General features: G+C 41.0%; 4 protein-coding genes, 2 long non-coding RNA genes and 1 pseudogene across 25 annotated transcripts in view; 3 read left to right on the top strand and 4 right to left on the bottom strand.

Moving 5' to 3' along the window:
* The first annotated feature begins 22,595 nt into the window (after window positions 1-22,595).
* On the top strand, window positions 22,596-150,934 carry UBR2 (ubiquitin protein ligase E3 component n-recognin 2). 15 transcript variants are annotated; one of them, XM_045057566.1, is made up of 47 exons: window positions 22,602-23,065; window positions 31,905-32,164; window positions 60,317-60,395; window positions 62,270-62,383; window positions 71,435-71,565; window positions 74,408-74,546; window positions 75,050-75,112; window positions 78,986-79,106; window positions 80,849-80,956; window positions 81,546-81,634; window positions 82,913-83,011; window positions 93,992-94,155; window positions 94,245-94,344; window positions 96,862-96,990; window positions 98,072-98,255; window positions 101,179-101,240; window positions 101,899-102,009; window positions 102,947-103,012; window positions 104,398-104,520; window positions 104,661-104,724; window positions 105,689-105,813; window positions 108,832-108,884; window positions 110,195-110,297; window positions 111,306-111,354; window positions 111,792-111,946; window positions 113,839-113,941; window positions 116,921-117,030; window positions 117,142-117,222; window positions 117,549-117,727; window positions 118,701-118,900; window positions 120,911-121,004; window positions 121,670-121,831; window positions 123,288-123,391; window positions 124,547-124,625; window positions 127,617-127,765; window positions 128,138-128,193; window positions 130,495-130,591; window positions 130,845-130,912; window positions 132,156-132,291; window positions 132,797-132,887; window positions 134,958-135,088; window positions 136,132-136,240; window positions 138,842-138,898; window positions 141,416-141,493; window positions 142,388-142,558; window positions 144,416-144,517; window positions 149,077-150,934. In XM_045057566.1, the coding sequence occupies exons 1-47, from the start codon at window positions 22,988-22,990 to the stop codon at window positions 149,111-149,113; spliced, it is 5,163 nt and encodes a 1,720-aa protein (XP_044913501.1). In that variant the 5' UTR covers window positions 22,602-22,987; the 3' UTR covers window positions 149,114-150,934. The 15 variants fall into 15 exon arrangements, 13 of the variants coding, with proteins under 13 accessions (XP_023109747.2, XP_044913508.1, XP_044913503.1 ...); XM_011282222.4 differs by lacking the exons at window positions 82,913-83,011; window positions 149,077-150,934 and adding exons at window positions 82,744-82,842; window positions 145,995-148,195; XM_023253978.2 differs by lacking the exon at window positions 149,077-150,934 and adding an exon at window positions 145,995-148,195 and having other exon boundaries at window positions 132,800-132,887.
* LOC123385368 lies at window positions 27,058-62,775 on the bottom strand. The gene is made up of 2 exons (XR_006597779.1): window positions 62,256-62,775; window positions 27,058-27,273 (listed from the first exon to the last, which is right to left on the bottom strand). It is a non-coding gene; the product is annotated as an uncharacterized LOC123385368 (long non-coding RNA).
* Window positions 150,935-152,249: 1,315 nt separating the features above from the next.
* On the bottom strand, window positions 152,250-169,336 carry PRPH2 (peripherin 2). Its single transcript, NM_001042568.1, is given in 3 exon segments — window positions 152,250-152,532; window positions 155,441-155,687; window positions 168,653-169,336. Coding segments are annotated over 3 exon segments (1,041 nt in total). The 5' UTR covers window positions 169,234-169,336; the 3' UTR covers window positions 152,250-152,319.
* Window positions 169,337-185,455: 16,119 nt separating this feature from the next.
* On the bottom strand, window positions 185,456-187,419 carry TBCC (tubulin folding cofactor C). Its single transcript, XM_003986144.6, has one exon. It carries the CDS (start codon window positions 186,930-186,932, stop codon window positions 185,805-185,807), a length of 1,128 nt encoding a protein of 375 aa, XP_003986193.4. The 5' UTR covers window positions 186,933-187,419; the 3' UTR covers window positions 185,456-185,804.
* A 269-nt stretch (window positions 187,420-187,688) lies between these two features.
* Window positions 187,689-288,358, top strand: part of BICRAL (BICRA like chromatin remodeling complex associated protein) — a 106,583-nt gene continuing 5,913 nt past the window's right edge. The window contains exons 1-12 of one of the 6 annotated variants that reach the window (XM_023253982.2): window positions 187,689-189,430; window positions 215,636-215,900; window positions 255,807-255,852; window positions 257,804-257,852; window positions 257,941-258,009; window positions 260,825-262,504; window positions 278,147-278,252; window positions 279,122-279,222; window positions 280,968-281,029; window positions 281,821-281,966; window positions 283,279-283,373; window positions 285,637-285,739. In XM_023253982.2, coding sequence (XP_023109750.1) covers window positions 255,812-255,852; window positions 257,804-257,852; window positions 257,941-258,009; window positions 260,825-262,504; window positions 278,147-278,252; window positions 279,122-279,222; window positions 280,968-281,029; window positions 281,821-281,966; window positions 283,279-283,373; window positions 285,637-285,739 — 2,452 coding nt within the window. In that variant the 5' untranslated portion in view covers window positions 187,689-189,430; window positions 215,636-215,900; window positions 255,807-255,811. Of the gene's footprint in view, window positions 189,431-215,635; window positions 215,901-250,287; window positions 250,308-254,812; window positions 254,951-254,979; window positions 255,307-255,806; window positions 255,853-257,803; window positions 257,853-257,940; window positions 258,010-260,824; window positions 262,505-278,146; window positions 278,253-279,121; window positions 279,223-280,967; window positions 281,030-281,820; window positions 281,967-283,278; window positions 283,374-285,636; window positions 285,740-288,358 lie in introns of those variants that run through there. The other 5 variants (XM_045057575.1, XM_019830596.3, XM_003986145.6 and 2 more) reach the window with 5 other exon arrangements.
* LOC102899956 lies at window positions 239,952-254,738 on the bottom strand. Its single transcript, XR_440297.5, has 3 exons — window positions 254,599-254,738; window positions 241,776-241,929; window positions 239,952-240,105 (listed from the first exon to the last, which is right to left on the bottom strand). It is a non-coding gene; the product is annotated as an uncharacterized LOC102899956 (long non-coding RNA).
* LOC109499673 lies at window positions 242,304-245,341 on the top strand (annotated as a pseudogene).

Here is a 288,358-nt window from a genome sequence, read left to right on the forward strand (position 1 = left end):
ACTCACTGAACCCCCATTAACATTCTATGAGGCAGACACTATTATTTAATTTTTTATTTAAGTTTATTTGTGTGTGAGAGAGAGAGAGAGTACAAGTGGGAGAGGGACAGAGAGAGAGGGAGACAGAATCCGAAGCAGGCTCCAGGCTCTGAGCTGTCAGCACAGAGCCCCACACAGGACTCAAACTCACAGACCGTGAGATCATGACCTGAGCCGAAGTCGGATGCTTAACCTACTGAGCCACCCAGGTGCCCCAAGGCAGACACTATTATTATCCTCACTTTACAGATAAAGAAACTTAAGATCCAGAGAAATTAAGTAACCCTTCTAAAGTCACCCAGGTAACAATTGGAGGAGTCAGGGTTTGGACACAGAAATAAATACTTGTGTATATTCATGAATAGTTTATGGAAGACACAACCAAAACCCTTCATAGTGGTTATCTCCATGCAATGAGATGGGAATCTAAGGTCTTTTAGATTGTTTGAACTTTAATTCAATTCAATTTTATTTTATTTTATTTTATTTTATTTTATTTATTATACATATTTTTTTAGAGAGAGAGTGAGAGCGCACACATGAGAGGAGGAGAGGGACAGAGGGAGAGGGAGATAATCTTAAGCAGGCTCCATGATCCAATGCAAGGCTTGATCCCGGGATCATGACCTAAGCCAAAATCAGGAGTCCGACTGTCAACTGACTGAGCCACCCAGGCACCCCTGAACTTTGTTTTTATAGTTAGTGTTGCCTAACAAGGTACGGAGTATATACAAAGTATATACAAGTATATTTTAATTTCAGAGAAAGAGTAAATGGATTTTTAGTATAAGTACATCCTGCGCAACATTTGGGAATGCTTACACACACACAAAATCATTTGTTGTTCAAATTTCAGTGGATGTCTCCTGTTTGTATTTCCTAAGTCTAACAACCTACTCACAGTGAGCCTTCATTTGGCAAGGCCAGAAATTCCCTGGTTCCTGCCACAGTGAAATAGCAATTCTCCAACAATACGCCGTAATCCGATAAGATAGGGTTTCAACCGGTGGCATAATGCAGGTATTGAAGTTACTTGATTCAACTACAACATATTAATCAGGATGATTCAGGAACAACTGTGACTGCGACTCTTATCTTCCCTTTTTGTTTGTTTGTTTTGTTTTTTTGTTTGTTTGTTTGTTTGTTTGACTGGAAAGGGATGAGTTGTCAATCACAAGAAAACTCAGGCGCCCTCCCTGATACAGTTTGACTCTCTCTCTAACTCCTAGAGGAATTCACCCGGTCCAGGCATAGGTTTTTGTCCTTCAAGCACCCTGCCAATACAAAACAGACATACATATTAATGGGAATTTGGGGCTCTAGAGACAGCAACTCCACATCTGGGTCCAGTATCGCAATTTGCATGGAGTCTGAACCACAGAACAGCTTCGGAAGCCTTGCAGACAGCTGTACCCGCCGCCCTTCCGCTAGGTCCGTATCACAAACCAGAATAGGAGGTGTGTCTCCTGGACCGAAGGAGACTAGATCGTCTGTGGGATTCCTGAGGGAGGGGAAGGAATTGGCCTCAAGCTTCCGGTCCTGAGGATGCCGGACGCCACGCTCCTTTGAATGTCAGTTACCAGCTGCTTATTGAATGTAAAACCACAAAGGGACATCAAGTACTTCTGCGTCCCAAGCTGTGCGACGGGAATCGGTCAAGTTCAAACAAATGCAAGCTCCATTGTTAAAGAAGAGGAACCCCAGGGATAGGAAAGCCCAGCCCCATCGAGGTTCGTCCCTCTTCCCTGCGCTGCAGAAGCCAGTCCTGGGCAAGAGCGCCCCCTGCATGCACCCAGCATCATTGCCGAGGAAGCGCGGTCTAATTCAGAGTCGCTGCCAGCTGTGAGGATGGTTTTGCCACCGTCACTTCTAAAACCACCTTAGGTGGCAGTCCAGTCAGCTTACATGTAGCCTCGCGGGGGGTGGGGGGCGCTTTGAAAGGAGAATGAGGGGGTCTCATTACAGTGAGCAGATTAAAGGCAGCATCCATGCATGACCCTTGACTCTGCAGATAAACTGGACATCCTGTCATATATTCAAAGTCCTGGGCTGTGATGAATGTTGATCATTGGCTTTTCTGCTGGCTTCAATTGACTAGCAATTCTGACAAAATTAAGCTCCTTATTCTTCACGTGGATGCCACCAAATACCTAGTAAGGAATCCTTGTTCTGGCAAGCTAAGGGAGGCAGGCAAGTGGACCCATGCACAGAGTGATTACAGAGGAACGGACCCTGGCAAAGGCAAGGGTCCAACATATGTAACAACCAACATGCTTCTTTCAACACCCCTGTACGGTTGGCCTTCCCTATCTACTGCTGTGCTTGGAGGTAACACCCTACCCATTGCTGAAAGGTAGATTTTATTTCACTGCTACTTAGCCTATCAAGGCCAAAAGTATGTTGCTGCAACAATTAATTAATTAAGTGAAATCGGCCATTGTGGAATTAAGTCTTCAGGAGCTTATGTAGAAAGTTGTGGAGGAAAAGGACAGTCTTGATTACAACAGTCTTGATTTCTTGCATCTGATTTGGAAACACAATTTCACAACTGGTGTGATTCAAAAACGGGTTTACAACCTAAATATAAAACAACCCTTCCAATGTACCCATCTCTCCCAAGCAGCATGTAAGGAAAAACAAAAGAATTGATCCCTCATTTTGTAGCTGAGGATGTCCATTAGGCTAGGAACATGTATGAAGAGGCCTACAGTCCTATCACAAGCCAGTCACTCTCATGCTAATTCTTTATCACATTCTGCCATGTTGGCAACACGAAGGAATGAGTAAAAATAATGGGGTATATGTAAGAGTCCTTCTAATAAATGGACCAAACCCCCAATATTTCTGGTGATGCCACCTATGGAAGGAACTGATAAATACAAATAAGGAGTTTTAAACTTAGATTTGATAAAGCACAAGTGACGGATTGGGGCAAAAAGTGGGAAAAGAATTATGAATTGGGAAAAATAACAACCAAACATATGAGTCTCAAATGAAATTTCCTTCTATCTCTTGGCCTTTACATAATGTAGGTGGCCAATCTGATGATAGTTTACTGGGTAAAGTGAGACAGGAACTTATAATTTCACAGTTCGTCAGAAAGATTAAAGGAAAAATGAAAACTCCTTTTAACCAAATGGCGAGTACATTATGAACTTACTATCTTGGACTCAAACCATGAAGGGGAGAAAGGAAGGAGGCTCAGGAAAGACTGAATAAGATCATAAACACAAATTCAGTTACCCCAAATCACGTGAAGTGGTCTTTGATTGAATTTTCCTTTTCTAGTATAGCTGTTCTGATCCTGTTTCTTTTCGTTATGGCTCCTGTTGGTCAAAGATTAGCTCCCACTATATATGGGATCATTCCCTCTACTGGAAAGCAACACAACTGCCAGCCTGAGGTGGCTCTTCGTCCATCAGTTGTAGACAGGCTGAACACATAAGAATCTTCCAAGCCAGGATAGGATGTCTACAAGATAATAGTCGCATATCCTAATTAATAACATTCAATGAGTATTGCAAATAGAAGACCATATGGTTGTAAGCTCAACAATGGAAGGATTCATTCAACTATTGTAGCCATTGGGAACAATAAGGAATGGACTGAAACAAATGTTAATAGTAATGAATGGGTGTGTACAGATTTAAGATCATTAGGCATGATTTTAAAAAAAAGGATAGGCACACTTGGGTGGTTCTGTCGGTTAAGTGTTGGACTTCGGTGCAGGTCATGATCTCACGGTTCACGAGTTGGAGCCCCGCATGGGGCTTTGCACTGACAGTGAGGAGCCTGCTTGGGATTCTCTCTCTCTCCCCCTCTCTGTGCTCCTCTCCCACTCTCTCTCTCTCAAGATAAGTAAACTTAAAAAGAAAAGTATACTAGTACCTTTTCATCAATAAAAAATGAACACATCCATCCCTTCCAATCTGTGATCAATTTGTTTAATTGACTTAACTTGGGAATCTGGGAATTTTGTTCCTGCAGGTCTGACGGTGGGTGCCATATTGGACTACTCCACTGAGAGTGGGAAAAGATAGGACTATTTTACCAGGCAGAAGACTAATTATCTTCTATGAGAAATCTGACTAGACTAAGAGGAAAGACCGAAAGATATTGACATCAGAGATTTCCCAGTGAAGCCTCCCAGGCAGCTCACCCAACAGCAAACTTCACAACTGATATGCCCTACTCATGGTTTCAGAGCATCTTATCAGTTTTCTAGTCTCTCACCCCTTTTTAAAAAATGTTTATTTATTTTGAGAGAGGAAGAGGGAGCAAGGACACGTGCAAGATGGGGAGGGGCAGAGAGAGAGGGGGGGAGAAAGACAATCTCAAGCAGGCTCCACACTAAGGGGGGAGCCCAGTGCAGTGCTCAATCCCATGACTGTGAGATCACGAACTGAGCCAAAATCAAGAGCTGGACACTCAACTGACTGAGCCACTCAGGTGTCCTTTTAGTCTCTCACTCTTAAAAATATGCCAACATCCACAGATTATGGCGTCTAATATGAAAAAGAGAGAACAAAACTAACAGAAAAAAAAAAACCTGGGTAAAACAAACTATAGAGGAGGGAAGAAAACTTCAATAAAATGCCACACCACACCTACCATTAATATCCTCAGAGACAAGCTATCGAAACCATAAAATAAGAACTAGATGTTGTTTCAAAAAGGATAGTCAATGAATAAAATTGAGTTCCTGGAAATCAAAACTGGAAACAAGGAATGAAAAATTCATTAAAAATTTTAAGATAAAGTTTGGGAAATTTCCCAGGAAAAAAAAATCAAACAAAGATGGAAATAGAACAGAAAAAATAAGAGAAATAGACCAGTCTGGAATTCTAGGAAGAAAGAAAAGAGAAAAACAAGAAAGAATATTTTTAAAAAACTAATTCTTTAAAAATTTCCAGACCTTAAGGACATGAGTTTTCATATTGAAAAGATTCACTCAGCACTCAGCACCAATGAAAGGAAGCTGATCCACATCAAGTCATGCTTCGCAAAATTTTAGAACTTGAAGCATGAAGAGAAGATCACTTATGTGGCTCCTGGGTGGCTCAGTTGGTTGAGCATCCAGCTCTTGATTTCAGCTCAGTTCATGATCTCACCATTTGTGAGATCATGTCCCAAGTCAGGCTGTGTGCTGTCAGCTTGGGATTCTCCCTCTCCCTTTATCTCTGCCCTTCCCCTGCTCAAGCACTCTCTCTTTCTCAAAACAAATTAAAAAAAAAAAAAAAAAACATTAAAAAAAAGATCACCTAAGTTTCCAGAGATAGAAAAAATATCATAAATAATTAGAAATCAGAATGGCTTTAGATTTCTCCATAGAAATATTGGAAGACAAAGACAGAAGATAACTGGGAACTGTCTTCAACATTCTGGAGGAAAATTATTTCAAACCTAGAATTCTATACTCAGGCAAACTATCAATCAAGTGGGAAAACAAAATAAAGATGATTCCATAATTGCAAGGTTTCAAAAATTTGTTTCCCATGCAACCTTCCCCAGGAAGTTATTGCAATATGAATTCCACCAAAATGAGAATGAATCCGAGAATGAAGATGAGAAGACATAGGATCCAGTAAATAGGAGCTTCAACACAGGAGGGATGAAGGGAATCTTAAGGATCATGGAGATTGGAAATTCCAAAGAGAATGTGGAAAGAGATTTCAGAATGTTGCCTGTGTACTAGGCAGGAGTAGGCCCAAGCTTTGTGGGGCTTGAAGCTTATACAATTTAGGGGATCCACTTTAAGAAAATAAGATACAAAATTACAGATGCAAAAATTAAACATGAAAATGAATATTTATATAGAATGAAAAAGAAATCTTAATAAATTATAAAATTTTAAAAGCTGACAAATGCCACAAACATCACAAAATCCAGAAAAATATAATATTTTTGTGTTAACTGCTTGATCCATGTCTTTAATACCTTTTTTCTCTATACTCCTCAGCTGCATAATTTTCCTCCCAAAAACTTATTGTGAAAAATTTTCAACCTATGGAAAGACACATGGGTGTCTCAGTTGGTTAAGTGTCAGACTTTGGCTCAGGTCATGATCTTGCAATTGGTGAGTTTGAGCCCCTCATCTGGCACTGTGCTGACAGCTCAGAGTCTGGAGCCTGCTTCAGATTTTGTGTCTCCCTCTCTCTCTGCCCCTCCCCCACTCACCCTCTCTCTCTTTCTCAAAAAAATAAAACATTAAAAAAAAATTTAAACCTATAGAAAGGTTACAAGAACTTCACGATAAACACTATATTGATACCTACCATTAAATCTTACACTTAACATTTTATTACACTTACTTTATCACCATTCTGTCCATCCATCAATTCCTCAGAGTTTACATTATTATGCTGCTAAAAATTAACTATAGCAGAGCCATGTGGTAAGTTATGATGACTTTCCTGAACAGCTTTTTGTTTTCCATGGAGTTAATAATTGCCTTTTTTTCAGTTTTCCCTGAACACATCAGAATATTCAACTTCCAAGTCTCCACCAATTGGTTAAATCTTTCATTATACTGAGACACACCCAGTTGTCTATAAACTTTATCTTGCAGATATTTCTCCTGGATTCTGACCTACTCCAAAATGGGCTAATTGACACGTTAGCCTAGAGCCAGAAGTGTATTTCTCATGAAGCTAATGAAGCCTCAGCTTCAGGAACTCTCCACAGGATCATGAATTTTGTAAAATTTGCAAAGTAAGATATTTTAACTGTAATGAGTTAAATACACTCTCTTTCCTATCCAACTTTCCCTCTGTCATATTTTTTTTTTCCACACACTGCAGTTTGGAGAACCAAGAGAAAGTAAGTTGGAGATCCATTCAGTTTGGATTTAGTTGGATTTATTTATGTAGTGTGCAGTCACATCTGTATAAAGTTAACTTATTGTCAGCCATCCAAGTAGGAATTGCTTCAGGAATATTTCTACATCCTACTTCACTAACTCACCTGGGGCCATTACATAAAGGTGAAGCGCCAGAGGTTACAACAAGATGTTCTATGGTGTCTGGCAGCAGAAGTAGGTGAGCAGACATGGAGAAACAAGGTCTGAATGTAAGGAGCCAGAGCTAGTCTGTGGAAACCTTCTTCCATTCATCAGATATAGGAAATTGCAAGTGATGGATTTAGTTCCCAGCAATTCAGTTTTCTCCTATCAGGAATGTACTGGATAACACAACAAATACAATTATAAGTGCACTGTCCGGTTTTTCTCTTTTGGTGAGAAACACACAAAACTTCAGAATTCTGCTTAAACCTGTAGCAGAACAGTACTATGTATATGTAAAGTTGCTCATTTTAGGGGTGTCTGGGTGGCTCAGTCAGTTGGACGTCCAACTTTGGCTCAAGTCATGGTCTCTCAGTTTGTGAGTTCGAGCCCCATGTCGGCCTCTGTGCTGACAGCTCCGAGCCTGGAGCCTGCTTCAGATTCTGTGTCTATCCCTCTCTCCCCCTGCTCCCCTGCTCATGCTCTGCCTCTCTCTGTCTCAAAAATAGATAAATGTTAAACAAATTTTTTAAGTTGCTTATTTTATATATTTCCACTACCAATAATAAAAACAAATTGTGATTAACAATGCTTGAGAAACGATTGAATTATCTCCCTATTCTTCCTAGAGAGAAATATCACAAAATCATTGTCATATAACTATATTACAATATAACTATATTAGGAGGATGGAAGAATAAGAAGGGTGTGTGTATGTAGTGAGGGTAGAGGCTGAAAGAGAATGAAATCCTCATCCTTCATTACAGGAAGTGCATAAATGATACCTAAAATGGGAAAAAAAAATCAAGAAGTAGTACAGGGAAGCTATTTTGAGCTATGGAAGCAGCTAAAATAATTCAAAGTGATTGCCTCTGAGAGGACAGAAATGGGAGGAAAGAGAATAGGGACTGCTTTGGTTTTTCTCTTCTTCCTTCCTTCCTTTCTTTTTTTTTTTTTTTTTTTTTTTGATATCTATTTATTTTCAAATTTTTATTTAAATTCTAGTTAGTGAACATATAGTGTAATATTGGTTTCTGGGGTAGAATTTAGTGATTCATCGCTTACATATGACACCCAGTGCTCATCACAAGTGCTCTCTTTAATACCCATCACTCATTTAGCCCATCCCCCACCCATCTCCCTTCATCAACACTCCGGGTTTTTTGTTTTTGTTTTTGTTTTTTAACAAACTTTGTAGAACCCTGTAAGTCTCTAACTGAAATTTGCGCATGACTAATTTTGGCAAAAATTATAAATTAAAAAACTCTTATCCTGTAATTGAGCGATTCCAGCTCTGAGAATTTATCTATCCCACAGATATGCTCATGCATGTGCATAAGGACATTTTTACAAGTTATCTATTGCAGTATTGTCTGTAAGTACAAAAGATTGGAAATGATTTAAGCATCATCAGTAAGGGATCGTTAAATAAATAAAACATATAGCCACCAGAATACTAGGTAGCCTATTTTTTAAAATGAAGCAACTCCTGGGCGCCTGGGTGGCCCAGTTGGTTAAGCGTCTGACTTTGGCTCAGGTCATGATCTCACAGTTCGTGATTTCGAGCCTCACATCAGGCTCTGTGCTGACAGCTTGGAGCCTGGAGCCTGCTTCGGATTATGTGTCTACCCCTCTCTCTGCCCCTCCCTCTCTCATGCTCTCTCTCTCTCTCAAAATTAAATAAACATTTAAAAAAAAAATTAAATGAAGCAACTCAATATACATGTGGAGGAATTTCCCAAATGAAAAAGAAAAATACAGAAAATGTGCATGTATGCTACCATTGGTATAGGAACAAAAAAATACTTGTACAGAAACTCTAGAAGGACACACAACAAAATGAAACAGTAATTGCCTCCAGGAGAGGGAACTTGATGGCTAATGGAAGGGATAGGAGAGTGACTTACTTTTCATTACTAAACACCTTCATATTTTTATTTATTATTATTTTTTAACGTTTATTTTTGAGATAGAGAGAGAGAATGTGCAGGGGAGAGGCAGAGAGAGAGGGAGACAGAGGGTCCAAAGCAGGCTCTGCACTAACAGCAGAGAGCACAGTGCAGGGCTCAAACCCACAAGCCCTGAAATTACAACCTGAGCAGAAGTCTGATGCTTAACTGACTGAGCCACCCAGGTACCCCAATCCTTTCATACTTTTAAAATTGCAGACCAGGGGGAGGAGCCAAGATGGCGTAAGAGCATGGAAGTTTTTTGTGTGTCTCGCGTCCATGAAATACAGCCAGACCAACACTAAACCATCCTACACACCCAGAAAACTGGAGGAGTAACACAACAATCCGCACAACCTGAACCACAGAATTCAGCAGGTACACGGCATGGAGAGGTGAATTTGGGGAGCGAGAGGCCGCGGAAGGTAGGGAACTGCTTTTGCGGGCAGAGACAGGATGGAGACTGGAGAGGAGGGGAGAATACGGGAAAAGCACCCCTCCCCAAAAGCAGCTGGAGAGAAAGTGGAAAATTGGAAACAGCCGCAGGGACTAAACTAAAAAGGGACAAAGGAGAAAGGAGGAAGGAGAGGGTTTAAATTCCATTGAGACTGTAAACAAGGGGAGCGCAAGGGCTGCAACTCCGCAGCTCGATACCTGGCGGTGCTCTGGTGGGAAGGGCGAATCCCCAGGAACAGAGTGGGGTCTGGGAGGTTCTTGGGCCACACTGGGAAAAGCGGTTCCACTGCTGCAAGGACATTTGGTAGAGGCTTGAGGCAACCTAGGCCCAGTAGACCCCAGAGAATGGCCGCATTCGCTGGTGCTGGAACAAGGTCGTTAAGGGTGAAGCCGGGTGCCAGATGTGTGTTGTGATTTTCCATAATCCCTGAAGTGCTGCTGCTACACTGTCTCACGAACTTTTTCTGGGGCGGGCTGGCACCTGGCCACAGTCTCAGGGCACCAGTGGCAGCAGGGTCCAGCAAGCGTTCCTGGGTGCAGCCGACATTAGGCCATTGCTCATTTGGCCATTGCTCGGTGAGACCCTCCTGTAGAGGGGTGGAACGGGTCAAAGCCACAGTCCTTTGGAAGTAAGGGGCCAGGGAAAACAGCCGCATCTGAGACAAAATTCGGGAGAGGTACTGCCTGGGGCCGGGTCATGGAGAGTGAAAAAGCAGTGAGTGGACAAGAGCTGAAGACAGAGGGTAGGTGCTTCATTGCTGATCTGGGAGAACAGACTGGGTAGCTGGGTGTCGCCATTTTCCCCCTCCTGCACATGCGCATACGCACCTACGAGCACCGCAACAATCCACCCCAGTAGGCTAGCAGAGCCATCTAGTGGAGAGCGGAGCTGTTACACTGAGCCCCGCCCAACTGGGCCAACTTCGCTCTTCAAGAACAGAAGTCTCGCTGCCGGCTTAGTTTATGGACTATAAAGCGCTACATAGACCGACTTCTAGGGGAAAACGAAGCAATTTCAGTCCTACTTCAATCTGTTAGCAGGTTCATCTATTCAACTTTCTTTCTTTTTTTTCTCTTTTACACTCTTTCTTGAATACAGAAAGAGAAAAAATTCATTTTTATTTTCAATTTTTATTAAAAATATTTTTCTTTAATTTTTATGACTGTATTTTTTTACTTTTGTGTAAATGTTTTCAAATTCTATTTCACTTCCATCATGTTATTTTAGTCTACTTTAGTGTATTCACCTTTTCAAATTTTCAAACAATTTCTTTTTTTCTTTCCTTTTCTTTTTTCTTTCCTTTTCTTTTTTCTTTTTTGTTTCTTTTCTTTTTCTTGATTCGTTTCTTTTCTTTTTCTTGAGTGCAGAAAGAGAAAAACTTCATTTTTACTTTCAATTTCTATTAAAAATATTTGTATTTAATTTTTTACTATATTTTTTGCTTTTATGTAAATTTTTTCAAATTCTATTTTCCTTCCATCATTTTATTTTAGTCTACTACAGTGTATTCAGTTTTTCAAATTTTCTTTTTTTTTAATTTTTTTAAAATTTTTTTTTCAACGTTTTTATTTATTTTTGGGACAGAGAGAGACAGAGCATGAACGGGGGAGGGGCAGAGAGAGAGGGAGACACAGAATCAGAAACAGGCTCCAGGCTCTGAGCCATCAGCCCAGAGCCTGACATGGGGCTCGAAATCACGGGCCGCGAGATCGTGACCTGGCTGAAGTCGGACGCTTAACCGACTGCGCCACCCAGGCGCCCCAAGTTTTTCAAATTTTCAAACGATGTCTTTTTTTAATCTTTTTACTCTTTTCATTTCTTTTCTTTTTTCTTAAATACAGAAAAAGAAAAAACTCATATTTATTTTTTTATTTTTATCAAAAATATTTTTCTTTAATTTTTTTCTACTATATTCTTTACTTTTGCGTATGTTTTTTCAAATTCTATTTTACCCCTGTCATCTCATTTTAGTCTACTTCAGTGTATTCATTTTTTCAAATTCTCAAATGATTTCCATCCCCCGCCTTTTTTTTCTCTAATCTGTCAAACCATTTTCAACACCCAGACCAAAACACACCTAGGATCTAGCATCATCTATTCGATTTGTGTGTGGGGGGGGGTGTTTTTAATTTTTAATTTTAATATTTTTTAATTTTAATATTTTTTAATTTCAATTTTTCTACCTCATTAATTCTTTTTCTCCCTTCAAAATGGCAAAACGACGGAATTCACCCCAAAATAAAGAGCACGAAGAAATGACAGCCAGGGATTTAAGCAACACAGATACAAGAAAGATGTCTGAACCAGAATTTAGAATCACGATAATAAGAATACTAGCTGGAGTCAAAAATAGATTAGAATCCTTTTCTGCAGAGATAAAAGAAGTAAAAAATAGCCAGAATGAAATTAAAAATGCTGTAACCGAGCTGCAATCACGGATGGATACAGTGGTGGCAAGGATGGATGAGGCAGAACAGAGAATCAGTGACATAGAGGACAAACTTATAGAGAATAATAAAGCAGAAAAAAGAGGGAGATTAAGGCAAAAGAGCACGATTTAAGAATTAGAGAAATCAGTGACTCATTAAAAAGGAATAACATCAGTATCATAGGGGTCCCAGAAGAGGAAGAGAGAGAAATAGGGGTAGGAGGGTTATGTGAGCAAATCATAGCAGAAAACTTTCCTAACCTGGGGAAAGACACAGACAACAAAATCCAGGAAGCACAGAGGACCCCCATTAGATTAAACAAAAACCGACCATCAACAAGGCATATCATAGTCAAATTCACAAAATACTCAGGCAAGGAGAGAATCATGAAAGCAGCAAGGGAAAAAAAAAGTCCCTAACATACAAGGAAAGACAGATCAGGTTTGCAGCAGACCTAGCCACAGAAATTGGCAGGCCAGAAAGGAGTGGCAGGATATATACAGGGTGCTGAATCAGAAAAATATGCAGCCAAAGATTTTTTTAAAAAAATTTTTTTAAAAGTGGGGGCGCTTGGGTGGCTCAGTCGGTTGGGCATCTGACTTCAGCTCAGGTCCTGATCTTGCAGTTTGTGAGTTCAAGCCCCACATCAGGCTCTGTGCTGAAAGCTCAGAGCCTGGAGCCTGCTTCAGATTTTGTGTCTCCCTCTCTCTTTGCCCCTACCCCACTCACACTCTCTCTCTCTCGAAAATAAAAATTTAAAAAAATTAAAAAAAAAGAAAAATATGCAGCCAAGTACTCTTTATCCAGCAAGGCTGTCATTCAAAATAGGAGGAGAGATAGAGTTTCCCAGACAAACAAAAATTAAAGGAGTTTGTGACCACTAAACCAGCCCTGCAAGAAATTTTACAGGGATTCTCTGAGGGGAGAACAGATGGAAAAAAAAAAAAAAAAAAATATATATATATATATATATATATATATATATATATATATATATATATATATTAGAAAGGACCAGAGAACACCACCAGAAACTCCAACTCTACAAGCATCATAATGGCAATAAATTCATGTCTTTCAGTACTCACTCTAAATGTCAATGGACTCAATGCCCCAATCAAAAGACATAGGGTAACAGAATGGATAAGAAAACAAGATCCATCTATCTGCTTCTTACAAGAGACCCACTTTAGACCTAAAGACACCTTCAGATTGAAAGTAAGGGGATGGAGAACCATCCATCATTCTAATGGTCAACAAAAGAAAGGCAGAGTAGTCATACTTATATCAGACAATCTAGACTTTAAAATAAAGACTGTATCAAGAGATGCAGAAGGGCATTATATCATAATCAAGGGGTCTATCCACCAAGAAGACCTAACAATTGTAAACATTTATGTGCCAAATGTGAAAGCACCCAAATATATAAATCAATTAATCACAAACATAAAGAAACTCATCGATAGTAATACCATAATAGTAAGAGACTTCAACACCCCACTCACAGCAATGGACAGATCATCTAATCAAAAAATCAACAAGGAAACAATGGCTTTGAATGACACACTGGATCAGATGGACTTAACAGATATATTCAGAACATTTCATCCTAAAGCAGCAGCATATACATTCTTCTCCAGTGCACTTGGAACGTTCTCCAGAATAGACCACATACTAGGACACAAATCAGCCCTAAGTAAGTACAAAAAGATCGAGATCATACCGTGCATATTTTCAGACCACAATGCTATGAAACTTGAAATCAACCACAAGAAAAAATTTGGGAAGGTAACAAATATTTGGAGACTGAAGAACATCCTACTAAAGAATGAATGGTCTCACCAAGCAGTTAAAGAGGAAATTAAAAAGTATATGGAAGTCAATGAAAATGATAACACCACAACCCAAACCCGCTGGGACGCAGCAAAGATGGTCATAAGAAAAAGTATATAGCAATCCAGGCCTTCCTAAAGAAGGAAGAAAGATCTCAGATACACAACCTAACCTTACGCCTTAAGGAGCTGGAAAAAGAACAGTAAATAAAACCCCAAACCAGCAGAAGGCAGGAAATAATAAATATTAGAGCAGAAATTAATGCTATCGAAAGCAAAAACACAGTAGAACAGATCAATGAAACCAAAAGCTGGTTCTTTGAAAGAATTAACAAAATTGATCAGTTTGATCAAAAAGAAAAAGGAAAGGACCCAAATAAATAAAATCAAGAATGAAAGAGGAGAGATCACAACCAACACAACAGAAATAAAAACAATAATAAGAGAATATTATGAGCAATTATATGCTAATAAAATGGGTAATCTGGAAGAAATGGACAAATTCCTAGAAACATATGCACTACCAAAACTGAAACAGGAAGAAATAGAAAATTTGAACAGACCCATAACCAGTAAGGAAATCGAATTAGTAATCAAAAATCTGCCAAAAAAACAAGAGTCCAGGGCCAGATGGCTTTCCAGGAGAATTCTACCAAACATTTAAGGAGGAGTTAACACCTATTCTCTTGAAACTGTTCCAAAAAATAGAAATGGAAGGAAAACTTCCAAACTCTTTCTATGAAGCCAGCATTACCTTGATTCCAAAACCAGACAGAGACAACACTAAAAAGGAGAACTTTAGACCAATGTCCCTGATGAACACGGATGCAAAAATCCTCAACAAGATATTAGCCAACCGGATCCAACAATACGTTAAAAAATTATTCACCACGACCAAGCAGGATTTATACCTGGGATGCAGAGCTGGTTCAATATCTGCAAAACAATTAATGTGATTCATCACATCAATAAAAGAAAGGACAAGAACCATACAATCCTTTCAATAGATGCAGAGAAAGCATTTGACAAAATACAGCATCCTTTCTTGATGAAAACTCTCAAGAAAGTAGGGATAGAAGGATCATACCTCGAGATCATAAAAGCCATATATGAACGACCCAATGCTAATATCATCCTCAATAGGGAAAAACTGAGAGCTTTCCCCCTAAGGTCAGGAACAAGACAGGGATGTCCACTCTTGCCACTGTTATTCAACATAGTATTGGAAGTCTTAGCCTCTGCAATCAGACAACATGAAGAAATAAAAGGCATCCAAATCGGCCAGGAGGAGGTCAAACTTTCACTCTTTGCAGATGACATGATACTCTATATGGAAAACCCAAAAGATTCCACCACAAAACTGCTTGAATTGATTCATGAATTCAGCAAAGTTCCAGGAGATAAACTCAATGCACAGAAATTGGTTGTATTCCTACACACCAACAATGAAGTAACAGAAGGAGAAATCAAGGAATCGATCCCATTTACAGTTGCTCAAAAACCCATAAAATACCTAGGAATAAATCTAACCAAAGAGGTGAAAAATCTCTACACTGGAAAACTATAGAAAGCTTATGAAAGAAATTGAAGAAGACACCAAAAAAATGGAAAAAGATTCCATGCTCCTGGATAGGAAGAACAAATATTGTTAAAATGTTGATACTACTCAAAGCAATCTACATATTCTATGCAATCCCTATCAAAGTAACAGCAGCATTCTTCACAGAGAACAAATAATCTTAAAATTTGTACGGAACCAGAAAAGACCCCAAATAGCCAAAGAAATCTTGAAAAAGAAAACCAAAGCAGAAGGCATCACAATCCTAGACTTCAAGTTATACTACAAAGCTGTAATCATCAAGACAGTATGGTATTGGCATAAGAACAGACACTCAGATCAATGGAACAGAATAGAGAACCCAGAAATGGACCCACAAATGTATGGCCAACCAATCTTTGACAAAGCAGGAAAGAATACCCAGTGGAATAAAGACAGTCTCTTCAGCAAGTGGTGCTGGGAAAACTGGACAGCTACATGCAGAAGAATGAACCTGGACCACTTTCTTACAGCATACACAAAAGTAAACTCAAAATGGATGAAAGACCTAAATGTAAGACAGGAAGCCATCGAAACCCTCGAGGAGAAAGCAGGCAAAAACCTCTTTGATCTTGGCCGCAGCAACTTCTTACTCAACACGTCTCCGGAGGCAAGGGAAACAAAAGCAAAAATGAACTACTGGGACCTCATCAAAATAAAAACCTTCTGCACAGCGAAGGAAACAATCAGCAAAACTAAAAGGCAACCAACAGAATGGGAGAAGATATTTGCAAATGACATATGAGATAAAGGGTTAGTACCCAAGTATCTTGATCAAATATCAAGATGACCAGACCAAAGGTGGAAATTTTTCTGCTAAACGGACTCAGCATGATTCTTTCTAAGCTAGAATAAGCAGGCCAAGAACAGATCCCAAGGCCTGGTCAAAAAGAGGACTCAGAGTAGCCCGACTAGAGGTAGGTCAAGGACACAGTCTTTGTCACACACCTCACTACACCCAATGAAATAATAATTGGAAAGGGTGGAATGTGCTAGCTGGACAATTGCGCCTCACAGTATGCCATCCTTCCCATATCTGGAAAAAAAAGATGGCCTTGATAAGCTGGACTTCAGGGAGCAGAAAACCACAAGACGCCTAGGGTTCCATTCCCAAGAGATAATTTACATCAGTGACAATAAATACAGAAAAAATGAAATATTCTTCAAAATCTGTATTTATTTGTCTCTTTCTATAACATACTTGTATGTTTACTTTCTTATTGCCTGAGGACTCTTTACATACTGGCTGCTTTATAACCTTTTTTTAGAGGCTGCAGGAAACCCGCTCTCAACACCACAAGCGAGAAAAAAAAAGTTGCAATTGGCTGTTATCACTGTCAGTTATCTCAGTATGAAAGAGGGAAGTGGATAACCTTGTCCCCAAGAAAAGCAGAGCATGTATCCACAGTCGTAATCACAGATGGACCCATCCTGGTATGACCCTCCTAAGAGAGGAAGATCTCAGTTCAATGTGTTGAAGTAATTCAAGGACAAAAGTTCTCAATCTTTTACTCATGGCCTTTAAGAAGGGTCGATTAATTATTCTAAGGTCTGTCAAGGAAAAAGGAGACTGGGTTTTGACCCACTGTGCATGAGTTTGGTTATTTTAATTATGAAAAAAAACGAATAAATGAATTTCCCTAGAAATGGGTCCATGGGGGAAGCAACATAGCTTGGAAAGAACATGAGCCTTGGCCTTGGAGAGTTCAAATTTCAGCTCTGTGGCTGGGCTTCCTCAGTCTAGAATCTCATATATTTCCATTCTTACAAGTTTTCTTGAAAATTTTCCTTGATAATTTATACTCATCCATTTTTGTTGTTGTTCTTTCTAGAACTCCTACTATTCAGGGTTTTTTTTTTTATTCAGAGATTTTACATTTTAAGTATCTAAGAGCACTTTTTTGTTCTTGAATGTTTCTCCACCCCAGTCTCCTATTCTTTAATGAGTGCAAAATCTTCTCTTATTCCCAAGAATCCCAATAACATTTAAAAAAGCTTTTTCCAACTCTCTGACTTGTTTCCTCATCTTTCTTATATTTTAGTCTCTCTTTTATAGATTTTGCTCAAATATCTCTATACAATTGCTTGTCTGCTCATATTTAAGAATGTGTCACTAAAAAGATGATTGGAAGCTTTTCATACAAGGGTGAGGTAGCCCAAGTGCATCATTTTGTTGGGGTCTCTTGGGTCCCTCTCCCCAAATTCATGAGTTGAAGCCCTAATCCCCAAGTTGAAGTGACTGTATTGGGGGGTGGGGTCCTTGAGGTAATCAAGGTTAAATGAGGTCATAAGAATGGGACCATAATCCAATAGTACTGAGGAAGAGACACCAGAGACCTGTTTTTCTCATACAAAGAAGAAAAGCCATAGTGAGAAGGTAGCCTCTGGAAGCCAAGAAGAGAAGTTTCACCAGAAACCAACCCTGCTGGCACTTTTGTCTTAGACTTCCAGACTCTAGAACTATGAGAAAATAAATTTCTGGTATTTAAGCCATCCAAGCAATCTAATATAGAGTCCCACCCCTCTGATAGACTTTCTTTCTTTTGGGCTGGTCAGTCCCTCTGGATGCTCTCAAACTCCTGCCTGGGAGTTATAAGCCAGCCACTGGTGTTCTCAGAGCCAAGATGGGGAATGCACTGGAATGAGTCTGTTCAGTATATAGACTTTGAATTAATGCCCTAGTATTTAGCACAATGTCCCTGTCCTTAGCTGTGCCTGGTGTTGCTCAGTCCAAAGACCTCAGGTGCAGCCTCTCTAGAGGAAAAGCCTCCAGTCTTCTTCCAGGGTGGAAGATGGGGTGATCTAATTTCTTGCTGTACAAACTTTCAAATGATATTCCTGTTTTTAGCATCATCTTCACCCACTCTCAGAGAAACATGCCCCTAACTGGACGTTTTAATGCCCACATAAGAATGTAAGATAAGACCGTGGATACAAGAAACATGAATTAAAACTGTGATCCCCACATAAAGCCAGGGCTTTCAAAGGAAAGTATAGACTGGAAAGGATAGACTAGAAAAACACTCACTGACTTGCTGAGAGGAAATGACAAGGAAACTTTTACCTTGACTGTGAGTAGGAAAAAGTATTATTCTCCCTTAAAATTTTATAAACAAGGGTGCCTGGGTGGCTCAGTTGGTTAAGCGTCTGACTCTTAACTTCAGCTCAGGTCACGATCTCACAGTTCATGAATTTGAGCCCCACATCAGGCTCTGTGCTGACAGCGTGGAGCCTGCTTGGGATTCTCTTTCTCCTCCCTCTCTGCTGCTCCCCCCTCAAAAGAAATAAAAATAAACTTTAAAAAGTTTATAAACAGGACAATGCCACACAATTCAATTTGTGTTATTAAGGAACCAGAAGCCAAGAAACTGACATGAAAATTGGTTCTATGTGTATGATCCTCCCAGAGTGCCTGGTCCTGAGTGTATGATGCTTCAAAAATGCTTGGCCTTGCAGAGGCAAATGGAAAGCTACTTTGAAGGTACATGCTCTCAACACAGGCCACTCAAGTTGCCTACAGCTAATGTTAAATGAAGATGATCTCAAAATTCATAATTACAAAGCAGAAAGAAAACAATCATTTAAATGATTAACACACACACAAAGAGTAAGATTAGATTCCCAAGATCTTCACAAGTACAACAATCTAAAAAATACTACTGAATATGAATATTTAAAGGTATTAAAGATAGAGGCGCCTGGGTGGCTCCGTTGGTTAAGCAGCCCATGTCATGATCTCATGGTTCGTGAGTTTGAGCCCCACATCGGGCTCTGTGCTGACAGCTGAGAACCGGGAGCCTGGTTTGGATTCTGTGTGTGTGTGTGTGTGTGTGTGTGTGTGTGTGTGTGTGTGTGTGTGTGTGTGTCTCTGACCCTCCCCCGCTCACTCTCTCTCTGTCTCTCAAAAAAATGAATAAAAAATAAAATAAAATAGTATTAAAGATATAAGGCAAAGATTTAGAACCACTTATATAAATAAGTAACAAGATATTATGAAAGAAGAACAGGAATCTTTGATGGGGCGCCTGGGTGGCTCAGTCAGTTGAGTGTCTGACTTCAGCTCAGGTCATGACCTCACAGTTCGTGATTTTGAGCCTCACATCGGGCTCTGGGCTGACAGCTGGGAGCCTGGAGCCTGCTTCAGATTCTGTCTCCCTCTCTCTCTGCCCCTCCCCTGCTCACGCTCTGTCTCTTTCTCTCTCTCAAAAATAAATAAACATTAAACAAAAAAAAATTTTTTTAATGACAGGAATGTTTGGAATGAATTAAATATAATTTTTAGGAATGACACATGAAATTGTTGAAAATAAACACTCAGTAGATAGTTCAATATCAGATTAGACAGAGCTGAAGGGAGAGGTTGCACACAGAAGATATACCCAGAATGCAGGATAGACAGTTAAACGTGTAGAAAAATGAAAAAGATTAATAGATAATAGAAAAGCAAGTCAAACAGGAGTTCCAGAAGGAGAGAATAGACAGAATGCAAGAAAGATAATATTTGAAGAAATAATGGCTTTGAAGAATTTGTTGCTCATACACTTTAGTCCACAGTGAATGTCCTTTTATACTAAAGATGTAGCAGATCATATAAACCCTGTCCTCTGCCCACAGTATGATACAATGTGACAGCAGTAACAAAAGATAACAATGCCATGCACATTTGAAAATTTTAAACCATACTACATGGGTCAAAGAAGAAATCACAATAAAAATAGAAAATATTTAGCGATGAATGATAACGAGGTTACTATATACCAAAATTTGTGGAATGCAGTATATAATGGAAATGTATTGCCATAATAAATCTATGACTCTAAAGTTGGTTCCCAGGCCAGCACTATGACCCAGGAACCTGATAGAAATGCAATTTTCTGTCTCCACCTAAAACCTATTGAATTAGAAATTTTGAAGGTGGAAATCTAGAAATCTGTATTTTTATCAAGACCTCCAGGTGATTCTGATGTATGCTTAAGTTTGTGAACCACTGCCTTAAATGTATATATTGGAGGGAATAAAAGAGAAATATTAATAGCAAACATCCAACTCAACTATTAGAAAAAGAACATTAAAATCAATTTAAAAGTAGGAGCACCTGGGTGGCTCAGTCAGTTAAGCGTCTGACTTCAGCTCAGGTCATGGTCTTGCGGTTTATGAGTTTGAGCCCTGTGTAGGGCTCAGAGACTTGAGCCTGCTTCAGATTCTGTGTCTATCTCTCTCTCTGTTCCTCCCCACTTGCACTCTGTCTCTCTCTCAAAAATAAATAAAGATTAAAAAACTTTTAAAAAAGGTTTTAAAGTCAGTCTAAAAGTAATGGAAAGAAATACTGTTAACAGCAGAAATCTTCTTTACAATCTATTTTAATAGCTTTATTTCTATATTAGGACCCTTAAAGAAGCATTATCTTTGCTTCCAGGTTGAAACAATCCCAGTTTTCCTCCAGCTTGACTCTGACTCGGTAGTGTATCTGTGCAAGGAAGTTGGGCAAAGAAGAAAGTAACACATAGAACAACATTTCAAGATACCACATTCTAGATGTCTATGCAGATATATGCATATTTTCTTTCTATAGAGTCATACGAAAGTATTAAAAATGGGTTTCTTTGGGGAGGAGGGACTTGGGGTAGGTAGAGTCATATTCATTTTTCCTTTTTTTTTTTTAACGTTTATTTATTTTTAGAGAGAGAGTGAGAGAGCACAAGCAGGGGAGGGACAGAGAGAGAATCCTAAGCAGGCTCTGTGCTGACAGCACAGAGCCCAACATGGGGCTCAGACTCATGAACTGTGAGATCATGACCCGAGTCAAAATCAAGAGTCAGACGCTTAACCAACTGACCCACCTGGGTGCCCTGTCATTTTTCCTTTTAAAATATTCCTACATGGGTGCCTGGCTGGCTCAACCAGAGACCACGTGACTCTTGATCTCAGGGTTGTGAGTTCAAGCTCCATGTTGGGAACAGAGCTTATTTCAAAAATAAATAAATAAATAAATAAATAAATAAATAAATAAATAAATCCTATTAAGTTTGGATTTCTAGTCTTATATCACTTTTCTTTCTAAAAGTGATAAAAGACTTATTTGAACTATGAGATTATGGGTAATTTTAATTTCCTGATTAAAAAGAGGCAAAACAAACAAAACACATGGTTAATATTATTGTTAAAAACAGTAACAACAACAAAAACATGTCCAGACCTGGATTGTATCAGATCTTTTTACTCTTTTGTTCTTTCTTTCTTTTTTTTTTTTCTTTTTTTTTTTTTCTTCTTTTCTTTTTTTTTTTTTTTTTTTTTTGCCTAATGTAATTCACAATCTCCTTCTGGGAGTAAATTAGCATGCCTGATAAAATGTGTAAATTTTCTGATAACTTCTAAAGGAACTGAAGACTGGTTTTAAGAAACCTACTCATCCAACTGTGAGTCAAGAGCCTAATTACCTCTAATCAAACACAATTTTCTTTTGTACCTAATCTATTTTTATAAAATGTCCATAACAAGAGCAAATCTTCTTTTAAAAAATTTAAAAATTTTTAAAAATATTTATTTATTTTTGAGAGAGAGACAGACAGAGAGGCAAGTGGGGTTGGGGCAGAGGGAATGGGAGACACAAAACTGGAAGCAGGCTCCAGACTCTGAGCTGTCAGCACAGAGCCCGATGCGGGGCTTGAACCCACGAACTGCCAGATCATGACCTGAGCTGAAGTTGGAGGCTTAACCGACTGAGCCACCCAGGCACCCCAAGAGTGGATCTTGATAGACTTAATTGGTAGGCTCCTTTTCCTTTGCAGCAATATTTATAATACATTTTGATAAGTGGTCATAACTAAATTACTTGTAAACATTTTCTTTAACAATATTTAAATATATTTTAAAATCTCAAAACATTTGGGTAATGTCCATCTCGGTTACAGTCTAAAAGATGAAGGCACGATGAATGGCAGGGTCATAGAACTGTAGGAATAAAACGTAATTCTTTCGTTCTTTCGCGACCATCTGTCGGCCTACCATATGCTAGGCTTTGAAAAGTACTTGAGCATCTACCACGTGCCAGGCACCGTTCTAGGATCTGGGGATACAAACATGAACAAACGGAGTTGGGGGGAATAAAACTACAGTTCCCACAATGACGTGCTCTGCCTCTTCCCAGGTGGGAGCTTCTTTCCGCTAGTCTCTTCCCAGGATTCTAGTTGTACAGGAAAGCCCCACCTGCTTATCTGCCATTTGCCCACGCTCTCTTTAGAAGATGGACTACAACTCCCACAATGCCTTCGGGGGGCACGCTAGAAGGGTTCCACCTGCTTCCTAGTCCGGTCAAGAGGGACTACAGTTCCCAGACTGCTCTGCTTCCTCTCTTGGGTGTTATTGCTCCTTTCCCGGTGCCGGACGCGGTAGAAGCGAGCGAGAGTGCCAGGTCCCGGGTTTTCTGTGTCCTTCTCCCGGGCAGGGACGAGGCAGTGACTTGACTCTTGGGCGCCGAGCCCGGGAGGGAGGGCAGGAGGCCGTCTTCCCTCCTATCCAGCTCACCTCACACCACTATTCTTCTTCCTCATCCGCGGCCGCTTGGACGACTCCGGACCGACTACCTGGGACACGGGTGGCAGTCTCTGCAGCCGGGGCTGTGGCGAGGCCGCGGCCCTCGGGGCGGCGGTAGCGGCGTCAGCTCTGGGGAGGAAGAGGAGGGAAGATGGCGTCGGAGCTGGAGCCCGAGGTGCAGGCCATCGACCGGAGTTTGCTGGAATGTTCGGCTGAGGAGACCGCAGGGGTGAGTGCCGGGACCCGGGCGGGGACGTCCGGCCCTCGCAGGCCGCGCCCGGGGGGAGGAACTGACTCCTGGAAATCTCGGAGCAGCCCAGCTCTGACTTGGGGTAACGACCTCGCGGGGCTCTCTAGCCTCGCCGTGTGGGCAATGGCCCGGGGAGGCCACCGAGCCTGCCCCTCGCCCTCCTTCTTTATCCTCAAATGGCCCGCAGAGCCGCTGTGTCCGCTGGCCGCCTTACATTCCCTTTTTGCCTGGGAGAACCGACTGCCTTTCCATTATTCCTCCTTACCCCTCCACTCCCAAGAAGTCCCCAGCACAGGGGCCTTTGCCCTTTATGCCAGCTCTTGGCAGAGGGGAGAGGAAGACGCTTCCTGATTTGGGGGTGTAATCGCCCTGCTTTATCTGCCTAATTCCTTTTCCTCAGATTAGTGGAGCATTGCCTCCTCCACCAGAACATGCTACCCTAACCGGTTCCTCACTTTGTTTCTGGGACTACCCTAGGCACCAAAGGATGCAAACGACACCGTTTTCCCTGTATCCGCCCCCCCCCCCCCCCCCCCCCCCCCCCCCGCCTCCCTCGCCAGTGCGCTTTTGCCCAGGTTTGGTCAGTCCACATCGTTGGTAACTGTGCGGAAAGTAGCGTCTGGGCATGTTACTGAGTGTGAGAAAGCAGTGGTGGAGGCTGGGAGATTAAAAAAAAATTTTTTTTTCTAGGAGTTGGGCATAGTTGGATGGAAAATAAATGTTATATAACTTTGAGAGAGTAACTTTCAACAAATAGAAACTAATAATGTGAGGTTTGGTCACTGCACAGTGGGGAGCAGTTAACCCCCAAACGTAAACCGTTCAAACCCAGTACTGTAATGAAAGCGTCATAGGAATATGCTCGCGTAAGTTGCAGAGTTGTAAAATGATTACTTTAATAAACTTGATGGCATCTTTCCTCAAGAAGGACAGGGAGCACTCATTAGAACAGACTGTCCAGGATGATTATGAATGGACCAAAACAACCTAGGCCTCACTTCTGAGGCCTCTGATTTTAGGGAGAGGGTGACCTTTGAACACATGTTAATAATCTTTATGAGCAAAATTTTAGTGGGGCACCGTGCGGCTGCTGGTGGTGAGGGGTTACTGTGTGTAAATTGTCAAGAGTGGAAGTCAATGACAGGAGTAGAGGTGAAAAGTTGAACGATGACTGTTGAATTTTTTTTCAAGTCAACTTGTTTAGCTCTGTTTTCATTTACTTTCTGCTTAATATTGCACCAACCCAAGGATTTTCGGCCCCCATCTGCCTTTCATTTATCAAAGAGAGCAGTGTTACAAGGAAGCAGTAAAATAGTCAAGGTGACAGCTCTTCCCAATGTCGTCATGTCAGTATCCATATTGACATTACATTTGTTGTCTGCCTCAAAGTGTTGTTGTTGTTGTTGTTGTTGTTGTTTTATTCCCACTGAATTTTGTGTGGCTTGGCTCCGAGATACAGGCTGTGTGCCAGACTTTTCCAGCTCTGAAAGTGCAAGTGATTGCGTTTCTCCAACCCTGAAAGCTATCAAGTGATTGGAGTTTCTCCAACTTGTTGTGGAAACCAGTTCTAAAACTGGTACTAGAGACCAATGTAGTAATTCCTGTGTAGTGAAATTCTCAAGCAGATATAGTGGGAGAAATTAAGGGAAAAGCAATTGAAATTTATTAATTTGGACTTAATTTGAGTTTGTGACAATCCCAGTCTGAGCTACATTTTACATTTGCTCTGTTTACTTTTAAATGGCTTTCTGAACAATAAGATGAAAAAGTTTTTGGTCTAAAGGCCAACAAAATTCCCAAAAGAAGACTACTAGGGTATTAAAATTAAAATTATAAAATTAAGGGGCACCTGGGTGGCTCAGTCTGTTGGGCGTCTGACTTCAGCTCAGGTCATGATCTCACAGTCTGTAGTTCGAGCCCCGCGTCGGGCTCTGTGCTCAGCTCAGAGCCTGGACCCTGCTTCAGATTCTGTGTCTCCTCCTCTCTCTTCCCCTCCCCTGCTCATGCTCTGTCTCTCTGTGTCTCAAAAATAAATGAAAACATTCAAAAAAAATTTTTTAATTATAAAATCAAAAAATTTTAAACTAATATTAAAATACAAGATTCTTCCAGCTATATAATCTGGCCTTACTTTGTGAGGGGTTTATCGTCTGTATTTGTTAAAACCACATAACACTTAAAACTATTCTTTCAGCTTGGTCTATAGCACAGCCCTTCATCACAAATTAAAATGAATTAAAAAAGCTTTCTCAGATTAAAAGCAAATTTTAGAGAGGGTAAACAGAGCAGTTATTTCAGCCTTTAGACCTTTGTTACCGATAATTTCTGGAATCACATCCATTTAAAATAGCTTAATAAGCTTAGTGTCATCTTTCCCACACTTTATTTACATACTGCTTTTTACATTTCTGTTATGAGGAGGAAGGTATGTATCCTAACAAGCTTGCTTCACAAAAGCAGTATGTGCTCTTTTCGATAATTGTAAGCCTAAGATATTAAAGTAGTCCTCTCTTCTCAGTTTTCTCTTTTTCTTGGTAGAATTGATTCCACAAGTTTTGATTTTTCTAGTATGTCTATCTACATTTTTTGCTCCATGGATATTATTATAATGTGCTCCATTGGGTGATTGTGACTTAAGAAGTATATATATTGTTTTTCCCCAAGTAGAATAGACCTTCTCATTATAGAAGTTTTATGTAGAGTTTTATGTCTATATTGGATATTTTTTGCTTTAAAATTTTGACAGTTTTGTATATAATTTACATATGTAAGTTCAATTCACTGGTTTTTAGTATATTCATAGAGTTGTGTATCACCATAATTTTAGAACATTCTCATCACCCCCCAAAAAATCCTATACCTATTAGCAGTCACTTCCCGTTTTCCCCTAAACTCCTGAACTCTAGACAATTACTTACTTATTTTCTGTCTCCATAGATTTGCCTAGTCTGGAAATTTCATATGAATGGAATAATAACACTATGTTGTCTTTTTGACTAGTTTCTTTCACTTAACAAATGTTGTCAGGGTGTGTCCTTGTTGTAGTATGTATCAACACACCATTTTGTTTTATTGCCAAATGATATTCCATTGTATGGATATACCATATTTTATTTATCATCGGTTGATGACATTTGGGTTGTTTCCATTTTTTGGATATTATGAATCGTGTTGCTGTGAACATTTGTGTGCATTTTTGTGGGGACATCCGTTTCTTTTTTTGTTTTTTTGTTTTTGTTTTTTTTTGTTTTTGGTTTTGGTTTTGTTTTTTTTTTGAGCATATACCCAGGCATGTAATTGCTGGGGTCTATGGTAATTCTATGCTTAATGTTTTGGGGAACTGTTTTCCAAAATGACTGCATCATTTTACGTTTTCACCAGCAGTATGTGAGCGTTCCAGTGAATTTCTCCAATAGTGAAGTGCTATCTCATTGCAGTTTTGATTTGTATTTCCTTCATGACTGTAGGTGCTGAATATCTTTTCATGAGCTTATTGGCCATCTGTACATCTTTGGAAGTGTCAATTCAGACCTTTTAACTATTTTCAAATTAGATTTTTTTCTCTTCTATTATTGAGTTTCTGTATTTGATTTGTGAATGCTCTTACTTCATTTCTAGAACTCTAAGATTCGTTTAAGATTTTTCTTAACAGAGTCTTGAAAACTTCATTTTGGTACTAATGAGACTGTTGTTCTATAATTAACTTACATGTTGATCATCCTTGTTTGAAAACAAAATCAAATATGGTTAAAGGATACAATTTTTTAAAAAAAATTTAAAAATGTTTTTCAATTAATTAACTTTTTAATTTACATCCAAGTTAGCATATAGTGCAACAATGATTTCAGGAGTAGATTCCTTAATGCCCCATACCCATTTAGCCCATCCCCCTACAACCCATAAAGGATACAATTTGAATTGGGGACTAGAATAATAATCAGATGCTGTAATAAAAGGCTAACCTCTAGGGAGTCTTTCATTTTTGTGTTTATTACACTTGCTCTTTATCCCAAGGCTTAAATTTAGCACTCAAAAAAGGAAAGCTCCTGGAAACGTTGTCGTTGTCCGTTGTCGTAACATGTTTACTTTAGTGGAGTGAGTTGACAGTTTCTTCACTTCCTTTATGGATGACTTCTAATAAGATAAGTGCTTATTTGTTGTGCACTCTGGTTTGACAGCCACAGTGTCTGAAGGACAAATTAACATGCAGTCAAATTACAAATCTCAATAGTTGGTCATGATGAGGAAACAGTTACAGTTAGCTTATGTTAGTTAGAGCTAATAAGAGAAGCTATTGATTTCATTCTTCTGAGATACATGTGAGCCATTATTGTGAAAGGCAGCCAAAAAATTTTTTCCTCCTGTTCAGTTTTTCATAACTTTTTTTTTCAATCTATATTGTTGCCAGTCACTAATTGAACATTTCTGGTATAGAATTCTTATGTGATTCTCTTGTTTTATATATTAAGTGTTTAAATTTAATGAAGTTAAAAATGCTTATAATAGATCCCAAATCTGTAGGTGGTTTTAAATTTGGAGCATATGCCTGCTTTTCTTGAGCCAGATATGCATATCTTCTTAATAATTTATAATAATATATTATAAACTGTATTTAGAATGAAATGCTCTACTAATAATTTGTAATATAGTATCAGTACAAATTATATACAGTAATGTATATTATGTTATATATACTGTATAGTAAATATTATGGTATTATATATTAATAAATATGTAATAGCATACATAATATTATAATATACAAAATAGCATAGTCTATAAAATTTGCTGATTTTTTTTCTTAGTAGCTGATATTAGTTTCTGAATTTTTTGTTCAAGAAATCTATAAATAGAGGGGTGCCTGGCTGGCTCATTTGATACAGCATGCAGCTCTCAATCTGAGAGTCATGAGTTTAAGCCCCACATTGGGCATGGAGCCTAAGAAAGGAAGGAAGGGAGGGAGGAAGAAATCTATGAACAGATTTGACCTATCAGTGTTGTTGGAGCCACAGAGCACATAATTTCTTTTAGAAAGTATCACCTTTTATTCTCCCTGGATTAAAATCCTGCAAAAGTGGCTTCAAGAAAAATAGGAACATAGGGACTCCTGGGTGGCTCAGTCGGTTAAGCGTCTGACTTTGGCTTAGGTCATGATCTCGTGGTCCGTGAGTTCAAGCCTCGCGTGGGGCTCTGTGCTGACAGCTCTGAACCTGGAGTTTACTTCAGATTTTGTGTCTCCCTCTCTCTCTGCCCCTGCTCTGCTTGTGCTCTCTCTCCGTCTCTCAACAATGAATACATGTTAAAAAAATGTTAAAAAAAAAAAAAAAGAAAAATTGGAACATAAAACATAAGAAAAACAAAAATTGTTGTTAAAATAAAAGCTTTAAATGTATTGTAAATTAAAATTGCTTGAAACATAACTTCCTAGGATCATAGGAGTAAATTCTTTGAATCATAAAGCTTAATTTTTTATCCATAAACACTAAATTGCTTAGGACAAATGGATTATCTTCATTCATGTTTTGAAATAGGGTTTCTGATAATGGGTGAAAAACTAGACATTTACCCTTAGATATGGCAAAAAAAAAATGTTTTTTTAGCTCAACGAATTAGATTCAAGTTTGCTTGTTGGTTGATGCCTCTTTGCCTTTTACTATTGACTACTGTTTTTTTTAACTAGCCCATTTTATAATTAAGGAACTCTGTGTGTGTGTGTGTGTGTGTGTGTGTGTGTGTGTGTGTGTGTGTGTGTGTGTGTGTAATTTTGATTTCAAGTTACTTCTCTAAAGAGAGAGAATCCTTAATCCTGCGCTGTTGTTTTAAGAGTAATTTAGTCTCTTAGTTGCATAAAGCAAACACAACTAAGTTGGTAACATTTGGAAAAGGTAGTTTCACTTTAGGGGTGAAAAGTTTTTCCACTGTGTTCTGTTACAAGCTTCAATTCAATCCCTTAACTTACTAACAAAGTTTTTACATTTTTAGTATACATGAAAATATGAGGTTGATTAGAAAGTTAATATATATGTCCTCATGTATATTTAAAATATCTATATGTAATTATTTTTAGAGGGAAGGGAGTAGGTAAAGATTGTACAAGTAATAGTTAAAACGAAGACCTTATACTGTTGTCTTACGGTGTTAGACCTTACTAGAATGTAAACTCTTAACAAGGATGTACATGAACTTTAGTTGTAATCCATAAGTAAACATTGGACCTATGAGTTAGCAGTTCAACTAACTGCATTTTTGTAGAAGTGAGTGCTTTCATGTATTCTGATTTTAAATGCTTACCTGGTTGAGAGCCAGAATAAGTTGCAATTACACAAAGCAACATGGGGGACAGAGAAACATTGCAGAATTGGCAGGGATAAATGACAATATAGGGGAAAGACTTAAGATGTAAGGAAACACAAAGGGAAAAGAAAGGAGGTAGTTTGAAGGATGCCTTATCTAGGGCTTATTTGGTTTGGTTTTTAGAGACTGCAGGCCTGGATCTAGTTTATCTCTGCTTTCATTAAAGCTACATAGAGCATCTTTCTGCAGTGTCAATGTTATAGGACAGTAAGTAGTATAAACATATTTAGAGTCATTCAGGTAACAGATTTTACTAAATGCCCACTGCAGCCAGGTTATGTGTTAGACCCAGGGGAAGTGGGAAAGGCAGAGGGAGTGAGGAATGGGCTGAGAAAGGCATCTTAGAGAAAGTGAAACATAAACTGAGAACTGAAGAATGAGTAGAAAGTAGCCTGAAAATCAGAGAGAGAAGCAGTACAAGTCAGGAGGAGGAAACAAGTATGATACAAGACAAAAGACCTTATAAACCACGTTGAGGGAATTGACTGGATGCTAAATACAAGGGGAAGCTGAATGACATGATCTCATTGACATTTTGCAAGAATCATGCTGGTAGGGAGGCTGGAAAATGGACTGTACAAGGGCAAGATTAGTGGAAATGACCAGTTAGGACCTTCTTGCATTAATAATGGTGAAAGATGGGAGTGGGGGGTTTTGGGATAGAGTAGCAGAGGTAGTGCCTATGGAGATGGATAGATAAAGAAATGAGATGGATTCATCAGATTATTTAGGAAGCCTAGTAGACAAGACATGATTAATTGGATGTCGGGTTGAGGAAGAAGGAAGATTTTCAGGTTTTCCTGGTGTGGATACTTAGGTAGATGCTGGTATGTAAAATAGAGAAGTGGGGAAAATGCCGGTTTTTGAGAAAGGATAGTGGAGATCATGAGTTCAGTTTTAGACGTAGTGAGTTGGTGTTTTAATCAGGAGTAGCTGTTTCTTCTGTTTCTCTCTACACTTACCAATGCTTCTGGTCACCAAATGTGAGTTTTTCCCCCCATACCTAGCCATTTCCTAATTCTCTACAGACACCAAGTGGGTGTCCTACAATTCAATTCACTTCTGACACTATGCACCTGGAGTTAGCATCAGATCCCACAGGTTAAGGGCTCAGTCCCACAACACTGCCCCCCACTACTTAAGCTGCCAGTCACAAGCAGTGGGTCCTCAGGTTGCCCAGAACTTCTGTCTGACTTAGCTACAAATCGAGGGTTACCATGACCCTGCCTTCGAGTTCAATAATTTGCTAGAAGGGCTCACAGAACTCAGGGAAATGGTTTATTTACTAGATTACTGGCTTATTGTAAAATTCTGTAGCTTAGGAATAGCAGATGGAAGAGATGCGCAGAGCAAGGTATGTGGGAAGGGGAACAGAGCTACCATGCTGTCTCTGAATGCACCAGTACTTACGAGTGTTCACCAACCCGGAAGCTCTTTGAACCCCGACATATAGACATTTTGTTATGGGGGCTTCATTACATAAGTGCAATTGATTAAATCATTGGCCATTAATGATTAGTGCATCTTCCAGCCCCTCACCCCTCCCCAAGTTTGGGGGTGGGAGCTGTAATTTCCAACCTTATCACATGTTTCGTTCCCTCTGGTAACCAGCTGTCCATCTTTAGGGGTTTTCCAAAAGTCACTTCATTAACCTCAGCTCTAGCTTGGTTGAAAGGAGATTGTTATGAATAATAAAAGATACTCCTTTCATCTTTATATCACTTACCACTTAGGAAATTTCAGAAATTTTAGGAGCTCTGTGCCAGGAATGGGAAGAAGACCAAATATATATTTCTTACTATAAATCATGATATCACAGTATCTGTTAGATATCTAAGTATAATTATCCAGGTAGTTGGACATAAAAGTTTAGAACAGAAAAGTGGCTTTTGTTTGTTTCCATCAGGGAGAGCGAAGGGAAAAGGGCTTATAGAGAGTTTGATCAGGGAAGGAAGGCATAATTGATAGAACAAAGCCTCTTGTAGACTGATACTCATGAGACTGGTTTATTAATCAATGAAAAGTGTAAGTGGCATATTGGCTATTCATGTTCACTGCATACTCTTCCTATCAGCAAACTGACAAGAGAATTCAAAAGACAATCAGTATATCATTTGAGCAAAGCAGTAGAAAGGAAGTCAGATGGGCTCAATGGCTAGTGTCATGATGATCTGTGGTGGTCATTTGCATGTGAACTGCCTACAGAAGATTGCTTTAAGAGTCATTTTGAGGAGAGGGGATCATTTTACTCTAAGTAGAATTCTGAAATACTTGGCATTTTTATCAAGTTCTAATGAATTTTGCCCTTTTTGGAAAGAGTATACAGTTATGAGTGACGCCAATGAAATAATTTATAGGACTCTTTTTATCCTTATTTTTGTGCCTAAAAGAATAGAGAGTGGGTTTATTCAAATGAGCAGTTTGACGTTGTGTAAACCTACTTTTTCTTTTTTCTTTTTTAAAGAAATGGCTGCAAGCAACTGACCTCACTAGAGAAGTGTACCAGCATTTAGCCCACTATGTACCCAAAATCTACTGCAGGGGTCCCAACCCTTTTCCACAGAAGGAAGACATGCTGGCACAGCATCTTTTGTTGGGACCAATGGAATGGTACCTTTGTGGTGAAGATCCTGCGTTTGGATTTCCAAAACTTGAGCAAGCAAACAAACCTTCTCATCTTTGTGGTCGTGTTTTTAAAGTAGGAGAACCTACATACTCTTGCAGGTAACATACTGTAATTTTCCTTCTAAAAGCCTGTTTTTACCTTTTTTCCCCTGAAACCTTATGTTTTTGTTTTTAAATTAGGGAAATACATACATACTAAGAAGTGGACACAACAAATATGTATGGTCTCTTAACTAATAATGAAACAGATATTCATGTAATTATTTTCCAGGTCAAGAAATAGAACATCATCAGCATTCCAGCAAACCACTGTGTGCTTTCTCCCTCCCCTGTAATTAACTGCTGCCCTGGCTCTTGTAATAATAACTTCTTTGCTTTTCTTGTTAGTTTCTTTAGTTCCGGTGTCTCTTACTAATGTTCAAGGTATCTCACATTTGGCCGGTGGGATCCCTTTCACACTAGCATCGTCCTTTGCACATTGCTGCCTTAGTTTTTGAGTACTTCTTTGCTTTCTGGCACAAGATGTCCACAGCTCACCTTGTACTTAACTCCGATCCACATGTAGAATCAGCCATTTCTACCAGGAGTTTCATTTAAGGTAGGAATGGTAGTTAGAAACCATTATCTGGGTGCTCTATGTACTTACTTGCCAAGGATAACTTTACCTTTTTTTTTGTTATTTCTTGTTGAGAGCTGAGTGTACAAGTAGAAGATGGAGAGGAAAGTGTCCTATTTCCTTTAAGACCATCTATTCCTATTTCACAGAATTAGTCGGTGTCAACAGTTTCCTATGTATCCTTCCAGAAATTTCCTCTGCATATGCAGGCCCGTATATATGGCTATCTTACACATATATGCAACCACACATACAAAAGGGAATATGTGTTATATATACTGGGCTAAATTTTCCTTTCTCTGTTTAACAAAATCTTGACTTCTGTCCGTATCAGCTGATATTGCTAGATTAAATATTGCATTGTGTGATTGTACAATTTATAGAGGCATTATGTAACATTTTTTTCCTTAACACTTTTTCCTTAAACCTAATGAATTCAGTTTTGGTTAAGGACTGTAGATGTCTATGGTTGTCTTTCTTTATAAGCATGGTCAGAATACCAATGGAGATCTTTTTATATTTTGAAATACTGTTCTAGTTTTTTGTTTGTCTTTATAAAAACTTCTTTGAGTTCTCTATTGATATTGGAAGCAATAAATCTACTTCATGATGTACAGATGAGGAAACTGAGATACACTTGTTCCAGTAATGTCCTTTTGTAGCAAAGGGATCCAGTTCCAACACTTGTATTTGAATGTCGTATCTTTTCATTTTCAGTCTGGAATGTTTTCTCAGGGTTTTTTTTCCATGATCTTGATACTTTTGAAGATTACCAGCCAGTTATTTTTTAAATGTCTGCCCATTTGGTCTATCTGATTCACTTTATGATTGGGCTCAGGTTGCATCTTTCACAGGAATATCACAGAACTCACATGTTTTCATTATACCTTAACAAGTGGTATGTGATTTTGATTTGTTTGATAGATGGTGATGTTAGTTTTGATCACTTGGTTAAGGTGATGTCTACAAGACTTCTCTACTGTGAAGTTACTCTTTTACTCTTTATAATCAATAAGTATTTTGTGGGGAGGTACTCTAAGCTATTAAATATCCTGTTCCCTATCACACATTCAATTTATTCATTTGTTTATATCAGTATGTATGCATGGAGGCCCATTATACCTGTGCTCGAATAGTTCTAGCTTTGACTCTTGGGAGTCCCTTCAGGCTTTGTTATTTTCATGTCCTCATCATTCTTTGAACAATTCCTTGTTCCATCAGAGATGTTTAGGGCACGTCTTGGACTTTCCTCTGCTCTAGACCTGAAAGTAATCATTTCTCTAAGGAGCCTGGTTCCATTTTAGCAGAGATTAGTGTTAAGAAATAAGATACTAGGTGTGCTTGTTGCTATTGGTATGTCACTAATCCCAGGCCCTCTCAGTGGATCTATATTGTATATCTGTCTATAGATAACATACTGAAAGAAATATTGAAAACCAGGCATTTACAATAATCTCTCCAGTTCCAATCCAATACCACAGGCTTCTCTCGTTTTCTCCCTTTGCATATTTGTAACTTCTCTGATGAATCTGATTCTCATTATCCTAAATATATTTACTTATTTGATCACTTCCTTGTATGCAACCATTCTTTTGCTGCTGTTGCCATTGCCATCCAGCTCTGCATAATTGCCCTCCTTCCCCCATTTGGGCTTCATATGCTATTCTGGGCTATGGTGGCCTTCCCCCACCCTTGTTAGGACAGATCTAAAAGAAGAAGGCTTACTTTAAGATGCATGGTTATGGGGGCTCAGTTGGTTAAGCATCTGACTCTTGGTTTTGGCACAGGTCATGATCTCACAGTTCTGTGAGTTTGAGCCCCTGCATCGGGCTCTGCACTAACAGTTCAGAACCTCTCCCCCTCTTTCTCTGCCCTTCCCCCTCTCTCGTGCATGCATGCTCTCTCTCTCAAAATAAGTAAACTTAAAAAAAAAAAAAAGATGCATGGTCATGGCCCTTGTGCTAAATCAGCTGGGTGTCTGTCTTGACTGAAACTCCACACTCCTCTAGCACTGCTTACTGGACCTCAAGTATCTCTGTGCCACTTTTGATTCCATAGTGGTCATTCTCTGGTAACCTTGGAGACAAGTCTGGTAAATAAACTCTGCATGTGCAGCCCAGCCCTTAGCCAAGAACTCATCCACAGGTGACCCCCACATACACTTCTGTCCCTTCCTGGTTACTTGATCTGCACATATTCCCTCTCTGGTACCCTGACTCAAGGCCGCTAGCTGTTTTATCTGCTACAAACATTGATCTAGTCTCAGCTCAGTGGGACCTTCCTGCAACACTTAGATTCTAGCTCATTGTGCCACAGGTGGGAATTCACACCCTGAGTGGGAGATCCTCATGTATTCATATAGTTTTGTGGTCATGTACAGTAGGAGTCTGGTTCTGTTACAACCGGAAGTGAAAGTCCCAATATTTATTTTAACAAAGAAAGTTGCTTATGTTTGTTGAACACCTTCTAGGTGCTAGATTTAATGCCAAGTACTTCATGTAAAGTTACGTTTAATCCTTCCATAAACTTCTGAGATAATATCCCTGAGGAAACTGAGGCTCAGAGTGGTTAAGTGACTTAACCTGCAGTCATAAAAATTGAAACCAGGTCCCTTGGACTCTTAACTCCATGATCTTTTCATTTTACTTTACACTGATTCTCATATATTGGTCTGTTACAAATTTTTCACTCATGTTCAGTAAAATGAGGGGAAAAATAGGAAAAATGTTCTGTTTCTCTTGCAACTAAATTTGTTCAGTTCCTAAATTTTGAGAGATGTCCTTTATTAAAATATTAGCATATGAAGTGAAGGCAGTGAACCAGGTAGTTTTGCTTTTTCATATTTTTAGGAAAAAAAAACCCAGCCCTTTTTGTGGTCATTCTACTGGCCCCTGAAACTCAGAAATCTGGGAACTACTACTAGCAGTAGTAGTAATTACCCAGTAAGGCTCTTGTTTCCTAAGCAGAAAATCAAGTTACATTCCAGTACTGTCTTCTGTACTACAAAGTACGGCAAAGAATATTAAATAAAAATATTTGGGCTGGAGACAGAGCTTTTGGTGACAGTATTGTGAACTTGGCCTGAATCCTTTACTCCCTCATTATCCTTGGCTAGACTAGTCTGTAAGGTACTCTTTCCTGATGGGAGATGTTTGGCACTTATAAAAGTCTCAAGCGTATTAGATGCTCAGCAAATATTTGTTGAGGAAATGTCTATTACGTTGTTCAGAGTACGGAGGACAGTTTTAAAGGTATTAATTTGCTATTCCTATGTGAGTTAAATTGCTTGAGTATTTCTAATTTTTGCCCATTTCCATACCTGTCCAGTGGCAATATCCTGTTTATCGTAAGCCAGCTACTTTGGGAGATGTTATTCGTGATTATGTACAAAAAATCCTTCCCACTTGAGATTCTTAACTTCAAATATTCAGTTATACCCAGCCAATTAATTAATAGGGCAGCTGGTGCTACATGTACACAACACATTGATCTCTCTTATGAATTTATTGCCATCTCATTTAATCTTCTAACCATAGGCACAGTGTTCAGGAATTTTGTTAGTTCCAGGAATTTCATATATGTCTGTGTGGGTCCATCCAGAGGAGAAGAGGTTAGGTACAGGTTTGAATGCTTTATATGGAGGCCTTCATTAAATGGTCAAGAGTTCTGGATCTTCCATTACCAGAAGATCAAGTAAGAAGTATCTTACTGTCTTTTTTTTTTCTTTTAATGTTTATTTGTTTTTGAGAGAGAGACAGAGACAGAGACAGAGACAGAGTGCCAATAGGGGACAGGTAGAGAGAAAGGGAGACACAGAATCCGAAGCAGGCTCCAGGCTCTAGGCTCTGAGCTGTCAGCACAGAGCCTGACGTGGGTCTCAAACCCACAAGAAGTAGGACACTTAATTGGCTGAGCCACCCAGGTGCCCTGAAGTCAATTTCTAAAAAGCAATAGCTGAGGCTGTTCTTTGTGTTTCTGTCCTTAATATACCCTTACTATACCCTTGACTCTCTTTAGATGTCAACAAAGTAAAAATTTTCTCCTCACAACATGAGGTGTTCTCCTACTGATGGTGCCTTCCTTTTCATTGATCATATACGTCCTCTAACTATACAATTAGAATATCCAGAACTGGGATGAATAGATTAACCTAACCCGTCACACTGTAGTGAAATGAATTTAAGCATCCGACTCTTGATTACAGCTCAGTTCATGGTCTTGCAGTTTGAGAGTTCTAGCCCAGCATTGGGCTCTGCGCTTATGGTGCAGAGCTTGCTTGGGATTGTGTCTCCTCCTCTCTCTGCCCCTCCCCTGCTTGCTCTCTCTTTTTTTCTCAAAATAAATAAACATTAGAAAAAAAATTTTATAATAATAGAAAACATACATTTGGCTGTATCTTTCAAAAGGTACAAAAGTGTATGCCATGAAAAATAACCTTCCTTCTCCATCCCTTAATTTCCCTGTTTTCTTACCCAGAAGTGATCACTGCTAGTAGTTTCTGTGTATTCTTCCCGATGCAAGCATTTATATATTATTCAGTAAATGCTAGAATATGACATAAACTGTTTCCACCTTGCTTATCTTATTTAAAATTTGTCCTTAAAATTGTTATATAATATTATATATAGAGAGAACATGCTCACTTTGTCTTATGTTTTTAATGGCTGATTATTATTGAATGAATATCCTATCCTTTATTTACTAGCCTTCTATTAATAGACATTTCGGTTGTTTCTAGTATTATAAATAATACTGCACTGAATATCTTTGTATGTCTTTGTGCATATATAGATGTAGATCCACAGGATACATTCCTAAAAGTAAAATTTCTAGGTCAAAGGATGCATACATTTATTTCTTTTTTCGGACCAGCAGTAAAACCTGGAGACGAAATGAAAAGGAGATGATGTGCTAGTTTGAGGAAGAGAATCAGTATGAGGGACAAACAACAGAAACTACAATGGGTGTGTGTTGGGAAAGTTTGGAAAATCTATCTTCTAGCTAGCCTTACAGGGAGAAGAAACCAGAAAGTACAGGCTAGAATGTGGCAGCCAGAAAGAGGAGGCAGACTGGCCAATTATCTGAACTGTGGAAGAAAGAAAGCAGCGTCTGGTGACCTGCATATAGACAGATAAGTAGCCTGGGGTGGGAGAGAAAAAATTAATCTATAAAGGGCCCTATAGGGCCTAAATTTGGACCACACTTTTAACAGCTCTTTCTAAACTTTGCTGTTACCTGAAGTTGGCCACACTCTGGGTTAAAGGCTCTGTCCTTCACAACAAGACTATCCAAGATACAACTGCAAGTTTAGAGATTCTCAGGGACACCCTCAATTCTGATCAGCTGGCTGCAAATTTTGGGTGTCTCCACAGACTACTTTAGATTGCATAATTCACTAGAACAACTCTTAGAACTGAGGAAAATGCTGTACTTAAGACTGAAGTTTTATCACAGCGAAAAGATACAAATCAGAATCAGCCAAAGAGATACATAGGCAAGATTTCTGAATGCAAAGCTTCTGTTGTCCTCAGGGGCACATTATCTTCCTGGCACATTAATGCATGACAGTACACAAACAGTATTGGCAACCAGGGAATCTCACCCAGGCCTTGGTGTCCAGAATTTTTATTGGAGTTTCATTAGGTAGGCATGACTAACTGAATCATTGCCCACAGGACTTAATATCCAGCTTCACTTCCCTTCCCAGAGGTAGGGCTAATATTACGTGGCTGAAAGCCCCAACCCTCCATTCATATGGTTTGTCTTTATGGAATAGCCAATCCCCACTCTGTGTCATTCATTAGTATAATAGACTATCAGGTGGGAGGGGCAGCATAATAACAAAGATACTCCTATCACAGGGGAAATTCTAAGGATTTAGAGTTCCCTCCCAGGAACTAGGACAAAAGCCAGCCAAATTCTTTAATTACACAGTTGTTGAGAAAGTAAATGAGATCCTTTGTGTATTGCTTTCCAATATTTTTAGCACAAGGTAAACTCTTAGTAAATGGCCATGCTGGGGTCCTGGGGATGAACGTCTCCTTGTTAGTCCCATGTCTCATGTATTCCTATAAAACCCAGTACCCTGGTAAAATGACACGGAGCCTATCACTTGGAAAGATGAAATATAGTTATTGGAATTCTAGGTGAGTTTCTAAACTAGATCCTTGAGAGATAAAAGTGGTTTATATGTATAGGATGGAGATTTTCTTAAACTAGAAAAAATGATATTCAGGAGTCTTTTATGTGTGGTCTGTAGGAAGGGGATTTGTGAAGGGATTTAGGTTGGTTTTTCTGCAGTTACTGGTTCATAATTTCTAAACTTGTGTAGGTCATAAATAATTTTTGTCAGAAGAAGCTATCTGTTGTCAGGCAGTAGGCTAATATTTATGATATTTGTCTGTACTTAGTTAGCTATTAGGAAAAGTATAGTCAAATTTAACACTTGTTGGGGCACCTGGGTGGCTCAGTCAGTTGAGCGTCTGACTCTGGCTCTGGTCATAATCTCACAGTTCATGGATTTGAGCCCCACATTGGGGCTTGCCACTGTCAGGACAGAGCCACTTCGGATTCTCAGTCCCCCTCTCGCTGCCCCTTTCCCATTTGCACTCTCTCTCAAAAATAAATAAACATTAGAAAAAAATTTTAACACTTTTATTCCTTTCTAAATAGAGATGGTTGTCCTTTTTTTTTTTTTTTTAACGTTTTATTTATTTTTGAGACAGAGAGAGACAGAGCATGAATGGGGGAGAGGCAGAGAGAGAGGGAGACACAGAATCCAAAGCAGGCTCCGGGCTCCGAGCCATCAGCCCAGAGCCCGACGCGGGGCTCAAACTCACGGACCGTGAGATTGTGACCTGAGTTGAAGTCGGTCGCTTAACCGACTGAGCCACCCAGGTGCCCCTAGAGATGGTTGTTCTTAGAGGCAATAATCTCAGTGCTGATTTTGATCATAACTCTGTTTTGCCATTTGATAACCATTAAGAAAAATAAAATATTAGTAGAATATGAAATACTTAGTGTGGTATAAATTTTGAGTTTAACGCTTCTGTTAGACGTAAAGAAGTTAGGTTTAATTCCATTGTTTTCTTTGTATAGTTAAGTTGAGAACTTTTTTATTATTATTAGATTTTTATTTATTTAAGTAATCTCTACACCTGGCATGGGACTCAAACTCATGACCCCGAGATCGAGAGTTTCATGTTCATCTGAGTGAGTCAGCCAGGAGCCCTGACAACATTTTATTTTATTTTTTTTAACTATTTAAAAACTTACTGCGTGAATGTTATAGATAACCAAAGGTTATGGTTGGGAGTTAATGCTCCCATCAGGAATATTCTTAGCATATGTTTCCAGGTAGTACCTTATGATGCTTTACTGTAAACTATTAAATGGTTTTGCTCAGGTTTAACTTTTTTTTTTTTTAACTCTGATTTTGTTGGTCTCGACAGATGAAGTTATGCTAAAGCTACTAAACAACCCTACATTTTTGAAGACTTTAACTATCCAAAATACATTACTCAGACTGTGTGACCCGTTTAGATCAGTGAGGGCAGTGAGTGGAGGGTTCTGCTCTGGTTAGTTGTTTAATAGCATGTTACATTTCCATAAACTTAGCATCATGCTTTTTAGGGTCCAGCACATCAAGGGAAGAGTAGAGCCAGAGGGTCTTGCCCAGCAAAGAAATTGCACCAGCTCAGGATTAGCCACCCTGCCCATGTCCCTTTAGTCAGGACTAATCAGAAGGCCTCTCTGTCCAGCTGCAAAACAGCGTGTCTGGAAGAGATGCAAACTCTGTGGCTGAACATTAGAAGTCTCTTCAATGATTTTTTAGGGCTATGGAGTTGTTTTTCCTTCCTCCCAGAGTAGTTATGATAAAATGAGGTAATCTATATAAATAAAGTACTTGCAGAACTATATTTATATATGTAAAAAAATTTTCAACCAAACACTGAGTCTTCAGATGAGTTACTGAGCCATGAGTAATACATCAAGCAGAGGGGTAAACATACTCTGTGTGGAAATATAAAGCTCTAATGTGGAAGAATGAACCTCTTATTTCTAGTAAGAAGAGTTTGTTTAGTTTCTTGGTTTTTTAAAAAACTTGAAAACTTGATCTCTTTTTAAAAAGCTGAGTTCTATTTTAAGACTTTCTTTTTGACGTGAATACTCCAGAGATTGAAATCAATGCTGTGTTAGTTTAAAAACTTTTAGTTATCTCTGGGGCGCCTGGGTGGCTCTCAGTCAGTTGAGCATCCAACTTTGGCTCAGGTCATGATCTCATGGTTTGTGGGTTCGAGCCCCATGTCAGACTCTGTGCTGACAACTCAGCCTGAAGCCTACTTCGGATTCTGTCTCTCTCTGTCTCTGTCTCTCTCTGTCTCTCCCCCCCCCCCCCCCCCACCGTTTGTGCTCTCTCTTGAAAATAAATAAATAAATATTAAAAAATATGTATATATTAGGGGTGCCTGGGTGGCTCAGTCGGTTGAGTGTCCAACTTTGGCTCAGGTCATGATCTCACATCTTGCAGGTTCGAGCCTCGCATCAAGCTCTGTGCTGACAGCTCAGAGCCTGGAGCCTGCTTCAGATTCTGTTTCTCTCTCTCTCTCTCTCTCTCTCTCTCTCTCTCTGCTCCTCCCCAACTCTCACTCTTTCTCTCCCCCAAAAATAAAATAAAATAAACATTTAAAACAATTAAAATATATATACAATATACATATAACATATATATTATACATAATACATGTAATATGTTATATGTATTTATATATAATATATATAACAGTATATATATGATTTACATATATAACTTACACATATATATGTTATATATAACATATATTTACATAATATATATGTTATATATAACATGTATTATATATTATACATATTATATATAATACATATTTTATATATAATACATGTTGTATATGTATAATGTATTCTATAAATTATATATATTAGTTATCTCTAATTATGGATATGCAACAGGAATGAAATTATACTGTATATATTGCAGTTGTGGCTTTTTTTCCGTTTAACAATTTGTCTTGGAGATCGTTCTCTGACAGTATATATAAATCATCATTCTTTTAAATGCTGTATTTTGATAGTAAGTTCAGGCCATAATTTATTTGATTGCTCTGTTAATGAAATTAGAAATGGGTACTTCAAGGGCTTTTTCCTATAATAAACTAGAGTGCAAAAAACACTCTGTACATATTTGTACACATCTCTTTTTACACGTCTCAGTATTTTTCTTTTAAGTTTATTTTTATTTATTTTGAGAGAGAGATAGCAAGTGGGGGTGGGGCAGAGAGAGAGGGAGACAGAACCCCAAGCAGGCTTTGTGCTGTCAGCACAGAGCCCGACATGGGGCTCAAACTCACCAACAGTGAGATTGTGACCTGAGCCAAAATCAAGAGTCAGACACTTAACCAACTGAGCCTCCCAGGTGCTCCTGTCTCAGTATTTTTCAAGGTAAATGCCTAGAAATAGAATTTCAATGCTGTGTGTTGTCACTGTGAGCTTCAGTATGTTGGAAATCCCCTTGTCTGCACTGCTCTCTCTGCCCTGGAAGATGACAGGGAGAGGGCAGTTGATATTTCCTAGGTAATTGAGATTCCTGTAGTTGTCTAAAAGGAGTCTTACATTCTTGGTTTACAGATTTGAGATCATTTTTGTTTACTGTTACCAGTTTGTTGCAGGATCAAACAGGAGTACCTGGCATATAATATTAACTTTATATGCATGCCTTTGTCTAGATGTTAGGAAATAGTAGAACTATGACTAGATTACTATGGGCTGATCCTTTCAGGTAAGGAAAATCAGATTTATATCACCAGAATTTTCCTGTTTGTACCCAATTGAGTTCTTTTTTTTTTTTTAAGGGAAAATTTGTATATTTCAAAAGGCACAAATCTTAATTGTACATTTTTGATAATAGTTAACCTCATGTAACTCACATCCCTTCAAGATAGATTTCCATCTGACTAGAAATTTCCTTCTTAGTAGCTCTAGCCCCTAGGTGACCACTATTCTGATAATTTCAACTTAGATTAGTTTTACCTGTTATAGAACTTCATAAAAATGAAATCACTCTTTTGTGCCTGGTTTTACTCACATAATATCTACCAGATTTATCCACGTGGTTATGATTACTGGAAATTGGGTTTCATTTTAATTGCTGAGTAGTAGTCCATTGTATGAATGTACTATAGTTGCCCATAATCCATTGTCCTATAGGTAAACATTTTAGGTTGTTTCCAGTTTGAGGCTATCATGAATAAAGAAAGCCTCTATGACCTTTTTTTTTTTTTAACAATTCTTTTTTTTAGTGAAAAAAATTTTAATTTAAAGGAAAGAAAATGGTAATTTATTTCATAAATCATATCAGTTTATGCCAGCGTCGTTTTAAATACAACATATTAAAGTACTAGGTGTTATTATCCTTTACCTAACCCTACTTCTGTGTGTTTTAATATACCAAATAACATAAATCTTCCTCCATTAAAAATCTTCAGCTTTTGGGTTGTCTGGGTGGCTCAGTCGGTTGGACGTCTGACTTCGGCTCAGGTCAGGATCCCATGGTGTGTGTTTGAGCCTCGCATCCGCCTCTGTGTAGAGTCTGGAGCCTGTTTCGTATTCTGTCTGTCTCTCTCTCTCTCTCTCTCTCTCTCTCTCTCTCTCTCTGCCACTCTCTGCCCTTCCCTGACTCGTGCTCTGTCTCTCTTAAAAATAAACAAACATTTAAAAAAAGTTTTTTTTTAATCTTTAGCTTTTTATGACACATTTTAGGAATATTAAGATACCATTAAAATAGACCTTTCTAGACAGTAATCTAATACAGTGAACATTCTTAGCTGATACATTAATTGCTGGCTGTTACCATTTGCAAACAAGTATTTTTATGGACTTATGTTTAATTTTTTATGGGTAAATCCTTAGGAGCAGAATTGCTGGGTCAGAGGGCAAGTATATGTTGAACTTAAGAAACTTCCAAAACTTTTCTCTGAAATGGTTTTTGTTCCCACCAGTGATGTCTGAAAGTTCCATTTGCTCCATATCCTCCCCAACATTTGATGTTGTCATTTTTTTAAATTTCTGCTATTCTGTGTAGTGGTATCTCATTATACTTTTAATTATCCCTAATGACTAATGATGTTGGTGCAATTTTACACGTACTTATTGCTCATTCATCTCACTTCTAAAGTGTTTGTTCCAGTCTTTTGTCTATTTTTTATTGAACTGTTTGTCCTTTTATTATTGAGTTTTGGAGTTCTTTTTATACTGTGGATATGAGTCCTTTTTGTCAGACATGTTTTGTGAGTGGTTTCTCCTAGCCTGTGACTTGTCTATATGGTCTTGATGACAGAAGTTTTTAATTGTGATGCCAATTTACCAGTTTTTTTCTTTTTGAATGATTGTTTCCTATGTTTAAGAAATGTCTGCCTCCCCCCAGGTAGCAAAGATAGTCTCTCTGTGTTCTTCTCTAAGTTTTCTTTTATCGGCTTTTCTATTGTAGATTTTATGTCTGGGTTTATGATCTGTCTCAGACTAATTTTTTATATGGCTTAAGGTAGGGGTTGAGCTGCATTTATTTATATGTGAATGTGCACTTTTTCCAGTACCACCTGTTATTTTCCCCTTTGAATTGCTTTCGTACCTTATCAAAACCCATTTGACCATATAAGTATGGGTCTATTTCAGAACACTCTAATCTACAGTAGCCCCTTTTTATCCACAAAGGATATATTCCAAGGCCCCCAGTAGATGCCTGAAACCATGCATAGTACCAAACCCTGTATATACTATGTTTTTTGCTGTACATACACACCTGTGATAAAGTTTAATTTATAAATTAGGCACCGTAACAGATTAACAAAACAATGGTTATAACAGTATGCTGTATAAAAGTTATGTGAATGTGGTCTCTCTCAGAATATCTTCTTATAATGTATTCACCCTTTTGGTGATGACAATGAGATGATAAAATGCCTACATGATGAGATGAAGTTAGGGGAATGACATAAACATTATGAACCAGCTTTAGGCTATTTTTAGCCCTCTGACCATGCATCAGAAAGATGATCATCTGCTTCCAGACTATAGCTGACCACAGGTAACTAACTGCTGAAATTGAAACCGCAGATAAGGGGGAGCTGCTGTAGTCCATTCGCTGAGATGGCTATTCTTACTGCAATAACCGCATTTTCTTGCTCACCGTAGGTTTGTAGCTAGCCTTGAATCGGTTACTATAAATCTTAAATTTCTGTGCCTTTAAATTTTCTTTTGTCTATTTCAGGTCATTTGCACTTTGTGAATTTTAGAATTATAGTTTGTCAGTTGTTATTTTTAAGAAAGACTGCCTAGGTTATGATTAGTATTGTGTTTAATCTGTGGATCAGTTGGGGAGAATTGATGTTTTAACAATGAGGTTTGTAGTCCTTGAACATCATATTTCTCCACTTATTAAGGTCTTCTTTATATTTAAATTTTTTTTTTATTTCTTTCTGAGAAAGAGAGACAGAGACAGAGAGCATGAGTGGGGGAAGGGCAGGGAGAGAGGGAGACACAGAACTCCATCCAGTCTCTGAGCTGTCAACACAGAGCCCAGTGTGGGGCTTGAACTCATGAACTGTGAGATCATGACCTGAGCCGAAGTCAGATGCTTAACCAACTGAGCCACCCAGGAGCCCCTATTAAGGTCTTCTTTAATCTCTTTAGCAGTGTCTTATAGGATTTATGTAGAAGTTGTGCACGCTTTTGGTTATGTTTATTCCTAAGTATTTTATGGTGGTAATTTTTTTCTTAGTTTCCCATTTTTTTTCTGCGAGTATAAAGAAATACAGTTTGTTTCTGATAATTGAACTTATGTCTTGTAACCTTGCAAAATTGGCTTAGCAGTTTTTGTTGTTTTTTTTGTTCCTTAGGATTTTTATATAATCAGGTCATTTCTGAATGGGGACAGTTTTATTTTTTCCTTTCCAGCTTTTTATTTCTTTTTTGTGCCTTACTGCCTTCGTGAAAGTAGGACATTCTTGCCTTGTTCCCAGTCTTAGGGGATATAGTCAGTCTTTCACTATTAAGTATAATGTTGGATATAGTTTTCTCTTACATACCCTTGATCTCATTGAAGAAGTTCCCTTCTATTTCTAGTTTGCAGAGTTTTTAAAAAATATTACAAATCACTATTGAATATTGTTCACTGCTTTTATGTTGCAGCTTTTGGGATTGTCATAGTTTTCCTTTTTCTTTTTTAAAGGTTTATTTATTTATTTTGGGGGGGGGGGACAGAGAGAGAGGGAGAGAATCCCAAGGCTCCGTGCTGTCAGCGCAGAGCCCACTGTGGGGCTCAATCCCATGAACAGTGAGATAATGACCTGAGCTGAAACCAAGAGTCAGGTGCTTAACCAACTGAGCCACCCAGGCACCCCATTATAGTTTTCCTTTTTTATTTATTAGTGATTGCATTGATTGATTTTTCAGATGTTTTTTCATTACTGAGATAAGCAGAGCTTGATTATCGTGTATTAACTTTCATATATTACTGGATTCAGTTTGCTAATGTTGTGTTGTCTGTCATTTTCTTGTAATGTCTTTGGTTTTGATATCAGAGTTAATGCTGGCCTTATAAAATGAATTAGGAAGTATTTTTTCTATATTTTCTGAAGAATCTATGTAAAATTGATATGATTTCTTGCTTAAATGTTTTTTTTTTTAATTTTTTTTTTCAACGTTTATTTATTTTTGGGACAGAGAGAGACAGAGCATGAACGGGAGAGGGGCAGAGAGAGAGGGAGACACAGAATCGGAAACAGGCTCCAGGCTCTGAGCCATCAGCCCAGAGCCTGACGCGGGGCTCGAACTCACAGACCGCGAGATCGTGACCTGGCTGAAGTCGGACGCTTAACCGACTGCGCCACCCAGGCGCCCCTTGCTTAAATGTTTGATAGAATGTGCCAATAAAACAAACTATCAAGGCCTGGTATTTTCTTTGAAGGAAGTTTTTGATAACAAATTTCTTTGATACTTTTTACAGTTATTCAGAACTTTATTTCATCTTGTATCAAGGAATGTGTTTCATTGTATAATGTTAAATTTATTGATACTAAAGTCATACATAATATTTGCTTATGCTGTTGATGTCTGTGGTATCTATAGTGAGGTCCTCTTTTTCATTCCTTATGTTAGTAATTTGTGTTTTTCTCTCTTCAATCAGATTTATGAATCTTTTCAAAGAATCTGACTTTCGCTTTGTTAATATTCTCTTTTATCTGTTCTGTTTCACTGATTTCTGCTCTTACTGTTACTCTTCTTTTTGCTTACTTTAGGTTTAATGTGCTTATATTTTATTCTTTAATCTGTCAGTTATTTAGAAGTATATTGCTTAATTTCCAAATACTTGAAGCTTTTCTAGATACATTGTAACTGATTTCTAACACAAATGTTCTATAAGGTTTTGGTCTCGAAATGTATTGAGACTTGTTTTATAACTCAGTCTTGAATGTTCCATATGTACTTAAAAGTTGTGTTCTGCAGTTGTTGGATATAATGTATAAATGTCAATTAGGACAACGTGATGGGTACTGCCATTCAGGTCTTCTATATGCTTATTTATTGATTTTTATTATGACTAGCTTTTTTTATCAGTTACTGAGAAAGGGGTATTAAAATATTCAGATGTGATTGTGGATTTATTTATTTCTTCTGTCCATTTATGTTTCAGTTTTCAACTCTTATTAGCCACACATAGATATTTATAATTGTTGTGACTTCCTGATTATTGATCCTTTTGTCATTATGAATTGTCAGTATCCTTTATTAATTCTGGTAATATTCCTTGTTCCAGGTCTATTTTATCAGATGTCAATATAACCATTCCTACCTATCACAGCATATCCATTATACTTCTGGGGTTTTTTACTTTATTCTGTGGTTGCCCTAGAGTTTGCAGTATATATTTACAATCAGTCCAAGTTTACTTTGTCTGAGAAAGTTTTTCTTGCTCCTTCACTTTTGAAGAATAATTTTGCAGGTACAGAATTCTAGGTTGGTGAGGTTTTTCCTTCAATATTTTAAATATTCCACTCTACTCTCTTCTTGCTTGCATGGTTTCTGAGGAGAAGTCCAGATATAATTCTTATCTTTGTTCCTCTATAGGTATGATGTTTTTCTTCTCTGGCTTCTTTATCTGTCATTTTCTGTAATCTGAGAATGATATGCCTAGGAATAGGGTTTTTTTGGCATTTATCATACTTGGTGTTCTCTGAATCTTGGCTTGGTATCTGACATTAATTTAGGGAAATTCTCAGTAATTATTGTTTCAGATGTTTTTTCTGTTCCTTTCTCTTTCTTCTCTTTCTCTTCTCTGGTATTCCTATTACACATACATTATATTTTTTGTAGGTGTCTCACATTTCATGGATAGTTCTGTTTTTCTTCCAGTCTTTTTTCTGTTTGCTTTTCAGATTGTTGAGATATTCTCAAGCTCAAGGATTCTTTGCTTAGCCATGTCCAGTCTACTAATAAGCCCATCAAAGGCATACTTCATTCTGTTATAGTGTTTTAATCTCTAGCATTTCTTTTTGGTATTCTCTTAAGATTTCAGGGGGCGCCTGGGTGGCTCATTCGGTTAAGTGTCTGACTTCAGCTCACGCCATGATCTCACAGTTCGTGGATTCAAGCCCTGCATCGGGCTCTGTGCTGACAGCTCAGAGCCTGGAGCCTGCTTTGGATTCTGTGTCTCCCTCTCTCTCTGCCCCTTCCCTGCTCATGCTTTGTCTCTCTCTTTCTCTCTCAAAAGTAAACATTAAAAAAAATAAATAAAATAAAGATAGATTTGGGGCACCTGGATGGCTCAATAGGTTAAGCATCTGACTCCGGCTTAGGTCATGATCTCACAGTTTGTGAGTCTGAGCTCCATGTTGGTCTCTGTGCTGACAGCTCAGAGCCTGGAGCCTGCTTTGAGTTCTGTGACTTCCTGTCTCTCTGACCTTCTCCTGCCCCTGCTCACACTGTCTCTGTTTCTCTTTCTGTGTCTCTCTGTCTCTCTTTCTCTCAAAAATAAATAAACATAAATAAAAGTTAAAAAAAAAAAAAAAAAAGATTTCCAGCTCTGCTTACATTGCCCATCTGTTCTTGTATGCTGTCTGCTGTAGCCATTAGAGCCCGTAACATATTAATCACAGTTGTTTTAAATTTCAGGTCGGATAATTCCAACATTTCTGACATATCTGACTCTGATTCTGATGCTTGCTCTGTCTCTTTAAACTGTATTTTTTGACTTTTAGTATGTTTTGATAGCCAGGCATATGATATACTAGGTAAAAGGAACTCCATAGGCCTTTAGTGATATGGTAGTAAGGCATGGGGAAGGGCAAACATTATAGAGTCCTACGATTAGATCTCAGTCTTCTAGTGAGCCTGTACCTCTGGACTCGGAACTTCAGATGTGCTTCTCAACACTGCCCCCATCCTCATCTGTCTTTCTGTGGGGCAGGATAGCTAGAGTGGGCTGGAATTGGCTATTTCTCCTTCCCAGGCCTGTTAGACTCTAATAAAACCCTAGCAGGTTAGGCTGTGATTACAGTTTCTTCTGAGGGCAGACTATTATTATTTTTTAAGTTTATTTATTTATTTTTGAGTGGGAGGGGTACACAGAGAATGAGAGAGAGTGAGAAAGAGGATCTCAAGCAGGCATTGCACTTTCAGCGCAGAGCCCAGTGCAGAGTTTTTAAGAACAGAATGCCCTTGCATATTTCACAATGGTTCCTTTTTTTTTTTTTAACCCCTGTTGGAAACAGGAGAGGATTTTTCTCTGATGTTCACTGTGAGAACTAGTAGAACTCCAGGAAATAAAACTCACCAAACGTGAGGCCCTAATGACTGGGTCACTCTCCAGTGCCCAGTGACTGAAGTTTTTAATCTCTCCGATGTTCGCACTGAACTGAGCCTCCAGCAATTTGTCAGGTACAGTTCAGGTTTCCTACCTCACCAGTGGCACCTATAGAGGTTTGTGTTTGTTGGTTTCTGCTCTCACAAGTCAGTATTCTCTGTATTCATCTGTTGGTCTCTACAATTTTGGGGGTAGCAGTTTGTCCTGTGACCTCACTTCTTTTGTAAATCTAAGAATAATTATTGATTTTTCAGTTTGTTTAGCTTTTTACTCGTTAGGACAGTGTGGTAACTTCCAAACTTTGTACATGCTGGACTGGAAACTGGAAGTCTGCATTCAATTTTAAGGATATTTTCCTGTACATAGAATTCTGGGTTGATAATTTTTTTTTCCTTTTCAACATTTTAAGGATGTTCCGTTGTCCTCTGACCTCTGTTGTTTCTGATAATGTCAGCTTTTTATTAGCATATCTATGGTGCTTTGTGTGAAATGTGCTGGTTTCCTCTAGCTGCCTTCGAGATTTTTACTTTCTTATTTTTCTTTTCTTTTGAGAGAGGGAGAGAGCACGAGCGAGGGAGGCAGAGAGAGAGAGAGAGAGAGAGAGAGAGAGAGAGAATCTTAAGTAGGCTCCACGCACAGTGAGAATTCAACACAGGGCTTGATCCCACAACGGTGAGATCATGACCTGTGCCAAAATCAAGAGTCAGATGCCTAACAACTGAGCCACCCAGGCACCCCTGTCTTTGGATTTTAGCAGTGTGACTGTGATACGTCTAGCTGTGCATTCTTTGTTTTTGTCCTCATGGGGTTCCTTGAGTTTCTTGGAGCATAAGTTGATGGCTTGAACCAAATTTGGGAAGTTTAGATTATTACTTTTTCAAATATATTTTCTGCATTTTTTTCCATTCCTGGGACTCCAGTTACACAGTAGTATAATTGAAGGACTAATTAGAACCACATAGTAGCGCATATGTATAACTTATAAATATATATAAAGTTGCTGTGAATATATGTGTGTATTATGAATATATTTACATAGATAGTGCATAGTCTAAACATTTTAATGAGAGATGCATGACCCAAGAGAATTTGGAGATGACTGCTTTCACTAAAGCCCTAAAATCTCAGGAAGCTGTGTGTACTTCCACCAAACCAGTATACCTTTAATATGACAATTAACAACTGATCCTTAACTGTACACATTTGTCTTTCTGTTAAAGATAGGCTCCTAGAGAACAAGGATCTGGCTTGACTTTTCTATATAATTATGTAAAAACATAAAGACATTGGCTCTGTAGTTGATTTTTAGGAATCCAAAAATGCTATGACAGGCAAAGTAAAACTGGAAGTCACCAAAAATAGGAGAAGCACTGGAGAAAAATATCCCAGCCAAAAGATAACGTATGTATGTTATGTATCATATTCATATGATACAAAAGAGAGCTGGAATAGCAGTTTTCATATCTGACAAATAGAATTTATGGTAGAAAGCATAAAAGACACAAAAAGGCAACCAAATTAAAAAATGGGCAAAGAATCTGAATAGCCATATCTCCAGATGTTCTTATTGGTTATTTTTGTACAACCTTGTGATACTACAAACTACTAAGTTGGACATTTTTTTTTCTTAACAAGCCATTGCATTGTTTTGTTTTGTTTTTTAACATAAGCCCTGCGGTCACCATGGGGCTTGAATTCATGACCCCAAGATCAAGAGTAACATGTTCTGACTGAGCCAACCAGGTGCCCTAAGTTGGACACTTTTGAAAAGATGAATTGTATGTGAATTACATCTCAATTTTTAAAAAGCAATCTGTATAGGGGTGCTTGGGTGGCTCAGTTGGTTAAGCATCCGACTTCGGCTCAGGTCATGATCTCATGGTTCATGGGTTCGAGCTCTGCGTCAGGTTCTGTGCTCACGGCTCAGAGCCTGGAGCCTGCTTCGGATTCTCTGTCTCCCTCGCTCTCTGCCCCTCCCCCACTTGCACCCTGTCTCTCTCTCAAAAATAAATAAAACATTAAAAAAAAACTAAAAAACAATCTGTGTATTTGGCCTTAAGGGAAACTTCAGTTAATTCCCAGCTCAGAGCTGTACAGATTGTTCTCCCACTATAGTTAAAATTAGAAACAGCAAAAGGGTAGGTTAAGTATGTTTAGAAACTAACATTGCTAATGTTAAGTAAACAGATATCACTGAAATCACTAAGGAAATTTAGAAATGGAACTGAATGGTAAAAACATTGTGTGTTGAAATTTTTGGGACATAGCTAAAGGAGTATTTAGAAGGATATATATACCTTTAAATTATTTGCTAAGAAAAAATAAAAATTAAAGATAAGCAATACAGTGGAAACAAATGAAAATGAAAACACAACAATCCAAAATATTTGGGATGCAGCAAAAGTAGTTCTAAGAGGGAAGTTTATACCAACACAGGCCTACCTCAAGAAGCAAGAAAAATCTTAAATACACAACCGAACCTTACACCTAAAGGAGCTGGAAAATGAAAAAAATTCAAGCCCAAAGGAGGGAAATAATAAAGATTAGAGCAGAAATAAATGATATAGAAACAAAAAAACAAATAGAACACATCAGTGAAACCAGGATGTGGTTCTTTGAAAAGATCAACAAAATTGATAAACCTCCAGCAAGATTTATTTAAAGAGAGAAGACCCAAATAACAAAGTCACTAGTAAAAGAAATAACAACCAACACCATAGAAATGCAAACAGTTTTTACAGAATATTACGAAAACCTATATGCCAACAAATTGGACAACTTAGAAGAAATGGAGGGGTGCCTGGCTGGCTTAATTGGAAGAGCATGTGACCCTTGATCTTAGGGTTGTGAGTTCAAGCCCTATGTTCAAGCCCTAAGAAAAACAAAAATGGAGGCATCATAATTCCAGATTTCAAGTTGTATTACAAAGTGGTAGTAATTAAAACAGTATGGTACTAGCATAAATAGACACATAGAGCAATGGAACAGAATAGAAAACCCAGAAATAAACCCACAACTATATGGTCAGTTAATCCTCAACAAAGGAGGAATGAATATACAATGGGGAAAGACAGTCTCTTCAATGAATGGTGTTGGAAAAAAAGGATCACTTTTCTTTCATCATACACAGAAATAAATTCAAAATTTATTAAAGACCTAAATGTGAGATCTGAAACCAGAAAAATCCTTGAAGAAAGCACAGGCAGTAATCTCTCTGACATTGGCCATAGCAACATTTTTCTAGATATGTCTCCTGAGGCGTGGGAAATAAAAGCAAAAGTAAACAGTTGGGACTACATCAAAGTAAAAATTTTCTGTGCAATGAAAGAAACAATCAATAAAGCTAGAAGACAATCTTCCGAATGAGAGAAAATATTTGCAAATGACTTATCTGATAAAGGGTTAGTATCCAAAATATATAAAGAACTGATATACTGAATACCTAAAAAACAAATAATCCAGTTAAAAAATGGGCAAAGACACGAACAGACATTTCTCCAAAGAAGATAGACCGATGGGGCCAATAGACACATGAAAAGATGCTCAACATCACTCATCATCAGGGAAATGTAAATTAAAATTGCAGTGATTGGGGCGCCTGGGTGGCGCAGTCGGTTAAGCGTCCGACTTCAGCCAGGTCACGATCTCGCGGTCCGGGAGTTCGAGCCCCGTGTCAGGCTCTGGGCTGATGGCTCAGAGCCTGGAGCCTGTTTCCGATTCTGTGTCTCCCTCTCTCTCTGCCCCTCCCCCGTTCATGCTCTGTCTCTCTCTGTCCCAAAAAATAAACAAACGTTGAAAAAAAAAAATTTTTTTTTAAAAATAAAAAATAAAATTGCAGTGAGATACCACCATAAACCTGTCAGAATGGCTAAAATTAAAACAAGAAACAACCAAGTATTAGGACATGGAGAGAAAGGAACCCTCATACACTGTTGGTGGGAATGCAGCCACTATGGAAAATGGTATTGAGGTTCCTCAAAAAATTAAAAATAATAGAACTAACCTGTGATCCAGTAATCATACCACTAGATATTTACCCCCAAAATACAAAAAACACTAATTCAAAGGGATATATGCACCCTATTTTTATTGCAGCATTATTCACAATAGCCAAACTATGGAGGCCATCCAAGTGTCCATTGATAGATGAGCAGGTAAGGAAGATGTGGTATATGGGGTGCCTGAGTGGCTCAGTCAGTTAAGCATCCAACTTCGTCTCAGGTCATGGTCTTGCAGTTCGTGAGTTTGAGCCCCACATCAGGTTCTGTGCTGACAGCTCAGAGGCTGGAGCCTACTTTGGATTCTGTGCCTCCCTCTCTTTCTGCCCCCTCCACCACTCGCACTTTGCCCCCCCCCTCAAAAATAAACATTTTTAAATAAAATATAAATAAAATATAAATAAAAATAAAATATAAATATATAAAATATATATATAATATATAATATATATCATATGTATATTTTATATATATAATATATATATTTATATATATAAAATATAAATGAAAATATAAATAAAATAAAAATAAAAAATAAATTTTTAAAAAACATGTGGTATATATTACACAATGGAATATTATTCAGCCATAAAATGGAATGAAATCTTGCCATTTGCAACAATATGGATAGAGCTAAAGAGTATAATGCTAAGTGAAATAAGTCAGTCAGAGAAAGACAAATACCATATGATCTCACTCATATGGAATTTAAGATACAAGCAGAGGAAGAAAATAGACCGAGAAACAGACTTTTTTTTTTTAAAGCTTATTTATTTTGAGCAAGAGATAGCAGGGGAGGGGCAGAGAGAGAGAGGGAGAAAGAATCCCAAGCAGGCTTCATGCTGTCAGCACGGAACCCAGCTCAGAGCTCGATCCCACAGACTGTGAGATCATGACTTGAGCCGAGACCATGAATCCAAGGCTCAACCAACTAAGCTACCCAGGTGCCCCAGAAACAGACTCTTAACTGTAGAGAACAAACTGATGGGTTACCAAAGGGTAAGTTGGTGGGGGATAGGGGAAATAGGTGATGGGAATTAAAGAGTACACTTATCATAATGAAAAAAAGAAAAATAAAATGATTTTTAAAAAGGCTGTACACACCTATCATTCCTGGCTCTGTCTGCTGAAAGGGCCTAGAAACAATGGAACTCCTGAAGCAGTGAGCACACTGATATAACTAAGTATTTGCATAAATAAATAAATAAATAAATAAATAAATAAATAAATAAATGAATGAATGAATGAATGGAAGAGAAGGGATGTTTTCAGTAGTTTTTCCATACTGAAAATTCCAATTGATAAAATAGGAAGGAGGGAAATAGAAAGTCACTATTAGGCAAATAACACAGCAGTAATTGTAGACAAGATCCATTGGTCGATGCTAAAACGAGTGGCTGAAAGTTTGAGAAATAGACTATTTGCATAGTCTCAAAGTATCTCTCCCCAAATAGATTTAGTTGCAAAACATACAATAGCAACTTTGTAGTGAAGAAATCTGACAGACACCACCTTAACAAAGTAAGCAACGTTAACGCCACCAGTACTAAGACCTATCGAATCAGCATCATGTGCCCCCTGTTTGATGTACTGAGAAGGGCAAAGCACCACTTCTGTGACATCGCTTCTGTGGTATTCTTGCCAGAAATGCATAACTCAATCTAATCGTGAAAACGTCAAACCCAAATTGTGCGACCTCTGCAAAATAACTGTGACAAGTATTCTTCAAAAGGTTATGGTCACAAAAATGGAGAAAAGACTGAGGAGCTGTTAGAACTTGGAGGAGACTAAGGAAACATGACGTCTAATGCAATGTGGGATCCTGAATTGTATCCTGAGAGAGAAAAAAGGATCATAGTGGGAAAACTGATGACTTTTGAATAAGGGCTGTAGTTCATAATACTGTGCCGATATTAATTTCTTTGTATTGTTAACCTTGGGAAAAATTGGTAAGGGTATAAAGGAACTCTGTACTATTTTTGCAACTCTATGAGTAAAATTATTTCAGAGACAAAAAATAAAAATATACAGGGTAAACATTCAGCTCAGTAAGTTAGAAGAACAATTGAGTATACTCAAAGGAAAAAGAAGAAGAGAAAAAGTTCGGAAAATAAAAGATGTACTGACTCTCGGGGTGCCTGGGTGGCGTCCGACTTCAGCTCAGGTCATGATCTCGCAGTTTGTGAGTTCGAGCCCTGTGTCGGGGCTCTGTGCCGACAGCTCAGATCCTGGAGCCTGCTTCAGATTCTGTGTCTCCCTCTCTCTCTCTGCCCCTCCCCTGCTCACGCTCTGTCTCTCTCTGTCTCTCAATAATAAATAACGTTTAAAAAATTTTTTTAATTAAAAAAAGATGTACTGACTCTGGAATTGTTATGCCATTTTTCTTGCAAGACTGAATAAGAAAAAGAGAATGTAGTACATAAGATTCAAAATGAAAATTGAAAATCATTACTGCGTTTCTTTTGATGATATCATATCTTGCCAAGCTAGGTCCTCTACATTGCTGTGATTGAAAGCAGATACTTCGTGGAACAGGCAATGAAGGTTGCAGTGTCCACAATTTGATTCTAGGAGTTGAAAAATTGTCTAGTACCCAATAGTTACTAAGTTGTTTGAGCCTATTTGATAAGCAGAACAATTACATGTTTCTTTTAGTCAAAGGGTACCCAGAAAAAAAAGAAATATAGAGACACTGAAGATGCCATGAACCAAGAAAGTTTGTTAACCTTTGAAATACGAGAATTATGAACAACTAAGTTCTTCAGAAATTTTAAAAACCTAGATGAAATGGAGAAATTCATAGAAAAATGATAGGCAACTTGAATACAGTATGAGAAACATTAGAATGGTAATCAAATATCTTCCCTCCCACAAACCCCATATCTAGATGACTTTATAGGTAAGTTCTAACAATTTCAAAGGAAAATTCCTCTCTTACACAAGTTACTACAGAAAATGGAAAAAGAGTGAAAACTGCCTTAACTCTTCATGAGGCTAATATAATCTTGATTTCAATCCCTGGTAAATTCAAGACATAAAACATAGCTGAAAGGATCCTGAATCCTATGTAGCTGAAAGGATGTCTGCATCTAAGAATATTCTAAAAGAGTGATGCATCGTAATCAAATGGTGTTTAGTTCAGGAATCCAGACAGTTCATCTTTAAAACAATTATTAATGTAATTCACCATTTTAATAGTTGAGAGAAGAAAAAAATGTTTTCCTGATTTGATTCTGTAAAGCATTTTATAAATTTCAGTAATTGTTTATGATACAAATTCTGAGCAAAGTATATATAAAACTATTGAATATTTGGGTGTTAGATTTTTAGAAACTTTATTACCGACATTTTCAAACATATTAAAAATAGAGTGAATGATGTTATAGATCTGACATGTACTCATTGCTCAGCTTCAGCAATCACCAATAATATGGCAACTCTTTTTATGCACACACGTATACACACACACACTTTTTTTTCTTGCCCTGCCGGATTATTTTAAAGCAAATTCCAGACTGCATGTCTTCTTATGAGTCCTCAGAATATAGCTTTTTTCTCTACAACCATTAACATCCTAAAAAATTAACACTAATTCCTTAACATTATCTAATATCTAGCCTGAGTGGAAATTGTCCTGATTGACTCATAAATGTGGATTCAAAGTTCACACCTTGCATTTGGCTGTTACTCCTCATTTTTTCTTTTAATCTATAATAGCTTCTCTCCCTCTTTTTTTTTTTTTTCCTTTCCTTTTCTTTTCTTTTCCAGTTATGTCCCTAAGAAAATGGGTCATTTGTTCTGTGGAATTTTCCACATTCTGGATTTGTTTGTTGTGTCCCCATGGTGTTGCTTAACATGTTTCTTTATGCCCTGTATTTCCTCTGAACAGGTATTTAGGTGTAATTAAATTGTTATGTAGTATTGGAGGGGGGTATGAATACAAACTTCATGAATACTGATGTGTAACTTCTTAATTCTTCATGTCAGGAAGCACATTATGCTTGGTTTTTTTGTTTAAGATGATCAGTGGGTTTAGGTATCTTGCAGATACAACCATTATAAAGGTCTTCATTATTCTTTTTATCTAATGTTTTAGCAGTCACTGATGCTTGTCTAGATCATTATTTTTTATTAGGGGGCAGAAAAATATTCTAACTTAGTTTTTTGTTTGTTAGCTTGTCTTCTATAGAAGAAAAACAGTCCCTCCACATTCCTTTGATTAGCTTGAAGTTTATATAGGAAAGGCAAGATATATTCTTGATTTTTTTGTAAAAGGGCACTTTCTTTGTAAACCTACTGGGAACATAATACTAATGGATACCCTTTAGAGATGTTTTACTTTAATATTTAAAGTAAGGCAAAGATGCCTACTATTACTGCTGTTGTTTAATATATTACTGGAGGTTCTTGTCAACAGCATAAAAGAAGAAAAACAAAACGGTGTAAAGATTGTAAGGAAAGAGAAAATTGTCGTTACATACAGGCTGTATACTCATTTACTCTGGGAGAAAACAAAACAGAATCAACAAACTATTAGAACTGCCTTGAGTTCATCAAGGATGCTAAAAATCAATACTGTTTCTTTTCATCATCCTTAAGCAACTAGAAAATGAGGTTGTTTTTTTTTAAAGGCGATTGGAAGTTTATTGAACACACCACAAGGGAGCAGTGGGCAGGACAGCAAAGGAGAGACTGCCTAGAAAACGAGATTTTGAAAAAATACTTCTTTAAAATAAAACCTAGAGAGTACCTAGATATTAGTCTAATCAAGAATATAAGGATTCATATGAAGAAAACTTTACAACTCCAGTAAAAGACTTAAGAAAGAATCGTGGATGTGATAATTCACTCTTATAATGATGTTCTTACTCTTGAAGCTTATCAATAAATTCTAAGTCATCTCTGTCAAAATTTTAGCTGGGTATTTTTGAGGCACTCTATACACTTATCCTAAGTAATGTGTGGAAGAATAAAGAAGAGTTTGTGAATGGCTGAGCCAGCCTTTTCGAAAGAGAATAAAAGGGAACTTAACCTGCCAGATATTAAGAAAGACCTACTACAAAGCCATAGTAATACAGTTTGGTATGGTGTAAGAACAAATAAATCACTGACACATATTAGAGAGCTTATAGACCAAAGGAGATGTGGGAGCTTTATAAAGATGACCCCATAACCAATAGATAAAAGTTAAATCATTTAGTAGATGGTGTTGGAAAAAAATAGCTCAGTATATATTGAGAAATAAAACCTTATTCTACATGATATACAAAGGTACAGTTGTATTCCACCTAAATGTGGAAGATAAAAACCAAAAGATGAATAGGAGAAAAAGAGGAATATTTTTGTGACTTGGGGTTGGGGAAAAAACTTCCTAAAACCTCACAGTATAAACCAATTGCATGTGTGTGTGTGTGAATTTAATTGCATCAGAATAGGTAGTACTATTTAACAAAGGACCCAATAGGCAAAATTAATACACAAGTGACAAACAGGAGACAATATTTGCAATGTTTAATATTGCCAGGTGCCATTATCCTCTAGATTAGATTCTGCAAATAAGATAAAAGAAAGCAATCCCAGCAGAAAAATGGGCAAAGACAATTTATAGAAAAGGAAGCCCCAAAAGTAATAAGCATATAAAGAGTTGCTCAAAGATACTAGCGACCAGGGACATGCAGATTAAAACAATATGACATTATTTCAAATATGTTGACCTTGCACATATTAGAAAACCAGATAAAACCAAATGCTGATGAAGATGCAGGGCTATAAAAACCCTCATACACTGATGGGGGATATGTAGCCACTCTGGACTGTAGCATGGCACTCAGAATAAGAGCTTAACGTGAATTATGACCCAGAAATTCTGCTCTTGAGTTTATATGCCAAAGAACGTCACAGACATATCTGTAAGAGAACATTTACACGATGTTTATTACAGCATTGTATAGTAGAAAGGCATTGGAGGTTGTCCAGATGTCCAGTGCAGGGAGAGTAGAGAGAGAAAATATTTTGGGTACGTGACATAGCATACTATGTAGCCATTGGAAATAGCAAATCAGATGTACACATACAAAATGAATGGATTATGTTACAGACAGTGTAAATGTAACGATGAGATATATAACACAATGAGAGTTAACATGCATTAAAAATACATGCACTCAGGCAGCTTTTCCTGCCAACATGGGTCCTGTCCTGTGCTTTAATAAAATCACCTTTTTGCACCAAATAAATAAATAAATAAATAAATAAATAAATAAATACATGCACTCAAATACATTTTGCAAAAACACATACAACTAAAAGGGCACACAATAAGCACAGTAGAATGATTGCCTATCAGGATACAGGAACTAGGCTAAGGTGAAATTTAAAGATGTTCCTAACTCCCCATCTCATTTCATGGAAGTGTAGGGATTCTTTTGTGTAGGATATGATCTGTAAATGTGTCTAGCTGGCAGTATGATGAAAGCAAATGAAACGACTGAAATGAAATGGGAATTTGATATCCCCAAATCTAGTGTGAGATCTACACATCTACATATCCAGAATGAGAAGCAGGTTCTTAAGCTGACTTCATTGCTCAAAGATCTCACAGATCTTTGAGAATAATATTTCCTTCTAACACCAAAGCACTTCCCTATTCTGGCTCTTCTAGGATGGATTCCAATTGAAATGTTGTGATATATACAGTTATTTTATGACACTCTGATTTTTTTTTTTCTTTAACTTTACAGAGACTGTGCAGTTGATCCAACTTGTGTTTTATGCATGGAGTGCTTTTTGGGAAGTATTCACAGAGACCATCGATATAGGGTTAGTAATGCCCAGATAATAACCATACCCACTATTAAATTTTATATTAGATACCTTTTCTGTCTTTTTTAAATTCCAAGATTTAACACTAAAATGGGGGAGACTGGTTTAAGAAATGTGTTATTTTAACACCATTAAACATATGATAGCAGTGCAGAAATGAATTATGAATCCAGGCTTCCTGAATACATGGTTTAGGAAAGACAGCACAGATATCAGCTCCTGCATATTGCTTTTCAGCTAGTTTGTTTTGCTATTTTCTTATGTTTATCATCTTCATAATTCTAGTTTTATGCAGAAGGTTATCAAAAATTAGAGGATAAAGATGAGAGGTAAAGTGGGAGGGAGGTTCTGAAGGGAAGGACATGGGAGAAAGGGAGTAAGGAAGTGTCAGGATTATACATTTAAGAAATGCTTTGTTGGTCATTGTCTACAGAAGATTTGTCATTTCTTAATATTAAAGAGGCATCTACTACATCGCGGAAGAGGGCCCAACTCCAGAACATAAGACCCACCTATTTTATTATTTTTCTACTGCTATAATGCAGTCAGTACTTTGCAAAAAGTCAGGTATGTTTGCTTTTAAATCAAGGATATGAACAAAGACAGTTTATGCTAAGCCTGTCCTAAGCCTGTCCTGGTTCCTCTACTAGAAATTGAAGGCAAAGCCATGAGCATTCAAAAGTTAAGGAAGTGTTAGTAGCTGGAACTTTTCACCCTCAAATGAAATAGTAGAGGGAATATTGCAATCTTATTATTAATTCAGGAGCCCTGTTGGCTCAGGACTTTTCCTCCTGTTTGTTTTTTTTCACTCTACCCGAGTATTGCTAATAATGAACTAAAGCAGCTACAAAATTAAGACCCCTTGTGTCTTTGTATGTTTTTATTTTCAGAAGTCAGTCAGAGAATCCCAGTTTTCTTTAAGCTGTTCTATCTATATCTCGGGTAACCAGAAGAAGAATAAAAACTATAGGGTTATCATTTTCCAAATGGCTGCCTCCTCATGGTTTGTGGGTTTTTTGTGGGGGTTTTTTGTTTGTTTGTTTGCTCGTGTTTTGGCATATATCCCTGCAGCCCCTGGGAATAATTGTCACTTGTGGATTTACATTAATTATATTTTTATATATAACAGATACTTTCTTTGGACAGTATGTAATAGGGCTCATTCTGAAATTTGCAGCAAATACCCACTCCTAAAACTCTCTTGTGCAGTATTTTTTTAAGGCAGAATTTCCTATAATTAATGAGTTGTATCTTGCTAGATTCCTTGAATCATTGCCATATCTTAGGGAAGTATGAATAATTCTTGAACCCTGCAGATGGTGAAAACCTTTTCTGACCAGACAATCCACTTTTACATTTCCTGAGCTGCTTTCCTTGTCCAAGAATGCTATTTAGAGGGTGTTAGAAAAGGAAAAACAAACTATTTCTGTAGTTTTTGTTAGTCACTTTCTCTTATCAGGTGCAACAATCTTCTAGGGAAAAATAACCATAGTAATCTTTACAGCTCTTGAATCTGTTATATTACATTAGAGCACTGTAACCAGGTGACATTAATACCAACATTGTACCAAAGCCCAGCAGGAAAACCCTGTTGGTTTTCCTAGTTAAGGAAGTCATGTAGGTAGGCACATTTTACCTCTTTAAACTAGACTAGACACTACAAAGTAGCTTATTTCATTTCAGAATCACTTAATTTAGGCTTATTTAAGCTTTAAAACATCACGAGGTTTGGCATTTTATTTCATTTTACTCCTCAAAAGAAATGAAACATTTTAGCGATGTTATTTCCTTAGCACTTGCTATTCTTATTTATAATCTGATAGCCCTCAGTAAATACTTATTGACAAGATACTTTACAATTTTTTTTCAAGATGACAACATCAGGAGGTGGAGGTTTCTGTGACTGTGGTGATACTGAAGCTTGGAAAGAGGGTCCTTACTGTCAAAAACATGAACTTAACACCTCTGAAATTGAGGAAGAAGAGGTAAAAACGTTTTCACAAAGTTGTTTTTAAGGAAATACTGTTTTAACCACAAGTTTGAAATACTTTCAGACATAGGAACTAGGTTATGAGAAATGAATAAGCAAAATAGTCCTGTCACTCTTACCAGTGACTAGACCTACTTTGAAAGGTCTTTATATTTTATGGATGTCATACCATTGCTATTAGTACTCACTTGTGATTCTGGAAGTTTAATTTAATTTGGAGTTCTATTTGAGGTTTTGTTTTAAGTCCTCATTTATTATTGAAAGATTATTTTTCCTATGTGTATAGATTAATTTTGTTGTTTTTTGTATATTTGTGTTGTGACTAAGATTTTGTAGGCCAGGTACCCTTCTTTTCTGTAACTATACGTGGGAGCCAATTCTAATCACCATCTGGCATATCAGTGTCATTTGATATGTGATGAGACCAAGTATAAATAGCAAAGTACAAATTACAGTCACTCCAGCTGTAAATATGTGCTTTTTAAAATTCTTGATTCTGCATTATTTTCTCTAAATGATATTTGTAATGATATAGTAGACTCTTACTAAATAAATACTTAAATCTCTGCTGCTATTTCTGACAGTTTGATGTTTGATTCAACACCCTCATTTCAGATTTTATTTTTAAATGATAGAGAAGTAGATACATTCAAAGTACTTATGCATCATTAGCAGCTCTGCTACAGATTTGGGGCAAGTGAACATTAATAGTACTTCCTGGTCCTCATACCTTACAAGTCTCAAATATTTGACCTGCACTTTATGGTGCAGGACAGAGTCTTTTAGACTGTGTTCCACTGTGCTTAGGACAGATTAAAATTTGTGTGAAATGATTGAGTGCTATGAAAAACATATATTTTGTGTTTCATTTGCCTTGTGTAAGTGGTGTAGGATTTGCAACAGACACCCAGTGATTAGAGTTTCAGATTTCTCCACTTCTTTTGGAGGAGCTCCATTTTTATCTCTTTTATATATTGGATTGGATTTCCATTTGTAAAAATACAAGACAAATACTTGACAAAAAGAGCTGTACTTTTAATTAAAAAAAATGAAGACTGGTATAAAACTATGGGAGGAGACATTTGCAAATCATATACAGTAGTCCCACCTTATCCATGGAGGGTGTGTTCCAAGACCCCCTGTTGATATCTGAAGTTTTGGATAGTACTGAACCCTATAGATACTAGTTTTTTTCTTATTCATACATACCTATGATAAGGTTTAATTTATAAAGTCTAATTTTTTTGTCATTAAGAGACTGGTAATAACTAATAATAAAATAGGACAATTATAACAGTATATCATAATAGAAGTTAGGTGAGTAAGCACTCACTCACTTGCTCTCATAATATTGTACTGTACCTACCTTTCTTGTGATGATGTGACATGATAAAATGCCTACTTTGATGAGAGAAGTGAGGTGAAGGCCATAGGCATTGTGACATAAAGTTAGGCTACTGTTGACCTTCTGACCATGCCTCAGAAGAAAGAGTATCTGCTTCCAGTCTCCCAACTGACCTGGTGGTGACCGAAACCATGGATAAGGGGGGACTTAATGCATCTGAGAAAGGTTTCATATTCAGAGTATATATCTTACAACTCAACAACAGAACCACAAACAACACAAAAATGGGCAAAAGACTTGAATAGACATTTCTCCAAAGAAGATATAATACACATGACCAACAAACATGTGAAAACATAGTCAGCATCATTGGTTATTAGGGAAATGCAAATTGAAACCACTTCACACCCACTAAGATGGCTATAATCAGAAAAAAAGGAATGTATATGTTGGTGAAGATGTAGAAAAAGTGGAGCCCTGGTACATGCCTAAAGGGGATGCAAAATAATTGAGAGCCGTGGAACAGTTTGACTATTCCTCCAAAGATTAAACATAGAATTGCCATATGAGCCTGTAATTTCACTGTTAGGTATATACCCAAAAGCACTGGAAGCAGGTGTTCAAATGAGTATCAACTGTAATGTCTATCAGTAGATGAATGGATAGACAAATTGTGGTGTACAGATAACGTACTATTACTCAGACATAGAAAAGAATGAAATACTGATACCTGGTACAACTTGGATGAACCTCCAAAACATTATTCTAAGTGAAGGAAGCCAGACGCAAAAGAAAGCATATTGTCTGATTCCATTTATATAAAATACTCAAAATAGGTAAACTTGTAGACAAAACACACACTGGTGGTTGCCAAGGGCTGGGGAAGGGGAGAATGGCAAAAACTGCTTAATGGGTAGGGGGTTTTACTTTGAAGTAATAGAAATGTTTTGGAACTATAGAAAGGTGATAGTGGTACAATATTATGAATATACTAAATACCACCAATTAGTTTACTTTAAAATGGTTAGGTTGGGGCGCCTGGGTGGCGCAGTCGGTTAAGCGTCCGACTTCAGCCAGGTCACGATCTCGTGGTCCGTGAGTTCGAGCCCCGCGTTGGGCTCTGGGCTGATGGCTCAGAGCCTGGAGCGTGTTTCCGATTCTGTGTCTCCCTCTCTCTCTGTCCCTCCCCCGTTCATGCTCTGTCTCTCTCTGTCCCAAAAATAAATAAATGTTGAAAAAAAAATTTTTTTTTAAATGGTTAGGTTATGGGGCGCCTGGGTGGCGCAGTCGGTTAAGCGTCCGACTTCAGCCAGGTCACGATCTCGCGGTCCGGGAGTTCGAGCCCCGCGTCAGGCTCTGGGCTGATGGCTCAGAGCCTGGAGCCTGTTTCCGATTCTGTGTCTCCCTCTCTCTCTGCCCCTCCCCCGTTCATGCTCTGTCTCTCTCTGTCCCAAAAATAAACAAATGTTGAAAAAAAAAAAAAATTAAAAAAAAAATGGTTAGGTTTCTGTTCTGTGAATTTCACCTCAATAAATTACTTAGAAAAATCTTAGGACTTTTGTTACCTTTTAATCTTTGTTTTAGATAGACTGAAAATAATTTTTGAATAAAATTTGCTTGCAGTTACTCTGTTGACTTTATCCTCGTACATAAGTTGGGTAGCTATCAAATATTGACGACTTGAGTTAATTTCCTGTTAGGAAGATGTTAGCAAGATTGCCTGCCTGGCTTAAGTTATATGGTTCTGCCTGGAGAATCTATACTGCAGCAACTTGACAGAGAATAAACCTCCACACTCTGCCATTTAATTCCAATTTAAGAATTCAGTTAAGAGAAATGAAGTCCTCAAGGATAAGACTGTAAGAGAAGCTATTTTTAAAATAGCATTTTGTTTAGCATTCCTGGTCCCCACTCAGTAAATTTATACATATATCTAGGTTTTTTTAATCTTTTATGCTTAAAATGGAAGAAAGCTATAAAATATTTGCAATGTACTTTTTTAGTCATAGAATTGTGTTTATTGAATGTAATTTTTTATTATACATTTAGCCTGCATCTTAAGAAAAAAGTTGGAAAAAATATACCTGTATATTATCAAGTATATACTTGATAATACACTTCTCTAGGGATAATATTTAGCAGTTCCATTGATCTTCTCAACTCTTGGCATTTGGGATGGGACTTTTGTTGTTATGTAGGCCAGGGATCAGCAAACTATGGCCCCATAGAGGCCCGTTACTGGCACCATCATAAACTAAGAATGGTTTTTATATTTTTAAATATTTGGAAAAAATCAATAGGATGGTGTCTGTGGCATGTGAAAATGGTAGGAAATTCAGATTTCGGTGTCTATAAACAAAACTGTACTGCAACACAGGTATGTTTAATTGTGCATTGTCTATAACTGCTTTTCCACTGCAACAGCAAAATTGAGCAGCTGTAACAAATACCCTGTAGTCTATAAAAACTAAAAGACTTAGTATCTGACTCTTTACAGGAAAAGTTTGCTGATCCCAGATACATGCTGTCAGAAGCATTGTGTTTACTACTCTACTTATTTCCCACAGACTAAATGGCAGTAGCATCTCCCATCACTGTGGCAACAGTAAATGCCCAGCCAGGTATCCAATGGGCCCTTTGGGCATGGGGATAAGTAGGGAGTCTGGACTGTCTCTTTTGATCATCTTCATAGGAACTATAAGAAGTTTCTCTTCTGTCTCTGCATTAGGAAGTGTTATGTTTCTCTTGCTATGGGTCTGGTAACTGATTCCGTTTCGTTTTGTTGAGGCTTCTGGGGAACAGAGCCAAATGTTTGGAAACAGTGCCTGTGTATAGTAGCTATTTGGAAATTTATATGATCTGCCTTTACAGTAAACATATTATCACCTAATTTTCCTACCTTTATTCTGGTTTTGCCCACTTTGTACATCTATTTTTTTTAATACTGTCTCATTACTCTTAAGGTGCTGTAAAACCTTTTTGGAATGAAATTTAATTCAGTAGCAAATGCACTGAATGAACGACCTCGGTGAAGACTTTTTTTTTTACCTGAAATTTTCCCTTATCGATACTGCTCTCATCTCAAATGAATGCAGATTTGTGATTATTAATAGCTAAAAATTATGCCAAGTACTATACTTTGTTTATCTCATTTAATTCTCAGAACAGTCCTGTTAGATAAGTACTGCTGTTACAGAGATTTTATAGCTGCAGAAGCTTGGGTTTTAGAGAGATTTAAAAACTTGCCCAAAGTCTTTTTTTTTTTTTTTTAAGTTTATTTTGAGAGAGAGAGCACATGCAAGAATGCGAGAAGGGGAGGGGCAGAGAGAGAATCCCAAGCAGGCTCAGCTCTGTCAGTACAGAGCCCGATGTGGGGCTCGAACCCACGAACCATGAGATCATGACCTGAACTGAAATCAAGACTCAGACACTTAACCAAATGAACCACCCAGGTGCCACCCAGAGCGTCTTAATGGTAATTTGAACTCCAGTAATGGAACTCTTTAACAGTGTATTGCCCTGATTTTATTTTTTTCTCCAAATTTTTATTTAAATTCCAGTTAGTTAGCCAGTGGAATATTAGCTTCGGGTATAGATTTTAGTGATTCATCACTTACATACAACACCCAGTGGTCATCATAGCAAGTGTCCTCCTTAATATTCATTACCTATTTACCCCATCCCTCACCTACCTCTTCTCTAGTAACCATCAGTTTGTTCTCTATGATTAAGAGTCTGTTTCTTGGTGGGGCACCTAGGTGGCTCAGTCAGTTGAGCATCTGACTCCGGTTTCAGCTCAGGTCATGATCTCACATTTTGTGAGTTCGAGCCCCACATTGGGCTCTAAGTTGACAGCACAGAGCCTGCTTGGGTTTCTCTCTCCCTGTCTCTCTGTCCCTTCCCCACTTGTGCTGTCTCTGTCTCTCTCAAAATAAGTAAATAACTTAAAAAAAAAATTTTTTAAAGTCTGTTTCTTGGTTTGCCTGTCTTTATTCCTGCCCCCTGTTCATTTGTTTTGTTTCTTAAATTCTACATGTTAGTGAAATCGTATGGTATTTGTCTTTGACTAACTTATTTCCATTAGCATAATACTCTCTAGCTCCATTCACATTGTTACAAATGGTAAGATTTCATTCTTTTTTATGGCTGAGTAATATTCCAGCGCGCACGCGCGTGTGCGCGTGCACACACGCATACATATACATATACCACATTTTTTCCATTCACCAGTGGATAGACATTTGGGCTTCTTTCATAATTTGGCTATTGTTGATGATGCTACATTGCACTGATTTTTAAAGTAATTTTTAGCAGTGGAATTTTTTTTTAATAAAAGTCTAATTTAAAAATCTTAATAGTGGCGCCTGGGTGGCTCAGTCGGTTAAGCGGCCGACTTCGGCTCAGGTCATGATCTCACAGTCCGTGAGTTCGAGCCCCGCATTGGGCTGTGTGCTGACAGCTCAGAGCCTGGAGCCTGTTTCGGGTTCTGTGTCTCCCTCTCTCTCTGACCCTCCCCTGTTCATGCTCTCTGTCTCAAAAAAATAAATAAACGTTAAAAAAAAAATTTAAAAATCTTAATAATAACAGATAAAAGTGGTATTATTTTTTTATTCCTGTATAATTAGCATACAGTGTTATATTAGCTTCAGGTGTGCAATATAGTGTTTCAGCAATTCTACACATTACTCAGTGCTCCTCATGATTAAGTGTACTCTTAATCCCCTTCACCTATTTTCGCATGTCCCCCCACCCACTTCCCCTCTGGTAACTAACAATTTGATTCCCTGTATTTCAGAGTACGTCTTTTGTTTGTCCTTTTTTCTTTGTTCAGTTGTTTCTTAAATTCCACATATGAGGGGCACTTGGGTGGCTCAGTCAGTTAAGTGGCTGATTCTTGGTTTCAGCTCAGGTCATGATCTCATGGTTTCTGAGTTCAAGCCCTGTATTGGCTCCATGCTGACAGCATGGAGACTGGGATTCTCTCTCTCTCTCTTCCTCTCTCTCTACCCCTCCCTTGCTTGTGCTCTCTCTCTTTCTCTCAAACTTAAAAAAAAAAAAAAATTCCACATATGAGTGAAATCATACGGTATTTGTCTTTCTCTGCCTGACTTACTTCACTTAGCATTATAACTTATAGATTCATACACATTGTTTCAAATGGCAAGATTTTATTCTTTTTTATGGCTGAGTAATAATTCCATTGTATACATATGCTACATCTTTATCCTATCAGTGGTCACTAAAAGTGGTATTATTAATGAATTTATTGTTTATAAGTTGAATTGTGTATTAGTTACTTGTTAGAAAGTCAACTTGTGAAATAAGCGAGGTTGTTTTGATGACTGGTTTCTAGTTTATTACTAGTTTTAGTTGGGCAATATAGAGAAATGTAATTTTTCCATATCCATAGCTTATTTGCATATGAGAAGACTTAAAATTATTATTATAATACAGTATATGCTTACATTAAAAAAAATTCAGTGGCGCACCTAGGTGGCTCAGTCGACTGGGCATCCAACTTCGACTCAGGTCATGGTCTTGAGGTTCGTGAGTTTGAGCCCCACGTCAGGCTCTGTGCTGACAGCTCAGACCCTGGAGCCTACTTTGGATTCTGTGTCTCCCTTTCTCTCTGTCCCTCCCCTGCTCATGCTCTGTCTCTTTCTCTCTCTCCCAAAAATAAATAAACATTAACAAAAATTTTTAAAATTCAAACATTATAGTAGTGTATCACATAAAAGACTAGTTTTCCATAACCCCCACTGCCTTCTAACATAAGCACAGATGATCTTTTTAACAATATGCCTTGTATTCTTCTGGTTTGAAAGAAGAACAACTCAAGCTGACTCACTGACAAAGATGTGTATTTTCTAAAATAAACATACTCAAAGAACTAGTTATTAGTCATAGTTGATAATACAACATAGGATGAGATGGTCATTTATTTACTCATTCCAACTGACTTATGCTCTCATAAGAGCAATTTGAGCAGAAGTCTTTCTTAGTGTTTAATTTACTATTGTACATATGAGTAGACTTGCACAGCCTAGTATCCTTTCACTGCAGAAATAATTCTTTTTAATCAGTGATCATTTTTCAAGAAGTTGACATGTGTATCCAAAAATAGCAGAAAAATCTGTATTCCTAGGCCTGCCCCAAATTTGGCCAATGTAATAGCAAAGTTACCAGTTGGTGATCCCCAATATGTAATATAACACATTTTAGAGTATATTTTTACATTACTATTTTAAAATACAGGTAATTCTGTATTTTTAAACTGATGTACAATTCAAACAGGAAACAGCTCTACCAGGTCCTGGGATTTTGTACAACAGTTTGAACACTACTGGCCTGGATTCTCAAGAATTGGCAGCAGTTTCTCTTTCAGGATCTGTTCCATGCTTATAAATCTTGTTTGTTGTAATTGTTTCATCCTGTGATGTCTTGTAACGTGGGACATAATTGTGAGAAATGGAATAATTGTAAGATAATATCACCAAGGAAACTGAATTTTCTACTTTCTATTTTGGTGTAGCATGAGGTTCTTATTGTTATTAATACCCATACTTTTATGAATCCCCAGGATGTACCAGTTCTGGTTCCTTCTTTGTATGGATTGTTTCACTATGTTAATCATTTCTAGCCTCTATAAGAAATAGTAAAATAAACTATGCTGGTAGGATAAAAAAATTTTCTTACATGGGACATATAAAGCAATCCATTGAGAAGAGTTGTGTAGGTTAAAAAAAGTGCTGTAAGACTTTGAAAAGTCTTCTTACTCTTCTTTTTCTTCTGTTCTTCAAGCTCTACACCCATCTCCTTTAGGAATCTTTGTCTTGTTTTCCCTCCATTCTTTTTATTCCTCCTCTCCATTTGTTTTGTGTCAGTTCTACTAGGCTTATCTTTGGGGAGGATGTGCAAAAATGTCTGTATCCTTCATGTATATTTGCAAGAATGTATTGATTCCTATTCTATGATGCTGGAACATACTGATTTTCTTATTTGAGAAATGAATATAACACTAGCCATTAAGCTAAATAACATGTTTAGATTTAAGAGAAAGCATAAAGATTAAAATCGTGTAAAACATTTTGCCTAAAAGGTATGATAAACTCAGTGTATGTTTATAGTAATACTTTTTCACATAACGTAGAAATTTTGTGACATACTCCCAGTTAAGTATAAGATGCAAAGTGCCCTGTTCCATGCATACGCAATGTGCCCTGATGAAATAAAGTAGACAAGGGAATCAAGGGGTAGTTTTCTGACTTTGTTGATTTCTTCCCTTTAGAATCCTCAAAATCAGGCTCTCCTTCATACCTGTAAAACTAAATATTGCTGGTCTGCCCTCGGATAACATTCCTTTGTTTATTCTGGAAATTGGGATTAGGAGGATATGAAGCTATAAAGATGGTTTGATGTTAATTTTAAAGATCTTGGAATGCCATTCTAAAGTGTTTAGATTTATGCATTAGGCATTGGGGTGCCATTGAACATTTTTGATTCAGTAATTGGGATCATTATGAACAAAGTGTTTTAGGAAACTGGATTTGGTAGGATGTAATGTACAGGCTCAAACTGAAGAGAAGCCGAAGCTGGAAGATCAGCCAGCTGTTTACATTAGTATTTTGAAGTAAGGGAAGATGAGAATTAATGTGCATTTAAGATGGTTGCGTTTTTTTGTTTTTTTTTCTGTTCTTTCAGGATCCTCTTGTGCATTTATCAGAAGATGTGATAGCAAGAACCTACAACATTTTTGCTATTATGTTTCGATATGCAGTCGAGATACTAACCTGGGAAAAAGAAAGTGAACTGCCAGCAGATTTAGAGATGGTGTAAGTGTGACACATTTATTCTTCATATTCGTATTTGCTCAAACTCAGTTTTAACCATTTTGATTCTAATTCCTCAAATTGAGTTGGAGCAAGGATAGAAGGATAGAGCATAATCTTTTCTTTCTTAATAATTACTTTCCCACAGAACAACTCTTTTATTTTATAGCTTTTAAATCTGTGTGATCCACTTAGTTGGTAGAGGTTTCTCCCTGTTAATTGATTGGTTTAGTTAAGCCATGTCAGGGTTCTGCCCCTGGTTTCAGGCACAGGCAGTTTTCTGTTCTTTGTGTGATAAAACTGGTAACTCTAATATTTTTACCACTTGTACTTACATTATTGAGGAGGTTGCGAACATGTGACCAGAGAGCTGGATTCGGCCATAGCTGTTTTAAGGGCTTCCTTTTCCATGTGATGTGCTTGCCTCAAGCAACAGTCTCTTTAAATCTAACCGAGATTGTTGGAATTGTATTCATATTTAAGATTGATTACAAGTTGAAGTGAGGGTCTGATGAACATTGGTGGTTTCTGTTTTGCTTCTCAGTAGTATTCTAGATAATTAGGTTGTGGGTTTTTTTTTTTTTTTTTTTTTTAAAGTAAGGTGTTAGCTATATCTTTTTGGAAATGTTGAAAATGGTACCTCAGGAACTTGTCTTCACATACAGGTGTACCTTGTGGGTTTTGTAGGTTGGGTCCAGACCACTGCAATGAAGTTCGCCACATCAACTGACTCTTTTTTCACTTGAACACTTAGAGGCCATTATAGGGTTATTAATTGGCCTACTTTCAATATTGTGTCTCAGGGAACAGGGAGGCCCCAGGAGAGGAAGACAGATGGGGAAACAGCTGGTGGGTGGAGCAGTAAGAACACACACAACATTTATCAATTAAGTTTGCAATCTTATGTGAATATGATTCCGAGTGCCCCAAAACAATTAGGATAGTAACATCAAAGATCAGTGATCACAAATCGCCATAAGAAATATAGTAATGATTAAAAAAAGTTTGAAATATTGTAAGAATTACCAAAATGTGATGTAGAGACAGGACATGAGCAAATGCTGTTGGAAAGATGGCATTGATAGGCTTGCTCAACATAGGGTTGCCACAAACCTTCAATTTGTAAAAACAAACAAAACCCCACAGTATTTGTAAAGCACAATAAAACAAGATGTGCCTGTACTTCAAGTTGGGAGCCATTGATCGAAAGCCCAAATTTAGACCCTAGAGCATAGAAGAGTTTTGTTTTTTAATTTTTTTTAATGTTTATTTATTTTTGAGAAAGATAGACACAGTGAGAGCAGAGGAGGGGCAGAAAGAGAGGGAGACACAAAATCTGAAGCAGGCTCCAGGCTCTGAGCTGTCAGCACAGAGCCTGATGCAAGGCTCGAACTCAATGACCTGTGAGATCATGACCTGAGCCGAAGTCAGACACTTAACCGACTGAGCCACCCAGGCACCTCAGAAGAGTTTTGTTTTTACCTTTTTGTTCCATTGTATGTTCAAGGCTACCAATATATAAGGGAAAAAAATCTAACTTGCTTCTTTTATGTTTTCCCATGTTAGTAAACTACCCAGAAACCTGAATCACCTATACCCATTTAGATTTCAAGTCCAGCTGGTTCTCCCTCCATCAAACCATTCTACTTCTGGCGTGCCTGGGTGGCTTAGTCGGTTAAGCGTCCGACTTCGGCTAAGGTCATGATCTCACGGTCCGTGAATTCGAGCCCCGTGTCGGGCTGTGTGCTGACAGCTCAGAGCCTGGAGCCTGCTTCAGATTCTGTGTCTCCCTCTCTCTCTGACCCTCCCCTGTTCATGCTCTGTCTCTCTCTGTCTCAAAAATAAATAAACATTAAAAAAAAAAAATTCTACTTCTGTTCCTCTCTATTACTACTATCCTAGTCCAGATTAATTAATCATTCGGCAACATGGCCTCCCTAACTGAACTGCCATATCTACTCTTGTCCCTTAAGATTCATTCACACTGTAGCACAGTGAACTTTAAGGCAAATCTGACTATATCTCCTATTTTAAATCCTTCAATGCCCTTAGAATGGCAAAATCAATTTCCATTGTAAGGTCTTCAAGATTTCTGCCTCTCTCCAACCTAATCTTCTCCCTCCCTGTGTTCCAGTTCCTAATACTTCCCTTTGCCACCTCAGGACCTTTGCATTCACCCTCCTCTAGCCCAGGTTTCTCAACTGTTGGCGTTTAGGACCAGATTAGTTCTTTGTTATAAGGGCTGTCCAGTGCATTGTAGAATTTTTTTTTGTTTTATTAATTTATTTTTTTAGTAATCTCTACCCCCAGCATGGGGCTGGAACTCACAACCCTGAGATCAAGAGTCACATGCTCTTCCAACTGAGCCCATCAGGTGCCCAGTGGATTGTAGAATATTTAGCAGCGTCCCTGGCCCTTATACACTAGATGCCAGTGACATTCCTGCCCCAGTCATGACAACAAAAAATGTCTCCCGACATTGCCAAATGGTCCTCTGTGGGGGACAGAGAATTGCCTCTAGTTGAGAACCACTGATAGCCAATTCTGACTTTAGGCGTCAGATGACTTCTGTGGCAGTTCTTCTCTGAAGTCCCAGACCTGTTTTGTCCAACTGCAGCATTCTGTTCTTCTTGATAAAAGCTAGTTCAGTTAGAATTACATGTCTAATATATATCTTCCCCATCAGATGGTAATGTCATAGAGCATGGGGACCGCAGATGACTTTGCCATAGATATGTGCCCAGTACCTAGCACATTCCCTAGAGCAAAGTATGCTCTTACTAAATCAGCCTGGAGCTAGAGAATATGCAATTAGATAATATATAATTAATTTTTTATGTCACAGAGAGAAGAGTGATACCTACTATTGCATGCTGTTTAATGATGAGGTGCATACCTATGAACAAGTTATTTATACCCTTCAGAAAGCTGTTAACTGTACACAAAAAGAAGCCATTGGCTTTGCAACGACAGTAGATCGAGATGTAAGTAATTTCATTATATTGATGTCAGATAATAAATTGAACTTTCATTACAGATAAATTATTCTGGGAATATTGAGTTAGAGGTATATATGTCTAGTCTATTTTTTTTTATTTCATTTTAATATTGGCCCAAATACATACTGGGTATTACTGTAATCTGATATTCCATAGAAAGTTTAGGAGGAAATATAGATACAGTTGTCCTCATTCTACCCAGTGATTAGAAATAGTCAGTTATGAAAATAGAAAGTATAGCAGCCTAGAAGAATAAGTGTCGTATTGTTTAAGGAACTATACTTATTAATGGCTTGAAAATGTTGGGATGGTTTTGAAGGAAAATGTTTTAATTTACTTTTCATCATTGAATAGAATGAATGTTATAAATATTAAAATTGGCCAGAACTGTTATATGCATAAATATGTTTATTTGTTTACTGGTTGAACAGTTTTAATACTGAATATAGTATTTTTACATGTTAATTTAAAATTTTTTCATTTACCAGGGACGTAGGTCTGTTCGATATGGAGATTTCCAGCATTGTGAACAAGCAAAATCAGTAATTGTGGTAAGTAATTTAGAAACATACCCACAGTATTATTTTTTTTGTTTAAAACTAGTTCTGTATTTTGTCATTTATGAACGCATTTTTCTGCTTTCATGAAGGTAAAGCCAGCATCAACCAAAAGTCGTATTTAATGATATGTTTCTCGAACATTGCATTATTGCTTTATCTAGTTTTTTTAAGCTGTGTAAGATTAATATAGAAAATGAATGTTTACATGAGATATATTTTCTGCCTTCCTATTTCTCTATCAGAGACATCTTAGAAAGTGTTTCATTGTTGTTTTGTTTTTGATAGGGTGTCACGTTACTTTTTAGGACTTAAACTGGCCTTTAGCACCAAGATTAGAATTCAAGGGAAGTTGTTTCTTGGTAACTTATAGCAAGGTATGCTGCATATATAATAGCACTTAGTGTATTATTTCTCTAAAAGAAAACTATTTCCCATGTTTATATTTATTTTTAAAAAGTAAGAATTATTTTAAACTATTTCATGTAAATGCATTTTATGTAAATGTCCTTTAAAAAAATAATTTTGTGTATTGTGAAATATTTTAAATATACAGATAAAAACAGAAATGACACAGTAAACACCTGTATGCCCACATTATACAACATTTCCTCATACTTTATGTAAACAAAATAATACAGAGTACCCAGTATTATTCCTTTAATCTTGCTCCCTTTTCTCCTACCCTCGGGATAAGTACTTTCATTAATTCATTTGTTCATTCTTGTGTGTGCCTCTATACTTCCATTTATTAAATCTGTCAACATTATATGTATTGATTTGGAGGCCTTTAAACATTATATAACAAGCTTCATACTGGATGTATTATACTGCAACTTTTCATTTCAGTGTTGGTTCTACATTTATGTGTGTTGATGCATGTACCTGTGAAGTGTTCCATTGATAACTTTACCATAGTTTTTCCATTCTCCTGCTGATAGACAATTAGGATAATCCCCCCCCCCCCGCCCCCATCACTAACAGTCCTTTTATGGACATTGTTTTGTCTCCTTGTTGCATAGATGCAAAGGTTTCTGTAGGGTATATACCAAGAAATGGAATTTCTGAGTTGTTAGGATATCAGCATTTTCATCTTTATTAGATTTTGCCAAGTTAGTCTCCAAAACAGTGGTACTAATATACATTCCCACCAACAGTGTATAGAGAGTTCCCATTTCTCCACAGCTTTGTCAAAACTGTATGTTGTCAGATTTTTTAACTTTTGCCAATTTAATGTGTATGAATGGCATCTCATCAATTAAATTTGCATTGCCTTAATTATTGAGTACCTTACTTCATGTTTATTTATGTTTTCTTTGAATTTCCTATTCGTACCCTTTACCAATTTTTTTCATTTAATGTTTAGGATAAACAGAGCACTCATAGATTATCAAGTAGGAACAAAATAGAAAAATGGACATAGGATATGAAAAGGCAGTCACAGGAGAGAAAATCTAGGCGGTCAGTTGTATATGAAGAGACTCATTTATTAGTAATCAGTAAAATGACAAAGAGATTTCATACTCATCAGGTTGGAGAAATTAGAGTTATAAAATATCTTACTGGCAGAGATGCAGAGAATAGGAATACTTGTGTAAAACTAAATTGCTACAGCATTTTAGGAAAATAATCTAGTAGCATCTATGAAAGTTACCTTTCCTAAGAATTTATCCCATAGAAATGTAAGCACTAGGAAGTGTGTGTACAAAGATGTTCAGTACTGCTTTTTTTGGAGTCAACAGAAGACTGAAACAAAGGGAATATGAATGCCCTTCTCTAGAGGATGTTTGAATAAATCCACACCACAGAATATCATGAGTCATTAACAAAAAAAATCAGTTAATGCAAAGATGCACAAGAATATATATAGTATCCCATTTTTATAAATCCAATAAAAATCTTTATAAATGTATACACACATAATATATAGAGATAGAGAAAATATGCAAAGATGTACTGTCTTTTTTAATATGAAATTTATTGTCAAATTGGTTTCCATACAACACCCAGGGCTCATCCCAAAAGGTGCCCTCCTCAATACCCATCACCCACCCTCCCCTCCCTCCCACCCCCCATCAACCCTCAGATTGTTCTCAGTTTTTAAGAGTCTCTTAAGGTTTGACTCCCTCCCTCTCTAACTTTTTTTTTGTTGTTACTTCCCCTCCCCCATGGTCTTCTGTTAAGTTTCTCAGGATCCACATAAGAGTGAAAATATATGGTATCTGTCTTTCTCTGTATGACTTATTTCACTTAGCATAACACTCTCCAGTTCCATCCACATTGCTACAAAAGGCCAGATTTCATTCTTTCTCATTGCCAAGTAGTAATCCATTGTGTATATAAACCACAATTTCTTTACCCATTCATTAGTTGATGGACATTTAGACACTTCCCATAATTTGGCTATTGTTGAGAGTGCTGCTATAAACATTGGGGTACCAGTGCCCCTATGCACTAGCACTCCTGTATCCCTTGGGTAAATCCCTAGCAGTGCCATTGCTGGGTCATAGGGTAGATCTATTTTTAATTTTTTAAGGAACCTCCACACTGTTTTGCAGAGTGGCTGCACCAGTTTGCATTCCCACCAACAGTGCAAGAGGGTTCCCGTTTCTCCAGATGTACTGTTTTAATGTGGGTTATGGAGATGGAATGAAGTTGGGGTAGAAGGATGCTCCAAACAAAAAAATGAGAAGGGGGAATAAAAATTAAAAATTGTGTTAGACTTAAATAGACATTTCTTCAAAGAAAGTATATAAATTACCAATAAACACACGGAAACATGCTCAACATTACTAACCGTTAGGGAAATGCAAATAAAAACCATGATGAGATACCACCTGAAACCCGTTAGGATTGCCGTTATAAACAAACAAAAACAATAGCACAACATCCCAAGTGTTGGTAGGGATACGGACGAATTGCAACCCTTGTGCACACTGCCGGTGGGAATGTAAAATGGTACAGCCACTATGGAAAACTGTATGGTGGTTCCTTTAAAAAAAAAAAAAAATAGAATTACCATATGATCCAGCAGTTTTGCTTCTGGATATATACACAAAAGAATGGAAAGCAGAGACTCAGAGACATTTGCACAGCTATGTTCATAATAGCATTATCATTCACAATAGACAAATGATAGAAGCAATGCAAGTGTCTATTGATGGGTGAATGGATAAAATAAAATCTATATACATACAATAGAATATCATTCAGCCTTAAAAAGGAAGAAGATTCTGACACATGTTACATACAACCTGGATGAACCTTGAGGACGTTATGCTTAGAGAAATAAGCCAGTCACAAAAAGATAAATATTGCATGATTCTGTTTATATGATACCTCCAGATAGTTTGGTAGGTATAGAGTTTGGGTTTTGCAAGATGAAGAGAGTTCTGGAGATTAGTTACTCTACAGTGTGAATGTACTTAACACTTCTGAACTGTACACTGAGAAACGGTTACGTTGGAAATTGTAGTATTTTTTTTTTTGAAGTATCAATAACATCGCTTCTGTGCAGTAAAGCAAATTATTTAAATAAACGTGTAATTGCATTTAAGAAATTAAAGACCTAAAACAAATGTAAGCTTTTAAATAAATTCTAATTGGTGGGGCAGATTTTCAAATATAGGACCAAAGATTCAGGTTACTCATAAGCTGTAACTTCTTACTTTGTTGTAAGAATCCTTAGATTCTTTCTAGAAAATTAGGATCTGAGTAAGGCAAGCCAAGTGGTATTTTTTTTACACACATACATGAAAAATTCTCCTATGATGATGAGAGTGTAGTTACATTAAATAAAAATATTAGCTTTTTTCTATAAGATAGCCTTTTTAAGTTTGTTTTTTCATTCTACCATTTCTTTTTAAGAGAAATACCAGTAGACAGACAAAGCCACTCAAAGTTCAAGTTATGCATTCGTCTATTGTGGCACATCAGAATTTTGGTTTGAAACTTTTGTCTTGGCTGGGAAGTATTATTGGATATTCAGGTAGGTTCAAAAAAACTATTTTGGAAAAAAAAATCAAGTGAAATAATTTCTTGCTTTAATTTCACATTTTAAAATACCATCTCAGAATATCTTTATGCACAGAAAAACCCACATTTCCCATATTTTGATCCACAGGATTTTTTATATGCATACAAAGGATTCTGTCCTCAAATAAATGCAGGAAATATTGGATTAAACAGTGGTAAATGACATTAGTATGCTAATGAAGTCTAAATCTCACAGACTTGATACAAGAACTTTTTTTTTTAAACAACATTCTGTGGAACTCTGTTCCACTGAGCAAGCTGGAGAATACAAGTGTAAATAAAACCGAAATGATTACCAGTTTAGAGGATACAACACTAATGTTGAAATTTTTGTTTTGACTCCTCCAGATTTTGGTTACTAATAATTTGCAGCTCTGAACACTTGCAGATTTGAAGTTACTGATTTGTATTTACTGTCTTTGTCTTTCCACAGTCCACAAATTAAATCATCTTTCTAACGTGGTGGTAACAGAACAAAGAACTCTCATGTCTAATGCCAAAAGTACAAGTTTGGCGTATAAAATATAACACAAAAGAGAAAAACAGGAATACATCTAAGCTGTTTGTCATACTGTTTTTCAGGCAAGAGAGGTGGTTTGGATAAATGACATTCTGAGGTTTATTATAAAGAGAATTTCTAAAATATTTATCTTAAAAGAACATTGCCACATTGTGAACTGACAGTTGAAAATATTGAGGTGTGGAAATTTAGGAGACCATGTTTGCTTGCCTTTTAAATAAATGTCTCTCCAGTTATTTTTGTTATCCTCGTATATTTGAGTTTTGGTGTTTTCTATTGGATTCCTGTGTGCCAAATTCTGTGCTACAGTAGTAATGAATAGTAGTATCATGGAAGCAATTTTCTGTCAAGAAATTTTTTCAGATATTTACCTGAAATAATTTAAAGACTTTATCTTTTATTTAATATTTATGTAAGTGTTTCTCTTTAGCCTTGTAAAAAATTTCTATTCAGTGACTTTTAGAACTAAATTTTAAAATTACTCCATTTTTACCTGATTATTTTGCATGCTTCTAGAAGATTAAAAACAGTAATTTTAATTATAAAGTATGAAACAAAAAGGTTATTGAAGTTTTGGTTATGTTAATGCTTATGTTCATATTTGAAGGACTTTTTTTTTTTTTTTTTTTTTTTTTAAGTTCAGCATTTAGAAGATGTAGCAATTTGTCTTCCAGGACCTCTTCATAGTAGGTACACATAGGTACACAGGGAACGTTTGTTTAATGAATGGAAGCATTTTGCAGAACACTAATAAATGGACTGAGATATAGTACAGAGGCTATGCATTTTTTTTTTTAATGGTAGCACAATTCTATATTACACCTACCTTCAGTTATCATGGGATGTAACAGTTTTGCTATAATCTGGTTTAATTAGCATAGGTCCTTAAAGAACAGTATTTAAATTTTTTACAACATAAGAGATCGTTGACTTTCTGATAGACTTATATTTTGGTATTCTCGAATAAGAATTGGTATATAATGCAGGATTTAGAATTTTCCTCCTTTTTGTGAAAATGTTAATAAAATAGTTAATATATTTACCTTTTCTGAATAAATTTGGCCTTTAGTAAACATGTAAAATTCTATAGATTCGTTAGAACACTTCTATTAAAATGTCATTTTATTTTAATACTTAAAGTTACTATTTCATGACTACTTTTCTTCCTGTTTTAGATGGGCTTCGCCGAATTTTATGTCAAGTCGGTTTACAAGAAGGGCCAGATGGTGAAAACTCTTCTCTGGTGGATAGATTGATGCTTAATGATTCCAAATTGTGGAAAGGTAATCTTTTAACTACTTTCAAGGTATAGGGGAACCTTAAATAGGTAATTGGGAAACTGTTTTTTTTTTTTTCATTTGGGAAGGTATTTAATAAATATACTTACAGATTTTAGAATAAGTACATGTAGTCTTGTTCTCTGGAAGAAACAAAAACAGATTTTGGAGTCCAAGACCTAAATTAAATAACCTTTATATTTTGTTGGAAAACCATTTTTAAAAAAACCAATTTTTTGAGAAGCAGATTGCAGGGTGCCTGGGTGGCTCAGTCAGTTGAGCATCTAACTCTGGATTTCAGCTCAGGTCATGATCTCATGGTTCATGAGATAAAGCCCTGTGCCGGGCGCTGTACTGATAGCACAGAGCCTGCTTGGGATTCTCTCTCTCTCTCTCTGTCTCTCTCTGCTCTGTCCCCTCCAATTAATAAATAAACATTAAAAAAAAAAAGTAGATTGCAAATATTTTACACTGAATGACATGTACAGTTTTGCCCTTGAGACTTAAAATACAATTGTTCACATAAATACTTTGGAAACGTAATTTTTGGTTTGTTTGATATATCCTTATTTTACATCTGCTCTTTTCGTAAAAGGTGCTAGGAGTGTGTATCATCAGTTGTTCATGAGCAGTCTACTTATGGATTTGAAATATAAGAAACTGTTTGCTGTTCGATTTGCAAAGGTAAGTAGTTTCTCAGTTTTGAAATTTAACAAAATAGTCAGGTTATATATGGAGTAAATATAACCTGTGATTATATCCAGGCTTTGTAATATTAGCAACTAATAATAATATGTTACTTGTTGATTTTAAACCCTAAGAAACTTTGTAAGTGATCTTTTTATCTTTTATCAATAGAGTAAAATTCTAGCTGTAAGACTTTTCTTGTTCATCACCTGCCGCGATAATACAAATATCCAACTGTGAAATGTGTATGATCTAAAATGATAAATGAAGAATTTAAACTTATGCCGTGGTGAATTATGGTATTATTCTCATTGAGATTTGTATAAGGAAAAGATCATCTTAGCTGAAATGGCATGGATATATGGATGTGATTTTAAGAATCATGAATTCTTGGAGTTCCTGGCTGGCTCAATCAGAAGAGCATGTGACTATCTCAGGGTCATGTGCTGGAGCCCTATGTTGGGTGTGGAGATTACTTAAAATAAATAAAACTTAAAAAAAAAGAAGAAGAATCGTCAACTCTTGGTTGTTGATATTGTTGAAGTATGTTCTCCCTTTCCATAGTATGTGCTTGTTTTTTTGTTTTCACCTGAATTAGGAATTCTTAAGGAAGCATATGAGGATCATTTGGGGGAGCTCTTTCAAAATATATATATATATATATATATATATATATATATATATATATATATATATTTGTGTATCATTCTTAAACTTGCTAAAAAGCAGATTCACCAAGAATGGTGTCTAAGCATGTGTCCTTTGAAAGAGCCATCAGGTGATTCTGATATACATCCATAAGAAAGAAAAGTCTGGTTTCATCAGAGACCATGTAACACTGCTGTGGTTTAGCCCTGCCAGTATACAATAACATCCCAGCATTTTAGATGCTATTGCTCCTATTTGAGCTCATAAATTGCCATCATGCGTGAGAAGATTGTATAGTGAACCGGTATTTATACAAAATTTAATTGGTAGAAGTCATTTCAGTTATCATTCTCATAGCAGTGTTATCTTAATTGATTCCTCCAGCACTGACTTTTCATTATAATCCTTAAACATTTGGTCAATGTGGATTAGAGGTGAATCTCCCCCTTGTTGTTTAGAATTACCAGCAGTTGCAGAGAGATTTTATGGAGGATGATCACGAGCGAGCAGTGTCCGTGACTGCTCTGTCTGTCCAGTTCTTCACTGCACCTACTCTGGTGAGTAGTGCTTGCCTTTTCTTTGTAACTGATAGCTGGCACTCCTTGCCTTTTTTTGCCTTCTTAATAGAACTATGAGCGTTTGCAGAGTGATTATGTGACAGATGACCACGACAGAGAGTTTTCAATCGCAGACCTCTCGGTTCAGATATTCACGGTTCCTTCACTTGTAAGTACGAAAAGATTAAGAAGAACTTTCTTGTTTTCCATTGACAGAAGTAAAGCCTTAAAATAAGAGAGAATGAAGATCTGTATATTCCTGAATAGAATAATATTTTATTAGTGGATGATAGGGCGTTAGGCACTTTCAACCATTCTAGAACATATCCTTCAGTATGTAATCTAAAGAGAAGAAATCATTTAAGCTTAATCTCTCTACTTTCTCATACTACTTCCCTGAGGTTTTGAACTGATGAGTTAAAAATTAAACTGAGTGGTTTAAGGACATGCATCCATTAGAAACAGCATATTGTATACAAACTCACATTTTGAGAAGCTCCCTCCCCCATCCCCGTAAGGGAAAGGATAGCTAAGGCAACTGGATTACAATGACTGTGGGTGGTCTTGTACTAAGTTTCACTAGTTGCTCAGGAAGGCATCACTATGTTTTAGTGCTATACAGAAATTAAAATTCATATTTCATTTATTTAACAAAAATGTATTGAGCATCCATGATTTATCAGGCACAGTTCTAGGCTTTGGGAACACCGTAGTGAACAAAAACTGATGCTGTCCTTGGCCTCATGGAACTTAAAATAATGGGAAAGACTCACAGAATTCATTAATTAAAATTATAATGAAAGCTCAAGAATTTGGTTGTTTTGGGGGGCCTGTGTGGCTCAGATCGTGAGCTCACAGTTCACGAGTTCAAGCCCTGTGTCAGGCTCACTGCTGTCAGTGCAGAACCCGCTTTGGATCCTGTCCCCCTCTTTCCTTGCCCCTCCCCCACTCACTCTCTCTCAAAAAATAAAAATAAACATTAAAAAATAAATAAAATTTAAAAACATAATTTGGTTGTTTTGAGAGAGAATAATGGATCTGACCTTTTCCCAAAGTTCAGAGACAGATTCTATAGGTGAGGCACCTTTATGTGGAGTCATGAAGGAAAGTTCATTTAAAGGGACCAGCACTTGAGAAAGTCTGGTGAGGTAGGAAAGTTCCTATACAGGAAACAGAAGGAAAGCCAGCACAGTTGAAGATTCTTGAACATGGAAAAAAATGTGACCAGAAATGAAGGTGGTGGGTGCCAGATTGTATAGAATTATTTTACTAACAAGATACCTTTTCCAGTTTTTTTGTTCATTTGTCTTTAATGAGCATTTTTCCCCCCAAATTACCTTTATGTTCATTTAGTACAGTTGAAGCTATCTGAAGTCTGTTTATCCACTAATGAGATATTATAGGCCAAATTAAAGATTTTGGTTTTTATTTGAAGACTATGGGAAGGCAGTGAAGAGTTTTAAGTGGTAACATTTACATCATCACGTTTGTGATTTTTTAAAAGATCATGCTGTTTGTAATTTGGAGAACAGATTGACAGGGGGGCAAAAGCAAGTGTGTGGAACCTCATTAGAACCTGATGCAATGATCCAGACCAGAGTTGGTGGCAACTTGAGCTGGGATCGTGGCAGCAGATATGAGTGGTGAGAGAGATTTAGGTAGTAAAATCCATAAGACCAGCCAGGCTTGGGTTTGAGGGGTCAGTCGGTGATTGGTTGTTAGATTCAAGGGAAAGTGTAAAGATGATTCCCAGGTTTGTAACTTGCAGCCCAGTAAGTGTTGTGCCACTTGCACAGCGGGGGTTGGAGAATGAGTAGGATTTATGAAGAGAAAGAGCGATGCTTTCATTTTAGTCAGGGATGTTTGAGAAGCCCCTGAGATAATCCCATGTGTATCCAGATGTTTCCTCCGTTGATCTTTTTTGTCTATTTCCATGTCAGAACCCAGTTTTAATAATTTTAGCTTAATATTCTATTTTGATATCTTCTAGGGCTAAATCCTTTAGTATTAAAGATGAACTAAAATCAGTTTGTCAATTCTTCCCTCCCCTCCCCCCCCGAAAAATGAAAGACACATTAGGATTTTGATTGGAAAGTTATTGTATTTATAGATTCTTTGCGAAGAGCTGATATCTTTGCAATATTAAATATCTCCATCCAGGAACATAATTTGTCCTCATGTGTGAGGTTTTATTTTATGCTCTTAGTACAAGCTTTATAGTTCTCTTGTTAGGTCATACACATTTTTAATTTGGCTATGGCTTGTATGTAGAAAAAGTACTGATATTTGTAGATTCATCTTGTATCTGGCCCTCTTATTAACATTTCTTCTAACATTTTGTGCTGATTCTTCGGGATTTCTAATAATCTACAAGTAATTTTTGTTCCTTCTAATATTTCAGCTTTTAATTTTTACTTCTTGTGTGATTCCTTTAGTTAGAAACACTAGAAAAAAATAGTGTATGTGTTCATTTACTCAGAGCTCATTTATTTAGCACCTTTATTGAGTAGGTACTGTTTTGGGCCCTGGAGGTAAGCATTGCAGTAAACAAAGCAGACAGAAGTCCCTGTTACCACGGAATTTATAGGCTGAGAAGAAACAGATATACAAACATTTGCATACTGTTTATAAATCAAGCGTTGGTAAGTGCTATGAAGTAGAAAAGCAGGTTAAGGGGATCAGAGTGACAGTGGGGGGGGGGGTGGTGCTCATATTTTATACATATCAGAAGGCCGCTCAGAGAAGTGGTTTTTGAACAGGAAACTGAAGGAAGTGGGAGATGAGTCGTGTGACTAACTGGTGGAAGATGAATTCATCTGAGATGAATGTGCACTTGGCATTTTGGAAGAAAGAACCCCAAACAGGCCAGAGTTGCTAGATAAATGAATGGTCAGTAACCTCACTGAGTTTAGGGATGGGGTGAAGATGCAGTGGGTAAGGCCATTGCAAGAGCTTGGGTCTTTTGCCTGAAGAAAGTAGAAGAAGGCAAATAATAAAGAGCAGAAATTAATAAAACAAAGCAAATATACATGAGAAAAATCAATACAACCAAAAAAGTTGGTTCTTTGAAAAGACCAAAGAAGGGCGCCTGAGTGGCTCAGTTGCTTGAGCGTCCAGCTTCCGCTCAGGTCATGATCTCACAGTCGGTGAGTTCGAGCTCCACGTTGGGCTCTGTGCTGACAGCTCAGAGTCTGGAGCCTGCTCCGGATTCTGTGTCTCCCTCTCTCTAACCCTCCCCCATTCCTCTCTCTCTGTCTCAAAAATAAACATTAAAAAAAAAAAAAAAAAAAAGACCAAAGAAAAGGAATAGATTTCTAGAAAGTCTAATAGGAAAAATAGAAAAATTTAATTTTTTTTTTTTTTTTTTTTTTTTTACGTTTATTTATTTTTGGGACAGAGAGAGACAGAGCATGAACGGGGAGGGGCAGAGAGAGAGGGAGACACAGAATCGGAAGCAGGATCCAGGCTCTGAGCCATCAGCCCAGAGCCCGACGCGGGGCTCGAACTCACGGACTGCGAGATCGTGACCTGAGCCACCCAGGCGCCCCGAAAAATTTAATTTTAAAAAGGACTATAAAAAAATCACCGATTAAAAAAAAAACAGATTTTTACAGATATTAAGGAGAAAAGAAGGCAATATGGGGACCAACTTAAATCAATATATTTGGAAATTTGGATGAAATGAACAGATTCCTAAGAAAATCCACAGGTTATTAAAAGAGAAACAAGAAATAGAATCTTTAATTATAATAAAAATTTTCTCACAAAGAAGTCTCCGGGCCCAAATGGCTACACTGGAGAATTCTTCCAAACGTTTGAGAAAGAAATAACACTGGTCTTACATAAATTTTTCCAGAAAACAGAGAAGGAGAATATACTGGCCAGTTTAATTGAGTTTTCTGTAATCTTGATACCAAAACTCAACAAGGCATTCATTACAAGAAAAGAAAATTACTGGGGCACCTGACTGGCTCAGTCGGCTGAGCATCTGACTTCAGCTCAGGTCATGATCTCATGGTTCCGGTTCATGAGTTTGAGCTCCACTTGGGCTCGAGCCTGGAGCCTGCTTCAGATTCTGTGTCACCCTCTCTCTCTGCCCCTCCCCTGCTCGCTCTCTCTCTCTCTCTCTCTCTCAAAAATTAAAAAAGAAGGAAATTACCGTCTAATCTCTCACATATGAGGTTGCATAAATCAAATCAAGCATTATAGAAAAAGGATAATACATCACAACCCCATTTGGTCTTTTTCCTTAATGCAAGAGCAGTATAGCATTTGGGGGGGAATCAGCTGGCATTACTTACCTCATTAACATGACAAGAAAAAAATTGTATCAAATGCTTTCCCGGAATTCATAAAAATTCAACACTCATTCAGAATTTAAAACAAAAATACCTCATAGCAAAGTAGGAATGAGAGAAAACTTTTAATAGAGTACCTAAGATCAAAACAAAAAACAGAAACCTAAAGCAAACATTGTACTTAATGGTATTAAAAGCTTTCCCCCTGAGATTAGGAATGAGAAAGATTCCTGCTTTTATTCACCACATGGTAGACTGCCATTCTTTCTGTAATTTCTTGAGATAGATGTTTAAGTCATTGACTTTCAGCCTTTCTTTGCTGATATAAGGCTTAAGTTTTATCTAAGCACAATGTAAGCTGTATTTCATAGTTTTGTTATGTCCTATTTTTATTATACAGTTCAAAAACTTCACTGAGTTCCTTAGTGATCTCTTTCTTGACCCATTTTTTCTTCGTGATTAAATGTCTTAGAAATATATTGCTAAATTTTAAAACACTTGGGCATTTTCTAATTATTTTGTTATGAATTCTAGCTTAATTTCACTGTGATCAGAGAACATGCTCTGATTTCAGTCCTCTGTTGAGTGTAGCTTTGTGGCCCAGAATTTTTTCATTTTTGGTAAATGTCCAATGTGGACTTGAAAATAATGTATATTCTCCTTTATCATTGGGTACAGTGTTTCTATATGTCACTTAGGTCAAGTGTGTTCATTTTCATTGTGTAAATCTTTTTGTTTTGTTTTTTTCTTTTTGTAAATCTTTTATATACATACTAATTTTCTGTCTGTTTGTTCCGTCAACTATTGAAGCATCTATAAGATGGGCTATAAGTCTCCCACAGTGATTGTTGGATTTGTCTTTCTCTTTTTGTTTTTTGTTTTGGTTTTTTTTAATGTTTATTTATTTTTGAGAGAGAGAGAAAGACAGAGTGTGAGCAGTGGAGGGGCAGAGAGAGAGAGAGAGAGAGGGAGACACAGAATCTGAAGCAGGCTCCAGGCTCTGAGCTCTCAGCACAGAGCCCGACATGGGGCTTGAACTCACAAACCGTGAGATCATGACCTGAGGCGAAGTCGGACACTTAACCAACTGAGCCACCCAGGCCCTCCAATACTTTCAAATTTTGTTTCCTTGGAGTAATTTATCTAATACTATAGCAACAACTCCTTTTTTTTTTTTTTTTTTTTTTTTTTTTTTTTTTTGGTTAGTGTTTGTATTGTATGTCTTCTCCATTGTTACATTTTTAAGTTTTGTGTGCCCTTAAATTAAACTTGTATCATTTTTTAAAAGCATGTATTTCGGGTTTGTTTTTTATCCAATCTGACACTCCTAATGATATAAGCAGGTTACTGCCCATTTAATGTAATTACTGGTATATTTGGCTTTGTATTTGCCATCTTATGGTTTTTTTTTTCCTGTTTGAACCCACCTGTTTTGTGTTTTCCCCTTCTCTCTTACCTTCTTTTAGATTAAATAATTGTTACTTCTTTTCCCCCCTATTAACTTGTAAGTTGTACATTCACTTAGTATTCTCTTAAGGGTGACTCAACAGCAGTTTTACTCAAAGTGTCAGTAATGACAGGATAAAAGGTTTGGACCAGAATGTGAACCAACACACTGTTGCTCTCAGCAAAACTCCTGCTATGAGAAACAAATGTCAGCTAAATTAAACTGTTACAAGTAGTTGATTTGCCTTCTTGTCACAACTGGCAGCAAACAGTTGGCAGGCCACTGGTCCACGGAGTAGCTTTCAGTAGCACTGCCCTTGAAGTTAGGACATGCACCCCTGATATTGCAAGCAGGTACCATATTTCAGCCCCTGAAGAGTGGAAGTCTGGACTTCACCATTCAGCCTTTGCTGGTGTAGATGGGGATAGAGCTACAGTTTTTTCGGTAGTGGTTGGCTAGAGTGGAGGGGTTATTGTCGGAAAGTTTTCTGTCCTGCTGAGTTACTTCTTTCCTGTGGCTGACAGAGCAGGCTTTTATTGGGGCTTTTTAAAAAAGCCTGTGCCCGTTGGCATTTTCAGGTTGCCAGCTTCTTAGATCTCTCTGTCGTGTCTTTTCTTGGGGTCTCTGAGGTCCCTAGCCAGTCTGCCTTCTTCTGGCCACCATTCTGAATCTTGTGGTGGTCTTTTGCATATGATGTCCAGAATTTTGGACATGGTGTACTTAGTGGGAGGACTAGAGAAAAGTACATCTACTCTCTCTTGCCTGATTCCTGAAGCAAAAATCCACTCTTTTTTTTTTTTTTTTTTTTTTTTAAGATTCCAGTTTTCTGGTAAAATCCTCCATTTTTTCCTCAATTTTCTGAACATGTAAATCTTAGCTGTGTCATGGTCTTATAATGTCATTATCTAGATCATTTGTATTCTATTCCGATTTAATTTTTTTGTAATATTTTACCCCTTTTGGTTTTTTTAGTCATTTGGAATGCTTAATAACTTTTTATTGGCATTTTGTCTTAGGTGTCAGCAGTCTTGCTATGATTTATGTAGGTTTGGTTTTCTTTATATTTATAGATATTGGAGTTTGTAGATACTGCATCTCTTAGGCCGGTGGCTTTCTCGGTTTGGGAAATTTTGTAGTCATTCACATATGGTTTCTGCCCCATTCTCTTTCTCATTGCCTTCCGACAGGATGGTTTTCATTAGAAAATCTTAAGACTCTGTGTAATATCTTCCTCCCAAGAATAGTCCCCTTACTGTGAGGCAGATAGAGTGAGGCCGATCAGTCCACTGCGGGATTGCCGTGACTCCAGGTTGTTTTGGCAAGACTCTGTCTTCTGGTCCATCCTCATCCCGCAACGTTGCCCTGGGAGGGCTCCCACTTTAGAGCCTGGAGTGCTCACTAGAGCTCCTCCCCTCTCCAGGCTCCTGAACTCAAGTTTTGATTCCTCAGCTTGCTGAGGCTGCCACATCACTCCTTTGCCCTTCTAGACTTTCTGCTCTTACACTTCTGTCCTGCACAGCTTCAGAATTTTGCAAATGTCTTAAGGGGAAAACTGGAAGAAAGTTGGACTCCATTCCCACCCTTGTGTTCTTGCTAGAATCCTGGGCTCCTCACACCATGGGACAGCTAAAATCTCAGGGTCTTCTCCCCGTTATTAGCAGCTCTGGCAGACTCTTTCCTGGGATCTTCAGTCCCATTTTGCCACACTCCCAGAAGAGGGAGATGCTGAGGGAAAAGCAGCTGCAGGATGTTGGCTCACCTCCCTGTGCCGCTCCCCTTCTCGAAGGTTTTATCCCCTTGAACCCTTGTGGCCTCAGGGGGTCTCTAATGATTTCAGACTTTTTTTTTTCTAGTTGATCTTTTCTGGTTGTTCTTGGTGGAAGTGTTGGTCCGCCTCAAGCTTATCCCATCATGACTGGAAGAATGCATGTAATAGTTTCTTGAAAAAGCACCATTAGTAATTCATATGCATATCCCTGCTTAAAAACCACTTGCCCTAGATATTAGTGAAATGTTTCATATGAGTGATAGAATCCCATTTATTGGTCTTTTGGGTTAACTGAAAATTCAGTCTTCATTTTTAAATAGTTTGGTCAAGAGCCAGTACTAATTCAAGTAACAAAACTATCTTACTTGTTCTAACTTGTTTTGGTCAAATGTACCCTGATTTATAGTCAGCATTACCCCTGTATGCTCATCATATTTAGTTTAATTAAAAGTGTGTGCACGGGCCATTATTATTCAGTAAAGTTTTTCAGAGTCTTAGGGGGAATGTTGGCCCATTTTGAATATGCTGTTAGATATGTAATGAGCCTTACAACACAAAATTGAATATAAATTACATAAAATGAATAAAACTGTAGTTAAGGTAAGTAGCAGTAATATATTTTAAAGCAAAGTGAATTGTAGGCATATAAAAATCAAGCAGTGTTTTAGGGTGAGTGGTAAGAAGTACTGGAACTGTATAATAATGTTAGATTTTTAATGTTAAAGATTACCTTGAAAGGTTAGCAACAATCTAGGCATGAGGTGATAAAGCCAAGCACCGACTTTTTTGTCCTTTTCTGTTGGAACCTTGGAAAATATGCTTTCTTAAGTTTTCTTTTTAGAAATAGCAATGCCTGAGTAACTCCCATTTTGTTTCATTTTTTAAATTTTTCTTTTAACATTTATTTATTTTTGAGAGACAGCAAGAGACAGCACAAGCAGGGGAGGCACAGAGAGAGAGAGAGAGGGAGACAGAATCCAAAGCAGGCTCCAGGCTCCAAGCTATCAGCACAGAGCCAACACGGGGTTCAAACTCATGAACCACAAGATCATGACCTGAGCCAAAGTCGGACACTTAACCAACTGAGCCACCCAGGTGCCCCATAACTCCCCTATTTTAATGGGACAGTACTAATGGGCTAGCTGCCTTAATTGATTTTTTTTAATTTGGCACCCACGACAGTTAGAATCCAATCCAAAATTATGCGCTGGATAAACTCTTTTTAACATTCATCTGAAACTGAAAATGCTAAATAAATGCCTTTGTTGGTGAGATACACACTCCATGAATATTAAATTGTCTCTACCAAACTTCCATCAATTTTTGGTTATAAGTCTTACCAGCAAGCTCTACAGAGTTTTTGTAAGTCAGTGAAATTTAAGTTTTCCCAAATCCCCTAATAGAGCAAACAAAAAACCAACAAAGAATATCCTTTTATCTTAACCTATCAGTACCTTCTCTTTTTCAAGCTGGACTTTTGTCTTTACTGTGTAGGAAACTGAACAGAAGTTAATCCTGTTGACTTTTGAGGTTCTTAGACCCTAACTCTTGGCAACGTGATGATGACTTTTGAGTTTTTCAAAGGAATATTTAACTTTATAGATTTTCTCTTTATCTGATGACCTCAGAACTTAACCTTTACATTAAGAACACAACTTTACTATATTCTTAGACTTCTGTCTTCTGTACTTTTTTGTCCTACTTTTTGGTGCAACTTTCTACATTGTTAAATGCTTAATGAGAGACCTAGTTATATAGTCCCCCAGCACCAATAATAACTTGAACCTAGTTAGTCTAGAAAAGTATGATCCATTGTGGAAGAATAATAATGAGGTATTCAAATAATACTAGATCTTCTGGGGGCACCTGGGTGGCTCAGTCGGTGAAGCATCCGACTCGATCTCAGTTTAGGTCATGATCTCACAGTTCAGGAGTTCGAGCCCCTCACCCAGCTCTACATGGACATCGCGAAGCCTGCTTGGGATTCTCTCTCTCTGTCTGCCTTTGTTTTTATTTAAAACTACTTACTGGGGCACCTGGGTGGCTCAGTCAGGTAAGTGTCCGACTTCAGCTCGGGTCATGATCTCACACTCCATGAGTTCGAGCCCCACATCGGGCTCTCTGCTGACAGCTCAGAGCCTGGAGCCTGCTTTGGATCTGTGTCTCCCTCTCTCTCTGCCCCTCCCCCACTCACACTCTGTGTCTCTCAAAAATATTTTTTTTAAGAAAATAAAAAATTTTTTTAATGTTTGAAGTTGTGTTATTGAAGGCATGAGAGGAAATGTACACACTGTAGATGGACATATAAATTGGTGAGCTTCTTTGTGGAAACAATTTGTTGGTATCAGTCAAAATTTATAATGTACATACACTTTAACCCAGTAATCCACTTCTAAGAAATTATACTATTCATACATCCTTGCAGTGGTACACAGTTGATATTTGTTACAACATCTTTTGTAATAAATAGCATAGGACTAGAAAAAGCCCTAATGTCTCATGTCTCACTGGTAAGGGCCTGCCTGGCTAAGTAAAGTATGATAGAAAAGAATACCTAATGATAGATATAAGGAATGAGGGGGGATCGCCTGGGTGGCTCAGGTCAGTTAAGCCTCCAGCTTCGGCTCAGGTCATGATCTCACAGTCTGTGAGTTTCAGCCCCACGTTGGCTCTGTGCTGACAGCTCAGAGCCTGGAGCCTGCTTCAGATTCTGTGTCTCCCTCTCTTTATGCCCCTCCCCTGCTTGCTGTCTCTCTGTCTCTCTCAAAAATAAACGTTAAAAAATTAGACAAAAAAAAGAATGAGGGAATTTATATGAACTGATAGGGGACAATCTCTAAAATATATGAAGTGAAAAAACAAGTGCGGAACAGTGTTTATAATATGCTATCTTTTGAGGGGGAGAGATGGATGTAATTAAATATGTGCACACTTCTATCTACTTAATAACATCTAACCCATATAGTATAAATGTATATATGTGTGTGTATATGCATATATGTATGTAGTATATACACATGCACCATCTCTAGAAGAATATGCAGGAAAACTAACAGAGACTGCCTTTGCAAGGGGGACCTTGGGAGCTAGGAGACTTTGTGTGTGTGTGTGTGTGTGTGTGTGTGTGTGTGTGTGTGTGTGTGTGTATCATTTAAATGTATTTGCTTATTCAAAAATACATAGATATGTATATACATAGAAACAAGAACAAAAATAAATTTTAAAAAGGAGATTAAGAAGAAATATAGTTTCATACTGAGTTCTACAGAATCTGTGATATGAACCTCTGGATCCTAGAATAATTATACCATACCATTATAGGTATCTAAATGTCTCAGTTAAGGAAAATTTGCAGCCTGGTTCAGACCCCCTCACCCCGAGTTGTCTTTGAATAATGAGCCATGGATATGTCTCCTAACATTCTGGCATCTTTCTCCGTGATATAATTGTTGCTTCATACACATGGCAATTGGAGTAAGTAATTGTTATTTAGAAATACACAGTAATGCATTTATGATATATGTTTGCACTGAAAAAGGTTTAAACTTCAAAGAGCTAACCAATGTTGGTGACTTTTTTTTAGATTTCTAGTAAATAGGTTTTGATTACCATGTACTCTGATATACTTCGTCCTAGGCTCGGATGCTCATCACAGAGGAAAACCTAATGACCATTATCATTAAGACTTTTATGGACCATTTGAGACATCGAGATGCCCAGGGCAGATTTCAGTTTGAACGATATACTGCTTTACAAGCCTTCAAGTTTAGGAGAGTTCAGAGCCTTATTTTAGATCTCAAGTAAGCTTTTGTTGAATTATCCAACCACTTGCAATTTATAAAATGTCAGTGTTTACCCATATATTCATTGCTATTTTTATCTTGTTCAGGTATGTGTTAATTAGCAAACCAACTGAATGGTCAGATGATCTGAGGCAGAAGTTCCTAGAAGGATTTGATGCCTTTTTGGAATTACTCAAATGTATGCAGGTATGTATAAACTGACACATTTTAAAGGGAAACACTGGGGGCACCTGGGTGTCTCAGTTGATTAAGCGTCTGACTTTGGCTCAGGTCATGATCTCATGGTTCGTGAGTTCAAGCCCCACATCAGGCTCCTCACTGATAGTATGAAGCCTGCTTAGGATTCTCTCTCCGCCTCTCTCTCAAAATAAATAATCTCTGGGGCGCCTGGGTGGCGCATTCGGTTAAGCGTCCGACTTCAGCCAGGTCACGATCTCGCGGTCCGTGAGTTCGAGCCCCGCATCGGGCTCTGGGCTGATGGCTCAGAGCCTGGAGCCTGTTTCCGATTCTGTGTCTCCTTCTCTCTCTGCCCCTCCCCCGTTCATGCTCTGTCTCTCTCTGTCCCAAAAATAAATAAACGTTGAAAAAAAAATTTTTTTAATAAATAAATAAATAAATAATCTCTAAAAAAATTTTTCAAAAATAAAAGGAAACACTTTCCTTTTCTTTTCTTTTTTTTTTTTTTTTTTTTTTTGGTTCACTGAACTGAACATCTTTTTATATTCTTTTCATTTGGGACACATTTCTAAAAGAATAATTTGGGTGACTACAATTTGGACCAAGAAGCTTCTCTTTAATTAGAAACTCTTAACAAGGTGTAGAATGAATGAGATCCCAGCAGAAGTTCTGGCATCTGCTGTGTTGTTTTTTTTGTATTTGGTTATTCTTTTGGTTACCATTAACATTCTTTCTTTGGGGATTGTAATTTTACAATTACAATATTTTACAATTTTACAATTACAGTCTTTTTAATATTAGGCTTACGTGGAAGCATTGTCAAGTTAATTATTTAAGAAACTATAATGTTTGATTTTTTAGTTTTAACGTTTCCATATTTCTTTTTCTCTCCTTGATGTGATATTTGTATAATACAGTATAGATCTTATTCCCCTATGTTTAATTCTCTTCTTTGGAAACGCCCCCATATACAGAACAGAATCTAGAAACAGGAGCCAACTGGTGTATTTAACCAGTTTTAACTGTAAGAAGGTAGATGATATCCCAAAATATCTGAGCTGCACCATTATGATTCTTTTAATAGCTATCCAACTTTCGTAAGCAAGAAATAGCAAAATTGATCATTTTTGGAAAACATTCTAGTTTCTGTGTTGGGTGGTGGTTCATGATGTTTAGTTTATTATAATACTTCTGTGTTTTTTCTTATATCTGTAGAAACAATATCTACTTTGGTCATTTTATTTATTTTTTAAATGTTTTTATTTATTTTTGAGACAGAGACAGAGTATGAGCAGGGGAGTGGCAGAGAGAGAGGGAGACACAGGATCCGAAGCAGGCTCCAGGCTCTGAGCTGTCAGCACAGAGCCTGATGTGGGGCTCGAACTCATGGAGTGTGAGATCATGACCTGAGCTGAAGTCGGGCACTCAACCGACTTGAGCCACCCAGGCGCCCCACTTTGGTCATTTTAAATACTTTAGTATCCTCTATTTTCTGTTATTTAATCAGTTCTGACACACCAAGAGTAGTTAGGCTAGGTTCTACAAATGATACTCTTTTTTTTTAATTTTTTAATGTTTTTATTTATTTTTGAGAGACAGAGACAGAGCACAAGTTGGGGAGGGGCAGAGAGAGAGACACACAGAATCTGAAGCAAGCTCCAGGTTTGATCTGTCAGCACAGAGCCCGACACAGAGCTTCAACTCATGAAGCGTGAGATCATGACCTGTGCCAAAGTTGGACACTTAACTGGCTGAGCCCCCCGGGAGCCCCTAAAAAATTATATTCTTAATTAAGATTCTTTCAAAAATGTATATTTGTATGAAATAATATTTTACTTTCTGTTTTTCTTTTGTTTTGTTTTTGTTTTGCTTTTTTTTCTTTCTTTCTTTCTTTTTTAATGTTTGTTTATTTTTGAGAGAGAGAGAGAGACAGAGCTCAAGCAGGGGAGGGGCAGAGGGAGAGGGAGACACAGAATCCAAAGCAGGCTCCAGGCTCTGAGCTGTCAGCACAGAGCCCGATGCAGGGCTCAAAACTGAGCCGAAGTTGGACACTTAACCAACTGAGCCACTCAGGCACCCCATGTTTTGCTTTCTTTTAGTGTCTGAGAAATTTTAGTTGCAGATTCAGAATAAGTATAAAGATTTTGTTGCAGTATATTGTAAAATATATTTATAAATTCAGTAACATTTTAAAAGCCTATCCAATTTATTCTAATAGTTCGGTCTGTAGATGATAGGGTTAAAAATAATTTGAAGGATTGTTGCAGTGAAACACACATTTTATTGTTTAAAACATAAAATTGCCTCAAATAATTTGTTTTATACTGGGATTTTTAATTTATATTTTAGAGACTGTTATATAAATATGTAATTTGGAGTTGGACTTACACTACTTATTCTTGTTAAAACTTCTACTCTGTATGTTTTTGTAATCAATATATATTTCTTCTATATTATTTCTTAAGTGCCCATGTAAGAGAACAAATAAAATTTTAATCCATTTTAAATCTTTTTGCTTCCTTTAAGGGGATGGACCCAATTACACGTCAAGTAGGACAGCATATTGAAATGGAACCAGAGTGGGAGGCAGCCTTCACACTACAAATGAAATTAACACATGTCATTTCAATGATGCAAGACTGGTGTGCTTTAGACGTGAGTTTCCTCTAGGGGTAGGGGGTAAGGCGATAAATGGAGGAGGGGAAATAAACAAATTCCTCAGTAAATTCTGAGGAGATCTGGAGAGGATAGTAGTGATACCTAACTCATAAAACAGCATATTTTCCTCTCTTACCTATAAATTCCATAAAAGTTAAAATTCTGAATCCTCAGAAAAAAATTGGAAAATAGAGGAAGAAATAATCCACTCTCTCTCTTCTCTTATGTTACTATCTTCATTTTTTCCATAATCCCATCTAGATTTTGAGCATATAAAAAGAGTTCAGAAATTTATCCAAAAGTAAAGCTTTACAATTGTTACATTTGTTCTGTCTTAAAATTATTTTGCTTTCCTTTGGCTATAAAGTCTAGATGAGAGCCTGTGTAAGTTGAGAGGTAAGAGAAGACTTCTGAACTATGTGTCAGAGTTAACTGGTCAAAGAGTAAAACATATTCCTGACTGAGAGCTGCATCATGCTCTGTGATAAGAAAGAGTATGGTTGGTTGGTCCAGAAGCTGTGAGAAGGCTCAGGTTGGAGCACAGAGGTTGAAGGTAGAAAAGTGGACAGGTGCCTGACTTTGCAGGGCCTTGGAAAGAAATTTGGGTTTTATTCTAACAAATTGAGATGCCACTAGCGGCTACCAAGCAGAAAAAGTGACATAACCCAGTTTACATGTTTTTTAAAGTTATTCTGTGTGGAGAATAGATGGAGGAGGGAAAAAGTAGAGAGATTTAATAGATGGTTGGCTTTCCTTTGAGTTACTGGAGGTGATCAGTGGCCAGGTTTGAGAGAAATTTAGAAGGTGAAATCGCCGGTTTGGGAATAGATTGGACAGTGGGAAATGAGGGAAAGGAGGGTATTGGAATAACTTCTAGATTTCCACAGCTGTATGGAGATGTCATTCACTGAGACAGGGCACTGGAAGAGGGGGAGTTGGGGGAGGGAAGATTGAATTTGGTGTTGCCTATATTGATATTTGAGGTGCTTACGTACTGACTTCGTCGAATTTGAGGTGCTTATTCAATGTTGTAGAAACCCAGCCTTTTGAATAACTTACAGAAAACCCTCTTTTTTAGGAAAAAGTGTTAATTGAAGCTTACAAGAAATGCCTTGCTGTATTGATGCAGTGTCATGGTGGTTTCACTGATGGTGAACAGCCAATCACGTTAAGCATTTGTGGACATTCAGTGGAAACTATCAGATACTGTGTTTCCCAAGAAAAAGTTAGCATTCACCTCCCAGTTTCTCGCTTACTTGCAGGTAAAGCATTTCTCCCCCCCCCCCCCCAAAGGACCCTGAAATCATCTTTTAAATTGTTGTTTGTGACTAATATTTATTGAGCACTTAGTACACATTATACTGAGAGTTTGCTAAGCATTGACTTAATCACCATCCGCCTGTGAGGTAGGTATTGTTATTGAATTTCCTTCACGGATGGGAAGACTGAGACACAGAGGTGACTTGCTTAATGTTATGCGGCGAGAAAGAGAGTGGGGATTGTGAGGTGGTTTGGCACCAGAAGCCATCTTTATAACAACCATACCATAGCACTTCTTCAGACTTTTTTTTTTTTTTTTTTGAGAGAGAGAGAGAGAGGGAGAGAGAACATGCACGAGGGAAGGGCAGAGGGAGAGAGAATCCCAAGCAGGCTCTGCACTGTCAGCACGGAGCCCAATGCAAGGCTTCAACTCACAAACCATGAGATGATGACATGAGCCGAAGTCCAGAGTTAGATGCTTAACCTGAGCCACCCAGGTGTGCCCCCTTCAGACTTCTTCACTGCACTTAATCACCTGTTGTTACTGCTTAACTCAACCCAGATTCAAGGTCTGTGTTGTTAAATTCAAATTGCTGTATCACTTAAGTGATTACTGGTAAACTGAAACCACCCCCAAATTTTTTTCTCTCCCTCCAAGCTTATTTATTGATAACCTTTTTAGGGATAGTTTTTTAATCATGAGTGGTTGATTTACAAGCCATTTATATTTGGTAGAATATTTGAGGCTGCCACCTTGCAGCAACCAAAAACTTTGAATATACATTCGTCCATCTCTGCAGACTCATTTCAGTGTAGCTTCCTTCTGTATTTCTTGATTGCAGGGATTCTTTTTTTTTAATTGTAGGAAATCTTATCCTGCTCACATACTGTTGTTCCCTTTAGTTCCATTTTTAACTGAGAGAGTAGAAAGAAGTTCTAAAGGTAGCTATTTTTACTCATTGCAGCATTTGTAATTTAAGTGTATGGCTCAGTAACCTAATATGACGTGAAAGTGGGGTGCATGTGTGTATGTGTGTAAGAAATTGTAGGGGCGCCTGGGTGGCGCAGTCGGTTGAGCGTCCGACTTCAGCCAGGTCACGATCTCGCGGTCCGTGAGTTCGAGCCCCGCGTCGGGCTCTGGGCTGATGGCTCAGAGCCTGGAGCCTGTTTCCGATTCTGTGTCCCCCTCTCTCTCTGCCCCTCCCCCGTTCATGCTCTGTCTCTCTCTGTCCCAAAAATAAATAAACGTTGAAAAAAAAATTTAAAAAAAAAAAAAAGAAAAAAAGAAATTGTAGAGAACTGATACCATTTCTTCCTTAAACGTTTGGTAGAGTTCGTCAGTGAAGCCATAAGAACCTGATACTTTCTTTTTTGGAAGGTTATTAACTACCGATTCCATTTCTTTAATGGATGTAAGTTAATTCTAGTTATCTGTTTCTCCTTGTATGAGTTTGGTAGTTTGTGTTTTTCAAGAAACTGGTACATTTCATCTAAGTTATCAAATTTGTGGGCATAGGGCCATTCCTGGTATTCCTTTATTCTTTTAATGTCCATGGGATCAGGACTAATAATCCCTGTTTTCTGAAGGCAATTTTTCATTGTTCTGACCATTATCCCATCTTCCTCCTGCTAGAGCCTAGCATTAGAATAGTCTTCTGGAAGTTGTGAAGATTTAAGATAACTTAGCCATCTGGATATCAGTAGTACAACAAATGGAACAACAACCAAAAAAAAACAAATGGAACAACAAAAAAGCACTTAGTATGAAATTATGATTGTGGGAAGAAATCTCTTATTTCTGTAACTTGTTCAGGCCCAGTTGTGTTTCTGTAAGTGCTTTGAGCATCCTGAACCTGTTGATAGTCAATATGAGCAGGTAACAGCGTGGTGTTGTGGAAGAGTATTCAGCTGGAGTGCAGGAACGTTGGTCCTGTTTACTGCTCAGCTGCTGATCTTTGCTGCCTTTAAAAATCTGGTTGTATGATGGAGGCTGATGCTGATAGTTACCCACAAGGAAAATAGTACCCTTCAGATGTACTAATTTCTGCCTAGGTGTCTACCACTCTCAGACCTTCTCAGTGAACATTTTTGAGCATTCTACTCACTGTTGATAAAGCTTGGCCTGAATGCTTATAATCTAATTGAAGAGCTAAGGAAACACATACAAAATAGTTCAAGAACAACTTGGAGTGTGTACTAATGGAGGTTGAGTGTCAGAGTGTCAGAATGAGACTCAAAATGTAGGTCTTCTCGGGTGACAAAAGCCTTAAGCCAGGCTTGACCCACATGGCCAACATCCACTGATAAGATTATAAAAACCATTCCCTGTTTAGACAACATAAACAGGATAATTAATTCTTAAGTAACAGAATTAACTAAGGTGGAGCTATACAAGAGCCCTTTGCAGTCAGGAACTTAAGAGGTTTTGATCTTAAACTGGAAGTTCTGGGGAACTTAATTCTGAGATCAGGATCCACGCAGACCATGAATCCTAGAACCAGTTTCCCTGTTCACTTGCCAGAAGGATCTCTCCTGCTATACTTTAAATGGGAACAGACTCCATAGCCCAATGAAACATGACCCTTCAAGTTGGCATAACATATATAAATTGCTTTAATAGTTCTATAACTGCTTTTGTGTGTTTGTATGTCTAACATTTATCTCCATAAAATGTCATCCGTGTATGTCAGTACATGTAATTAAGACTGTGGTTCTAAATGTGCCTTTGATCCAGAGGTTCATTAGAATATCAATTAAAAAGCTTCATTTATGGATGCAATTCATTTTCTATCTTAATTTGTAATGGGATAAGTTCCCAAAGAAAAAGAGAAAAGAAGTTAGATACAAAGTTGAGTGAATATTTAGGACTTTTTTCTAAGTGACTTGCAGTTGTAGAAATACTTTTTTGTTTATTCTTCCATGCAGGTTTACATGTATTATTAAGCAAAAGTGAAGTGGCATATAAATTTCCAGAGCTACTACCTCTAGTAAGTAGTACTAACATTTAAAAGTAAATACCTATGTATTATGTTCCATGTATTTGAAATCAGTTTGAAACAAACTTTATTAAACAAGAGTTCTCCAGAAAAACAGAACCAGTGGAAGAGTGTATCCACATGCATGTGCACATGGGTATGTAAGTTTGGAGAAAGAAAGAGACAGAAAAAAAAAATGGATTTATTGTAAGGAATTGGCTCATGCACTTATGGGCCTGACAAGTGTGAAATATGCCTGCCTGGCAGTCTGGCATGGCAAGCTGAGGACCCAAGGAAGAGTTGATGTAGTCTGAGGACCAAAGGCAATCTGGAAGCAGAATTTCTTCATCCTGTGTTTTCTCTTAAGGCCTTGAACTAATTGGATGAGGTCCACCCACATTATGGAGAGTAATCTGCTTCACTCAGAGTCTAATGATTTAAAAATTAATCACGTCCACAAAATACCGTCACAGCAACATTAACTGGTGTTAATCAAAAACGGTGCCATGGCCTGTCCAAGTTGACACATAAAATTAACCGTCACACAAACATACTTTGAGTAATTTTAACTACTGTTTTATATAAAGTTTCCATCCCTATCAACCAGTCTTCTTCATAGAGTTGAGATTTTTGAGTATTTTTTTTTTTGTTTTATTTTTTGTCTTTACAGAGTGAACTCAGCCCACCTATGTTGATAGAACACCCTCTTAGATGTCTTGTTTTATGTGCCCAAGTACATGCAGGAATGTGGAGAAGAAATGGGTTCTCTTTAGTAAACCAGGTAAGTGTATTTTTAGTTTATGAATAGTTTTCATCCATTCCTTTGACTTCTGTGAAGGTTATAATTTTCAACATACTTAAGTCTTTGAAAGTTGAGTATCTATATTAAAATTGTTCAAGAAGATAAATGTAAGGTTAAACCAAAATGTTTCTTGGAACTTTTATTCATACTTTGTCAAGAAACAATATCAAAAGTACAAATGAACTTAATTTTCTTGATATTTAACTTGAGATCATTTTTTAGAACAACAAATGTAATATAATAAAAATTCAGATTTCATCCCTTTAAATTGTGGTAAAAGTTCTGTTAGATGGTTGTCAGAGGGGAGGGAGTCGGAGGATGGGTAAAATGGGTAAAGCTGAGTGGGAGGTATAGGTTTCTAATTTTGGAGTCAGGATGAGAGGCACAGCATAGGGAATAGAGCCAATGGTATTATAATAGTGTTATATGGTGACAGATGGTACCTGTACTTGTGAGCACAGCGTAACATGTAGACTTGTCCGATCACTGTCTTGTACACCTGAAACTCATGTAACATTGTGTGTCGACTCTACTTCAATCAAAAAAAGCTCTATAGTAATTAGCTCTGAAATTGAGGTTTTAAGTTTTAGACTTCATCAAGTCTTGGTATAGATAAGGTTCCCCCCCCCCCATTTTTCGTAGTTATAAACCTTACAGAAGTAACTTTCTTGGGAGAACCAGAAAGTTGGCTGCAAAATGTGAACCATACAGTGAACACTGAAATCTGAAAATTTCTAATTAATCTCTGCTAAGATGGTATTAACTGTTGAGGAAGCCACATTGTGTGTTGGTGCGTGTGCACACACACACATTCACACTTGCATTGAACCCATGTGCTCTTGGGGAATGGGGAGAGGAGGGACCTGCACAAATAAAAACCTATTTGCCCAATGTAATTATTATTTTTTTTTTTTAGATTTATTACTACCATAATGTGAAATGCAGGCGTGAAATGTTTGACAAGGATATAGTAATGCTTCAGGTAATGAATTAAAAGCATTAAACTTACAGTTCATAGGGAATTGTTTTCCTTGTTATTTCTACAGAACCCAGCACTTAGGATTACTTCCAAATCTGTAACTTTAGCCTAGCCCTGTCTACTGAGCTCCAAACTCATATGACTAGGAGCCTGTAGAACATTTTCATCTAGATTTCCTGGACACATCTCAGATTTAACATATTCAAACTACTCTTATTTCCTCCATACCTTCCTCCTATCTTGCGTTTCCTACCTTGGTATATTGTTCAACAGTGTATATAGTTGTTAGAGTCAGAAACCTGAAAGCCGTCCTTTTTTCATTGTCCTCTGATTAAAGCCCCAACCCCCTTAAACTGATTTGATTTCCAAGGCTTGTGAAACTTACCTTTCTTAAAATTCTCTGAAATTGCCATGCTCTGTCTTAAGTCTTAAACTCTGCACATTTCTTTCTTTTGCTCCCTAGTTTGCCCACCCTACCTCCTTCCTTTTCCATTTACCTAGTGACTTGTTTTCCTGCATGTCTTAGTGTTCAGGGTCACTTTCTCCAGAAAGCCATTGCAGACACACAATAATGTGGCTACGTATCCCATTTGGGAAGGCCCATAGCATGGTGCTCATCCCCAGTGTAGCTTTCATAGCTCTGGATTGTGGTTGCCTATTTACTTCTTGTCCCCTCCACTAAATCATGGCAACTATATCTTAGTCCCTGTTTGTCTGTTGTGCATAGCACAATACTTATCATATAGTAGTTTTTCCATATTATTGCTGTGGATTGAAAAATTATAGAAAAGTTATGGAATGTAAATTTCAAAAATGATTGGTTCAAAATAAATTAAAATCCAAGTTGATTTAGAATTTATACAGATGAAATTAAAGGAGAATTAAACTAATATTTAAAAGCTGTTACTTCAGTTAGTATAGTTTTTATCAGCAAAAATTAGTTTGAGAGTTCTTGATAACAGTCTAATATCACGTATATAAAAAGTACTAGAAGCTTAATTGCCATATCACGTTTCTCTCTGAGTCCACATACTAGACGGTGATAGGAGAATGCTGAAATAAAACTTAAGAACTGCATTCATGGGGCTGCAAGTAATTCAAAGCATTAAAAGGAAAGAGAACCTATAGTCCATGTTACTCTGATGTGTTGGTTTAGAGGAGGGTTGTTTTGTTTCTGTTTCATTTTGTTTTACCAACTTAGATTCTTGTCCACACTTGTAGCTTCCACAAGTAGGGAATTGGGCTAAATGGGTTTTCGTCTTGTATTGGGATTGGTGACTAAGCTGTTTTCACCTATGCAGCCCAAAATATCTTTCACTAATTATTTAGTAACCCTTTTGACCTTCCTCTTTTCCTTTATCTCAAACATTAAAAAAAAAAAAAAAAAGACAGGTGTCTCTATGATGGATCCGAATCATTTCCTGATGATAATGCTCAGCCGCTTTGAACTTTATCAGATTTTCAGTACTCCAAACTATGGGAAGAGATTTAGCTCAGAGATTACCCATAAGGTAAGAGCATGTTTTATAAGCCCGTTTATAAGCCTCATTTAAAGAAGTATCTTCCATTCTTTTGGGGTACATTCATCACCTGAGATAATACAGTACTGGTATTCTTATCTCTGAACTTTCTCTCCCCCCACTTGCTACAGGATGTAGTTCAGCAAAATAATACTCTAATAGAAGAAATGCTATACCTCATCATAATGCTTGTTGGTAAGTTTGGATTGGTTGCAACCTTTATAAATTACATTGGCTTTTGTGGTGGCAAATAGTTCAGAATTTCTGAGCTATGTTTCTTTTAGTTGAGCGGTTCTTCAGTTTGGGGGGAAGGTTAGAGCATCCACGTCTTTCTCCCCTCTGGTTACTGTAGCACCGAGAGTGATGGTCCTGTGGCAATTTGGAACAAGAGAGTAGACCTACTGAAGTAGAATAATCTGAAAGACTCCTTGTCTGAGGAGAAAGAAGGGGAACAGAAGAGTATAGCAAGCAAGAATAGGATATTTAGGATCTATTTACTGTTACTTTATATCTTAGGGATGTTTCCTCCCATGGTTTTGTGTCACAAAACTGTTATCTTGGCTTTAGATACAATAATAATAATAATAATAATAATAAGTTAATAGAGACATGTGGCTAATAGATGCAGGTTTCTTTTCTTACTGCCTGTATTTTCAGTCTTGTCACCTCCATCTTTCCTATTCTTTTATCCTATACCTTCCCCACCTCCTCTGCTATTTTAGACTCTGTAGTTCATAGAACAGAGAATCCTGGCTACTGTCAGGAGATGATATCTTATTTGCCACTAGATAGAAGGACAAAGGAAGGCTCCCCTCCCTGCTACCATGTGGCAGATGGCGGGAAAAGCAGTTTCCGAGGCTACTGGTTCAACTACTGCTGTACCACTTTTCTACTACATCCAGTTCCTTCCTGCCTTCTGATCCCATTCTTTCAAAACAGCAACCAGAGTTTTCTCTCCTCTGCCCAAACCCTGCACTCACTTGTTGTGTCTGAGCCTCAGAGGTTAGGAGCTGCTCTCACCCTAGCTTGTTGCCGAGCCAGTTGCTACCTTCCCACTGCATAGAAAGAAAAGTATATTGTGTTGCGTGAATTGTAAGTATATACTGCTTAAGTATGCTGGTTATGTTAAATGTGTGGATATGTACTTTTGCATTGACAGGAGAGAGATTTAGTCCTGGAGTTGGACAGGTAAATGCTACAGATGAAATTAAGCGAGAGATTATCCATCAATTAAGCATCAAACCTATGGCTCATAGTGAACTGGTGAAGTCTTTACCTGAAGATGTAAGTACCTATACCTTAAAAAAGAAATTTAGAAATTCTTCCCTCCCTGTCAGGCTAGTGTGTAGAGATTACTTCTGTATACCTTTTCCAGTGGTAAAGACTACAGTTCTAGGACATGTGTAACTCCTACTAGTCGCTCTTACTAGAAATAATTAGAGGGGTGCTTGGCTGGCTCAGTTGCAGAGCATGTGACTCTTGAACTTGGGGTCATGGGTTTGATCCCCATGTTGGGCATAGAGATTACTTTAAAAAATTTTTTTAATGCTGAAAAAAAAAGAGAATACTAGGGATGGGGGATAGAAAAGAGCATAGAAGTAGAATCTCTTACAGGGAATTCTTAGAAGAGATAAGGATGCTAAATAAAAGTAAACCTGGTCTTGGGGCGCCTGGTGGCTCAGTCAGTTGAACGTCCAGCTTCAGTTCAGGTCATGATCTCGTGGTTCGTGAGTTCGAGCCCCACGTCAGGCTCTGTGCTGACAGCTCAGAGCCGAGGCCCTTGCTTCGGGTTCTGTCTCCTTCTCTCTCTGCCCCTCTCCCGCTCACACTCTGTGTCTCTCTCTCTCAAAATAAATAAACATTTAAAAAAAAAAAGTAAACCTGGTCTTGAGAACTGAATTTATGTATCCAGTAGATAAGGGCTTGTTATAGAGTCTTTACTACAAAGTTGCCATGGGTGGTGTAATGTTTAACCTAGTGTATTGGAGAAGGAAGTGAGAAAATACCTGCCCGGCTGTGTTGAGCAAACTGAAGTTTTCCAGAGCTTTTTCCTTCTGAAGCATTCAAAAACTCTTCTTAGGGAGCCATCTCTTTTCCTTCTAGTGAATGTAAAATAATGTTCATGGGCATTCAGAAGCTAATTATAACTGTTTCTCCTCTAGGATCTCAAGGTCTTTGGCCACCTATTTTTCAGCCACAGGGTTTTTCAGATAGATAACCAACACTTATGGTTAGGAGTGGTCCTTATTTCCTTGAGGCTTTTCAAAATGTTTCCCCAAATTTGAAACATAGATGAAAACTTTCAACCTTAATGGTCATTCTTCTGGGATTTAAACCCCTATTTGTTTCATAGTAATACTTCCTTTAAACTTTGCATTATGAAAAATTTCAAATATCTATAGAAGTAGAAAACATAACAGAACCCATCTCCAGTTTCAACTAGTCTTGTTTTATCTTTACCCCAACCATGAATCCCTGCCCCCCGCCCCCCCCCCCCCGGATTATTTTGTTAAGAATGTCAAGTTTACGCACAGATGACACACGCTCTCCACCATCCAACCAAAACCACAGTGTGAGTTTGCAACAGGGGAGGGAAAAAGAAGAATCAAAACTTCCAAGGCCCTGGTTTTTTTCTTAAAAGTACTTGAAAAAGGAAAATTCATTTGTGTTTTTTATTTACATTTAATATTTTTTGTATGTATTGTTAGGGGTCAACCATTTTTAATGATCTCAGATGACCAAACCAGCCTTTGGAGTGTTCTCTGTTCTACTTCTGACTTTACTTGTGGTAGACCATGTTCGTTACAATTTCAAAGGAGAAAAAAAAAACTTTGAAAAAAAAACAAACAGAAACAACAACAACAAACAGTCTTAATTCCGAGCATTCCAGTAACTTTTTTTATGTATGTACTTAGCTGTACTATAAGTAGTTGGTTTGTATGAGATGGTTAAAAGGGCCAAAGGTAAAAGATTTCATTTTTTTCCTTTTTGTCTGTGCTGTTTTATTTATTTTTTTGGCCTGTTTGATGTAGGTGTACTGTTGTACAACAGTAATCCAGAATTTTATTTTGCTGAGCTGTTCTAACCAAAACAAAACAAAACAAAACAAACAAACAAACAAAAAGCCCAGAATACCAGGTTTACCATTGCATCTATAACTAGAATTGTATGTGTGTAAAACAATGGTTCTCGGCCAGGGACAACTTTGCCCCCACGAGACATTTGGCCAGATCACCACTCAGGGCAGGGTCGTATGGTGCTCCTGGCATCCAGTGAGCAGAGGCCAGAGGTGCAGCTGAATATCCTGCAATGCACAGGACAGAACCCCCACAGCAAAGAATTGTCTGCTCTAGATGTCAGCAGGGCCAACATGGAGAAACTGGTCCAAAAGGACTTTTAGGAAAACTTGTCTATCCGTTTGCCACGATCACACCTAAAAGAACAATAATTAATAATTTCTTAATACCACTAGATATCTAGTCAGGATAAAAATTACTTGTGCTTTTTTAATACAGGAAACGAATCCTGAGTTGCTAGATGAGAAAGCGATTACAGTTTCACTTCGACTTTAGAATAAAGAAGAATACAATTTAAAACAGCATTTTAAAATACATCTTGTACAAAGTAATGGCAACTATATTTGCCAAACATTTTTGACCAGAGAATTCTTTAATTAGAATTCCTATTAACATCTTGTTATGAATAGGATATGATTTCGGAAATGCTGTTTTACCAAAAATAGATAAGAAATTAGTGTAACCTTCACGAAATGCTAAATATCTTACATAAATTTTAAATGTTATGTGTACTTTGTGCTTTTAAGTTAATTCCTTTTGAAAGCTGTCACCTTGAAACCGTAGGATAGTGACTTATTTTTAACTGTATGAGTCTGAATGAATGTTAGCTTATCAACTAAGTTTCCCTCGTTATGTATTAATAATTATGTTTACTATGGAATCCTCGGCTATAAAAACTGGGATAATAGTATAGCCGCTTCATAGAGTTGCTGTGTAAGGCTTAAGAAGGGGCACTTGGGTGGCTCAGTGGGTTAAGCATCCAGCTTCAGCTCAGGTCATGATCTCATGGTTTGTGGGTTTGAGCCCTGCGTTGGACTCTGTGCTGACAGCTCAGAGCCTGGACCCTGCTTCTGTGTCTCCCTCTCTCTCTCTGTCCCTCGTTGCTCATGTTGTCTCACTCTCTGTCAAAAATAAAAGTTAAAAAAGAGAGAGAGAAAAGCACAATGTTTAAAGTGCTAGCAGATACACAATTAACATGAAACACACTTGTTTCTCATACTGTTAGGAGAACAAGGAGACTGGCATGGAGAGCGTCATTGAAGCAGTTGCGCATTTCAAGTGAGTTTACTTCCTGTTGTTTCCCGTTCAGTTGTTTTTAATATATTAATTTTTCTTGGTGTTTCCTTTGATGGAACTGAGAATGAAATTGTTGCCTTCAGAGAGTGACAGCCTTTTCAGATACAAATTTCTGAACTAGATTTCTCACTGTCCTTTCACTCTTCTGATCTAGCTCTTCACTCAGTAACTAAAATTGATTTATGAGAATGTTCACTGTGCTCAGAACCAGTGTTCATAGCTGATAGTTTCAGATAATTGACATTAAACTGAACAGATGACCTAAGGCAGTGCATTGAGCTTTCTTAAAACTGCTTTCTTCGTTTTCATTTGAATGCGCCTCCTAAGTTATGGGATGGCCTTTGAATACTGCCTTCACTCTTCCAGTGCATTGCCCAGTCAGTAAACCAGTTTATCCCCACTAAGGTTGTTGAGGCAGCTTCTCAATGCTGCTTTTTCCTTGCTCCCACCCCAACAGTAATGTCTTTATTTTTGTTGATTATAAAGATACAATATATGGGGACATCTGGGTGGCTCAGCCAGTTAAACATTGACTCTTGATCTCAGCTCAGGTCTTGATCTTGGGGTCATGAGTTCAAGCCCTGCATTGGGCTCTGCACTGGGTGTGAAGACATTAAATTAAATTAAATTAAATTAAATTAAATTAAATTAAATTAAATTAAATTAAATTAAATTAAAAGATACAACACTTGCTTTTAGAGAAAATACAGAAATATATATAATATATATAAAAGGTATATATATGTATATAAAAGGTATATATATAAAAGGTATATATGTATATAAGGTATATATATAAAAGGTATATATATAATATATATAAAAGGTATATGTATATATATATATATATATATATATATATATATATAAAAGATTCTCTAAACCTTAAAATTGTACCTACTTTTTTCCACTTCTACTCTGATAAGTAGAACTTATCAGAGATATCTTTATATGTCAAAATTTAAAAATTATTATTACTTTTAGTGATGTTCAACTGTTTAGAGGTGTCGTAATGTGCATAACCTATTCCCTATAGTTAGACTTTGAATTGTCACTACAATGACCATCGCATTCACCTGTCCAGTTAGGATTAATTCAAAGTGGATGTGTCAGGCAAAATGATGTACATAGAGCTTTGCTGTAGATTGCCAAATTAACCCATAGAAAATAGTAACAGCTTACATCCACCAGAAGTAAATGAGAGCTTTGATTTTTTATTCTGTTATCTAAGCTTGTCTCATAAATTAGTGTATGACTTTAGTAATAATATTTTAAGGACTTTTTTTCCATAGAAAACCTGGATTAACAGGACGAGGCATGTACGAACTGAAACCAGAGTGTGCCAAAGAGTTCAATTTGTATTTCTATCACTTTTCAAGGGCAGAGCAGTCCAAGGTAATTGGGAAAATTAAAAGTGTACTGAGGAAGAGCTGTGTTTCTTTGTTTTTCCTAAACAACTTTTACTGCTTTTCAGAGATTGAAAAAGGATACATTTTTATTATAGGAAATTTGAAAAATATAAAAAGTATAATGAAGGAAAGTATAGATTACCTAAAATATCACTTCCTAACATTTTGGGTTCCCCCTCCCCATACATAAGATCTTTTGCTACATACATAAGATCTATATAATTATATACATAACCACACATATGTATTTTACTGGCTTTTGAAGACAGATTGTCAACCTATGTAATAGTTAAGCCATTTTATGTTCATTTCAGAATTGCTACTACTTAACATGTTTTCCAATAGAAATTTATGGAATTTTCCTCATGAGTCTTAGTCAAATTTTGTCTTTTAGCAGTCTACTCTTAAAATACTTTTTCAGTAGATGGCGTTAATTAAACTTGAACATGAAGCTTTTGTTTAGTTTTAGATGCGTGTTGCAGAGCTCAGACCCAAATAACTTTTTTGGTTTTGGTTTGTATATGTTTCCCCTGCTTTTTAAAATAAGAAAGAACTCCTTGGGGTTTGGGGGGTGGGGGGGTGGTTAGTGGGGAAAAAAATAACCTTGATGTGTTGGTGTGGGGAGGGGGGACTATATATAAAACTAAGGGTAAATTTCTTCTAAAATCAGAAGATGAGAGGCACCTGGATGGCTTAGTCAGTTAAGCATCTGACTCAGATCAGTCAGTTAAGCATCTGATCAGATCATGATCTCATGGTTCCTGAGTTCGAGCCCATCATTGGGCTCTCTGCTGTTAGCATGGAGCCTGCTTCAGATCCTCAGTTTTCCGCCTCCACCTCTCCCCCCACACCCGCCAACAAAAAAAATAATAAAGTAAATAAATAAGTAAAATGAAATCAGAAGGTGGTATGACAAAGACTAACTTAGTAGTTTTGGGTATTAGGTGGTTGTGCATTGCTAATTCCCTGTCCAAATGTCTTCCTTTCTTATTAGGCAGAGGAAGCTCAACGGAAATTGAAAAGACAAAATAGGGAAGATACAGGTACTTTTAATCTTTCTAAAACTCTCTTGTCAGTCTCTTCTCCTTGTTAAACGTTTTCTATCGACTATAATGATTATCCTTGATGAAATGAAAGATTTAAATATATGCTTTCCGAGGGAACATTCAAGGCTAATAAATATGCAAATATAGGAATAATTAGTACTGAGTCACCTTTGGGTTACTGATTTTGTCTCAGATCCTAAGACATTTCTAGGGAAAACAAAGCTTTCCTCTGTACTGCTGCTATTTATGTAGCTGTTTTTATGCATTTGACCTTGAGAAGGTAAAATATAGTTTTAACATGTGTATTAGTGGATATTCTTTGAGTGAAGACCTGTCAGAAGTATCTAATACAGGGATAGGTTTGTTTGTTTTTGTGTGTGTGTTTTTTTTAAGCATGTTCTACAAAGAAACCAATAATAACTTTATTTGTGCAGCACTTCCACCTCCAGTTCTGCCTCCATTTTGCCCTCTGTTTGCAAGTCTGGTAAACATTTTGCAGTCAGACGTGATGTTGTGCATCATGAGGACAATACTGCAGTGGGCTGTAGAACATAATGGATATGCCTGGTCTGAGTCCATGCTGCAAAGGGTAGGTTTGAAGACATTTATTATTTATATTTCTGCATGTTTTTGGTAAAAGCCAGAATATTCTTGTTCATATCTATATACAGACAACTTAGCACAAAATGCCATGTTCCCTTAATTTGAAATATAGTAATATTATTACTGTTTTTTGTGTCTGACAGCGAAAATGATAGCCAGGCAGATATGTTTTTATACCACATGGTTGTGGTTCCCTTTTCTTGTTGGCCTATCGCTTCTCATTGATTGTTGGTGATATATCTTTGTTTATGCAGTACTCTGACGTTTGTATAATGTGTTATCTTTGACCTGTGTTTTTTATTTAATTCCCTCAAAACCCCCGTGGGTTCATCAGTATCTGTATTTTGCAGTTGAAGAAATTGAAACTCACAGACTAATGGTCTTATAGCTAGTAAGTGACATGTCTAGAACCTTGTTGGTATTTTACTTTATAGCTTTGATGTAACTCATTCTTGAATTATTTATTTATTGAATTCACACAACATCCCTTTTGGGTAGATACAACTTTTTCCATTATGTAGATGAGCAAGTCAGTTTTCAGTGAGATTCAGTCAGCTTGTGTGTGTTACTCAATTAGTAAACAACATAATAGTAATTATTCAGTTAATAGACTTAGCCTACTCTGTACGTTATTCTGTGCTAAGTACTTTTACGTACAATATTTGCAATCTTCAGAACTCTAAAGGGAAACTGGTTTTTTCCATTTTAAAGATGATGAAATTAGGCTCAGAGGGATTCCCTGAAGCCATGTAGCTTGAAAGCAGTGAAGCCAGGATACAAATGAAAGTGAGCATTCTTCCAGAGCCTTCTTCCAAAGCTACTTTTCTTTCCATTGTCTCCGCACCCTCAAGTATCTCATTGGCTAAGATGTGTGTATACTTATACCCCCCCCTCCCATTTATAAATATGCTTAAAACGTAAAAGCACAAAGCTATGGTCTACTAGAGACCATCAGTATTATCTGAGCAAAAGATTTGTCGGAAATGATGGAGAAAAAAAAAGAGTGAAGGCTATTTACCTTTTGTGTACATTTGCTTTGTGTCATTCAAGCTAACCTAATTCATCCAAGTTTCCAACAGCCACAGTAGCTCTTTGTGTGGGGAAACGTACAGACGCCATACGTACATCTCCTTCAAAAATTGAGGATCAGGATAAGAGCAGTAAAAATGCAAATAGACTCAGTGTAACTTTATATTTTCTTAGAAGTCTGGTAAGGAATTTTTTGCGAGATATAAAGAAGAACTGTAAACATCATTATAAGTTACGTGGCATTAGAAATAAAAGTATCTTTCTGAGATGATTAAGATTTTTAGTCCTTAGAGAAATTTAAGTAGAGAGTATTGTAGACTAGCTCATTACATGATAGATGCTTTCAGCTCTAATTATTTGGCCACTGAGATTCTTTGAAGATTTTTTTAAGACCATAGTATAGGGATAGCATAAAACTGAAAAGTACAGGGGTGCCTGGGTGGCTCAGTCGGTTGGGTGGCCAACTTCGGCTCAGGTCATGATCTCGCGGTCCGTGAGTTCGAGCCCCGCGTCGGGCTCTGTGCTGACCTGCTCAGAGCCTGGAGCCTGTTTCGGATTCTGTGTTTCCCTCTCTCTCTGACCCTCCCCCATTCATGCTCTGTCTCTCTCTGTCTCAAAAATAAATAAACATTAAAAAAAAAATTAAAAAAAACTGAAAAGTACATATTATATGAATGGTTGGTCACAGTTTGAATTTAATAAAAATTAGTACTTCAGCCTGTTTTTTACTGCACTTGGTCTTCAGTGGTTTGCTTTATCTTTTCTCAATCATGAACATTTTTGTTATTTCTTACAAACATATGTACTTGGTTTTTGATTTACTAAAAGTTACAAAATATTTTATTTGAGGTGTTACATTTAATTGGAATGGCACTTCAGGAAGAAAAACAGCATTTGGACAGTGTCACAGAAGAGCATGTAGTAACATTTACCTTCACTCAGAAGATATCAAGTATGTATATACACTTTTTACTAAACTAATTCAAGATACCAGTGATTTTAAATATGGAATATAACCTCTTATTTGCTCATGTAAATTCTAAACAGGTTATAATGGATCCAAATTTCTGAGGCTGTATGTATTCATCTGTGTGTTAAAGGTACTATATCAGATCCTGATATATATTCATAAAAATACTTAGGGACTGTGCATACTTAAAATACATAAATTTTAATTTATAAACTGAAAACCTTAATGAGGAGTCCTTAGTTTGAAATCAATGTAGTGCATACATTTAAATTCTCACATATGCTTTTGAAAACACAAAGTATGCTATCAGGATTTCACTTCTACATTATTGCTGTTACCTTATAAAGACACTGAAAAGAAGAAAATGTGCTGTAGGGAATTAGTGTATCATTTTATATAAAGTAATGTGATTTTTTTCTCAAAAGCCAGGAGGCTTTTTTCCTAGCTTTTTTTTTTTTAATGTTTATTTATTTTGAGAGAGCGTGTGCATGAGAGAAGGGGCAGGGGGTGAGAGAGAGAGAATCCCAAGCAGGCCCCACACTGTCAGCATAGAGCCTAACGCAGGGCTCAGTCTCCCCAACTTGAGATCATGACCTGTGCCAAAAGCAAGAGTCAGACACTTAACTGACTGAGCCACCCAGGCACCTCTTTACTAGCTTTTTATTATTAAAAATTTTAAACATACAGGCAAGAGTTGGTACAGTAAACATCCATGTACCTACCACTTAGATTCAGTAATTAGTACTTTGCTATATTTACTTTAATATTTGCACACTTTTTAAAACCATTTGTTTTAGCCATCGTGTTTCTTCTCTAAGGAAAAGGTTTTCCTTTACTGATTTTCAAAATAAGCAGTTGGTCTAAAGTTGCCTTCAGTGGTGACAACTGTAAATCTTTTTTGTTTGCTTAGGACGGTTGTGTTTTTGGTTTTTAATATTACTCTTGGAGGGCACCTGGGTGGCTCAGTCTGTTGACTGACCAACGCTTGATTTCAGCTCAGGTCATGATCCCAGGGCTTTGGGATTGAGCCCCGTGTCGGGCTCCGCACTGAGCGTGGAGTCTGCTTAAGAGTCTCTTTCCCTCTCTCCCTTTGCCCCTCTCCCCTGCTCACATGCTCATTTTCTCTCTCTAAAAAAAGAAAAAAATACTACTCTTTGATTTTTATTTATTCAGTGTTTTATAGTCACATATCAAGATTTCCTTTTTAAAATAGTTTCTTTTTGAAGCTTAAACTGCCAATCTTGGTCAGTGGGAATCTATTCAATTGGCTTCACTGTTCTTTTGACCCAAGCCCATTAGTATTTGCGCACCACATTGCTTTCTGGCACAAAAGATGCCCCAGGCGCATTTGTGCTTTCCCTGCCCCAGACCTACAATCATCCATTTGCTGAGGTATTTTAAAGAATTTATGGTGGTATCCTGGGAGTGACAGTAGGTGTTATGACAGGAGTGGTCTTATTTGCTGCTAGTTCTCTATTTTTCCCCTTTTGCCCTCATCCAGGAAAGTGGGAGGAAGACAGGAAACTGCCTTTCCCCACTGAAGACTATGTTGTTAGGTGCCAGCCTTTCCCTATTCTTTTCTCTGTCAGTATTTCTTTCTATGGATTAGCATTGTATCTTGTGCCATCTTTTTTTTTTTACTTCAGGATAACCACACAGAAAACTCCCTAATTTCATCCACTCATCACTATACAATCTCAGATTCTGTTTCTCTTTTTGTCTTTCTTTTCAATAATCATCATTTTCTCTGAACATTCTTTATATTTCTCTTTAAATTTTTTTAAATGTTTTTATTTATTTTTGAGAGAGAGAGACGTAGCGTGAGCAGGAGAGATACAGAGAGAGAGGGAGACACAGAATCCAAAGCAGGCTCCAGGCTCTCAGCTGTCAGCACAGAGCCTGACACGGGGCTCGAACCCATGAACCACGAGATCATGACCTGAGCCAAAGTCGGATGCTTAACCAACTGAGCCACCCAGGCACCCCTCCTTATATTTTTCTTTAAACATTTTGTATAATTAAAACACACTGTCTAGGGGTGCCTGGGTGGCTCAGTCGGTTAAGTGTCCGACTTCGGCTCAGGTCATGATCTCACAGTCCGTGAGTTCAAGCCCCGCATCAGGCTCTGTGCTGACGGCTCAGAGCCTGGAGCCTGTTTCGGATTCTGTGTCTCCCTCGCTCTCTGACCCTCCCCTGTTCATGCTCTGTCTCTCTCTGTCTCAAAAATAATATACGTTAAAAAAAATTTTTTTTTAAAAAAAAAACACACTGTTTAGAGTCAAATCCCTAAACTATAGCCACAGAACTTTAGATCTGAAAGAATATTAAAGAGCGCATAGTTTAGTCTCTTCCCCTCCTAGGAATATTTTGCCTAAATGGCAGCACTTAAAGAAAATCAAGAACTGGACATTTCTGACTATAAAACTAAATCAGCTAACATTAGATTAAGTATACTCTTGAGATTATGGATTTGACATGTATGTCTTTCCCTCAAATAAAAAATAACTTACAGAGAGAGAAATGGATTTTATTTTGAATCTAGGTTTTATTAAAAGACCAAAACATGTTGATATATTTTTACACACACACACGCGCGCGCGCGCGCGCACACACACACACACACACCTACCTGTAATCCAGCTCTTTTCTTAGACTTTGTAAAATCTGAGGTAGTCCTTTCAGCTGGGTTTTTATTTAATCTTGCTAAAAGCTATGTTAAAATAATCATTTGGTGTAAGATGCCCGTTTTGAATGATGAAAGCATTCTAGTTAACAATTTGTTTGAAAAGTACCAGATACATTACATTCTTAAGAAATATTGAAAATCTCTAAAAAGCAGAGCTGTAATTAAATGATGGGCAGATGATGTTATAAGCAACTTTATTTATCTTCTCATGCACAGTAATAAGCACTGTGAAGTGGTAGCTGTTGTTATCGTGAGTTTTATTTTTTCTGCCTTAGAACCTGGTGAAGCCCCAAACAACTCTCCTAGCATACTGGCTATGCTGGAAACACTACAGAACGCTCCCTACCTAGACGTCCACAAAGACATGATTAGGTGGATATTAAAGGTAAAATTTCCTGCATCACTCTGCTTTTTTGCAAGAAACACTCAGTGTTTGTTATCTTTAAATTTTGATAATATTTCATAGCTTCCAAATAACTGATCCTTTTTGTCATAGACTTTTAATGCTATTAAGAAGATGAGAGAGAGTTCGTCCACCAGTCCCGTGGCAGAGACTGAAGGAACCATAATGGAGGAGGTATAAGAGGCAGCATGTGGTCCTACTGCAGCATGGTAGCAAGTTCACTATAAGTAATTTAACTTGTCTGCAATAAGTTGGTAGTTGATATTCACAAAAAATGTGAATTCCAAGAAACGTGCCACTATTTGTTTATCTTTATTTATTGTAGCAATTTTTTTTGCTCTGCCTTTTTTTTAACAGGTTAAAAAAATCTTTTCTCTTGTTTAGATAAATGAGATTATAAAATAGTTTTTAACCAGTATTTACAATAAAGATTGTTCTCCCTTGGGGTAAAAATGTGCATTTAGCATCTAATGGTCTAATTAAATGAAGCATAATTTCAGAGTTCAAGAGACAAAGACAAAGCTGAGAGGAAGAGAAAAGCCGAGATTGCCAGGCTCCGCAGAGAAAAGATCATGGCCCAGATGTCTGAGATGCAACGGCACTTTATTGATGAGAACAAAGAACTCTTTCAGCAGACTTTAGAACTGGATGCCTCTGCCTCCGCTGTTCTTGATAATAGGTAAAAAATAATCAACATTTTTTAATCTCTTGACCACTGGTTTCTCAACTAGAAAAGATGTTGCTTTTCTTCCTTAGAAGTATATTTTTGAGGCGCCTGGGTGGCTCAGTTGGTTAAGCGTCTGACTTCAGCTCAGGTCATGATCTCATGGTTCATGGGTTCGGCCCCTGCTCAGGCTCTGTGCTGACAGCTCGGAGCCTGGAGCCTGCTTTGGATTCTGTGTCTACCTCTCTCTCTGCCCCTCTCCCGCTTGTACACTCTCTCAAAAATAAACATAAAATAGGGGCTCCTGGGTGGCTCAGTCAGTTGAGCGTCCGACTTCGGCTCAGGTCATGATCTCACAGTTCGTTAGTTCGAGCCCCGCGTCGGGCTCTGTGCTGACAGCTTAGAGCCTGGAGCCTGCTTCACATTCTGTGTCTCCCTCTCTGCCCCTTCCCTGCTCATGCTGTGTCTCTCTCTGTCTCAAAAATAAACAAACATTAAAAAAAAAATTTTTTTTAATAAACAAACATTATATATATATATATATATATATATATTTTTTTTTTTTTTTTTTTTTAAAGAAGTACACTTTTAACCCTGAAGTACTTCAGAAGGGTTGGTAGGTAAATTTTACAGCTTCCAATTATAGGAATTACTCTTAGAATTTGAGTTTATTGATATATGTTTATACATATATATCTGACTATAGATACCATGTTTCTGCTCAGGATGATGGGTCACACAGAGCACCCTTGACAGTCATAAAAGAATGAGTGCACTAGGGTCAGTTAAGTGAGTGTCTGGCTTCTGTGTTGCATATTGGATTGCTGTGAGGATTACAGGAGATGGTTTGATCTATGTGAAAGACTTCTGCCGCTCAGATCATCAAAACCACGTGTGTGGAATATGTACCTATCTGGAGTCCACTGTTTTATGATTAAATGGAAACTTCTTAGGCTCATTGATGAAACTCGTACACTTTTTATTGCAGCCCTATGGTTTCAGATACGACACTTACAGCATTGGGCCCAGCACAAACTCAGGTCCCTGAACAGAGACAGTTTGTTACCTGTATATTGTGTCAAGAGGAGCAAGAGGTGAAGGTGGAAAGCAAGGCAATGGTCCTGGCAGCATTTGTTCAAAGATCAACTGTATTATCAAAAAACAGGAGTAAATTCATTCAGGATCCAGGTAAGTCATTCAAAGCTAGATCCTCTCCTCCCCCTTAATGACTGCCACTCAGGTGTGGCACAGAAATTTTATTAATCTAATAATAACTCTGTAGTGTTGGTGGTGTCTTAGACAGCTTTACCGTAGGCAGAAATTTTCCAGTTGACAGATGTGGAAACACTCCAGAAGGTTAACTATCAGTCCTGAATTACATAGCTGGTAAATAACAGAGATTCAAAAAAAAGCTTTTCTTTGTGATAGAACATTAACGTACTTGGTACTTAACAGTCTTTCCCATTCTTTAGCACACTTGTAAAGTCCTAGTAATTAGTTGGCACCCTGAAATAATAATTTTGTCTCATGGATCGATCCAAAATGGAACCTCTTGGGAATGGTTGTGTGAGTTACGTATGTGAGAAGCAGTCCTTGAGCCAGATTGTGATGTGAAGTAGTGATAATATCACGGATAGCGTTCCCCAGAAAGCAGATTCTTGAAGTAGAGATTACCGTGCAAGACATTTGCTTGGAAGAGCCTTGGAATCAACATCTCTGGATGGAGAGGAGGGAAGCAGGTTTGGGCAAAGGGAGAAGGTGAGCTTCAATGCAGTCCCCCAAAGGCCTCTTCCTACCCTATGGGAACTCTGGAGCTGGATGGCCCTTTGGAGGTGTCCTGAGTTGGAGCGAGGGGGACTGGTCTTTAAACCCCAACACTGATCAGTGACTGGTTGTGGGCCACCTCTGGAAAGAGGTGTGACTTTGAGTGAAGCAGTTGTCCCTTAAAGAGGAATAACAATTAAGTGCCATCTTCCAACTGCTGAGGAACGAGTAGGCCATTCATTCCTCCAGGGGCATGTAAGCTGCACATTATTGTTTCCATCACAGACACTTTAATATCAATACTCTTAGATTTGTTTCTATGTGCATATGCCTCAAGACTTCCAGTAAACTTCTTGAGAGTAGAAGCTGTGTCTTAGGAATTTGCAAAACACTTATTTAGCAAGTGCCTTTTACATTGTAGAATTGAAAGCCCACTTATAGGATAGCCTTTTCTCCATAAGGAAAGTCTTCACAGTGTGGATCTCAAGCACCTAGTTGAGAAAGACTGATCTGCTTCATCTTAAAAAATGATCATTTCAACTAAGCGGTTTATAAATTTCATTCTAGGCCAAAGATAAAATTATCAATTTTATTTAATTAGTTCTTTTGTGAAGAAAAAACTTGGGCTGTCTATAAGCAGGTTTTCCAAATGCTTTCACAATTTGTATCAGAAAAGATTGTATTTATGCTGTGACATTTGCACTGTTCTGGTATATAAGCCAAACTGAAACTTGAGTAATTGTTTGTAGAATGTTGTGGAATTTCTAAGATTACTAATTTACATAGAGAATTCCAAAAATTCCAAAAGCAGCCAGGCACCCATCTTATGTTTATATTCATGTTTTTCTCTCCTTTGAATATAAAAAATTAGCACCAGAATGGAAGGCTCTGTCTGAATTACTCTCTTTCCCATCTGGGCTGCTGTCCTGGACATTTTGCTCCCCCTTTGGCTCTCCTTTGTGACTCTCCTTTGCATTAGTGTATTTAGGCAGACTCTCCCCTAGGGGGCGCCTCATTGCTGCCACAACACCTTTACTGTGACCCAGGTGTCCTAAAGTATTAAAGGCAGCCCAGTGAAGAATATTCCTCTTACCAGCTCAGGGCTTTTGGAGGGAATGGGAGTCTCTCAGTGCCCTGAAAGTGTGGAATGTTCAGAAGATTGGATGTACATAATACAGAACTCCAGTTTCAGTTAACAATTCAGGGATGTTTAATTTGCTCAGGATGATGAAAATTACAGTCTTGCTTTCTCAATAATCCAGGGTCTTACATAAATTACTAGTATCTCAAAGGAATAAACTAGCATTCCATTTCAAGTATGCGACCCCATATCAAGGATTTCACAATTTAAAGTTGTACATTTGTTATAGGAAGATTAAATGCTTGGTTTGTTTTGTTTTGTTTTGTTTTTTGTTTGTTTGTTTTGTAATGCAGAAAAATATGATCCATTATTCATGCACCCTGATCTGTCTTGCGGAACACACACTGGTAGCTGTGGGCACATTATGCATGCCCATTGTTGGCAAAGGTAATTTATATTCTTAATATTAGTCAAGAGAAGCTTATCCGAAGGCTCGAAATTAACTTTTTAAATAAAGGAAATTTCATTCTAGAGAAAGGGAGAAAGAACTAAAGATGGTAAAGGAAAAACTGTATCACTGCCTGATAACAAAACTGAGTTGCTTTGTCATACGTGTTAAAGGAGTGACTTAGAAGCTTCATAGTATATCAGCTATATCTTTTAATATGGGGATCTGTGTGACCTAACAAACTGGATGAAGAACAAGATTTTTACGGTGGCATAAACCCTAGATGAGTAGTGTCTTCCCAAGGTGTGCACTCTTGATTCTAAAAGTGTTAGTAACTTGCCTTGTTACTTCCTGAGATTGTCGTGGCTCCCCGAACTAAGATGGGATCACCTTGAATTTGCTCTACTTTGGTACTTTCTATGCTTCTGCAAAACCAGCAAATCAGTATGATTATTCTGGCACTGTGCTCATTGAATTATCATGTACTTCCTCTAAGAAGTAGCCACCAGCCCTGGGGAAGTGACAAGACAGCACAGGGACCAAGAAATTTGAAGGTGTAAATTCTTGTATTGTGGAAACAAATTAGTTAAAACGTTGAAGCTTGTGGCTCTCACTGAAAAGAATTACCGTTGTTTTTGATACCTCATGTTCTCTAATTGTAAAGGTATTTTGATTCCGTTCAAGCTAAAGAACAGCGAAGGCAACAGAGATTACGCTTACATACAAGCTATGATGTAGAAAACGGAGAATTCCTCTGTCCCCTTTGTGAGTGTTTGAGTAATACTGTTATTCCTCTGCTGCTTCCTCCGAGAAATATTTTTAACAGGTAAGTTTGGGCTCATAAAACCTTTGTATTTAAGCAGTAGTTTCCTTTGAAGATAATGAGATAACTAAACCAGGGTGGGGGAAAAATCACTCTAGGTAATTGCATAATGTTGTCCAGATAATTTTTTATTTAGTCATTTCTTCTGGTAGACCAATGAAATAAGATTTTGGTTTTTAGAAAGAAACGGGCCAACATTTTGTAGTTTCTTGGTCATCCATGTAGATTATAGAAGGTATAAAATTCCTGTGTGTTTATGAAAACTGTCTCCTTTGTTTCTAGGAGCCTACTTTAAATATTTTCCTCATACTTTGCAAGAGATGCCCAGGAAATTGATAGGCAATAGAGGAACTGCTCAAATTGACTTTATTGACTACTCTAACAGTTAAATATATTTTTTTACAATCTTTTGGCTGACAGTACACCCTGAGGAGTTGGTCCGATAAATGCAAATCTACTAATGTTTTAAAATGGAACATTTTTGTTATTTCATAATCTCTAGGGTTCTTCTAGTTAATAGAAGCGTTGGGCATTGTTATTTCAGATTTGAATTCCATACCGTCTGCTATTCAAATCTGGTTTTTATTTACCCATTTAGAATTGTGCTGTCTACCTTACGTGCACAAATACTGATTGAAGTTTTGTGAATATGAATCAACTGTTAATTTCTGTGCTATGTGGATTCAATTCAAAATGAAGTTCTTTTCAATTTTAGGAATTCAAACTATGGTGTCTTAGTTTATGCTAGCACAAAATCTTCTTAAAATGCTATTAGATTTGAGTGTAAGCTCCTACTTTTTAATCATAACAGAATATCATGGTGACCTAATCTGCCTTTGAACTGAAAAATTAATCATTATTAGATTAATGCACATAAAAAGAAAAAAATTACCTTTGTTGTGTTTTACCCATCCCATGAAGGTCAATTACAACGTAGTCATGAAGAACACAGGCTTTTTTGGAGTCTGATATACCTGGGTTTGAATGCCAGATCTGTCCTCTGTGTGGCCTTAGTCAAGTTTCATAGCTTTCAACCTCAATTTCCTCATCTGTAAAGTAGGGAAAATAATGTAACCTGTTTCATAAGATTATTGTGAGGATTAATTCTAATACTGTAAAATGCTTGTTAAGTGTCCTATGTTAAACACTCAGTAAATACTAGTGGTGGTACTGTAATTGTGCTGTTTAAGAAATATTAGCAAATTCCAGTATTGTGAAAAAAGACATTTTTGACAAATAGTGTTATTAGCATCATAGTGACAGATAATACATTTTCATTTCCATTGGCAGGTAACTATTCTTATTTTTTTAAGGCAACAAATTTCCCCCTAGCTTTTTTTTTTATATATATTTGAAGTGTGTTTAAATTATTAGGTCCATGATCATTTAAAGAATCTTTTTGTGTCATAAACTAAGCAACAGCAACAGGATACTAAACAGTCTGTATAATCTTTTCTAGCAGGTTAAATATTTCAGACCAACCAAAACTGACTCAGTGGATTAGAACAATATCTCAGCAAATAAAAGCATTACAGGTTCTTAGGAAAGAAGAAAGTACTCCTAGTAAGTTCTGATAACTTGCTTTCATTTTTCCCCTAAAGTCTGAAATTATTGGAAAATGTAGTTTCAGAAGAAACTATTTAAGAATATTTCATTTTGGGGGAACCTGGGTGGCTCAGTTGGTTAAGCGTCTGACTTCAGCTCAGGTCATGATCTCGCAGGTTGTGAGTTTGAGCCCCGTGTCGGGCTCTGTGCCTAGAGCCTTCTTTGGATTCTGTGTCTCCCTCTCTCTCTGATCCTACCCCACTCATGCTCTGTCTCTCTCTCTTTCTCTCTCTCTCTCTCTCTCTCTCAAAAATAAACATTGAAATAGCTTACAAAAAAATATATATATATATTTTATTTTAAGTAGACTCCATGCCCAACATGGGGCTTGAACTCATGACCCTGAGATCAAGAGTCTCATGGCCTACCAGCTGAGCCAGCTAGGCACCCCTATTTAAGAATATTTTAAAAGTGAAACTTCTCATCTTAAAATTTGACTTATTTCCCCTCCCCTTTTTTTTGAGTGAGAGCACATGAGCCGAATTGAGGGGCAGAGGGAGAGAGAGAGCATGTGTGTGAGAATCTTAAGCAAGCTCCGTGCTTAGTGCAGATCCCGATGCAGGACTCAATCCCATGACCCCAGGGGATCATGACCTGAGCTTACATCAAGAGTCGGACATTCAACATAAATACTTTTCACTTCTTCCCCCATTTTATTGAAGAGTTTCTGGGGGTAGGGAATGTAACTGAGTATTGCAGAGCCAGCTGTGGTTCTTGGTGGACTGACTCACTTTATTGTTGGCATTACCAAAGACCTCCCAAGTTTCATAAACATGTACTGCACTTAATGACCTGTGCTAAAGCCATCTGAGCAGAATTTATACCATTGGTTTTTATAGAAACAAAACAACATACTCTCCTTACCTTCCCTAGCTGTGTTCTGGTGGCTATAATATTAGGAAAAGTGTAGTTGATCACAGAAGGTGCCTTGGTTAATCAACAATAGTATTTCTCATGCTCTGAATGTATCTCGTGCCAGTCTTTATTAATGGAAATTTTTCCTGTCATTTTTTAAATTTCTTTTATGCATATTCAGAATAAAATTTATGAGTGACATTTATATAAATGCTGTAGACTGATGAATAATAATGTAAAATGCTTATTTCTGTCTAGATACTGCTTCTTCAAAGAATTCAGGAAATCTAGATGAATTACAGCTTCCTGAAGGGTTTAGGCCTGATTTTCATCCTAAGTGAGTATATTATTTTATTTCTTTTAAATTTGTTCCACTTGAAGTGAAAAATATAGTGGTTAGAATATGATTTGTCAAGCTAGGGAGCAAAATATTATGGGACATTGATCTTGAAATCTGAGGTTTAAGCATTACATGATATTTATTGTGAGTTTATTGATAGAAACCAGTAAAGTGTAAATTCTAGAGCTAGACTGCTTGATTCAATTCCCAGCAGCACTACTTACAAGCTGGGTGACTTTTTTCAAATTGCTTGACTTTTGTGTACCTCAGTTTCCTCATCTGTAAAGTACAAGTACTAATATCTATCTCATAAGTATTGTGACATAATACATGTAAAGCCACCTGGATGCTGTCCCTGGCATAGTAACTCAAGAAAAACAGTACTGCAGGAGTGTTGATGCATAGGGGCACTACTTGCACCCCAATGTTTATAGCAGCACTTTGAACAGTAGCCAAATTATGGAAAGAGCCTAAATGTCCACTAACTGACTAATGGGTAAAGAAGATGTCGTTTATATACACAATGGAATACTACTTGGCAATGAGAAAGAATGAAAACTGGCCATTTGTAGCAACGTAGGTGGAACTGGAGAGTGTTATGCTAAGTGAAATAAGTCAGGCAGAGGAAGACAGATACCATATGTTTTCACTCATATGTGGATCCTGAGAAACTTAACAGAAGACCATGGTGGAGGGGAAAGGGGAGGGAAGTTACCGAGAGGGAGGGAGGCAAACCAGAAGAGACTTAAATACTGAGAACAAACTCTGAGGGTTGATGGGCGGGGAAGGGGAAAGTGGGTGATGGGCACTGAGGAGGGCACCTGTTGGGATGAGCGCTGGGTGTTGTATGGAAACCAATTTGACAATAAATTATATAAAAAATTTTAAAAAATAAAACTTAAGACAACTAGTTTAGCTTTGAATAAACATATAATAAAGACACGTAAACTTGAAGAAAAAAAACAGTACTAAAAAGCTTAAATAGAGAAAACATTATTTCTTTGCCTCCTACTTCCCCTACCCTCACCCCCATCGCCAGTCCTATGATTTGTTTGTTTCTTCCACCATTTACTTCCATATATCTAGTTAAAATGCGTAGTTGACTGACTCTTGATTGATCATTTTTAAGCAGTTTTCTTTCTGTTGCCTGGCAATTTAGAATTCATCTCTTACCTCTGCCCTGTCTACTGCTCTTCACCGGTGTCCAAGTAGAGTTATTTCATAATTTTTAGTTAAATCAGTTGGCAGTTTTACATTATAATTATTTCTACTGGTAGAAGATACGTGTTGTTATTTTATTTCCTTTCTTTTATATAATTGTCTCTTTCTGGTGGTTAATGATCACCTTATTTTTTTCATGTACTTGGTTTTCTATGTGTGTATTACTTCCCACCCCTGCCCCCCACCCATAGTGTAATAGATCTGTCAAATGTCTAGCAGTAGCTTTTGTAACTGCTCAGGTGCATCAGATGATCTTCTATCCTAGAACTTCCTCCCCCCAGCCTACCCCCACCCCCCCCAGCCTCTCTCTGCCTGCACTGATCAGGACGAGGCACAGCTGTCACCCTGAGACTTCCCCTGGCCATGCCCCTCTTAATTTACTCCCTTGTTTTGCATAGGTGCACTCTCCAGCAGATTCCTAAGAAAGGGTGCCTGGATATTAAATTTTCATGTCTGAAAATACATTTACTTATCCAGATGCTTAGTTTATGGCTACGGTATAGAATTGTAGGTTAGAAGTAATTTTTCATCTAGATTTTGAAGGCATTGTTTTCTAAATTCTCGCCATCTGTCAAGAAATTAACATTATTCTGATTCCTGTTCCTTTGTAACTATTACTTCTGGAAACTGTTGGGATCTTCCCTTTAATTCCCAGTGCTCTAAAATTTTTCTGTGATGTTCCTTGGTATATGAATCTTTTTTTCACTCATTTTGCTTCATTTTCAGTAGACTCTGAAGATACATATCCTTCAGTTACGAGAATTGTTCTATATTTCTTAGACAATTTTCTCCTTTTGATTTTTCTGTTCTTTGAGATAGTCCTGCTGTTAGCTCTCTGTTGGCGCTCTTGGACTGATCCTCTAAGAAATTTATCTTGCAAGTTTGCTGGTTTCTATACTGTCTTTGTTATCTGTGCATTCTTTTTTTTCTACCGGTTTGTTTTGGTTTATCTCTTTGGTCTTTGATTCTTTCCTTAAATGTTTACTGGTCCTCGGGTGACTATTCAAGAATAAGTCACTGAAAAGCTCATTGGATACCTGGTGGGCAGGTTGAAATTTGCTGACCTGTAAACTTCACAGTGAAATGATCAGGCCCCCACCAGTCTTTTGTGTGGGATCCCCAAATGCCAATGTGTAAAACGGCTTCCCCCTGAGGATTCTTCACTGGAGAAACTAAAATCTATGGCAGTGGGTATGCATTGCCAATGTGCTTATGATGGAGAAAGAGGTCAAGGGTCCTTTTTTAAGATTCAGTATGTAGACTTTCACCAAATACCTTGTTTTCAGCCCTGGGCCTCACCCCTGCCAACCACAATAAAGTATAACTCCTCTCACACAGGGATAGTTTGCATGTCTTTAATTCCTGCTTTGCACACACTGTTTCTAAATAGTTTAATTTATATGTTCAATTCCAACATAGCAAATGGCTGTTAAGAAACTAAACCATTTGAGGGGTGTCTGGGTGGCTCAGTCAGTTAAGCATCTGTCTCAGGTCATGATCTCATGGTTCGTGGGTTCGAGCCCTGTGTCATGCTTTTAACATGCTGATAGCTCAGAGCCTGGAGCCTACTTCAGATTCTGTGTCTCCCTCTCTCTCTGCCCCTTCCCCTGCTAGCACCCTGTCTCTCTCTCTCTCTCTCTCTCTCTCTCTCTCTCTCTCTCTCTGTGTCTCTCAAAAATAAACATTAAAACAAAATAAAAAGAAACTAAACCATTTAATTAATGTGAGCACATTATTTTGAGCTAATTATATACATGTTCACTGCAGGAACCCCTATTCTGAGAGCATAAAAGAAATGCTAACAACATTTGGAACTGCTACTTACAAGGTGGGACTGAAGGTTCATCCCAATGAGGAGGATCCCCGTGTGCCCATAATGTGTTGGGGTAGTTGTGCATACACCATCCAAAGCATAGGTAAGAGATTTATAGTTGTGTCTTGCTGTAAATCACAAGTGTATGCTAAGATGCATTATGTGTAAGAGCCTGTATTTAAATGAGGTGTTTAAAGTGGCAACAGCATGAAGAAACGGCATAAAGATTTCGAAGCAGGCAGTGTATACTGACAAACCATTAGACTGATAGTTTATAAATTAAGCACAGCAACAGAGAACTCATTTTGGTGGTGGTTATAGCTTCTTGTTGGTTGAGGGGTTGTGTTTTCATTTTTACTTTTTCATCCAGAGTTAATTCTTGTGAAACGACTTAAAGATTTCACAACCTGACAATATCGTGCTTTCAAACATGCACAACATCAGATTTATCATCTTAACCATTTTTAATCCGCAGAAAGAATTTTAAGCGATGAAGATAAACCATTATTTGGTCCTTTGCCTTGCAGACTGGTGAGTTGTTGGTTTACTCAGTGCACGGAGTGGTGGAGTGGGAATTCAGTGGTTCTGCTTGTCTGTAATCTGAAGAACTTGAACTGGTTGTTTAAGGATAGGTTCACTTCTTTCATAGTAAAACTCATTTAAAAAATTTTTTTTTAGTACGTTTATTTTATTTTATTTTATTTTTCAATATATGAAGTTTGTTGTCAAATTGGTTTCCATACAACACCCAATGCTCATCCCAAAAGGTGCCCTCCTCAATACCCATCACCCACCCCCCCACCCCCCATCAACCCTCAGTTTGTTCTCAGTTTTTAAGAGTCTCTTAAAACCCATTTTTTTATAATGATACGAGAATTCTTTATGATTTTCTTTTAAACAGAGTTGAGCTCTTTTCATCCAGAGATCTTAGTTAAATACATGAAAAGTGGGAAAAAACTAAAAACCATTCTAGTTCTTGAATTTTTAATGCTGTAATTAGAAATATAAAACAGGGGGCGCCTGGGTGGCGCAGTCGGTTAAGCGTCCGACTTCAGCCAGGTCACGATCTCACGGTCCATGAGTTCGAGCCCCGCATCAGGCTCTGGGCTGATGGCTCAGAGCCTGGAGCCTGTTTCCAATTCTGTGTCTCCCTCTCTCTCTGCCCCTCCCCCGTTCATGCTCTGTCTCTCTCTGTCCCAAAAATAAATAAAAAACGTTGAAAAAAAAATTTTTTTTAAATAAAAAAAAAAAAGAAATATAAAACAGAACACACCCTCTACCACACTTGACTGCCTTTTATGAGCAACATGTAAATAAGTACAGATTAATGTCAAGACAGTATAGTTAATGCTGAGAAAAGTGAGGAAGGAATATACAAAGCTTGCTAATTTTTACTGTGTAGTTAGTATCACTGCCGGCTATTCAAGTTTAAAATCATAAAACTGCCCTTAAGAGCAAAATCATATCAATTTATTCATGTAGTCCACCTGGGGAGATTAAAAAATGCCTAGGCTCTACATGGGTCAATTAAATTAGAGTCTCTGGAGAGACTCTGGAGAGTCTTCACCTCTGCTACAGTGCCCTCAGCAGACTCCTCTTTATGATGGCTCTTCAAGCTTTGGCTTCCCTGGGAAACCTCAGAGCCATGCTCTGTGAGTGGGATATCCCTCTTCTGTGGTACTGCCTCCTTCAGTTGTCTCTTCCCCCATTCCTTCCCCTTCCTCTCTAGTCCCCCCCACACAGACATTCCTCCCCCTCCAGCCAGGGCTGTAGCTCCTTGAGTGCAGGAGGAGTGGGGTGAGTTTTCATTTTAAGATCCTCAAAACCAAGACTAATGCATAACAGGTCCTCAATACCTGTTGAACCAAACAACATTACAAAAAAATTGGAAAATAGAGAATGAAGTAGGAAAAAAACTGTCAACACACCACTTGTCTTTTTCATTAGTGTGTCTAAACTTGATTAATTTTGTTCCGGCTATATTCTGCACTTCACATCAAGAATTTTCTCATTGCTGCTGCCTAGTCCCCCTAACAGTTTTTGATGGTTGCAGACACCTTGATTTGTTACATCCATCTTCTTGCCCATAGTTTTCCCAGTATTTAGAGGATTTCCCACATTTTACAGCATCTCTTTAGAATAAATATAAAGAAATACTGCATCACATTCTTGAGAGTCTTTGTTGTTTACTATTTGTTTTGATGCATGTATCCTTTTCCATAGAGAACCAGCAGCTTGGTTGTAAGTAGGTAGCTTTGGTTTATTCTGCACACAATTAGATATTCCCCATTCCATTCATTCCATGTTAGAGACAGGTCATTACAGATGTCACGGATTCTGTGCCATACCAGCTAGAACGATCCTAGAGAGATCTCATGTGAATCCAGCTTTGCTTTGACTAGCTGTGCTTTGAACTAGGATTCCTGAAAGGAGAGAATTATAGTTGACCCTTGACAACACGGGTTTGAACTGAACAGATTCACTTATATATGGTTTTTTAACACACATACATACGTATACACATACATATACAGTATATATATATAGATAGATAGATAGATAGATAGATAGATACACACACATATAAACACATACAAAATGTGTATATAACACATACAGAAATGTGTTAATCAACTGTTTATGTTGTCAGTAAGGCTTCTAGTCAACAGTAGGCTACTAGTTGTTAAGTTTTGGGACAGTGACAAGTTATATGCAGGTTTTCAACTATGGGGGGAGCGTGGCTCAACTCCCCCAATCCCCACATTGTTCAAGGGATCAAACGTACTTCATATGCTGGCTTCTTTGTTAATTGCATCTATCTCTTTATTTCAGGATGACTGTCTTAGGTCACTAACAAGGTTTGCTGCAGCACATTGGACAGTGGCATCACTTTCAGTGGTTCAGAGACACTTCTGTAAACTTTTTGCATGTGAGTATTAACATGTGTACCATATATGTTACAGTAATTTCTCATCTGTGATTTCATTTTTGGTGGTGCAACTTTCTCCATTATGAAAAATATTTTGGTAATACTGTTTGCCTTATGTACAAGTTCTAGCTTATAAGTTCATATATATCTTATAAAGAGATGAATATAAACTAGGGTATATGCATTTTAAAAATAATGTAATGCTTATGTTGGCATATGAGGTGTGCTAATGTATTTTTCTTTAACCATTTAGCATTGGTGCCAGATGACAGCCATGGAGACCTTCCATGCATATTAGATATCGACATGTTTCATTTGTTGGTGGGTATCTTGTGACTTGTGTTTGAAGTTCTTTATCTTACTATATAATTATATCTTAGATTTGGTGAGTAGTGTAAAAGCAGACAGGAGAAGTTGTCATCTGTCATTCTTACTACTTCTGAGTATAATTCTTTTCCAAAAGAAAATGTTAAGGAATGTAGTTGAGAGGCTTGACCTCTCTTATTTTGCTTTGTAACTGAGGTCAGTAATTTGACCTCGTTATGTTTTTAACCTATAAAGAAATAGAAGTAACACTAGTAATGTAAGGTCAGGCTGCTGCTGACCCATACAGTGTTTTGGGGCAGATGAATCCTGTGGTCACGTTACTTAGCAACAGACAGCCCTTTTTTGTGATTTAAAGAGAGCTATTTCTTCTGAGCAGGTGCAGTCTAGTACCGAGGCACACCATTGGCCAAGCAGTGGGTGGCTCACTTTCAGCCCCACCTCAACTGGGTCCCCTTACATGGGACACTGAGTGCACCCCCACACATAGCAACCCCACGTGCTGTCCCCTTAACCTTTTGGGGCATCAGATTCTGAACCTTTAAGTTGGTTAGTACCTATCTCATATGATTGTGTCCGAACTCAATGGAAGGAGCAATGTGAAGAGCCTAGAGCAAGGTGTCCCTAGTAAATGTTAGCCATTGTTACTGTTTCCATTGCTCCTGTGAAGACCACCACCACTAGCACCACTCGTCTAGGCAGCAGGAGGCTAACGAGAGAACTGGCATCTACTGTACCTGACCGTTTTCACATCCATTCTCAGTTAGCCCTTATATCCTTACTGCTGTGGTATTAAAAACATATATATATTATCTCTAGTTTACCTGCAGGGAAACTGAGGCTCAAGGTGTTATCTAAAAAGCTCATAAAAAGAGCTGGGATTCATATCTAGATTTTTGTATATCTCAAATCCGTGTTTTTTTCCACTACTTACTCCCTAGAAAGATTTCAAGTGTTACCTTTATTACTACTAATAAGGTCGGTATTAGGGAATCACTGGGCCTGTGAAATGATGGTGCTTGTGAAGAGCCCATTAGTCTGTATGTCATTTCATTTCGCCAGTCCCAGTGGAATTTCTAAGATGTGTACCCATTAAGAACAACGATTCTGCGGGGGGGGGGGGGGGGTGCGAGGGGGGGCAGGGGGCTGAGCTCCGAAGGGGATCATGTTAAGAAACTGGAAATGTCTTCAGCCGTGGAAGGAAAGGTGACCTGTCTGACCATCGGCATCTGGTATCTAGGTGGGCTTGGTGCTCGCTTTCCCCGCGTTGCAGTGTCAGGATTTTTCTGGGATCGGCCTTGGCACTGGAGACCTTCACATTTTCCATCTGGTCACTATGGCACACATCGTACAGATCTTACTTACCTCGTGTACAGGTAACTCCTCTTTGTCAGATTCTTGAAGGAGGAAGTACTTGAGTTTTCTCGATTAAACAAAAAAAAGAAGAGGAAGAGGTGCCTAGGTGAGAATAATGCGTAGATTATAATTAGGCTACTTCTTTTTGCTGTTCACCCTCATGGGGAAAGTTTTCAAACAAATTCCTTTCTCCTATTAAAATCCCCTAGCAATGTGACTGTTCTTACTCTTTATTTCCTAAGTTTGGCTAATAGTTGAGTGCCACAGAATTGTTTAGCTGATTTTACTCACAGCCTGCTGCCTGGCACGCTGAAGTACATTGGCTTCCTCTCCTAAAGCCTACTGGCTCCTCGTTAGGACGGAGAGTGACGCTGCTCACACCCGAGGGGTTAAAGTTCTTTGTATTTTGTGCACAGATTTTCATGTATGTGTTAAGTGCATGAATATATGTGAGTGCTGAAATAATGCGGTCATTCATCCATTTAATAAGCAGATATGGAGTACTGATATTTCCATATGTTTCAGAAGAGAATGGCATGGAACAAGAAAATCCTGCCGGTGAAGAAGAATCAGCAGTTCTTGCTTTGTATAAAACACTTCACCAGTGCACAGGAAGGTGAGGTCATAATCCTTACATGATAACAGTTCCCCAAATATGAGTAGGTAATAGCATGAAAACGGAATTCATTTGTTAAAAAAAGGGAAATTGCTGCCTGTTGACATGTTTAAAAGAGAAGATGAGGAAGTGATCCCTAGAACTTCTAAAAATTTTTTTTTAACTTTTTTTTTTTTTTAATGTTTATTTTTGAGAGAGAGTGTGAGCCGGGGAGGGGCAGAGAGAGAGAGAGAGAGAGAGAGAGGGGCACAGAATCTGAAGCAGGCTCCAGGCTCTGGGCTGTCAGCACAGAGCCCAGTGCGGGGCTCGAACCCACGAACCATGAGATCGTGACCTGAGCCGAAGTCGGACGCTTAACCGACTGAGCCATCCAGGCACCCCAAGAAATTTTAATATACTAACGTGATTGGAAGTCACTGAGAAAGGAGTAATATGCAGAGCTTCCCACATGTATTTGGCCACGGAACCTTCTTTTGCTCAGAGGATCTGGCAAAGCACTATTCTAAAGTATATGTTGTCTTGTTAGGAATTTTATTTTATTTTTTTAAATGTTTATTGTTGAGAGAGACGAAGCGAGCGGGAGAGGTGCAGAGAGAGGGAGACACAGAATCTGAAGCAGGCTCCAGGCTCCCAGCTGTCAGCACAGAGCCTGACGCAGGGCTTGAACTCACCGCGAGATCATGACCTGAGCTGAAGTTGGACGCTTAACCAAGTGAGCCACCCAGGCACCCCAGATATTTTTAAAGTAATATGTAGGACTGGCCAGAGTGCAAGGGAATTATTAGAAATCCACGTATTGTTGGAGTCATTGTGATTTGTTACAGCAGTTTCCTTAGCTTTTTAACAGTGTCTGTTAAACAGGTCATAATCTCATGGTTTGTGAGCTTGAGCCCCACATCGGGCTCACTACTGTCAGCACAGAGCCCGCTTCAGATCCTCTGTCCCCCTCTCTCTGCCCCTCCCTTGCTTGCATATGTGCGCACGCACGCTCTCTCTCTCTCTCTCTCTCTCTGAAAAATAAAATAAACATTAAAAAAAAATGTATGCCAAGGACCCTGATGTTTATTCTTGGACTGAGTTATCCCATTTCTGAGAATACATGCTAATAACGTATTATGAGAATAATGCTAATAATTCAACATATAGAAAAACCTACAGGCGGGGCACCTGGGTGGCTCAGTTGGTTAAGTGACCGATTTCAGCTCAGGTCATGATCTCACGGTTTGTGGGTTCGAGCCCCTTGTCGGACTCTGTGCTGACACCTGAGAGCCTGGAGCCTGCTTCAGATTCTGTGTCTCCCCCTCTCTCTGCCCCTCCCCTGCTCACACTCTGTGTCTCTCTGTCTCTCAATAATAAATAAACATAAAAAAAAAAAAAAAGAAGAAAAACCTATAGGCATAAAGATGTACACTCTGATATTATATTAGCAAAGAATTTAAAGCAATTGCAGTGTTTGCTTGCAGAGGAATAATTTGCTGTAGATTATGTATTCCAGAATATTACAATTCTAAAAACAGTTATGGTTTATGATGTTCTGAAAAACAAGCTGATTTTAAATTTTATATGTTACAGTTAGAGCTATGTAAGACATAAATGAGTGTGAAAATAGTTTGCCAGAATAATAGTGTTGATAAAAGGTTCTAGAATAGTGGATAGTTTTTTATTTCACAGATATTCTGTCTATATAGCTGTATTACTTTCATAAAAATTTTTTTAATGTTTATTTATTTTGAGAGAGAGCACAAGCAGGGAAGGGGCAGAGAGAAAGAGACAGAATCCTAAGCAGGTTCTCACTGTCAGCACGGAGCCAATGCCGTCCTCGATCTCACGAACATCAAGAGTGGGACGCTTAACCAACTGAGCCACCCAGGCACCCCTACTTTTATAAATTTTAATAACAGCATTGAAGGCCATAGCATTATTTATACCAGACATCCTGTAATGGGGCTGCCCACTTTTTTAAGCCTCTGTTCCACTGATGCCAAATAGCAGTTGTCCCTGTTCTCATACTGTTCCAAAACTAGAATGACCTTTTCTCATTAGGTTTCCCAATTATTTTTCTCTTTTTAGTGCTTTGAGAGAAACACCGTCTGGCTGGCATCTGTGGAGGAATGTCAGAAATGGAATCATGCCATTCCTGAAGTGTTCTGCTTTGTTTTTTCATTACTTAAATGGAGTTCCTTCCCCACCTGAAATTCAAGGTAATTTCTTCTTTCTTTCAAAGTGTGAGAAAGGTATGTAGTCTTTCACTCCAGCAGTTTATAATTAAGGTGCCTTATCAAAATGAAAACTTAGAACGTAGCTAATTGACTGTGGTGATGTGCACCATTATAGAATAAAAATGCATATTTATGTATAGGTCTGATTTTATTTGGATCTCAGTAAGTGTACTATTTTTGTACATTATTTTGTCCTATCTTTGTACATTTACATGTACAATACATTCGTTTGGCTTTCAGATGTTAAAATGTTCAATTTTATGTTACTTGTAACCTGGGTTCTTCAGATAATAAAAGAGGAAAACTCACAAAGTCAAACATTTCTTGACTTGAAATGTGTGGCATTAATGTTCAGAATACCCCTAATTACGCATGTGTGATTTTAATGTAGGAATTAATTTGCTATTTTCAGTTGATTCCTATGTTCTGTTTTGATTCATTTCACAAAAGTGTAGTACAAAGGCAGACTTGAAGTTTATGGTCTTTGTACCTCATAGTGCCTGGCGCAGGGCCTGGGGAGCCGCACGTAAGGCTGCCCTCTCAAAGTCCGTTGACCAGCACCTTCGTCCAATGAATAGTCTAGACTTCCTAATCATTTGCAGCGATGATTAAAGACAGTGCTTAAATCCGTCTCTCATGATAAAATCATCTCCTGTTTCTGCACCGCTTTCTACTTTTCCAGAGCACCCGTGTGTTATGACTGTCACTTAATGCTCACACATAACCCCAGTGAGGTAGATCGTGCTGGTCACCATTTTGCAAACAGCAAAACTGAGTTACCAAGAAATGGTGACCAGTTTGGCGTGGGAGTTGTCTGGCTCCACTCTCAGCTGTGTCATTTCCTGTGGACCCCTTCCACGTGCCCTCTTGTGAACTTCTACCAGTTATGTATCTAGTAAATTCAAACTCTTTCATTGTGCCCCCCCCCCCTTTTTTTTTTTTCTTTAAGCTCTGCTCTTGTTTACTCTCCTACAGGATCTACTCTTAGTTGTTATATGCATCACTCTTTTCTTCTCCATTTGCAGTTTCTGGAACAAGCCATTTTGAACATTTGTGTAACTACCTTTCCCTGCCAAACAACCTCATTTGCCTTTTTCAAGAAAACAATGAGATAACAAAATTACTGATTGAAAGGTAATGATTACACACTCTTCTTCCATTAGATTGAATAGTTCTAAGGAAACAAACTTAGATTTATCACATATTACAAAATTCTCAGATAGTGAGCCTGTGTGATCGATCAGTCTGTGTGATTTATTCTATAATGATTCTATAATGATTAGGCCTTCTTAGTTAACAATTTACCTTTGTGGTTAGGTTTTTGCCAAGCTAGTGAACAGCATAAGCAGATTTGTTTAGAAGGAGAGTAGTGGTAGAAATGTTTATTTCCTTATATTAACTTACTTGTTAAGGATTCTGTCGTGTAGATTTTTGGAACTGAAAAACCTTGAGGGTTATCTAGTCCAGTACCCTCACTTTATATTTGAGAAAATTGAAGTCTAGAGAAAGTTACTTGTCAATCATGTCAAGTTAGTTAAGATGAAAATTTGGCTCTTAGAATGGGAAATATTGGCAAGTCATATATCTGATACAGGATTAGTATTCAGAATGTATGAATATATGGCCAGAATTCTTACATCCCAACAAAAAAGCAACTACCCATTTTTTTAATGTTTATTTATTTATTTTGAGAGAGAGCACGAGCCAGGGAGGGGCAGAGAAAGGGAGAGAGTCCCAAGCAGGCTCCGTACTGTCATCATGGAGCCCGACCCAGGGCTCGAACCCACAAACTGTGAGACCATGACCTGAGCCCAAATCAAGAGTTGGACACTCAGCAGACTGAGCCACTCAGGTGCTCCAAAGCAACTACCCATTTAAATAGAAGCAAAGGAGTTCTCCAGAGAAGATACACAAATGGCCAATTAAGCACACAAAAACATGCTCAACAGCACTGGTCATTATGGAAACAAAAAAAGAACCACAGTGAGGTACTACTTCACACCTATTAGGATGGCTATAATCAGAAGGCAGACAACAATAACATATGTTGATTGGTGAGGATGTCAATAAATTGAAATCCATGTGCATTGCTGATAGGAATAGAAAATAGCACAGCTGCTCTGGAAAATAATATGGCAGTTCCTCAAAGAGTTAAACATAGAATTATCATATGATCCAACAATTTAACTTCTAGGTATATATTGCAAAAGAATTTCAAACAAAGACTCAAGTAGATACTTGTACAACCATGTTCAGAGCAGCATTATTCTTGGGAGACAAAAGGTAGAGCAGCCTAATTGTCCAACAGCAGATGAGTAGGTAAATAATATGTAGTTTACATACAGTGAAATATTACTCAGCTTAAAAAGGAAGGAAATTCTGACTCCTACTACAACATGGATGAGTTCATCTTAAAAACATGCTAAGTGAAAGAAGCCAGTCACAAAAGAAAAAATACTGTGTGTTTCCACTTATATGAGGTATCTACAGTAGTCAAATTCGTAGAGACAGAAAATAGAATGGTGGCTGCCAGAGGCTGGAAGAAGGGAGGAACAGGCTAGTGTTTAACCAATACAGAATTTCGGGATGCCTGGCTGGCTCTGTCAGTTAAGTGTCCGACTTCGGCTCAGGTCATGATCTCGCGGTCCATGAGTTCAAGCCCCATGTCGGGCTCTGTGCTGACAGCTCAGAGCCTGGAGCCTATTTCAGATTCTGTGTCTCCCTCTCTTTCTGACCCTCCCCCGTTCATGCTCTGTCTCTCTCTGCCTCAAAAATGAATAAATGTTAAAAAATAAAATCAAGGGGCGCCTGGGTGGCGCAGTCGGTTAAGCGTCCGACTTCAGCCAGGTCACGATCTCGCGGTCCGTGAGTTCGAGCCCCGCGTCGGGCTCTGGGCTGATGGCTCAGAGCCTGGAGCCTGTTTCCGATTCTGTGTCTCCCTCTCTCTCTGCCCCTCCCCCGTTCATGCTCTGTCTCTCTCTGTCCCAAAAATAAATAAACGTTGAAAAAAAAAAAAAAAAATTTTAAAAAATAAAATCAAAACAAAACAAAATAAAATAAAATAAAATAAAATAACAAATATAGAATTTCATTTGGGAAAGTTGAAAAAGTTCTGGAGATGAGGCTCCTGGGTGGCTCAGTCGATTAAGCATCCAACTCTTAATTTCCGCTGAGGTCACAGTTCATGAGTTCACACCCCTCACCAGACTCTGTGCTGACAGCATGGAGCCTACTTGGGATTCTCTGTTTTCCTCTCTCTCTGCTTATCTGTGTCTCTCTCTAAATAAGTAAATAAACATTAAAAAAAAAAGTTCTAGAGATGAATGGTAGTGATGGTTGCCCAATAATGTGAATGTACTTAATGCCATAGACTTGTACACTTAAAAATGGTTAAAATGGTAAGTTTTATGTCATGTATATTTTGCCATAATTTAAAAAGAATTTAATAGGAGTATTCTAACTCCAAATACTAAAAGGTTGTCATTAATTCATACTGGTTTTTCCAGAGTGTCCCAAATTAGTGGGGTGATAGTTAGGCTTTAAGAAAATCACAGGTCATATTCTTCTGATTTTAGAAGTTGAAGCAAAATATGTATTCCTCCAAGCTTCTTTTGATGCAGTAGATATATGAAGGCAAGAAGGTTTATTTTTCTCTTACTGGATTTAGAGAGGAAAAAATTCTAGTTCTAACCCTTCAAAAGTTAAGTGTTTTTTTTTTTTCTATTTACTTTGAAGTTGGTGTCATCACATTGAAGTTAAAAGATATCTAGAAGGTGAAAGAGATGCTATAAGGTAAGTTAAAGATTATCAAAGATTGGGGGCGCCTGGGTGGCTCAGTCGGTTAAGCATCCAACTCTTGATTTCGGCTCAGGACATGATCTCACAGTTGGTGAGTTCGAGCCCCTCGTCGGGCTCTGTGCTGAGAGCACAGAGCCTGGTTGGGATTCTCTCTCTCTCTCTTTGCCCTTCCCTCCCTCCCTCCCTCTCTCTCTCGCTCAAAAAAAAAAGATTATCAAAGACTTGGTTGGGTGGTGAGAGGTAGGCAACAAGCAGGTTGTAAGTGTGCCATTCCTTTAAAATTGACCTCCCAGACCTTTATAAAGTGATTCCAGGAGGTAGAACATCCTGCTTTCATACTTTTTTCTTCTTAGTCTAACAAGAGTTTATAAAAGAATCAGATTTATGAGGAGCGCCTGGGTGGCTCATTCGGTTGAGCGTCCAGCTCTTGATTTCAGCTCAAGTCATGATCCCAGGGTTGTTGAGATTGGGCTCTGTGCTGAGCATGAAGCCTGCTTAGGATTCTCTCTCTGTCTCTCTCTCTCTCTCTCTCTCTCTCTCTCTCTCTGTCTCTCTGTCTCTCTGTCTCTCTGTCTCTCTCCCCTTCTGCCTCTTTCCCCCGCTCCCATGCGTGCTTTCTCTCCCTCTCATTAAAAAAAAAAAAAATCAGAATTATGAATATAAGTATAGTGCATTATTCTTGGCAGAAGAAACAAATAGCAAAGTTACTGTGTTTTAGAATGTTAGCTTTTTTAAAAATGTAGGTCCTGATGCACCTGAGTGGCTTAGTTGGTTGAGTGTCCAACTTCAGCTTGAGTCATTATTTCACGGTTCGCAAGTTCGAGCCCCACATCAGGCTTGCTCCTGTCAGCCTGTCGGCACAGAGCCTCTTTGGATCCTCTTTCCCCCTCTCTCTGCTCCTCCCCCACTTGCACTCTCCCAAAAACTAAATATTAAAGTAAATAAGATAAAAATTAAAATGTAGCTCCTTTTCCAAGTTTTTGTTAGCTTTGTTTTTCCCTTTTATTATGGAAAATTTTAAACTATCCAAAAGTATGAAGAATAATATGAGGCTCCACATTCCTGTCACTCAGCGTCAGTGATTATCAAATCATGCCTTTTTTTTTTTTCTTCATTCACTTTTTTTAACCCCCTTCATTCCTTTTTGACATTAGCTCTATTTTGATTCCATAGTAAAGTATGCTATCCTGGGTGATGACAGATGTATTTCATCTGTTAATCTCTCCTTGGTTCTATTGTATACATCATCCATAAAAATCAGAAGGCCAGAGGAGATTGGCTGTTCTATTTCTTTGATTTTATAAATAGCCTGTCCCAAATCTAGAGATGATAGCACCCTAATTTTAATAGGTTGAGCCATGTGAATTCTGATCGTTATAAGTCAAAAATGGTTGAATATCGCTGGTTTCATATGGTTCAACCCTACTGTCATGTGGGACAGTAGTTCTCTACTTGAAGTATGCATCATAATAACTTTGGGAACTTTTTACTCAGGCCTAGAGGTGCCTGGCTGACTCAGTCGGTAGAGCATGAGACTCTTAATCTTGGGGTCATGAGTCCAAGCCCCACATTAGGTGTAAAGATTACTTAAAAATTTTTAAATCTTAAAATAAAAATACCCAGGCTCCTACCTACCAAATCCAGTTTCTCTAAAGTTGACATGTGTGTCTCCCCAAAATTCCCCCCAGGTGACTCTGGAGTAAGATCTGTCTCAGTAACTCCCCCCCGGCTGTCTGTCCCTGCGGTAGGGACAGAAGGGGCAGGCCATGTCGCACAGTGTGTGCTGGGCATAGATGAGCACTGAGAGCAGGTCCTCACATACCAGTTGGATTTGGGTCTTTTACCTGAATTAACTTGTCACAGAACCAACAGGGCCGGGTATCGCTAAAGAAAGTCTGTGTTTTCTACTGCCTTCTCTCCTCCAACTCATTTCTGCCTCAAGATCACCCTTAGTAAGCATATCTTTTGTGTCTTACTCTGAATTGTATGGTTGGGCTCTCCATTACTGTGCTGTTTCCTTAGAAGCCCAGGGAGGAGTGTCTTCCCTTCCTTCTCAGAGCTCCCACATTCTCACTTTAATGGGGCAGGTACTAAGTACTGTCTGCTACCTCGATAATGTATTCTGAGCTCTTCAAGTAAAAATGTAAACCCTAGGGCCCTGTATTATTTAAGAGGGCCTTTTTAGGGGCACCTGGCTGACTCAGTGGGAGAGCATGGGACTCTTGATCTCGGGGTTGTGAGTTCAAACCCCATGTTGGGTGTAGAGCTTACCTAAAAAAAACCAAAAGATAATAATAATAAAGACACTGCATCAAAAAAACGAGTGCCGTTTTAATTTCTGACTATGGCTTCTCATACCACTCATGCCACTGTGGTAACACCCAGTCACCCAGATTCAGTGTTCATTTTTTTTTTTTTTTTAACTAAGAGTTACCTGTCATTGTTATAATAGGACTTCTAACTTGTTTTTTATGTGTTTTTGTTGGTTTGGTTTGTTTTGTTTTGTTTTAGCTATCCAAGAGAATCCAACAAATTAATAGACCTTCCAGAGGATTACAGCAGCCTCATTAATCAAGCATCTAATTTCTCGTAAGTTCTGATATTCAAGTGTTGAGCCTTTCCTGCCATTGGAAGCACTCTACACAGAATTCTCTACACAGAATTTAAGGGATTTTGTTGTTGTTCAGCCTCGTTTGGGTAGGGGAATTATAACGTTGGTTAGAGTTTTACCCTGCCCGACTTGTAACAGCATCATTCCAGCACGCTTCAGAATAAGATACGAAAAACGGGGCAGTGGGGGACAAATTTGTCACGACGGGTTATCTAAATAACCATTTACACTTTAATAAGAGCCCTTGGTAATGTTTTTAAATGTTTGACATAGAAGCAGTATAAATAATAATCCGTAGTATGAAAAATGGAACATTACCTAGACGGTTGAAGCTGCCTTGTGTATTTCTCCCCTGGTGCTTCCTCCTCCCCTCACAGAGATCTACTGTCCTACCAAGGTGTTGAGCCTTCCTGTGCATGTACACGTTAGTCGCAAACATTTATATTCCCAAACAGCATATATTTATTTCACATGTTCTAGGCTTTAAAATGGCACTCTACTGTATATACTCTACAGTTTTTGTCACTCAGCAAACTTCATAAGAGTTTTTATACATTGGACATACATAACTTCATAAATTCATCACTCCTCACTCTTGTGTAGTATTTCATCACAGGATAGCAGAATTTACATGTTTTTTTCTCCTATTGATTTTACTTACCGCTTCTCCAACTGTTGATAGATTATTTCCCATCCATGGTATTTGAGTGAGGTGTTCCCAATTTTAGAAATAAATTTGCCTGGGCCATAGAATATAGGCCTCTTTAGCTCTACTTAATATTGCAAAATTTTTCCAGGGTGGCTTTACCACCGTCAGCTCTTTAACAACTCTTTGTTAGAGCAATGACTTGAGCGCTTTCTGTCCCATGGAGGTGCCCCAAATCAGGTGGTGATAAGAGCAGAGCCCCCACTCTGTGCCTTGTGTGTGGAACTCTGCTGTGCTCCCAGAGCTACTGCTGTCAGACGGAACTGGAAGGGGAAGACGTGGGAGCCTGCACCGCTCACACCTACTCCTGTGGTTCTGGGGTGGGCATCTTCCTCAGGTGAGGCCCGCTGGGCGCTTTTTCCTTCGCATCTGCCGTGGTATATGAATGTTGAGGGACAGCACAAGAAACCACTGTGTTGCAAAGAATTTTGAGACTGCTGTTCTCCTGTGTTTTACTCATTCGAGGAACAGGGGAGCCTCCTCTCGTCACAGCTCATGTTTGGCTCATGCTGTCTCTTTGCTGCTGCTTCCATGGTCATCCTTCCCACCCCCATGACAATTCAGTTCTGCTTTCTTTGTGCCTCATTCTAATGTGAAACTGTCCTTGATTTTCTGCCCAAATCCAATCAGAATTACTTCCCTTGTTTCCTTATGGCTTGGGATCCATACATATCGCTGACTGATGTATATACTGTTGACCCTTGAACAACACGGTTTGGAACTGTATGCAAGTCCACTTACATGTCAGTTTTTTTCAGTAAATACAGTACTGTAAATGTATTTTATCTTCTTTCTGAGTTTCTTCATAACTGATAACATCTTTTCTCTAGCTTGCTTTGTTATAAGAAAACAGTATATAATACATAAAGCATGCAAGATGTGTGTTAATCATGGTCTATGTTATCGGTAAAGCTTCCAGTCAACAATGAACTATTAGTAGTTAAATTTTGGGGGAGTCAGAGCTTATACACAGATATTCAACTGCACGGGGAGGTTGGCACCCCTAACCACCGTGTTGTTCTCGGGTCAACGATGGTTGTATATATTAGATGATATACAGCCAATACTTATTAGTGACTACTGTGTAGTGGGCTTTGAGAATGCAGTAGTCAGCAAGACAGACAAAATCTCTGCCTTTGTGGAACTCATTTTCTAGTGTGGGAGATAGAAAATAAACAAGGCTGATACGAATTTAGAAAGTGATAACACTCAGAGGACAAAAAGTAAAGCAAGGAGAGAAATATGAGATGGCAGATGAGGAGTTGGATTTTAGTTAGGGAACCGGGGAAGGTTCCCTGAGAAGGTGACTTTTGAATAAACACCGAAAGAAGTAGGAAGAAAACTCTAGGCAGGAATAGCAATTGCAAAATTACTGGGAAATGTGCCTGCTGTGTTCAGGAAACAGCAATGAGGCTAGTGTCGCTGGAGTAGTGTGCACGAGGGGAAGTATTGTGGGGCCTGCTATGTCCTGGTGACATACCAGAGTCAGATGGAAGCCAGTTCAGGGTTTGAAGGAGAGAAGTGACATGAGTTTGAGCTCCCCTGGGGCATAGATTATATCCGTATCTTAGGTATCTTAGTCCCCTGGTACCTGACAACTTCTTACACATGACAGGTTCTCAATAAACGTTGAATTGAGCCGAATTATTAATACACAAAAAAGGTCAGGCAAACCTCTCAAAGGGTTGGGGAGATCCATTTTTAAATAGCCCTGAGAAGAAATATAAAAGTAGCATTTTCTCTTCTCTGGCATATTTCAAAATTCTTTTGGTCATGTACAGTGTTGCGTTGTGTTTCAAGTCAACCTAATTCAAAATGTTCATGTACATTTTTTCAATGAACAGTTTCTTCATAATAGCTGTTAAAATATCAGTCACTATTTTATGCTTAGAAGTTAATGATCTTTCTCACACTTAATTTTTTAAATGCTAGTATTGTATGAGTCAGCGATTCCTAACCCAAAATGTGCCTTGCTATATTGCCTTACAATGCAATCATTACTGGTTACAATACAATCAGTTTAATTACTTTTAAAACTTGGGTGGATGTGTTGATACTTTAAGTGTCTCTGCTATAAATGCTGTTTCTTCTCTTCCAGCACTAGTGTTGTTTATTTTTATAAGACTCGAGTCCATTAGGAGCTGAATCCAGACATCCGTTACTGATCTAGAATGTATAAATGGTCTCTCTACAGAGTACGGGAATGTCAGGTGCTATTTTTAGCTGGCAAAACCAAAGGCTGTTTTTATTCTCCTCCTTACCTTGATGACTATGGGGAGACTGACCAGGGACTCAGGTAAGGGCCCATGCTGGGGGGCTGGGTTGGCTGACCCTGGGCCTCCAGAGCCTTCAGTACCTGGTGAATGTGGTAGGCCTGAGTGAGGTCTGCCTGCCAACAGCCCAGAGGCTGTAGACCTTCTGTTCTGGTGGAGGTGGACTCTTCCAAGGAGGGCACCCTGGCTGCCTCGCTCGCCATTACCTTTCCCAGCCCTTAGAATTTCATGATGGCCATCAGAATAGACAAGAGGAAAGAATAGGAGAGAGTACAACTTTTTCCATTTATCACCCCAGAGAACCATTGAAATGGCCATGTGGCGTCCACAGCATCAGAACACTGTGACGATAGCCTGTTGTGACTTGTGTGGCTTTGTATGAGGAGACCCGTTGTTGTTCAGGTGATATAAAAGAGCAAATCTTAATTGATGAGAGATGTGTGTGGGGCTGGCTCTCGGTAGAGCATGGAACTTGACCTCAGGGTTGTGAGTTCAAGCCCAAGTAGGGCTTGGAGCCTACTTTAAGAGAGAGAGAGAGACAGAGAGAGAGAGAGAGAGAGAGAGAGAGAGAGAGAGAGAGAGAGATGTGCTTATCTTATTAACTTAAGAGTCTGGGAACAAAGAGAACATACAAAACAAGACAACAGTATATGAGGCTTAATCACTTCTCCTCTGGCTGCTTCTATTATATCATAAGAAAATGCTAATGGCACTTCCCTCAAGCACTATAAAAGAACTTCTTTCAGACCATCTTTTCGCCCAGAGGAGGTGAAAGTCTTAACCTAGACAGAACCATCCAGCCTTGGGGCGGAGAAAATGAACGCCTGGAAACCAAAGCAAGAGACGTAGGGGGCTGCTCCGGGCGCTCAGCTGCAAGGTTACCCGCATATGCCACCTGGTGCTGGTTCTCCTGTTGCCCCAAGGAGCGTGGGCTCGTACGATGAAGAGCCCTGGTTAGCGAGTGACAGGACCAGTGTGCTCTGAAGCAGGAGCAAAGGCCACCAGCATGAACTCACCAAAACCTTTGCTTTGGGTAAATTAGACCCAGAAATTATTCACATTTGGCTGCTTTGCTTATTAGACTCTGGCTGAAAGGCAGCACTCCGGGGAACATTTTTACCCTTGCAATTTTCCTCCCATTCCCTCCCCTGCCTCCTCCCTTCTTACTTAACATTTTAGCAGCAAAGTGGACGATGAATGGGTAGTTTTAGCTTCTCCCCCTACACTCTCCTGCCCAGGCCCACCCTCCCTTCCCTCACCCCAGTCTGAGTTAAGTTTAGCTCGCATGCGTTTTTCCTCTTCTTTTCGGCACTTACTCCCTTCAGCTGCTCCTAGCCAGCCTTCAGAGCTAATGTGTTATTAGCCACGGTCTCGTGCAGAACAGGAATTTTGCAGAGGATCTGAAACCAGTACTCGTAACTGTTCCTAAATCAGGAAAGGTTGGGGTGTAATAGATGAATACACAGAATGCATCCTGAGTGACGTGCGTCTTCCTTCTAGACGGGGAAATCCTTTACACTTGTGCAAAGAGCGATTTAAGAAGATTCAGAAGCTTTGGCACCAACACAGTATCACGGAGGAAATTGGACATGCACAGGAAGCAAATCAGACACTGGTTGGCATCGACTGGCAGCATTTATAATTACTTCACTACCAAAAACAGAAACTTGGAGTTTTATAACCCAGTTGGCTTTTCAAGAAAGAGAATAGGAAATAAATTCTACTGAATTTGGAAATCAATTCTTTATTTAAGCTTTCCTTCCTAGTTTTATTTTCATAGTTTCTGGCTCCAGGGACTGATGAAAATCACCTTCCATCAGCGGATTTTCTTGCACTGTTTGCTGTGTCCCTCAAACGTAACTGCTTGAGTTTTAGGATCCAGCGAGAAGCACTCTCTTCCCCAGCTGGGCACGACCCTTTGTGGGCATGTGACTGTGTTTGACCATTCCCAGTAGTCTGAGCCATGTTACATTACTGATCACGAGGAACTCCAGGCCTGAAGCTGATTCGACAGCGGCAGGAAAAAGTCTCTTTGGTCTCTTGGGGTCACACTTCTTGGTCCCTTTCAGTGACTCTCAACACTGGGATTGGGTCGCTGTCCCCTCCGCTGACGGGACCCTACCTCTAAGAGCAAAGCAGTGGATCTTGAAAGCGGCAATCCCTTGTCTCCCATCGCTGTGAGCGGGTTGGGGCATGTGTGCACCTGTGGGACGAAGGGGAGAGAGGCATTTGCTTCGTATGCTGGGTGGTTTTCAGGGCTATAGAAGTTGGGTTTTTTTGTTACATGGTTTTTTGGTTTTTGTTTTTTGTTTTTGGCAAGACTTTTGGCTTTGAGAGAAAAACTCATTTTAAAGGGCTTTTTGAAACCTTAGAGTATCCTAATTTTTCAGACAATATATTCCCATTTCTAAGACTAAACCGAGAGATTGTATGCATCCTGAATCAAACACTAGGAGAAAAAATTGGAACTCGATGTTTTGAGGTTTCCCTACCCCTTCCAGCATTTCCTGGAATAGATGAACTGCTGTTTACCTGCTGGCTCACTTAGTACATTCCTGGGACAGCCTGTGTGCCCAGGCTTTTTATTATTTTTAAACATTATTGTTCTTACTAAGAGGTGCCTTCCCAGAATGATAGCCACTTAGTAAAATAGCTTTTAACTCTTATATACTACACAGCCACTCTCGTTTGATACATGTGTGCTGAGAGCTTGAATACCCACGGAGAGTGATGGCAGATTTAGTGGAGGAATACATTCTGAGCCTCTCCGAGGTGGGGCTAAGGGACAAATGAATCATAAGAGGGTCTTGGATTTTTTTAGCCAATGAAAGTAACCCTTTCACTCAGTCCGTTTTGAATTGCATCTGAAAGTTCTGTTCCACTCAGCTTTGCATACACTGCAGTAAACCCAGGAGGAAGATCAGGATTCCAGACTTTAGGCTAAAATAAGTGGGAATGCAGAAGCCACATTCACTGCTTCTTCCACGGTAGTGTGTGACAGGAACCCATCCTTTGAAGGGATGACCTTAACCCTTTTTGCTTGGGACTGGCTCACCCAGCTGAGAGGAGGACCAACAGGAAGAAAATCCAACTTAGGACCCAGCACTCTCCCCCATTTTCTGGCCTTCTGTTCATAAGATCTGAGGCTGTGGATGGCACAATGATTTTAATGTTTATTTTGGCCTTTTTCACATCCCCGTTCCTTTAGCGTTAAGTCCAGCTTCTTTTGGCTTTTCTCCATATCTTCACCAAGCTTAAAGTAAGTCCAGGTTCCCTCTCTGTAAATGGATTATAAACATTTTTACCAAATCATAACAATACTCTGGCTTTCAGGAATGACTTCATAGAAGTCTGTTGTTAGCAGAGGGTGTCCCTGGATTTCATTCTTTGAGAATGTCAGGGAGTCTGATGAATTTACATGAAACAGCAACACACGCACCCTTCCAGTTTCTGGTGTGTGCATCATTAAGCTAATTGTCTTCCCTACCTAATGAATCATCTTAGTTTTTATGATTTTTTCCGCATGTATTATGTTTATTGTAGAAATGTTTATATAACATCCTTTCCATATCAGGGAAAATCATATCTGTTTAATAAATTGGCCATAACTTTAATATCTGTGGACATCTTGTAAAATTTGGAATGTATCATATGTAAAAAGTTTAAAGATATCCAAATAAATGCTTTAGGTGTTGACATTACTTTGAGTCTGCCTACATTTTCTTTGTTTTGTTTTGCACACTTAAATGCCATGGAAATGTTCCCCATGTCACCTTGCTACAAATAAAGTGGAACATCTGTATTAGCTTGAAAATTAAGAGGCTTATATTATTAGTGTCAATTATGGCCATTAGCCAAACCAACTTGACCTTACCACAAAGCTGGATCATCATTTCAGCTGATTAAGCTTCATATTCATTGGCTGCAACAGCTCGTGAACTTCTGAACCATTTTGAACCTCGAATCAATGGGGAAACAGAGCACTCAAAGTCTCTTCCAGCAATGTGACCTGTCTTCAGGTTTATACTCTTCTTGCTCTTTCTTCCCTGGTAATCTTCAGGTCCTTGTTCTTACACACTCCCCAGACATTCTCTGCTTATGAGAGACACGTGGAGGAAGGAAGCTATGTCCTTAATTTGCAGGAGAGTCATTGCCTACAAGAACTCTGCTGTGCTTTTCAAAATCCTCTTAAAACAGAAGGCATAAACTAAGAAAGCAAGGTTTCCATGTGTTCTCCCTGTCTTCTAGCTTTTAATGCTGCTCCCAGCTTACTCTCTTCCCTGGTCCAAATGTCAGCAGTTCCAAGGGTCATTAAGCCCTCTGACACACTCCTTGCTCTGTCCTTATTCTTGTTTTTTTTTTTAAGTCAAGTGTATTAAGGTATTTTACAAATAGTAAAATTCATCCTTTTTAATGGACATTTTTATGTATTTTAACAAAGGCATACAACTACTGCTATCAAACAGAACAGTTTTGTCTGCCCAGGACATTCCCTCAAGCCCCTTTTGTGGTCACCTTCTTCCCCGGCCCTGACCCCCAGACAACCACTAATCTTCCTGTCCCTTTGTTTTGCCTCTTCCAGAATGTCCTATAAATATGTATCACATGTAGCCTTTTGAGCCTGGCTTTTCTAAGAAGACTAATGCATTGGAGAGTCATCCGTGTTCCTTATGGTTGCTGAGCGGTGTTCCACTGTGCAGATGTTTATGCAGTTATCAGGTGTGAAGGACATTTGGGCGGTTTATGGTGATTATGAAAAAAATGAAAACGTTATTGTGCAGGTTTCTGTGTGAAACTACGTTTCCATTCCCCTTGGGTAAATAGCTAGGAATTTTCTCCTTCTATCTTAACCTGCTGTATTCCATCTTTGCACAACATTCTCTAACTTTGCTGTTTATATTCATCCTCTGTTTGGGAGGACAAAACACCATCAGAAGTTAAAAGACTGATGTTTCCCCCTCCTTCAAGCAAATCTCCTGTCCACTGAGGACCAGGAAGTCAGTCATCCTTCTCTCCCTGGTCTTCCATACCATTCGCCCCCACATTCCTGTCCCTAACACGGTGCTGCTGGCTGGCCACCCTGTCATCGGGAGCCGTGTTCTCCTCTAGTAGCAAGTCAGAGACCCGAGTTGTCTTGGTCTCCCTTCCCTCCCCCACTCGGCCCCGCTCCTGGCTAAGCTGCAAACCTGCTGGCCTAGCATTACAGGTGCCCGGACAAGGAGGGGCAGGGGAGCGTGCCGAGCAAGCACCTAATCTTATTAACCTATATTGAGGTTACTTGGGGTTTATTTGCTGGTGGTTCGGTCCTGGGCTTGAACGTGTTGCAAGAAGCTATGGGTTCTTGAACTGAAGCCACAGATTCCAGCACACTTGTCTTCCTAAATGTTCAAAGTAAGCAGCTAGTACCTGCTTCTTCACTCTGGAGAAAGTGTTTTAAAAGTGGAAAAGGCCTAATGTGCTGTCTTACCTCTCACCCTGCCCCAAGGAAGGCCTGCCAGACTTGAAAACCTGGTTGAGTCCCCTGGGAGAAATGAATTTATACTGGTCCCAGGAAAGCCTGAGGTCAGACACAAGGAAGACCCAGGTCAGAGTCTTGTTGGCTGCTACCTGAGAAGCCCTGTGAAGTGTAGCTCGCCCTACGTCTGCTTGAACCAACTGGGGATATTTATCATAGGGTCAGTTCACCCTTGGTCCTCCCAGCAGCTCTCAGATTCTAAGGTTGCTTACATCTGCCCTATAACCTGGCCCCACAGAGACTTGTGTTTCCCTGTTTGGGAAAATACGTTTTGACCAGAGCAGGGAAAAATGGTTTGGAATTTTTGCTTAAATCACTAAACTAAGATTCCACACATGAAAATATTAAATAAATTCAGCTCTGGTCTGAACTGGTCAATGTGGAAAATATTTGGGATAGCCTTATAATCAGTGTTCTTGCAGATGAGATGGTGAGAGGGAGAGGTGATGCCCTGACTGGTAACCATGCTTCCCTTTAGGGTCAGGTTCAGTTGGGTTTTGTTAACAAATACTGGCTAGAATTGGGAATCATGTGATAACATACAGTCGAATAGGCTAAGACAGTGTTTAACACAAGTGATTTTCACACAATATAATTTTTAATGTCTATCGTACAGCTGTTAACAGCACAGTTACACATGAGCCTAGAGCAGCACTTTCTCGATGGTTCTCAGCACTCCCGAGGGGAGAGAGTTCCAGGACCCTTGTCAGAGGTGGCTGACTCCCTCAGCATTTTCAATGTGGACCATTCTTTGGTCTCAAGGAGACTCCAAAGTCTAATTAAATTAAACCTGGGGCCAAAGTCTGAGAGTGTCCAAATGTTTGTTTTGTTCTGGTTTGGTTTTTTGGGGGTTTTTTTGTTGTTGTTTTTTTTTTTTAGTATTTATGTATTTTTGAGACACAGACAGAGCCTGAACGGGGGAGGGGCAGAGAGAGAGGGAGACATAGAATCTGAAGCAGGCTTCAGGCTCTGAGCTGTCAGCACAGAGCCCAACACGACGCTTGAACTCACAAACCCGTGAGATCATGACCAAAGTCGGATGCTTAACTGACTGAGCCGCCCAGGTGCCCCAAGAGCAAGAGTGTCCAAATGTTTTAATGCCTGGGAGAATGAGAGCTCCAGAACATGCCCCAGGCAGCACCCAAAGTCTTATTGTCTCCCCACTGAACACTCAGCACAACAATGAAGCCATTCTCTCCTTCCCCTAAAAGCTTCCCTTTTCTCTCTTCCCTGAAAGAAGGTAAAATTTCTCTTGGAGTCACTAGCTCAGGAAGATGGACTGAGTTTCAAAGAATCTTTAATACAGAGGCATTGCAGAAATACTGCTTTGCAGGATAGGTTATCTGGGGAAGGAAACAGGAAGAAGCTTCCAGAGGATGCTTTGCCCTCCACTGTAGACCATTAGTGTCATCCATGTGGGCTGTTGTGGCCACCTGTGTGGGTCTAAGAGGAGAGGCCCAGTGTCCAGAGGGTAGACTCTTGTCTCATTGTTACTCCTCTTCCAGTGAAGAGCAGCCACCTAGTCCAGTGCTTCCACAGACAAGCCAAAGGAGGTCACCTGGCACTTCAGGGGCGTGATGTTGCCGGAACAGCCAACAACCTGACTTCCTCAGCCCATAGCTCACTCCAGGCTAAGCGAGGGCATGGGGATGTGACACAAGAGTAGCCTTTAACTATGTTTTTGGTGAGGAAAATAATCCCCTGTCTTTAAGTTCTCTTGCCCCATGATTGAAGAATTCCTCTCGTGGGCCCTCAGTGCTTTGGAGAGCCCATTAGTCTTAGAAAAGTATAACTATCCCCCGCCCTGCACAATTACACAAACAAAATGGCTGTCCTGTCAGTCTTGGCATTTAAAAACAGAAGAATGACGACATGGCCAGTACATTTTTCAGACTCCTGTGCTTATGCACCAAGTGACACTTTGGATGTAGAATGAAACAACTTGGAGCCTGTAATGGCAAACTCTTAAAAAGGGGAGTTGCCCTCAGTGCAGCCAGTAGTAGCCTCAGGGTGGAACTGAATTCATGTGCTATGAAGAGTGATCCACTGAGAGGCGCCCTGAGTCCACCATGAGGGCATGTCGGGAAGTAGTGGGCCTGAGCCAGGGCTCATTCGCTAATATTTTAAGTCATTCAACAAATGTTTGCCAAACGGTTTTAGGGACCCTAAACTTTAAATCCCACCATCAGAAAGAGTCTCTGTAGTAAGATGGCTGCCCTCCTTGGGAGATTCAGATTGGATAAGTGGGGTATCCGCTTTCTTGGAGTCCGCTACTTCTCAGTGTTCAGGAGGGGAGGGGGCCCAGGGCCATCAGCCAGCCTCTGGGGCCTGGCCTGCGTCTGCACCCTCGGCTTCCACCTGGTTACTCTTGCCCAGCTTTTTCAAGCTCTCCAGAAAGGCCTTCCAAGTCTCCGACACGCTCTTTTCCAGAAGCCAGCCCTCACTCTCGCACTCAAGGTCTTCGGGGTTCGACACACCTTCCAGTGCTGTGTGCAGGTAGCGTAGGCCAATTGTGATGGACACCTGGTGGGGAGAAGAGACTTAGAGGAGGTCTGGGAGAAGTAGGTGGGGACTGAGGTTGTTAGGAGACCCTGGAAGCCACCGGCCTGTTCACCCCGGGGGCTCTACGAGTATGACAGGCTCTGCTGAGTCTGGGTTGGTGAGGGCCTGCCCACCAGCCTGGCCTGGTGCTCAAAATAGCTGTCTTTTCTCCAGCCTCATCTCCAGCCCTATTCTCCTCCCTTTCTGGCCACCCTGGGCTTCTTTGGGTCCCATCCACACTTTCTTCTCTCCAGCCTTTACCTCTTGCTGTTTGCCTTAAACGTTGTTCCCCTCCACGCTCCCCCTTCAATTCAGCTTCAGCCCTCGGTGAGTGACCCTGCTACTCATTCTGCCTCCTCTTTCTCTCCAGTCTCACCCGTTCTGGGGGGATTAGTCCTGGGGGGATTAGGTTTCCCCTCCTTGCACCCCATCCCGTTCCTAGCACATTGTTTGGCACATATGAGGTGTTGGGTAAACTATTTGCTAGACAGAATTAAAAAGTCACCTCCTTTTCAGCAAGCAATATTATCATATGTGGTTTCCTTCTACTTCTGCTATTTTGATTAGTGTGGGGATGAGTGGGTGATTTGTTTGCGTTTGTTCACTAGCAGTCGCTGTAGCAGGCTGTGGTGCCAAAATGCCTGGGTTCAAACCCCAGTCCTGATACTTAGCCAGCCATGTGAGTAAGAAACTTCAGTTTACTCATGTGGTTTGCAAATTTTCAGATGGAGTGTCTCCTGCCTCTTGTGCATGCTGTGACATGTCAGGATGTGTAGAGCATTGTACGTGGTGCCCAGTAAGGATGAATAGATGTGTCAGCTGTAATTGGTTATCAGTGTGGTAAGTACTGTTTGCATCTTTCCAATGTATCGTGTTACCCCTTGTTTCTACATAGATTCCCGCTTTACTCTCTTACATTTCTCCTTTCGTGGTATAACAGACTCTGAGCTGGCGAGGCCTGCTCATAGAGACCGTCCACCCCGATGCATCTTGTTCATTCAGTCTCCCAGCCCACAGAACGGCACCCAGTGGTGGTAGGGCTTCAGTAAACATCTACTAAATGAATGCTATGGGAGCACTTTATAATTGCAGTGGTGGATGACATTAGTGATTGATGTTTTAGGTTTTCGTTATTGTCATTGTCCGTTGAAAGTTTAATATAATGTTTATGGTGAAAAAAACTCACCTCCTCCAGGACGTCCTCCTGGTGTACATACTCCTACTCCGATTCCCTCCTCCTTTCCTGAAGCAGGTCTACTGCTGCATTATGAATTTTGCACTTGGTCATGGTCCTCCCTTTGGTTCATGAGTTAGATGTCACCTCCTAACTGGATTGTGAGGCCCAGGAGAGCAAGGCTCAAGCCAGAGCCCTATCTTAGTTTAGCCACCCTCATGCCCATCACAGAGCTCTGCCAACTGAAGGCCTCAGCTAAAAGTCAAGAGCATTTACTCCCTGTTCACGATGAGCTGGTCCTCATCTCATACAGTCACTAGCTTCCTGGAAAGGCGAGGAAACTGAGAGGCAGCCAGTGGAACCCTGTTTTCCCACTGTTAGCCTTTCAGTCTTTTCATGGGTTTTCAGGGTACATGAGCTTCTGACCTTCCAGCAGTAAGCTTCTCACCTCGCTCTACCCATTCATTCCCAAGACTGTGCCTCAAGTAGTCAACAATCAGTAAAACGTCATTCATTTGCCTTGACATGAAAAGAAACCCTCCCTTCCCCAGCCAGCCTATCCCCCGACAATACAGTACCTGCAGTGTGATGTGGTGAGTTAGAAGTAGTCATCTCAGCCCAGGGCACAGCTACATGTTAAATGCCATAGCACTAAGAGAGCGACTTACTTAAAGGAAACTTTCAGTGAATCTCCTCTAATGGGCAAACTTTCCCCACTGATATTTCTGGTTTTGGACTTCTGGATTTTGGAGTGGATTTTCTGCTGCCAGCTGAAAGCCAGAGCCCCGGAGTCACCCTCTGTACCACCTTGGTTTACCACTCACACTTGCTCTCAATCAGCACCCGGGACAGCGCCCAGCACTCAGGTGTTTAAGAAATAACTCCGATAAATGAATGAATGACATCTTGCTACATCCCAAGTTCTGTACAGAGAGGAATTAAGCCTTATAGGTGAAATCAGATAAATCCACAAATAGTTAGAATAACAGGTAAATTGCTACCAGAATCTTGAGAGAAGCACAAATCCAAATAGCTCCCATTTCCTGGACATAATACATATCACCCCCTGATCCCCCCCAGGAATCCCAAAGCCAAGTGCTGTCGGTCCCATATAAAGAGATGTTAAGTAACTTTCCAAGACCCCAGACTGAAAAAACAAAGGCACATGATGAACCTCTAAAACATGCAAAGTGAAAGAAGGCAGACAGAAAAGGTCACATATTTTGATGGCATTTATATAAAATTTTGTCCAGGATGGATAAATCCACAAAGCTGGAGCACAGATTAATGGTTTCCAGGGGCTGGAGGGGTGGGAGGCAGGGGGGCGGGAGATGGGAAGTATGCTGCTTAATGGGTAGGAGCTTCTCTTTGGGAGTGATGGAAATGTTTTACAACTAGATAGAGGTGGTAGCGGATGTTGTAGTAGTTGTACAACGTTGTGAATGTACTAAATGCCACTACGTTGCTCACTTTAAAATGGTTCATTTTCCGTTCTGTGAATTTCACCTCTATCGATTATTTTTTGAGTGATAGGAAAGAAACAAAAAATAGTAGAGGTGCTGGGGTTTAAACTTAGGCCTGCCTGCCTCACCCACAGCAAGGCTGAGGGCTGCTTCTGAGGAGAGAGGCAAGCACTCCAGGCTGGGCCCCACCCGTTAAATCCAAGAGGGGCAGGTGACCCCCACTCCCCTCACCCCCAGCTGGCCCAGAGCCTACCTCAAAGAGCCAGACGAGGAGTGTGACGGCGCCCATGGAGTTCATGAGGCTGCCGTAGTAGCTTAGCAGGGCGGCCCTGCAGCCACGCACCCACAGGTTGAGCTCCTCTGTCTGGTGGTCGTAGCTGTAGTGAGCCGAATTGTTGGTGAGCTGGTACTGAATGCAGGGCCGTGGCGAGTTGGGGTTGCAGCAGCTGAAGGGAACTCCATCCACCAGGTATCGCCCGTCCACATTGCTCTTGATGCGACTGGAGGAGAAAGATTAGGGGCTTCTCAGACTTCTCACCAGGGGCCAGTTCCTCCCATCCCACAGCTCTGAAAAGCTGTAATATTCATTCATCCATCCATCCATCCATCCATTCATTCATGAAATAATAAAGGCACCTACTATGTGCCAGCCACTGTTCTAGAAGCTGAAGGTGGAGAAATGACGCTAGAGAACCAATGTCCCTACTTCCTAGAGTTTGTGTTCTTGAGGGTTGAGACAGATGATAAATCAAGAAGCGAGTAAATAAGGAATACAGAAATGCATCCAACCACGCTTTGTACTGCCAGGCCTCTGCATGCAGCAATTTCTTGGAACCGTGTCAGCCTGGTAGGACAGGTGGTGACTGGAACAGGACTGCCTAGCGTTCGTGGCCAACAGCCTTTGCCCCGCAGCCCCTCTGCAACCTTACCTCTAAAAAGTCACTAGGGACCAAGGCTCCCTCTGGCCAGATGGGTTCTGTTCAGTATATATTTCCAGAAGGCCTGCTGTAGCCCAGGGCCCGTGCAGGGACAGGGAATGAGACTGGAAATAGTTACAGTCCTTGCCCTCAACTTGCTTGCTGTCCACAGTGAACTCTGCCCCTAGCCAGGTGGGAATTTCTTATTCACCTGAAGGCTGCAGCCCGTATTACTTTTGCACTTCCATTTGTAGGTATATATTTGGTTAGGGCGCACCATACGTTCATGTGGGTTCAGAATTCAAAAGGGGCAGACATCTTTACTCTGAAAGTTCTCTCCATCCTCATCAGGCATCTGAGTGTGTCCTACCTGACCTGAGTGAGGTTACCCAGGTGTCTTTATGCACCAGAATTCATCAAGCTGCACACTTAAGATTTGTGCACCTGAGTGTATGCATGTTATCTTGAATCACAAGGTTTTTTTAAGTTGCACAGACTTTTACAAACATGAGAGTAGAATGTATGAGAATAGAAATGTAATTATTTAAAATAGAAACTATAATTCCAATTCTGGGTATCTATCTGAAAAAAATGAAAACGTTAACCTCAGGGTCACTGGCTGGCTCAGTCAGTGAAGCATGCGACACTTGATCTCGGGGTTGTGAGTTCGAGCCCCACATTGGGTATAGAAATTACTTAAAAATAAAATCTTAAAGAAGAAAAAAAGAAAACATTAAATCAAAAAGATACATGCATCCCTGTGTTCATTGTAGCATTATTTACAAAAGTCAAGACATGGTAACTACTTAAGTGTCCATTGATAGGTGAATGGATAAAGAAACTTTGGTACATACACACACATACGCACATGCACGTGCACACACACACACACACACACACACACACACACACACAGGAATATTATTCATCTCTATAAAAAGAAATCTTGCCATTTGCAAAAATGTGGGTGGATCTTGAGTACATTATGCTAAGTGAAATAATAAAGACAAATACCATATGATCTCACTTACATGTGGAATCTAAAAACAAACCAAAGAAAGTTGTGGTTGCCAGGACAGGTGTGGGAGATGGGCAGAATGGGTGAAAGTGGCCAAAAGTCCTGGGGATATAATACCCAGCATCGTGACTATAGTTAATAATGCTGTATTGAAAGTTGCTAAGAGAATAAATCTTAAAAGTTTCTTATCACAAGAAAAAAAATTCTGTACCTAGGTATAGTGATAGATGTTAACTAGATGCATAGTGGGGCTCATTTTGCAATATATGCAAATAGCAAATCGTTATGTTGTATCCGAAAACTAATGTTGCATGTAAACTATACCTCAATAATAAACATAAATAATAGAAACTGTTTTCAATATTCATTGAAATGATAATTTCAGTGTTTAGCTTCTAAATGTCCATGTTTAATCTCCAACTCATTCTTGTCCCTTGGCCTCCAGATCCCCCCAAACTGTAGCCAACTGTCTGTCCTTCTAAAAAGACTTCATACCTGATAAGCAAACACAGATTCTGCAAATGTTCTTTTTCTTCTTGTTTTTTACCCAAATGATAACGTCCTGTCTTGCCCCTTTCTTTTTTCCCTTAGCAGTATCTTAGAGATTTTTTATATCTATCAATAGAGAGTATTCTCCAGGTTTTTAATGAGCTACACGGTATTGCCGTTGCACAGATGGTCCTGGGGCACTAGTCAGTTCCCTACTGATAGATGTTTAGGGCTTTCCCAATCTCCTGTTAATTTAAACATTGTGCATATTGTGGCTATATCTAGAGGGTAAATTCCTAGAGGGGGCATCCCTGCATCAAAGTGTGGATCCATCTGTGACCGCCCTAGACCCCTGCCATATTTCTCCCTGGCGTGTGTAGAATCATACCCCTAACAGACATGCACAAGAGAACGTACCCTTCATGCTGTACCCACATGGGTTCGATTTTTGATCTTTGCCAACCTGAGAGATGAAAAATAGTATCTCAGGGTTGTCTCAATTGCCATTTCTCTCATTACGAATGAAGTTGAGTATCTTCTGATATGTCGGAAGAGCCATTTGTGGTTCCTTTTCTGTGAACTGTTGATCAGTATGATTAGGACTTTAGGAAGGTTCTGTACAATGTGGCCTCCTTGGTTCCAGAAAAGTCCTCACCTGGGTTATGGTGACCATATTTCCAATGGTCTGCAGTCCCTGACCTCTACTTCCTAGACAGGACCCCAGCTGAGAGAATGGGTGGTCCTGGGTGCACAGGACACCTGAACTTACTCCCAGCTCATCCCTCTGGACAAGGTCCTTACCCTCTCTGGGCCTCAGCTCCCTCATCTGTAAAATGGAGTTGACATGAGGATCATATGAAGGGATGTGTGTAAAAGGTCTTAGAAAAGTGGCTGGCACATAATAAGTGCACAGTGAATGTGAACTCATGGCTGAGGCTGGGCAGGGTGGAGGAATGAGAGCCTTCACATGTGCTCCATGTGCCCTCAAGCAACAGCTGTGGCAATGGAACAGACCATTCACCACCACTGGGCAATAGTCACTTGTGATCGGGTGGCAGGGTCTCTGCCAACTGTGAGGAAGAGGCTCTGAGAGCCTTCTGTGAGGATAGCAACCATGTCTGTGAGGGCAGAGCTCACCCCTGGCCTGAGGCCGTATCAGACATTTGTCACTGGCTGAAGTGGTTGCTACTGAAGTACTTACTTGAGCCCAACTGAGTGCACCAAGAGCACGGTGGGAGCAGAAACCACTCTGCTCTCCCCCTGCAGCCTGTCGCTTGGCACCTGGCGGTGGGGCCCAAGGTGGTCCCGGGTGGGAGGACTGAAGCAGAAGGGCTGTCAGTTTGGGTCTCCTGCCCCCCTCTTGAGGGGCCAGTAGTCCCTGGACACCTCAGCAGACAGTAGTCTCCCACCGATGACCAGCCCCAGCAGGCCTCTTTGAGGCTGGGGTCTCCGAGCTCAGATGCTCTTTGTCCCTCTGCCTGACCTGCAGGCTGTCCCTTGGGCCTGCTCCCAGCAGCACAACATCCCACCTGGGCCATTCCCAATGTCCCCATGAGAGGAGTGGGTATAGTGGGAGGAGCCAGCCTTTGAGTCGCAAATCTACATTTCTGATCTGTGGGACTTCATCCTCTGGACCTGTGTGAGGTGGGGATAACTACAGCCCCCTCTCGGCAGCCGTGGGGAGCTCTAAGTGAGTCAGTGTGAGGAATGTGCTTGACACAGGCCCTCAGAGAAGGCCCCACGCAGAGCCACCTGGGCAGGACCTTGCAATCCACCAGATTGTTCTATGGAGGCAGAAGTGGTGCCCTGAGCAGGGCAGGGCGGGGCCTCACCCAAAGCCAAACAGGAAGTGGAAGACCAGCCCACAGCAATTGCCCACTCCTCCCATCAGAGTTTCTTCAGAGCCTCACAGGTCTCTCTCCTGTATGTTGGCTTTTCTATTTAAACTTCATGAGAAAGCGTGATTCCCTCCCTTGTTCCCTGCCCCAGAAGCCCTTTCCTGTCCACCATTCTCTCTCCTTATGCACTCTCAGGTGTCCCTAAGCTGGGGTAAAGCCTACAGACTTGCCCCATACATAGTACATGTATATCTGAAGTGAAGGCCAGGCCTGCAGTTGTGTGGGCTGAGGCCAGGAGAGGATCTGAGCTACCCTCACTCTGCAGGCTGGCCTTCTGGAGACCACTTATCTTCCCACCTCACCTCACTCACTCCCCCAAATGGGGAAGCCACCTTGCTAGTCTCCTTAAGGCAGAGCCGTGTCTCCCCCCACAATGCTCCCCCCTCCCCCCCCCCCCCCCCCCCCCCCCCCCCCCCGCAGACTGGGGATTCCTGAGGTCAGGGCTTGTCTTGCCTCGGACTGAGGCTCCCTGAGGACAGGGTTGTCTCCCACCTGAGACTGGGGCTCCCTGAGGGCAGGGCTGTGTCTCCTGTTTGTGTCCTCCCTCAATACCTACAGTACTTTATATCCAAAACAGGTCCTACCTTAATCAAGACCCTTACAAGCCCTGGTGAGCCCTGAGCAGAGCAAGATTTGTAGCCTGGGAAATACTCTGATATAAATAGCCAGCTCACCACCTAAGGAGCTTTGTCTTAAGAGGGTGAGTGGGGCCTTAATCTGTGGTTAGAACCAGGACAAGCACTGAGTAAACAAGGTGATTCTTCTACGGGAGAGGGAGGGCTATTTCTATAATTACGGGACTCCAACAGATCTCAGGCTGGGGGTCCGGGGAAGCCACAACCTCCATGAAGCCAGGCCTGCCTCCCCCATGCTAACTTGGGTCTTCTCCTCAGGGAGCCCCAGCCTGAGGAGAAGACACACCCCTGCCTCAGGGAGCCCCAGTCTGAGGGGAGACACAGCCTTGCCCGTGGAGAGCCTCAAGCTGAGGGGAGACACAGTCCAGCCCTCAGGGAGCTCCTAGCCAAGGTCTAGTCTTCTTGAGATGTCTATAAATTGTTCAGGAAGAGTGAAAGGAGCCTGTAGCCTGTAGGTTCCCTGGTTGGGATGAGAAAGTGAGAGGGCTTGGTGCCAGCTTCTCCCTCAGGCTGAGGGTTCGAGGCCAAGCCCTCCTGGCTGATGGTTTCTGGTGCCAAGGCCTTTTACCCCGAGACACTAAAGCTCTGCTTATCCAGAAAGCAATGGGGACCTTGAAAGGAATTGTCTGAAGACTTCATGTCCCTCCTCATGTGATGCAGTAAGATATACACAGGGCACCCTAGGAAGTGTTCTTGCCAAAACCAAACCTGAATCCAAGCACACCCTGACTATTGGCTTATGGGGGAAACACAGGGGACTGAAGAACAAGTTAGATGACACCACTTGGCTGCAACTGCTCAATCCAGAATGTGAGGAACGAACTCTTCAGAACAAGTGGCCCAGTTCCTCCAGTACTCACATGGCTGGACAGTAACCGTTACAGAGAAAAGGAGATGAAAGAGATCAGAGAACCAAATGCAAAGTGTGGACTTGGTTTGGATCCTGATTTGAACAAATCAACTGTGAAAGATACTTTGAAACAATAAGAGAAAATTGAACAGACCAGATATTAGATGAGATTGCTGCTGGTTTTGTTGGGCATGATTACTATTGTGCTTATATCAAACAAAAACAAAAAAGCAAAAAACAAGCAAACCCTCTGTACCTGTTAGAAATGCCTCCTAAAGTATTTATAGGTGAAAGGAAATGAAGGTCGGGATTTGCTTTAAGACACTCAGAGGGTAGGGGCGCCTGGAGGGCTCAATCGGTTGGGTGTCTGACTTCGACTCAAGTCATGATCTCACGGTTCGTGAGTTTGAGCCCTGTATCGGGCTCTGTGCTGACAGCTCAGAGCCTGGAGCCTGCTTGGGATTCTGTGTCTCTGTCTCTCTCTGCTCCTCCTCTGTTCATGCTCCGTCTCTCTCTCTCTCTCTCTCTCTCTCTCTCTCTCTCTCTGTCTGTCTCTCTCTGTCTCTCTCTCAAAAAGTAAACATTTAAGGGGCACCTGGGTGGCTCAGTCAGTTAAGCATCTGACTTCAGCTCGGGTCATGATCTCATGGCTCATGAGTTCGAGTCCCACGTCAGGCTCTGTGCTGACAGCTCAGAGCCTGGAGCCTGCTTCGGATTCTGTGTCTCCCTCACTCTGCCCCTCCTCTGCTCTCTCTCTCTCTCTCTCTCTCTCTCTCTGTCTCTCAAAAATAAATAAACATTAAAAAAATAAAGTAAACATTTAAAAAAATAAATCAGTAATAATTAAAAAAAAAAAAAAGATACTCAGAGGGGATAATGTGTCTTTGGAAGGGGGATATAGATGAAACAAGAAAGTGAAAATGTGCATATTTGTTGAAGCTAGGAAAGGTGTACATGGAAATTCAGGATAATCTCTCTGCTTTTGTGAATGCTTGAAAGTTTCCATGACAAAAGTTGAAATGCAATAAAATAAAAGAAGCGCTGTCTGAGAACTCCAAACCTGTGTCTCGATAACTTGCTCTGAAGAAGATTCAGTCGCTGAGGGAGGCCGCATCCCTGGACTCTGCTCCTCCCTCCGAGGGCCTCCCCCAGTTATAACGGAGCATCTCCCCACCCCCAGAAGCACCAGGCCGGAGCCGGTGAGAAAGTAAACACAGAAGGCAGAGCAGAGCCCAGCCTCGCATGCCCAAGGCCATGGGGAGCCTGGGCAGGATCTCTGGTTCCTATGCGGCTACCTCGTATTTTTCTGAGACCCTGGCACAGAAGCACTGGAATCTAGTCATGATCCACAGAAGTTTCTCAAGCATCTCTGCCCACACCTTCCAGTGTCCCTCTGGAGGAGGACAGCATGGAGGACAAGAAGGGGTGAGAGGGGACAATGAGGCACCACCCCCAAAGTGGCCGGGAGAATTCAAAGTTTCGGTCAGTTAGGACATAGATTCATTTAACAAGGAAACTGTACAAGGTAACTTTAACATCGCTGCAAAGCAGCACAGCAGAGTGGGAGGAACAGAATTAGAACCTGGCACTCCATACAGTGGGAGATTCTTTGTCATGGAAAGGAAGGAAGTTCTAACAAATGTGGCAACCTGGTTGAACTTGGAAAACGTTATACCAAGTCAAAGAAGCCAAGCCTGGGGCCGCCTGGGTGGCTCAGTCAGTGAAGCTTCTGACTTCGGCTTAGGTCATGATCTGACGGTTCGTGGGTTCAAGCCCCATGTCAGGATCTGTGCTGATGGCTGAGTTTGGAGTCTGCTTTGGATTCTCTCTCCCTCTCTCTCTGCCTCTCTCTCTTTCAAAAATAAACATGAAAAATATATTTTTTTAAGGCCAAGCCCAAAAGGACCAATATTCTATGATTTCATGCAAATGAGATTCCAGGAGAAGGAGGTCTATAGAGACAGAGAGACGATTATAAAGCAGGGCCGTGGAAGCTAGGGAGTGAAAGCTGGAAGGTACAGGGTTTCCCTGCCATGTGATGAGCACATTTTAAAGTGGACTGTGGCATTGACTAGTGGCACAGCTCTGTGAAGAGGCCAAAAACCATTGAATCATCCACTTTAAATGAGTGAGTTGTAAGGAATGTGAATATCTCAATAAGGCTAGTTTGTAAAAGTGTACCGCCCGCCCCACCGCTTCCTGCTGTGAGATCTAACCTGAGGCTCAGATCTTTTATCTATCAAATAGAGATAATACCTGCAAAAATTACAAACGCCCCAGAGAGGGGTTTTGTGCAGAATAAATGTGGGACCCGGCAATATAGTGATAGGGGGCAGAATAGGTGGGTGGGAGATGGCCACTGGGCTTTTTGAACCTGGGACCACTGGAGGGGTGAGGGGTGGGGAGATTGTCAATTCTTATAAAAAGCCTTCAATTGATATTGTTTAGATCAGGAGCCTTCAGGAAACAGCCCTTGATCTTAAAGATTCCCTTGAGAAGTCTCCAAAAACCAGCCACCCCTCCATGCTTGTCGGGACCACAAGCTCCGTGCTCAGTTTTCTGGGGGACCAGTAGTGGGGGGCATACCTAAGGAGGTCCTAGGGAGCCCTGTGGGCAGGAACCCAGCCCTGCTGTCAGGAGCTGGACTGGAAATGTTCCCTGTAGCCCAGTCCAGCGAGGTGTACATGGCGTGAAATGGGAAGAGATCCCCCACAGCCTGCAGGAAGGACCAGAAGTCATGGGCACTAGGCACTGCCCACGCGCAGGACCAGTGTCACTGGAGGATCTCGGTGCATTTTCTGCAGACTTCCCACCCTCTGGCCAGCTCACTGCTCCTGGGATCGCCTCCCAGAGTCCTCAGGGTCAACCAGGAGACTGAGGCCCACCCCAGCCTCTTTGTTGGCCTCTCTGAACTTGGTGGTGAAAGGAAAAAGAGAAAAAGATGAAGCATTCCTTTTAAAAAATCTTGGTGGAAGGGGCGCCTGGGTTGCTCAGTTGGTTGAACGACCAACTTCAGCTCAGGTCATGATCTCGCGATTTGTGGGTTCGAGCCCCGCGTCGGGCTCTGTGCTGACAGCTCAGAGCCTGGAGCCTGCTTCAGATTCTGTCTCCCTCTCTTTCTCTGCCCCTCCCCTGCTCATGCTCTCTCTCCCTCTCAAAAACAAATAAACATTAAAAAAAAAATCTTGGTGGAAGATGACCCAACTCCCTCAACCTGCGAGGGAGGCTCCTGTGAGGCCCCACCCCTGCTTCTCTTTGCTTCTGCTGCTCCTGGATCCTCGCCCTGAGGGTGCTGCTGAGAAACGCCAGAAAAAGGTAAATGCTTACCACTTCTCAATGCCCGGCCTCTCAAAAAAAGAAATAAATACACTTTATATGGTTCAGGGGAGGATTTGGGGAGTCAGCTTTGTCCGGTAAACTTAATAATCCTCCTAAGTAAAGCAGTGAAGATAAGAACAGGAAACAATTTGAGCATCCAGGGAAAGGGAGGGAAAAAGTGCCTCTCCACGTCGTCTCATTCATTTCTTCCTTCCTTCTTCCCACCAACAGATAAAGGTTGTGCCAGCGCTGGCCCTCAGGCAGATCCAGCCCATGAAGCTTTCTAGACACAGCCCCGAGGAGCCTGCCCTCGCTTACAGGTGTTGCCCACTGTCATTAATGTGAGAGTTTGTGGGACACAGTGAGGTGGTCCTCTCTCTGCAACAGTGACCCTATCAGGCTGTACCCTCAGCAGCACAGGAGTGTGACTGTAGGTGAGGCATTTCAGGTCTACCATTGTGTCTTGAGACCAGCTTTGTGGCAAGTTAAAACCAAGATACAGTTTCTTCCCAGAAGCTTAGCCTAAGGGAAGTAAGAGAGAGACAGAGGAGCAAAAGCCTCAAAAGAAGCTTACACTGGTATTCTAATAGAAGCAAAGAAGAACAACCTAAGGGCCTCCCTGAGTATAATATGATGCACCAATTAAACATGATCATTTTAGGGGCGCCTGGGTGGCGCAGTCGGTTAAGCGTCCGACTTCAGCCAGGTCACGATCTCGCGGTCCGTGAGTTCGAGCCCCACGTCGGGCTCTGGGCTGATGGCTCAGAACCTGGAGCCTGTTTCCGATTCTGTGTCTCTCTCTCTCTCTCTGCCCCTCCCCCGTTCATGCTCTGTCTCTCTCTGTCCCAAAAATAAAAAAATTTAAAAAAAAATTAAAAAACATGATCATTTTAGACAAGTCCTGGATGACATCACTTGCATGTAAAATCTGAAAAGCCAAACATATAGAAACAGAGGCTAGCATGGCGGTCGCTGAGGGCAGGGAGAGGGAAGGGAAGAGACTGGTCAAAGGTTACAAACTTCCAGTTTTAAGGTGAGTAAGTTGTGGGGATCTCATGTACCGCCTGGGGATCATATTTAACAATACCGTATTATGTAGGAATGCAAGCTGGTGCAGCCACTCTGGAAAACAGTATGGTAAAAACTAAAAATAGAACTACCCTACGACCCAGCAATTGCACCACTAGGCATTTATCCAAGGGATACAGGTGTGCTGTTTCGAAGGGACACATGCACCCCATGTTTATAGCAGCACTATCGACAATAGCCAAAGTATGGAAAGGGCCCAAATGTCCATCAACGGATGAATGGATAAAGAAGATGTGGTTGGTATATATATACAATGGAGTATTCCTCGGCAATCAAAAAGAATGAAATCTTGCCATTTACAACTACGTGGATGGAACTGGAGGGTATGATGCTAAGTGAAATTAGTCAGAGAAAGACAAAAATCATACGACTTCACTCATATGAGGACTTTAAGAGATAAAACAGATGAACATAAGGGAAGGGAAACAAAAATAATATAAAAACAGGGAGGGGGACAAAACAGAAGAGATTTATAAATATGGAGAAAAAAACAGAGGGTTACTGGAGGGGTTGTGGGAGGGGGGATGGGCTAAATGGGTAAGGAGCACTAAGGAATCTACTCCTGAAATCGTTGTTGAACTAGATGCCAACTAATTTGGATGTGTTTTAAAAAATAAAATAAAAAAAAAACAAACAATACTGTATTATGTACTTGAAAGTCGCTAAGAGAGTGGACCTTGAATGTTCTCGCCGCAAGAAAGCAATGGCAATTATGTGCCGTAATGCAAGTCTTAGCTAATGGTAGGGTGGTAATACAAGTGTATCAAATTAATGCCTTCTGCACCTTGACCGTACACAATGTTATTTGTCAATTATATTTAAACAAAGCTGGGGAGGTGGGGGGGGGCATAATTGTTTTGGACATTATGCAAATACTATATTATCAGATTACCAAATGGGGTGCTCAGTTGTATTTATACCGTGGTTACAGTACTTATTATGTAAATGTTCATGTGACTGAACAGGAAGGTGGAAAATTGAAAGCCATTTTCTTTTTTGTGGGTAAGAACCTGGCTTGAATTCCTTTTCCTGTTTTCGTTTCTCTTAATGTTGTCACCATATTTTCTTGTGTAACAGAGAAACTGTTCAGGTCACTGGAGTTAAGATAGTTTCACTCCAACAAGTTGGTATGAAGCATGGAGGTGGGGGGTTTTGTTTTGGGGGTGTTTTGGGTTTTTTTGCTTTTAGTTTGTAAGATTTTATTTTTAAGTAATCTCTGTACTCAACATGGGGCTCAAACTTACACCCTGAGATAAAGAGTCTCATGCTCCGACTGAGCCAGCCAGCTACCCTGCATGGAGGTGGTTCTGATCAAGCTTACGGTTTGACTGAAAATTTAGACCTGCCAACCACTGAGAGTAGAGCAACCTGGAGAATTTCTCTGCTCTGGGACAAAAGGAGATTTGGGGATTACGGAGAGATTCTGTAAGTCTGTCCAATGACAAATCAGTGCAGAAGGCAATCAAGGAACATGATAGGAAAAAATGACAGCTCTTTCTTATTTGCTCACAAAGGCTGTTTGTACCTTCAGCTTCTCCTCCTCTCCCACCCCCATCCCCAGGAATTCTGCTCATCCCTCCTGGGGCAGCTTGTGCAAATCATGCCACCTTGTACCCTCCCTGCAGACCTGTCACCTCGGAAGGGCAGAGCCATTTATAAGCCTCTCCTTAATTAGGGATTTGTAACAGTAATCCTCACCCACGGAAAAAATAGAATCCCAAGCAATGACCTTCAATCTGACTTCCCTTGCATGTGAGGTGCAGCTAAGCTAGCCATCTGGGCTTCGTAGGTGTTGTCCGGGCTCCGGCCATGCCCTGCTGTTAGTGTGTCCAGCACCCTGCATGCAAGTTCCCTTGGACTCGCCCGCCTTACTCAGGAAAGCCATTCGGACCCCTCGCCTCAGCCAGGGAAGGGGTTGAGCGGGATGGAAAGAAGAGGTAAAAGAAAAGCCAGTGTCTCAGGACCGGCCGCCCTTTCCCTAGAAAATGACCTGAGACCCACAACGGCGAGTCTCTTGGGAAGAACAGTGTGCCGGAGTGAGCCGCTATTACCTCCAGCACAAAGGATGAGTTTCTCTGTTCCTCACCAGTACCTCCCTACATCACACTTCAGGATTTTATTTTTACACGCACCACAAATACTTTAGAAACTTTATCGCCTCACACTATCGTGATTCAAGAAGTAAACACCAGCTGGCATTTAATAAGCACTTGCTGTATGCCAGACTCTTTAATAAGCACTTGCTGTATGCCTAGACAGAGCTAGGAGGTGACCTCCAAGATTATCTATTCCAGGGGTGCCTGGCCGGCTCTGTTGGAGAAGCACGGGACTCTTGGTCGTGAGTTTGAGCCCCAGGTTGGGTATAGAGATTACTAAAAAAATAAATTAATTTAAAAAATTATTCCAATGCCTTCATTTTAAAGATGGGCAAGGAATGGGGCACCTGGTTGGCTCAGTCCGTTAGGTGTCCAACTTCAGTTTGGGTCATGATCTCGCGGTTTGTGGGTTCAAGCCCCACATCGGGCTCTGTGCTGAGAGCTCAGAGCCTGGAGCCTGCTTCGGATTCCGCGTCTCCTTCTCTCTCTGTCACTCCCCCTCTCCTGCTTTGTCTCTCTGTCTGTCTCTCTCTCTCTCAAAAGTAAATAAACACTAAAAAAAAAAAATTTTTTTTAATAGGCAAGCAAGAATCCAGAGTGGCAAGCCACTCACCCAAGATCACAAGCTAATTTACAGCCAAATTATACAGCCAAACCTACAGCCTAGACTTCCTAATTGCCCTGTCCTCTGCTCTTGCCACCACACCCAAGGACAAACACCTTGAGAATGGATGCTGGTGTCAGAAGGTTGGAAAACAAGCGAACTCACCAGGGAATTTAAGCTTCTGGGACTGAACCCATCAACATCGAGTGAACAAGACAAAAAAGCCAAATAACGTCTCAGTAGATGTCATCTATGAGTGCCTCATCCCTACGGTATGAAGTAGACACACATGCCTGGCTGGGGCTTCCTCCCTGGAGACTCCTGTCCAAGCAACTTATATAACTTGACACCTTCCTCCCACCTTAGCCGGACATTAGGTTGAGTGTATGATACCGCCATCTTTATAGGTCAAAAATGTTAGTGTATCGGCAATTTCATATGGGCCAGCTGAATCCAGCCTCACACACACAGTACTAAGTCGTGCACACACAGCACCCCATGGGCCTCCGAGTCCCCAGCTAGCTCTGACCCCAGGACTGGAGAGCACTCACTCTTTGACTTCTTTGGAGGAGAAGTCCAGGTAACGATTGCTGATCCACTGAATCTCAAACCAGTCTCGAAAGCCATTGTTGCCGCAGCATTTGAACTCGATCTGTAGCAGGTCGATGGTCTTCTTCATGAAACACCGGCCGGGGGTGTCTGTGTCTCGGTAGTACTTCATGCCATTCTTGAGCCCCTGGGCCAGGGTGCTCTCCAGGGAGCCCCGCATTAGGAAGCAGCAGAGGGCCACCAGGAAGAGGACAATGTTGAAGAGGACACAGACGACCAGATACGACTTCAGCCAGGGCTTCCACTTGGCATACTTGGAGGGGTCCAGGGCGTCATAGCAGATCTTGCCAGCCAGAGAGTTGAAGACGCAGGACAGCACCCCCATCCCTATCAAGGAGTTGGGCACAAAATGGCTCTCTGAATTATTCATCACATCACTCCTCTTCCGCAGCTCGATCTTAAGGAACAGCCCTAGGCTGAAGATGACGATGCCAGCCAACACGGAGAGCCAGTTCATGAGCCAGAGCCCTTGGGCCAACTTGACCCGCTTCTTCTGGTCAAATTTGACTTTCAGCAGCGCCATACTTGCTGGGTGCAGTCTAGGCAGCTTCCCAGGACACAGCAACCACTCCTGACCTTAGTGAGCCCAGGGGCTGAAGATTCAGGGCCTTGGGAAGGGAGCAGGTGGCCCACGCTTCAGGGAGCTGCTCCGGGAGCTGCCCATGTTGAGCCCCTTAGCCCGGGACCCCCGTTAACTCAGTAGTGGTAACAGGGGCCTCAGAGTCGCCGCTCATGAAGGGGCCAGTCTCCGCGGTGTTGCGGCAGCGTCCTTCCCAGCCAAGGAGGGAGAGCCTGAACGCTGCAGATTAAAAGTGGGGTCCACAAGACCTCACGCTAATCTCTTTAGCCAGCTTCATCCCATTAGATAAAGCCGTGCTAGTTTCAGAACATGGCCAGAAGGAGCCTCCACGAGCGCCCCGGAGCAGAGAGCTCTGGGTTCAACATGAAGAATCAGGAACAGAAACAAGACTGGCCAGGGGAATGGGCTCTCCCTGAGGTCTGGCCCAGATCACGGGTCTCCCCAGAAGCCCGTTTCCAGGCCAAACGCCTTCAAATCTGAAACTTTCTATGAGACAAAAGACATTGTCATCCTAGTTGAAAAAGAAATGACAGATTGTAAGAAAACATTTACAACACGTAAAAAAATAAAAAATTAGTAAGCGTTTGTTTATTTTAAAACCCCCACAATTGCACAGTCAAAAGATCGAAAATTGACTGGCAAAACAGGTAAAAGACAGGAACAGATGATTTATGGCAGGCAAACTTGAAAAGTCCAATCTGGAAAAGATGTTCAATCTGAGTAGAACACAGGGAAGTGCAAGTAAGGTAATAATAAAAGACCGAATTTGATCCATCGGATTGAACATCTATCAAAATTCTGTCACCCAACAGTATAAACAAAAACAATAGAAATGGAGATAGAAATGATGAGTCTATAATTTTTTTTTTTTAATTAGCAGATTTTATTTCTTAAGACAGTTTTAGGTTTACCAAAACCAAAAAAAAAATTTTTTTCAAGGGGCGCCTGGGTGGCTCGGTCAGTGAAGCATCCAACTTCAGCTCAGGTCATGATCTCACAGTTTGTGAGTTCAAGGCCCGCGTCAGGCTCTGTGCTGACGGCTCAGAGCCTGGAGCCTGCTTCAGATTCTGTGTCTCCCTCTCTCTCTGCCCCTCCCCTCCTCACATGTTCTTTCTCTCTTTCTCAAAAACAAATAAACATTAAAAATTTTTTCATTGGAAAAAAATTGAAAAGAAAGTACAGAGAATTCCCATAAACTCCTTTCCCACAACCAGTTTTCCCTAGAATTACCATGTAGCGTCTGTGGTACATTTGTTACAACTAATGAACAAATATTGGTATTATTGTTATTATTAACTAAAGCCCATAGTTTACATTAGGTCTTGCTTGTTGTGTTTTACATTCTGCGAGCTTTGCCAAATGCATAATGTCACGCATCCACTATTAGATCATATAGAATCGGACAAGAAAATTTCGCTGCTCTTAACAATCTCATGTTCCACCTATTCCTTCCTCCTTTCCTCCCTGCCCAACTCTGGGCAGCCAGCCTCTACAGTGTTACCTTTTCCAGAATGTCATATAATTGGAATCATAGCCTTTTCAGACTGATTTATTTCCCTTAGCAGTATGCACTTGGTGTCTCTTCATGTCTTTTTTGTGGCTTGATGGCTCATTTCTATTAATTGCTGAATAATATTCCACTAATATGGATTTACCACAGTTTATCCATTCACCTATTTAAGGGCATCTTGGTTGCTTCCAATTTTGGGCAATTATAAATAAAACACTGCTATAAATCCTTGTATGTGGGTTTTTCTGTGGACAGAACTTTTAAACTCATTCGGGTAAATATCTAAGAGTACAATTGCTGGGTCATATGGTGAGAGTACGTTTAGCTTTGTAAGAAACTGCCAGATTATCCTCCAAAGTGGCTGTACCATTTTGCATTCCTACCAGCAATGGAGGAGAGTTCCCGTTGCTTCATGACCTCGCCAGCATTTTGGGTGTTAGCATTCTGGATTTTTGGCATCTCACTGTGGCTTTAATTTGCATTTCCCTGATAATGTATGATGCAGAGCATCTTTTCATATGTTTATATGCCTTCTTTGGTGAGGCGTCTGGCCCAGGACTTTTGCCCACTTTTTAATCGGGTGGTTTTGGGGCTGTTTTAGGCTGTGACTTTTTGGAGCATAATTTATCTATCTCCATTAAAATCTAAAACACACATTCCCGATGACTCAGCACTGCCCCTTCTCAAAGAGTCTATGCATAAGCACAAGGAGTTTTAAGAACAAACCAAGTCTGTCCTCAAATTTGTGCCCACCTAATACCATGCTGCCCATCAGCTCAGGGTAGTAAGTGGCTCAGCTCTCCCACCTGGAACCTCCTTTCTTCCCTTATGTGGGGAAAATTGGATCCACTATATCCACTATTTGCATGCTCCTCTTTAAGATCTCCAAATTACTAAGAATCAAACGAGTATTTCTCCAGAGAGGGGAGATACGGAACAAAGCTATAAAGACGTACGTTTTTTTCCCTCCAGCTCAGTCACCTGAGAACAAAAGAGCTATTCCATTGTTCCACTCAAGTTTGAACTCTATTTTGGGAGTGGCCAAGGCCAGGTTCTAAGACACACAGGAAAATTAGTCTTATTGTTTTATTGTCACACCACATTTTGGATTGAAAACATTATCCGGAGTGATCACTCTTCTAATAACCAAGACTTGGCTTCTAAACAAGCTTTGTGCCTCTCCAAGGAATTTCAACACTTCACCATCGGAAACATTGAAAAGAATGTACTGCAGTTTCCGGAGTTTGGCTTTGTTTTTAGGGGTTTTTTTCCCCCAAAAGAGAATGTTCAGACAACCAGAGGCATGACCGGACTCAGGCGTCACACACACAGAATCTGAAGACGCCTGTCCTGAGAGAAAAAGGGTGTGGGTGACAGTGAAACGATCTCAGGGAACTCCTTTCCAGCACACAGCACGCATGTGGACAAGAGAAATCAGAGGGAAGGAGAGGAAGAAAAAAATGTAGAAACAAGAAACAAAAATATAAAAATAGTTCTCCCTGGGATAACCCGATTAGCCAAGGGCCTCTTTCTCCTCAATTGATCAATTGTACAGCGTGAGGAGGGGCAGAGTGGAGCCCCGGGCTAGTCTGTGGATGCCCCCTGGTGGCCAGAAATAGAATGACTTCATTGTTTGGAAAAGGGGAGATTTCCCCCCTCCAGCTAGAGTGGGCCATTGTCTAGAAAGGAACAAAGAGAAAAAACAGACATTAGAAATGTTGTTGGTAGGGGCGCCTGGGTGGCTCAGTTGGTTAAGCGTCCAACTCTGGCCTAGGTCATGATCTCGTTGTTCCTGAGGTCGAGCCCCATGTCGGGCTCTGTGCTGACAGCTCAGAGCCTGGAGCCTGCTTCAGATTCTGTGTCTCCTATCGCTTCTCGGCCTTTTAGCTAAGATCAAGTGCAGATTCTGTGTCTCCTTCTTTCTCTACTCCTCTCCCACTAGTACTCTCTCTCTCTCTCTCTCAAAAATAAATAAAACATTTCAAAAATTGTTTTAAAGAATCATACATGTTGCTGCATATAAGTGTAGCCTGTTTGCATATATAGATCATACCACATATGAACCATTCTCCTGTCGGTAGATATATGGGTGATTTTTAGTGGGGCTTTTTTCTTCTTGTGTTGCTTTTATGAACAGAGCTGCTTAGAACATTCTGTACATGTCTCCTGCTGAGCGAAGCTTCTCTGGGGTATAACCCTAAGAGAACTGTTGAAGAGGAGGGGGTGTGAATCCTCACCTTAACACAGTGATGCCAAAGTGGTTTCCTTAAGCAATCAGGGCTGATTTGTTCTCCCGATGTGAATATATGAGCCACATCCTCTTACTATTGAGTCAGACTTCTTAACTTCTGTTTCTCTGATTGTAATTGTGGCCTTCATTTGCATATCCCTGGTTACTAATGAGTTTGCGTAACTTGTCATAAATTATTTGCCAGTATAAGTAAGTTCCACAAGTCAATCACAAAAACACCAACAAGCCCAATGAAAAATGGGCAGATTGGGCTTGTTGGTGCTTTTCTGATTGACTTGTGGAACTTACTTATATTTTTCTATATAATATTTATTGGGCATTTATACCTGTCACAATGATTTTCTCCTAATTGCGACTTGACTTTTTGCTCTCTTTGTGTCATCTTTCGAAGATCATAAGTTCTTATTAGTAAAATTTCATATAAGTTCTTTTTTTTAAGTGTTCATCTTTTTTTAATGTTTATTTTTGAGAGAGAGCGCACGAGCAGGGGAGGGGCAGAGAGAGAGGGAGACACAGGATCCAAAGCAGGCTTCACATCGACAGCAGAACCCAATGTGGGGCCCAAACCCACAAACCGCGAGTTCACAACCTGAGCCAAAGTTGGACACTTAACCAACTGAACCACAGAGGCACCCTTCACATAAGTTCTTAATGGTAGAATTTTCCAATTTTTTCCTTTGTGGTTAGTGCTTGTTTTAGAAATTATTCCTTGCACCCTACATAGATACCATTATCCTCCATTGCCTTCTAGAGGGTTAATCATTTCCCTCTTCTTAAGATTTTAATGTTTTCAGGGCACCTGGGTGACTCAGTCAGTTAAGTGTCCAACTCTTTTTTTTGTTTTTAATGTTTATTTATTTTTGAGACAATGCAAGAGACAGAGTGCAAGCAGCGGAGGGGCAGACAGAGGGAGACACAGAATCCGAAGCGGGCTCCAGGCTCTGAGGTGTCAGCCCAGAGCCCGACACGGCGTTCGAAGTCACGAACCGTGAGATCGTGACCTGAGCCAAAGTCAGACGCTCAACCGACTGAGCCACTCAGGCACCCCTAAGTGTCCACCTCTTGATTTCAGCTCAAGTCATGATCCCAGAGTCATGGGATTGAGCCCATGTTGAGCTCCATGCTGACGGTGGAGGCTGCTTAAGATTCTCTCTCTCCCTCCCTCATTCCCCTCCCCTGCTCTCTCTCTAGCTCTCTCTCCCTCTCTCTCTCTCTCTCAAAAAAAATAATAATAAGATTTTAACGTTTTTGGAATAGATGTGTGTGTGTGGTATGATGAAGGGATATGATTTAATTTTCTTCCCTGTGGATAATCCCAGCACACCATTTATGAAATAGTCTGTCCTTTCCCCAACAGTCTGCACTGCCCAGTCCTAAATTAGGTTTCTATACATGCACAGATGTATTTTTGACTTCTCTCTTCTGTCCCATCAATTGTTTTATTTATTCTTATGTTTTCATCATACTTTTTTTTTATTTTTTTTATTTTTTTTAAATTTTTTTTTTCAACGTTTATTTATTTTTGGGACAGAGAGAGACAGAGCATGAACGGGGGAGGGGCAGAGAGAGAGGGAGACACAGAATCGGAAACAGGCTCCAGGCTCTGAGCCATCAGCCCAGAGCCCGACGCGGGGCTCGAACTCCCGGACCGCGAGATCGTGACCTGGCTGAAGTCGGACGCTTAACCGACTGCGCCACCCAGGCGCCCCCATCATACTTTTTATTTAAATAAGTCTTCATATCTGATAAAGGGCAACACACACACCTTTTCTTTTTTCATCAATAATATCTTGCCTGCTTATAACTGATGTATAAAAATGTTATGCTCTTGGGGCGCCTGGGTGGCTCAGTCGGTTAAGCGTCCGACTTCAGCTCAGGTCACGATCTCGCGGTCCGCGAGTTCGAGCCCCGTGTCGGGCTCTGGGCTGACGGCTCAGAGCCTGGAGCCTGCTTCCGGTTCTGTGTCTCCCTCTCTCTCTCTGCCCCTCCCCCGTTCATGCTCTGTCTCTCTCTGTCTCAAAAATAAATAAACGTTAAAAAAAAATTTTTTTTTAAAATGCTATGCTCTTGAGGCACCTGGGTGGGTCAGTTGGTTAAGCACCCAATTCTTGGTTTCGGTTCCAGTCATGATCTCACAGTTTCAAGAGACTGAGCCCCACGTGGGGCTCTGTGCTGACAGTATATAGCCTACTTGGGATTCTCTCTCTCCCTCTCTCTCTCTGCCCCTCCCCCACTTGCACTCTCTGTCTCTCTCAAAACAAATAAATGAACTTAAAAAATATTTAAAATGTCATGCTCTTATTACCACTAATAATTTCTCTGTTGCTTATTTTGGAGTTTTTATGCGTGTGACCATATAACCCACGAAAAGTAACTTTTGCTACATCCTTTAAAATCCTCATAATTGGGGGTGCCTGGGTGGCTCAATCGGTTAAGTATCTGACTCCGGCTCAGGTCATGATCTCCCTCCTAGTTCCTGAGTTGGAGCCCCACATTGGGCTCTGTGCTGACAGCTGAGAGCCTGGAGTCTGCTTTAGATTCTGTCTCTCCCTCTCTCTCTGCCCCTCCCCCACTAGAGAGCGCGTGTGCACGCGCGTGCACTCTCTCTCAAAAATAAATAAACATAAAAAAATTTTTTTTAATCCTTTGTTTTACTCCAACAACTAAGATTTTCAGTACAATTTGAATAGAGATGATGACAACAGGGATCCTTCTTTTGATCTTGATCTTAACTTCTAAATGATTCACCATTAAGTATCACGGCTGCTATAGGTTTTAGCAGGTACCCTTAACAAGTTAAGGAAGTTCCCTTCTATTTCTACTTTGCCAAAAGTGCGTTCTCATAATTTGATGCTGACTTTTATAGGAGGCTATTCTACCTCTACTGAGATAATCGTCTGAATGTTTCCCTTAATCTCTTAATGTGATAAATTAAATCAGTCCTTTTTCTAAATTAAATCAGATCAGACTAGCCTTGTCTTTCTAGAATAAACCCTAGTACATTATCATCTTATATACTTCTGGATTTGGTCTACTGCTATAATGTTAAAATCTTCACAAATATATTTGAGTTAGATTGGCCTATAATTTTCCCTTCTCATAAACTTCATGCCTGACTTGAGTTTCAAGGTTATGCAGACTCATACCATGGAATGGGGGTAAATTCCTTCTTTTCCTATATTCTGGAAGAGTTTGTGCCAGGATGATACTACTTCTTCCTTACATGTTTGATAGAATTTACTGTCAAAACCCCTGGGGCTGATGTTCTGTTTGTGGGAAAGTTTCAATTATGGCTCCAATTTTTTTTTTAAGTTTATTTATTTTTGAGACAGAGAGAGACAGAGCATGAACGGGGGAGGGGCAGAGAGAGAGGGAGACACAGAATCGGAAGCAGGCTCCAGGCTCTGAGCCATCAGCCCAGAGCCCGATGCGGGGCTCGAACCCACGGACTGCGAGATTGTGACCTGAGCGGAAGTCGGACGCTTAACCGACTGAGCCAGCCAGGCGCCCCATGGCTCCAATTTTTGAACAGTTATGGAACTGCTCAGTTTTTCTGTTTCTTCTGTGGCAAATTTTTCAAGAAACGTATTCATTTCATCTAGATTTGAAATTATTGGCAGCAAAGTCTTCACTGTATCTCCTCATTATCTTTCTAATATGTGCAGCACCTTGGTTTCTTCTATGGTTTATATTTGCCTTCTCTCTTATTTCTTGACCCAGTAAGCCAGAGGTTGGTTAGTTTTATTAATTTTTTCAAAGAATCAGCTGATAAGGCTATTTGTTGGTTTTTCAATCTCTGTATTGTGTTTATGTCATTGATTTTGCCTCTTATCTGTATTTCCTTTCTTCAATTTCTGCTATTCTTTTTCTAACTTCTTTTTTTTTTAAGTTTATTTATTTTTGAGAGAGACATAGAGAGAGTGAATGGGGGAGGGACAGAGAGGGAGAGAGAGAGAGAGAGAGAAAGAGAGAATCCCAAGTAGGCTCCACACTGTTAGCACAGAGCCTGATGTGGGGCTCAAACTCACAAACCATGAGATCACGACCTGAGCCCAAACCAAGAGTTGGACGCTTAACCAACTGAGCCACCCAAGCGCCCCTTGTTTTTCTAACTTCTTTTTTAAAAAAAAAATTTTTTTTAACGTTTTTTATTTATTTTTGGGACAGAGAGAGACAGAGCATGAACGGGGGAGGGGCAGAGAGAGAGGGAGACACAGAATCGGAAACAGGCTCCAGGCTCCGAGCCATCAGCCCAGAGCCTGACGCGGGGCTTGAACTCACGGACCGCGAGATCGTGACCTGGCTGAAGTCGGACGCTCAACCGACTGCGCCACCCAGGCGCCCCTCTAACTTCTTAAACTAGATGCTTAGCTCATTAATCTTCAGACTTTCTTCTTCTATAAGCAATTCAAGGGCAAAAAGAACCATACTCTTTATGGATAAAGCACAGATATACATAATAAATAATAAAGCCCAGCACACAAATATACAGTAGTATATCTGTGGTCTTAAAATTACATAGACAGGGATTACATAGGTGATTAATAAACATGTCTGAAATGTTTCCTTAAGGGGATGATAAAAGAAAAGTGGAGAAACACCGCCCTAAGACAAGGAGCTGCAAGACAGTAGTTAATTTGGGAAGTTCAAGTGACACCAATTGGGAGGGAAGAAGTGATACAGGAGGGAAGGCAGCCAAGAAAGAGTGTGCTCTCAGGCCAGCTGCCACAGAGGGACTATCCGAAAGGAAACACCTCCGAGTTATCCCGTGTGCACTGAGGGAGCCCAGGTGTTTGTTTATTCCCTAACTCCTGGCCAGCTTTTATTGAGGGCTGCTTCGAGGGAGTAATTCTTTGGCTCTTTTGGCCCACCACACAAGACAGCACGATGGCTTTGGACAGTCTTGGGAACCAGAGCCTTCCGGCACCAAATATCGCCAGTAGCCTGCAATAGCCCTGCTGGGGCACAATAAAAAGTCCAAGAGATATAGGTGGTCAGTGGCCCCCTCTTTTACACTATTATTACTTAAAATAATAGAGGGGCACCTGGGTGGCTCAGTTGGTTAAGCGTCCGACTCTTGATTTCGGTTCCAGTCTTGATCCTAGGGTCATGAGATTGAGCCCCACGCTCAGCGTGGAATCTGTCCTTCCCCCGCTCATGCTCGTTCGTGCACTCGCTCTCGCTCTCTCTCAAAAAAATAATAGAAAGTGCTCTTAGGAAAAATTTTCCGATATGAATAATAACAAGCAGCACTTTTTATAAAGCCCCCTCGGGGACGTATCTGTCACGTAGGTGCTGCTGGACTGAACCGTTAGTGGATCCCTCATTGTCAGTCACATGTCATCAGGCCACTTCAAGTCTAACCCATCTTTCCTAGAGATGCTGTGTTATAACTTGTGTTTCCAAATGCAGGAAACACAGTTAATACCATAAAAATACCAAAGTTGAAGATGACGAGAAATGAAAATCAAGTAGGCTGCAAATATATAACAAACATAAACTAAATACGTATGCAGCCAAAAAAGGTAAATTGTTACTGTTCCTTTGGGGGAAATTTTGTGCACAAACTGGATCTACTAAGGGTTCTTAAACCACAGCTTCAATGGAATGTTCCTGGTACATGTCCATAAGCATTCTCATTGCTCAAGGACCTTGAAAGTCATTCAACATCCCTGTCATGTTTCTGAGAACTTTCCAGTACTGATGAGATGTACATGAATGCCCCTCTCTCCTCCCTCCTTCATTTCCTCCTCAAAGACTAGGGCTGACCTTTGTGTAAGCCTTTGGTTCTTTTATTTTTATTTATTTACTTTTTAAAATTTGTTTATTTTTGTGAGAGAGAGGCAGAGAGAGAATCCCAAGCAGGCTCCACACTATCAGTGCAGAGTCCCATGCAGGGCTCGAACTCATGAACAGTGAGATCATGACCTGAACTGAAATCAAGAGTCAGACGCTGAACCGACTGAGCCACCCAGATGCCCCAATCTTTGGTACTTTTATGTTAGCATTGGAAGCTTCCCCTGTTCATTTATTTTTTTCTTTTTTCCCTTCCTTCCTTCCTTCCTTCCTTCCTTCCTTCCTTCCTTCCTTCCTTCCTTCCTTCCTTCCTTCCTCTTTCTTTCTTTCTTTCTTTCTTTCTTTCTTTCTTTCTTTCTTTCTTTCTTTCTTTCTTTTTCTTTTTCTTTTTTTTACTTAAGCTCTATGCCCAACATGAACTCACGACCCCAATATCAAGAGTCACATGCTCCACTGACTTAGCCAGCCAGGTGCACCACCCTGTTCTTTTCTTGTAGAAGTCATTCTTTGGTCTTTCTGAGAAGTTTCTCCTCTGATATCTCATCTTTTCTTGAACGTTTCCAAAGAGACGGTGATTTTGCTGAAATCACTTCTTGACTTGGAGACATACTGGATTCTCTGTATCTAATTATGCTGACATGCATTCTGAAGTTTTGCCATCACGTGGATGTTGGCTGAATTGGCCTATACTTCCCACCTCCTTCAAATCTTTCTTTCCCTTAAAAGTTGTGCCTCACAGAGAATGCAACAGCTTGACCTCAGAGATTATCTCATTCGCTTTTCTTTTTTGCTCTATCATCTCCAAATATCCTGATTCTTTTTCAAAGAAACTGAGGAAATCCCGGAAGCCTTCCCAAAGGAGGTGACATTTGGCTTGTGCATAATTTTGGCAACTGTACCTGGACTCAAGTGTGAGAACTGCTTGAGAAAAGGCCAGGAAGTATGGCAGGTGTTATGTACTGAGTTTCTTCCATTTGTTCCTCCAAATCCATTCTTCACTTTCCTCCACCCTGTTCTTGTGTCCTGGCAGATGACTGATGTGGACTGTACCAACAGACTTCCTTGCCCTGCAGTTTCCAGTCGGCCTCAGCCAATGAAAGGCACCAACAGAAGACAGTGGCATTTTTTTCATTCCCATAGTAGCCCCGTCCCTCCACCAAAGGCCGCAGCTCCTATCAGGTAGTGCTGTCTCTCTCCGGGTTCAGGTGACAGTTTTGTGCCTTCAGCCATAAGAATGAGTGATAACAGGTATTGCCCCGTCTCTTACTATTTCTAAACTCTACCCACAGCTGTGTACACAGCTCCTGATTTAAGTAAGCTCTTCTCAAATTATCCATTTTGAGTGTGCCATCTGTTTCCTGCCAGGCCCCTGATTGATACAGTGTGTTTGATTAATGGGTATTAGTTCAGACTAGTTGGAGCATGAAGCGCGTGTGATGAAACAGCGAAACATCACGTAGGCGCAGTAGGCTGGGAGCGGTGGTGAAGGGGCCTGTCTTCCAGGCAATGGGAACCTCAGGGGGGTTTAGACCAGGAGAAGCGTTTAGCAATTGGAGATGGGGAGATGAGTTAGGAGACGATTACAACTGCTATTACAGGAAGGTAACCTTTTGTAATTATCAGATTGGCCGAGCACCAAAGATGTGACAGCGCAGCATGTTGATAAGGGTGTGGAGGAATAGCACTCTCAGATATCGCCAGTGAGGGCATAAACTGATACACCTCTTTGGAAGGCAACGTGATCATATCTGTCAATGTTATAAATGTTCGTAACCTACTGAGCCAGTAATTCCTCTTCTAGGTACTTAGCCTACAGGTAATACTGCACACACGCTAAATAATTTATTGGGGCGCCTGTGTGGCTCAGTCAGTTAAGCGTCCGACTTCAGCTCAGGTCATGATCTCGTGGTCCGTGAGTTCAAGCCCCACGTCGGGCTCTGGGCTGATGGCTCAGAGCCTGGAGCCTGCTTCCGATTCTGTGTCTCCCTCTCTCTCTGCCCCTCCCCCGTTCATGCTCTGTCTCTCTCTGTCTCAAAAATAAATAAACGTTAAAAAAAATTTTTTTTTAATTTATGTAGAAGGCTATTCATTGTAGCATTTTCCTAATGGCTGAAGACTGGAACAACGTAAATGCCCATCAATTAGGGACTGGTCAGCAAGTATGGCACAGTCCATGGAAGGGGACAGTTAAAGAGAATGAAATGGCTCTATATGTACTCACATGGAAGATCTCCAAATATAACGTTAGTGACAAAGGTAAGGTGTCTAATACTATACACAATATGCTTCTATTTGGGTGGGAGGATAAAAGGATATCTTACACTGAAGTTTTTAAACGCAAAGACCAGAAGAACAAAGGAAACCAGTACAGGACGGTTGCTTTTTGATGAGAACTGTATGGCTAGGGTCAAAGGAAGGAGGAAGATTTACTTTTTATTCTAATCTTTTTGTACCCCTGCATAAAGTATCTAGGTTTTAATATCAGTTCTAAAAACCAGACCATGAATAGCTTCCTTGGTGAAATAACATACAACTGAAAGGCATTCGACTAAAAAACACTTTATAATAGAACATTTGAATTCCTGAGCAGAATGTTGAGCTTGTTTACCGGGTAAGTAAATGGACTCGAATTGTCTTGCTTGGTCTTGTCAGTTCTTAAAGTTCAGAGTAAATGGTATCTGCAAAATTGGAAGGCAGGCCTTTGAACAGTAACTGCTTCCTTCTGTGACTGTTGCTAATGCAAGTAGGTGGTGGGCAGAGATGTCAGGGAATTCAAACCCTGGATGGGTGGTTGATACAAATGCCTTACTTCAGGTCTTGTCTTTTCTTTTCTTTTTAATTTTTTTTTAATGTTTATTTATTTTTGAAGGAGAGAGAGACAGAGTGTGAGTGGGGGAGGGGCAGAGAGAGAGGGAGACACAGAATCCGAAGCAGGCTCCAGGCTCTGAGCTGTCAGCACAGAGCCCGACGCGGGGCTGGAACTCACGAGCTGTGAGATTATGACCTGAGCCAAAGTCAGCTGCCCAGCCGACTGAGCCACCCAGGCGCCCCACTTCAGGTCTCTTCTAAACTGGAGAGGTTATAGGGCACTGCCCCACCAGGGTCCTTGGAATTTCTCTATCGTGATTGTTCTTTCGTTCATTTGACCTTCATCTGGACTGTACACTTGAGAAAGGAAGACCACGTGCTTGTTTACCATGGTATTCTTAGTGCCCAGCGCTGAACAGGTGCATAGTAGATGCTCGAATATGTGCTCAGTTGAATTGAACATGGCTTTCGGTCATGTTGCCCCTGCACCTCTTGAAACTTAAAGCTGGGTAAATAATTGACCCTTCATTTCCCCTCATCTTACTTGCAGTGGCCAAGTTATTTTCTTCATAGGAGAAGAAAAATAGTCAAATAATGTGATGAAGTTTTTGAGTTGGTGATGAGACTTTTTAATTTAATGCAATGTAATTTAACCTCTGTGATACTAGAGTAATTGCATGTTGTTTCTAACACATTGTATTACCGTGTAACATTACCCTACAAAGCTGAATGTTTTTATTGTCCTGCTTTAGTGCACTTCCTAATACAAATAAAACTTTTTTGGCAATAATAACTTCTGCATTGCAATCAGAACTTGAGCGTTAGAATTTATATGTATATTGGCCATTTCTCTTATTCATTTAAGAGGGGTTGAGACTGAAGTGATACGATGGAATACTGTACTAAATTATGTCTAACAAAGCCAATCATAAATGAAATTTAATAAACTCTGATTGCTTAACTAATGTGTAGTTTTATTGCTTTCCTAGAGTTGGTTTTAACGAAAATATATGGTATTTACACTTACTGGTGCAATATGCTCTCATTGTAATGACCATTAAGTTTGCTTAATAAAAAACTTACTAAAATAACTCTAATTAATGCTTTTCTGAAAAGTAATCTCAGGGCACCTGGGTAGCTTAGCTAGTTAAGTGTCTGACTCTTGATTTTGGCTCAGGTCATGACCTCACGGTTTGTGGGTTTGAGCCCTGCATCAGGCTTTGTGCTGACAGCACGGAGCCTGCTTGGGATTCTCTCTCCCTCTCTCTGCCCCTGCCCTCCTTTATGCTCTTGCTTTCTTTCTCAAAAATAAATAAATAAATAAACTTAAATAAATAAATAAAATTATAAATTTTATTTAAAAATTAATAAATAATAAATAAAATAAACTTAAAAATCTTTTTAAAAATAAAAAAGTAATCTGTACACCCAGCATTAGGATTGAACTCACCACCCAAGATCAAGAGTCACTGTGCTCTAGTGACTGAGCCAGCCAGGCACCCCCTAATTAATGCTTTTAATTCAGAGGTGTGACTATAATTTTTTTCTTTTGTCAAAACAAACAAACAAACAACCAGGGCGCCTGGATGGCCCAGCTGATTAAGCGACCAACTCTTGATTTTGACTTAGGTCATGATCTCATGGTTCGTGAGTTTGAATTTCGTGTCTTATCAATGCAGAGCCTGCTTGGGATTCTCTCTCTCCCTCCCTCTCTGCACCCACCCCCCGCTTGCCCAGTCTCTATCTCTCTCAAAATAAACAAATAAAGTTAAGGAAATCATCAGAGTTTAAGTTTAGGGAAAACAATAAAGTCTAACTTTCTGAAATGGCATAAAGACTGGAGAGGACAAGAAGAACAGGCAAGATCTGCTAAGCATAGAATGGACGTGATCTGGAAGTCTGATGTTACAAACTGGCCAGCTCAAGGACCAGATGCAGACTGCAAAAAAGTTTTGCTTGGCTTGTCAAATGTTTTTAAAATGCCTAAATTTATCTTCCAAGTCACCGGTCCCCCATTCCCTATTGACTTTCTCCCAACCGCCTTACTCATTGACTTTACCTGCTGGGCCCTAGTAAGCATCAAATGCCTGGAGAATGGCGACATCATTAAAAGAAGTAACAGAACTTGGGAAGGAAAGAAGTGAAAATGGAGGTTTTAAGAATATATGAATTTGAAAGGCTGATGAACCCACTGACAGAACTGTCCACGTAGGTTGAGAGTTGAGGCTCTAGAGAGTATGGACACAAAGAAGCTAACGGCAAAATCCTGGGCATCTCTCAAGTAAGGGCTGTAAGTCACCAGAATCACAATGACGGGGACAATGCAAGAGAAACAGTGTGGAGCAAGGCTATGGAGGTCGGAAAGAGAGAACTTCGAAAAGATACAGGAAAGCCCAGCTGAGATCAGTTAGCATTAACTATGGCTCAAACTGCCATGATTTTGTGATTTTATTATCTATTACAAACTGCATGGATTTTTTTTAGATGCAGCTAGTTAACGGTCCTTTAAAAGTGCTGTCCACAAAAATGAATCGCAAGCCCGTTAGTGCCAGAAGCATGGCTTTTCCTGAAGGGCACCTGGTGTTATACTATCAGTCTTTAGGAGCGTAGTTTTCCTAGTCCCTGTTTCTTTCTAATATGAAGATATGTTTGAGAATTTCATTACACGTTGTCTTTTTCTTACCAGCATTAATTCTCCTGAGCAATAGATTTTTTTAATCTCTCCTCTTTGGAGATGTTGCAAACTGTGAAACTGATTAGGATTCTGTTTCAAGTCAGCTAATAGCCGAGGGGGGAAAAAAAAATTCTGGTTTCGCCTCCATCTAAAGAATAGAGCTTGGCAGGCCACATTTTTTTACTGGCTTCATTTCTGCCTCATTGACTCTACCCTTGTTCCTCCTTCTCATTTGTTATCTTGTTACATTTCACACACCCAAAAAGCCACCTTAAGTCCTTTTTTGGAACAAGCCAGAACGTATACATATTAAACATATACTTAAGGTACGATAAGCACTTTAATACTAATGGTCATTATTAAATTCAAATCCTATGTCTACAGATACAAGGCACTAGACCCCAAAAAGCTTTTCGAAACTCTTAGAACTTTCCATTTAAGAATATGGGTGAGAACATAGAGCAAAATCCAAATTTATAATAGTACCCGATCACAGCAAAATTTGAGTGGAAAAAATTAAGACTCGGCTATACGTTTCTGTGTGAAGATATGTAACATTTATTCCTGAGAATTTAGGAAAAGCAATTTGCCCTCTTTAATGACTCCGGAAAGCTCTCTTTCCAACTCAACTAACGCTATTCAAAATCAGTATGTTCCAGGGGTGGAGAAGGTGGGCTCTGGAGCCAGACCACCTGGTTTCCCAGTCCCCTTGAGCTGTGTGACTCTGGCAACTCACCTACCTCGCTTGAAAAATGGTGTTCACAGAACCTACCTAAGATTTTCTGGACTAAACGTCATGTTTACAGGAGTAAGGTGCTTAGAATAGTGTCTACAACCTTTTAAGTGAACAAAAAATTTGGTAGCTATAATTATTTTGGTTTCACAGTTGGTAAGCCTCATGAGTCTCCTGGGGTCAATGCCAAAACTTTGGATCCAAACAAGTCGATGAGTAGCTGGATTCCGGAAGCCCAAGCTAATGTGTACCTGAAGACCAGAGTCCTTCCACCGCCCTGCTGAGTAATACCTATGGAAGTGAAAGTTTCAAGTCAAGAGCTCTCAAGGGCTAGTGTTTTCAGGTTTGATAACATACTTCCACATTAACTGCCTCCTACTAGAGCCCTACAAATTCATTTATTAAGTATTTATTGAGGGTCTACTTTATCATGCAGTAAGTTTTAAATACACAAAGCATTAACAACCAACATACACGGACACTCTTTACCTCTGTTTCAAACTATCATAGTCAATTAATTAAAGCTACTACACATTACCAGAAGAGCAAAAATGCTTCAAAGTGTTAGACCTGTTGTGAATTTAACGGAAATCACAAGTAGGAGCCTAACACAATCTCAAGGCTGAAAATACCGAAAACATACAAAGCGTGGTAACAGTAAGTAAACTTTGAGATCCCAGTAGCAGGAGTCGGTCCCACATGGGAAGTATTTGGTAGGAGTGAAGAATATAGTGACAACCTCTTAGTCCCACTGGACCATTCGCTCTTCTTCAGGAAGAATACTCCAGTTTGGGGAGGCCATATCCCGGGCCAGCCAGTTAAAATCGTCGACGTCGTTCCAGTTATTTTTGCTCCTATCTAAACCAGAGCCCTCGAAGTCCTTGTCGATACCCGGGTAGCTCCAGGTATAAGGGGCGAACTGGATCCCGCTACAGTCTTCCACGATGGCCCTGCTGGTCACCTGCAAGAAGATGCGGGTGTCTCTCGTAGTGTGTACGCGCAGCTGTTGGCAGGCCACGGCCAGCACGCAATCACTGCAGTCCTCCAAGAACACAGAGGTGGACACTGGGCCGCAGAGCACCGTGCAACTTCGGGCTTTGGCCAGCCGCAGGGTGTTGGGATTGCCATACAGTCTGACTGTGCATTTGCTCAGTTCGGTCAAAAGAACGTCACGCTGGTGCAGCTCCTCTGCCCTCTTCTCCAAGACTTGGGACTCCACGTTGGAGAAGCCGAAGACCCAGCTGGAGCCGATGCCTCCCTCCTCCTTCAAGGGCGGCGGGGAGGCCAGGATGCCTTCCGCCGCCGGGGCTCCAGGAGCGGAGTCTACTTTGGCGGCCGAAGCAGCGTCCTTCCTCCGGGTCTTGAAAGCGAAACGCTTCTTGGGCTGCAGCTCCTGGCGCCGCTCGGCCAGGGTCGTCTGTAGCCGCGTCAGCGCCTCCTGTCCCTGCCGCAGGTCGTAGGCGGCCAGAAACAAAACCGAGTCGTTGACAAGTTTCTGCAGGCCCTGGAGCCGAGCGGCCGCCTCCTCCAGCCGCTCCATGGATTCTCCGCCCTCCAGAAGCTCTTCCACGGCCGCTCGCTCCCGAGCGAAGGCGGCAGCGAAAAAGTCGCTCTTCTCCTCCTCCACCTCCTGGTTCTGCCGCTTTTGCTTCCGCCTTTCCACCTCCAGTTGACGCTCTTGCTCTCGTCTCTGAAGCCGCTCAGGCACCAGGCTCCGGTCCCGCTGCGACCCCACGGCCCCATTCGCCGCGGCGGCGGAGCAAGCAGCAGTCTCCATCTTGACTTCAAGCTTCCTTTCTCCTGCCTTGCTTCCTCCTGGCGCGCCCTGCGAGAGGCCTCCCACCAACGCGTCCTGTGATTGGCCGGACATGCTTACGTCAGCCCCGGCCTTATTTTCTTAGCCCATTGGCTCCTCCGCGTCGGAGAGGGCGGGGATATGAGGCGGGGCCGATTGACAAGGGGGGTGGGGAGACAAAGGTCCTTGTGGATGGGTGGGGTGGGAGACAGGAGGGGGAAGCTTTTTTTCCTCTTAAAGGGGCAGGACTTATATCCGGGATTGTGGGGTGAGTTGCAGCAGCGGCAGCTGCACATGTGGGTTTGTTTATAAGAACAAGGTTAGAAACTCGCAGGCCTCCCCCTCCCCCCAGCTCCTCCCTACTACCCCCTTACAGGCCGGAGATCCGCTACTGGTGGGGGGAATGTGTGCGTATGGTGGGTGGGGGGACAGGTAGTGGTGAGAAAGATGGAGGGGGGGGTGGAATATTGCACCGCCCGGCCCGCGTCGGAGGAAGCGGCAGCTGGAACAGCTGGCTAGGGAGCCGCTTGCATGCCTCTGGTTTTTTCTTTTCCCTTCCACCACCCCCTCCCCCAACCCATTCCTGCCGCCCCCAAACCCTCATTCTACCCGCCTTCCCCCCTCAGCCGCTGCAGTTCCGCGTGGCCTGGGTCTCCTGGATTCCCGCAGGCACTTACGGGGGCGGGAGTAGGCGAGGGGCACTGGGATGGGAGAGACTGGGTTTCTCACTGCAACCGGGTTCCGGGGGCCCAGGGGCAGTCTAAAAACGGATTACTATTTTTTTGGCCAATTGCTGCAGTCGGAGGGGTGGGGGCGGGGGAGGGTGAGATTCCACACCCCCTTCCTCTTCCTCCCACGTCCTCCCCCCCTTCGAGGTCAGTCGCTCTGCAGCTGCGCGCCGCTGGCCGCGCGGGGGTGAGACCCGAGCCCGGGGTTCTGCTGCTCTCCCGTGGGACCGTCGGTCTTTAGGAAAGCGTTGGGGGAAATGTTACATTATTTCTAGGGTGGTGGGAGGGATTTGTCACCGGAAGTGAATGAGCCTAGCCTAAAGTCGGGATCAGCCGGAGGTGTGAGTGGGCAGCCAAGCCGGCGCAGTCACTAGCAAAACGCAGGGCCACCGGCCGGCTGAGAGCCGGGACGCCGCGGGCTGCGGGCGCGCGGCAACCTCGCGTGCTCGGGGCAGCCCGGGGAGCGCAGGGCACGCCTTTGACCGCGCCCGCCTTGCCTGGCTTCGGTTTCACCCTGATCTCCACCCCCGTTCGCAGCCTCCCATCGTTGCTAATTGGGGTATTTGCCCAAGAAACTGTCCGTTGAAATTTCACTGATACACCTGCATTTTGATGCGTAGAAAGATGGGAGGAAACGAGAGAATTACGACTTATTTCGTTTTTCACGCCCCACTCTCCTCTTTCCGTTCCCACTTAAAACAGCAAAACACGTCAATTCCCTTATTTTTCCACTGAAAGCAAGCACACATCGCACTGTTGGGCAAATTGTGCGCCCCGGGGGATAGGGGTGGGGGTCCCGGGTGTTTGTGCAGCAGATGGGAACCGGGGTGCTGAAAAAATCCTGTGCTTAACGCTTGTAGTATATATTCTTCGTTTTCGTTCGCTTTGTTTCATGTGCAGACTAGACGAGGCTTTTTGTGTGGTTTGGTTATGAGGCTGGTGAAAGAAAGATAGCTGGTTAACTTGTCTAAGCCATACGGAGGCGTACAATAGCTGCGTCATTTTATGAAGAGTTGATTTAACCAAGGAAGGTTTAAAGAAGATTTATTTTGCTAGGGGGAACGACCCCAAAAACAAAAACCTGACCTGCCTCCCTTAAGTTTTTCAGCAATTGAATGTGTCCCACTCAAGTTTGGAGCCAACTGAGGTTTACTGGAGCTGCAGGTGCAGTGAGGCAACATTTCTGCATTAGCCATAGTGGACTATGGGTGGTCGTTAGTGTCTGTATCAGAGGTGGAATTGAATGTCATTAAGCCTTCCCAAGAGCTTCATTTCTGCCCCCAAACAGGTTTTGGCATAGAGGCCAAGAGACTTCGGAAGTTTCTGAATATTTTAAGTTGGGCAGTTCAAACTTTTATGAGAAGAGGTAAAGGACAAAAAGGGACAGGTTGTTGGAGGCAGTTTCAAAGACCGATGTTGGGCCTGCGTGGGAATGGACAGTGGTCAGTGGTGTGGTCATCATGAAGGATTGGCTTGACTGTTCTTTACAGACCCCAGCACAGCTGCAAGCCAAGGTAGGTAGGTGGTCAGAACATGAATATAAAGCTATGTTTCTATGTTCAAAAGCAATAGGAGGGTTATAAAACTGCCAGCAGTGCCGGGCTGTATTTGTGTCTTTTTTCTGACATTTGAGGGCAGACAATTCAGTGTGCATCCTTGAAATGGATCCCAGCTCCTGGGAGGTAAGTGCCTGTTGAGTGGAAGGAAAGAGGGTGATGTATTACGACGACGTGAAATGTGGCAAAAGGCAAGCAGCTTGAGACTTCTGAATCCTACTTTCATAACCTTCAGGAGTTTGTGAATCAAGTACTACGCCTCTCCTAGACATCTTGAAAGAATTCTAAGGTATTACAGACTTTAAAAATTATTTAACAAAAATTGATGGTTTATGGTTCTAATTGTTAGATTTACTTTATAAGAAGATCCTGAAATTTTCAAGCACAGGAATGGGGACAGTAGAGGTGATGTGTATGTATCACCCAAGCTTCAGCAATTACCAACTGACAGTCCGATTTCTTCTGCATCTCTGACCACTTACACACCCCATCACCCTGATTATTTTACAGCAAATCCCAAACATTATATTATTTCATATTTCATAATCTATAAATATTTCAATATGTCTCTCAAAATGATGAGGACTACCTTTTCAAAGTTTACTTATTTATTTTGAGAGAGTGAAAGAGAGTGCGCACAGGGAGGGGCAGAGACAGAGGGAGAGAGAATCCTAGGCAGGCTCCATGCAATGTGGAACCCAATGCGGGGCTTCATCTCATGAACAGTGAGATCGTGGCCTGAGCTGAAGTCGAGAGTCAGATGCTTAAAGCCACTGAGCCACTCAGGCGCCCCTACCTTTTTAAAACATAACCACATATGGGGTGCCTGGGTGGCTCAGTCGGTTAAATGTCTAACGTCAGCTCAGGTCATGATCTCATGGTTCGTGGCTTCGAGCCCCACGTCGGGCTCTGTGCTGACAGCTCAGAGCCTGGAGCCTGCTTCGGATTCTGTGTCTCCCTCTGCGCCTCCCCTGCTCATACTCTGTCTCTCAAAAATAAATAAAACATTTTCAAAAATAATTAAAAAAAACCATAACCGCATATCACCACACTCCAAAAAAGTAGTGATATTTCCTTATCATCAGAGTTCCAGCCTATATTCGTATTTCCTCGATTATCCTATAATTTCCCCATTTTAACTTATTTATTGAATAAGGAGCCAAAAAAGTTCCATATAATGTGTCTAGCTGATATGTTCCTTAAATCACTTTTAAATCCTGCCCCCCTACCAATTGTTTTGTTAGAAAAGCCTGATTATTATTAGTTCAGTAGAGTTTCCCAAGTCTCGATTTTGCTGGTTATGTCTCCATACTGTGTTAGATGTTAAGTATTTGTCGTATTCATTTGATCTTGTAATGTCATAAAGTGAATGTTTATGTATTTATGCTGCAGGAAATGAAAGTATCTCAGTACAGAAAACAGTTTTTGGGTGTCTAGGCAGCCAGGAGTAAGTCCTTTTGCTGTTCTGTGGAGTTTATCAGAGACCCTGTGTGGATGAGAGATACCAGGCAAATAAACAGTTCCAGGCCGTTTTCTGGTAGCTCAGTTCCAAAAGAGACGGTATCTTTCAGCAGACGTTGACTATTGGATATAAAGCACTCATTAAAGAGCTCTCCATGCAAGTGTCAAATGTTAGGCAAATTTTCCAACTTTCCGGACCATGAAAGATGACCGCGTGAAGGCATGTGCTGTCCTTGAAAAGACACCACGTTGGTCTGGGAAGCAGGACAGGAACAGGCCCCTTCCTTCCACCTTTGCCCCTGACTCTCATATACTCTTCAAAACCCTTCTCTTTCTGGAACTGTTTGCATCATTGTGCATCTAATGCCTAGCCCAGAGGCTGGCACCGTTCATTAAGCCAGCATCAGTTTATGAAGCACTTACTGTGCCCCACCCCTCCCCCACTGAGCCCAGGGAGGCCCTCAGGCTGCCAAGGTGAATAAAGACAGGCATAGCCTCTTTCCTCTTGGGGAGGCCTAACCTGGGCAGATAATGGCACAAATATGTAAAATTGTAACAGTGACAGTGTTACAGAGGAAAAGAGGAACAGTGAGTGCCTCCAGGGGGAGGTTTGACCTTGCTGGGGAGGTCAGTGAAGGCTTCCTTGGGGGTTGAGCTGAGGCTGGAAGGGTGACCAGGAATCGATAAGGAGAAGTGAGTGAACACTGGAAAGTGTCTTCTAGATGTATGGGCTCATGGAGTCACTGGTGACTTTGTGGAGAGCTGTGCCAGAGGACTGCTGTGGGCAGGAGGCATACCACACGAGTGTGAGCAGAGATGGAACGCCGTAACCGAGCTAGTGACACACAGATAAGTCTTTGGAGAAGTTTGACCATGAGGGGAAGGGCCACTAGCTGGGGGTTGGGAGGAAGCCAGTGAGGTGTTTTTTTTACAGAGAAAACATAGGTCCATAATACAAGGATCCTGAAAAGGCTGGTGGGGCAGGGGGAAGGGGGCGAGGGGGGGGGGTTGGGGAGAGGGGGGCTGGGGTGGGGAGTGGGGGCTGTCGGACCAAAGCACAGGTGCAAGGATCAGCCCTAGATAGAGAGCTGGGGCAGATTCTCTACTGCAAGGCTGTTTTAACTTTTTATTGTGCATGTTTCCCAACATACACAAACTTTTTGACCTCAACCCACAGTCACAGATACATGGTAACTGAAACAGAAGCTTTAAGAAACAGTAAATACTCTTACTGTGTGCAATAGATACTATTTTCTATTCTACTTACTGCATTTCAAAAATGCTGATCAAGTCCCCCTACATTAAACTGCAGCGTTTTTTGTTTTGTAAGGTTTATGTATTTATTTTGAGAGAGAGAGCATGGGGGGGGGGGGGGGGAGGGCAGGGGGGAGAGAATCCCAAGCAGGCTCCATGCCCAGCGCAGCATGGAGCCAGAGGTGGGCTCAGTCTCTCAAAGACAGTGAGATCTTGAGCTGAAATCAAGAGTCAGACGGACTAAGCCACCACTACCTCCTAAACTGCAGTTTAAACATGCCACATCAGCAGGGAGGGTGCAGCTATAGGGAAATTTGTATGTTTGGTAATTGGCAGATGAGTCAGATGGTTTCTGGGTTCTCTGTAAAAGTAGGCAGTGAGGGGCGCCTGTGTGGCTCAGTCAGTTAAGTTTCCAAATAGCTCAGGTGATGATCGCATGGTTCTTGAGGTTCTTGAGTTCGAAACCCGCATTGGGCTCTGCACTGACAGCTCGGAGCCTGCTTGGGATTCTCTCTCTCCCTCTCTCTCTCTGCCCCTCCCCTTCTTTCTCTCTGTCTAGAAAAGAAACAAAATTGGGGGAGTAATAGGTAATTAGGTTTATCCCCCCCCCCAGCTTTATTGACATATAATTTGATAAATAACACCGTGTGAATTTAAGATATACAACGTGATGGTTTGAGATATATATTGCAAAGTGATCACCACAATAAGTTTAGTTAACATATCTATCACCTCACGTAGTTACCTTTTCTGTATGTGTCTGGTGAGAACTTTTAAAATCTACTCTCGAGGCGCCTGGGTGACTTAGTCAATTAAGCGTCTGACTTCTGCTCAGGTCACGATCTCACAGTTGGGTGGGTTCAAGCACCACATCGGGCTCTGTGCTGACAGCTCAGAGCCTGGAGCCTGCTTCGGATTCTGTGTCTCCCTCCTACTCCCCCAGCCCCCGCCGTGCACACGCACTCTCCTTCTCTCAAAAAATGAATAAACATTTTAAAATTTTAAAATAATAAAAACAAAAGATCTACTCTCATAGCAAGTTTCAATAGATGATACAATTAACTATAATCAGCATGCCGTACATCACGTCTCCAGAACTTACCCATCTTATACCTGGAAGTTTGTACCCTTTGAGCATCTTCACCCATCCCTCCACCCCCTGACTTTTAAAAGCATAATCTACATTTGCTATGACTGGTTTCTCAGTTATCCTTCCCTCCTCAGCCCCTTCCCCTATGACTTCTGCGTCTGCCACTTTATTTGAAAGTGAGAGTGCCCACCTCCCTCCTACCTTCAAATCCATTGCTGTTTGTAGCTCAAAGCACTCGAATACCCCTTCTTGAAGCACGGCCTCTGGTTCTGTCTTAGTCCCCTGTCCACCCCACATCACTGCTGCTTCTTGTCTCCCTGACAGACTGAGAGAGAGAGAGAGAGAGAGAGAGAGAGAGAGAGAGAGAGAGAGAAACAGAGACACAGAGGGAATCCCAAGCAGGCTCCACGCCCAGTGCAGCATGGAGCCAGAGGCGGGGCTGGATCTCTCAAGGACAGTGAGATCTTGACCTCAGCTGAAATCAAGGGTCAGACCGACTGAGCCAGGTTTCTCTCCCAGTACCCCTCTTCTCACTCGTCTCACCTCCTTGACCAGCTTACCATCTCCTTGGCCTGCTGTCCATGTGCTGACCACCTCTCTGTTGCTTACCTCCTCCTCCGCCTCTCTCCTGAACCCAACCCTGAACTGCCAGTACCTTTCTAGATATTGCCATGTAACCATTTACTATCCTTGTAACTGTCTTCTATCCAAAATACCTCATCTTAAGTAGATGGCCTAAAATGAAGTCCTTATTGCCCCAGTGGTGTCCTTTTTCTTCTGTGTGTAAGTTTCAATCCTATTTAGCTGCATGACCATCCCCAAACTCACCGGCTTAACAGTAATTTATTATTTTTCACAGTTCTGTGGGCTCAGCTGGGGCTGGAGGCCCCAAGACTGCCTCACTCCCAAGTCTGGGGCCTTGGTGCTGGCCGTCGCCTGGTGCAACTCACTGCTCGGCCTCTCTCTCACGCTTGGTCTCTTAGCACGCGGTAGTTCGAGCTTAAGCTTTGCGTGCTGGCTGGCTTCCAAGGGAGCACAGGCAGATGCCACGAGCCTCTTAAGGCTCGGACCGGAATTGGTACCGTGTCACTTCCAGTGCAGTCACGGGGTCAAAGCAAATCACAAGGCCAGCGCAATTCAACAGGAGGAGAAACAGACTCCGCCTCTTGATGGGTGGAACAGCAGTCACTCAGGTGGAAGGGATTGGCAGCCATCTTTGCAGACGACCCACCGTGCTGTGTGTGTGTATGTAGAAATATGTAAGTCGTTTTGTTAAATCTTACATGGCATTTACCGTGTGCCAGGTGATGGCTGCACACCTGCATGTATTACCTCATTCAGTTGAAACATGCCCGTGATGTAGGTACTATTGTTATCCCCATTTAACGGATGGATAACTGAAGAAGCGACAGTGACTTCCTCGGGACCAAGAGCTACTAAGTGGCACAGCTAAGATTCGAAGTGGGTCAGCCTGGTTCCTGGGTCCAAGCTTCTTAACACCACCCGTCTGATCATGATACCACACCCGATTGTACTGACAGTGCGTCAGTGGGCTTCCGAGCTCTGTACCTCCCCAGCCGCGTCTCCCACCGTCGCCTTTACTCCAGCCACACCAGACCCTGCCAGGACACCTACACACCATGCCCGCTGCTTCCATTTGTACCTGCCGCACTTACTTCATCAACACCGACCGCAGGCTTGGCCCTTTGCTAGGTGCTGAGCACACACACACACAGTTCCCTTGGAGTTTACAGCCTAAACGAGGGACACAGACAATGTCGTGTGATACATACTAAAACAGGGGAAATCCTGGGCGTACAAACCTAACCCAGACCAGGGGAATAGGGTGGGGGGATGTCTTTTAGTAAATCGCAGCTGCATCCTGCAAAATGAGTGATCTCCAGCCAGGAGAAGGGAGAAAGCAGTCACTCGTGCATGCCTTTCCGCAGATACTCATAGAGCGCCAACTATGATCTGGGCACCGTTCTAGGTACTAGGAATACAGTGAAAAAGACAGGAAGTCCCTGGCTTGATGGCCAGGAAGCTAGAAGAGCTTCAGTGCCTCTAGCAACAGAGACAGGGCATGCGTAACAAACCTGGACGTGAGAAAAAGAGCAACGTCCTCAACCCTGGTTGCCCGTTAGTACCTATGGAAGGCTTTACAAAATCCTGATGCCCACGGCCTTCCCATGAATAGTTCAGTCATAACCCCTGGGAGTGAGACCTGGCCACTGTTTATTTTTTCTTTTTTTTTTTTTTTAATGTTGATTTATTTCTAAAGAGATAGAGTGCGAGCTGGGGAGGGACAGAGAGAGAGGGAGACATGGAACCCAAAGCAGGCTCCAGGCTCTGAGCTATCAGCCCAGAACCCGACGCGGGGCTTGAACCCACGAGCCCTGAGATCGTGACCTGAGCTGATGTCGAGGCTTAACCGACTGAGCCACCCAGGCACTCCATACACTGGTATTTTTTGAAGCTCCCCATGTGGTTCTAGTGGGCAGCCAGGGTTGTAAGCCACCGCGTTAGGAGACCGGTGGCCCATGGAAGCCGGAAGTGGAGATCAGAGTTGAGGTTAGAGTAGTGAGCAGGGGCCAGACCGCCAAGGGTCTTGTAAATCCCGTCAGGCGGTTTTGGCTTAATCTTGAAAGCACTGGGAACTGGTGAAGGATTTCAGCAGGGCAATGGCAAAATCAGATTCTTTTTCTTTCTTTTTTTTTTCTTTAACAAAGGATCAGGCTGGATGCTCTGTGTGGAATAGATTCACTTGGAGCAAAAGTAACAGTATGAGTTTGGAGGCTGTTGTAGGAGCCCAGGAGAAGTAGAGATACAGGACTATGGTGATGGGTGAGGACAGAGAAGGAAGGGGTAATGTGTGAGAGATTTAAGAGACTACACAGGACTCTGACTCACTGGAAGTGAGGGATGAAGGAGGGCAGAGAATTGTGGAAGGTACTGGCTTGAGGAGCTGGGTCCATGGTGATCCTAGTACAAGAGACAGTGAACCAGGGAAGATCGTGTTTGGAAAGAGCTGGTACGTCCATTTGCGACCTGCTGCTTGCTTTCTTGTCCTGCTGCCTGTGATCCTATGCTTAATCTCTATTTGACAGCGCTTGCCTCCTACGAGACCTATTTTACACACCTCTTCCAGGAAGCCTACAGGATTATTCCTTCCATTGGCTCTGGATGAATGTTTATCAGGTTGTAAAGTCAGTATCTATTTACAGATATGTATTCTACAGCTTGGGCTTCTCCAAGCACAGAAGTGTTTTATTCCATGCTGTCTGCGTAGCACAGTGCCCAGAGCCCAGGAAGTGCACGATAAATAGATGTTAAATAGATGAGTTGATGGCTGAAGAGCTGGGTCAGAAACAGGAGTTCTCCTAGGACTGTGATTAGAAGTGGGTCAGGGGCTTCTGGCTCTCATTTCTAGGGTAAGGGACAGACAGAGTCCAGGGGCAAAAGAGGGTATTTGCTGAGCTGATCAGTAAAGAGGCTGAATTAGAAGCACCAAAACTGTTGACTATAAAATAGAGAGACATATAATCAGCTATCTAAATTGTCTTTTAATAAATGCAGGATGGGTATTAAGAAGGGCACTTGTTGGGGCGTCGAGGTGGCTCAGTCGGTTAAGCATCCGACTCCTGATTTCAGCTCATGTCATGATCTCACAGTTCGTGACTTCCAGCCTGGCATCAGGCTCTGTGCTGACGGTGTGGAGCCTGCTTGGGATTCTCTCTCTCCCTCTGTCTCTCTATCCCTCCCCCACTCATGCTCTGTCTGTTTCTCAAAATAAATAAATAAACTTAAAAAAAAAAAGAAAAAAGGAGGGTACTTGTTGTGATGAGCATTGGGTGTTCTGTGTAAGTGATGAATCACTAAATTCTACTCCTGAAACCAATATTACACTATATGTTAACTAACTAAAATTTAAATAAAAATTTGGGGAAAAAATTGTCTTTTGAATATAATTTCGAATTCCTTTTGTGGCAAAGGCATGTAAATCTTTTAAAGCTTCCCTGCATCTGTTCTTTCTCTTATGTCTCTTCCTGTCAGTAAAGTGGGGTGATGGTAAAAAGTAGACAGATCCGAGTTTAAATTCTGATTACTAGCTGTGTGACATTGAGCATGGTACGTAACCTCTCTGAGCTCAATTTCCCCCAACGGTAAAGTGGGGGGAAAGAAAGATCTATTTCTCCCAGGATTGTCGTGATGTGAAATGAGGTAATAAAATAATGTGTGGGAAAAGTACCAAGCATTGGGCCAGGCCTGTAGTAGGCCCCCGACAATTGCCAGGTTCCTTTCTGCCTTCCGGTTGCTGACCTTTGTTCCTTAGCACCTACTTCCCAGCCCTCTAGACAAGTGGTGGGACCAGAATGTGCTATGTGCATGTGACCGTCTCAGAAAGGGCCCTTTAATGTCCAGCCTTTCTGCAATTCTGGGGCATATTTAGGCAGATTTTGCATGCAAATAGTGCTGCAAAAGAAAACCAGAGAAATCTAGAAAGAGGGAGCTGGACAAGGTCTGCTGGACCCTTTAAAACCAGGACAAAAGCTAGCTTATAGTTTAAAGAAAAAATAAGGATACGCCGTGATTTTTTTTTATGACAATTAATTCAGTTTGAAGAACTATACTGAGAGATCATATCATTTCTTTCTCTCTCTTTCTGTTTTTTAAGTATTTCTTTTATGATCGCCTACCTGAAATCTTTACTTTGGGGAAACCACTGATCTAATCTTACCTCACCTTACAGGGAGTGTAAAACAGTTGTATGTTATGTAATATTAATGGCTATTTTCTCAAACACTAAACTCTCTGTAGACACCATAAGGGCTGCGGTCGTGTCTACCGTTTTTTCTATTCCATAATCCCATCATGCTTGGCATGAAAGGCTCACAATAATGACCTGTCAGAGGAATAAATGAATTATTCAGCCCGGGCACTTTAGAATCCTAGTTTTTTGGTTTTGTTTGTGGTTTTTTTCAAGATCCAAAAACCAGTTTCTTTTTAAATTACATATGTGTGTATATAATGTTTTTATTTATTTTTATTTTTTTTTTTAATTTTTTTAACGTTTATTTATTTTTGAGACAGAGAGAGACAGAGCATGAATGGGGGAGGGGCAGAGAGAGAGGGAGACACAGAATCGGAAGCAGGCTCCAGGCTCCGAGCCATCAGCCCAGAGCCCGACGCGGGGCTCGAACTCACGGACCGCGAGATAGTGACCTGAGCTGAAGTCGGACACTTAACCGACTGAGCCACCCAGGCGCCCCTATAATGTTTTTATTTAAATTCCAGTTAGTTAACAGACAGTGTAACATTCGTTTCAGGTGTACAATATAGTGATTCAACACTTCATACCACACCTGGTGCTCATCACAACAAGTACACGCTTTAATCCCCATCACTTACTTTACCAATCCCCCTGCCCACCTCCCCTCTGGTAACCATCAGTTTGCTCTCTGTCGTGAAGGGTCTGTTTCTTGGTTTGCCTCTCTCTCTTCTTTTTTTGTCCCTTTACTCATTCGTTTGTTTCTGAATTTCCGCATATGAGTGAAATGATATGGTATTTGTCTTTTTCTAACTGACTCAGCATTGCACTCTCTGGCTCCATCCATGTCACTGCAAATGCCAAGATTTCATTCTTTTTACGGCTGAATCATACATATTCCGTTGTATATATACCTCATCTTCTTCATCCATTCATCAGTCAATGGCAACTTGGGCTGTTTCCATAATTTGGCTATTGTAAATAATGCTGCTATAAACGTCAGGGTGCATATATCCCTTTGAATTCGTATTTTTTTGCTCTTTCGGTAAATATCTAGCAGCGTGATTGCTGGATTGTAGGGTAGTTCTATTTTTAACTTTTTGAGGAATCTCCATACTGTTTCCCAGAGTGGCTGCACCAGTTTGCATAGAACCCTAGTTTTTAATGATATTTATTTTCATTGATGGAGCCAGTAAACTCCTTGAGGGACTCTGTTCTCTAATGCCCAGCAGGGCAGGTGCTCAGCAAGTGAATGAGCCTCCTGGTCATGCAGAGATGAGACATAGCCAAGAGAGGATAACCCAGGAACCTGAATGATAGGGAGGAGCCATCAGGTACTTCCTTATATTATCTCATTTGATCTCCATGGTAACCTTGCCAGGGGGGTAATAATTTGAAGCAACAGCAACTTTAAGATTCATTTTGTTGTTGTTGTTTTGCTTACTTCTTTATTTTGAGAGAGAGAGTGTATGCACTCATGGAGGGGCAGAGAGAGAGAGAGAGAGAGAGAGAGAGAGAGAGAATGAATCTCAAGCAGGCTTCATACTGTCAGCACAGACCTGACACAGGGCTCTATCTCAGTAACCTTGAGATCATGACCAGAGCCACTATCAAGAGTCCAATACTTAACCAACTGAGCCACCCAAGCCCCTCAGTTTTAAGATTCTTTTAAAAGATATTGCTGCATTTTAACTCCCAAACAGATCTGAGTTTTTAATACAGATTGAGGGGGGCGGACGTGGTGGGGGTACCTTTTCTACTTTCGTTTCTTTCTTCTTCAGTGTGAAGGGAATAGTGACCCACAAGGTTTTGAGATAATTTAAAGGCTTTTGTTGCAACGCTCATTTATTAAGATCAAATGCTTTTAAAGTATCCTGGCAGTCGAAAGTTAAATAAGAAACAAAAAAATTACTCCTCTAAAACTCTTCTGCCTAGAACTTTTAAGGTCTTAAGTAGGACTTAATGATTTGCTGTAAAATGCCACTTTGCTGGGAAGTGCTACAAACTACTATATTAAGACATAAGTTCCAACCCAATAAAGGTCATGAAATCCATTTAGTAGATGGCGGTCTACATTTTTAAAAAAAATGGCAAAAGAAGGCTGCCTAGCTGACTCAGTCAGTAGACCATGCAACTCTTGATCTCAGGGTTATCAGTTTGAGCCCCACATTGGGTGTAGAGATTACTTAAAAATAAAATCTTTAGGGGCACCTGGGTGGCTCAGTTGGTTAAGCCTCCGACTCTTGATTTTGGCTCAGGTCATGATCTCACAGTTTACGGGATTGAGCCCCACATTAGTCTCTGTGCTGGGAAGCACAGAGCCTGGTTGGGATTCTCTCTCTCTCTCTCTCTCTCTCTCTCTCTCTCTCTCTCCCCCTTCCCCCATGCTTTCTCTGTCTCTCAGAATAAATAAACTTAAAAAACGTTTTTAATAAAATCTTTAAAAACAAGGCAAAAGAAACAGAAGATGTCAGAATGCATTGTGTTGCATAAACGGGTTTATATTATGTATATATGTTTTATGTATACATATACATGACTTGCCAGATAAAATGTATTTCTTTTTATAGGTTATAGTCAAAAAAGTTTGAAAAAAATGGTTTTGTGAATGACGCCTTGACATTATGGTGTTCAAAAGCATTCATTGGCAAGGATGAAAGGACATTTTTTGTGTCATTATCAAGTGATGGCAATAAGGAAATACGGGTGCTGAGCTAATTTCCTGCGGAACGTCTTGTCAAGTGGGGACCTGTTTGTACTGCACATACTTTTCTCCTCCTTTCATTTGTAAAAATACTGAAGGTTTGCTCATAAAAAGTGAAAGATTTGGATGAGGGACCAATGGCATATAAAGTTTGGGAATGTGCATATGTAACAGGCTACAGCGTGAGGGTTTGTGGCTCTAACAGTTGTGAATTCTACTCTCTGGAAGGGAACCCAGGGGTCCCTGCCATGTAGTAACTCGAAATTTGCTGAGGCACAAATCTGAGTACATCCTAGGAGGCCTATGGGTAGGGAGATAGTGATTTTGCTCATGAGTGAGCCCCGCCCCCTGCCCTTCATCTCCATTTTTTCTATTGTTTTATCATTTTAAAAAAGATTTTTTAATGTTTATTTATTTTTGAGAGAGAGAGAGAGAGAGAGAGACAGACAGAATGTGAGCAGGGGAGGGGCAGAGATAGAGGGAGACACAGAATCCGAAGCAGGCTCCAGGCTCCGAACTGTCAGCCCAGAGCCCGACACGGGGCTTGAACCCACAAACTGTGAGATCATGATGTGAGCTGAAGCCAGATGCTTAACTCACTGAGCCACCCAGGCGCCCCTCTAGTCTTTGCATAACTCCCTTCAGGTAATAAGGGGTGTTTCCATCTGAACAATGACCATGAAGTGAAAGGAGAAGTTTGTGATGTGAAGACATGTCAAGAAAGACAGCTTCTTGACAAAGGTGTGGGTGCCCAGAAAGCCACAGCTGCTGCAGGTATCCTTGTGTTCTACAAGCTGGTCATTCCCCGGAGGTCTCGGGAGGAAGCTGTGCCATATGCTTTCCTGCCTCTTTAGAACCTGGGGGGTTAAGCCAGTCGGTATTCATTTCCTGTATAGCCTCTAAAAGATAGAAACTTCGTGTGTGGAAATTTTCATGTTTGTTTAAAAAGAGGAGAGATTGTATGCTTTGTGTATAGGTTTTGTTTGGTTTCTGCTTACTGGCCGGTGCTTCTGGATCGATTGCTTTGGGAACGAGTGTGTAAAGCTCTCGGATAGTACCTGAAGTCGTTACGCTCTTTAGGATTCTGTGTTGCCTGTCTCGGGTTGGCTGAGAGTTGAGGCCTTCCCGCCACTCCGGAGGGGAGAGGAGCAGTTGGGGACAGGACAGGGATCGTCAATGGACAAATCAGGACCTTCACATGTAGATGCTGACTCTTTTGAGAGCATTGCAATAAAGTCACTCCTGGGTTGACTCACGTGCCCTTCCTCGAAAACACATAAACCGGGTAACTGCCCATTCTCCAGTATTGGTTGACCTGAAGCTGGCATTCCGTAATGTGCCTGTGAGTCACAGTTGGAACGTAGGCAGGGGGAAAGAGAGGAAGAGGAGAGAAGCATGTTGGTTTATCAGGATATGAGAAATTGTGCCTCCTTTTTTATTAAAAAAAAAAGGGGGGCGCCTGGGTGGCTCAGTCGGTTAAGCGTCCGACTTCGGCTCAGGTCACGATCTCAAGGTTTGTGAGTTCGAGCCCCGCATCGGGCTCTGTGCTGACAGCTCAGAGCCTAGAGCCTGCTTCCCAGTCTGTGTCTCCCCCTCTCTCTCTGCTCCTCCCCTGCTCATGCTCTGTCTCTCTCTGTCTCAAAAATAAATAAAAACATTAAAAAAAAAAAAAAGTTGGGCTGAGATTCAGTCATGCTGTACCTTAGATGTCACCAGGAGTCCACCTCTGCTTTCTCAGCTCTGCATATGCAGAGGCTGAGTGGGCGCCTCACCTAAATTGATTAGGTCCAGGGAGAACTTGTCCCTACCGCCCCAACCACCTGTGGCCATGTGTTGAGTGCCTCCTGCCTCCAATGCCAGCCAGGCACCTTGATACAGTAACACAGGACATTATTTTTTCATTTTAAATGTTTATTCATTTTTGAGAGAGAGAGAGAGAGAGAGAGAGAGAGCGTGAGCAGTAGTAAGGGAGGGGCAGGGAGCGAGGGAGACAGGATCCGAAGCAGGACCTTAACCAACCCTTAACTCTTGATGGACTGAGCCACCCAGGCGCCCCAATAACAGCAAACACTTAGTAAATGTTCCTATAATATATTGACGCAAGATGCTATAGTTGGCCCTGGGATGAGGGTGTGTATAAAAATGAACAAAACAGGGGGCGGCTGAGCTGCTCAGTCCATTAATTGTCTAACTTTGGCCCAGGTCGTGATCTCACAGCTAGTGGGTTTGAGCCCCGCATCGGGCTCTGTGCTGACAGCTTGGAGCCTGGAGCCTGCTTCGGCTTCTGTGTCTCCCTCTCTCTCTCTGCCCCTCCCCCGCTCATGCTCTGTCTCCTTCTCTCAAATGTAAATAAACATTAAAAAATTTTTTTTCTTAATTGACCAAAGCATAGTCCTTGCCTCCTTGAGGCTCGTGACCAAGGGATGGACATGAGGACAACTAATTATAAGTCAAGCCAACTGCAGTGTGTGTTACAAAGGAGAGAGGAAGTTCCATGGAAGTACAGAGGAAAGACGGAAGGGTGCCGGGCCATGGCAAGAACATGAGCAGAGCCGGAGAGGCACCGGCAGTATTTGAGGAGCTTGGAGTAACACCACGTGGCAAGAGTGGAGAGTAGTCGGAGGGAAGGTAGAGGGATGTGGTGGATGATGGGCTGAAGCCCACCTTCATCATCCCGAAGTCACTGGGGCCCCTTCGGAGGTTTTGAGCGGGGAGCGAGGCATCCGCTTTGTGTTTTAGGAAGAGAGGTTGATGAGAATGGATTGGAGCAGGGGAGATTACCTGCCAGAGGCCACTGCAGTGGTTCGTTGGGTGAGTGACGGGGCTTGACCGCGGCCAGGGGAAATGCAGTGGAGGGTACTCAAGAATGATTTGTACTCCACAGCCAACCTGTGAATTTATAATGGGCGCGAGCCCACCCAGGCACTGGAGTGGTTAGGTCAGCTGGCCAGAGCACACCTTTTAAAATTGAAGTACATTAATCATCAAAGGATTACTCGGTGAAAATGGTGGTAAGGCGAAAGGAGCTGGATGGTCTGCAATGACCTTTCACTCAATCTATAGCAGTTCTTGTATAGTAATAATAATAAAGCTCAGTCTCCAGCGGGTTGTTACCCTTCTCTGGAGAGATACTTGGCCCGCTGCAGCCGGAGGCACTGCTCTCCTGGCCAGCACTGCAGAGAGGCTGGTGGGTAGCCTGTCAAGGATCTTTTGGTTGCAAAAAAGGAAACTCACGCATAGGCGCGCAAGGAAAATGAGGAATAATTATAAGGAAGGAAAGTCTTCTAACCCAAATGCTAGAAAGGCAACCAGGTCTCGTGGGGCTTAGAATATCATCAGGCAGGGGTGCCTGGGGGGCTCAGTCGTTTAAGCATCTGACTCTTCTTTTCGGCTCAGGTCACAATCTCATGGTTCATGAGATCGAGCCCCACATCAGGCTCTGTGATAACAGCACGGAACCTGCTTGGGATTCTCTCTCTGCTCCTCCCCAGCTTGCACGCACGCGCACACACACACACACACACACACACACACACACACTCTCTCTCTCTCTCTCTCTCTCTCTCAAAATAAATAAACATTTAAAAAAATGAAGAAAGACTATCATCAGGCACTTTCTCCAGCCCTCTTCCCTCCCTCCACACCCAGTGAGAATCTCTTCTTCTCCCTGACACACCGACCTTCCTATTCCCATCCCCTTGCATGGGCCCCATTACAATTGCTCCAAAATGGTGGCCTTGACCCTTAGTCTTTCCAGCCATGTAGTCTGTTCCCCACAGCTGAGTCAGTTTCTGTGTCCCAAGTATTAATACAAGCAGAGAGGATCCGATTGGTCCAGGTTTGGTCCTGGGTCTTCCCCCAATCTAGTTAGGCTGAATATGTGATGTGATAGATTCTTTGACAAAAAACAAAATGATGGTAAATAATGGATAACTCTAGTATTTCTGGTATTAATGTTCAGCTCTGCCAGACTTTATGAATGACTCTGTGTATTAGTTGTCTATTGCCGTATAACAAAATACCTCAAAATTTAGCAATTTTTAAAAAATTTTTTAAGTAATCTGTACACCCAATATGGGGCTCAGACTCAACCCCACAATCAAGAGTCACATGCTCTGCCAACTGAGTCAGCCAGGACCCCCCAAAATTTAGCAGTTTAAAACAACAAGCATTTATTATATCCCAGTGAACCCCCGGGAACCATTTAGCTGGGAGTTTCTGCCTCAGGGTCTCTCATGAGGTTGTAGTCAAGCTGGTCTCTGGGGTTGCAGTAACATGAAGGGTGGGCTGGGAGATAATCTACCTACACAATAGGCAGAAAGCCTTGGTGCCTCACTGACTGTTGGCTAGAGACCCCAGTTCCTGGCCATGTGGGTCTCTCCATAGACTGAGTGTCCTTAGGACATGGCAGCTGGCTTCCCCCAGAATGTGTGATCCAGAGAGAGCACCTCAGATAGAAGCTGCCGCCTTTATATTCTCACCTCGGAAGTGGTAAACGATCACTTCTGCCCTATTCTGTTGGTCACCGTGGTACAAGGTGGGTGGGGTGCATAAAGGTGAGAATACTAAGAGGTCAGTCTACCTGGGGACATCTTGAAGATTAGTTACCACACTCAGTCAACAGACATTTATTCAGTATCTACTTGTGTGCCAGGTGCTAGGAATTCAGAGCTGTGTGACACAGAGTTTCTATCCATGAGGGGCTCTCTGTCTAGTGTGGGGAAGCCTTAGAAATACAGACCACCATGTGTCCCCTGAGCTCTCCCCGCTGTCCAGTCATCTTTCACACTGCCAGCCTACTTATCCTCATAAAATTCAAATCTGTTCATATCAGTCTCTTATTGAAACCATCCTCAAGTGGGTCCCCTTTTTGCCTAAACAGGTTTTGTTTTTGTTTTCGATTTTAATCACCACCACAGTAACAAATACTTTTTTTTTTCTGTAGGTAGACAAAATACCATATGATTTCACTTATGAGTAGAATCTAAAAAACAAAACAAATGAAGAAACAAAAAACAGAAACACAACCATAAATACAGAGAACAAACTGGGGGTTGCCAGAGGGGAAGGGGACGGAGGGATGGGCAAAATGGGTGAAGAAGAGTGGGAGATACAGGCTTCCAGTTATGGAAAGAATAAGTCACAGGGATGAAGGACACAGCATAGGGAATACAGTCAATGGTCACCATAAGAGCATTGTATGGTGAGGTAGGAGCTACACTTGTGGTGAGCATAGCATAACATACAGGGTTGTTAAATCACTGTGTTGTACACCTAAAATTAATGTAACACTGTGTCAACTATACTGCAATAAAAATAATAATGAGAAATTTTAATCATCGCCACAAGAAGAAATATACACAGTAAAACCTTGGTTCGTGAGCATAATTCATTCTGGAAACATGCTTTGTAATCCAAAGCACTCGTATATCAACGTGAATTTCAAGAACCATTGGCTCAGTTGTGATCATGTGATGTTCGCTGTCACGTACTAATCGTATTGCAAGACCTCGCTCATTTATCAAGTGAAAACTTATTAGAAATGTTTGCTCGTCTTGCGGAACACTCGCAGAACAGGATACTCGCAACCCAAGGTTTTACTGTATATATTTTTAATTGACGTGTAGTTGACATATGGTATTATATTAGTTTCAGGTGCACAACACAGTGATTCACCATTTATATACATTATGAAGCGATCACCAGGGTAAATCTAGCTACCATCTGTCCTCGTAGAAAGTTGTTACATATTATTAACTATATTCCTATGCTGTACATTGTACTCTCATGTCGTATTTATTTTTTATCACAAACCAACACATATAATAGATGCATTTATAATGAAAACAAATTTCACAAAAAAGTTTACCTCGCTACCTGTGATATATTCAGGTGTTTTCGATTCCAGGCTGTTTCATTTTTTTCTGAAAGCGAGTCACAATCTCATGAATTTTACAACCTATTGAATTGTGACCTGCAGTGTGGAAAGCAACAGGCTAAAAAGTCGTCCAGACTCCCTGCCATGAGCTACAAAGCCCCCCAGCATAAAGTTCCTCTCCCTGGAGTTCTCTCCTATTTAGAGAGCTCTTACTCATCCTTTAAAACCAGGCTTTAAAGTGTCTCCTCTTCCCCTCTCTTCTTGGATAGAATTGCCTGCTCCCTCCTCTGGCCCCTAGAGCATTTCACTGAGCCAGCCCCGGAGTCTACAATGTATTTTCATGGAATCTCTCCAAAGTATGTTCAGGTAGAAAGACATGGAGCAAATTAGCATCACACAAATGATGATGTTGCAAATGAGCGATGTGCAGGTGGAGGGTGTCGCGCACGTGGGTTTCCTGTTGATGGAGCCGCGTGCTTGCAGAAACAGGATCCCTCCCCCTGCGGGCCACAGTCTCGCCCGCGCGTCCATCTCAGGTACAAGTCGCACCGGAACTTGCCGCTGGGGTTCATTGCCGCGGTTCATTTTAGCTGCTCAGGTCTCTTTCTTTCTTTTTTTTTTTAATAGATGCTTTTTTCATTTGTTTGTGTTGATAGGGACAGCCTGGTGAGAAATGGAGCTTCAGGCAGCACAGATAGAAAGATCTCTCTATCTGCACCCGCCCTGCGGGGTGGGGGCGGGGGTGGGGTGGGGAGGGTTTCCTTTCTGAAGTGGTATGGAAGGAGGGTTTTGAGGTTTTTGAATATTTTCTTCTAAGTATCTAAGAAAGAGATTTGTTTGCCCACATTTACGCTATCTTGGCAGGGTAGCAACCTGACAAAATATTTTCTGGTTGGTTTTGCCTTTACGTGGTTTTTATTTTTTTGAGGGGGAAAAGAATCTACACCTTGGTTAAATTCTACTGAAACACAGTGGCTGTTTTCTTTTGACTTAAGGGTTGATGCCAGTAAGATGCCTAGGTCCAGCCTCTTGGGAGCTGCTGATAGACCATTCTGTGAGCAATAACCAGAAAAAAAAAAAAAAAAAAAAAAAAAGACATAAGCAAAAGCAATTAAATTATTCCTTCTCCAGTATTCTCATTTCTGCATTTGTCAACGGCTGTAACTGCCCAAGGATATGTTGACTTGGTTATGGTGTGTGCATATTTGGGGGAGGGAAGTGAGGGGTGAAGATAGACTGTAAACAGATTATTACTGTAGAATATGAGAAGTAGAATAATAGAGGTATGTATTGCGTGCAGAGAGAAAGGAGTCATTTACTCCCAGCAATATTTTTCAAATGAGGGTCACCTCTATTAGTAGATCATGAAATCCATTTACAAGGTAGCTAGTAGCATTTCTAAAAAAAATTTTTTTAATGTTTATTTATCTTTGGGAGAGAGAGAGAGTGGGCGGGGGGGGGGGGCGGGCGGGGGGAGCAGAGAGAGTGAGTGACACAGAATCTGAAGCACGCTCCGGGCTCTGAGCTGTCAGCACAGAGCCCAGTGCCGGGCTCGAACCCACGAAGTGTGAGATCATGTCCTGAGCTGAAGTTGGAGGCTTAACCGACCGAGCCACCCAGGCGCCCTGGTAGCTAATAACATTTCTAAAAGAGACTAGACTGAAATACAGTTGACAACATAGGGGTTAGGGGCACCAATTCCCCCACACCCTTCAATGTGTAGTCAAAAATCCATGCATAACTTCTGATTCCCCCCAAAACAGCATACTGTTGATGGGAAGCCTTGCTGATAACATAAACGGCCAATTAACACATACTTGGTATGTTATATGTATTACGTGCTGTATTCTTTTAAGGTGTGTTTTTTTTAATGTTTATTTTTGAGAGAGAGAGAGAGAGAGCAAGTGGGGGGTGGGGGTGAGGGGGGAGAGAGAGAGAGAGAGAGAGAGAGAGACTGAGGATCCAAAGAGGGCTCTGTGCAGACATCAGAGACCCCGATCAATATAGGGCTCGAACTCATGAACCAGTGAGATTGTGACCTGAGCAGAAGTGGGCCGCTTATCCGATAGCCACCCAGGGGCCCCTTACCGTGCTGTATTCTGACAGTAAAGTAAGCTAGAGAAAAGAAAATCTTATAAAGAAATCTACAAGGGGGGTGCCGGGGTGGCTCAGTCGGTTAAGTGTTGAACTTCGGATCAGGTCATGATCTGGCAGTTCTCAGGTTCGAGCCCTGCATCCAGCTCTGTGCTGTCTTTGCCCTGAGCCTGCTTGGGATCCTCCGCCCCCTCCTCCCTCTGCCCGTCCCCCGCTAACTCTGACTCTATCAAAATAAAATAAACTTAAAAAAAAAAGTGGGTACCTGTGTGGCTCAGTCGGTTGAGCGTCCAACTTCAGCTCGGGTCATGATCTCACAGTTTGTAGGTTCAAGCCTCCGTCAGGCTTGTGCTGACAGCTCAGAGCCTGGAGCCTGCTCTGGATCCTGTGTCTCCCTCTCTCTGCTCCTCCCCTGCTTATGCTCGGTCTTTCTCTCTCAAAAATAAATAAACATTAAAAAAATTTTTTAAAGGTTCCTCTCTCTCTCCTCTGCTCACATTCTCTCTCTAAAAAATAATAATAATAACAAATTTAAAAAAATTCATATGAAAGAGGGGCACCCAGCTGGCTCAGTCTGTAGAGCATGTGACTCTTGATCTGATCTCGGGGTTGTTAGGTCAAGCCCCATGTTGGGTGTAGAGATTACTTAAAAATAAAATAAAAGAAAGGAAGGAAGGAAGGAAGGAAGGAAGGAAGGAAGGAAGGAAGGAAGGAAGGAAGGAAGGAAGGAAGGAAGAAAGGGAGGAAGGAAGGAAAGAGAAAGGAAAAGAAAGAAAGAAAGAAAGAAAGAAAGAAAGAAAGAAAGAAAGAAAGGAAGGAAGGAAGAAAAGAGATTCATCAGGAAGAGAAAACACATTTACATAGTGCTGTACAATAAAACAATCTGCATATCAGTAGACCCGTGCATGCTCTTCAAACCCTTGTGGTTCAGGGATCCACTGTGTATCAGGTTGCATCCTCTATGGTAAATTTAGATATTTTTTCCCAAAACCTTGTTTTAGTTACATATTTATTGCATGGTAATGTGAGATCTATTTCTTCGGAGTGTCAGGCACAGATGTTTGAAAGCCACTGCTTGTAGGGGATGGAAGAAAGCACCCCCCAAGGAGGTGGCATTTGAGCTGGGCTTTGGAGAATGGTGGATGTGCCCCCAAAGAGGAAGGGCATTCCTTACAGAGGGAAAAGCATACGCAACACTGGGCAAGTCTGTTCCGGGGCAGGATGTTCCCCGTGACTGCACTGCAGGGTCCTGGGAGACGAGAGGCTGCAGGTGCTTCTGGGAGGCAGGTGGAGTAACTAATGGACCGCTTGACAATATAAATATTGGCACCCCAGCCCTCCCCAGAAATTCCAAGTCTCTGGTAATGGGTTTGGCCTTGGGAATCTGTATTTCTAATATGCTTCCCTGGGCAGTGAGGTGCTGATGGGGGTGTGACGAAACCAGCGCTAGGTTTGCAGAGGTGACTTTTGTAGTAACTTAGATAGAAGGTTGAATGGAAGGAAGTAACATGGGGAGGCCAAGCGAGACAGAGATGAGGACCTGAAGTGAGGTGAAGGCAGTTGGAGAAGAAGGGCTGCATTTGAGGGAGATTTTGGAGGTGGGTTGCATGAGCTAAGGGAAGTAAGAGAATGAGAAGGAATCGTAAATAATCCTAAAATATCTAGGGGGTTGGTCTATGAACACAGAGACTAGAGAGACCACATTCAGAAGGGGAGAGGATTACTGGAGTTTTGGTTTGTGCCCATGGCAGGGCAGGGACAATTCAGTTTTCACCATGCCCCATGTGAACTATACCTTCAGAGCATATCCGTCCTTTGCTCTGATTGCCTGTCTCTGAACAACCTTCTGATTGTCTTAGAGCGGACTCAAGTTAATCTAACTCACAAGGGACTGATACATACACACCCAACTGCTGGTTGACCGGTATGATTTACAGTGAGGGATGTATACACGTTTGCAGGTGTAAAAGTACTTACGCCTTTGCTCAGGGTATCAAAATATCTGGAGAATGGAAGCAGTATTTAAAAGATTTAGGCGAGGGGTGCCTGGGTGTCTCAGTTGGTTAAGCGACCGACTCTTGATTTCAGCTCAGGTCACGATCTCACGGTTCGTGAGTTCAAGCCCCACATTGGGCTCTGTGCTGAGAGCACGGAGCCTGCTTGGGATTCTCTCTCTCTCCTTCTCTGCCCCTCTGCTCATGCTCTCTCTCTCTCTCTATGTCTCTCAAAATAAAGAAATAAACTTTAAAATAAATAAATAAATAAATAAATAATAAAAGATTTAGGCAAGAGAGAATTGTATGGTTTGCAGAGTGTTGCATGTGGGCTCTAAAAATGCCTGATTAACTTTGCTGCGCTCAAATACGAATGTGACTCTTCAGTGATCAAAATACTTTGTGGAGGTTACAGTGTCTACACTCCCTCTATCTTAGAGGCTGACTTTCTCATCAAATTCTGAGGGCGCTTTAATTTTTTTTAACGCTTATTTATTTGGGGGGGGGGGGGGACGGAGAGAAAGGGAGACACAGAATCCGAAGCTGGCTCCAGGCTCTGAGCTGTCAGCACAGAGCCAGACGCAGGGCTGGAACTCACGAACTGTGAGATCGTGACCTGACTGAGCCACCCAGGTGCCCCACTGAGGGTGCTTTAAAGCAGCAACTTAAAGCCTATGAGACTCCTCTTCTACTGCCTCTCTAGTTCACCATCCTCCTGGGCCTGGTGGTGGGGAAAGAATGCTCTGTTTAGGAGAGGTTAGGAGTGCTGGCAGAGCACCAGAGAGGCTGGGGAGTTGGTGACTGACACATCCCAGCCATGCCTTCCAGCCACGTGTGATGTCCTCCTTAACCTGATGACTGTCCTCCCCCTCACATACTCTGTGGGGAAGCAGGCTAGATGTGTAAGACAGCAAGGCCAGTGGGAGTGCTGAATGCCTTTTTTTTTTTTTTTTTGCAGTTCTGTTATACTCCTTATCCTTGTACTAGAAGCTTGTAGGAGTTCAGACTTTTTAAAATCTGTCAAGGAAAATAACCAGCTTGAAATATGTCATGACTAGAATAGCCTTAGTCTCTACAAAGATGATTTAAAGTGTTTATATTCATGTATCAAATAATGTAGGCAAGGTTTTGAAAACAGTTGTAATCCAATAAATTGCTTGTTTGGGATTGCTTTGAAAACAGTTCCACATTACTTCTAATGATAGTATTAACAGTCACAAGAATAATGGTAACTATTATTGGATATTACTATATATCAGGTTCCTTTTCAAAGTTTATTTATTTTGAGACAGTGCGTGCACATGCATGAGCGGGGAAGGGGTAGAGAGAGGGGGAGACAAAATCCCAAGAAGGCTCTGAGCTGTCAGTGCAGAGCCTGGCACGGGGCTCGATCTCAAGCACCATGAGATCATGACCTACGCCAAAATCAGGAGCCAAGCGGGATGCTTAACCGCTGAGCCACCCAGGTGCCCCACTACATATCCGGTTTTAAAGCAAGGATTTTGTACACCTGACATCATTTAACTGTCCCTCCACCAACCTGAGATATAGGTATGTTACCTTCATGTTACAGATGAAGAAACAAAGGTAGGAGAAGTTTAAAAAGTAGGCAAAGAGATCACTTGGCTAAAAAGTGGCGGTGATAGAGCTCTAACTCTTGAGAGTGGTGGGGAGTGGGAGGAGGGAGAGGAAGAACCATTGGCTTCTTCTGCCTGTGATCGATTGGGCAGTGGTTTTATGTGGTTCTTACTGCACTCCCTTGATATATAGGTCTCTAGTTATAGATTGATTTCATGTGTTCTAATGCATCTTGTAGACTGGGCTGTTTTTCTTTTATCCCACAAGTACTGATTGTGAGCTAACTACGTACAAAGTACTCTGCTAGGCCCTCAGAGAATAGTAAGCCCCTGAGGAGCTCCCCGTCCAGGAAGGAAGATGAGAGAGAGAGATTAGGTTGAATCATAGGAGATGGCCGTTGGGAAATTACATGGTACGTACTAAAATAAATCACTGATACATAATTAAAATAAGGCAACATGGTATTAGCTAAATATTGTGACCTCTCATACCTTTCAGCTACCATGCTAAACATTTTGCATGCACTAGTTCCTGAATCCCTAAAATAACTCTCAGACATGATTATAATTGTTCCATTTTATAGATGAGGAAGTAGAGGCTCTGAGTGGTGAAGTGAGTTGCCCAGAGCCACATACCTCGGATGTGACAAAGGTAGAATCTGAACCCAGGTCAGCCTGAGTACAGAGCCAACACACTTAAGCCCCAGAATATAAGTACTTCTAGAGGTACAAATAAAGGTATACGCCTTATTTATACACATTGACCATTTAAAAATTTTTATTTCACAAACACTTTATAGAGCACTAACTCATCTGATACATTTTGGTATTTCTGTGATCAGGACACATCTGGTCATGCATATCGCTACTTACTCTCAGCATTTGCACTCTTCCCCTTCTGAGAATGGCCCACCAACCAAGGGGAGCATTTGGAGAGAAAATACAAACAACAACAACGACATGTATTTCACCTTGTATTATGTGGACATGGAGCCTTTATTTATGACGTGTATTTGGAGGCACAAACACATGCTAGAACATTTCAATTATAATTTAATTTCTTCCTTTTTTTTTTCCTATGTCCACTTGCCCTTCTTTCTAAATCACACACAGAGATGGGAATCACAGGAATGACCATTTAAATTGTACATACTTTGCAGGCAGTACTGTTAAAGTGATTTGCATATAGTCAAGCCACTCTAAGAACTTTCCTCTTAAAAAGCTTCCAAATCGTACATTCGGATACCAAAATCCTGTTGATATAAACCACAGTTTAAAATTTTATGTATAAAGGCATATCCCTTATTTTAAAATGTTTTTTCTTTTTAATCACATGGGAAAAAATGAAGTTTTTTATTTTGTTGTATTATTTAACGATGTCCATTTTGGTGGTGATCTGGCGAATCTGAGATTCTCCCCACTGCTGTTCTGGGATTTTGCAACACACCCCAAAATTTAAAATTAGATTTGACAGCTGGCATTCTCAAAGTATGTTGTCACAAATTAGAGGGCTGTCCCCTCTGCCTATGCCACAGTGTTGAACTCTGTTTAAAACAGGAAGGGGTGTTTGTTCCCAAGATCCTTTTTCAGGCCTTGAAGAGGGGGGAGTTTTAGTATCAACCTGACTTGGGGTCCCCCACCAGCCCTTATTAGATTGATGACCCCAGGCAAATTACTGAAATCATTGGGAGCCTTAGCTGCAAAATCAGGACGATCAAACCTTACTCTACAGGCTTGTGTGAAGGTTTAGCCAATAATGTATATAAGTATGTAGGTGGTACTTAGTAGGCTCTCAGGAAATGTCGGTGCTCTTATACTTTGGACGTTCTTTAAAAATCCTGCAATGCCCCATACTCTTTATAAGTATATAAATTCAGTTCTGTTTGGCGATCTTTTAAAGTCAAAGTTGTGTTTCTTTGGGGTTTTGGGTGACCCGGGAGAATAGCTTCCTGAAATCCATTAATATTTCATTGGAACTGTAGAGCAACAGCTGTAGAACTTGCTTGGTAGGCCCTAATTGCCATGAATAATCCATGAACTCTTTTGAAATGTAATTCTTCGAAATGGGTATTATAATTAAATTCCAGCCAATCCAAGGGCACTTTAAAACATGTTTAAAAATTTCCCAAGCCAATTAGAAAACTGGTTGGTCCAACTGTCAAGTGTAGAGAAATATGCTAATTTATGCAAAGACTACTGTTCCAGGAAGGCCCTGACTGAATGTGAAGCACATTTTCTGAGAAAACACCTCGGTGATACTATGTGATACTAAATCACTGAATATATTTTTAAGGCATGTCCAAATACAAAGCATACATTGTGAATGACAGAAGAGCAGTTACTAGGGCAAGATGTGGTTTGTTTTTTAAAAAGATTTTGTATCTTGAATATGACAACATTGTATGGCAACCTTACATTTTTATCTTGTGCAATATAGGTTAGTTACAGTATCCTTATAAAAGCAAGCAAGGCGCACTAGTGTTATGTTTTTTAATTCTAAGGGGGTATAGAAACTAAACAGTTTCCCTTAATTTAAATCTAGAGATAATTGTTATTTGAAACTCACCAAATATCTGGGGGACATGGGTCTGAATATTCTGTTTATCCGCAGGACTCCCACTGCTCTATGTATTACAAACTAACTTAAAATAATTTAGAACATTTCTGGGGCTTACATATGGAGTTTTTAAAAATCCAAATCACATTCTCGTCCAATCCATCGTTTACCTGCCCTTGATGTTTATTTAAAAGAGAACGAGACCCCCACTGTATTTTTGTGGGCATTTACAGGAAAAGTAAATATAATTAACTTAGACACAAAGGCACCCCTTCCCAATCCACACTATCATAATTACCATTTACATAAACGCTCTGAAGGCTAGATGGTTTATGGAGACGTCTCAACAGTTTGAGATTTGAGATTAAAAACGGGTGGTAATTATACTTGCACCAAAGAGTGTTAAAAGAGTGGGTAGCTCCCTTTTTAAGACTGGGAATCATTTAATGAAAATTCCACAAATGTAGTAATAAAGGATATCTACATAAAGAGAAGGCAGTAGGAATTGGATGTTTTGAGAGTGACTTAATCAGCTCCTGACCTTCATCTTGGCCGCTAAAGTTGTGTTGTGTTTTGTTTCTTTTTAATGTTGACTTACAGATATCACAGATAAGGTTTCACAGCATTCCCTAATGGGAAGAGAGGGTGTTGCAAAGGAAAGCCTAGTACATTTAAAAGTTAGAATGAATCAGTTATTTGCCAAATAACTAAGTAAAAGTGTTGTTTCAGTTTTAAAAAAGGTATATGCAAAAAAAAGTATTTACTGGTTCTAATCAGAGTTCTAGACAAATATTGTGGGTTTTGTTTTTAACCCCCCAGCGCCCTCCTCCCCCGTCGAGCTAAAACGTGTGTGTGTGTGTGTGTGTGTGTGTGTGTGTGTGTGTGTGTGTGTGTGCAGGGCGCCTGCAAAGAATAGCACGCATCTTGTAGATCTTAAAAAAAAAAAAAAAAAAAAAAAAAAAGCCAAATAAACCTGTTTCTTGAATAAACCAATACATTTCTGAAGTTAAAAAGAATCCCAAAGGAAACAGGAATTGACAGCTTGGGAGCTTGATTTTGGAAAAAAAAAAATTTTTTTTTTAATTAAAAAACCCCTAATCTCCACATTTTTTGCTAGGCGAGAACCGAAGTTTGGAGGTAGACGAGCAGGCGAGCGGTTTGCCCGGGCGCAGAGCATGAAGGCCGGGCGGGCGCGGGGAGCGGGCGCCCGCCGCCCGGCGCGGGGGTGAGCGAGAGAGAGAGCGGAGCGCGTGTGGCCGGCGCCGCTCGGCCGGGAGCTCCCGCGCCCGCGCCCCGCGCCCCGCGCCCGCCGCCGCCGCCGCCGCCGCCCCTGGTGCGATGGCGCAGAAACCCCGTTGACAAGGCACTGCTTTTTCATGACGGTGAGTTTCCCTTTGAGTGTATTATAATTTTGTGATAAAAATTTCAAGGAGAAAAAAAAAACACACACAACCTCCTTCCTCTGCCTCTTTCCTTCGGGGAGGGGGAAAGCGAGGGAGGGGGGGCTGGAGATCTATCTCCAGACAGACAGAAAAGAAAGAGGAGCAAATTAAACACCGAGTTGCCAAAACCAGGATATTAGGTTTCAGCCCAGAGAGCTATTGGCTAAGGCTGTGTTTTTTTTTGGGGGGGGTGGGTTTGTGGGTGGGTGATGGTGGTGGTGGGTGGATGTTTAATGGACACGGAGAAAAGGGGAATCGAGTGTTTATGCCTTTCCCAGCGCCGCCCGGGCCCCGGGAAGACCAAGTTCAGTGTCTCGGGCGGGGGCGCGGGCGGGCAGGGGGCGGCGGGGCTGGGCTGGGGGTGCCTCGGCGGGGTGGGGGCCCCGGCGCCTTTTTTTTTTTTTTTTCCTTTTCCGCGGATGCAAATTTCTGGAGCGGGGAGAGGGAGAGAGCCTGGGAAGGGGGGTGGCGTGGCGGTTGGTGGTGGGGAGGAGAGGGGAGGGAAGCCTTTTAATGACTCATTGATTGAGCCGGTTTAAAATTAGTTGTGTGCGCGAGTGTGAGTGTGTTTTCCGCCCCCCGGAGCCGCCGGGAGCCGGGAAGGAGGGAGCGGGGCTCGCCGTGGGGAGGACGGCGCGGCGAGGCCGCGAGCAGGGGGCAGGGAGGGCCAGGAGTGACGGCGGGCGAGGAAGAAAAATAAGCTTTTCCAATCTCCTCCCCTCGGTTTTCCCCCCCTCATTTCTTTTCTCTCTCGGAAGCTCTTGGGTGTGAATCGCATTTTCTTTCTTCTCGGCAAAATGGACCCCGCGTCTCGGGAGGGGGAGGGGAGAGGGTGGGGAGGGAGGCGGCGGCAGGGACCGGGTTCCTTTTTCACCCTGGCTGCTTCTTCCCTCCGCTTCTGCGGGCGGCCGCGGCGAGAGCTCGGAGCCGGCCGGCGGTCCCAGCCGGGGCCCGGTCCTGCGCGCGCGACCGCCGGCGGGACTGGCTCTTCCCGGTCGCCTCGCCGCCTGGCTCCGGAGCTCCGCCGAGGACCCGCGGCCGGGCCGGACCAGCCCTCGCGCCGCGCCGAGGACCCGAGGCCCACCCAGGCACTTTCTGTCGGGCCCGCGCGGCCGGACCGAAGAGACGAGAGGCTGTGGCGGCACTGTTTTGGCCGAGAGCGCGCGGGCCCGACGCGGTTCGCGCCCCCCGAGTCGCCCCGAATGCGGGATCTTGAGGGGGGGGGGGGGCGCTGCGGCTGGAAGGCGCTAAGATGGCGCTGGGCCTGGCCCGTCGCCAGGGCTGGTGGCGCAGTTGCTCCGCGGGCGCCATCTTCCCTGGCGGCGCGGGCGGCGCCCTTCGCGGACGCTTCTCCGGCCCGGGCGCCGGGAGGGCGAGGGCGACGGGGAGCCACGCTTGGGGTGCAGAATTCTGCAAATGGGGCCGGAGCCGAGGCCGCCTAGCCTTGGCCTTCCCCGTGCCCCCGGACCCAAAAGACGAGGAGGCCGGCCCGGAGCGGGAAGGGACCGGGGCCGGCGGCGTCCTGCTCCTTAGCACTTGTGTTGGAGGGAAGAAGTGGGCTTGGGGTCGGACCTTGCGGCCGGCGGGCTCCCTCTCTGAGCCCGCAGACCCCCTCCGGTCAAATTTGGAGGGGAGGGGGCTTCTCGTTAGCTCTTCTTGGGCCTAAAACTGCACGGCTTTGTCTTCCCTGGCCTGGCCGAGGGCAGGGCAGGGCATGGAGGCTTTTCCTTCATCCTCTTCCAGTTAGTTTTGAAGAGTAGAGTCAAACCAGGTTACAAAATTGCAGGAAGAAAGAGTCGAGGACAGTGTCTGCCTTCTAGTGACTCGGTTCTCGATTGGCACCCTACGTTAGTTTTCTTTCTTTAGTTGCTTTATTTTAAAACAGTCCTGGAGAGACATTTCTGTAGTCAGACTGTGAAAAGGTTATGGGTTCCAGTGATTTGAAACATCTTGTTGGCTTTCATTTTAATTATTCCAAATGGTAGTGATTTAAAACAGTTGTCAGAACTCTGATCCGAAAAATTAAACTCTCTTTGAAACGCTTAGACTTTTTTTTTTTCCTTTCCCTTTCAAAAACAAAAACAACCCCCCCCCCCCCGCACTGTTTTGGCTCATCTCTTTCTCATCGATATAATAAGGCTTCTCAGTTCTCTGACTCCCCAGAGTGTTGCCTGTATCATTCATTTAAGTATTTATCTGTCGTGTCGTAGGTCTGTATTAAGAGATGCGTGTGGGTTTTAACTGTTTTTGTTACTGAAAAGATTATTGGGAGGAGGAAAAACTAAAGCTCTCATCTCCCTAGGAGTCCCCAGAGATGGAAAGTAAGTAATTTCTAGTGGATAAAAGTAACATCGGGGCACCAGTAAGTGCGTCCTTGTGTTTATAAACAGTCTATATAGTGGCCGGTTTATCCCCTTTAATAAGACCGTCCATATATTGAACACTACTCCATGTGTGTGTCTGGTCCTTTATTTAATTCTTATTTCTATCAGCCCTGCAGTGTTGATTTGATTATCTCTATATCAGAGGATCACCCAGATACACAAGTTGTTCTTGGTCTCACGGTTTTAAGTGGTAGAATTGACATTGGATCCCCAAAGCCATGTTCTTGGCTTTACACACATGATGTCCAAATCCGAGTTTTCAAAAGCAACTGGAGGGAGATATGTTTAAATACAGATTTGTAACCTCACCTTTGCCCCCCATGATTTGTTAGGGCCAGTAGGGTTTTTCTATTACTGTTGGTTTCCCCAAAACATTGATGTGTTACACAATCTCAGTTTTAAGCTTCTGACTTTCAACTTCCTGCTGTCCCTAACGCCCAATTTTGAAATTCTGGCCCACCCAGCAAATATGTAGGAGTCTGTGTTAGTCGACAGATGTCCAGGTGATTCCACTGTGACACAGATATGCATTTGGAATATCGCTATACTATATACCGCGTGCTGTGCTGCTGGCTCTTTTTTGAATGGAAACGTGAGGCCCACCCATATCGCTTTGAGTTTCAACAGTTTTATTGCTCGTTCTTTTTTCTCCTCTAGCTGCCACTTATCAAATTATTGAACCTTTTCTTACAGAAAGAAGGTTTAGGTATTCTAAGACTTTAAAATCTCAGTACATTTTCAAATGTGTATCTCCTTCTGCTGAAAAGTTATATAACATACAGGCTTCTAGGTCTAGCTGGGCCATCTAGTTTAGTCCAGACAGCTGTGCAACAAAAATAGAATTGAATCTAGGATTGATATAGAAATGAGGAATAGGGTAGAAAAGATTCGGGGGTGGGGGAGGGACCTAGAAATAAATCCTTGGGGGAAAGGATTCTTTTCAGAATTTTGAATTCGGAGGGTATCTTTTGGGTTTTGGGAAGTAGGATGGTGAAGTGGCTCTAAACATGAGACCTTTTAAGAACAGAGGAGGCTTTCAGGACACGGAAGGTCAGGAAGAAACATCCAGAGCAGGTGATGAATAGCTGACCTGGCCAAAATGGGAGGAAACTAAGCGATAAAAATGATTCACTTCTCTGGAGCAAGAGCCATGTATACTTGTTCTGTGCTTTCCTTTCTTTATTTCTTTAGTCACTGTTGTGTTTAATAACTGCTAGGGGGAATGGTTAAAAACTTTGGTGATGCGGATGTCAAAATTATGTTATGCGCACATTTCTCTCTCCTTCCACATTTGAACATTTTCATAAGGAGCGACTCTTAAGCACTTGTGTGCAGTCTGTGTCCAGTCTAGACTAGTGGGCGGGTGGAGGTCTAGGCTTTGACTGTCCAGTGTGCTTTTTCTCCCTTTGTGTTTCATGGTAAACGCCAAAGTAATTATATTCTTTGACTAAAACCCAGTAAAGCTTGAAAGGAGAAGAAATCTAAAATAAACCTGCTTAGAGAGGAGGAGGAGCGTCTTTGTTTTATTTTTATTTTTTTAATATTTATTTTGTGAGCGGTAGAGTATGTGCAGGGGAGAGGCAGAGAGAGAGAGAGAGAGAGAGAGGGAGACAGAGAATCCCACTCAAACCCACAAACCATGAAATCATGTCCTGAGCTGAAATCAAGAGTTGGACGCTCAACGAATCGACTGAGCCACCCAGGTGCCGGACTAGTTTCTTCATTTTAAAGCAGCCTTTAGTGGAGGGTGCCTGGCTGGCTCAGTCAGTAGAACATGTGACTCTTGATTTTAGGGTTGTGAGTTCAAGCCCCACATTGGGTGCAGAGATTACTTTTAAAATAAATTAGTTAACTTAAAAAATAATAAAGTGGCCTTTAGTGGGATTCAAGGCAGACAAAATCTCTGCCCTCATGGAATTTAGAGTATAGTGGGGAAGACAGGAAGTAAGTTAAACACAAATAATCATGATAATTGGAGATTAGAAAAACAGTAAAAAGTTAAGCTGGTAGGTCTATAAGAATGCGTTGTGGGGAATGACTGTTTTGGCTAGTGAGAGTCAAGGGGCATCCCTTTAGAGAGTGATACTTGAGCTGAGGCTTGAAACATGAGCTTGTACTACTCGCTGTGTGGAAGCTGGGGAGACAGTCCTAACCTGTGAACAAAGTGCAAAGACCTGGAAGGCCCAGAAGGGCATGGGTGTTAGAGAATTAAGAGGAGAATGAAATAAGAGTTGAGAGATCTTCTAGGGCCTCCTGTATTCGGCTGTACCAGGAGTTTGGGGTTTTGTTTTATTCAAAATAACAAGCTATTGAAGGGCTTTCATTGGGACAGTGGTTATTATTTGGTGGGTTTGTTTTTGTTTTAGAGAGAGAGGGTGCAAGTGAGCGAGGGGCAGAGAGAGAAGTGGGGCTCATCCAATGCAGGGCTCCAGCCCAACTGATGTGGGACTTGAACTCACAAACCGTGAGATCATGACCTGAACCGGAGTCAGATGCTTAACGACTGAGCTGCTGTTTTTGTTTTCAAAGATCACTGCTGCTGTATGGAGCAAGAGGGGAAGTAGACAGGGAGGCTATTGCAGTAGCCGGCTCAAGACTGATGGTATCTTAGGCAAACACAGTGGCAGTGGGGATAGTGCAGGGTAGATGGTGGGATTCAGATGTATTTTGAAGGTGGAATCAGAAGTATTGGCTTAATGAGTTATCTGTAGAGACAGAGGAATCAAGGAGGCCTTCAAGTTTCTAGCCTAAGCTTTGGTGGCCGATGGTGCCATTTGCTGGTTGGAGAAGACTGGAAGAGGAACAGGTAGGAAGGGTGGGTAACGAGTTCTGTGTGGGACCTGTTATGTTTTTGGAATACTTGCAAGACCTCCAAATGGAAGGTCAAGTGGGCAGTGAATATTCAAATTGAGCTGATGGGAGTGGACATAAATTGTGGGAGTCACTAGCATACGAATAGTATGTCATGGAACTAGTTGAGATCATTTGTCATCATAGAAGTCTTAACATCGAACCCTAAAACGCTTCCAGTGGCTAAAGGTTGGACAAAAGAGACTGAGAGGGCCATTAAATGGGAAGAATGGATTATTCTTTTCAAGAGAGAGAGAATGGTCTTCTCTGCCAAATTCTCCTGAGAACACAGGATAGAGAAATGACCGCTTGGATTTGTCAACATGGAGGTGGCTGTTTGACAAGGAGTTTCAGTGGCATATGGGGATGGAAGCCAAATCAATGCACTGAGGATGGGATGGGGTGACCGTAGCCCGCTTTTTGGGGAAGTTTTGCTGTAAAGTCTGGAGAGCGACAGCACAGCAGTGGCTGGAGAGGGAGGTAGGGTTGAAGAAGTGCTTCTTTTTAAATGGCGGGGAATGGAAGAGCATTTTTAAATAGATTAATGGGAGTATTTAAAAGGGAGGGAGTGACTAACAGAAGAGAGATAAGACTACCAAAGGAGCAGAATTCTTGAGAAGGTGAGAAGCTATTCAAAACACGAGAGGGTTTGCCTTTGACAGGAGTAAGACGACTTGCAGAGTGGCAGGAGAGGAAGCAGAGAATATGGGCACAGCCCAAAGACGCTTATAAATTGGGGATGGAATACACGGCTTTATGATCTGTGTTCTCAGTGAAGTCTGAGTCAAGACCAGCAATGAGGAAGAAGGGATGTGCATGGTCTGAGGTGAGAAGGACGCCTCACCTTGGACAGCAGGATTGTGAACTAAGTCCCTGGGAAGCGAGGTAGGATTGCTGCACACAGGACTGCCTGGCTGTGCCTCGCCTCTGAATTTGAAGTGAAACCGGTCCATCCAGTTGTGTAGTTTTCTGCCAGCAATATCCAGCTGTTCCAAGGGAAGCCAAGAGCGGGCAGGGGATTGGTTTGACCGGGACTGGAGTTTTACACCCCACCCCACTCCCCACCGCCACATGTGACAGCAGAGAGAAACTAGGACTTAAAGGTGGTTTCAGGGGACAATTAAAATGAACCTTGGAATGTTAGCTGGGTAGGAAAGCAAGAGAAGAGAATGGGGGTGGGGGCCATGAAGTTAACCATGAGACTTGTTCTTGGTTAATAAAAAATGAGTTAATGGGGAAAGAATTTAAAGGTGGGTTGATGAAAAATCCTGGAGTTGGATAATAGCTGCAGTGGCACAGCAGTGTGAATGGGCAGAAAGCCACTGAGCTGGACACTTAAAGACAGTACATCATGTATTTTACCACAATAAAAATAACATCTAAACATTTGTGGCAACTATAGATGTTACTTGCACACTGCCTTGGACTATTTGCAAAGTACTGCATTTTTTTTTTTTAATGTTTGTTTATATTTGAGAGAGAGACAGAGTGTGAGTGGGGAAGGGGCAGAGGGAGGGAGACAGAATCCAAAGCAGGCTCCAGGCTCTGAGCTGTCAGCACAGAGCCCGACGAGGGTCTTGAACCCACAAAGCATCCATGATGTGAGCCAAAGTCAGATGTTTAACCGATTGAGCCACCCAGGTGCTCCTAAAATACTGTATTTTCTATGGAAGACAGTAGCTTTAAAAATTGTATCTGAAATTACCGGGGCTAAGGAGAATATCTCCACTTTATCATGGTCCCAAACTTGAGTGTGCAACATAGTCACCTAGAGATTCTGGAGTGGGACCAAGAAATTTTAAATTTTTTCTTAACCTGTTCACTGACTTATTCTAACCCTTCAGCATAGCATTTAAAACAAGCCTGGCATGGGGTGCCTGGGTGGCTCAGGCAGTCGAGTGTCCCCTTCTTGATTTCGACTCACGTCCTGATCTCACGGGTTCGTGGGATTGAGCCCCTCATTGGGCTCTGTGCTGACAGTGTGGAGCCTGCTTGGGATTCTCTCTTTCTCTCTCTCTGCCTGTATGCTGCTGTGTCTCTCTCTCAAAATAAATAAATAAACATTCTTTTAAAAACCAGAGAAGCCAGGCATTCGGTAAACATTTGTTGACTAAAATGTTTGACAGTCCAGGTAGAGTAAAATGATAGGAACCAAAAGGAGAGGTTTTTGAGATTGGTTGAGATCAACAGTGCCTTATACATTCTGATCTCTGGGGGTGATGAGAAAAAGCAGATTATGGGCTGAGGAGGGAGAAAGGAAGTATTGGGAAAATCATTTTTTTTTTAATTTTTAACGTTTATTTATTATTAAGAGACAGAGTGTGAGCATGGGAGGGGCAGAGAGGGGGAGACACAGAATCCAAAGCAGGCTCCAGGCTCCGAGCTATCAGCACAGAGCCTGACTCGGGGCTCAAACTCACAAACCGTGAGATCACGACCTGAGCTGAAGTCGGATGCTTAACCGACTGAGCCACCCAGGTGCCCCGGGAAAATCATTTTTTAAAGATTCAGACAAAACCAAATGGAAATGTGTAGCGCTCCCTTCAACCACGCCTTTCTGCATTCTTTGAGTGACGTTCATTCACCTTCTCATAAGGTCCTGTGTTCCTCAACCTGCCTACAGAATAAGTAATAGTAAGGTGAAATTCGAGAAAAAGAACGGGGTAGATGATAAGATTCAAAATAGATGTCTGTGGTCTCCACTGGAAAGATAGCAAGGTCATTTATTAGGGGTGGAGGCAAAAGGCTCAGAGTTTAAGGAGAAAAGGAGTCAATTTGTGGAATGTATCAGATGGGGGGGGGGGGGTACCAGAAATGGGACTTGACTATAATGAGGCAATGTGAATTAAGCTAACATAGGAGATCCATCTCTCCGTGGTCAATATGATCTATAGTAGAAGTGGAAAATACAGTGAGGGGGAAGGGTTGTTTAATTAGTGTGGAGAAGTGGGAGAGCTGACAGGAAAGGAATGGGTTGTGGACTTTAAAGGAAAGCCCTAACATGGAGACCTTGTAAGTGGTACCTCACTTTGTGGAAGTTGGAGCCCAGGATGTGGCTCTCCTGGGGACGGCTTGCCCATTTGTAGTGCAATTCAGGAGAGTTCCAGGGCTGTCCGCATGTTGTATGGGAAAGTAGAAGAAAGAGGTCTTGGGGGGAAGGGGCTGTGGGGGCTTTGATCTGTTTTTTTTCCTCACCTCACATTGCATCCAATCAGGAAAAGATCCTGAGACCTCACTGTACTAGATCTTAAATCCAGGTTCCCCTTCCCCTTAATCTTTATCAACTTTAATTCATATGGTTGTGACTTGATGATAAATTTTTAATAAAGTTGTAAAATTGAACATTTTCTGGTTTTGTGGGTTCTTTGGCTGTCTTGCAAACACATTAAACACTTCTATTACCTGAAATAAAAAGGGTGAATGTGAAAATGTGAGGGAATGAGGTATGAAAAGTATTGTCTTTCTAGCAAAGGCTTATCTCAGTTCAACCAAAATCCAGGATGCTTCCTTGTATCATCAGAAATTATGTTTTCTGTCCTCACCTGTAGTTGGAACATTTTCACAAGGAAGAAAATAGGGGGGAAAGAGAAATAATATTTGTTAAGCCTTAACATTATTTCCGGCCCTGATGTTTTAATATTATTAAATTCTCATAGTAACCCTGGAGGTAGGTTTTGTCTGTAGAGATAATGAAACTGAGGTTTACAAAGGATAGATAACTTACCCAAGGTTCCATTACTAAGGGTCAGAGCTGGGATTTGAATGTATACTGTAGACCCATGCATCATACATTTTGCCGTCAGTATTAAGCCCGTGTATAGATTTAATTGACAGATGACTGCCTACTGAACATTTTAATATATTAAAATTGGATGACCTTGATTTCAGTAGAAGGACTAGGGAAAAGTAGTGTTTTTGGTGATAAATAAAAACTGCGACCAAAAACACCAGAATCTCTTAATGGTGATCAATTCTAGGTCAGAGCTCTTATTCTGCCCCTTCTGCAGATAACTAGGTTTTTATTTGCACAGTAAGGTGAGTCAAACATGGGGACTGTTTTAGCTCTATATTTGGTAGCAATCAGAGATTATGAATCATATCTTTCACTTAAAAAAAAATCCTAATTGGGAAAGAGAACACTTAGGACCTTAATTAAGCATGATACGGTGCAGCTCGAGTTGTACCCGTGCTTAGAATGTCAATACAAGCACAGTAATTAGAAGTACAGATTTGGGGTGGAAGTACTTAAAATGTTCAGGAGCACCTGGGTGGCTCAGTCGGTTGAGCATCCGGCTGCAGCTCAGGTCATGATCTCACAGTTTGTGGGTTCAAGCCTCCATCAGGCTCTGTGCTGACAACTCAGAGCCTGGAGTCTGCTTCGGATTCTGTCTCTCTCTCTCTCTCCCTCTCTTTGCCCCTCCCCCACTCACGCTCTGTCTCCCTCAAAAATAAACATTAAAAAATGAAATGTTCAAAGTCTGATTCACTTTAAGGAAACATTCTTTTAAAGAGGCCATACTGTAAGGTTCAACATAAGGCACATTTACTAAGTGTGGCCAGTAAGATAACATGTCAAAAGGAATTTTTATTTCCTTTTTGACTGTTCCAAAAGGCTTAGCCCTGATAGGCAACAGGAGTAAAAGAGATGAAACACTCGCCCTGTGGGTTCTTGAGTTCACCAGGGCTGAGATCTACAGCTCTTGAGCCGCATGCTGCTTACTGAACACTCTGAGGTAGCACATGAGTTCTTCATGCAAGGCTGCAAGAACTAACTTGAATTTTCCTCCTTTGCCCATTGAGAACCAACTCTATCACTGCTTATTAGTGGGAAGCCTAAGTTGGGGAGATGAAGAATTTCAAAATCTTGTGGTAAGTGTCACGCTGGAGAGAATCTCAAAATTTGTTATGTGGTCCGTAAATATTTTGACCATAACTAAGGAGTAATAAGGCTGCTATTGTACGTATTAGAATCAACCACCCATAAAAGTTGCTTGCAGTATATTTCAAAATGACCCCTTTTGAACTTTTTTTTTTAACGTTTATTTATTTAGAGAGAGAGAGGGATCATGAGTGGGGTAGAGGCAGAGAGGGAGAGGGAGAGAGGGAGAAATCCCAAGCAGGCACTACCCTGTCCTCACAGAGCCCATCGTGGGGCTCGATCTCACTAACTGTGAAATCACGACCTGAGCCGAAACCAAAGTCAGATGCTTCATGGACTGAGCCACCCAGGCCGCCCCTCCTTTTGTACTTTTTAAAAAGGTAAATCAGCTTATCTGGTTTCTTCAGTTTTTAGTTTAGAGTTTTTAGTGCTCCTTAGAAAATATTTTACAATATTATGGCCACCCCCATCAGTGTATTTTTAGCAGTAAGTTTTCAAGCCCTAAGCATTTCCTCTGAATTTAAAAAAAAAAAAAAAAAGCCATAGTTGTTGAATAAGCTTAGTTTCAGTGCAGTATAGCTGATAGTTTTGTGAATATAAAATAGGGTAGTTTATAATTTTTTTTTTTCTCAGAAATCATTTCTCAGGGCACCTGGCTGGCTCAGTCATCTCAGGGTCGTGAGTTTGAGTCCCACATTGGGTGTAGAGATTACTTAAAAATAAAATCTTAAAAAAAATCATTTCTCAATAAACAGAACTGGAGAAACCTGGATGCCATTTTGAGAGATTAAATTTAAAAATCTTTGTGTTTGTCAAAGTTGTTACAAAGTTAAAATTCACAGCAATGAAAGTTAGAAAACTTCAGTTTTTTAAACTAGAGAAAATTTTAGTTTTTTAAACTAGACATAACCTGGGAAGTAGAATACTAGGATTTTCTTTTCATGTGAGAACTGTCTTAAAACTTAGAAGTAACTCTTTCCATGTATAGACAACTATTACCCACACAAAAAAAAAATCACATTTTTTTTCCTCCTGATTACTGAGCGTAAAAGTTATTTTCATGTGGTTTTGATTTGGAAGTATTTCTTCCAGGATTTCAAATAAAAATGCATGCTGCTATATTTAGATTTAACTCTGGCATTTCCTAGAAGTGCAAAGAAATATATTTAGAAATAGGTCACTTTATCCTTCCTATTTGTATTCTGATTCACCAGATCTGTGAGAATCTTAGGATTGGAGAGCTCCGTGGAAGCCAAGCCCTTTTCTCTGGGTGTGATCACACTTAAAAGATTAATATTTACTAGATATGTTTGGGGCTGCTTTTATCCATAGACCTCAAGATGGCTTTTTTGTTTTACTGTTTTACATGTTTGTCTGACTTCATATGTCACATGATACCCTTATTATTTTCTGTTACAGCATATATCATGTAGATAAAACAATCTGAAAGTAAATGTCCAGAGAGAATAATACAAAGAGAAATGAAATTTGGGTAACCATGCTGTTTGAAAAAAAGGGGTGGGGAGGACCTTTACATACTTAGCAATGTAAAGTGGACATTATGCCATGGAAAATACCAAATACTTACCAAAGAAAATGTGCTTCTCTTTTTTAGATGGTATCTTCTGAGTACTAATGTATTACTGTACATGTTTTTTTCATTTACATGGTCATATTAAAGTTTTACGGTTAAATTAGACAAATAATCGATTAAGAACTTACCCTAAGTCGTGCAGGAGTCTGTTTACAGAGCTTCCCCTTCAATCCTCATGGAGGAAGTTATGCACGTGCAGCAGTCAAGGTGAGGAAAAAATCTGCAGCTAATTTAATTTTTTTAATATTTGTTTATTTTTGAGAGAGACAGACAGAGTGTGAGCAGCGGAGGGGCAGAGAGAGAGAGACACAGAATCCGAAGCAGGCTCCGGGCTCTGAGCTGCCAGCACAGAGCCTGACGTGAGGCTTAAAACCACCAACTGGGAGATCATGACCTGAGCCGAAGTCAGATGCTTAACCGACTGAGCCACACAGGCGCCCGTCTGCAGCTTATTTAGAAAGCTGTCTAAACTGTTTTTCAGAAGTACACACGTTGGCTATGCAACACAAGATGCACAATATAGAGAGATAGGCTCAAATGTTCATGTAAATGAACACTTTAAATACCTGCATGATGTGAATATAGGTAAGTTGTTTTTTAAAATGCATTTTCTTCATGAGTTAAATACCCCCCAGCTAGAACTTTCTATTATTAGATCAAAAATTGTGACATAAAACCTACGTGACATTAACCTTTTATTTTTGTCACATGTTGCATAAATTCCCAACTCGTAACTATCATTTAAAATATGTTCTGGGGGCGCCTGGGTGGCTCAGTCGGTTAAGCGGCCGACTTCAGCTCGGGTCATGATTTCGCGGTCTGTGAGCTCGAGCCCTGCGTCGGGCTCTGTGCTGACAGCTCAGAGCCTGTAGCCTGTTTTAGATTGTGTCTCCCTCTCTCTGACCCTCCCCCGTTCATGCTCTGTCTCTCTCTGTCTCAAAAATAAATAAACATTAAAAAAAATTTTTTTAAATATGTTCTGTGTTTCATATTACCTAACTATCAAAACATTACCTTGTGCTTGACTCTCAAGAATGTCTTCAGGTTATAAGATGCCATGAAAGATGAAAGTCACTAAGCAAATATTTTCTTTTCAGAGCATGACATGGATTTGGGGTGTGTGTGTGTGTGTGTGTGTGTGTAGAAAATACTTCATCCTTTTAAAATTAATTTAGGGGCGCCTGGGTGGCTTAGTCAGTTGAACGTCTGACTTTAGCTCAAGTCATTATCTCGCTGTTCCTGAGTTCAGGTCCCCCATCGGGCTCTCTGTGCTGACAGCTCAGAGCCTGGAGCCTGTTTCCGATTCCGTGTCTCCCTCTCTGTCTCTGCTCCTCCCCCACTTGTGCCTGCGTGCTCTCTCACTCTCTCTCTTTCTCAACAATAAATAAACATTTAAAAAAATTAAATTAATTAAAAATTGTATGTTCTAAATTTTTCTTCTAAAATTTCCTTCTAGAGTGTTTTCTAAGCAGAATGTCAAAAATGAATATTTTTAAAAATATTACTGTCTACTGTGAAAGAAAAAGGCACTACACTGATATTTCATCATCAAATATTTGTTAAATGCTAATTTTGTACAGAGCACTTGGAGGTTATGGGAATACATAATATAGCTAGTTGGATAATAGGGGCACCCAGAAAAATACACAACAGTATATGGTAAGTACCAAGTGAGTAGCACAAGTGAGAGCAAAAGAGAGCCTTTGATTAAAGTGTGTGAGAACATCCATCCATTCATTCATTCAGCAATCAACTGAGCATCTAATTTGTGCCAGGTGCCATTCTAGACTCCCAGATCCCTCAATGAGCAAAAGACCAAGGCCCTGCTCTGGTGGGAAAACAGACAATAAACCTAGATAAGCACTGTAGTAAGTAATGGGGGGGGGGGGGGCGCGGGGAGGCGGGGATAAAGCAAGTTAAGGAAAGTGTAGAGTGCTGGGGGATGGGAAGGTGGTCATGGTAGGTCATGATCAACTGAGCAGAAACTTGAAGCAAGTAAGGGGCAAGCCTGAGGATATCCGAAGGCACAGCATTCCAGGCAGAGAGCAGCCAGTGCAAAGGGCCGAGACATGAGCATGCCTGGGGAGTTCAAGGCATGGCAAGTCAGCAAAGGATAGAATTGGGGGTGAGGGGTGGAGACAGGGAGAGCCATCGTGTAGGGCATTGCAGGTTTTCACAGCTGAGCACAGAAAAGGATTTTGTTTTTTATAGTGAGGAAAATGAGGATTCATTGGAGGGTTTTGGCTTATGTTTTAAAAGGACTACTCAGGAGGTTGGGATGAGAATAGATTGGAGGGAGTAAAAGAGTGAAAGCAGAGAGACCAGATGGGATATGATGATGGTTTGTATTAGGGGGGTGACAGTGGAGGTAGACAGTGGAGGATTCTGGATCTATTTTGGAAGTATAACCAAGGGGCTTTCTTGATGGATGTGGAGCCTAAGAACAAGCAGTCAAGGTTTACAGATAGGAAATGGAATTTGAACTGGAGCCTAAAGGGGTTTGTTGACCATGAAAAGATGGCATAAGCAGAGACATTTAGGTGGGAAAGAACTAAATTAGGTGAGGAGTGTAAGAAAGGGGCAGGACAGGAAAGTTCTCTGATGGAGTTAGAAGTCTGTAAAAGAAAAAAAAAGGACGGCTGGGAAGGGACTTTGGGATCAGTTTGTGAAAGGCACTAAATGCAAGGTCAAAGTAGATGAATTTTTCCTTTACATATTCAAAATCATAAAGGTTTTCAAACAAGACCTAAAAAGAAAAGACTATTGTGATAAATAGCAGCTTTGGAACCAGACAGATTGGAGTTCCAACCCTTGCTCTTCTCCTTTCTGTGCTTTTTTTTTTCTTTTTTAATGTTTATTTATGTTTGACAGAGAGAGAGAGGAAGACAGAGAATGAGTGGGGGAGGGGCAGAGAGGGAGACACAGAATCCGAAGCAGGCTCCAGGCTCTGAGCTGTCAGCACAGAGCCCGACTCGGGGCTTGAACTCACAGGCGAGTTCACCTGAGCCAAAGTCGCTTAACCGGCTGAGCCGGTCTTGAGTAAATTACATAACCTCTCTGAGGGAATGTGCCCAGTTTCTCCCTCTGGATTGAGAATTTACCTTTCAGAGGAAGTTTGTAAGGATAAAGTGAGATCATCGTATAAAGATTTATATAGTGCCTAACCCATTTGGGTGTCAGCTATCACTGCTTTTTAAAATTATAATAGGGGCGCCTGCCTGGGTGGCTCAGTCAGTTAAGCGTCAGACAGTTTCGGCTCAGGTCATGATCTCACAGTTCATGAGATTGAGCCCCACGCAGGGCTCTTCACTGACAGCATGGAGGCTGCTTGGGATTCTTTCTCTCCCTCTCTGCCTCTCTCTCTCTAAATAAACTTTTAAAAATTGAAAAAATAATAAAAGTTATCATAAAAAGTAATATTAAAGCAGTGTTTCATTAGACTAATCTGCTAACAATCAATGAATGAATGGTTCCTTTAGGAAATGAAATGAACATTTTGCCTGAAGTGAATTGCTCCTGTCAGCCAGTATTTCCTTCCAAAACTGGGCATTGCCCCCTTGAAATTGCTATTAGCTGTCCAGTAGTATACTTTGATCAGAACAGCAGGAGATATAATACAGAATTTCCTCCTTCCCTCCCCAGACATTTAGAGATCAAATCTAACAGATGCCCATCTTGACATTCCCAGTTTAGTATAGAAGATCCTCTGAGAATTTAGCAGCAGAAACCTGACGTCACTTTAAAACCCAGTTTCCAAAAATTAAGGTCCTGCTGAACACAATTCTGCAGAACACAAGATTTAGAAAATGCTGGGAAAGTGAAAAAAGGCATATGGGCTTTGATTTCATTTAAGTGTAAAAATATACCTAAAAAATAAAAATGTACTAAAGAAAAAGACTGAAAAATCATGTTCCACGGCATTAGTCAGCTCCAGAGCCCGTAACAAAATACCATAGGCTGATGGGTGGCTTAAACAACCGAAGTTTATTTTCTCACGGTCCTGGAGGCTGGGTAGTCCAGCATCTATCTGGGTGCCGGCCAATTTGATCGCTGGGCAGGGCCCTCTCCCTGGCTTGCAGACTGCTGTTTTCTCACTGCGTCTTCATGGGAGCTCCAGTATCTCTTCCTCTTATAAAAACACCAGCCTTATCAGATTAAGGCCCTACCATTATGACCTCATTTAACCTCAGTTACCTCATAAAGACCCTGTCTCCAAACACAGTCATACAGGGGGTTAGGGTTTCAAACACCAGCTTGGCGAGAGACAACAGTTCAGTCCCTAGCAGTCACCTCTAGGCAGTGGTATCATAAGTGATTTTCATTTTCCTCTTTAGAAATTTCTGTACTTTCCAAACTTTTCTGCGGCTGTAGGGGTTGAGTGAAATTAGATTCTACTTCTAGATTCCATTTTTATGAGATGCCTAGAGGAGTCTAATTCATAGGGACAGAGAGGACAGTGGTGGTTGCCTGGGGCTGGAGGGAAAGCGGAATGAAGAATTAGTGTCAAATGGGTGACACAGTTTCTGGTTTTCCAGGTGAAGACTTCTGGAGATGGGTGGTGGAGATGGTTGCACAACAATGTGAATGGACTTGATACTACTGAACGATACACTTAAAAATAGTTAACATGCGGGAGGCGCCTGAGTGGCTCAGTCGGTTGAGCGTCAGACTTCAGCTCAGGTCATGATCTCACACTCCGTGAGTTCGAGCCCCGCATCAGGCTCTGTGCTGACAGCTCAGAGCCTGGAGCCTGCTTCGGATTCTGTGTCTCCCCCCTCTCTCTGTCCCTCCCCTGCTCATGCTCTGTCTCTGTCTCAAAAATAAATAGAAACATTAAAAAAATATTTTTTAAATAGTTAACATGGTAAATTTTATGTTATGTGTATTTTACTACACACACACACACGCAGATATTCCCAACCCCTTCCCACCAGGAACAAAAACAAAAAACTTCTAAAAAGTACACAACTTTTGGAGTTAAACAGATGGTTTAAGTACCAGTTCCATGTTGATCTAGTGGTTCTCAAACTTGAGTGTGCATTAGAATTACCCAGACGGCTTAACACCCCCTGGGTTCCCAATCCAGTAGGTCTGGAATGGGCCCAAGAATTCACACTTTTAACAACCTCCCAGGTGCTAGAGAACCACGGGCCAAGAGCAAGTCTTGGTTCTTGGTTTATAAAAATGGGTATGTGAGCCAGATGTGAGGCTTCTGTGAGGATACCTGATCCAGAAGCTCTCAGCATCAGCTTTAGTTTCCTTTTAGCAAATTGCTTGCTTTTATTTTCAAATAATTTTTGGATTTTTTCCCCCATGTAATAATTATGGTCATTTGACACAAACAGAAAGAAATAACTTATTTTTATTTTATTTATTTTTTTAGTAAGCTCTACGTGGGGCTTGAACTCACAACCCCTGAGATCAAGAGTTGCATGCTCTACCCACTGAGCCAGAAATAACTTATTTTTAGAAACATATATTAAGGTATTTAAATATGTGAGAAGCATGTAAAATTTAACTTTGTTTCTTAGAAGATTAGGATTAGTTCAGCTCAATGGCTAGACTAGGGTTATCTTTGGAACTGATATTTAATGATCAACTTTTTTCCTGTTTCAAATTAAATCTGCACATGTATGTATGGTGGGCAGGGTTATATTCTGGTGAAAATAAGGGCTGTGGCAACTCCCTTCCCTTCACCTCTTGCATAAAAAAAAAAATTGGCAAAACCTCTAGGAAACCCTATGTAAATAATTAGGGTAAATATTATTCCTATCACTATAGCTGTTCTTAAAAGTTCCACTTTGTGGCTATCCACAAGAGCTAACAAGGGGAAAATGGCCCTGTAAGCAAGTGTTTTACCTTAACTAAATTCTACAGAAGTCTGTAGATTGGGACTGTCCAATATGGTGACCACTAGCCATATATGGCTATTAACCCTTGAGCCATGACTGGCACCAGTTGTGATGTACTGTAAGATTTAAAGACTTTGTCTGAAAAAAATGATGTAGAGTATCTAATTTGTTTTATATTAATTACATGTTGAATGGTTAAAAATTAAAATATTTTATTAATGTATTTATATTAATATTTTCCATTTAGTCAAAATATTTTTTGATATTATGGACTAAATATATTAAAATTAATTATACTTAAAAATATGGCTACTAGTAACTTTTAAATCATATGTGGCTCTCACTTGTGATTCATATTTCTGTTTGATAGCTGAGCTCCTCTAGACCTTCCAGGAATTAATAGGTGTTGGGGGTGGAGTTGGGTAAGAAAGGAGGGCTCTGTGGCAGTGGTAACATATGAAACATTGACTTTTAAAAAACAAGAGGTCTGATATGCATGATGAATTACCAGGAAGTCTGTGTATGTGTATATATAAACAGACATACATGGGTATTTGCAGTATATATATGAAATTGTATATATACATATACTGTATATATATGAAAAATTTTTTTTAATTGTAGAATTTTCATTGATGGAATAGTGAGGTTTTTTTGCCGTGGGAGAAAATGTTAAGATTCTCGACTGCTATCTTTTGGTATGGGAAACATTTCTAGAAATTGAACCTTCCAAAAATCATGTTTCCACCCACAGAGATGAGAAGCAGTATCTCTTGGGAATTAGAGATTTGAGTTCAAACCTCTGTCTTGCTACTTACAAACTCTGCAGTGTTGGGCAAGCATCTTATATTCTCTGTAAAAATAGAGATAATAGTGCGTACCTGGCAGGACTGTGTTAGAAGCGTTAGAACTGTGTGAAACGCCTAGCAGAGGGAAGGCCAGTAGTAAATGTTAGCTGCTATTACAGTTTTTATTATCTCATGTGTCTTGGTGTATCAACTAATAATAAAAGGGACTTAATTTTACTGTAAATACCCATGCTAGTATGTTTATTTTCTTGCTTATTGATAATGCTTTCTGTAATTTGGAAAATTATTTCAGATGTGGCTCTTGCCTTTCTAATAAGATTACCAGCTACTCGCAAGCTGGGACATATTATTATGTTTGTTTAGCCCTGCAGGACAGACTTACCTAATAAATAAGTAATCGTTGAATCCAGTGCTCATTATCATTAGTATAGTAATTATAATGGTACTGCTTAATATATCATGCTACCTTAACGTGCTTTCTTAAAGAAAAAACATATGGATGTTAAGGGAATCTTTAACAAAAGTTGCAAACTATCATTAGAAGTTTAAGGAAAAGTCAGGGCGCCTGGGTGGCTCAGTCAGTTAAGCGTCCGACTTCGGCCCAGGTCATGATCTCGCGGTCCGTGAGTTCGAGCCCCGCGTCGGGCTCTGTGCTGACAGCTCGGAGCCTGGAGCCTGTTTCAGATTCTGTGTCTCCCTCTCTCTGACCCTCCCCCGTTCATGCTCTGTCTCTCCCTGTCTGAAAAATAAATAAATGTTAAAAAATAATAATAATAAAGTTTAAGGAAAAGTTAAATAATGACAAATCTTCATAGGGGAATAATTTTACTCAGTGAGGCAAAATCTAATAATTTAAATATTTAGAGAGGGAAGTAGGGTGTCCTTTAGGCACGACTTTGAAGACATAATGAAGCAAGAAAAAATTATTCTTTTTTTTTTAATCTTGGGCAAGTTAATTTGTGTCTTTTTTTTAATTTTTTTTTTTTTTTTTAATTTACATCCAAATTAGTTAGCATCTAGTGCAACAATGATTTCAGGAGTAGATTCCTTAGTGCCCCTTACCCATTTAGCCCATCCCCCCTCCCACAACCCCTCCCGTAACCCTCAGTTTGTTCTCCATATTTATGAGTCTCTTCTGTTTTGTCCCCCTCCGTTTTTATATTCTTTTTGTTTCCCTTCCCTTATGTTCATCTGTTTTGTCCCTTAAAGTCCTCATATGAATGAAGTCATATGATATTTGTCTTTCTCTAATTTCACTTAGCATAATACCCTCCAGTTCCATCCACGTAGTTGCAAATGGCAAGATTTCATTCTTTTTGATTGCCGAGTAATACTCCAGTGTGTGTGTGTGTGTGTGTGTGTGTGTGTGTGTGTGTGTGTGTGTGTGTACACCAACCACATCTTCTTTATCCATTCATCCGTTGATGGACATTTGGGCTCTTTCCATACTTTGGCTATTGTCAATAGTGCTGCTATAAACATTGGGGTGCATGTGTCCCTTTGAAACAGCACACCTGTATCCCGTGGATAAATGCCTAGTAGTGCAATTGCTGGGTCGTAGGGTAGTTCTATTTTTAGTTTTTTGAGGAACCTCCAAACTGCTTTCCAGAGTGGCTGCACCAGCTTGCATCCTCAAGGAAAAAATTATTCTAATTTGTCCAAAAGAATGATACTGAATAATGTCAAGAATAGAACTACGGGTCTATCTTACCTTTTTTAATTGACGTATAATTGATACACAATGTTGCAGGTGTACAACGTGGTGATTCCACAACTCTATTCATTATGCTATGCCCACCACAGCTTAGCTACTATTTGTCACTATCTAACACTATCACAGTACCATTGACTATATTCCCTATGCTGTATATTTTACCCCCCATGACTTATTCATTATATAATCTGGAAACTTATGTCTCCCACCCTCCTTCACCCATTTTGTCTTTCCACCCAACCCCTACCCCTCTGGCAGCCACCACTTTGTTCTCTGTATTCATGGATCTGTTTCTGGTTTATTGTTTGTTTTTTTAGATTCCACATATAAGTGAAATCATATATTTTTCTTTGTCTAACGTGTTTCACTTAGCATAATACCCTCTAGGTCCATCCATGTTGTCACAAATGGCAGGATCTCTTTTTTAATTCTTTTATGGCTGAGTAATATTCCAGTGTGTGTGTTGTGTGTGTGTGTTTATATATCACATCTTTGGGGCGCCTGGATGGCTCAGTCAGTTAAGCGTCTGACTTTGGCTCAGGTCATGATCTCACGGTTCGTGGGTTTGAACCCTGCATTGGGCTCTGTGCTGACAGTTTAGAGCCTGGAGCCTGCTTCAGATTCTGTGTCTCCCTCTCTCTCTGCCCTTCCCCTGCTCATGCTCTGATTCTTGATCTCTCAAAAATAATATATATATACGTGTATATATATATATATATATATATATATACGTATATATATATATATACACACACACACATATATATGTGTGTGTGTATATATATATACACATATATATATGTGTATATATATATATGTGTGTGTATATATATATATATGTGTGTGTGTGTGTATATATATATATCTCACATCTTCATCTATCAGTGAGCACTTAGGTTGCTTCCTTATCTTGGCCATTGCAGATATTGTTGAAATACACATAGGGGTGCATATATCTTTTCCAATTAGTGTTTTCATTTTCTTTAGGTAAATACCCAGTAGTGGAATTACTGGATCATATGGTATTTCTATTTTTACTTTTTTGAGGAACCTGCATACTGTTTTTCTTAGTGGTTGTACCAATTCACATTCCTACAAACAGTTTGTGAGGGTTCCCTTTTTTCCACCTTGCCAACACTTATTATTTCTTGTCTTTTTTGATGCCAGCATTCTGACTTGTGTGGAGTAATATCTCATTGTGATTATGATTTGCGTTTCCCTGGTGATGAGTGATGTTGAGCATCTTTCCATGTGTCCGTTGACCATCCATATGTCTTCTTTGGAAAAATGTCTATTCGGGCGGGTCTGTCCTATTTTATTTTTCATTATTAAAAGAACATTTTTTAAATATTTATTTTTGGGAGACTGAGAGAAAGGGTGCAAGCAGGGGAGGGACAGAGAGAGAGGAAGACACAGAATCCGAAGCAGACTCCAGGCTCCGAGCTGTCAGCACAGAGCCCAACGGCGGGGCTCGAACCCATGAAGCATAGGATCATGACCTGGGCCGAAGTCGGACACCTAACCGACTGAGCCCCCCAGACACCCCAGGTCTGTCCTATTTTAAATAACCCAAAAGTAATGTAAGAAAGGGTCAAGCCAAATGAAAAGTTTTTATGTTTTCCCTAAGGAAAAGGGTTGTATTGTAGGTACCAATGTCTTAGAAGATAGGACTGTGTTCTAAATCAGTTATACAGTTTCCCCTAACATCATTCCATTCTGGTACATGTGACTGCCACTTTGAGAATGAAGTGGTTTTAAATTAAAGAAAAAAACGCACAGTGAGTTGGCCTTAAAAATAAATTTAGTATTTTGTTCTTAGACCACTGGAGGCCGTCCATAAGTTACTTGACTCCCTTATTTGAGGGTACAGTAATCTATAGTAGAATAGCCCAGAAGTGAGTAAGGGGTGCCTGGATGGTGCAGTTGGTTGAGCATCTGATCCTTGATTTCAGCTCAGGTTGTGATCTCACGGTTGTGGGTTTGAGCCCCACGTTGGGCTCCACACTGGGCATGGAACCTCTTAGGATTCTCTCTCCCTCTCTCTCACCTCTCCCCCACTTTTACTCACAAGCACTCTCTCTCTCCAAAAAAAAAAAAAAAAAAAAAAAAAAAATATATATATATATATATATATATATATATATATATATACACATACATACATACATACATATATTTTGGGGCACCTGGGTGGCTCAGTTGGTTGAGCTTCCGACTCTTGATTTTGGCTCAGGTCATGACCCCAGGGCTGTGGGGTTGAGCCCCACTTTGGGCTCCAAGCTGAGCATGGAGCCTGCTTAAGATTCTCACTCTCTCTCCCTCTGCCCCTCTCCCCCACTCGAGCTCTCTCTCTCTTAAAAAAAAAAAAAAAAAGGTGAGTACACAAAAGGGTGTTAATTCAGAGGTCCATTCAATTCTAAGCACTCATATAAAAACTAGAAAAGTACGTGATTTATTTATGTAACTGTTTTCCACTTCGGATGTTCAGGAGAATGAAGATATGGATTTTGACTAAGCTTACCAGAAAAGATTGTTGCATGTTTATCATGAAATTTGCCTTTGTGTTTTACACTGGTCCAAGGTTGAGAATTTTGATGAGCTTTTCCACTGCAGTTTTGTGCTTGTAAGTTGTAAAATGTGTTTCTGTTGCTCTCCACTAAGCATACAAAATATTAGCTTTACTTGACTTCCTTACTCGGGGAATTTTTTGATAACTTTGGTGATGCTGGAGAGTGTCCTTTCTGCACAGTTGGAATTGCCAGCTTGCTGCTACCATCCTGTGTATCTGGCAGCACCTTCAACGTCTTTGCAAAAATTACATCAAACAGTGTTTAGAAATGACCAGACTGTGCTTAGCAAGTATAAAAATAGCTTGTGGATGATATTCAGATGTTTAGAATCCCACTGTGTTTGTTACTGCATTGAGTTTATTCACTTCACATGTTGAACAAGTGCCCTGGGCCCTAGCAGTGCACAGGCTCTATGGACCGACCCCTAAAGGATCTGTGGATAGAAGTGTGGGGAGGGGAGACCATGAACTTGGATATGAAGAACATGGCATGTTACTTTCATTAGACTCCGGTTGAAATTTATCATTTCCTAAATCTATGAATGAAGGCAGCCCAAACCATGAATTAACAATGCCTGGGAATTTGTTACTATTAGAAATATTTTTTTGTCCCATTACATTTGCAGATACCTGAAAAAATTACGATCTTCCAAAAGGTAGTAGTTACTAGACTCACCACTAAATCTTGTAAGAATGCATTGATGAAGAATCACATACATAACTGTACCACAATTTTTAAATATTTTTACAAATGTGTTTTTTATTTTTATTTTTTAAATGAATGCATTTTTTTTTAAAGTCCTACATAGATTATGAACTTTGAAGTATTACTCTGGCAAGGGATCCGTAGCCTTCACCAGACAGCCAAAAGGCCCACAGCGGGTCAAGAAACCTCCTCCCTCCTTTGGGGGATTTCCTCCCACAGCCATATCTGGTACCTGTCAGTAGTTGTGGGGTGAAGTGCCTCAACTTCTTTCACACCACTGCTTCTAGGGTTAATTTTAACCGATGAGCCCTGGGTCCTTCATCTCCCTTCAGTGAGATTTGAGTGTCAGACTTCGGCTCAGGTCATGATCTCACTGTTCGTGAGTTCGAGCCCCATGTCAGGCTCTGTGCTGATGGCTCGGAGCCTGGAGCCTGCTTTGGATTCTGTCTCTTCCTCTCTCTGCCCCTCTCCCACTCACGCTCTGTCTCTCTCTCAAAAATAAACAAACATTTTTTTTTTTAAAAAGATTTTTTGATGATAGATCTCCAACTAGTTATGGACCACTAGTTATGGCCTTGTTTTTTTTAGTAAGAATATTCATGGATGCTTTATTTTTTATTGTTATTTTTTATTTCAAAAATTGTTTTCATAACATAAAATTTTCCATTTTAACCATTTCACGTAAAGTTCTGTGGCATTAAGTACATTCACGCTGTTGTGCAGCCATCCCCACCATCCTTCTCCAGAACTTTCTCATCTTCTCCAACTGAAACTCTGTTCCTGGTAGTCTTTTGATAGAAATAAGTACAAATATAAATTCCCTTCACATGGCATTTCTTAGGGTTTATAAAAGACTTTACATTAGATAGAAGTTTATGTCTTTTAAATGGAGTATAGAAAAATGAGATTAATTTAGCTTCTTAAAAAAATTATTTTCGTAGGGGCGCCTGGGTGGCGCAGTCGGTTGGGCGTCCGACTTCAGCCAGGTCACGATCTCGCGGTCCGGGAGTTCGAGCCCCGCGTCGGGCTCTGTGCTGATGGCTCAGAGCCTGGAGCCTGTTTCCGATTCTGTGTCTCCCTCTCTCTCTTCCCCTCCCCCGTTCATGCTCTGTCTCTCTCTGTCCCAAAAATAGATAAACGTTGAAAAAAGAAATTATTTTCATAATGTTCATTTTTGAGAGAGGGAGGGAGAACGTGAGTGGGGGAAGGGCAGAGAGAGAGGGAGACAGAGGATCCTAGAGCAGGATCTGCTCTGACAACAGAGAGCCCTATGTGGGGCTCAAACTAAGGAACCAGGAGATCATGACCTGAGCTGAAGTCAGACACCTTAACTGACTGAGCCACCAACGCGCCCCTAATTCAGCCTCTAAAAGTTTTTGTAGAAACTGAAATTTTGCTTGGAGTAATACAGTATATTTCTTCATATTCTTTCTTAAATCCTTCTTTAAAAATATTTGTTCATTTTGGGTTTTGTTTTTTTTTTAAGTAGGCTCCACACCCAGCATGGGACTTGAACTCACAACCCTGAGATCAAGAGTCTCGTGCTCTGCCGACTGAGCCAGCCAGTTGCCCCTTAAATCATTTTTAAGTTTAAAAAAATTTCTCTCATTTTCTTCCCCTTAAAAAATTTATTTTGTGTACACGTCGTCCTTGTGAATCTACTTTTACTAAAGGGGACTCTGGACATCTCTTCCTTGGTTAACATCATTGACTTCGTAAAATGGAATTTTGTTTGTTAAATATTGTTAGCTGTTTTTATAGGGCTTGTTTTTCTTGGAACATACCATAAAACCAAAATATTTTGAATGTTACTCATTGAGAGAGAGCAGTGAGACTCAAGAGTTTGCAAAATAACTTTAACCAGAATGCTAATAAAAAATATTTTTTGCTTATAATTACTACCGTTTCAAAGTATCTTTTAAAAGCAGTTCCACACATAGGGACAACAGTACCTACAAACTACACTAATGGATAACAATGGCATCCTATTATTTTGAGGAAATACAGAAAAAGATTCAGTAGGTTTTACTTTAATAGCTTAATTATTACCATGCTGTATTTCAGTGAATTCTTGACTGTAGGATTGGAATGCAAAAATCAGTCTTTTTTACTATTTGTTGTGACTGGTACTGCACAGTAATACCCGTTGTTATTAAAAGTAGAAAAAGTCACATTGGTAGGGTTTTTACTTTTATTTCATTAAGCTGTTCTCTGAAAGATGGGTGCCTGGCTGGCTCAGTGGGAAGAGCATGCGACTCGATCTCAGGGTCATGAGTTTGAGCCCCACATTGGGCGTAGAAATTACTTACATAAATAAAACTTTTAAAAAATTTAAGTTTATTTATCTTGAGAAAGAGAGGGAGAGAGAGAGTAGAGTGCGTGCACAAGCAGGGGAGGGGCAGAAAGAGAGAGAGAGAGACAGAGAGACAGAGAATCTGAGGATGTAAGTAAGACTTACCTTTGGCTCTTCTCCTTTTTAATGCCTGTTCCTGAAATTTTTGCTAACGTGTTTTTGGTTGATACTCGTTCATCTTTCTGGGTGGTTAGTTTCAATGTTGGCATTGCTTCCTTTTGCTAAGTCAGCTTGTTGTTGGAGCTAAGGCTCTAAATGACTGTTTTTAGTGGAAGAAAGTAATAAATGTGACAGTCGATGATTAAAACAGAAATTCGCCTTTTATTTGGAAGTAAAACACAAGAATTCTTTAACTGAAACAGTAGTATAACTGAAGAGAACTGACTTATCTTTTTAATATGTATTATTCTATATACTGAAGTATCGTGATTTATCATAAAGATAGTTTCAATTTCACTTTACTTAATATTTAATAGCAATCAGGCTAGCAGCATTTCTTTTTTTTAATTTTTTTTTAATGTTTGTTTATTTTGAGAGATTGAGCATGCACGTGAGCAGGGGTGGGGAGGAGACACAGAGAGAGAGGAAGAGAGAGATTCCCGACCCAGGCTTGATCCCACGAACCATGAGATCATGACCTGAGCCAAAATCACAAGTGGGACGCTTAACTGACTGAGCCACCCAGAAGCCCCTAGCAGCATTTCTTTGTATCATTTCTCAATAATTTCCTGTATATTATTTTCCATAGTCGTTAAAATGTTCAATCTCTTTTAAAACATAGTAAATTATAACAGCATTTTTTGGCAGGGCATCTGTTTTTTTCCCATATTATTGAGTTGTTTTTCTTCCCTGTAAGGTCTAGTGTTGGTACCCTCAAAAGCCATGCAAGGCTGTGCCAGGAACTCTTCAAGTTAGACTTTTACTTGTGAGTCTTTTAAGGAACACAACTATTATTAATATAATAAATGACTGTGCTAAAGATTTGGGAACTCCAAGGAATTATTCTGTTTATGTTTAGTACGCAAATCCCTGTTTTAGGGAAGTTTATTTAATACTAAATAGATTATTATGGAAGGATACACAATCCTTTTGTCCTATGAATCTTAAAAAATGACACTTCCTTATGCCTCAGAGATTGAGTCATCTGATCTGGAGCAGAGATGGGGAGTCAGTTGACTTCTCATGACTTTTTCTACGCAGCAGGAATGGCTGTCTAGACACGTAAGGGCCCAGCATAAGCCAGTAGATCCTGGGCATTGGACGCTCCACATTGCATCCCAAATCCTGTGCTTTGTGATGCGAGAAAGTGCTCATGGGTAGCCTAGCTGTATATTTTTGGCAACTAAATAATAAGGAACTGACATCACCCGTCGAAAAGTTAGTTTTTTAGACCAAAATCTTAGTAAAGTTATTCAATAAAGTAAAAGACATTTACTAGACACGTTTATATCAGGCATTGTCCAAAACTCAGATAATACAAAGATGGAAAGAAACTGCCCCAGCTTTCATGGAACTTGTAAATTAACAAGGGGACCAGAAAAACAAAATTTTGTCAACACACCTGTCAGATGCTAGTAACATGTCAGATGTGCTCTGGGGATACAAATAAGTAAACAATTTTGCTTGGGGGGTTAAAAAAAATAGTATAATTTTACTCAAAGCCTTAAAAAATAGGCAGGCATTGTCAGTTGGCCACTGGGAGGTGGGTAGGAAGGTCTGTCTTCTCAAAAAGATAAGTGCAAAGCCAAAGAATTTAAAAAGTGATGTGATCGTTTGGGGGACATGGTCAAGATGGCAAAGAACCAAGGGTCCCTTCATTACAGGGAGGGTAGGGTGGGCAGGGATTCAAAATGAGGCTAGAGCTTTTTCTTTCCGTGCCAATAGCGTTCTTGCAGCCATGGTGAACGTTCCTAAAACCCACCACACTTTCTGCAAGAAGTGGGGTGAGCACCAACCCCACAAAATGACCCAGTACAAGAAAGGCAAAGATCCTCTTTATGCCCAGGGAAAGTGGCATTATGACAGGAAACAGTGGCTACAGTGGGCAAACTAAGCCGATTTTCCAGAAAAAGGCTCAAACTACAAAAGAAGATTGTGCGGAGGCTTGGATGTGTTGAACCCAACCCAGATCTAAGAGAATGCTGGCTATGAAGAGATGCAAGCATTTTGAACAGGGAGGACGTAAGAGAAAGGGCCAAGGGATCCAGTTCTAAGCTTCTTATTTTGCTACATCGTGAAGACAATAAAACCTTGAGGTTATGTTCCCTTCATTTGGTTGCAGTTGGTCTTTTGAGAGGCAGGTAAACTAGTGCCCTCAATAAAATTCCCTTTGTGGGGAAATTTGTGCTTAAAAAAAAAAGTGGCTAGAATCTACTGTAATGAGCCAGTGTTTCCAGTTCACTGATGCCAAAAAAACACGACGCGGTCTAAAAGTTGCTCAGCTTCGGGATGGGTGTCTTAGCTGCTCTTCATCAGTCTTCTCAAAGCACTCTAGACTCTTTTTGCTTAAATTTGGGCTGTGCTTTAGTTGAGAATAGAAGATAGGCGTAGCGAGGATAACCACAGAGAGTAATGTCTGATCAGTGTCGAAAGACATGGTGGTTGCTTTTAGAATTCTAGGTAGGGAATCCTAAGGTTGTCAGAGAAGGATTCACAGAGGTTCAAGCTACCAGGAAGAGCATTCCAGGTAAGAAAATTGTCACCTGGACAAGGGTGGGGGGAGTGCACGTTGTGTTTGGGGGCAGGAGAGTGGCAGTTTGGCTAGAATAGCATGTAGGGGGAGAGCAGGAAATGACTTTAGCCCCATTGTGCATTCTAGGCTTAAGTAGAATTATTTTCCACTTTAGATTGTTCTCCCATAGGAATAACCTGGTCTTCAAAACAATACACTTTCTTGGAAAACTAAAGTAGGTTTCAAGGAGAAGGGCCTGGGGTGCCTGATCCTGTTGGAGCTTTTGCCATCTTGTGGCCAACATACTGGAAAGGATGATAGGTTCATTTCGAAAAATGTTCACTAACAACAAGGAGATATCACTTCACACCTGCTAGAATGGCAGAAAAACAAGAGATGTCAGCAAGGATGTGGACAAAATGGAACCCTAGTGCACTGTTGGTGGAAACGTAAATTGGTGCGGCCAATATGAAAAACAGTATGCAGGTTACTAAAAAAATTAAAAATAGAGCCACCATATGAGCCAGGAATCCCCCTTTCAGATATATAGCTGAAGGAAATGAAATCACTGTCCCAAAGAGATATCTGCACCCCCTGTTCACAGCGCCATTATTCGCAATAGCCAAGATATGGAAACAACCTAAGTATCTGCCGATGGATACATCGATAAAGAAGTTGTTTTATACACACACATGCCCATATACCTACACTGGAATATTGTTCAACCATGAGAAAGAAAGACACCCTGCCATTTGTGACAGCATGGATGAACATTGAAAGCATAGCATAAACTAAGTGAAATAAGTCACACAAACATAGACAAATACTATATGATCTCACTTATATGTAGAATGTAAAAAAGTTGAACTTGCAGAAGCATACTCAGTTGGTGATTGGTTGCCAGAGGCTGGGTTTAGGAAATGGGGAGATGTTGGTCAAAGGGCACAAACTTCCTGTTATAAGATGAATAAGTTCTTTAAAAAGGGGGGGTTGGGGGAAGGGAGTGCCTGGATGGCTCAGTTGGTTGAGCAACCAGCTCTTGATTTAGGCTCAGGTCACGATCTCGCAGTTCATGAGCTCGAGCTCCGCATTGGGCTCTGCGCTGATAGTGTGGAGCCTGCTTGGGATTCTCTCTGTATTCTTCTCTCTCTCTCTCTCTCTCTCTCTCTCTCTCTCTCTCTCTCTCTCTCAAAATAAATAAATAAACTTAGAAAAAATAAGATGAATACGTTTGAGGGATCTCATGCATAGCATTGATGACTGCAGTGTATTATATACTTGAAATTTGTTGAGAGTAGATTTTAAATATTCTTACCACACAAAAAAATTGGCAAGTATGTGAGGTGATGGAGATATTAACTAACCTTATTGTGGTCATCATTTCACAATATACACATGTATCAAATCATCACACCGTATACCATAAACCTATAGCGTCTTATTTGTCAACTATATGTCAATAAAGCCAGGGGTAAGAAAGAAAAAGTCTATTGAGGCTTTGTAATACGTATGCCAGGTGCTATTCTGGATGCTGAGGTTCATTGGTGAATAGACGCAAACCTCTGCCCTGATAGAGCTGACATTCCAATGTAAATATGAGTAAATACGGGAAAGAGGGGTATGGAGAAATACAGGAATTACCTGTATTTGGTGGGAAGGAGTGGAAGGAATGATACTGAAAGTGGTTTAAGTCATACGCTCCCAAGTAAGATTTCACCTACAGCATTTCCCTTCAGTCAAACTACCAAAAAACTGAACCCTTTCTCTGAGTTTGGAGAGTAAGCAGCCTCAATTTGTGTCTCTGAGCTGACCAGAGGCCCTTGTTTGCAGGTCCTACCTGACTGTAGTTGGGGACAGGTTCCCCAGGTTGCCTGAAATTTGCCTGAGTATGTGTTATAACATGAGGGAAAGAGTGACCAACCTCAGAGGGTCAAGGAGAAAACTCCATAGTAACCCCCGATTCCTGGTGAATCTCTGCAGGAGCTGGAGGAACAGGATTCCACGTTTGATTTTTTTTTTTTTTTTTTTTTTTTTGGTGTACTATATTTCCTTTTAGGTTTTTTGTCGTATGTCTTTTAAAAATTTTAATTCCAGTGTAGTTAACATATGGTGTTATGTTAGTTTTAGTGTACGAGGACTCCATGGGTTGTTTTTTTTTAATGTTTGTTTATTTTGAGGGGAGAGGGAAGGGCAGAGAGAGGGAGCAAGAATCCCAAACAGGCTCCTCCCCTTCAGCATGGAGTCTGACATGGGGCTCGAACCCATCAATTGTGAAACCATCAAAAGTCGAAATCAAGAGTCGGACACAACCAACTGAGCCACCTAGGTACCCCACAATGTTTTCAGTAACCAACTTTAGGGGCGCCTGGGTGGATCAGTCAGTTGAGCATCCGACTTCAGCTCAGGTCATGATCTCATGGTCCATGGGTTTGAGCCCCACATCGGGCTGTCCACTGACAGCTCAGAGCCTGGAGCCTGCTTCAGCTTCTGTGTCTCCCTCTCTCTCTGCTCCTCTCCTGCTCATTCTCTCTCTCTCTCTCTCTCTCTCTCTCTCTCTCTGAAAAATAAATAAACATGAAAAAAAATAACCAACTTTAGTCTATATTATTTTGAAGCAAATCCTAGACATCATAGTAATCGAGCTCACACCTGCTTCAATATGGATCTCTAAAGGATGATTTTTTTAAATATAACCCCAATTTCATTATTCTATCTAAAAAATCTTAACAGAATGTAATATATCTGTAAGTCCCACCAGGAATTACAAAATTTCAATGTTGGTATTCTCTAGGAATTTGTCAGTTTGTTAGAATTAAACTAGAATTATGTTGGGGTGCTTGAGCTGCTCAGTCAGTAGAGCATCCGACTTCAGCTCAGGTCATGAACTCACAGATCGTGAGTTTGAGTCCTGTGTCAGGCTCTGTGCTGACAGCTCAGAGCCTGGAACCTGCTTTGGAGCCTGTGTCTCCTTCTCTCTCTGTTGCTCCCCTGCTTTCTCTCTCTCTCTCTCTTTCTCTCTCTCTCTCTCTCTCTCAAAAATAAATAAAGATTAAAAAAATTTTTTTGACTAGTATTACATGCGTTTTTAATCATGCGAGGTCTTTGGGAACACAGTCTTTGCATAAAATGCAGCTACACTATATTTAAACCCTGAATGAATATTTATTTAGTGTTTCTTATACCTGTTTATGTGCTCTTTGCTGGGAATATGAAGATGAATATGACAAGATCCCTGCTTTTGAGGATAGCTCTATGATATTGTCTTATGCTGTTAATTTCTAGGTGATAGTCTATTAGTAACATTTAAGTCTGAAGTCAGTCTAGTGTGTTAATCCACTGTAATTGAGCCATAACTTAATACTCCTACAAGCTATGCAGTATGAGTTCAGAGCACCCCTCATTGCTGGAGGGCTTTGTTATTTTCTGAGTTTGGTATCTCTTGACCCACCTCAGCTCTGAATCCAGATGCAGCAAAGACTTTTGGGACTCAGCCAACGCTCTTTTGATAACCTCCTTTGTTGGGACCTGGGCCCCCAGCCTGGTGCAAAATTGGCAGCTGAGACTGAAAGAATATGACAAAGAGAGGCCTGGAAAGCTTTTCCCTGGGACCATCTCTGCATCAGTCAATGTGTATACAGGTCTTCTGTCTGTGGATTCTTAAGTGGATCTTGAAATTTTGAGAGGCCGCTAGCAAACACGGTTAGCACAGTTTTTGTGAGCCCCGAAGTTCTCCAGTGTATATATTTCTGGACAATTTTAGAATCTGTTAATGTTTCTCACACTTGAGATCTCAGATCACCCAAGGTTATTTTCTCAGACACTAGCTTGAGAAACACTGATTTGTGTGGTTAATGATTTTATAGTCAGTAATCTTAAGGTTATTATCACTGTGTTGGAATTTATCTTAAAGAAGTTTGATGTGTTTATCAAACAATATCACTATTCTGTTGCTAAAATAATCATGATTCTTGATTTTTATGGATCCTTGGGTTTTCTTTTTTTTTTTAGTGTTTATTTTTGACAGAGAGAGAGAGAGAGAGCATGCAAGCATGAGCAGGGGAGGGGCAGAGAGAGAGGGAGACACAGAATCCAAAGCAGGCTCCAGGCTCTGAGCTGTCAGCACAGAGCCCAATGCGGGGCTCGAACCCCCGAACCGTGAGATCATGACCTAAGCCGAAGTCGGACACTTAACCAACTGAGCCACCCAGGCTCCCCATGATCCTTGGGTTTTCATTTTCAGATTGACCACTGTTGATGGTCATTCTTTCACAACACACAAAAACCACTGCATTTTAGGAGTCGGAGAAGCTAAACGGTTTTCAAACTTGTTTTCTCCTAGCTAAATAAGAATTGAAGGGGGAGAAGTGGAACATCAGAGTGTCTCCACCACCAATATTTAGGCCTCCAAGAAAGCTCCTGGACACCTTGGAGAATCCTAGGTCACCAGGGAACAAAGTTTAAAAATCATAGCTGTGGCTATTAACTTCATTTAGGGGTGGACAAATGGGCCCTGAGAGATTGGAGCTTGTCGGTAATCACACAGTTAGTTAATGTCAGGTATCCAAAACAAGCCCTTTGCCTTCCAAATTCAGTGTTCTCCCCGATACGTCCCTTGCTCTGTAAACCTTGCCAGACTTTGCCCTGACCCCCTGAGGTCGGCCACTCTTTCCCCCCACCTTAGGGCACATTGTTTAGCCGGCTGGATTTCTTAAAAATGAGGTTTATTTCCATCCTGCCTCATTCTAAATAGGAATTAAAGCAGCTTTTTAGGCCTTCAAACTCTACATTTCATGAGGTGAACCAGGGCCCAGTACTGCCTACTTAATGGTCATCTTTTCTGATGGAGGAATTTTTTAATCCCCAAGTTCTCCTAATAATATTTCTTAGTCTTTTCTGTCTTCTCTTCATTGCTGCTAGAAGACATCAAAATGAAGGAAGTTCTTTGTTGAATGATAACTGAAAAACTCAGAGCCCATTGTGTTGAGTTGGATTGCTTCTTTGTATTGCAAATGAGTATAATTGTGAAAATACAGTCATGTTTTCTTTTCTAGTAAAATGTCATATTATTTCACAAAAAAGCCCCGGAGCTTCACCTGAAGAAGCTTGAGAATCCCTGCCAAAACTCTCAGCACTTCGCACATTGCATTGTGGTAAATTATTGAATGTCTCCCTTCCAAAAGAACGTGGGTGCCTTAAAATCGGAAACCATGGCAGAAAGTTTCACACTGTCTTGCAATTACAAAATTTAATAGCCCATAACTATTACAATATAGTAAAAGGAGTACAAAGAGAATACTTTAGGGGCGCCTGGGCGGCTCACCCCTGTCAGTTAAGCATACAACTCTTGGTTTTTGGCTCAGGTCATGACCTGCCAGTCTGTGGGATCGAGTCCCACATCTGGCTCTGTGCTGACAGTGCGAAGCCTGCTTGGGATTCTCTCTCTCCCTGTCTGCCTGCATCTCCCCTACTAGCTCGCGCGCTCTCTCTCTCTCAAAATAAATAAATAAGCTAAAAAAAAAAAAAGAGAGGGGGCGCCTGGTTGGCTCAGTCAGTTAAGCGTTCTACTTTGGCTCAGGTCCTGATCTCACAGCTTGTGGGTTTAAGCCCTGCATCAGGCTCTGTGCTGACAGCTAAGAGCCTGGAGCCCGCTTCAGATTCTATAGCTCCCTTTCTCTGTCCCTTCCCTGCTTGCGCTGTGTGTGTGTGTGTGTGTGTGTGTGTGTCCGTGTCAAAATTAAAGAAACACTAAAAAAAAAGCATACTTTATAAAATTTTTTAATGTTTATTATTTTTGAGGGAGAGACAGAGAGCAAGCAGGCAAGGGGCAGAGAAAGAAGGAAACACAGAATTGGAAACAGGCTTCAGACTGAGCTGTCAGCACAGAGCCTGATGCAGGGCTTGAACCCACAGACCATGAGATCATGACCTGAGCTGAAGTCGGCCACTTAACCAACTGAGCCACCCAGGTGCGCCAAAAAAGAATATTTTTTATCTTAATTGACATAAACAGCTACTTGCCCTGGGTAAGTGGTTATTTTATGGCATAACTTTTTGATCATGACACTCATTGGAAAATTGTTCGCTAAAACATAGTCATTCACTTTTCAGCATTGCTTTTCCAGTCCTACAAAAATATCAAGCGTGCTCACGTTTATTATTTTTAATTTACTTAATAAATAAATCATCATTTATTAACTTTAAGTGTGCTTACATTTATTATTACATTTTATGTCCTGCTCATTTGATATCCCTAGCCTTAATACAGTACCTGGCACATAGTAGGTGCTAAATGTTTACTAAATGAAGAGTGAATAGTGACCAACTTTATTAAAGATACAGATTAAAGAAGCAACTTTCCTCCTTCCCTAAGCTATTCTGCAGGGTAGAAAACAAAAGGAGGCATGGGATAAAACTGTACGATTGATTTAGTTTCCTCTTCCCCCCTCCTCAATATACTCTGACTTATCATTTGTGCTAATGAATTCATATAAACTGTCGTTACCTCCTAACGTGATTTTTTTTTTCAAAACCTTAAAAATAGCCGTTGTAGGGCTGAGATGGAGAAACTGGGACTGAATTTACTTTCCTGCGTTAAAAAAAAAGTTAAAAATAGGATAAAATATATTAAACAGTGGTTTTGAGACATGGGAAATCAGGCAGCATGGAGAGCAACTCCTGAGAAATGGAAAACGGACGAGGTGAGCCGTATTTGTAATTGTTCCAGCTTACTGTCTGGAGAGAGTTGCCAGGCCACAGCGTAGGGAAGGGGACCCCAGATGCAGTCTGATCATCTTCCAGGGATGAGCTGATGTGGTTGGAAGGGGAAAGTGGCTCAAACACAAGGCACAGTACCGGAGAGGAGAGTGCTACCCAGACAGAAAACGCCTGAGTCCTCAGCTGATGACTGGTCAGTCCATGGGGGCTGAGAGACAACTACCCAAGTCCTGGGAGAGAACCACCCAAAAGGATCAGAGGAAACAAGGCTTAGAGCTCACACAGGGCAGAAAATGGTTTGTGTTCCCACCTGTGAGAGCGCGAAAATCCTTGCAATCCATGAGACATCAACAAGGTACGCCATCAAGTGAAGGGTACTGCCTCAGGATAGGGCAAAACTAGCCCTAAGGATTGACAGAGCTTAAAAGCAAGCCTCAAGACAATCAAATGATTTAATAAGAACTTAATTTTGTCCTAGACAAAGTTCAAAAATATCTGCAGGGATCCAAAACTATCCAGCACTCAATAACACAAAATTAACAATGTCTGGCTTCCAATAAAAATGTACCAGGCAGGGGCACCTGGGTGGTACAGTTCAGTGATTTAATTCCAGAACATTTTCATCATCCCAAAAAGAAACCCCATACCTGTGACATCTAGGTCTTTGCAGTCTTTTGCTAAAACCAAGAACGCTGCACTGGATGTTCTTACACACATGTGCAAAAATACCTGTAGGACAAATACCTGAAAATATTTGCCAAGTAGAATAATTTGTGCACCTAAAATTTTGAAAGCTATTGCTAAACTATTCTCCCTAGAGGTTATGGAGTTTACACTCTACTGGCAAAGCATAAAAGTTGCTGTTTCCCCACTTCCTTACCATCATGGTCCTTTACCAAACTTTTATCTTTACCAGTCTGATAAGTCGTAGTATCTCATTGAAATTTTAATTTATATTTCTCATGTTCAAAGAGAGGTTGATTATTTTTATATGTTTAGGGGCTACTTTCCTTTTTTAGTTATCTGATGGTTCATATGTTTGATTTTCTGCAGGGTAGCTGTTGTTTTGTTTTGTTTTGTTTTGTTTTGTTTTGTTTTGTTTTGTTTTGTTTTGTTTTGTTGTTTTTTTTAGGGGAAGAGAGAATCTTAAGTAGGCTCCATGTTCCGTAAGGAGACAGACACGGAGCTCAGTCTCACGACCGTGAGATCATGATCTGAACTGAAATCAAGAGTTGGATGCTCAACTGACTGAGCCACCCAAGTGTCCCTGTTTTTCTTTTGTTGTTGTTGTGTTTATAGAAGGTATTTGTGTATTAGGGAGAAAAGCCCTTTGTGATATGAACTGGAAGTATTTTTTCCACTTAATGTTTTTTGGGGGTTTTTTAGTCTTTGACTTTGTTTGCTTTTTTCCTTTATCATGCAGAATTTAAAAATCTGATGTCAAATTTGTCAATCTTTTCTTTTATACTTCTGTATCTTGTGACAGACTTTCCCTACTCTAAGATTACAAAAAAACTATTTCTCCCATGTATTCTTCTAGTACTTTAAGCTTCTCCTCCCTTCTCTGCCCCTATTTAATTGTTTGATCCATCTAGAATTTATTTTTGTATAAAATGTAAAGCTAACACCTTTCCCCCGTTGATTTAAAATGTCACTTTTATACTGTGTCCTCTTGATTAAAAGCCACTATTCAAAGTGTTGACTCCGATAAGGACAATTTTAATACTAGCTTTAATTTTTTTAAGAGTGGTAATCCGGAGCACCTGGGTGGCTCAGTCAGTTAAGTGGCCAAATCTTGATTTCGGCTCAGGTGATAACCTCACGGTCTGTGAGTTCGAGCCCCGGGTCGGGTTCTGTGCTGACCGTGCAGAGCCTGCTTGGGATTCTCTGTCTCCTTCTCTCTGCCCCTCCCGTGTTTGTACGCATGCACACATTCTCCGCCCCCCCCCTCAAAATGACTAAATAAAAATAAACTTAAAAACATAAAAAGAGTGTAATCAGGTGTCTGAGGCAGTGATTTCTGACCTGTTGGGATGCCTGTCAGGATTCTGTAAGACAGTCCCCTTCCCTCTGTGACAAATCCTCCTGTCATCAGCTGCTGTTACTGAGGGGAGTGTGTCTCCCTCAAGTGTGTTGGGCCAAGAAGTAGTTTTTAACCATTGACCTAGGGGGACTCCTCTTTCACAGAGCGTTCTAAATTTCACCTAGTGATTCCAGGGTTGTTACTTTACGGAGGAAAGAGCCTCCGCGAGAGTCCAGAAGGAAAGGGGGAGCCTACCTATCCAAAGAAAACTAAACTCTTTACCTTGGAGACATTAGTTTCTGATCCTCAGGTTGTCTTCCCACACTAGAATTGTCAATTTCTACACCTCTCCTTTGGGAAATTGCCTTTGGTGGACCATGTGTCCTCCTGGGGAAAGGAACTACTGGGTTAGACGTGGGATGACTGTGCTTTGGCAGTGTGCAGAGCTGGGGACATAGCGATAAGAGTCATCTCTTTTAATTTGAAACTCTTTAAAGTCAGAAAAGAGGATGGCCCTTTAAAAAGTGGAATTCTCCGGGTACCCCTGACTATAAAATAGGCTTGTGGAGTTCTACCCACAGGGGGCTAGCGACAGAGGCTTGTGTGGTTGGATGGATGCCACTGACTAGGACAGATGTCCCCAGGGAGCATTCTGTCAAGTGTTGGAGCAGCCCGTTCAGTTTGATAGGGGAGGATGCACAATGGCTTTTACTTTCATCCAAAGTTGTGTAAGTGTTCTCTTGTTTACGCCACTCAAGGAGTAGCTGGTCACTTTGAACTTCGGGGTAGCAGATGTTCTCGGTGCTTGAAAGTCCCAGTGGCGGTGACACCTTGGTAGAGTGACCGGCGCCGACATCCTTTCTCAGTTTGTTAACCTTTGGGTGTCTCTTCCGCTAGAGGAACGTGTACAGGTGTGAAGTCGTGAGGGAAGCTGGGATAGTTGGGAAAGGTGGTTGTGGTATAGGCTGTTTTTCCCTTACATTTTCATTAGTTTGTTCCTGAAACTACGGACACTATAAATAATAATAAACCGTATCCACTTTATAGGCTTCATGATATGTCCTAATTGCCTAATTTATTCCACGTGATTGTGATGTCTGGGAGACGAGCTCATGGCCCAGTAATGAGCTGTGGCTGATGCAGTTCTACCACATAAAATATCGGGATTTAAGGGAGGCTTCCCACAGATTTCTCTATATCTATTTAATGATCGTTTGCCTGCTTTTCCTAGCTGTGGCATTTTCACTTCTCAGAAGTCTGGTCTTGCTAGCATGTTCCTAAGTAACTCCACACCTGAGGCCTCAAAGCACATTTCACCTTGCCTGCCACCCTTTTCACACTTTAGCCTGGATGTTACCCTTGGATCGGCCTTCCCCCTCTTCTTCCTCCTGTGTCACCCACCATCTCGCCTCTCCACCAGAGTTCCACTCAGACACCTGCTCGTCACCCCCAGGCCATTCAGCACCTGAACAAATCCCCCCCCCCCGCCGCGGGAAGGTCTCACATTGGGGGATACTTACCCCTTCCAGACCCTTCCTGGGGAGAGCAAGTTTCCTTCCATGTGGCAGGAGCCAGTTTTATACTTGTCTGGCCTCGTGACTGAGAGGATGGGAGGTCTGGGGGAGCTGGAGAGGAGATGGCAGTTTTAACCGAGGAAAAAACACTGAGTAGAAATGATCCCTTCTGCCTTCTCCGGGCGTGTCCCTCTTCTGGGCATCTCTTCAGGATTTCATTCCTCCGTCCAACTGCCGTTCACAACTGCCCTTTCCAACTGCTCCAGAACTCTTGGCCCCGGCATTCCGTGATGTAAATTATTCCACGCATGGCTCGAAATGGGTGCGAAGCAGTGTTGCCAGGTGTCGGATCACTAGTGTAAGTTTACCGGATCTCGGGGGAGGGACGAGAAAGGGGGAGAACTGCTCTTGGAATTTGTCCGGTTGTTACCGTTTCAGCCCGGAGCACAGTCACCGCGCTGGCTGAGCTTGATGCTGGCGGTGGCTGGGGAGAGAGGGAGCTTGCTGGGGGCTGGGAGCCGGGGGTGAATTGAGGGTTGAGATTTTCCACTTTAAAGATTCCAGTGATGGGATGTAGATTGTTTGGAATTGAAGGGTTGGCGGTGCTGCTGCTGCTCCTGGGGGAGGAACCTGGGACCTCCGGGGCAAAGCCAAAGCCAAAGCCTGTAGCAGCAGTCCAGCCTGGAGCTATGGTGTCTCCTCTGTCTCAGAAAAGTAGGGAGAACCGGCTTTTCTGTTTCTGTAAAGAGAGCCAAACTATGGCAAGAAATCCACATTGCTCACCGTGTTTGGAAACACTCGGTCATAAAACTCAAACACCTCTTGGATGCATGAGATTTTTCTCTAAAACAAATACTATTTTCTCCCCTTTTGCACGATATGTTTTGAGGAAGTTCCTGTTCCTGGTTTACGGTCCCTTTGGGGAATCTGTGTGGGAAGGATTGCCGCCAACTATCTTTGATTTATCTAGATTCCTTTTTGACTTGTAAGTTAAGGATTTGTGTTCAATAAAAACAACTTAAATTGAATATTTAGCCTCTTGAATAACCACAAAATTAAAAAAAAAAACTCCCATTAAAAACAAGCAGTTAAAGAAAAAGCTTCCATGAATTACACAGTTATTTAGGAAAGTATAGAGTGTATTTTTGTGTTGCGTTGGCGCGACTGGCTTTAATCTGCTTTCTAACCAGCGTTCTCTTATTCCTTTTGTGTAGTTGTCATGGATGATGACGACGACTCGTGTCTCCTTGATCTTATTGGGTAAGATGCTCATTCCAGAACCAGGGTGAATCAGATGTGTAAGGTTTGCCATACTAAAACAACCTACTAAGCTAGCATATTAAAACTGGGTGGGTTTGGGGCGCCTGGGTGGCGCAGTCGGTTAAGCGTCCGACTTCAGCCAGGTCACGATCTCGCGGTCCGTGAGTTCGAGCCCCGCGTCGGGCTCTGGGCTGATGGCTCAGAGGCTGGAGCCTGTTTCCGATTCTGTGTCTCCCTCTCTCTCTGCCCCTCCCCCATTCATGCTCTGTCTCTCTCTGTCCCAAAAATAAATAAACGTTGAAAAAAAATTTTTTAATAAAAAAAAACTGGGTGGGTTTTGGAGGCACTTGGCTGCCTCAGTCAGTGGAGCGTGTGACTCTTGATCTCAGGGGCATGAGTTCAAGCCCTACATTGGGAGTAGACATTACCTAAAATTTAAACTTACAGCCCAATGTTTATAGCAGCACTTTCAACAAGAGCCAAATTATGGAAAGAGCCTAAATGTCCATCAACTGATGAATGGATAAAGAAGTTGTGGTTTATATATACAATGGAATACTACTTGGCAATGAGGAAGAATGAAATATGGCCTTTTGTAGCAACGTGGATGGAACTGGCGAGTGTTATGCTAAGTGAAATAAGTCATACAGAGAAAGACAGATACCATATGTTTTCACTCTTATGTGGATCCTGAGAAACTTAACAGAAGACCATGGGGGAGGGGAAGGGGAAAAAAACGTTAGAGAGGGAGGGAGGCAAACCATAAGAGACTCTTAAAAACTGAGAATAGGGGCGCCTGGGTGGCTCAGGGTTGAGCGTCTGACTTCAGCTCAGGTCATGATTTCACGGTTCGTGAGTTAGAGCCCTGTGTTGGGCTCTGTGCTGATGGCTCAGAGCCTGGAGCCTGCTTCGGATTCTGTGTCTCCCTCTCTCTCTGCCCCTCCCCTACTTGTGCTCTGTCTCTCTCTGTCTCTCAGAAATAAATAAATGTAAAAAAAAAAAAAATTAAAAAAAAACTGAGAATAAACTGAGGGTTGATGGGGGGGTGGGAGGGAGGGGAAAGTCGGTGATGGGCATTGAGGAGGGCACCTGTTGGGATGAGCACTGGGAGTTGTATGGAAACCAATGTGACAATAAATTTCATATTTAAAAAAATAAAAATAAAAAAGCTGGGTGGGTTTTTAAAATAAAAATCAAGGGGCACCTGGGTGGCTCAGTTGGTTAAGCATCCGACTTCAGTTCAGGTTATGATCTCACAGGTTGCAAATTCAAGCCTTGCATTAGGCTCTCTGCTGTCTGCACAGATCCCACTTCAGATCTCTGTCTCTCTCTGCCCCTCCCTGGCTCTCACGTGCATGCTCTCTCTATCTCTCTCTCTCAAAAAAAAATAAACATTTAAATAAATAAATAAATAAATAAATAAATAAATAAATAATCAACATAGATTAACAAAGATATTTGGATATGATAGGGTTCATACTTAGGTTATCCTTTATTAAATTTACTTTCTAACAAATCCCAGAGACAGAAATAAGTGATAATAGGAAATGGAACAACATCAGGAAAATCAGTAATAAAACCAAAAAACTAATAGGGGCGCCTTGGTGGTTCAGTCAGTTAAGCATCCAACTCCTTGATTTTGGCTCAGGCCATGGTCTCGTGGTTCATGAGATTGAGCCCCACATCAGGCTCTGTGCTGATAGCATGGAGCCTGCTTGGGATTCTCTCTCTCTCTCTCTCTCTCTCTCTCTCTCTCTCTCTCTCCAAATAAATAAATAAGTAAACTAAAAAAAAAAAAAAACCCACAAAACAAAAAAACTAATAAAATCATTTAAAAACAGGGAGAGAATTTTACTCAGGCTATGTCATTTTCTTTTGACCCTAGTGAGAATGAATCCTAAATACAGGTTATGTATTTATTTGCTGATTTCCTTTCCTTGTTGTTTTCCAGAGACCCACAAGCATTGAACTATTTTCTACACGGACCTAGTAATAAATCTGTAAGTAATACTTAGAACATCACAGATATAAATTTTGTTCCTTCTTTACAGTTAAAGTAATCACCTTATTGAATTTGTACCTTTGCAGAGCAATGATGACTCAACTAGCACAGGATATTCTGCAGCCAATTCAAATTCAATTTTCGCCAACTCCAGTGTGAGTATTGGAAGCTGAATTCAGTGGTCAAGTGTTTCTCCCTCCTTGCTGCCTTGTGTCCGGAGGCTTCAATCGCCTTTGGATCCTGATGGGAGTTATTACCCTGTCTCTTATAATTGGAATGGAAGGAAATCTACCGAATGGTGTTGACATTGTCTCCTTTTAACTTAGTCAATTAAGATAAACTATATGAGATTTACTTTGCCATTTTCCTGACTTATAACCTAAGAAAGCCATATTAGGATGTTTAGGGACTTGTTACATAGCTTTAAAGAAATTACTCTTCATTGTCGTTACTTACCAAACATTTTCATCTTAAAATGAGAAAAAAAATTAATGACTGAAAATTACTGAGCATTTAGTATGTTCTTGGCACCAACCGTTTAGCATGATTAACCTCATTAATCCACGTGATAACTCCAAGAAGTAGGTTCTATTATGATCTCTATTTTATGGATGAGGAAACTAAAGCACAGAGAGGTTAGTACTTGCTCAAAATTATACAGCCAGGAGTTGGAGAGCTAGGATTCTCCCTCAGATCACCAATTCCGGATTCCATATTCTCAAGCTCTAGGAGTGTCCAGACAAGAAACCTGACCTGGGGGATAGGGAAGTCCTGCCTACAGACTATGTCCAGATGACTACATTCAAGCCTATCTTAATCAAGTGCTTTCTTCCATCATGGATGGTAGCCCAGAGTAAGACTGCCCCAAGTGTGAATCCTCACTCTGCCACCTCCTAGCCCTGTCACCTTGGATATGTCACTAAATCTCTATAGAGTTCAGTTTCCTTATTTATGAAACCAGGAGAATAACAGAACTACTTCCTAGGTTGGTTAACATTAATTGACTAGTCCAGGGAAATTACCTGGTACAGTGCTCAATAAAGATTAAGCGGGGCGCCTGGGTGGCGCAGTCGGTTGGGCGTCCGACTTCAGCCAGGTCACGATCTCGCGGTCCGTGAGTTCGAGCCCCGAGTCAGGGTCTGGGCTGATGGCTCGGAGCCTGGAGCCTGTTTCCGACTCTGTGTCTCCCTCTCTCTCTGCCCCTCCCCCCCCCGTTCATGCTCTGTCTCTCTCTGTCCCAAAAATAAATAAAAAACGTTGAAAAAAAAAAAAAAAAAGATTAAGCTATCATCAGGGCCTTTATTTCCTTCATCTATGACATGGAATGGTATTCAGAAAGCCCTTGGGAGTGCAGAGTTCTTTCACGTATTTGAGTGTGTGTAAGTTATGTCAGATCATAGGATGTATGACACGTCCACATGCTACAGGTGGCTTTGAAGTTACAACACTGATCTCCTGTAAGGCTTGTGAATCAGTAGCACTTTTGAAATTCATTCTGAACGAGTAATAATTTTATGTGGTGCCATTAAGCACATAAGGTAGATATTTAGCCTGTCCCTTGACATGAATGATTTTTATTTACCAACTCTCCCCCTTCCGTGTGAGTATGACTTCTGACTTTTCAGACTGCCAGTATGTATTTATTGGGAATTTCTATTACATCATGGGAGGTGAGGTAGAAATTTTTTTTTTCAGTAGAAATATTTTTCAAGGATGGCCGTTTAAACTTATGGCCTGTTAATTTGTACATTGTAAAAACATTAAACTGTGTATGACCATTCAGGAGATACCCATTGGTGTCTAGATATTGTTCCGCAAAAAAAAAACATCTCCTTGCTTTCGTTTGCTTTCCCCATTTCCTTGCAGAGGACTCCTCAAGTCCTACCGCATTGGTCCTGCTTCAACTGTTGAGGGTTGAGGGTCAAATGATCTAGTCTTCGGTTTTCTACCTAGTTCTTCCCATCATCTATGAGAATCTCTACACTTTTGCAAGGTTGCATTGACCTGTTTTTAATTTTTTTTCTTCATCTTTTTTTTAAATGTTCAGTCGCATTAAAATACTTATGAAATTTACCATCTTAACCATTTTTAAGTTCAGTAGTGTGAAGTACATTTGTGTTATCCCTACCTGTGGATTCCGTATCTTTTCTTTTATAAATTTTGACATGTCCCAAGAAAAACTGGTAGACAGTGGAGTATATCTTATTTATCACGTTCGTTTCTCTTCATATGCCTGTGTTGTCTCTAGTTGGAATGCCCATTCCTAAGGATTCCTTAAGGATAGAAACTAACACACAAGTGGGTCCTTGATGACTAAAATGTTGATGGACTTTTACTTTTGAATAGGACACTGAAATCGTTTTGAAAGCGGCGTAATAAGCGGATTCCTTCTAAGAAATCGAATGACCACTCACTCGTGTGGGAAGCTTGTCTTCGTCTGGACTGGTCTTGCCTGGGGTGGTAGGGATAGAACTAGATATGTTCTGAGAAGCCCGGAATGACAGGGCTGAATCTGGGATACCTTCTGGACCTCTAACAGAACAGTACCCAGAACTCCCCAAATTCACTTAGATTCCTGTCGTGCAAAGGACTAGACGCGGCTATTTCATGGATGCTTACACACCCTGGGCCGAGTCTCACTCAAGCCCTGGACTGGGAGCAGTCCTGAAAAATAAAGCCTTTGTCAGTATCTGAAAAAATGGAGCTAAACTCCAGGTAGTCATCAGTATGATCCTGTTATGTATCTATTTTCTATGAACTAATTTACCAGAGCGCTGAATGTGTACGCTTACAGAAATAGTGTTAAACATCATCACGAAGGAAATTCAGTATCAGAATAAGCTGAGCACTTTGAAGAGCTGTGCCTGTTAGGCTTTATTCTATTCAAAAGTGAGGTTTGTGTTGTGTTGTTTTAAGAGCTTCTTTCAAAGGTTGGATATGCCAGGTAACATACTTGTGTATGTTTTTTAGAATGCTGATCCTAAGTCATCCCTCAAAGCCGTAAGCAACCAGCTTGGAGAAGGGCCCAGTGATGGACTGCCACTTTCAAGTAGCCTTCAGTTTCTTGAAGATGAACTTGAGTCTTCTCCTCTTCCCGATCTCAGTGAGGACCAACCTTTCGACATTCTTCAGAAATCCCTGCAGGAGGCCAATATCACTGAACAGACATTGGCAGAAGAGGCATATTTGGACGCCAGTATAGGTTCAAGCCAACAGTTTGCACAAGCCCAGCTTCATCCTTCTTCATCAGCATCGTTTACTCAGGCTTCTAATGTTTCGAATTACTCAGGTCAGACGCTGCAGCCTATAGGGGTGACTCACGTGCCTGTTGGAGCATCATTTGCAAGCAATACGGTGGGGGTGCAACATGGCTTTATGCAACACGTGGGGATCAGTGTGCCCAGCCAGCATCTGTCTAATAGCGGTCAGATTAGCGGTTCGGGTCAGATACAGCTAATTGGCTCATTTGGTAATCAACCCTCCATGATGACTATTAATAACCTAGACGGATCTCAAATCATATTGAAGGGCAGCGGGCAGCAAGCCCCATCAAATGTGAGCGGAGGACTCCTGGTTCACAGACAGACTCCCAATGGCAACTCCTTGTTTGGGAGCTCCAGTTCCAGTCCCGTAGCACAGCCTGTTACCGTTCCATTTAACAGCACAAATTTTCAGACGTCTCTACCTGTGCATAACATCATCATACAGAGGGGTCTTGCACCAAATTCAAATAAAGTCCCGATCAATATCCAGCCAAAGCCTATCCAGATGGGTCAGCAGAATACGTACAATGTGAACAATTTGGGAATACAGCAGCACCACGTTCAACAAGGGATCTCCTTTGCCTCCGCCAGCTCACCCCAGGGCTCCGTAGTTGGTCCGCACATGTCTGTGAACATCGTAAACCAACAGAACACAAGGAAACCAGTCACCTCACAGGCAGTGAGCAGCGCTGGGGGTAGTATCGTTATTCATTCTCCCATGGGCCAGCCTCACACACCCCAAAGTCAGTTCCTCATACCCACAAGCCTTTCTGTCAGTTCCAACTCGGTACATCATGTCCAGACCATAAATGGGCAACTGCTTCAGACTCAACCTTCTCAGCTCATCTCCGGCCAAGTGGCCTCAGAGCATGTCATGTTGAACAGAAACTCTTCCAACATGCTCAGGACCAACCAAGCATATTCTGGACAGATGCTGAACAACCAGAATGCCGCCGTCCAGTTGGTGTCTGGGCAAACGTTTGCCGCCTCTGGAAGCCCAGTGATTGTCAATCATGCCTCTCCTCAGATTGTTGGTGGACAGATGCCCTTGCAGCAAGCGTCACCAACCGTATTACACCTGTCACCTGGGCAGAGCAGCGTGTCCCAAGGGAGACCTGGCTTCACCACCATGCCCTCGGTGACCAACATGTCAGGACCTAGTCGGTTCCCTGTCGTCAGCTCATCCAGCACTGCCCATCCTAGTCTTGGGTCTGCGGTTCAGTCGGGTGCATCAGGATCAAACTTCACGGGAGATCAGCTGACCCAGCCAAACAGGACTCCAGTACCGGTCAGTGCGTCTCATCGTCTTCCAGTTTCTTCTTCCAAATCTACCAGCACCTTCAGTAACACCCCTGGAGCGGGAACCCAGCAGCAGTTCTTCTGTCAGGTACATTTGCTTTATCGCACAAATGTTGGGATGATTCCAGAAAAGGAAAATGGAATGTGTATTTCACAGAATATAATTTTCATCCTAAACTCCCAATTTATTCATTAACAGATCTCTTTTTTTTTTTCTTAAGTTTATTTATTTATTTTGAGAGAGAGAGCAGGAGAGGGGCAATGAGAAGGAGAGACAGAATCCCAAGCAGGCTTCACGCTATCAGCGAGGGACCCGATGTGAGGCTCAAACTTGCAAACTGTGCATGAGATCATGACCTGAGCTGAGCTTAACCGACTGAGCCACCCAGGCGCCCCTCACTAACAATTCTTTTTTCCATTAACAATTTTCAACTTGTGATTGATTGCCTTTTTTTCTTCCTAATTAAAAAGATTTGTTTTTTACTTTTTATTTTATTTTTTTAGTTGAGAGAGAGAGAGAGTGTGTGTGTGCGAGCAGGGGGGAGGGGAGGCACAGAGGGAGAGAGAGAATCTTAAGCAGGCTCCACACTCAGCAAGGAGCCCGACGCAGGGTTCGATCTCACGACCCTGGGATCATGACCTGAGCCGAAATCAAGAGTCGAACACTCAACTGACTGAGCCACCCAGACACCCCCTTAATTAATATTTTTCATCCATCATAGCATTGTGGTTTGGAGTGGGGCTCTAGAGTCAGTCTTATGGATTTGAATCTAAGCTTTATGACATAGAGCAAGTCTTACTTTAACTTACCTCTCTAGACTTACTTTTCTTCATCAGCGAAATGGACATATATTCCCATGGGGTTATTGGGGGGATTAAGTGAGATAATCCACACAAAGCACTTAACGTAGTCCCTAACAGCAAATAGCAAATACTCGATGAGAGCCAATTAATACATATACTTGATGAAACGTATGACAGGCATTTAAAATGAAAGCTTATGGTAGATTATTTACTTACATCAAATAGTAAGCCGCTAGGTCATGTAACTATGGACTGGGTGGAGATGTTGTGACTGCTTCTTGGGTGTCAGTCAGAAAGGCTCAGGGACTCAGTACGATTCATCAGTGGGTAACTGCCCTGCACGGGAGGGATGTATACAGAGGGAGGGATCCAAAATTACCGTGGGCAGTTGGTAAACCCACAGAAGGATTATGTTTCTAAAAATCGTCTCAAATGTCATCAGCTTTGGTCCTGAACCCCTATCTGTGGATCCTTGAATTCCTCCTCTAGCTTCTAATTCACGCTCATCCTGAGCACTGTCCGTAGTTCCAGCTCCACACCCTGCTTTCACCTCTGTGGTCGACCCTGTTTCGTCCTCCATTTCCACTGCCTTGCTCCTCCATGTTTATTTATTTATTTATTAATGTTTATTTATGTTTGAGAGAGAGAGAGAGACACAGAGCATGAGCAGGAGAGGGTCAGAGAGAGAGGGAAACACAGAATCCGAAGCAGGCTCCACACTCCGAGCTATCAACACAGTGTCCGATGTGGGGCTCAAACTCACGAACAGTGAGATCAGACCTGAGCCGACGTCGGACGCTTAACTGACTGAGCCACCCAGGCGCCCCTCCTCCATATTTAGATGGACTCAAAAACCTCTCCGTGCTGGGTACATCGATAGTTTTCAAACTGTGTACCTTTGACTTAGTCATTCCACTAAGAGTCCTAAGGAAACAAAGATTATTTATGATCAAGGGCATTCAGTGTATTACTTTCAGTGTCAGAGGTTGTGTGTGGGTGTGTTTTGAAATAATGTCAGACTTGTAGAAAAGTCAAAGTTGCAAGAAGAGTATGAAGAATTGTCATATACCCTTCACCAAGATTCCCCTAATGTTAACTTTTTACTACATTTGTTTTATCCTCCTCTTTCTCTCCCCTTGCCCCCCCCCCATACACACACACACACACACACACACACACACACACACACACACACACAATTTTGAGAGTAAATTGTAGGCATGATGCCTCTTTAGCCCTAAATACTTTGGACTTCAGTCTAAAAACGGAAACATTTGGGGCGCCCGGGTGGCTCAGTCGGTTAAGCGTCCGACTTCAGCTCAGGTCATGATCTCACAGTTGGTGAGTTTGAGCCCTGCGTCGGGCTCTATGCTGACAGCTCAGAGCCTGGAGCCTGCTTCAGATTCTGTGTCTGCCTCGCTCTCTGCTCCTCCCCCACTCACACACTCTCTCTCACAAATAAATAAATATTTTAGAAAAAAGAAAGAAAATAATGGAAACATTTTCCCACATAACCATAGGTAGTACAGTTATCAAGACCAGGAAATTAGCATTAGTACAGCATTTTTACCTAATCTACAGACCTTATCCAGATTTAGTTGATTTTCCCAAGAATGCCCATTACAGCGAAAGGGGGAAAACTTGTATTGTTTTGTTTTTATGGCCCAGGGTCACTGTCTAATTGTGTCATCATGTCTTTAAATCTGGAACATTTCCTCCATCTTTTTTGGTCCTTCATGACCCTGATATTTTTGAAGAGTACAAACCAATTTTTATGTAGAATGTCCCTCAATTCACATTTCTCTGCCGTTTCCTCATGATTAGATCCAGGTCATACATTTTTGATAGGACTGCCGCAGAAATGATACATCATCATCATGTGGATTTGTCCCATTCCCGGTGGTGTAAACTTTGAACGCTTGCTTAACATGGTGTCCGATGCTTCTTAATAAGTTTCTTCTAGGAGATACTTTGACACCGTGTCGGTATCCAGTCACTCATCAACTTGCACATACGTTAAGTTTCCATTGATAATTCCTGACCAAATCCATTATTATGGAATCTGCTATTGCTGTGATGGCCACCAAATAGAGATTTTCTGATTCCATCATATGTTCTGCATTAATTGTTGGCATTCTTCTCTAAGAAAGCATTTCCTTTTCCTCTTTTACTTACATGTTTGTTTATATCAGTATGGACTCAGAGGTTCTTATTTTACTCAGGGGGTTATAAATTGTTGTAGTCACTTATCTTGATGCTCAAGTTACTTTGATGGCCACTGGGCACCCCTCCAAATTGGCTGCCGGTCCTTCTGACACATTTCCATTGTGCCTTGAGCACTTTCTTTAATTTCTGGCAAAACAAGATGTTCCGTGTTTATCTTTTATTTTCCTGACTCTGCCCTGGAACCAGTCATTTATTTAAGGAGCCTCATTCCTTCTAGTGGAGAGCAGCATTTAGAAACTATGACCTGAGCACTACACGTTCATTGCTACTGACCTGGGACTTATATATATTTACACACCCCCAACATCTGTAGCTATTTATATATCAATCTGTATTAAAAGCAATGAGCTCCTATTGATACTTCCTATTCTAATCCAGGACCACTGGGTTCATTATTCAATTCTCTTTCTTTTCCATTTCCAAACATCTTCCATGTTTCCTCTTTTCTAACAGTGAGGAAGGCAACTCCACAATATATCTATATAGATCTATAGGTATATATAGGTATAGATATATCTATACAGATATATAGATATAGATATAGATATAGGTATAGATACAGATATAGATATGTAGGTATAGATATAGAGATAGATCGATATAGATATATAGACACAGATATATCGATATAGGTATATAGATACAGATATATAGATATAGGTATATCTATTTGCTCAATCCTAGAGTACACAGAAAATGGTTTCAGAATTGCTACCCCATACCACCATGAAAAAACAAACCTACTAATGAGACTTCAGCATCAGTCTACAGGTCTGTCTTTAGCCTAAAGGCATATGGTCAAAATACTGTGTTCTAAAATTACTTGGGTTAGTGCTTTTCCCTCCTCCCTTGGTGTAGTTATGCTATTCATTTGAAATATAGGCCTGCTTATTAATTGTAGGAGTCTTTGCCTACCACCCTTATTGATTATATCTATTTCATTTCTTTTGAAAGTGTGACCCATTAGCATGGCCCCAAAAGTCAGGGCTCTGCAGAAAGTATACCTTGAGCACCTCACTCCACCCTTCTCCCACCCCTCCATCCTCTCCTGCCAGTTCTCGGCCCCCTCTGTATTCACTGATCTCATTAGTTTCTAGTTATTTATCCTACATTTATTTTCACACAAATGAGCTGATATATGTAATGTGTTATGTCTAATTTCCCTTCCTTTTTTTTGATATTTTTATTTATTTTTGAGAGAGAGAGAGTGCAAGCAAGGCAGGGGCAGAGAGAGGGAGACAGAGAATCCAAAGCAGGCTCTACACCGACAGCAGCAAGCCCGATGTGGGGCTCAAACTCACCAACTGGGAGATCATGACCTGAGCCAAAGTCAGACACTCAACCAACTGAGCCACCCAGGTGCCTGCCACCCTTCCCTTCTTATTCAAGTATAGCATGATGTAGATACTCTTCTATACTTTGGTTGCTAAAAAGTTTTCTAAGAATCCAAATGTCTAGGGGCACCTGGGTGGCTCAGTCAGTTAAGTGTCCGACTTCGGCTCATGTCATGATCTCAGGGTCCGTGAGTTCGAGCCCCACATCGAGCTTCCTGCAGTCAGCATAGAGTCAGCTTTGGATCCTCTATCCCCCCACCTCTGCCCCTCCCCTGCTCGTGCTGTCTCTCTCTCAAAAATAAATAAAAATAAAATAAAAAATGTCTAATAATAGAAGAATGATTGGCTGTGATGAAAACTATGCAGCTATTTAAAATGTTTCCGAGGGGAACCTGCCTGGCTTAGTCGGTGGAGTTTGTGACTCTTGATCTCAGGGTTGTAGATTTGAGCCCCACATTGGGTGTAGAGATTACTTTAAAAAAAAGAAAAAATCTTAAAAAAAAATTTTTTTTAATGTTTATTTATTTTTGAGAGAGAGAGAGAGACAGAGTGTGAGTGGGGGAGGAACAGAAAGGAGGAGGCACACAGATTTTGAAACAGGCTCCAGGCTCTGAGCTGTCAGCCCAGAGCCCGATGCGGAGCTTGAACCCATGGACCACCAGATCTTGACCGGAGCCAAAGTCGAATGCTAAACCGACTGAGCCACCCAGGCGCCCCCCAAAAAGAAAATCTTTAAAAAAATAAAATAAAATATTTTCAAAAAATAACTTAAAGATTTGGGGAAAGACTTACAAAATAATCTTTTAAGTGTACATTTAAATTTGAAATATTTAAAACGTGCGTTTAAATGTATATTAAAGAGGGGCGCCTGGCTAGCTCAGTCAGTAGAGCATACGAAACTTGATCTCAGGGTCATTAGTTAAAGCCCCACATTGGGTGTAGAGCTTACTTAAAAAAAATTTTTTTAAATAAATGTATAAGATTGAATAAATAATTTGTTTTCACTCTTAGAAAAATGATGGGGAGAGACAATATGTTGAATTAGAAAACAGAAAACACTCTTGCTTATAAAACACCCAGAAATTTCATTAGAAAGAAATACAATATAACATTAACAGCAGTTCTCTGGATAGTAGATTTATAGATTATTCTCACTTTCTTCTAGTTTTAAAACTTGCCCCACACAGGAGACATGCTATCTGGACAGCATTTATCAAAACATTTATGCATTTTTAAAAATAAGTAAAATGTACAGGGCATCTGGGTGGTTCAGTTGGTTAAGCACCCGACTTCGGCTCAGGTCATGATCTCACACACAGTTCATGAGTTTGAGCCCCACATCGGACTCTGTGCTGACAGCTCGGAGCCTGGAGCCTGCTTCAGATTCTGTGTCTCCCTCTCTCTCTGCCCCTCCCCCACTCACGCTCTGTCTCTCTCTGTCTCTCAAAAATGAATAAATGTTTAAAAAAAAAAAGAAGTGGGGCACCTGGGTGGCGCAGTCGGTTAAGCGTCCGACTTCAGCCAGGTCACGATCTCGCGGTCCGTGAGTTCGAGCCCCGCGTCAGGCTCTGGGCTGATGGCTCAGAGCCTGGAGCCTGTTTCCGATTCTGTGTCTCCCTCTCTCTCTGCCCCTCCCCCGTTCATGCTCTGTCTCTCTCTGTCCCAAAAATAAAAATAAACGTTGAAAAAAAAAAATTAAAAAAAAAAAAAAAGAAGTAAAATGTGCAACTGGTAAAAACTTAAAAACAGTTCCAAGAGAGTTGAGAGTGAAAAGTAAGTCTTCCTGCCAGTTCCCAAGTTTCTGTCCGAAAGCCTGCCACCACGTCTAGGTTCTTTCTCTGTATTGTCCCTGAGAGAGCCTCTACGCATACGGACGGGCACAAATAACTGCAGACGTCTGCTTAACTCTGCAACACGCCATGGGTGTTTTTACTTAATTCCATAACTTGAGGATTGTTTTCATATCAGTATGTGTTGATCTGTTTTATGTTTTGCTGTTATTAATTCTATATAATCAGCTACGGCATGATCTCTCTTTAACCCCTGTGTAACAAATAATGCCTTGATAAGGAAAAAAAAAGTCTGTCTGAGTCCCAAAAGTTTCAGTTATCCAGAGGTAACAAGAAGCCTCCACTAGCAGCTCCAGAGTAATTTTTTGTGACCTTTAATGCCAAAAAGTATTGGGAACTAGGTCAGTTGCATCAGGCGTATTGGAGTAAGGAGGACACAGCCTTGGAGACCGCATAGTTAGAAAAGTAATGTTGAGGTGTTATCTCAATTTTAAACCCCCAGAACATCCAGGAACACTTAACAGTGTCTCTCTTTTTTACTTTACAATTTCGGTGTAAAATTTCTGTATAAATTACTTGATAGAATGTTGTAATAAACAAAAACACCGGGGCGCCTGGCTGACTCAGTCAGAAGAGCATGCAACTCTCGATCTCAGGGTCGTCAGTTCGAGCCCCACGTTGGGTGTAAAAATTACTTAAATAAATAAATATTAAAAACAGCGACAACAATAACAACACCATTCCCAGGGACCTTCGATGTTTGTCTGTTTAGGGAAATTTAATTCAGCAAGTTTTGATCCTGTAAGAGTTAACTCTACAGAGGAGTAAGTTTCTAAATATAAATTTTATTTGGTTTTGGCATAGAAAATACATGTATTTGGTTTAAAATCCAAAAAGTACAGAAAGGTATATACTGTAGTGACAATTTCCCTCCTTCTGTCCCCCAGCCATCCAGTTCCCTGCAGGCAACCAATGTAACCAGTTTCTTGTAGGGTGAACTTAAGTCCCCACCCCACCTTTTGTATTGTGAAAACTTCCCAAACCCACAGAAAACTTGGAAGAGTACAGTGAACCCATTCACCTAGATTCATCTGTTGTTTATATTTTGCAACATTTGCTTCACCTGTGTGTGTCTTGTGTTTCTCTGTCTCTACATACACACTCACACACACACCCACAACCATCCACATACACACACACACACACACACACACACACTTTTGTCTCTGAACCATCTTGAAATAAGTTTCAAATGTCATGACTCCTTACCCCTGAATACTTCACCAGCTATTTAATAAGAACAAAGGGCCGCCTTCAACGCAGCCACAATATCACAACCAAAAAAGTTAACATTAATACACTGCAGTTGTACCAGATTTTTTCCAGTTGACCCAATAATTTCCTTTACAACAGTGTTTCATTCCAGAATCCAGAGAGCACTGACATCATCTGTTGTCACATCTCTAGTCCACAGCAACCCAGATCATTTGTCTTGTAGAGTGGCCTCAGTGTGGAGGTCTCGGATTGTGACTTCACGATCAGAGTCAGGCTAAACAGTTTCGGCAAGACACAGAATGTTGAGCTGTCCTATTATTGGTGTGATCACTTGGCTAAGGTGGCTTCTGCTAGGTTTTTTTCTCCTCCAGGGATTCAAAGGTACATTTTTTCCCTTTGTAAAGCAGAAATGATCTCCAGGATGGTGCTTTGGGACCTTGTGACTATCCTCTTTCCCAGTCTCTCATCCAGTGATTTGAGACTCTGAGCCTCACCGGAATATTAATTACATCAGTGGTTGCAAAATGGGGATTTTCTAATGGTATTCTCCTATCTATAATTATTGGCTGGGACTTTTCCAGAAAGAAGAGCTTTTTCTTTCCTTCTCTCTCTCTTTTTCTGAATAACATTATGAACTCAGTTTGTCTGGGGCGGGGGGAGTTGCTTTCATTTTTAAACATTTTATTATGGGGGATTTTAAACATGAACAAAAGTAAACAAAATAGTGCAGTGAGCCCCTGTGCACAGTTAGCTTCAGTGCTTACCAACTCATGGCTGTGCTTGTTCATCCATCCCCAGCTAAATTCCCCCACCCCCTGCCCAACATCATTGTGAGGCTAATCCAGACATAGAAGTTCATCTGTGGTAGTTTAGTGCCTGTCTCTAAAAGATCATGCATTCTTTTTGTAGTTAATGTTGCATTCTGTTGCTTTCATTGTTTTTCTTTTTGATGCCTAAAATGTCCCAAATGTGGTCAGTGGAGGCCTGCTAAAGACGGCTTCTATACTTTTGACACGGCCGCATCTACTTTGAGAATTTCGTGGCCCAAGACGCTGTGGGCATGTCTTCCTATTACCTAAACCTATCACCTCAGACCTAGAATCAGCCATTTCTCCAAAGAGTCCTGTCAACTGAAATCCCTGAATGCAGAGAATAATTTACAGGATTTAAACTTTCTTGTAAACAGATTAATATTCAAAAGTCAGTGATTCGGGGCGCCCGGGTGGCTCAGTCGGTTGAGCGTCCGACTTCAGCTCAGGTCGCGATCTCGCGGTCCGTGAGTTCTAGCCCCGCGTCGGGCTCTTGGCTGATGGCTCGGAGCCTGGAGCCTGCTTCCGATTCTGTGTCTCCCTCTCTCTCTGCCCCTCCCCCGTTCATGCTCTGTCTCTCTCTGTCTCAAAAATAAATAAACATTAGAAAAAAAAAAAAAGAAGTCAGTGATTAAAGGAGGCAGTTTACAACAGTTTAACCTGCCAAACACAAGTAAACATGTTAATTTAAGTCCAAATCTCCACAGATCACTAGCAGATTTAGTAGCTTGTAAATTCTTCCAGGGCAGCACCCACCATGCTTGCAGGTGTTGGTTGCCATAGTGACCACCCAGCCCCCCCCCCCCCCAATCCCTCCCTGCCCCTCCCTGCTTTCCTTTCCCTCCAGCTCAGCCTGACAACCTTACTGTGGAACCCCTGGATTTTCAGACACCCAGACTTCAAAATCTAGGTGGTTTTTCCTCTCCTTCTATACTTCTAATGACTAAATCCTACAGATTGGTCTTTGAAGGTCTCACATCTATTCTTTCCAATAGTAACAAAAATAACGATCATATTGTTGACAACTGGTACATGCCAGGGGCTATCCATATTACTGCTAATCCTTACTTTGGGGCTACAAGTAGATACTGTTTCCACTTCACAGTCTAGGAGATAGAGGTTCAGAGCATGGCCAAATTGCTTAGCGAAGCAGACTGTACCTGCTAGCTGGCTATACTGTACTCTTTTCTGTTTCTCTCCTTTTCTGCATCCTTGCCCTGAACTAGACTTTAAGAGGGACTGCAATGTAATGGGGAAAACAAGAGTTGGATTAGCAGTCAGAGCTTGCTTGTAGGTCCTTCTCTGCCAGGGATGGGTTTTGTGAACTAAGTTTGCGTCTTAAACTCTCTGAGCCCTAATTTTCTCTTCTCGAAAATGAGGAACCCTAGCTATGCAATCAGATCACCTGGGGAGCTTTTTAAAAATGTGGATGCCCGGGCCTCTCCTCCATAAATTCTGGTTTAAACGGTCTGGAGAAAGGACTCTAAGCATCAGCATTTTTCAAAAGCTCCGCAAGTGATTCTAAAGAGCAACCAGGGTGGAGAACCACTGAGTTTAGATGATTTCCAAGGCCCAATCTGACCCTAATACGTGGACAAATGTAGCAATTATCTGGGTGATTGATTTGCCTTCTGCCTCTTCCTAAAGGCAGATTTCCACCACAGTAATCTTCCTAAAACATTTGCTTGGTGACCTGAGGCTCCCCATCGCCACAGGAGAAAATACAACCCCCTGGCCATTAGTTAAGCTTCTCTAGTCGAAAACCCTCCATTTTAGTGAGGCTGACCCCTCCTCCCCACCTCCCTGACTGGCCAGACTCATTGTGAGCCCCATGTCTTTACTGACATGGGCATTCATTACACATGCTTTCCTAACAGGTAGAAATGCATCCTGTCCTTCAGGCCCCCACCCAAAGCCCCTAAAAGAGTGAAGCCTTTTTCCAGTGTCCCCAGATCTCTTCTCTGCACTTTTCGTTCATACTGCTCAACGGGTGCATAATCACTTACTGTGTTAAATGTTTCCTTCCTTCCTTCCTCCCTTCCTTCCTTCATTCCTGCCTTCAACAGTATTTTAGAACCTCCCAGGGCTACACCAGTCAGTTGCAGAGCAGGAGGCAGACAGATAAGTTGACAGCCACAGAGCACTGTTTTAGACATTCCGGTAGAAGTAATATACCAGGTTACCAGTCTACCAGACTGCCTGGGTGACTCAGTTGGTTGAGTGTCCAACTTCAGGCCATGATCTCACGCTTCATGAGTTCGAGCCCCACACTGGCTCTGTGCTGACAGCCCAGAGCCTGGAGCCTGCTTTGGATTCTGTGTCTCCCTCTCTCTCTGCTCCTCCCCTGCTTATGCTCTGTCTCTCTCTTTCATTAAAAAAAAAAAAAAAAAAGTAATCCAGAGCTCCAGGCTCAAGAAAGACACCTCTAACCCAGATGGAATGGTTGGGGAAGGTTTCCTTGAGATAGTGACTTCTGATGGAGACCTACTAAGGGAAGGAAGAGTTACCCAGGTAGCCAGGGCCTTAGCGAACAATGTTCCAGCAGTGGGAACAGCAGTGCAAAAGCCTAGGGAGAGAAGAGACCGTGATACTGAGGAGACAGCAAAGCAAGTTCAGATGAGATACAGCAGATTTAGGCAGGAAAGGTGAGCAAGGACCAAATCATACAGGACCTTGATCTGCATGTTAAGGAGCTGGTGTCATAATCTAAGCATGAAAGACTGAAGACTTACACTAGCCTGGTGGCACTAGAGATTGTGGGAATGGAGTGGTTTGAAGACAATTAGGTTAGACCTTCTGATTGACTGGCTATAGCAGAGAGATAAGAATGGCACTCTGGACAGTGACACCAGGTTCACTGAGATAGAGAGCATGAGAAGGAGTTGTGGTTTGAAGGGAAATTATGAGTTCAGTGTAGCGTATGTTTGCCAAGCCTGAAAACCTGTAGGACAACCAAAGTGTATGATAAACAGCTACCAAAGCACAGGACCAAAATGTGGACGCAAATGAGACTGACCACCATATCCGTCGTAACTGAAGTGGTAGAAATGGATGAAATGGATCAGGGTGAGGGTGTGAATAAAGAAAAAGTGGCCAGAAGAGAACCCCATGGCACCTTGCTACTTAGGAGATTAGGAGAAAGAAGAGTCCACAGATGAGACTCAGAAGGTTCCAGAGAGGAGGAACCAATAGGGTCCAGCATTCCGGACGCTAAGAAAAGAGAATGTTACAGGCAGGAGGACAGAGGTCCACAGAGTGAAGCATCACTTGAGAAGCCAGTGGAGGTAAGGATTGGGATGTTTCTGACAGCTTTAGCAATGAGGAGGCAGCTGCTGACCTTGGTAAGACTTGTTTCCATGGAGTGTCAGGTCTGGAAGCCAGAAAGATTGAAGTAGACCAGGGAGAGACTGGAAGGTGTGGTCATGAGCACACACAACATTCAGAAAAATGAAGGTAACTGATAGCTGCAGGATGTAGGGCCGAGGGAATTCGTTTTTTAGGATACGGGGAAGGCTTGAGCTTTTGCTCTCAAAGCTGGATGGGAAGGAGATGGACATGAATTCCAGGGCACTGGTGGGATTCTTTGTAGAAAAGAGGAGGGATGCCTGTGTCATTGTAACAACAGAAGCAAGGAAAGGTCGAGTGGGGGTGCAGGGAAGGGTGTGGCTGTGGTGGTAGAGTCGAACGCATTTGCACCTGGCTTATGGGTTTGAAGACAGTGAAATAGCGTTCAGTGGAAAATGAGCAAAGGTGCTGGCTGGGAGAAAGAAAGGACCACACAGGCGTGAGGGCCCAGGTGAGGATAGAGGCCATAATTACAGTATGCTGATGAGCCGTGTTGGGGTAGGCCTGGGTGGTGAACTTCCCAGAGGTCAGAGACCGTGTTGGTGCCCTTCAGCCGCCTTCTCTATGGTTGGCCATGGTGCCCTGTACACAGCCGACGCCCAGGTGCCTTCATCGAGGTACTTTGGGTTGCAACTCTCAGAAACTCACCGTATGCCTGGGTGGCTCATTCGGTTGAGCGTCCGACTTCAGCTCAGGTCATGATCTCACGGTTTGTGGGTTCGAGCCCCACGTCGGGCTCTGTGCTGACAGCTTGGAGCCTGCTTCGGATTCTGTGTCTCCCCACCTCTCTCTACCCCTCCCCTGCTCAAGCACTGTCTCTCTCTCTCTCTCTCTCTCTCTCTCTCTGTCTATCATTAAAAACATTAAAAATTTTTCTAAAAAACAAACTCGCCCTAACACATTTAGCAAAAAAGGAGAACGTTCAGGAAGTCCAGTGTAGCTCCTTATAAGGTCAGAAATCAGGCTTTCTGCTGTTCCCTCAGCCTGTTCAAGATAGCGTGGCCTTTTATCTGTCCTTCATTGTTCTCTCTCACTCTTTTCCACCAAAATGGCCACCTCAGGCCGTCTTCCTATGCAAATGCAGTGGTTTCCAAAACTTAGCAGTGCATGAGAATCAAGTGGAGAGCTTTTTGGAATTTTAAATTCCTGGGGCGCCTGGGTGGCTCAGTCACTTGAGCATCCGGCTTTGGCTCATGTCATGATCTCACGGTTTGTGAGTTCAAGCCCCGCGTCGGGCTCTGTGCTGACAGCTCGGAGCCTGGAGCCTGCTTCGGCTTCTCTCTCTCTCTGCCCCTCCCCACTCATCCTCTGTGTCTCTCTCTCTCAAAAATGAATAAACATTAAATAAATAAATAAATAAATAAATAAATAAATAAATAAATAAAAGAATTTTAAATTCTTTTTTTTTTTTAATGTTTATTTATTTTTGAGACAGAGAGAGACAGAGCATGAACAGGGGAGGGTCAGAGAGAGGGAGACACAGAATCTGAAACAGGCTCCAGGCCTGTCAGCACAGACAGCTGTGCTGTCAGCACAGAGCCCGACGTGGGGCTCGAACTCACGGACCGCGAGATCATGACCTGAGCCGAAGTCGGCCGCTTAACCGACTGAGCCACCCAGGCGCCCCAGTTTCCTTGTTTTTAGACACAACAGTACTTACATTTTCAGGCTTGGACATGAGGTTGTTCTGGGGTTTTTTTTCCCTTTCACTCTTCTGTGTTGTGAAAGAGCACACATTTAGAAAAAAATGTGGAAGACATGATCGAACAGTTAACAAAGAATTCAAAAGCAAATTCCCATCCACGTAACCACTCAAGAAATAGAATATTGCCAAGTAGCCCCAGAAACCAGCCCCCTCTATATGCCTTCCGAACCACAGCCCTTCTCCTGACTTTCCTGGTGATCTCTTTCTTGCTTTGCTGTATAGTTTTATCGCTTATGTATGCAGGGGGGTTGTTTGTTTATTTTTTAATGTGTATGTATGTATTTTGAGAGAGAGCACATGAGCAGAGGAGGGACAGAAAGAGAGAATCCCAAGCAGGCTCCAAGCTGCCAGTGCAGAGCCCGACGCAGGGCTCGATCTCACGAACCGTGAGATCAGGACCTGAGCGGAAGTCGAGAGTCAGATGTTTAACCCACTGAGCCGCCCAGGTGCTGCTGTAGGAATTTTGTTTTGTTCATCTGTTTAGTAACTGTGAATCATTTTAGGTCATGTCTGATAAGTAAGGTGGAAGATCAGGCTGGGTAATGCCATTTTTATTTAAAAAAAAAAAAAGTTGTATACTCTAAAGCAGTAAGGATGACTGACATTCTTCTGTTTCGTGCGAACTAGGCACATTGGGAAAAATTCCAAAACTGTGTATTAACAGCACTACCGTAAGGACTGCGGTCACAGGAACATATTCACTCTGGTCCATCTATTCTTGGTGGTCTGGTTAGTTCAGAGTTCCACGTAGTATATAGCCTTGCCCTGTGAAGCCACATTTTCCCAACTTTTATCTGTTTGTTTTTTATTCAAGATGGCCCTTAGTGTTCATCCCCTGGAAATATCTGAGAGGGTGCTCACTGTTTTCCCCAGACCTCCCCGCAACCCCAGTGTCCTCCGTGTGGACAGCTACCAACACTAGGAGAGCAGAGTTATGTTCTAGGTGAAATGCTGTGAACACTGGAAAATTTCCCCTCCGGGTTTTGTTACTAAAAATGTATTAGCTGTCTGCGTAGAATGGTGTAGGTCTGACCTTCCCTGCTAACGGAAGGATGAGCAAGGTGACCGTTTCCAACTTTGTAGTGACCTCTTCCTTCTGGGGTGATGTCACATCCCTCTCAGGGCACCTGGGTGGCTCAGTCAGTTAAGCATCTGACTTCAGCTCAGGTCATGATCTCAGTGTTCGTGAGTTCAAGCCCTGCGTCGGGCTCTGTGCTGACAGTGCAGAGCCTGCTTGGGATTCTCTCTCTCTCTGTCTCTCTCTCTCTCTCTCCCTCTCTCTCTGCCCCTCCTTCCCTCCCTCCCTCTCTCTCTCTCTCTCTCTCTCTCTCTCTCTCTGTCTCCCAAAAATAAATAAATAAACATTAAGGACACAAAAAGGATGTATAGCTCTAAAAATAAATCCCTCTCCATTTTTATATTAGAAGAGAGAACCAAATAGATAATTGATCGCTTAGAATAGAAATATCAGCATGAACTTACTTGGCCAATGGTCAGGCATTGCTAAAGACTGTGTGAGTGCCCACACACGAATGGTTGGTGGGAACATTTTAATCAGGCCAAGGTCATAGTTTAAGTCCCCCGTGGGGATGGCTGCACTAAATTCTCAATCCACTGATAGAATAGAAAATATAAAACTGAAGAAAAAACTCTGAAAACTTATTGCACTATGAAGCAGTAATGACACAGAAGGTTAAAAATTGAGAGTAATTTAAAAGCCCTTTATCATCTTCCTTTAAATGGATCATAGAGATAACAGATCTTTTTAGAGCTAAAAGGAACTTGTCAGTCCCTAAACTTCATCCAGTTCATGTCCTCATTTATAGAAAAGAAGCACTCACCCATTTCAAACATCAGATTAATTTTCCGAATAATATTTTCCTCAGGCTAATATTCAGTTGAATTTACATTTCCCAGTTACACCTGATGTTGACATGATGCGAACGGGAGCCATACCGGTGGCAGGGGTGGCACGTGCTCTAGATCATCTACACAGCAGTGCGTGCTCGCAGTAGGTTTGGGGCTGGCGCTTGGACCCTGACCAGGTGCTCAGAGTCCGTGCAGCACCCGGCCCCCATAGGTTCTGGCAGTTGGGATCATAGTCCCTGCAGGCTAGAAAATTACCGCGGATAGAAAGTGAGCTTCTGGCTCTGCCTCTGTGTCTGGGCACCGCAGTCCCGGGGCGAGAAAGCAGTCTGGCATCAACTCCGCATCCCCGTGAATGGCACTGAGAAAATTCGGCTCGCCTGTAGCGTTTTAAAGGGCGCTGCTTGCGGTCCTCCCAGCGTGGTGGGAGAGTGACGGAAAACTCTGCTTTTGTTTTGTAATCTAACCTGACGGTGATGCCGGGTAGACATTAACCGGCCTAATTGGTGTTTTGAGGAATCGGTTACAGCCTTTAGTCACGAAATTAACTTTTCCTCTTGGCAATATTTTTCGCAGGCTCAGAAAAAAGGTTTGAATCAGACTTCCCCCATATCCGCTTCCAAGACCACAGATGGCCTGAGGCAAGCACAGATCCCTGGCCTCCTGAACACCGCACTGCCAGGTCAGGAGCCTTCACAGTAATCTCCCCTCAGCCGTCCCCTGTCTCCCCAAATCCAGAGGACACTCTCTGCCCATCCTCACCCTGCATGTAGCCCTTCCCACTCAGCCTCCTCCCCACCCTGACCGTTCCTTCTGCCTCCTTTCCCCCCGAATGATAAACCATGTTGCAATCCCCACTTTCATTTTATACACTACTAAGAAAGAAAAACAAAACGCACTTCTAATTGAATTATGACGCACTTAATTTGGGGGGAAATGTGCCGCTTGGAAACAACAAAATCCAGTGTCCTATGGCACAAGGGACTCTAACTATCCTCATGTCACTTTATTTATATATATTTGGAATCCCCCCCTGCCCCCCCGCCAAGACTAAAAATATTGTGGGCTATGTCTTCCGTTCCTTCTAAAGCTTTGAATACCTGCACTGCTCAGTAAATACTGAAAAAGACAAAAGCAGGAACACTTGTAATCAGCCTCCTGCTTGGGCCTCCCATCCCTTACATCGTTCGTGAGCATTTTGGGGTGTTGTAATCCTGGCTGGCTGTCCAGTAATACTGCCGTAGTGACTGGCTCGAGGCCTGTTCCTCAGACCTTCGATAATTCGAAACTGTAGCACTGGCAGCTTTTATTTATTCCCATTGATTTATGTATCTACTTTCTATTTATTACCACGTAGGCTTTACTAATCATGACATCTGCCGCTAGGGCTTCTGTAGATAAATGTACTTCCCACCGTCCTTCCTCAGAGCAAGCATTCGTGATAAAGAAATCCTTCTCAGAACATTCAGTAACCCACATCCATTGGCCTCTAGGGGTGATATAAAGGGCCCGATTGACTGTTTCTGTTGTCTTATGTGTTCATTCTAATAGGGCAGGATTCTGGAAGCAAAGTTATACCGGTGTCCTTAGGAACCGCACAGCCACAGCAGGAAAAGGTAGTTGGATCATCTCCTGGCCAGCCAGCTGTGCAGGTAGAGGACAATTTGCATAGCTTCTTCCTAAGGTTGAGCATAATTGTGAGGAAATGTAGTTGTGTCATCTCCAGCTTGGTGGTTCCCGCCTGGTATCATCTACACACAAAAGTGTGCTTGTTCACTGAAGACCTTCCCGACAGGCCAGGCTGTGTTCTGTTAATGTTTATGGGATTTATGTGTCTATTCTATTTCTCACATTACAGCACTGTCATTTCCTCATGAATTAATAATAGACTAGAAGTTGGGGCTCCTGGGCGGCTCAGTCGGTTGAGCATCCGACTTTGGCTCAGGTCGTGATCTCACGGTTTGTGAGTTCAAGCCCCGCACTGGGCTCACTGCTGTCAATGGGGACCCTCGGATCCTCTGTCCCCCTCTCTCTGCCCCTTCCCCGCTCGCGTTCTCCTCTCAAAAATAAACATTAAAACAATAATGATAACCATAATAATATACTAGTAGCAAATACATAGTAGACACTAAAAACACGTAGTTTACTATTCAGTGGTATCACTCATTATCATAACTGAAGTAGATCTGTTCCTCTTAGTTATACCAAGAGTTTTTTATTTTTCTGCTGTAGCAACCAGGAATATGTGAAATAGTCCATTTCTGTGGTCTTTTAACCCAACCACTGATCTAAAAACGAAGGAAAAATATTTTTGTTTTCAGCTTGCTGAGCCCTTAGTTTCTTCTCAATCAAACCCCAATTCATAGTTTAATGAAACTTGTTATAGTCTGGGCCCGCCTGGAATACTCCGTGAAGGATCTGGTTCAATTCTCAGATTCTGACATAAGTCATGTTTGTTCCCTTAACATTGACATAAGAAATGCCCTACTATGGGCACCTGGCTGGCTCAGTCAGTAGAGCATATGACTCTTGATCTAGGGTCATAAGTTTGAGCCCATGTTGGGGTGTAGTTTACTTAAAGGAAAAAAAGAGAGAAATTACCTACTAAATCACACACCTTGACTGTAACAGCTAATGGATTTTCAGATGTTCATGGAGTTGGTACCCACAAATATACTTCAAAAATCTAATGATGCATTTATAGAGTTGGAGATTTAGGCTTTAAATACAGTCCCTTCCAGGGAACTGATAGTAAACTTTCCATAATCTTGACACTGTGTGACTTTGCTACATGGGTCTGTGGACTGGCTTGTTTTATTTTTTTAGCGGGGTACAGTCCCCATTCTTAGAATATGCTCTTGAGGGGCACCTGGTGGCTCAGGCAGTTGAGCGTTAGACTCTTGATTTCAGCTCAGGTCATGATCCTTGGGTGTTGGGACTGAGTCCCACGTCGGGCTCTGCGCTGAACATGGAGTCTGCTTAAGACTCTGTCTCTCCCTCTGCCCCTCTCCCCAACTCACACACTCTTTCTCTGTAAAATAAAAAATTAAAACAAAGGTTTTTAGTTAAAATCAAAACAAAGGGGTGTTTGGGTGGCTCAGTTGGGTAAGCGTCCAGCTCTTGATTTCAGCTCAGGTCATGATCTCACAGTCTGTGAGTTCTAGCCCCACGTTGGCTCTGTGCTGACAGTGCACAGCCTGCTTGGGATTCTCTCTCCATCTCTCATGCTTGTGCGCTCTCTCTCTCTCTCTCAAAATAAACGAATAAACTTAAAAAACTTAAAAAAGAATATGCTCTGGATAGGGAATTGAAAATATCTGTAACATAACTATGTGTAACTACATTCTGCTTATTGTTTCTACAAAAGGGAGTAATAAGAGGTATGTTTTGTCTTTAGGTGGATAGTCATTCAGGAGGACAAAAGCGGCCTGCTACAAAACAACTAACTAAAGGAGCTTTGTAAGTGACCCTTGGAAATGACTCATTTTGATGATTTCCCTAGGTTCCTAACCTTCAATAAATATACAACAGAAGTCAGGTTATAATGTATATATATGTGTGTGTGTGTGTGTGTGTGTGTGTGTGTGTGTGTGTGTGTGTATAATGTATATAATATTTTTAATGTACTTTGAAAATAATTTCCTACAGTTTGTTTCTATTAGGACCTATAAATACAGTGACCCTTGAACATCACGGATTTGAACTGTGCAGGTCCGCTTATACGCAGATTTTTTTCTGATAAATACAGAAAATGTATTTTCTATCAATGTATTTTCTGTTCCTTATGATTTTCTTAATGTTTTCTTTTCTCTGTATAATGCATATAATATAAAAACTATATATTAGTGGACTGTGTAATCAGTAAGGCTTCCAGTCCACAGGAGGCTATTAGTAAAGTTTGGGGAAAGTCAAGTTCTCTGTGGGTTTCTGACTCTGCGGGGAGTCAGTGCCCCCAGCCTCCCATGTTGCTGAAGGGTCAGCTGTGTATCATATATAGTTTGAGTCTACTGTTGGCTCTTTTGTTCTTAAGAAGAATAGTTCTTGGTCTTTCCAGCATGCCACATACCCTTCGATTGGCTGAAGGGTCTCTGGGAGAAGCATGGTTTGGTATACGCCTATGAAGTAAAAAAAACAGAACTGCCATACTGTGAATAATAACATTCCTGTAGGTCTTAATTTCTTTGCATGCAAATCACAATTAGGTTTCCTACCATGGATCTCCACTGACATGGGCAATTTCTCTTTTAAAGCATTCTCCAGCAGTTACAGAGGGACCAAGCCCACGCTGTGACACCTGATAAAAGTCAGTTCCGATCACTAAGTGATGCAGTGCAGAGGCTACTCTCCTACCACGTGTGCCAGGGCTCCATGCCCACCGAGGAAGACTTGAAGAAAGGTAAACAGGCTGTAACCCCAGAGTGCCACTATGACACCAGACACCATCCTATGGATGCCCCACAGAAGAGCGAGAGCCACGTAGCTCCCATACAGTAGGCACGTTAGTGTTTTTTAATCACAGACCTAACTTGTTCCCAATTTACTCAATCTCCCGGTCCATGTTCAGGGTTATGTGACTTACTCTTCTCAACATTCTGTGAAGGGATATGCAGATGTCAGAGTATTTTATTGACAGATTTGGGGGCAGTGAGTCCAAAGCATTGTCTGGACTACTGGCTGCAGGCGGGATGGCTCAGAAGCAGGTACTCTAGCCAGTGATTTCTTGTATTGAGGCAGATTGCATACCCTTAGCTGCTACTACCAGTTTTATGAATTAGAGAGATACTTTAGCCCTCACAAGCATTCTTCAAGGTTCCAAAGTGAGTCTAGGGCACTGCTGTATGTCAAGAAACTGGCAAGAAAGATTAAGGCTGGGAGCCCCATTACCAACCTGGAACCCCGCCATTACGATGCCTCTCACAGATGCACAACGGAGTTGGACCCACCCTCCCCCCAACCCTTCCCACCACCGCCCCCAAGCCTGGACTCTGGTAGTTCCCTTCCACTGCTTGAATCCCTCCCTCGGCAGCCACTGGTCTTGCTTCCCTGGCTGGGGTCTCTGATCTGAGTACAGTGGTGTCCCTGTCAGTCCCCTGGGAGCTTCCCTGGGAGTTCCCGGGAATAGGGTCCAGATCCCACATTATACAGGGATGTGAAGACTCGGAGTGATTAGAAAATGTGAAACCTTTGGAGACCGGCAGGCAAAGGCCAGAGCCACTGCACCATGACCTGCAGGATATCATGAACTAGTTTGTGTCCTCACATAAAAACCAGTCGGCCCACCCCAGACAGCAGGACTGTGTTGTTTCAACTGTTTTCGTCTTTCATACCATTGAAGGGAGAGGGGATACGGCCACCTAGACCAGCAGATCATTCTCTGTTCATTGATATTTATTGCACGTCTGTGTTGGGTGGTTTTCCTTTATAGGTGATGTTAAAAGCGTTATGCTTTTGGCTTCCTGATTTAAGTTAACATAAGCTAGTATTGAAATGACTTGCTTGATCACATAACAATGGACCGTGAGAAAAGCAGCGCAGAAGCTTGTTTAAACAAGGAAAGCTAATCTAGGAAGAGAAAACTGTTACAGACAAGACAGGTTTGAGCAATGGAAGAGTAATGCATTTCGGGGCTAAGAAAGAAAAGCCCTAGTGGTGATTTGCACCGTCTTACCATTTTCTCTCTTTCTCTCCTTTTTTTTTTTTTTTTCAAGTCGACAATGAATTTGAAACAGTTGCCACTCAGCTCCTAAAAAGGACCCAAGCGATGCTTAACAAATACAGATGCCTGCTTCTAGAAGATGCCATGGTAAAAATGCTGCTACCACGCATAGTTGTTTTTTTAAAACTCTACAGGTCACAGCTACAAATTCAGAGAGAAAAAAACCTCAGGGAATTACATTTTCCCAGCATAGTTTAAAAGGCACAGATACTACAGCACTTGGCATCTTGTGCGCTTTCCACGCGCGATCCCACCTAGTGAGTGCTGTGGCTTTCCTGGCCCCAAAAGAGGAAACCAGTGCTTTGGCTAAGTCATTTGCCTAACATTCCACAGCCAGTGAGCTTGCAGAGTGACTAACAGAGCTAGAAGGTAGACCGGGACCATCTGGTCTGGCTGGGCACCCCCCAGCCGCCATCCACACTCTGATGCTGCCAGCCACCTCTCACCAGCCCAGAGATGTGGCGAAGGTTGTTCAGAGTGACATCTGAAAAGACGAGGTGACAACAGATGTTAAAATTGGTTTTATCTTGTTTTTAACGGAGTGATCATGAACATGCCATAAAATCCCTGCACGATTTAAAAACGTACACCTTGGGGGCGCCTGGGTGGCTCAGTCAGTTTAGCGTCCGACACTTGATCTCAGTTCAGGCCTTGACCTGACAGTCTTGAGTTCAAGCCTCATGCTGGGCTCCATGCTGGACATGAAGCCTACTAAAAAACATAAATGTGGACAAAAATAAATATAAATGTACAACTTGATGGTTTTCAGTATATTTGTAGGGTTGTGCAACAGTCACCATTGTCTAATTCCAGAGTCTTTTCATCTCCCTAAATAGACACTAAAATTAGTTTTAAAGCATCCGTTAATTAGAGAAAAATGTAAGATACCTCAGGAAATGGTAGAAAGACCAAACCTCTTCTGAGATTTTAGAAACAATTCTAAAATCGTATCAGCCTTAACCTATAAATTGGCCTCTTACAAGCAGTCTTAAATTTAAAATCAACTTTGAAAATGTCCCTTGGGAACTTAGTTGAACTACATTATGCACATAGACAGTACAGTGTAAATACATGTGTGTTTATGTTTACTTAACTATATATATACACACACACACACATGTACATATATATACATATATATGTATATATGTACATATATGTGTGTGTACATACATACATACATACATACATATATATGTGTGTGTATATATATATATATATGTGTGTGTGTGTATGTATACACACACACACACACACACACACACACACACATTGGGGCGCCTGGGGGGTTAAGTGTCCAACTTTGGCTCAGATTATGACCTCACAGTTCGTGGGTTCGAGCCCTGCGCCAGGCTCTGTACTGACAGATTGGAGCCTGAAGCCTGTTTCGGATTCTGTCTCCCTCTCTCTCTGCCCCACCCTTGCTTACACTCTGTCTCTCTCTCAAAAATGAATAAACGTTAAAAAAAATTATATATATATATATTTACTTACTTATATTTACTTAAATTTGTGCCTCCAAAGCCTGAAATAGTTGTTCTCATTTTAACGACCATTTCAGAAACAAAATGCTGAGATGTCAAAAAAGAGTACCATTTTTGAGGAAAGGCCCACCTATTTGGTCAAATTATCTTCTATTAAAAAAAAGGTCATGCAATGAAAAGACTTTTAACATATTAGTAAGCAGAGAAGGAAATAAGAAAGATACAGAACAATGTGTGTAGTTGCTACCATTTGTGTGCAGAAATAAAGAAGAACGTCAATGCATGTGTGTGCATAAAATCAGTCTAGAAGAGTCTAGTAACACTGGTAGGTGCAGGTGCTCCCAGGGAAAGGCAGGGAAAGCCAAGAAGGCAGGCTTATTTTTCACATCCTCTTTAGTACCTTTTGAATTTTGTATCAATGTGTAAATCATCTTTTCCCCCAAAATACAATTTAAAAAAATGCATTCCTACATGATAAGGATAAATGTGACTAAACAGAGGTGCACCTGGGTGGCTCAGGCAGTTAAGTGTCTGACTCTTGATTTTGGCTCAGGTCATGACCTCATAATTCATGGGATCTAGCCCCGTGCTGTTAGCACGGAGCCCTGCTTGGCATTCTCTCTCTCATCTCTCTCTGCCCTCCCCACCCCTTCCCCCTGAGCTCGCATGTGCGTGCACTCTCTCTCTCAAAATAAATAAACATTTAAAGAAAAAGATTTCTTTAAAAAAAATGTGACTAAATGGCACATGACTAGAACCTAAACACCAAATCCTCATGTCTGGTTGCTTCGTTTGTTTCAAAGACACAGTGGGATGTTTGCACTTGTTAAAAGGCATCTGAAATGACCGGACTCTCTCGTTTTTAGCGGATCAATCCCTCTGCTGAGATGGTGATGATCGATAGAATGTTCAACCAGGAGGAAAGAGCTTCTCTGTCCCGAGACAAGCGTCTGGCACTTGTAGACCCTGGTAAGAAACGTCAGAGGGAAAGTAGAGGAGAGGGACGGACTTATGGGGTCCGGGCCATGGGCCTTTGGGGAGTCTGTCTGAACCACCTCTGGTTACAAAACCTGAAGGTACAAAATGAATTCTGGAGGGGATGCCTGGGTGGCTCAGTGGTTAAGCACCCAACTCTTGATTTCACCTCCGGTCATCATCTCATGGTTCCTGAGTTCAAGCCCCACATCAGGGTCCAAGTTTACAGTGTGGAGCCTGCTTGGGATTCTCTCTCTCCCTCCCTCTCTCTCTGCCCCTCCCCTGCTCACCCTCCCTCTCTCTCAAAATAAATTAATTTAAACTTTAAAAAATTTTTAAACTTTAAAATATTATATGATACAATACAATAAATAAAATGAATTCTGGGGAGAAAAAAAAAGAATGAGAGCAGTGTAGGCATACTCTAAGAAGGCCTATAGCCTAGAAAATCCAACCTGGAATTTGACATTTGTTACGTGATTATTTTCTCCCATTATAAATGTAAAATTCTCATTCTTTTTCTGGTTTTTGAGAACAAAATTAAGTCAGAAGCCTTCCCCAAAGCATTTAAGCCTCAGCAAATTACTGAGTTGTCTTACTATTTGCAAGGCATTGTAGGGTCCCTGCCCACAAGCTTGTAAATTGAGATGCTCCATTTAAGTACCTTTCTCTCACTCTGTCAGTTTCCCACTAATTTCGTTGAAGGGGAGGAAGAAATTTCCCTCTGTCCAAAGTTTTTCTAGCTGGGCTAAGAATTAAATTTACATAAGACCTATTAATAGGAGGAAACAAAAGTTTTATTATTATTTTTTTTAACATTTATTTTTGAGAAACAGAGCACAAAGTGGGGAGGGGCAGAGAGAGAAGGAGACATAGCATCCGAAGCAGGCTCCAGGCTCCTGGCTGTCAGTACAGAGCCCAACACGGGGCTCCAACTGTGAGATCATGACCTGAGCCAAAGTCAGAGGCTCAACTGACTGAGCCACCCAGGCGCCCCCAAAAAAGTTTTATTACATGTGTACAAAGGTCCAATAATGCAGTTGAGACTCAAAGAGTAACCAAGGCAAGCAGTTTTTCTACTTTTTAGACAAAGAGACAAGAAATCTCTGAGGAATTGATACGATAAAGAGACTTAACTCTGGGACTTCACTCAGTAAGGAATTCAAAACAGAATTTGGACTGGAGTAGTAAATTAGTGAAAAGTAACAAGGGTTGTTCATACATCCTTCTTGGCCCTGAATTCCATGTTTCTGGTGATGAGGATATCTCTCTGCCTCTTGGTACAGGGAGGGCACCTTTCACATGGGGGATTTATTTCCTGCTCTCAGGGAGCCAAGGAGGGTCAGAGTATCCTTGTACAAGCTGTTTTTTTAAGTAGTTTTAATCCAAAATAATCAGTATGCCATTGTGTTATTGGGGTGGCCTGCCCTTGGTCCCTACAGAATGCCATTAGATTTGACCCACAATCTGCCTTTTAAAAATGAATCCTCCTGGGGCACCTGGGTGGCTTGGTTGGTTAAGCATCTGACTTCAGCTCAGGTCATGATCTCACTGTGCATGAGTTAGAACCCCACATGGGGCTCTCTGCTGTCAACATGGAGCCCGCTTTGGATCTTCTGTCCCTCTCTGTCCCTGCCCCACCTCAGCTCGCATGTGCTTGCGCTCTCTCACTCTCTCTCTCAAAAATAAACATTTAAAAAAATTTTTCTTAACGAAATAAAAATGAATCCTCCCAGGGCACCTGGCTGGCTCAGTCAGTGGAGCGTGACTCTTGATCTCAGTGTTGTGAGTTCAAGCCCCATGTTGGGTGTGGAAATTACTTAAGAATAAAATCTTAGGAAAACAAACAAAAAAAAGAATCCTCCAAATAAATAAGAATCTCCTTACTTTTCTCTGGCCTCTAAAAAATTTTTTTTTAATTTTTTTAATGTTTATTTTTGAGAGAGAGTGCAAGGGGAAGGGGGGCAGAGAGAGAGGGAGACACAGATTCCAGAGTAGGCCCCAGGCTCTGAGCTGTCAGCACAGAGGCCGATGTGGGTCTCGAACTCATGAACTGTGAGAGCACAACCTGAGCTGAAGTTGGACACTTAACAGGCTGAGCCACTCAGGTGCCCCTAGGCTCTAAAATGTTTTTTTTTATTTAATGTTTTTTTTTTTTATTTTGGGGAGACAGAGAGACAGAGTGCAAGCAGGAGAGGGGCAGAGAGAGAGGGAGACACAGAATCCGAACCAGGCTCCAGGCTCCGAGCTGTCAGCACAGAGCCCGACGCGGGGCCCGAACCCATGAACTGTGAGATGGTGACCTGAACCGAAGTCAGACGCCCAACCGACTGAGCCACCCAGGCGCTCCTGAAATGTTTTAAATCAAATATCATTATCACAGTTCACGGAATATAAATTTTGGGGCGCCTGGGTGGCGCAGTCGGTTAAGCGTCCGACTTCAGCCAGGTCACGATCTCGCGGTCCGGGAGTTCGAGCCCCGCGTTAGGCTCTGGGCTGATGGCTCAGAGCCTGGAGCCTGTTTCCGATTCTGTGTCTCCCTCTCTCTCTGCCCCTCCCCCGTTCATGCTCTGTCTCTCTCTGTCCCAAAAATAAATAAACGTTGAAAAAATA

This window comes from Felis catus, chromosome B2 (genome assembly GCF_018350175.1).
Source record: "Felis catus isolate Fca126 chromosome B2, F.catus_Fca126_mat1.0, whole genome shotgun sequence".
NCBI classification, from domain to species: Eukaryota; Metazoa; Chordata; class Mammalia; order Carnivora; family Felidae; genus Felis; species Felis catus.

Coding starts and splice junctions, on each gene's coding strand:
- UBR2 (XM_011282222.4), top strand. CDS start 22,988: ATGGCGTCGGAGCTGGAGCCCGAGGTGCAGGCCATCGACCGGAGTTTG. Junction 74,547..75,049: donor CAACGACAGTAGATCGAGAT/GTAAGTAATTTC, acceptor TTCATTTACCAG/GGACGTAGGTCTGTTCGATA. Junction 138,899..141,415: donor GGTGAAAGAGATGCTATAAG/GTAAGTTAAAGA, acceptor GTTTTGTTTTAG/CTATCCAAGAGAATCCAACA.
- TBCC (XM_003986144.6), bottom strand. CDS start 186,932: ATGTCCGGCCAATCACAGGACGCGTTGGTGGGAGGCCTCTCGCAGGGC.